This window comes from Gouania willdenowi, chromosome 10 (assembly GCF_900634775.1).
Source record: "Gouania willdenowi chromosome 10, fGouWil2.1, whole genome shotgun sequence".
Classification (NCBI taxonomy): Eukaryota; Metazoa; Chordata; class Actinopteri; order Blenniiformes; family Gobiesocidae; genus Gouania; species Gouania willdenowi.
This window is the reverse complement of record NC_041053.1, coordinates 6,474,905-6,733,286: the sequence shown is the minus strand read 5'-3', so window position 1 is coordinate 6,733,286 and position 258,382 is coordinate 6,474,905. Positions and strand designations below refer to the sequence as shown.

At 39.1% G+C, this 258,382-nt stretch overlaps 9 protein-coding genes and 2 pseudogenes across 20 annotated transcripts in view; 5 read left to right on the top strand and 6 right to left on the bottom strand.

The window, feature by feature from the left end:
* Nucleotides 1-2,957: 2,957 nt before the first annotated feature.
* Nucleotides 2,958-25,085, bottom strand: LOC114471214 (protein RD3-like). The gene is made up of 3 exons (XM_028459863.1): nucleotides 25,024-25,085; nucleotides 4,711-5,012; nucleotides 2,958-3,453 (listed from the first exon to the last, which is right to left on the bottom strand). The coding sequence occupies exons 2-3, from the start codon at nucleotides 5,010-5,012 to the stop codon at nucleotides 3,063-3,065; spliced, it is 693 nt and encodes a 230-aa protein (XP_028315664.1). The 5' UTR covers nucleotides 25,024-25,085; the 3' UTR covers nucleotides 2,958-3,062.
* LOC114471213 (centromere protein F-like) lies at nucleotides 20,672-44,262 on the top strand. 5 transcript variants are annotated; one of them, XM_028459861.1, is made up of 7 exons: nucleotides 20,672-20,853; nucleotides 30,691-30,868; nucleotides 32,180-32,376; nucleotides 33,842-33,896; nucleotides 34,900-35,028; nucleotides 41,651-41,783; nucleotides 43,750-44,256. In XM_028459861.1, the coding sequence occupies exons 2-6, from the start codon at nucleotides 30,707-30,709 to the stop codon at nucleotides 41,768-41,770; spliced, it is 663 nt and encodes a 220-aa protein (XP_028315662.1). In that variant the 5' UTR covers nucleotides 20,672-20,853; nucleotides 30,691-30,706; the 3' UTR covers nucleotides 41,771-41,783; nucleotides 43,750-44,256. The 5 variants fall into 5 exon arrangements, with proteins under 5 accessions (XP_028315662.1, XP_028315663.1, XP_028315661.1 ...); XM_028459862.1 differs by lacking the exons at nucleotides 41,651-41,783; nucleotides 43,750-44,256 and adding exons at nucleotides 35,905-35,925; nucleotides 38,995-39,130; XM_028459860.1 differs by lacking the exons at nucleotides 41,651-41,783; nucleotides 43,750-44,256 and adding an exon at nucleotides 38,995-39,273.
* A 19,888-nt stretch (nucleotides 44,263-64,150) lies between these two features.
* Nucleotides 64,151-66,466, top strand: LOC114471380 (syntaxin-5-like). Its single transcript, XM_028460151.1, has 4 exons — nucleotides 64,151-64,258; nucleotides 64,387-64,490; nucleotides 65,575-65,696; nucleotides 65,859-66,466. Exons 2-4 carry the CDS (start codon nucleotides 64,401-64,403, stop codon nucleotides 66,016-66,018), a joined length of 372 nt encoding a protein of 123 aa, XP_028315952.1. The 5' UTR covers nucleotides 64,151-64,258; nucleotides 64,387-64,400; the 3' UTR covers nucleotides 66,019-66,466.
* A 4,330-nt stretch (nucleotides 66,467-70,796) lies between these two features.
* LOC114470914 (protein RD3-like) lies at nucleotides 70,797-73,125 on the bottom strand (annotated as a pseudogene).
* An 18,657-nt stretch (nucleotides 73,126-91,782) lies between these two features.
* Nucleotides 91,783-140,265, top strand: LOC114470913 (centromere protein F). Of its 2 annotated transcripts, none has more exons than XM_028459314.1 (17): nucleotides 91,783-91,964; nucleotides 98,508-98,685; nucleotides 99,998-100,194; nucleotides 101,615-101,718; nucleotides 101,997-102,058; nucleotides 105,639-105,846; nucleotides 118,311-118,492; nucleotides 119,552-119,677; nucleotides 119,762-119,890; nucleotides 124,704-124,826; nucleotides 127,451-127,586; nucleotides 130,179-131,509; nucleotides 132,843-133,502; nucleotides 134,284-134,561; nucleotides 134,653-134,731; nucleotides 135,261-135,750; nucleotides 138,092-140,265. In XM_028459314.1, the coding sequence occupies exons 2-17, from the start codon at nucleotides 98,524-98,526 to the stop codon at nucleotides 138,196-138,198; spliced, it is 4,374 nt and encodes a 1,457-aa protein (XP_028315115.1). In that variant the 5' UTR covers nucleotides 91,783-91,964; nucleotides 98,508-98,523; the 3' UTR covers nucleotides 138,199-140,265. The 2 variants fall into 2 exon arrangements, with proteins under 2 accessions (XP_028315115.1, XP_028315114.1); XM_028459313.1 differs by having other exon boundaries at nucleotides 105,636-105,846.
* A 77-nt stretch (nucleotides 140,266-140,342) lies between these two features.
* Nucleotides 140,343-178,683, top strand: kcnk4a (potassium channel, subfamily K, member 4a). 6 transcript variants are annotated; one of them, XM_028460039.1, is made up of 11 exons: nucleotides 140,343-142,827; nucleotides 142,990-143,317; nucleotides 144,892-145,011; nucleotides 160,973-161,125; nucleotides 164,490-164,895; nucleotides 168,588-168,705; nucleotides 173,500-173,660; nucleotides 175,391-175,414; nucleotides 175,496-175,577; nucleotides 177,177-177,313; nucleotides 177,378-178,683. In XM_028460039.1, exons 5-11 carry the CDS (start codon nucleotides 164,707-164,709, stop codon nucleotides 178,422-178,424), a joined length of 1,758 nt encoding a protein of 585 aa, XP_028315840.1. In that variant the 5' UTR covers nucleotides 140,343-142,827; nucleotides 142,990-143,317; nucleotides 144,892-145,011; nucleotides 160,973-161,125; nucleotides 164,490-164,706; the 3' UTR covers nucleotides 178,425-178,683. The 6 variants fall into 6 exon arrangements, with proteins under 6 accessions (XP_028315840.1, XP_028315835.1, XP_028315834.1 ...); XM_028460034.1 differs by having other exon boundaries at nucleotides 164,598-164,895; nucleotides 175,391-175,577; XM_028460033.1 differs by having other exon boundaries at nucleotides 175,391-175,577.
* Nucleotides 172,198-172,315, top strand: LOC114471703 (uncharacterized; annotated as a pseudogene).
* A 2,831-nt stretch (nucleotides 178,684-181,514) lies between the features above and the next one.
* On the bottom strand, nucleotides 181,515-186,959 carry LOC114471549 (homeodomain-interacting protein kinase 1-like). Its single transcript, XM_028460396.1, has 7 exons — nucleotides 186,417-186,959; nucleotides 184,644-184,810; nucleotides 184,019-184,210; nucleotides 182,921-183,102; nucleotides 182,570-182,807; nucleotides 182,391-182,480; nucleotides 181,515-182,054 (listed from the first exon to the last, which is right to left on the bottom strand). The coding sequence occupies exons 1-7, from the start codon at nucleotides 186,454-186,456 to the stop codon at nucleotides 181,515-181,517; spliced, it is 1,449 nt and encodes a 482-aa protein (XP_028316197.1). The 5' UTR covers nucleotides 186,457-186,959.
* Nucleotides 186,960-200,497: 13,538 nt separating this feature from the next.
* On the bottom strand, nucleotides 200,498-225,922 carry tgfb5 (transforming growth factor, beta 5). The gene is made up of 7 exons (XM_028460379.1): nucleotides 224,739-225,922; nucleotides 217,906-218,069; nucleotides 217,406-217,538; nucleotides 217,101-217,211; nucleotides 211,621-211,801; nucleotides 210,525-210,678; nucleotides 200,498-200,897 (listed from the first exon to the last, which is right to left on the bottom strand). The coding sequence occupies exons 1-7, from the start codon at nucleotides 225,094-225,096 to the stop codon at nucleotides 200,739-200,741; spliced, it is 1,260 nt and encodes a 419-aa protein (XP_028316180.1). The 5' UTR covers nucleotides 225,097-225,922; the 3' UTR covers nucleotides 200,498-200,738.
* A 3,784-nt stretch (nucleotides 225,923-229,706) lies between these two features.
* trmt112 (tRNA methyltransferase activator subunit 11-2) lies at nucleotides 229,707-242,422 on the bottom strand. Of its 2 annotated transcripts, none has more exons than XM_028459685.1 (4): nucleotides 242,262-242,422; nucleotides 239,407-239,508; nucleotides 235,013-235,105; nucleotides 229,707-230,057 (listed from the first exon to the last, which is right to left on the bottom strand). In XM_028459685.1, the coding sequence occupies exons 1-4, from the start codon at nucleotides 242,334-242,336 to the stop codon at nucleotides 229,956-229,958; spliced, it is 372 nt and encodes a 123-aa protein (XP_028315486.1). In that variant the 5' UTR covers nucleotides 242,337-242,422; the 3' UTR covers nucleotides 229,707-229,955. The 2 variants fall into 2 exon arrangements, with proteins under 2 accessions (XP_028315486.1, XP_028315487.1); XM_028459686.1 differs by having other exon boundaries at nucleotides 235,034-235,105.
* Nucleotides 242,423-243,150: 728 nt separating this feature from the next.
* Nucleotides 243,151-258,382, bottom strand: part of atg2a (autophagy related 2A) — a 51,468-nt gene continuing 36,236 nt past the window's right edge. The window contains exons 27-42 of the mRNA XM_028459248.1: nucleotides 256,640-256,716; nucleotides 254,375-254,545; nucleotides 254,052-254,178; nucleotides 253,177-253,400; nucleotides 252,865-253,094; nucleotides 252,648-252,783; nucleotides 251,991-252,212; nucleotides 251,777-251,878; nucleotides 250,480-250,564; nucleotides 250,184-250,337; nucleotides 249,960-250,029; nucleotides 249,779-249,861; nucleotides 248,726-248,847; nucleotides 246,016-246,170; nucleotides 245,660-245,818; nucleotides 243,151-244,616 (exon numbers count right to left, since the gene is read on the bottom strand). Of these exons, the coding sequence (XP_028315049.1) occupies nucleotides 244,380-244,616; nucleotides 245,660-245,818; nucleotides 246,016-246,170; nucleotides 248,726-248,847; nucleotides 249,779-249,861; nucleotides 249,960-250,029; nucleotides 250,184-250,337; nucleotides 250,480-250,564; nucleotides 251,777-251,878; nucleotides 251,991-252,212; nucleotides 252,648-252,783; nucleotides 252,865-253,094; nucleotides 253,177-253,400; nucleotides 254,052-254,178; nucleotides 254,375-254,545; nucleotides 256,640-256,716 (2,354 nt within the window). The 3' untranslated portion in view covers nucleotides 243,151-244,379. The remainder of the gene's footprint in view (nucleotides 244,617-245,659; nucleotides 245,819-246,015; nucleotides 246,171-248,725; nucleotides 248,848-249,778; nucleotides 249,862-249,959; nucleotides 250,030-250,183; nucleotides 250,338-250,479; nucleotides 250,565-251,776; nucleotides 251,879-251,990; nucleotides 252,213-252,647; nucleotides 252,784-252,864; nucleotides 253,095-253,176; nucleotides 253,401-254,051; nucleotides 254,179-254,374; nucleotides 254,546-256,639; nucleotides 256,717-258,382) is intronic.

The following is a 258,382-nucleotide window of genomic DNA, read 5'->3' as shown; positions in this document are numbered from 1 at the left end:
TATAAACATAAGTATAAATATAAACAGTAGTTAGACTAGAATGTGCAAATAACAAGATGATGATAATAATAATAATAATAATAATAATAATAATAGTATATAAAAAAAATAAACAAATACAAAATTAAAATTAAAAAAAATAAGATAAAAGAAGGAAAAAAAATAATAGAAAAGAAAGATAATAATGAAATATAATAATAATAAAAGGAAAATAGTGCAGTAGAGCATTGATAAGTAGTGCAGGAGAACATTTAAATTAAAGGTATGTACATGAACATTCTCAGTGACAGGTTGATCCAGGGTTGTTATGTTTGGTTCCAGGGTTTTTCCACAGAAACAGGACTGACACTCTTTGACTGTTTAGTGTTGATCAGAGTGACAGCCTGGGGGAAGAAACTGTTTTTATGGCGGGTTGTTTTGGCGTACAGTGATCTGTAGCGTCTGCCAGAGGGGAGGAGTTTAAACAGATTGTGTGCAGGGTGAGAGGGGTCTGCAGTGATGCTACCTGCCCGTTTCCTGACCCTGGACAGGTATAAGACTTGGATGGAGGGCAGATCAACACCAATGATCTTTTCTGCAGTCCTGACTATCCTTTGTAGTCTGTGTCTGTCTAGTTTGGTTGAAGATCCAAACCAGACAGTGATGGAGGTGCACAGAACAGATTGAATGATGGAGGTGTAGAACATGATCAGCAGCTCCTGGGGCAGGTTGAACTTCCTCAGCTGACGCAGGAAGTACATCCTCTGCTGTGCCTTTTTCCTGGTTGAGTCTATGTGGGAGGACCACTTCAGGTCCTGTGAGATTGTGGATCCCAAGAACCTGAAGGAGTCCACGGTAGCCAATTCCCTATTTAAAATGGTAAGGGGGGGGAGTGGGGGGGGATTTCTTCTGAAGTCCACTGTCATCTCCACAGTCTTGAACGGGTTCAGTTCCAGATGGTTCTGACTGCACCAAAGAGCCAGCTGTTCCACCTCCCGTCTGAAGGCAGACTCGTCCCCGTCCCGGATGAGACCGATGACGGTGGTGTCATCTGCAAACTTCAGGAGTTTCACAGAGGGGTCCCCTGAGGTGCAGTCATTGGTGTAGAGGGAGAAAAGCAGTGGGGAGAGAACACACCCCTGGGGGGCGCCAGTGCTGAGTGACCGGGTGCCAGATGTGATGCTTCCCAGCCTTACTTGCTGCTTCCTGTCAGTCAGGAAGTTGGTGATCCACTGACAGGTGGAGGCCGGCACTGTGAGCTGGGTGAGTTTCTGGTGAAGGATGTCCGGGATGATGGTGTTGAATGCAGAGCTGAAATCCACAAACAGGATCCTAGCGTAGGTCCCTGGGGAGTCGAGGTGGTGCAGGATGTAGTTCAGACCAATGTTGACTGCATCCTCGACAGACCTGTTTGCCCGATAGGCAAACTGCAGGGGGTCCAGCAGGGGTCCTGTGATCTTTTTCAGGTGGCTCAGAACCAGCCTCTCAAAGGACTTCATGACTACAGACGTCAGAGCAATGGGTATAACTCATTCTTTTATGCAGCAAATACGTTTGATATTTAACCACTGTGGGCACACTGTTTCAGTGTAAAAGGTACACACAATGTTTTTGTTGTAGATAAAATTCTGTTAATATTTCCTGCCTGGTTAAATAAACTGAGGCATACTATTATTGAAATTGCAGTTATTTTATCAAAATTTAAGAGTGTTTCAAAAAGATAGTTGGATAAATGTCAATATCTTAATAAGGATATTTTTTTTTTTTTTGCACTAAGACAGAAACATAAACCTAGCATTTAACTTGTAGATCGTTATTCTAGGGGTACAGCCCACTTCAGATCAAAATGTAAGTTGGTAAGTAATCTTTATTTATAAAGCGCTTTTCACAGGTAAAAACCACAAAGTGCTTTACACAAATTTCAGTATCATCCCGTCTAAAGAGAACATGGAAGAACAGTCACAAATAACATAGAAGACAAGAACGGGAGAACTGTGGGTCGCCATGGGCATAAGAGGCGCCCCGTATTTCAATGAAAAAAGGGAAAACAGCATGTGCATCAAAATGCACTGATTTAAACTAACTTGTCCTTTCAGCGGAAATCTGCGTCTCAACTTCCTTGTTGAAAGAAAATAAGTAGTATTTCTTAATACATTAGTATTTCATTTCGCAAAATGTTGAATATTTCCATGTGTGGCTGTAGTTGGCCCTGGAAGGTTTAAAGAAGCATGATATAGATCCTTTTATAATTTGTGTAATCAGTTTATTATAGGCAACATTGTTCCCATAATCAGAAGTAATAGCCTGTGGAATCAGGTGGATACAACATTACATGAGATACGCTATTCAGAAACACACTCCTTTAAAGGACTAGTAAGGTGGTGCTTTGCTTATTCCTGCTTTGACACCACAAATGTGGCACTCATGATAAGCGCACCAAAATATGGATTTCCTGAACAATCTCTGAGAAGTGAAGCAGGTGTGGAAGGACATGGCAGGATCTGATACTGTATCTTTTTACTTCTCCAGAACAGCAGCAGCCATAGTGAATCTACTTTACCTGCCTTTGATGATGCACTGGAGCTCCACCAACCAAGTAACAAACCTGTGTATTTGTCCACAATCTCCTCAGCTACTCTTAAACCATTCGACCAAACATTGCACCAATAATCAGCAGTTATCTGTATAATCTCAGTATAAATATTTGGGACATTTTTTTTTTAGATTACATGTTCGATTCTAGAGATGTCTATTTTTTAACCTTGACTTGTAATCCCTGCTAAATGCACATCGATAGCATGTTTGTGCTCGTAATTGTTTTTAACCACCTCTTGTCACAACTAGGTCCTGGAGCTTAGTAAAAATTCACCAAAGCAACAAAAAAATAAACTTCTAAAATGATCCCAATCAACAACAAACAAGCATTTAAAAGATACAACTTTTTATGTTTCGCTTCTTATTTCCGTCCTCATGTCTGTGTTTGTTTTTCGGACCCACACTTCTTCTCGAAGAGTTGCATTCTGCTGGTCTTGCCCAGATCCTCCCAAGTCCTTCTGGATCACCATCATCGTCACCTCCTGTTCTCATCTCTGGGCGCTCTGCTCAATTGGGGTAATCTCTGGCATGCTTCTGCTTCGTGTCTTCCTCGCCCTGTTTTTGATTGCTTCCTCCACCCCTTCTCCATCCTCCTCATCATCAGACCATTCTACTTGCTGCTGCAGATTCCCTCTGGACCCCCTCATTAGACTACCTTTATTAAAGAAGTTCCCAGTTCGAAACTTTGAGCGGAAAGAAACAAATGAGAGACTCTTGCTTCGTTGGGTCTTTTCCATCACAGTGTCTGGTTGTATCTGGATGACTTTATTTCCATCAATGTCTTCGATCATCTGGTCAACAGTGTCGCGCAATACCGAGCGAAAAAGCTGCGGGACCTCGTGAACATCAGGCTCCATCTGGGACACCAACCTTCTGAACCTGCAGCACAGAGAAGTAAAAAGATCTAGACTTGCACTTTAGATGATGAACATTGACATTCCAAAACCGTGTCAAACAGTATTTGTGAATGAATGAACAATGACATGGTTTTCAAATTGTTCTTCTACAAACAAAAAAGCAGGATTTTTCTGGTCCAACCCAAATGAAATCAAAAAAGACCATTCATACTCTAGTCCGACACCTCTGCCCTAGACAATTCTGTGGTTCTACAGAGAACAGCTGGTCCATACGGGAAGTCCAGTATTACAGAGGGTTTGAGTGTCAGGTAGATGGATGATACAGATACACAGAAAATCTTCATGTTCAGTGATAATTATTTATGGATTAGTATTGTAAACAGATAATAAATTTGAAATTACAGAAAAAAAAACTAGCTTCTTGAAGATGTATCTTGAGGGGCGGTCAGATAAAATCCAATGAGTTTCTTTGACACTTCTTATCCAAACAGTATTAAAAACATATTTTAGAAACCTTCCAAACTACGGTAGTCAAATCGTAGTGGCTTATTTATGAAATAGAAAAATCCACAGTGGTACTACCACTGATCCAAAAAAGTACAACCAGAACTAATGTGAGATAGAGTGAAACACGTCAAAAGCAAGCTGCAATGTTTAGATAGCCTATAAACATTTCCCTATCCCTCCACAATCTTGCTAATACTGCCAGCTCGTATATTATTTATTTCATCCACAAACGTCCCATGATTGTCCTCACTAGGTTCAATAACTGTTCTGTACACAGTAGTTACATGTATTTAACCAGTTACATGTCTGATGGCATAGTAATCAGCACGTCCGCCTCACAGCAAGAAGGTCCTGGGTTCATGGACACTTGGTTCCTTTCTGTGTGGAGTTTGCATGTTCACCCCGTGCTTGCGCAAGCTGCTTCTTCTCACAATTCAAAAACATGACTGTTGGGTTCATTGGAGTCTCTAAATTGCCCGCAGGAGTGAATGTGTGTCTGTCTGTGTATGTTGCCCTGTGATGGACTGGCCCCCTGTCCAGGGTGTACCCCCGTCTAGCACCCAATGAGAGCTGGAGCTAGGCACCAGCAGACCCCCGCGACCCTGAAAAATGGAGCAAGCAGAACAGAAAATGGATGGTAAGGTTCTCACTCTTCATGGTTATACTAGCTTAGTTAAGACAACTGGATTTGGAGGTTTCCCTAGAGATGTTTCACTTCTCATTCAAGTTGCTTCATCAGATCTCCCTGCATCCTGACTCTGATGTATCCTACCTGACAATCAGGGGGCCACACTGAGCAGGTGGGATCTTAGCACAGAGGTCCTGCAGTTCCAATAAGTCATTTGGAGTGATCTCGTAGGGCTGCAGTGTTGGGGTGATGGCCAGCCAGCTATAGTCCGCTATGGAGGAGGAGCTCCGGCGGCGACCCTCTGTGACCCGCTCTAAGCGGATGCGCTCAGTGCGCTTCACCATGGCCCCCAGCTCCAGCATCAGTGTGTTGGTCACCAGCTCCTCGGCAGTGCGCTGGCCTGGCACTTTGGGTTCCAGGGAGAAAACGGCAGACCAAGGAAACATCTGAGAGAGACAAAATGAAACGTCACAGTTTGGAAAAGAACATCATCACAAAGGGAGCAATAATCCTCTCTTTTCAGCACAAGTTATGAAAATGCATTGGAATTGCCCTGCATGAAGATATAATTTAGTCAAATTTAGTCCACAGTGGTGGGCCGTCAGGGCCAGCAAGGCCTTCTCTAAACATCATCAGAATATACATTTAATTTTGTGACGAATGGTGTCCCAGGTGTGCGGAAGCATGTATGCACCCTCCCTCTCCCTGTTAATGTTCATTTTGAATAATATGTTTAAGTTGAAACCTTAAAGTCAATTTCCTGAAAAGAGTTTTCTGAATAAATGAAACCTTAACATATTATTAAAAAAGAAGACGAAATGAACTTGTTGGAACTACTACACGGAAATCAAGGACACATCAAAGGGTAGACACCAGGGTTTGGGACAATTATAATTGTAATTGCGTAATGGATAATTAATTACAATTAATAACACAATTATAATTTTAATTTTAAAAATCTGTTGCATTCGTAATCGTAATTAAATTGTAATTGAGTTTAGATAATTAACTCTGTAATTGTAATTGCCATAAAAATTCTATAAAAATTGTCCATAATGAAACGCAAAACTGGGGAACCATGTTAAATTTCTACATATATGCAGTTGTTATTAAAATATGTTTCATATCAAGCTTTCCCACATTTTAACATTTAAAAAAAATGTAAATAGAGGGCTATACTGACAGAAAAAGGCTCAGACGCCAACACAAAAAAATATTAAAACCTATATTTTCATTGATTAGGAAGAATAACAAGATAACAAATAGATAGGAAATACTTTTTTAGTGTATTTTACAGCTGATTTAAGACCCCTTATCATAAGAGATGCTTACCGAAAGCTAACACAAGAGGAAGGTTGACTTGTATTAGGTTATTAATTTCAGGCACAGTAATTATGATTAATTATAATTGAATTTAAGTAATTGGAAATGTTATGGTAATTGACTTTTTCATACGATACAATTTAATTATTAATTTAATTGTAATTGGAAAAAATGCTGGTCACTGTAATCATAATTGAACTGTAATTGAATATGGTAATTGAAAATGTAATCGTAACTGAAAACTGTAATTGACCCCAACCCTGGTAGATGCCTCTGAAGAAGACTGGCAGTTGACATGTCAGGAGATCAAAGTAAATTTCCTGAAAAACAGTTATCTAAATAAATGAAACATTAACATATTATTCAAAAAGAAGACAAAATGAATTTGCTTGAATATATGTTTTTTTTCTGCTTGTCTCCTATGCTGCCAGATACAGTTATTATCCTGCTCTTACCGCCAATGAGCCTGCAGAGTGTCTCTGTGTAATCCACCAGCCTCTGTCAGCAGCCAGATGAGTAGCACACCTCCATGAGTTAGAAACATTCAGAATGAACAAACATTCTGCCAAACCGCCTGTCTCTGTCTCTATCTGGGTAATGATGAGAGTCGCCTACTGCAGCTTAAAGAGTGCATGGAGAGCCAATGTGTGTGTGTGAGTGTTTGGGTTTGGAAATAAATGTAATCCTGAGGTAATATAAAGAATGAGTGACAGGATAAGATTACCTGTGTGTGTGTGGGGGGGGGGCTCCTTATGTAACTGCTTTAACCTGTTATTTCATCTGTTGCTTTAACTCTCCCATTGTTTTTCTGCCACACTTTATTTTAACAGTAAACATCTATTTACTTTCAATCTTTTGATTGCATTTAATTTGGCAATTAAATTATTGGAACATACTCTTCTGAGTTTTCATCGATAATTTCAGTAAAGCAAAACCACAATGGTTTTAGTTGAAAAATTTCAGATGATTTTAGTCTAATTAAGCAATGTCACATGAGAGGGAGTAATGAAAGAGCATTGCATTTTACATTCAACAAGTATTATGTATTGCTATTTAAACCTGTGCAATATACATTCCCCAAACTGCCCAAATAGAAGAAGTCTACACAACGAGCAATTTAATTTAAAAAAAAAAAAAAATGAATTAAAACAACAACGAAGATTTTCACCAACGTCACTTTCTGGGCAGTAATCCGAATGAGCAGCCATGTTGGAGGTAAGCAGATGTTGAAAACTCAACTAAAACTATTTAAGCAACTTATCTGCACCAGCATAGAACAGGGAACAGAGCAGGCTTGTTAGGTGAGGGAGGGGTGGTGATGGAGGATCGGGGAAGACTGATGTATTGGAGAATGAAGGCTGGGCAGATCCGTGTGAGGAAATTCAGCCCAGTGGTGAAGCAGATTTAGAAGGTGGAGTAGATCCTGGGAGTCTTAAAGCAGTGTCTTGTAGTTTCCAAGGAGGTGGGTGGAGAAACCAAATCTTTAGCTGTTAGTCTGACGCCAGAAAACACACTGGCTGCAGTTTTTATGTGAGGAACAATCACTCCTGCTGCAGTGCTTCTCGTCAGTTGATTAGGAACTGCAACAGCCACCAAAGGTAAACGCCCACCTAAGGAGAAGAGAGAGGAAGAAGAAAGGAAGAGAGGGAGAGTACTGCCACTACTTGGCGCTCCCAAAAGTGGCCGTGACAGTACCCCCCCTCCTTTTCTAGATGCACCTCCTGGTGCATAAGGAATCTGGTCTGGCCGACGTCGGTGGAAGTCTTTAATGAAAGTGTTGTCCAGAATGGACCATCATGGTCCGCAGATGCGTTCCTCTGGTCCATATCTCTCCCCGTTGACCAGATATTGGATGGTGTACACCGGGGCATCATCCACCATCCTTGGAGGTGGATGATTGCCATCCCATCTTTGATTGCAAAGACGGGATGGCAATCTCCTTTTCCTGAATGGGAACAAGGGTGGTTGGTAGCCCAGGGGAACACTGGAAAGGAGAGAGGCCAGAAGAAGAATTAGCCAAGGAGTTATGCGTACATTCGACCCATGACAATAAGTTACTCCATGCAGTGGGGTTGTCAGAGGTCATGCATCACAGATAGGTCTCAAGGGACTGATTAGCTCTTTCCGTCTGCCCATTGAACTGGGGATGGAATGCAGAGGAGAGACTGACCATAGCTCCCAATGCAGAACAGAATCTCTAAACCTCCAAATTAACTGAGGCCCACAATCCAAAACAATATCTGCTGGAATGCCATGGAGTCTGAAGACATGCAGGATGAGCAGATCAGCTGTCTCCCTAACAGAGGGAAGCTTGGGGATAGCAACAAAATGAACATCTTTGGAAAATTGGTCAACGATTCTAAGAATGGTTGTGTTACCTTGGGACGGTAGTAGACCAATAAAAAAGTCAATGGCAATATGAGACCAAGGCCAATGACATACAGGCAGGGGCTGGAGCAACCCAGCAGTAGGCTTATTGGAAGTTTTAATGGCAGAACAAACGGAGCAGGCAGCGACAAACTCACGGGTGTCTTTGTCCAAGGAAGGCCACCAGAACTTCTTCTTCAACACCTCCAGAGTGCGTGTGGTACCATGGTGACATGTAAGCCAAGAGGAATGGGCCCAGACGAGAACGAACAGAGTCAGGTACATACAGCAGATTTGGTGGTCCGTTACTTGGATCAGGGTGAAGTTCCAGAGCCTTGCACCTTTGTCTCAATCTCCCATGTCAAGGATGCCACCACACAAGACTTGGGGAGAATCGGCTAGGGTTCAACAGCAGACTCCCCTGCCACAAACTGTCGGGACAGGGCATCGGGCTTTACATTTCTAGATCCAGGATGGTATCACAGAGTGAACTTAAACTTTCCAAAGAAGAGAGTCCAACGGGCTTGACGGGCGTTGAGTCTCTTAGCAGAGAGAATGTAATCCAATTTTCTGTGGTCAGTCCAAACAAAGAATGGTTGTTCCGCTCCTTCCAAACAGTGCTGCCACTCCTCAAGAGCTAGTTTCACAGCCAGCAATTCACGGTTAGCAACATCATAATTTCTTTCTGCAGAGGAGAGGCGACGAGAGAAGAATGCACAGGGGTGTAGTTTTTGGTCCACCGGGGATCGTTGGGACAAAACTGCTCCAACTCCTGTATCAGATGCATCCTCCTCTACCACAAACTGCAAACTGGGGTCTGGTTGGGTCAGAATGGTGGCAGAGACATAACGCCACTTTAGATCCTGAAAAACGCGATCCGCCTCGCGTCCCCAGGAGAATGGCCTATTGAAAGATGTGAGAGAAGTTAACGGGACAGCAATATTGCTATAATTTCTAATTAACCTGTGATAGAAATGAGCAAATCCCAAGAACAGCTGCATCTACTTCCTATTTTTGGGAGTGGGCCAGTCTTCAACAGCGGAAACTTTCTTTAGGTCCATCTTTACCTCCCCCAGGGCAATGATGAAGCTGAGGAAGGAAACATTTTTTGGCTTTGACAAACAGATGATTCTTGAGGAGGTGTTCCAAAACTTGACGGACATGGTGAGTATACTCCTCCACATTCCTGTATGTCGTCGATGAAAACAAAGATGAACCAGTTAATCATATCCCAAAGAACGTTGTTGATGAGATGTTGGAAAACCACTTGGGCGTTGGTAAGGCCAAAGTTGATCAATGGCAGAGGGTTAGAGTTCTTAATGATGATATAATTAATTCCGCGGAAGTCAATGCATGGACGGGGAGTCTTGTCCTTCTTGTCCACAAATTAAAACCAGCTGCAACGGGTGATGACAATGGTCTGATGATCTCTGCAGCCAAGGAGTCTCTAATGTACATCTCCATAGCCACTGGTTTAGTGAGATTATAGAGGTGACTGGAAGGAAGAGTGGCACTGGTAATGAGATTTATTGCGCAGTCGTATAAACAATATGGGTGCAGGGACAACACATCTTTTTTGCTGAACACTGGTGCCAGGTCATGAGATTCTCATGGAACTGACCTGAGGTCGATGGACGAGGCGGGGCTGGATGGAGAAGGGTTTGCTGGAGTCAAGGCGGAGTGCATGACAGGTCTCATGACAGACAGGATCCATGAGGGAATCTCCTTCCTCTTCCAATCCAACTGGGGATTATGACACTGAAGCCCAGAGAAGCCAAGGACCAAAGGAGGATTAGAGTGATTCATGATGTAGAAGGAGGTGGTCTCACGGTGGTTACCAGCTAGAATCAATATAACAGTAACAGTTCTATGAGAAACTTGGGAAAACAGTAACCCATTAAGGGCACATACCTTAAGAGGGGTCTTCAATGGAACCAATGGAATCTTCAACTGCTGGGCTAACTAATTTTCCTCAGCTCCTGAATCAATGAGGTTCTGGACGGAGACTGAACTAGATTGCCTACAGAGGGAAGCAGAGACTTGTAGACAAGGAGAACCTCTATAAGATGTGGCTTGGCTCACCAGTATCTCCCCTACTACTGGTGAGCTTGGTCTTTTCCTGACTTCATTGGGCAGGCCGCAATGAAGTGTCCTGGTTTTCCACAATACATGCACTTGTTGGTGTCTCGTTGATGTTGTCTTTCCTGAGGGGAAAGCAGGGTGCCGTCAAGCTGCATTGGTTTAGGTTCAGGTAAAGGACGAGGTCCTGACGCCCCCCAAGAAGGGATCGGACTGATTCAGGTTGAGAGCTCTTCTCTCCGCGACGTTCTCTCATCCTGTTGTCTATCCGGATGGCAAGAGTGATGGTCTCATCCAGGGTGCGGATTTCATTGCTTGTGGCCAACTCATCTTTAATGGAGAGCAGTATAGAATGCTCCATGAAGAGTGCGGAACTCAACGGAAAACTCTGAGACGCTTTGGTTACCTTGGCGGATAGTCAACAGACGGTGACCAGCATCCCTTCCCTGAACTGGGTGGTCAAAAACCTTACTCATCTCGTCCATGAATGCCAAGTATGAGGTACAGACAGGCTGCTGTTGGTTCCACATGGCTGTTCCCCATTCTTGTGCTGGACCAGAAACCAGAATAATTAGGAACACTACCCTAGCCCTTTCTGAGGAGTGCGAGAGTGGTTGTAAATCGAAAATGAGAGAAACTTGCGTTAAAAAGGCCTGACACGAGCTACCATTACTACTATAAAGTTCCGATAATGGAACGTGAGGTTCACGGATTGGCTGAGGCATAGGTCAATATTAGCAGAAGTACTTGCAACTGGAGTTGAAACAATTTAAGCAAATGAAGTGGCTATTTGATTAACTTTGCCGGTTAATGAGGAAACCTATCTCAATAAGGCATTATTATTCTCCACTAGACTCTGTAGCAACGCTGCGTGTTGTTCGAGAGTTGCAACTTGATTAACAACGGCTTGTTGCAAAAAAATTTCCTGGCGCTGCTTTAATGCCGGTCTCATTGCCTGCTGAGCTCATGTTGGTCAGACTGTTCGGTCACAGCCGGTATGCACAAGCTCAAGCACAGGACAACAAGACACAACAATGAATGATTTTTAAAAAAAAAAATAAATTTGTTTATTAAGAGATATAACAAAATAAGAACATTTCAATCAACAGTTTTCCATTGTACACAATATTTTCAAACAGAGACACACACGTCACTCATTACAACAAATTATTTCTTTTGTGTATCATAATTAGTCAACTATACACACCACAGAGACATTCACACATCAAATGCTATACTTATATAACCATACATACTAAATAAAACAAGAGAAAATAAAATAAATAAAACAAGCGGCAATAAACAGCTCTCGCCTTTGCCGCGCCGCCTTTGCCGAGCTGCCTTTGCTGCGCTGCCTTCACCAAATTGCACAAATTGCAATTTTCAATTAAAAATTCTGGACTTCCTGTGTGTTTTTTGGCATGGTCTGAATAATATTTTTTACTTGTCTTGTCATGGTATACTTCTGTGTCAATTTTCATGATTCTACAATGAATTTTTTTTTTCTTGTAATGCATTTTTGGCATACTTGGGGGTGCTGGCACGTCAGATTTTTGCATATTTTTTAAAAATCGGAAATAGCCAGAATTTTTTTTTTTATATTTTGTCATTTTTGGCCAAGATTCACAGCTTCGCCCTGCACACCCCGTAAAAGTTATCAAAATTCCATGGCCATTTTTCAGTGTCCCACTTCTCTCGACAATCTCCAGCAACTTTGAGCCCTGTCAGTGAAACGCCCTAGGAAAAGTGTGCTAAAATAGGATATTTGTCTCATATTAAATTGTCTTCACTCTGTAGGGGACGCTAACATGCCAATGTCCATTATTCCACATTAAGCTGGTTTAGGGCCAGGGTTTAACAACTGATTGACATTTGACGCAAATCGGAGTTCGTATGTGCAAATAAGAGCATTTTCCAAAAATTTTATATTTTGTCATTTTTGGCCAAGATTCACAGCTTCACAGTATTCTTAGATCTCAGGAAAGCTTTCGACACAGTAAACCACTCTGCTCTACTTTCTAAGCTAATTTCTCTCGTGACACCGTGAGCTGGTTTGAATCATACCTGTATGATTGTACCCAATCTGTATTAATTAACAACAGCAAGCCTGACTCTCTTAGGCTCACCACCGGGGTTCCTCAGGGCTTAATATTAGGGCCCCTCTTATTTAGCCTTTATATTAATGATTTGCCGACTGTCTGCTCTGAAGTTGAATGTTTGAGAGGAGAACTTCCTGCAGCTAAATACTTCAAAAACTGTAGGTATGTTTTTCAGTAAAACCAATAGAGCCTCATCTAATCCTGACATACTAGTTGCTGGAGAAAAATTACAAATTGTAAATCAATACAAATACCTTGGGTTAGTAATATATTCTCACCTCTCCTTTAAAGCCCATATTGACAAATTATGTAAAAATATCAAGTTTAATCTAGCAAATTTCCGCTTAATCCCAAATGAAATGTCAACCGAAGCTGAAATAATTTTTCTACATTCCATGATTTTCAGCCACTTTAACTACTGCCTAACAAGTTGGTCTCAGGCAAGTCAGAGTGCAAAAAGACCTTTGGAAACATTATACAAACAAGCCATTAAAGTCTTGGATAGAAAACCAAGGCACTATCATCACTGCAATCCTAAAAAAGTACAACCTTTTAAATTGGGACAGTCTCCATAGATTTGCAGATCTGAGTCTCATATACAAAGTTACACATGATTTGGCCCCAGCTCCTCTGGCAGAGTTTGTCAGCCAAAGAAACAGCTCTGAGCGTGTCACTAGACTTCCTGTGTATTTTTTGGCGTGGTCTTAATAATATTTTTTACTTGTCTTGTCATGTATACTTCTGTGCTGGCGCGTCAAATCTTTGAATTTTTTTAAATCGGAAATAGCCAGAAATTAGAGAGGCGTGCAATTTAATTTTGTTTGAATTTTTGAGACTCTACATTATGGTTCAGTGAGTGAAAAGTAGGTGAGTTGGTTCCAACACCTGGAAAGAAAGAAAGAAAGAAAAAAAGAAAAATGTTTCCCCCCTTTTTGAGTACCATAAACTATACATTTTCGGAAAGCGCCGGGGCATGCCTATGACATGACAAGGGTCCCTGGTCACTGACGGGCACGTGGCGTTCGCATAGGCTTTGCCCCTTCCCTCATAGTGTGGACACTATAAGAGCAATTAAATTAAATTAAAGGGGGGGTTAGGCAGAAAGAGATTACAAGGATTTGCAGTAGTCCAAAAAGGGGCTCCATGTTATATTAAATTTGTTCTTTCTTGCCTTTAGCTGAGAAAATTATTTTTTCCAGTTTAATAAATTACAAAACATCTCGTAGCCACAGGGATCCTGAAGGCACCTTAGGAGATTTCTAAAAAAGTTAAATATTGCGTCTATCTATTAGTGATTTAAAAGTTATTATTTTAGAGTGAGCAGGTTCTGTGGGCAAAGTGTTTACTGGAACCCCAAAAACAGCCAAGAATTTTTTTCATGACAACTTGAGTTTTAAGAACGTTGGAAAGAAATGTGGAATATTGGCTCCAAAAGTTGTTGAGACTCGGGCACAGAAAGAACATGTGACTCAGGTTACAAGAGTTGGCATGGCATCTTTCACATTGATCCACAATCTGTTGTGGGTAAATTTTAGATAGATGGGTTTTTGAGTAGTGAACACTATATAATACAGTACCTTGATTGAATTAACTGTAGCCTTGCGGAGGGAGTACCGGCACAAATTGGCGACATCGCTTTTTTCCACAGTTGGTCAGAAAAATGCATACTTAACTCATCTTCCCACGATTTTCTAATTGTATCTGTTGATTGTATATCTAAGTCCATGAGTTGCTTGTATACCACAGATATAATTCACTTTCGATTGGGTTCAAGGGACAGCAACTCTTCCCATGGATGGGCAGTTGGGAGAGAAGGATAGGATGTAAAAAGTGAAGATGCACAATGCCAAATCAGAAAGTAGAAGAACAAATGAGTGGCTGGAAGTCCCTTTGCTGAGCATTGGTCAGAGCAACTTAAAAAGGTACCATTTTTTTAGAGGTCCTTAAAAGCTTTGATGCCAGCATTTTTCTACTGTATGTATGCAGCGTCGGTGAGACCAGGGGGAAACAGATGATTTTTCATGGTCAGCATTGTTATTGATGCTGAAAGAAACTTAACTATGGTTTCTGTATTGTGACTATATATATTATATATATGTAACACAGGACTTTTTGTAGATTTAGAGGGATTAATTGGAAGAGAAGAAGACACCAAAGCAGTGACGATGAGGAACAAGACAAGTGTTCAAGTTTACACCACAATAGGTCAATTTATGAACGTGAGCTGACCAATAATAATACAGGAAGTTAGGAAAAGCAAGCCCACCACTAAACGCCATCTTTGTAATAGAGATTTCTTCACTCTGGGGTTCTTGCCCTCCCACAAAAAAGATATTATAATATGGTCGAGAGTCTTAAAAAACGTTTTGTTTTAACTGTTTATCAGACCCAAGAGAGAAAAGGGCAGGGAGCTCCACCTCTGAAAGTCTGCTTTAATTTGGTTAATCAATAGGGTGAAATTCGCTGTGTATAAGGAAAATAAAGTGCGGGTGATGGTGATTCCTAAATTTTCAAATCCAGAGGGGCAAAGTTTGAATGGAATATCCTTCTGGTCTAACCCAAAAACTAATAAATTTACTGAATAGCATTCACTTTTAAGTAGATTAAATTTGTATTCTGAGAGTAAACTGAATTTTTCCAATGATATAATTGAGGGAACACTAAGAGTAGGATCAGAAATGTATAAAAGCAAATCATCTGCATAAAGGGACAATTTAAGATTCATACCAAAATGAGAGATTCCTTGAAACTGAGGGAGAGACTGTAAGGATATGGATAAAGGCTCTATAGCCAGAGCAAAAAGGAGGGGTGATAATGGACACCCCTGTCTAGTGCCTTGGGACAAAGCAAAATAACTGGAGGTAACATTGTTTGTGTGGACACTAGCCAGAGGTGAATCATACAATAACCGAATCCAGATAAATTGACTTCCAAAACGGCAAAAAGGTAGCTCCATTCCACTCGATCAAACACTTACTCAGCGTTGAGTGAAATAAAAACCTCTGAACTGATGGAGGAGTGGTGAGAAAGAATCACGTTCAGAAGGGTGTGGACATTATAAAACAAATTGACTACCTTTAATGAAACCAGTTTGTTCCTCAGAAATGATTGAAGGCAAAATTTTGTCAAAACGACAAGCTAATATTATAGCCAGGATTTTTACATCAACATTTAAAAGAGATATAGGTCTGTAGGATGCACAATATGTAGGGTCTTTATCTTTCTTTAGAAGAACTGTGAATACTGCTTGAGATAATGTGGGGGGGGGCAGTGAACCACATTCCAAAGATTCATTATACACTGAGGCCAACAACAGAGCTGGTTTGTGTGCAAATCTCTTAAAAAAATTCAACAGAGAACCCATCTGGGCCTGGTGCCTTATCATTGTGCATGGTTTTGATACATTGTAATATTTCCTCTAAATGAAGGGGTGCATCCAATTGTTTAGTAATGACAGGATCGATAGTAGGTGTGGCAAGATCTTTAAGAAAGGAGTTCAATTCCAACGGACCAATTGTGGATTTAGATTCATATAAAGATGAGTAATACTTTTCAAAAACATCATTTATAGCTATGGGCTCAGAAACCAATTAGCCTGTTGTGTCTTTAATTTGAGTTATCAGTCTTGATGCTTCTTGACGTTTTAGCTGGTGGGCCAGAAGTCTACTGGGCTTTTCACCATGCTCATAGTAAGTCACATGTGAACGGAATAAGAGTTTCTCAGCTTCACCTGTTGAAAGCAAATCAAACTCTGTAAATGAAGTTGTTTTTTATGCACATTTGGGGTACTATCAATTACAGTTTGTCTATCGATGTCATATATTTTTGCCATCAATTCTTTAAGCTTTGCTCTATGATCTTTATTTAAATGGGCTGAAAAATAAATGATTTGTCCACGTAAATAGGCTTTCAGAGACTCCCACAGCAATGCATATGAAAAAGTGTTGGTCATGTTTATTAGTATATATTCATCAATTTTTGATTCAATGAAATCTTTAAATGTCCCATCTGATATAAATAAAGGGTTAAACCTCCATGGTGAAGAAAAAGAGGGCTGGCTTTGCATTTTAATATCAACACTAAGTGGTGCATGATCTGAAATAACAATCGAATGATATTTAGATGCTTCTACTTTAGAAATAAGAGAGCCATCTAAAAAGAAGTAATCAATCCTTGAAAAAGACTGGTTTACCCAAGAGTAAAATGAATATGCTTTTGTGTTAGAATTATAAAACCTCCAAGGTTCCGCAAATCCATTCGGTAACATGAAAATTGAAATGGATTTAGTCATAGAAGACACAGGATCAATAACACAGTTCAACTCACCGGCCATAATTAGAAGATGGGAATCCAGGGAGGGGAGGCTGCCCAATAATATGTCAGTGAAACTTGGATTATCAAACCTGAGAGCATGCGCATTAACTAATAACACCGGTTTATTACACAAAGTACCAATAACAATTAAATATCTCTCCTTTTTGTCAGCTATTACCTTTGATGACGTGAGCTGCACTCTTATTAATTAGGATCACCACCCCTCTGGCTTTGGAATTGAATATAGAGTGAAACACATGTCCCACCCATGGACACCTGAGCCTAACATGATCCCTGTCCCATAGATGAGTCTCCTGGAGAAAAATTACATCACTTTTAAGGCGTTTCAAATGTTGAAGTATTTTAGAACATTTAACAGGGCTATTTAATCCTTTTACATTCCAAGTCAAGAATCGAATGCCACCAATATTAGTTAGGCTCTGACTTGGACTACTAGTTATTGGCATTATACTTTAAAAAAAAAAAAAGAAAAAAGAAAAAAGACATGGTAGCCTGACATCTCTCCCCAAAAAAGGAACACACATACATCCACACACACGTAACCAACTAAAAGCAAAATGAGCAATCCAAAACGGCTCCCGACTGTAATACGAACTATAACCGATCCAAACAAAGGAGCTCCCGTAGAGTACGTTCAGTGAAAATGTTTGGTACTAGTATTGAATAGTCTCTCCACCAACCATAAATCAAAATTGTAAATACACTACTACTCAGGATAGTAGTAGTAAAAATACATTTAAAATAAAATAAAAGAGAGAAAGAAAAAAAAAGTCAGTAAATAAATTCAAACTTTACATTGTTTTTTGTAATCGTGCATAACATTTCACATGAACCAGAATTATTCATTAATATTCTTAATGTAAACCTTAGCTTCCCCTGGTGAGTTTGAATAAGAACAAAGTAAAAGTGGTCTCTCCACCAACCATAAATCAAAAGTGTCAATATACTGAGTACTAATTATAACAATAACAAAAGGCAATAATAATAATTTAAAAAAAATAATAATAATGAAATAATAATAATAAAAGGGTTAATAAATGGCTCAAAACTTACCAGAGAAGTTATTTTTTTCAGTAATCCTGTATAATATTTCACAGTTCTAGTGAACCAGATTTATTTAGTGATAGTCTTAATGTAAACCTCAGCTTCCCCTGATGAGGTTGCTGCAGGTCAGCTCCTGGGTTTCCACACCACTCAGCACTCAGCCACTAAATCCTAGATTATGCTTAAATACTGAGCCCACCACAAACTATGAGTGGATATTACGAGTCCCATAATCCAATTAAAACTGTCTACTGCTATTGCTGCTGCTGATCTGAAGCAATATTTATCAGTTAGCTATTGATTGGGTTTTTCTCTAGATACATGAATAAGGTGTCATGAAGGCTGTCATTTAGTGTCGTTCATTACCCTGACCCCTAACTAACCCCACTAGATCCCTTCCCCTAACCCAAAAAATGCCAACATAGCTCCAAATGTGTAATTTAGAAAAAGGTGTCATAATTTGGTGAATGACAGCTTAATGCCAGCCTTCATGACACCTTATTAATCCTAATGACAGATAATGACAATGTAATGTCAGCCTTATGTATTAAACTTCAAATAAAGTGTTATGAATAAATAACACAATACCTAAATACATATACCATAAATAAATGAATACATGAATAAATACATACACAATTAAACAATGAATGAATAAATATGCCACAAATGATTTTTATTTATTTATATTATTTATGTTTCTATTTATGCACACACTTCAGCATTCACAATGACATGTTATGCAAATGAGGGGGCTGACCACACTGACAGAACTTTTTGCCTATTGGTTGATCGGCAATCTGACAGTGAACTGTGGCAAACTGTCTTTCTTTTTTATGATAATGCGTAAATAAAATAAGTAGTTAAATAATTATTAAATAACATGTATGGCATGTATTTAGGTATTAAGTGATTTGTTTTATATTTATTAATTCAGGCATTGAGTTATTTATTCAGTTGTACATTTATGGAATACATCTGTAGATATTTATTTTTAATTCTTAGTTTTATGTACAGGGACTACAGATTAGCTTTCTGCTCATGAAACAAACACTGTTTCGGTCACCAGAGGTCGGCCGAGGTCTAAAGAGCCACGAGGACTATGACGTCAAGTGTTGTGACGTCCCCTCGCTCCGCTCCACGCCTCGTACTCTAAAAGGCTGCGTTCCAGGCACCTCGGAAATCTGAAATCCGTGTCCAAAGCTTTCCAGAGGCAAGCGGCTGACCGATAAAAATGTCACAATAAAGGCAATAGTGATTGTGTAATTAAATCTATTATTCTTCCAAGTAGTATTAATATTTTTTTTAATCGGCCCAACAAGGCATGGCAACATTATGGTGCACAATTTGGAAAATAATAATAATAATAATAATAATAATAATAATAATAATAATAATAATAATAATAATAATAATAAAAATAATAATAATAATAATAATAATAATAATAATAATAATAATAATAATTCAAAGTGATTCACGTATAGCATTAAAACATAGATCAGTTTAACATTAAGAGGAAATAATATAAATACAACCTGCATCACTGTGTCTTACATTATACAAACCTTTGAAAGTAGTGAATATTGTATATTATTACCAAATGCTTTTTGTCATTAAATCAGCTTTTAAAAAATGTTTTACCACTGACAGTGTTGTCACTGATGGTATCATTGACAGTGACAGTTGTATGACAATGGTATAACACTGACGTCACACAACAGACTAGAGCTGAGCGATATGGACCAAAACTCATATCTCGATATTTTTTGTCAGAATGGCAATATACAATATAAATCTCAATAATTTTAATTCAGTCTGAATTCTGAAGTCTGATCTTGGTTAAATTTGCTGATGTAAAATGCTACACAGGCTCATTTATTAACAAACAGTTGCACAATATGTGTCACTTTTGGCCTTTTCTCTTATGAGGGACAGCATGTGTGAGTGAGTTCTTTAGTGTGGCTTGTTTAGGGGAAAGTCTGGGTTAGGATGCACTCAAAAAAAAAAAAAAAATCCATCTTACTGTGCTTTTCATGCTGTTCTGAGAAGTAGTGAAAGCAGTGACTCCTAAAATAAGTGTTTTAAAACCGAATAAGCTATAAAAAATTATACATCAGTATAGGTGATATTGTAATTTTATATATTGCCAAAATAGAAAACTTGATAAATCTTAAATCTCGACAACACTACAACCAGAGGTGACAAGTAACAAAGTTCAAGTACTTTGTTACTGTTCTTAAGTAGTTTTTTTTTCTGGTAACTGTATTTATTTATTTTTTATTTTGGCAACTTTTTACTTTTATTCCTTACTTTTTTTACACAAATATTTGTACTTTCTATTTTTTGCATTTTAAAAATGAGCTTATTACTTTTAAGACCTTTGAAGATGACAAAGATGACTGCTCTGGCTCTGAGTCTGCACTATTTTTTTTTTTTTTTTTTTTTTTTTACAAATTGTATTTCTGAGTGCTAAATTCTCCAGGTGTTTAAGTACCAGCATGTAGTATTCTACAAGTTCTTGGGAAAAAAAAGAAAAAAAGATATGAAGGGACATTTGTTTTACTTTGTTCTTTTTTACTTAAGTACATTTAGTAGCATGCACTTTTTTTTTTTTTACTTTTGCTAAAGTAAGGGAGCAACTTCAATACTTTTTTTCAAGTATCTACATTTTTACTTGAGTAAAAGTGCTTTTTCCACCTCTGCATACAACAGAAAACTGATTTTCGAAGAAGTCGGGGTAGATTTTATTTTCTGACGTTACCGAGTGTGAGCTCCGACATCAGGTGGCCTTCCGATGCACTTTTCAAGTAGAAGGTCGGAAGTGACTGAATTCCGAGGTGTCTTGAACGCAGCATAACAGGAGTGAGTCAGCTGCACTGGACGCGCGCGGAGTCAAGAAGGCTCGGTGGTTCTTAACGTGTCGGTGTGAACGGTTGTGTTAACGGTTCAAGACGTGACGTCGCTCCTCTGAAGCGGTGCCCGTGTTAGGAGCCTCTCCGGCGGCTGTTGGTCTTTTTTTCACACCGAGCAGTGAATGGTGAGTTCTTGTGTGAACGTGTAGTGTCGCTGCTAGTGCAAAGCACTGATAAAGGAGCACACAGTCGGTGTTATGTGGAGAGGAGTTAACGATGTTCATCCACCATTCGCTGACTGACTGTGTGTGATTCACTAATAATTAGTGTTGTGGTGGTCAAGACCGGTCTCGAGACCAAATTTTAAAGGTCTTGGTCTTGTCTCGGACTCTGAAGCATTTTGACTCGGTCTTGTCTTGGACTCGGGCAGCCCGGACTCGGGATTTTCCGTCAAGACCGTTCGAGACCAGCACTAATTCCTGCTATTTTTAAACATTTTTATAATGTGATAATAACACGGAGAAGAACGGGATAAAACAATCCTTTATTCATTATTTAATCCACCCCGTATAATGACCACAACCTTCCTTATTGTGACTGAGTGACGTGTGTGACACACTCATACGTGTGTGGCTCCGGTGTCAGTTTGGACCGCGGAGCGCAAGGGAGATATGAACTAATCACCGGTAAAAATCTCAGTAAAACTCCTGAAAACAATCACCAGTAATAAATATTATCTCCCTGGTAAAGACAGTAGCTCTAATAACTGGTAAAATGATAAACTGATGATATTACAGCCTATGAATGCTGGATAGGGGACGCACTTACTCTGCCTCTGGGTCCTAGTGCCAGCCGAGCGGTGAAGCCTGTTCCGTTTACCGTGTTTACTGAGGTCCGTGTGTGTTTAATAAGTCTGTGTGTGTTTAATAAGTCCGTGTGTGTTTAATAAGTCCGTGTGTGTCCATGTGAAAGTCTGCATGTTTATGCATCTGTCCATCCACTCTTTTCATTATATCCATGTCTTTTAAGGCTTTATTACATAATGTCGGCTGTAGTCCGGGCCGCCGCCATTTTGGTTTATGTCGTCACCAGCGCGTCATCGCCGCAGAGTTGCACTCAAATAATATTAAATATTTTTAAAGTGGTGGTTTTTTTGTGACTTTAGACTCCAATTACATTTATGTATATAATATGTTCCCCACAATATAAACAGGTTCAAAATATAATTATTTTTTATAGTTTCTGTTTCCACTGTATCCAGAATAATAATAATAATAATTATATATATATATATATATATATATATATATATATATATATATATATATATATATATATATATATATATATATATAATAACTATTGATTAATTTGTTACATGACTTTTCCAGGGTTTGAGTTTGTTTTATTTAGTTTCACATCTACCTGTAGCTCTATGTTTTTTTACACTGCTGACAACTTGTTTGTAGTTTTATTTCAGAAAGTTTCACTTTTACAGTTACAGTTGGAAATCTTTGTGAATTGAATATCCAGTTATATTACAGCAACCAAATTAAACTATATCAACTAAGTGAATTAATAAAAATAACCTGTGTAAAGGCTTTTTCAAACTAAAATCTTATCTTGTGAAATCTGTGACCTGTTAAACCTGAACAACTGAAAGAATCAGAATAAAGAATCATTATTTCTTGGCAGAAATGCTTTTAAACACTTGCTGTACATTCAGCTGACATAAAAATCTTGTTTTCAAATATGTAGAATAATTGTGAATTTATCAGTAGCAGTAGTAGTTTTAATATTTTAGTTAATTTTTTGCAGGCACCTTTTTTTTTGTCCGTCAAATGTATTTAAAATAAACTAAAATTAAAGAGAGATGTTATTTAACTGTTGAACCTTGCCATTATTTATTTATTTATTTTTTTAAATTGAAAAAAAAAATGTTTATGGTCTTGGTCTTGGTCTTGGTCTCGGTTTGTCTCGGTCTTGGTCTTGACTCGGTCTCGGCTCCCGAAAGTCTTGGTCTTGTCTTGGTCTCGGTGCATGCTGGTCTCGGGCAAGTCTTGGTCTCGGATAGTGCGGTCTTGAACACAACACTACTAATAATAGATATTCAGCCTACTGGTGTTAGGTTGTCGCTATAGTCTCTGTTGTGTATGAATCTGCAGGTTAAATATTGTTAGAACAAAGGACATGGCCCAACTTGGAGACACCTTTCATTATTCATCCCTAGTCTCTACCCATACATGTCAAGTAGGGCTGGGATAAACGATTATTTCTAAAAGATTAACCTAGCGGTTCTTTTTTTTTTTTTTTTTTTTTAAGGCATTTTGGTGAAACTTACAATTCATTTTTCCAGTTCGATTCGATTTGACTCGATTCGATTATTGATTATCTCCCTATTGATTGACTAAAAGTAATTCATACATGTTGATTTACATATCTAAAATGGGAGAAAAAAAAGCATGAATTTCTTAACTTTGCATTATATGTTTATTGCTCTTCAACCCAAAATTCCAACATAAAGTTCAGTAAGAATATGAAAGTACAAAATAATGCATTCAGAGTCAGAGGTAGCAGTCAATAAAAAAACAATAAAAAGGCAATGGGACCAGCAGCCTAGTAAGTAAGTAAGTAAAGTTTATTTATATAGCGCTTTTTTCAGACCAGGGTCACAAAGTGCTTCACAATTTACAGTTTAAAAAGGGCGCAATGCATATAAAAGTCCACTACAATGATGCTACAATGTATAAAAGAGTCCATTCACAAACAGGAGTGTGTCAAGAAAGCCTCCATAAAAAAGTGAGTCTTTAGATGACTTTTAAAAACATCCACAGAGTCCAGCATCCGCAGAGTGTGTGGAAGAGCATTCCAGAGACGAGGAGCTACCGCCTTAAAAGAGTGATCACCTCGTGTTTTAAAGCGGGTGCGGGGGACCATCAGCAGGTTTTGAGAAGAAGACCTCAAGCTCCTGTTTGAAACATAGGGCTGGATCAGACCCTCAATGTACTCAGGCGCCTGGCCATGAAGGGCCCTGAAAGTCAGCACAAGGATTTTAAAATTCATCCTGTAGATGACAGGGAGCCAATGTAGAGTTTTTAAAATAGGAGTGATATGGGCTCTCCTACAGGTACGGACAGGAGGCGTGCAGCAGAGTTCTGGACCACTTGAAGATGAGCCAGATCCTTTTTGCTAAGGCATGTAAACAGACTATTACAATAGTCCAACCGTGAGGAAACAAACCCGTGGATGACCATCTCAAGCTCAGGACCAGAGACTATGTGTCTCAGCTTTGATGTTTCTCAGGTGGAAGAAACAGTTCCTGATGAGCTGCTTAGAGTGACGTTCTAGGGACATCCCTTCATCAAAAATTACTCCAAGGTTCCTTATAGAACTTTTAACAGTGCTACTTAGGGCGCCAAGGTGCTGTTTGATAAGTGGAGCAATAATGTCCGGGGCAACGACTAGGGTTTCCGTTTTACTGGAGTTCAGTTGGAGGCTATTTTCATTCAGCCATTGTTTTACCTTTACCAGACAGTTTGTGAGGGAAAGCACGTTTTGGGGTTCGGAGGGCTTAAAACTGCAGTACAGCTGGAGATCATCTGCGTATAGGTGATGGGAGACATCAGGGCACTGCTGGATCAGCTCACCGAGAGGGAGTAAATAAATCAGGAACAAAAGCGGCCCAAGGACCGAGCCCTGAGGTACACCCCACTTTAAATCCGCAGTTTCTGACGTTTCGTTGTTGTGGTACACAGAGAATGTTCTACCGGTCAGGTACGATCCGAACCACTCCAACACAGGGCCCGACAAGCCAACCACATCCCGCAGTCTGCCAACCAGGATATGATGATCCACCGTGTCAAAGGCAGAAGACAGGTCCAACAGGACCAGGACGGAACATTTTTCAGAGTCTGCAGCCATCATGATGTCACTTGACACTTTCAGCAGTGCTGTCTCAGTGGAGTGAAACTTTCTGAAGCCGGACTGGAAAGTATCAAATGTGTTATTGCTCTCCAAGAATGATGTCAGTTGTTTACAGGCTAGCGTTTCTAGAACTTTAGCCAGGAACGGGATCTTGGAAATTGGCCTGAAATTCTGAAGTTCTGATGGGTCCAAGCTGGGTTTTTTCAGTTGGGGTTCCACCACAGCATGTTTAAGGGAACACGGGAACACACCAGCCGAGAGTGAAAGCCTGTCATGGTGTCCTTCCTCAACCAACAGAATTTAAGATTTATGTTGAAAACACAAGCCTAGCTTACTGAAAAAAGTGCATCTTTTAATTCTTCATTCAAATGTAAAAAACAACTACTAATACAAAAAGTGCTTTTCCAACAAAAAATAAACTTTCCCTTTACCTTGAGAATTGTGCGTGTGTGCTGCTGCTGCCACGGCGGGTGTTTCCTCCCTGTCGCGTTGACGTGCTGCCATCCGGTCACATCCGGGATAAAGAATGAGGTTAGGAACATCTACCTTCGACGAACGAGTGCGTGCCTTCACTGCTTTACACTTTTGAAACTCGGAGGAGCCACACGCGTTAATTGTTCTTTAGCGCCGCCATCTTTGATTTGGTCGGACGAGGCATATTTTGCGTTGACGTATTTTTGTCCCAGCCCTACTGTCAAGTTTTAGATTTTAAAATATGGGAAATGTTCTGTCAACCACTATGAGCCGTCCCATTACCCCAACCAAGCTCCAGTATTCCTAATATTTTTAAGACAAGTGTACAAGAAATTTAAAATACCCTGTGTCAACCACTTACTAAATACAATTAGGTGATTAGAATCTGGTAGACCTTCCTTTGTTGACATTGAAATGCTGTGAACATTCCTACTAGGGCTGGGCGATATGGACCAAAACTCATATCTCAATATATTTTCTCAAAATGGTCATATACGATATAAATCTTAATAGTTTTATTTCAAATGAAGTCTGACCAGGAAGGCAATTCTGGTTTAAATTTGCTGATGCAAGCTGCGCAATATGTGCCACTTTTGGCTTTTTCACCTGTAAGGGACAGCACGTGTGAGTGAGTTCTATAGTGTGGGTTGTTATGCGGGAGGTCTGGGTTAGAATGCACTCATTAATCCATCTAATTGAGCTTTACATGCTGTTCTGAGAAGCAAAAGCAGCGACTCCTAAAACAAGTGTTTTGATACAAAATAAGCTATGAAATTGATATATATACAGTTGAAACTAGAAGTTTACATACACTGAAAAAAGACACTTTTTTTCTCACTGAAAGAGGGGTAAAATAGGGGAATTTCCTCGGCCAAAACAGGAGACTTGACAGATACAATATTTTAATCGTGATTACGATTATGGCCTACACGATTAAATTTACCTGATCATATGCTATTTTTACATTTAAAATGCAGGTTCTGCTGCTTATCTAATCAGGAACTTTCTCAACCCCAGTAGTCAGCTGACCACCAGGGGGTGAACACATGATTAAAACTTTGTTAAGCTCCCTTAATAACAAGCAAGCAATGCTTCATACAGTAAACTAGACCTGCAGCGCTGCTTGTTTACTGGTTTTTAATTTAGAAAAACGTATCAAATTAGTTAGTATTAAATAATTAATCGGACACTAAAGTCAGTAAATGTTGACAGGCTGCTGTTTTTGCCCAAATCATGTAGGTTTAGGCCTGATGTTCTTAACTTTTCATAGAGTTCCACTATGACTCTGTAACAGTATATTTATATGTGTAGCCCATAGTAAATGGGTAAATTGTAGTATTCTTTTTTAAAGCTTTTGTTTTTACATATTGTTTGTTAATAAATAGTTAGAGAAAACATCTGTATTTTCATCTCACATGATTAATAATCGTGATTACATTATTGATCCAAATAATCGTGTATCATTTTGGCTGTAATCGTGCAGCCCTAGCCTCTGTCTAAACCACATCCAGGTCCAATGGCTGACATAGAAAAAACACCTAATTTGTTTGTCTTTCTTAGTTCCCAAAGATTTCCTATTAGGGATGCACCAAAATGAAAATTTGAGGCCGAAGCTGAATAAAATATAAACGAGTTGGATTTTGCCCACGTTGGTAGGTGACGTCACTTAACACACCTCCTCGAATGTGAGCTCCTCCCTCTCCAACTATCTAACAGCTAAAACAACACTGCTGTTTAACATAGAATATATACAGTATTATACTTTATTACCATATATGTAAATACAAACTGCACTACTGGACACCCAAACTGCACTACTTTTTCTGCTGCCTATCGTGTTGGGAGTCACTGCTTGTGTTTACACACATCAGCTGTTAGCACTCAGGGATGTAACGATTCACTCAACTCCCGATACGATTCGATTCACGATACTGGGTTCACGATACGATTCTCTCACGATTCATTTTACAAAATGGGACTGTACTTAAATGACTGAAAAATATTCCTTTGTTTTTTTGGGGGGAAAAAACTAGAAAATACTGTACTATTTTCCTTTTATTTTTCATTGTCAAAAGAATCCCTTGATGAACTTTTCAAACAATGCAATTTAATTACAAATAAATCTTGAATGAAATAAATAAAGGAATAATACAAATGAAGAAGCCTATTCATTTAAATTCTGGTTCCATAGTAAACAATAAAAAACTGCATAATAGTTATTTTTCTTTTTAAAAGTGCAACTGAAAATGTATTTTGTGACTTAACAATTAGACCAAAAAAAAAAAAACAGTCTGCACTGTATTTGCGTCAGATATTTGTTTGAACCAGCAGAGGGTGATAGTAACCCAGTGGTCGGTTGGGATGCAGCTAAGTGTAGTGAAGAAGAGATGCTTTGCTAGCAGACAGAGTTAATAGAAAAACGTGACTTTTACAGATATTCACGTAATATTACAGATATTCTTTCGGTGCTAAAGGGGTAAGGAATCATTTATGAACGTGTTTAAGAGTAGAAGGCGGCCAGAAAGAAAGTATTAGCAGATTTCGCCTGCCGCAATGACTTCTGGATAGCCAACCAACACTTCTGGGTAGCACCCTCTGCTGGTTAAAAAAAGTACTGCGATTCAATTTTCACAGCATCGATGTGAACCTTGATACCTATGAATCGATTTTTAACTGCCTTGCGATTAATCGTTACATCCATACACCAATTTATGCAGTGAGACCTGTGTAGTGTAAGGAGGAAACGATGGGGATGTTTACGGATTTGTGGCTTACTCGCCTGTTTAAAACTGACTTTTCACAAAATGTGAAATAACAAGGGAGGGAGGAAACAGAACTTTTTCAACTTTGTCCCTCTGAATGAGGATACATGGATGTATATGACTGTATCAAAAACCATTATGAAGTGATTTTTTTAATCATACCTCCCCTTTAATGCACTTTAACTTTTTTTTTGGAATGCATGTTTTGTTTTATTTGAAGGGCTAATATAAATGAAAAACTTTGTTGTGCTTTTTATGAAAATCAAAGACTACTGGAATACAAAAAAAAATGTCAGAATATTCAATAAATATTTACTTTCTTTAAAAAACACGTCTAAAAATGTATTCTAGGCTCTTTATGCACTATTAAAATTATTATTCGGCCAAGCTACATTTATTTGGCTTTGGCCACAAATTTTCATTTTGGTGCATCTTGATGTATTTTTATATATAAATATATATATCGGTAAATCCGAAAATTTTAATCCGATATTTGTTTTCAGCAGACTGATGTCCGATATCGGATCGGGACATCCCTAGTGTCTAAAGATTCCCACTCCTAATCAGTAAATTGGTTTGTAGACGGTGCTACCCCTGAAAAATTTTACTCAAACTTAGCGAGAACATGCAAACTGTCCTAGCTGTTATGACCAAAATAGACATTTACAATTGATGGTTAGTTCTCTATTGATATTAACTGATATTGTGTAAGCTACTTTTTTCTTAGTCTAATTTTTTCATGCGTCAACACTAACAGCATTGGAACGTAACAGTGTAGTAAATGTATGATTACTGTGAACAGGATGTAGTCCATATTGTCTCTACAGTTATGATGTAAATACAATGTCTCATTGTGAAGTCAGGTGTTTCTGTTTTATATTGGTGAGAGCCTGAAGGTGGATCTACAAGTCAAAACTAAAAATACGATCCTTCCTCAGGTTGTTTCAAACAGGCTTTTCTTCATTCCATAAAGCTCATCTGCAACATTTTGTGTTTGAATAGATGTGTATTGTTTAAACAATGCTGTAGATCATGCACTGATAGTATTTTTGATTTTAAGTAAATGTTTGTGATTTTTTTTTTTTTTTTTAAAAAGCCTGACCTTTGCCAAAAATAAAGTGCACAGCAGTATTTTTATTTAACAAATAAAGAAAACCACAGGGTTTAGGGTAGATGATAAAATAATAATAAATAACAAGTTTCCTTGTAGTGCAAAAATAAAAAAGTCCAAATGCAGCAGCTTTTTGGACATTTAAATGTAAAAATATTTTTCTAAAAATAATCTGCAACAGTTTCCAAGATAAAAGCTCCTAAAAGTCAAACATTCTACAGAAATAATAAAGTGCATCATGTGTAACATTTTCACAAGTCAACATGGAATGACAGAATGAACATGGCACAAGTTAGTTGTTCTCACACTTATTACAGTCACTTGTTCATTAGTGGAAGGTTTTTATTCATGTACAAAGCCATGAACTCCATCATTTTATACAAAGTCGCTTTGCTCTCTTCACTGATCATAAGCTCTAACAGCACTCCACTGGCTGTTTGCTCCGTTAGCTTAAGCTTTAGCTTGATTTCTAGCTTCAAATGCTCCACACTCAGTGGTGTGGTGGTGTCTTATAGTGAATGAGGTAGCGTTTTGTTTGCTGCTCCACCAGGACTTATTGCCACATTACAGGAATTACAAATTGCTATTTTTTGCTCTTTTTTTTTTGCGTACTACTTCCTACATGCTAAGCTAACTGTGCTTCCGTGACTTTTGTTGTTGTTATCCTGTGTAGCAGAGGCATGCGCAGCACGCACATGCACACATGACCTGGTGGGCAGGTCTGTCAGTCATCTCACTGCAGAAAAGGACAGTGAGTGACTTTATGGCGGACTTCAAGACATTTGCGGAGGTAGAAAAGATCAGCGGAAAAGATTGGTTTCATATGCAAGGATCGGACGATCGCCAATCCCCCAAAATAAGGGAAATGGAAATCGGCACCGATCGATCGATGCATCCTTAGTTTGTGAACGTGTGGCAAGGGCTGAGTGATAGGGACCAAAACTTCTATCTCAATATGTTTTTCTCAAAATATCTCAAAAAGATACAGGATACAAGTGTATCCTTAACAAACCACACTACAGAACTCACTCGCACGTGCTGTCTCATATAGTAGTCTGTTATGTCTGTGCAAATTTGTCTACAAGCATGAAATATAGCATACTTTCAGTTTTTGACCTGCTGAATTCAAATCTGGCAGCAGCCAGAGCCAGTTGTCTATGGGGTCACTTATATTGGACAATTCAAAATAACGGCCGTCCAAAAACTGTTTTTTTCTGTTACTAGCCAATCAAAAGTCACATAATTAAAATTAAAAACACATTTCTAAGAAATTCTAAATATGATGCCTATTTGACAGTAACCTGGCATCTCCATTTTAGTAAATCCAATATGGCCGCTTGTGAATATTTAACATTGAACATTTATGACCAAAAATATCTTTATTTTACAACATATATAAAGCGGAAGACCTAATATTCATTATTTAAAGATTGAATTAGCATTTATTAAGCTGATATGGGATAATATGAATGTTTGTATTTTTATTAATCGATGGAAATATGAATATATTTTTATAGTTTTTGTCAACATGTGATTTAAAAAAAAAAATAAAATTCATTAGTGAGTCTAGTTATTGTCACTTGAAAAAAATGTGTCATTGAAAACTATGAGAACAAATTGTAGTCGACATAATGAACAGTGAATGTCATCAGAGTCACATTCTCACGCGTCTCTGTTACTGTTTCCGCCTTAGAAGAGAAAGCCCAATATTGTGCATTGTGTTGCCTGATGTGATTTTCCACTGCTGTCAGGCCCAGCACCAGAGAGATGAGCTGGGCTGAGGAGGACTGGACTGTGGGGCTCTCAGGACGAGTCCTGCAAAAAGTGAAGGAGCTGCAGGTTCAACAGGAGCGTTTGAGCAGAGAGAACAAGCAGAAGCAGCTGCAGCTGGACAACATCCACATCAGCCTCAGAAAACAGACTACCAAGGTACAAACATCCCTGGATGGAGCTGTTAAACTGTTGATTCTGAAAGTTTACAATATAGAATATCTATTTATGCAATTGTGATTTATTATTTTTATTTTAATTCCAAGTCAATGATAAAAATGGGCAACATTTGATAGTTTTTATTTTTTTCCCTCATTAAAATTACAGTGTTAAAGGTTTTGTATTAAATGAACTATCTTCATTTATTTAATTATTCATGTAAAATAAAATACAATCTTTAAATGTTTATTTTCACAGAAACATTGTGACAGATGTTTTTAAGTGTTGCAGATCAGATGTATGGTCAGTAGTATGTTATGTGTGAGACATTGGCAACTGGCGGCCCAGAGGCCACTTGCGGCCTTCGGTCTAATTTTATGCGGCCCCCAAAGTAAATTTACAAAATGAAAGAAAAGTACACAAAATAAAAGCAAGAATGCATGAAAAAATACAAAGAATTACAACATTGTTGGAAATTACATTAAAAGACAAGAGAAAAACGCAGAAAACTACAACAAAAATGAACACAACTACAACAGTAATACACTAAAGTACTCAGAAAACTATACAAAATTAAAGAAAATGACAACAAAAGTACACAAAAAGACAATAAATACACAAAAAACCCTCCAAAAAGTGCAGAGTAGCAGTACAAATACACAATGACTCCAAAAAATTTAAATTTTACAGGAAATGCATAAAATGCCTCACAACTAGTAAGACAACAACAAACTTACACAAAATGACTGAAAAATGCACTAAATTACAATACAAACTTTTAATTCTTTCTTGTATTAATGCTCAGATCGCTCATAATTCTAAATGCTGACATGAATGTTGATCATGTGGCCCTTCAATCAAAGAAACACATTTTTGTGGCCTTGCTGTGATAAAAGTTGCCTACCTCTGTTATATATAATATGAATGAAATACATAAGATATATTTTGAAAAACACAAGGTGGATTTTCATTAAAATGTAATCAAAGTTAAACACTTGCATTAATTAGAAGAAATAGTGTTTCATGTTGAAACCTCAACATTTCCTCTTTTTTTAAGTTACTGCTAGCCTTCCTTATTAGCTTGTAATTAAAGTGAAACCATGAAAATGTAGTATTTAAGTAGTGCTTTTCTAACCAGTGGCCCATCAGACTATACAGTACCTATGAAGTAGCTCACAGTTTCATAAAGGTTGGTGACCCCTGCATTAGTGTCTTTTTTTATCTTTTGTTAATATTTTGCTTTTGAGAGTCGTTAATGGCATGGAAAATCCTGTTGCCTTTTACATGTGCCTGTCTTCTCCCTGTGCCAAGTATGAGGAAGTGCGTGTGGAGCTGCAGTCAAGGCAGAGGGAGCTCCAGTCTGTTCAGGAAGAGGCTAAGACAGCGTTCAATAGCAAAGAGCGTCTGAGCCAAGAGGTTCAGACCAAACAGGCCCAGATATGCTCCTTGGAGGGACAGCTCGATGCTGCCCGTGCCCACAACAACAAGCTCACCCGAGAAATCAAAAGGTCAGTGGCACTGAGTTATCTCGTCAATGGCACTGAGTGAGTTAAAAGGAACTTCCTCACACTAACCATCTTTTTAAAACCATCTATAAATGAAACAAGCGGAAGCATCCATGTGTTCTACACATCATGATGAGCATCACCAACTCACTGCTGCCTCTCTACTTTATGTGAAACTGGGTAATCTGAAAAAATGTTTGAACACAATGTACTCGCAAATATTGACACACTACAATGACTCTGTTCCCCCAGCCAGCAAAGTAAATAATTATTCAGAGAAGAGTAGAGTATTTCATTTCATTAGGATGCAGCAACCATATAATATGTTTCATCCACAATGCGTTTTTCAAAGCTTATTTATTCAGCGTCATTTACTTGGGGTAGTCATCTTATTTTTTTTTTTAACTTGTCTGCACATGCTGTCAAAGGTCAACACTACAAGTGTGAAGCTTAACTATAATGGTGGTGGCTGTGGACAGAGGGAAGGAGTGAGTGGTAGTACCTAAAGCAGGTATTTGGGATCAATGTGTCTAATGTTAAGCTCAGTACGAGTTTTATCCCACATCCCAAGGCGTGCCAGTGCATCGTAGACCAGTATATGTGCAATAACTACTACTGCAAACCCAGGAGCCGCCCCGGGCTCGCAGATGCAGCCAGGCCAGCAGAAAGAGTGGGGGCCAAGGAGCCCCAGACCACCCCCTCACGGCAGAGCAGCCCCCCAGATGCCCCCGAGATCCCAGGCCGAGAAGCAGCCACCGCCCCCCACATACACATCCGAGAAAGCTCCAAGGAGCCAAGCACCCAGTGCATCCCGCCAACCCCCCGAGGGGACGGGCCAGAGAGCCCCCTGCTCGAGACCCCAGCAGAGGAGCCAAGGCCCACGCCTAGCAGACGGCCAGAGCCGCGCCGAACGGGCAGCAGGTGGGCCCAGAGCCAGCAGGGACCGGACCCCAGGCCAGAAGGACCCGGACCAGAAGCTGCACCGGGATCACTGAGGGAGGGGATACACACGGCTGCTTAGCACTGAGAGCTGACAGAAAAACTACACTTCCCACAATGTAAACAGACCTGTTGCGCCTCTACCTCCCACAATGCACCAGTTATTTAAAGGGACAAGCAGGACCGATCAACGAAATTGCGTCAAATCTTGACCAAAATGGCACCTTTCATAGTTTATGCCCCAAGGTATAAAATTGTTCTAATAAGTCCTTTTAATATGTTTTTTTTAATAAAATATATTAAGTTTATTGGTATATATATTTAGTTTATTGGTAATTCAATAAACCTTTTTTTTTGTATACATTTTCAGTACAGGTACCCTTTAATTAAAGATCCACTACAAAAATTACTATGTTAACAAATTAGTACCATATTAAATTCTAATTCTACATATGTGCCCCATTGTAGCGCAAATCCTTTACATCTTTTTCTTTTAAACTCTTTTCTTATTGTCCACTTGTGCTGTTAGGCTGAAAGCGGAGCTGGAGAAGCTGCAGAACAGCAGAGTGGTGGCAGGTAATAATGTAAGTAAACCCTTTAAAATCCACTGAGTATTTTTTTACCATCGTAATTGGAATGTCAAAAACTTTGGATTATCTTAAATAAATAAATAAATAAAGCAAAAAAAACCCAACAAAAATAAATGTAGCTTTCCCATGTGGCTTCGTGGATGTGAACAAGTCGAGTAAGCTACATGTAGCTGAGCACCAGGGTTGGGGTCAATTACATTTTTAAATTACAATTACATCTTCAATTATCCATGTTCAATTACAAGACCATTACATTGTTCCAATTACAATTAAAAATAGTTATTATTTTCCCCTGAAATCAATTACAATTATGTTCACAATTACTAAAGTTCATTTACAATTACTCACAATTACTGAGCCTTTAATAAAAGCCTTATAATAATGGGCCAGTTTTGATCCATGTCTTAAATCAGCTGTAAAATACACTAAACAATACTATCTATCTTTTAATTTCTCTATCTGTAATCTCTTTGTTACCTTATTACGCTTCATTATCCATGAAAATACTGTATATATTATATTTTTGATAAGGGCTTTTAAACATTTTTTCTGTCAGTATTCCACTAGATTTCAACTTTTTTTTAAAAATGGTACAATGATGCTCAAGAGAACTAGCGGTTAAACTTAATATGAAACACATTTTAATCATGGTTTACTACATAGGCCTACTGTATGTGTAAACCATGTAGCTATAACACAGTTCCCCAGTTTTGCAAAGGGATGTATATCACTGTAGCAAAACATAATACTGCCCATTTAAGATATGTAAAAGTCAAATGCTAAACACAAGTCCAGTGATTCATGCAGACATCTGCAGCTGAGCACAGGCTGAAGCAGCTGTGTCAGCGGCAAAATGCACATCCGGCTGCAGCAGCAGCAATGCACCAAAGAGCAGGAGAAGCAACATCAGAGGGTGAAACTGACAGAACAATCACAAAGTTAAGAGTTTAGATCTAACTTGTGTGACTAGAGTTTTTCTGATTGTATTTCTGTGCAGGATTTGGCAGAGGTCCAGAAGGAGAGGCAGTTCCCAAAAAAGCAGCATCAGCAGGGGGTTAACAAACTCTACCGAGAGCTGCAGCAGGCGAGAACCCTCCACAATGCTCTGCAGGCCCAGCTTGACCAGGTACATACTGTATATACATGTGTGGTTGTAAAACAATTATCTGTACATGAAGGTGAATTAAGGTTTTTTAACCCTGCAGAAAAGTGTAAAGTGATCTCTGTAGAGCTTTACATGTAGAGCTTTTAATTTTCCAGCTATTCCTATGGCATCAATTTAGTGCCAAAAACCCAAGCTCATAAAAACTGTAATCTCGCACCTTTAGATTACTTTCTACGCTCGCGCGGTGCCTTTCTGCGCACTCGCCGTCTCGGTTTGTGCGCTCGCGGTGATGTTGAGTTTTGGCACTTTGGGGGCGGGCATTGCATAGACGGCACCTCCTGTCTGATTGGTCACTTGAAAAACGGTCAGAGCCAATCAGAGGTACAGTAGGGTGGGTCATCACAGTGTAAAGTCCGTGGCAGTTTCCTGGGACAAAAAATAAAAAGTTATCTCTCAGATTTCATTTGATTTTATGCTGGGACCAATGTATGTAGCTAGTTTTTTTTTTTTTTTTTTACTGTGTTAGCTAAACTGACTTCTGGTCTGGTCTCGCCATCTTGCACAGACCGAGACGGCAAGCATGCATAAAGGCACCTCACGCGCGCAGAAAGTGGTCTAACTGCGCGATTACAGTTTTTATGCCCTTGAGTTTTTGGCACTAAATTGACGCCAGCTATTCCCTCTTTCTCTTTCCTGCTCACTCAGTCACTCTCTTATCCTCGTTACTTCTGTCACTGTTATTATTTGTACCAATGGTCAACTTATGAACTTATTTCACTCCCACACTTCTTGCTCACCTTGCTTCTGTTCCGTTTCACTTTCCTGCTGTTTGTTTTTCTGCATTTTCCTCACTGCTGTCCTCTCCACTTCGTCCTTCCCCTCTTGGTTTCTCTCCAGTGGAAAGGTTGAGCAGCAAAGGTAATGATCATGTGACCGCCTTTGATAGTGCAGAGTGATACAAAATAAATGCTTTCAACTTATGTGTGTAAAGAAGTTTTCTGTAGAAAGGGTGAACATTGTGTTAATCTTAGTAAAAGGATTGAGTTTGTTCTCTAGTTTTCTGATTTGTCATCTTCAAAAGTTGTGCTTTAACAAAAGATCTTGATGTTGATTTCTATGTATTTTGATCTATTGATAATTTTTTAAGAATAGACATTTTTTTCTTGGCAGCGCTGCTGAAAAACTGTGCTCCCTCTTTAACACTCACTAACCATACCTTTTATCTGAAAAGGCGGAACACGCAGTAGAAGCAATCACAATACTTGCAGCATTTATCTTCAGATGGCTGCTTTGCACAGTTTCTAATTTTATGGCATTTGCATTTTGATTGCAGAGGCATGCAGTTTCAGTCATGTACACCAGGGGTCCCCAATCCTGGTCCTCAAGGGCCACTATCCAGCATGTTTTAGATGTTTCCCTCTTCCAACACACCTGATTCAAATGATGAACTCATCATCAAGCTCCGCAGAAGCCTGATAACGATCCTGGTCATTTCAATCAGGTGTGTTGGAAGAGGGAAACATCTAAAACATGCTGGACAGTGGATCTTGAGGACCAGGATTGGGGACCCCTGATGTACACCCAAAGCATTTATTCTATTAGAAATGTTTTTGAGTTTTGTTTTTTGTTTTTGGTAGGTTTTACACGATCAGGATTTTTTGCCCGATCACCGATCAGTAGCTGTGTTTCCATTACCCTGCGCAAAATTAAAATAGAGCAATAAAAACTGGTAATGGAAATTCTGAAAAAACACTCAAATATTGCTAAAAAGGTTTCACGCTTTCACGAGGAGGAATTTCAGGCGTTCAATATTGAAATGTGTAGCAAGTGTGCCATGGAAATGCTTTTTTCACAAATACAAGTCACAGAACGTGACGTACATGGTCACATGACGTGACGTACTTGGTCACATGACCACTGCTCTCTGAGTGTAAACAGAAGAGGAGACCGGAACATTTTTTAGCATTATACTTAAAAATGATCACTGCCACATTAGGCATAAAACAACAATAGAATACAGTGTTATTGGTACCTATAGATGCATCCTTGTGGTTGTGAGGGAGTGCAGGAGTAGGAGATTTCCCTCTTCACAGGTACATAGCGGTGGTGGACGCACACACACACATGCACTTCTGTTCTCTAGGGGTTTAACAGACTAGTCGACTTTAGCGGTGTCTCGCGACTCTGTCCACGTGACGTCGACTAGTCGTGGGTACCTGACTTTTGCCCAAGATGGCGGCTCAACACAGCAAACGAGGGTCTTAGTACCCCCGCACGGCAAGGCAGCACAACATCAAGCGTTTATCGCTCCTTCCTGGTTTGTGCTCAAACTGCAGCTGGTAGGCAGATACTACGGCTAATATACATGCTAACGTTAGCTGTAGTGGTAACATGTCTGTGTATTAGGCAGATCTGGAAAACATCAGCAGCGCAGGACGGAGACTCCGTTAGCGAGGGGAGACCACTGTTGTGCCAAAATCTGTGACCCAAAAAAATCTGTGACCGGAGGCAGAGACAGTTCCAGTTATTCTTCTCCAGTCTGCATTTAAACAAACATTTACAAACGTGTTTAAGGGGGAGTAATTGTCCGCCGAGAAGCCGCAAGGGTTGGCACTGTCGCCACCTGCGGTCACAGATTTTTTCGGGTCACAGTTTTTGCACAACACCGGCACTCGGCTCGGCTTCCGCTGTTGGAGTCGACAACTCGACTAGTATGCACATAAAGTCGACCTTTAAAATTATGAAGTTGTTCAACCCCTAGTGTCCACCAACCCGCCGAAACGGACAGACATATTCAATATTAAAGAGAAAGTATAATGGAGCACTGCGCTGGCTGAATATACAAAACAAGCTCCGCCACAGGAGCTCATATACACTAACAGAAGATGCTGACTCTGATTTCATAGCCAGTAGACTCCAACGCATAGGGCAAATATGTTGGTCGTCTGGAACGTCTTTGGTGTAAATGAGACGATAAAACAATGCAATGGGAGCATCTACAAAAAGTTTAATCACTAATATGACGTCATTGATCAGATCAGCCGATCACAATTGCATAAAATGCAAAATATCGGCTGCTCCGATATAGCTGATCAGATTGGTGTAAAGCCTAGTTTTTGCCCTAATTTGAAATTTGATATTGAACAACAAACATTTTCTGAAAAACTGCTTAAATGCCAAAATATATATATTTTTTTAACTAAAATGACAAAAACTTTATTAATACTTAGATACATTTGTTTGTAACATTTCAAGCTATTCATTGGACTTGTACGACTTGAATTGCAATAAATAACTGGAAAAATTAGGGTGTTCTAAAACTTTTGACCGGTAATATATTATATGTGGATAAAGGGATTAGTAGTTAAGGGAGCAGGCTTGTAATGGTAGGCTCACTGGTGCTGCTCTCCCTCATCCATCACTGTGGGATGTTGATTAGTCCCTTATATTAACCCTAACTGTTCCCTGGGCTCTACACCTCAGGGCGGGGTTCAATACAGAGAACACATTTTGTGTGTGTAACTTTACATATACAGGGTTTGCACCAGCGCTGTTGAGCGTAGGGGGGCCCGACGTTGTAATTTTGCTCCCCTGCAGAGCAATGGCTCCCCCTACGTTCAGTTTTTTGCAACGTAGGTAGGATTTTCTGTTGTATTTTCCTTTTTTTAATCGGTACTGCCGTAACAATTGTTGCACACTTAGACACAAAAGGGACTGTGCACGGGTTGTTTAACTCTCTTTTTAAGAAAAAAGATGCTAAATTTTCCACTCTGTACACCATGTGCCACACCCCCTATGCTGTGAAAAATTTCTGGTGAGAACCCTGATATGACAATTCAACTTCAGTCCTCAAGGGCCGGAGTCCTGAGACTTTTAGATGTCTCCCTCCTCCAACACACCTGAATCAAATGAATGGCTCGTTATCATGCTTCTGCAGAGCTTGATGACAACACATTGGTTTCAACCAAATTTTTCACCTAATTTCAGAGCAAAAATCTACTTTGGCTGTCTCTTCTCAACCAGTCCGGTTGGACAGGGCTTTTCTTCACCGTCTTCTGTTCCTCATCCTCCTCGACCTCCAACCAAAAGGCCTGCTTTTCAGCAGACGAGAGCAGATGATGAACAAACTGCATATGAGAGAAGGGCACAACAGCCCAATTTGTATTCTGACAGAGAACCAGGTGAAGGAATCGACTCTGAACACATTGCAGTCACTTCCCCTGCTGACTCTGAGAACAAAAGTAGAAATGAGGCGATGAAATCTGACATCCATGGGACAAACAGGAGCTTTTCCTCTTTCTCCAGCACCATCACAGGAAATGTTCATAGAGGGACAGATTCTGATAATCCATATTTGCTACAAACTATGAGACTTTCTTCAGAAAAGGCTCCTCTATTGTCTGAGCAGTCGGTCCTCTCTCCAGACCTTAAAAAAGAAAATGATGTGTTGCGTTCTGAGCTGCAGGATGTTCGGGAAGAGCTCCAGAAAAGACTTCAAGACCTGGAAGCTCAACGCAGGGCTGAGGCTGAAGCCAGAACCCGTCTGAAGCAGTTGAGTCGCAAACATGCCAACCACTCTACAGTGAAGGAGGAGAAAAGCAAGGAATTGAGTGCACAGTTGGAGAGTGAAAGGGCTGAGACTGAAAGGCTGAAGAAACTTGTAACTGCTTTGGAAGTAGAGTTTAAAAAAAGAAAGGAGAGCAACATTGCAGAAGAAGACAGGGAGAATGAAATGATCGAGTTGAATATCCAACTGAAGAAGCAGCTGGCCGAGGTGAAAGCTCAACTGGCTTTAGAACAAGAGGAGAGGAAGCAAGAAGAGGAAGAGAAAAATAAAAAGTGCATCTCGAACACGGATGTGAAGGAAGAGCTGAGCAGCAAAGTGGCTGAACTTACAGCTGAAGTGGAAGAACTGAGGCGTAGAATCAAAGAGTCGCAAGAAGAGGAAAGTCTCTCTGCTGACAACAGCCCTCTAAAGTACCTCAGTTTACACAATGATGAGCTCAACTCTAACATGGTTTGTCCTGAGCACAAACTCCTCCTCTTCTGCCAATCCACCAATGAGCGCAACATGCTTGTGTCAGCAGGAGAAAACTTTGAGAAGGAGGAAAGCATGATTGATCTGGATCCCTCTTTATTGTCAGATGAAGATGAAACGGATCAACTAACCTCTAATCTAGATGACTTCAGCCTGAGTGAGCTTTCCACCTCCGACACGTCAGAGGTGCAGCACCTAAAGAAAGAGTGCGAAAGACAGACGGAACGTGCTGCTCAGTCCCAGGTCAAACTGGAGGCTCTGCAGAGACAGGTAAGCTAAACATTAGCTATTCAGTCAATCAAGTTTAGTCATCCATTCATCCTCTTCACATGAACAAACCAATCCAGACCCTTCAGACAAACATCTCCACACAGGTGTTAAATACACCGAGCAATTTACTTTGTCATTCATATATTATGATATCTTGTTTGAGGATCTGAAATGAAAGTATTTTAAAAACAACATTGTTTAAAGATAAACTGACAGGAGACATTGGAGCTATTAAACTATACAATATACAGTGTATCTTCCTGGTCTACTATATATATTTGTTGTATAATTTAAAAAAAAAAAAAAAAAGTCATATGTATACAGTCGATTTGATTTTCTATATACTTTCAGTCTCTGGTCATGACTGCTGTCACCACAAAGGCAGAAAGAGAACACTACGGAAGAAAGTGAGGTTGTCCTATTAAGAGCAGGTGGAGGTTTTTATTGATAAAGAGGGAGTTGTGTCCCTTTAACTCACATGTGTCAAACTCAAGGTCCGGGGGCCGAATCCAGCCCAATAGAGCATCCAATTCGGGAGCATCTAATTTGCTCCTTAGGGAGGGCTGGTGATGTGAAAAAAAAAAGAGCATCCAATTTGGCCTGCAAGAGACGGTAAACGAAAGCATGAAAACCCATCAAACAAAGAGTGGACATGACTACAACAGCGTGACAGCTAAGCCGGCTCCGTTTAGGGAGGGAAAATGGCGTGTAGTACGGCAGTGTTTCCCAACCAGGGATACGTCAACAAGTGCACTGTCAACATTTAAAAAGACATTTCACGATAAAAAAACAAACAACCAACAATCAATCAATGGCACTAAAAATACTATAATGTAAAATACTGTCCAATAAAGAGTCACATAAAGCCACATAAAATACCATAGGGTCCACACAAAATTGAAATGCCTTGTTTAGAGTCGTCACAGCTTGTGGGAAGAAACTGTTCAAATGGCGAGCAGTAGAACATTTGATTACCTGAAGGAACCATTTCAAAGGTGGCCCTGGCAGGGTGGCCTTAGGCGTCTTTCACAATTTATAAAGCTCGATTTAAGAGTCTGGCTTTATGTGTGGCCTCCAGGAGCGGCAAAGTATAGCCAATGGTCCTGCTGGCTGAGCGAACCACATTGTTTAAAGCAATTTTTCTTTCAGAGTGAGATTATGAAACCACACAGTAATACAATTGGTTAAGACCCTCTCAATTACGCAATAGTAGAAGTTTTAAAGAATCTTAGCAGAGTTAAATGAGTTAGACACCCCTTCATTAACTGGTAGTTAAACAGAAAATGGAAGCCTATTGAAATTTATTTTCATTGTTCCCTTTTGTTTTATTTTCAGGTGACTCGTCAGACCCAGCAGCTGACCACAGCCTTTGAGAAGCAGAGTAAGCACATCGCAGGACTTCTTGCTGAGCTACAAGAGAAGGAAAGAAGGCATGACGAGGAGCTGCTGCAGTGAAAGAAAGATAATTGTAAGAAAAATCTTTAAAATTTGAGGAGTTCTAAGATTTTTCTAAGAATGACATGATTAAGAGCTACTTTTAGCTTTAGGATGCTTTGTGAATACGGGCACAGGGCGTCAGGAATATGTTTGGAGACAACTTAATGTAGGGGGTCTACAATCCGGCCTCAAGGGCACTAATCCAGCTGTTCTAGATATCTCCCTGCTCCAACCCTCGTGAATCTGATGAAGTGTCATTGTTCAGCTCTGCAGATGGTCTAACGAGCCTCTCACCTGTGTGGGAATGGATAGACATCTAAAACCTGCAGGATTAGTGCCCTCAAGGACCAGGTTCATACACTCCCTACTTCCTACTTTATGGGATAAAAGACATTATTTGAGTGTGAAAAATAAATCTGTATAGTCATTCATTCTATAGACCATGTGCTGTAGCTAATAAATACATTATTCATGTTGCATCATTAAATAAATGACCAATGCACCAATAAAACAAACATACTTTCCATGTGAAGTATTTGGATAGTGGACATGACCCATTGCTGTATCACTGTGAAGTGCAATGGTCGGCTCAATGGATATGAAACCGTGCAACAAATAATTCCAATAATTTATACAATGTGTGCATATTTTGTTTATTAGTAATGCATTATACACATTTTATGTTATATACAAAACTACTCTTTAATTTCATTTCTCCTACAAAGATCGAAAATATTTAAGTTAAAGAATAGATCATTTTTATGGCAATTAAGGCTAAGAATGGCCGTAATTGTGTTTAATTAACGTGAGGATTATGAGCAGGTCCTTGTAAAAGCTTCTCACCTTTAAGGGGTCCCTGGATCCAAATAGTTTCAGAACCTGCTATAGACAACATTTACACAGAATTTATCAAGTTGCGTTATTTCTCTTTTTTTCATCACAGTCCCTAATGTTACAGAGACAGCCATCCTCACTCTACACTTCTCCAGTCTTCAGTGTAAATGAAAGCCACAAAGGGGAAATGGCATTTTTAACATAATGTGGGATTTTTGTGATAATCTAGTCTGTTGTTGCTTAAAAAAGGAATGTCTGATAAAAGCCTTTGAAATGAAGCTTCATTTGTTCGTTGTCATGATAACTAATTGCAGCTGAATGCAGCATCGAGCACAAGAAATCCCCAAAGAATTGTAAATTTAACTCATGTAATTGAAAAAGCAAAGGCAGTGCTTATTGTCATCTTAGCCCGACTGTCGATGTCCTCAAATGTAGAATGAATATACAATAATTCACATGTGTCAAACTCATGGACCGGGGGCCAAATCTGGCCCTTTAGAGCATCCAGCCCATCCCGCAGTAGAAAGCAAAAATTGAGACACCATGCATCATAGTGTAAATTACCAACTAATTCAGTTGTAGATATCTCCAAAATAATACACAAATTAAATGAAACTCCACAATATTAGCAGGGCTCACATTTTCCACGATAGCAGTCATTTTTTTTCAAACTGTTAAAACTGTTAAAATAACTCAAACTTTTTTCCAAATCCTTCAATTTTCTTCAAATTATTCCACAAAATTTCCCCAGATTACAGAAAAATTAGTCACAAAATCAAATAAATTGAAAGTGAAGATCCTGCAGGGACTGATATCTGTCTCTTATTGCTTTTATATTGTCAGTGCTGTACATATTTTATCATTTATTTATATGTGGAAATGCAAAAGGGAGCACAATGATAAGTATATTACTAATTTTCCCACGTAAAATCCGCACCCCACTTTAGACAAACTGCTCCGTATGTGGCCCCTGAACTAAAATGAGTTTGACGTGTGTGCTCTAATTAGTCCCACAAATGTTTTCTACGTCTGTACTGACGTGCCTTGGCTTAAAAAATAGTGACGTCAGCAAAATGAATCTGTTTGTTGAAAATGTTTTGTGATGTAGAGTTGTCCGTCCTTCATCTGCTTTCTGTCTAATCGTTGCTGCTTTCTTTCCTCAGGATTTGCTGACATCCCCAGCGGTCCGTCATGTCCCTACATATTAAGAAGAGGCCTGTTGGGCACTACTGTGGTACCAGGCCTTGAAAAAGAGGAGGAGAAGGATTAAAGCTCAGCTTTGACAGTGTTCCTAACAATGTTTATATCAGCTCACTCTAAGTGTTTTACTTCTTACTGTATTCTTGGTTCAACCTTGTTAAACTACTACAAACCTATACACATTTTTATGCATACATCAGATGTGTAAACTACAGCCCATAAGCATTTAAGAAAAAACAACTGTGTTCTATTTGTTTGGTAAATTCAATGTTTACTTTGTGTAATGTACTTTTTAACCAATGTGATCAGAAAAAAAAGATAAACGCATGACATGTACATACAGTATACTTCAGAAGAAAGACTAAACTAAATGCATTCACTAGTTCTGATGTTTTTTTCTTTGTCTTCTCTTGAAAGATAATTTTGAATCTAGTAGATAGGAGGTTCATGGTTTGCATATCAACTTCGTGCCAATCACCCAAAACTTAATTTCAAACTCTCTCCAACATAAAAATCAAATAAAAACATTTTTGAGATTGAAATAAAGATGCTGGAGATAAGAAAGCAAAAATCATGATTTAATGTAGATGCAGCATACACATTTTGACCTGCTTCAGGCTTGTTTTCTAAACCACTTCATATAATGTGTTACCTGTTATGGTACAGAGTGTAGGTTTTTTTCAAAAAATGCTCATAGCTCTAAAAGTAATTGTCTCAAAATCAATATTCCTTTCAGTTATTGACCTACTCAAGTCTGCAATAGCTTCATATCAAATGTTCCATTTTGCGCCTTAATTTTTTTTTTTTAAATGCATATTTCTGGTTTTTGTTATTTAAAAAAGAAAAAAGTGTTATGTCCAAAACAGCATTAAAATGTAAAAAAATACAGAAATATAATGACAATTATATATCTAAAGTTAAGTCTGGAGTTGTTGAAAAGAAATGATGAGAAAAAAGTGGGGAAAAAATATTTATACATGACATTTTGAAGACACTTTTATGTAGGGTAGTGTTTTGGTACGTAAGCTCAGTGTAACTTTTTTTTAAAGGTGCCAGAGGTTTAAAAAGGAAGAGACCAAATCTTGCACAACTGGAACTTAATTTAATTTCCACAAAGGCATCGTTATAAAATAAAAGGTTTGTCAAAATGTACAATTCTTTGTTAGATAAAATAACACCAATGAATTCTCAGGCTCTATATATCGCTACATTTATGAACTCAATGAAACAACGTATTAATAATAACCTTAATCTGAACCATGGAAAGGGGCTGATCGTTGATCAGAAATGGCACAACTGAACAGACCATGAAATGGAAATTTAAAAAATAATCACAAAAAAATGATTTACTCAGTCTTGGTCGGGTGTAGAAATGTGACAAATTTTAAAACGTACAAGTGAAATAACCGATTTAGAAATATACTCAAAAAAAGTACAAGTATCCATAAAAGCAACTCAAGTACAGTAACGTGAGTACTTTTAACTTGTTACTTTCCTCTCTTGTGAAAGGTACATTAAGTCAACAGGCCATTAGCACAGAATGCTACCAGAGATTGAAACTCTTGGAAAGCTCAGAGCTCTTCTGTTTGTGTGGCCGTCTGCTTGAGCGGCAAACACACGAGGCAAAACACTGAAGGCCAAATAAAGATAAGTGATAAACATGTTTTAGATGGATGTCAGAGGCCTGTTGGAGTGTAACCAGCTGTGAGCTTGCAGGCCTGTTGTGTGTCAGCTCGGTTCTGTCTATGACTTCAGACTTTCTAATGTCACTCCTACTCCACAGGAGCACAAAGGCACATCAGAGTAAAGTTATGTAAAAAAGAGAAATGAACCTCATGCTTATTTTACATTCAAAGAAAGACAATTCATACAATTTGATTTACACTGTAAACCTGAATAAGTTACCAGAACTAAAAAAAAATTGAGGCAATCAATTTTCTTAAGTTGATTAACTTAAAAGTCGAAAGTTTCCAAAACTTAAAAGTTAGATGACTGGCTACTTGTACTTTTTGGTAACAGTTAAAATAAAGTGCTGTATGAATTAAGTTTCTATTTAAATAATCCCCATTTGAAACAACAGTGATAACAAGACTTCATCATTCTTAGCATATAGTTACCATACTTACTTTCTATTAAGTGTTTTTAATTTATGCTTACTTATAAACAAATATACTTCCATTTATTCAAAAAATGTTAAAGCAACTCAAAAAGAAAGAACATGTTACACTAACTTGTCATAATTAAGTTAGTAAAACTTTTTCTATAACTTTGAATAAAAACTAGTTGAATGTTCAGGTTTACAGTGTAGCAGACACTTTTGTCTAAAGCAATAATACAACGCAAGCAATTATTTAGACTGGAGGTAGATAGTGCTTCAAGTTGGATTGGCCGCATGTGCTGCCGTCTACTACTAATACTCAACAATAACAACAATAACGTCATTCATCATTCAACAACTGCTAAATATTCACTAAGAGCTGGTCTTGGACCATCTGACTCATTCTACCCTAAGGACAAAGAGGAGAAGGTCAGATCAAGTGCCTTAGTGAACACTTGAGTTTTCACTCATACGTCTCTTAAATGATTGAACAGAAATGGGTAATTCATTCCACCATTTGGGAACAATAGAGGAGAAGAGTCTAACTCACACATGTCAAACTCATGGCCCGGGGGACAAATCTGGCCCTTTGGAGCATTTCGGCCCCCAGGAGAAAGTAAAAATAAAAGAAAAAACATGAATTATTGGATAAATAAAACTCAACAATATTTGCAGGGACTCACAGTTTTCTTGGTAGTTATATTGCATGATTGCAGTCATTTTGAACGTTATACAATGTTACATAATCCTTTGATTTTCCTCAAATTATTAAATAATATTTCCCTTAATTTAATAGAAATTGGTCACAAATCTATGTAATTTAAAGTGAAGATCCTGTTGGGACTAATATATGTCGCTTATTGCATGGATGTCAGTTTCTTACATATTTTGTATTTTATGTATACATAGAAATACAAACTAGGGCACAATAATGTTGAAATTACTCATTTTCCCACATAAAATCCGAGGTCTACTTCAGATCAAGCTGCTCCGTATTTGGCCCCTGAACTAAAATGAGTTTGACATCCCTGCTTGGTCTAGCTTGAGATGTAGAGCCATGCTAGGCTGGGAGTACCAGGCAGAGGGAGAGTAGATTTTAAGGGCATTGCAGTAGTCAGTGTATGACATCACAAGTGCCTGTACCAGAAGCTGTGTGGCCTGTTGTTGGGTAGGGTCTGATCCTCCTAACGTTATAGAAAGCATATTGACAAGACTGAGAAATTGAGGCCACATGAACCTTAAAGGTCAGCTGATCATCAATCATGACACCCAGATTTCTGACAGAGTCTGTGGGCACAAACACTGTGGGTGGTTTAAATAAAATAAAATTACTCTTGATTTATATATATATTTTTAAAATGCTTTTCATACAAAGAATGCGGTTCAAAGTGCATTTAAAAGGTTGGAAAAAAACACCCACCACAGACACATGGCTTTAAGATAAGGACAATGGCATACGGCACATGGCTGGGTACAGAGGATCTAGGTAAGGAGACATCACAAGGAGCCTTCTGCACCAGGAGCACCAGGAGCAGGATACAGACCGTGGGCACAGGTTGCTGAGGCAGAGCCCCCAGTCCAGCAAAATAGCAGAAGCTGTTCACCATCACTGAGGGCCACGAGACAGACAGCACCACTGCAGCCACGGCCCATCACAGCCCCTAGTGCAGAGGAAACACTGGGATAGTAAATACTATAAAAAGAACAATCATCTAAAACTTTAAAAACATAAAAGATAAGAATCCTTAAATTAATAAATAGTTAGTTAAAAGCTCAATAGAAAAGGTGGTTCTTGAACCATTTTATAATGGTTTTGCTACAGTGATATACAGTACATTCCTTTAGCCTCATTCAGAGGACCAAAGTTGAAAAAGTTCAGTTTCCTCCCTCCCTCGTTACCCCACATTTTGTAACAATCAGCTCCAAATGGGCAAGTTGGATTTGGATACACACCCTGAAGCAGAGTTTGTCTTTCTCACAATCACAATAGCCTCTTAAATAGCCATATGTTTTACTGTAATGTGCTGTTTTTTAGGCTGAAAACAATAACTGTGTGGATAGAAAAAGAAACTCGCTATGGTGATCACCCTCTCCAAGAGCGAGGCATGAAGTCAGTGTCTACAGACACGCTCACTTATGCATGTGCATGAAGGCCCAAAATCAGCCTGTTTTTAGAAGCGTCACGAAAGTGACTTTTCAGAGGGCTAGAACTCCAGAAAACAGGAGCGTTTGGGAAAATAAAGCTCGAACGCTATGTTGTTGGGGTTCTTAGAACAAATGGAGATGGGTGAAAAATATGAACGTTCTCTGCAACCCTGATGTGCTCCAGCAAACCAGTTGAACTGAGGGACAACTTGAGAAGACAATGAACTCAGTCTTGGACAGATTTATATAATCTATGTGGAGATATCAGCCAGACGAGCGGATATCCGAGCTGAGACGTTGTGTCATCAGGTGGAATAGACAGGAAAAGCAGATCACCGCACCAATTGAGGTGGGGACTAAGGCAAAAAGTAGGGCTCCAAGCATTGACCCCTGAGGTAGTCCTGTCCATAAGCCATGTAATTCAGACACTTTTGTTCTTATAAGAGAAAACAAAACTAGACCATTGTGGGTTTTATTCCAGGTTCTCTGATGAAGTGTCTGTTTTTTTCCAGTGTGTGTTTTTTCAGATATTGCCGTTTATAGTTAGTTAAAAGCTTCCATGTCCGAGGGATCTTAGTGCTTTTAGACCTTTATTTATGTCTGACACAACAGAGACAAACACACCAGTGCACAGCAAATGCAATTTGGACACTTGGGTTAGGTTCAGTATGGGTCATTGGAAAAAAAGACACAAAAATAACAAGCAAACCCCACATAGAAAAGTCCCATACGTACTCCTGCCCTGGGAATCACACCCAGGACCTTCTTGCTGTGCAGCAGAAGTGCTACCCACTGCACTACTGTGCTGTTGTTTTATATATACTGTAAATTGAAATCTGAATGTATGTGCCCTGATAGAAACAAAGTCGTAATGTCTCTTGCAGGATTGAGGTCAATTACATTTTTCAGTTACATTTACGTTTGCAATTACCCATGTTCAATAAGGATTACAGTGACCAGCATTTTTTCCAATTACAATTAAATTACAATCAATTTTTATCCTCAGAAAGTCAATTATTAATATGATCTCAATTACCAAAGTTCAATTACAATTATGTTCTCAATTACTAAAGTTTAATTACAATTACATTCTCAATTACTAAAGTTACAATTAAAGCTCCAAGCAGCGTTGAACGGGCCCTCGCAACCACACGCATGTCGGGAAGTGGCAAGTGTTGAGACGTAGCTCACCATTTTCAAGGATTATATCCTGCAATGTTCTGTGCAAATATAAATCCTATAATTTCTTTTTACCAATAGGTGGTGCTATGACTATGAATGACGGTTGGGTTAAACCAGGGGTCTGCAACCTTTACTCTACAAGGAACCATTTTGCCTCATCTCACCTGGATTAAAGTCCTCCTGGAGCCATAAAATACAATGCAGTGTATTCAATTCTATACTGTTAAAATTAGATAGAATAATGTTTGATTTAATTTGATTTATATTTATCATGTAAATCGAAACTTAAAAACAGTTTAAAAAAAAATAAATTGACATCAAGAAATCAAACAGTATCTTGCATCTTCAAATTCTTATGCATCTCAGTTTACATGAACACAATGTTATAAAAAGTCACATAACACATGATCATGTGGTCAACACATGCTAATTGCTAATTTCTGCATATTTAACCGCACATCGGAGGTTAAATGAATCTGTTCCCACACAATTAAAAGCTTTATTTTCTTCCAGAATAGTGTTTTTGCTGGTTTAGTTTCTTACCAGGGATTTAAAACTTAAGGTTAGTCACAGGTGCAGGAAAGTTTATGATCTGAAGATGTTGTAGTAGGTGATGTAGGAAGGTGCTGAGTCATTGCACAACGTGATTTATTTTAGGTTAAATCAAGATATAACAATTTGTTATATCTTGATTTTATTTGTCAGTACCATGTTTTTCGGACTATAAGGCGCACCGGATTATATGGCGCACTATCAATGAATGGGTCTGATCTGGTCTGTTTTCATACATAAGGCGCACCGGTTTGTTGTTATTATTATTATTATTATTATTATTATATTATTATTATTATTATTATTATTATTAATAAGCCTCATTAAGCGAAACAAAATAGTCACATGAGTCAAACTTTATTCAACTCATTAACAATAACTCTCAACATTGTTCAGGTTTAACACAAAAAATACAGAACATTATATTGAAACACTGGTACATATCACTCCACAAGGCGTCTGACTACGGTAGCCCTGAAGCGCCAAAAATCCATCAAGCAGTGCAGCTTCATAGTTTACCAAAGTTGTACTAAAACATTTTTACATTAATTTCATACAAAAGGCGCACCTGATTATAAGGTGCACTGTCGATTTTTGAGAAAATAAAGGATTTTAAGTGCCTTATAGTCTGAAAAATACGGTAATCATTAACAGCTACTGTTAAAACAATATATATATATTTTTTTGTTTTTTTTAACTCTAGGGAGCCATTGCACAAGAGTCAAAGAGCCACATGAGGCTCCAGAGCCGCACTCTCTACAGTGATGATGTCAGAATTCTACAGAATTTCGTAGAAGTTCCACAGTGATGATGTCATTAGTCCAAAGCTGGGAACCAATACAATATTCAAGGGGGCACTATTGAGTCATTTTGCCATTCACATGTGCATTTCCCCCCAAATATCCAAATTTTTACCAGTCCTAATATGCGTACACATTTTCAGTTTTTTAACGTGTTTAGGCCCTCTAAAATGCAATCATTTCCTCTGCAAGAATAACAATAATGAAAACGAGGTGCATTACAATAGGGTCCTACACACCTTTGTGCCTGGGCCCTAATTAATCTCAATTCCTGAGCCTGAAATAAATAACATCATGAAATGTAAGTTTCCTCTTCTGTTAGCTTTCTGTTAGCATCCCTTATGATAACAGGTCTTAAATCAGCTGTAAAACACACCAAAAAATGGGTTAACCAGTATACCCCTTGATTTAGTTATTTTCTTTATTTTAAATGGTAAAATGTGACAAAGCTTGATATAAAACACACTTTAATAATTGTTAACTGCATATGTGTAGAACTGAAAAATGGTTCTACAGTTTTGCGTTAAATTAAAAATGACCATTTTTATAGATTTCTTATGGCAATTACAATTACAAAGCCAATTATCACAATTTCATTATGATTACCACAGAAACAGGTTTTTAAAATACAACTGCAATTATGATTACGCCATAATTGTAGATAATTATCAATTACGCAATTACAATTATAATTGACCCCAACTCTAATCTCTTGAGTGAGATTTTTACCAAGCTGGTGTCAGATCTGTGTACAGTCGTGGAAAATGCCATAACGCATTATTTACTACTGAGGTGCTGAATGATGCTTATTTAAGTTTTCCTCAATATATAATAATCCCTTTGGAGAGGATTTGGAAACAAATATTTTCTATATTGAACATTGACCTCACAATTTAATATTTTTGGAACACTCCCTAAAAGAAGGAAAGTACGGTATAAATATTACATGTCCTACTACTGAGTATAACTATATCATGGCTAAAACCTCTTCCTCCTACTATACCTCAGTGACAGGGGAGAGTGAATGTGTATGTGATGGAGAAGATAACAACACAACTTAACCCTAAAATAAACATTATTAGGGCACGATGGACCTCTGTGAAATACTGTCAAAATGTGCTGTCGTAGGAGGATTGTCCAATTTTTTTTTTATGATTTGTATGGAAGAATTTAAAAAACAAAACAACCCAATGAGTGAGTCATTTGCCTGTTTAGTTTACACACTTCTTGTATAACTTTGTTTTTTCATATGTATGTAACAAATCAGAATCCTATGTACGTCAACATGTATTTGTGTAAATATATATAGATTGTAATGAATAAATAAATGGTTAAAACCAAACATCTAAGCCTAAGGATTAATTCTTAGTAAGAGTTCAACTTTGTTCATTCATAGTGAAGGAACCAAAATATTAAACTAGCCAAATGTAACAGTGCTCAATAAACAAATGGATCATAACAAATAAAGAAATAATGTGGAAATGCAGCAGTGTGATTAATCATAGTGACTGATCAGTGCAGAGAGGGTCCGAGTGCAGATTGGAGTAGTTTGCATGTTCTCCAGGACATCGAAGGAGTTTTAGGATTACCCTGCAAACTTCACAATGATCTAATTCTAGATTATATTCCCTTTCATTTCATATTTCTCGTCAGGGCTCGACTGGAATTTTATGAATTAATGGATTTGAAAAGCTGCAAAATATAACTTGAATTTGAGAACGCATGCTAATTTCTGTTGACAGTTAAATAAATCTTTTACCACACAAATAAAATCTCTATTTTCTTCCAGAAAAGTATTTTTGTTAGTTTAGTTATCTCACCAGGAGGTTAGCCACAGGTCTGTAGAGGTTGCAGGAGGTGAAGTAAGAAGGTGGCTGTGACTTACTGCACAGTGATTTATTTTTAGGTTAACAAATTGTTTTGACATAATTCTATGTAAATAGATCATTATTTAAATATTTTTTCTGTAGCTATAACGAGCCGTTGCAAAAGATTGAAAGAGCCACATGAGGCTCCAGGGCCGCAGGTTGCAGACCCCTAAACTTGTATTCTACAAACCGCCCAGGAAAGATAGGGGGAGGTGTGGCGTTGTAAGTTGATAATAATTTGAAATGCAAAGTTATTGAACCAATGTTTATTGTTATAGAGGGAATTATGGAATGTGTGGCTGTTGGAATTGAGATGCAGAAAGGCAGGAATGTGATTGTGTATTTCCTGAACAAATGAAAGATGGAGACGAGCACACATTTAACAATTACAGACCAGTGTTGCTGCTCTCACTGTTTTTTTTAAGTCCTTGAGATATGGTTTGCTCAAAAAATTAGCCAACTTTTTAGATAAACATAAATTAATCTCTGTATGGATTCCATTCACAAAGATCAACAGGCCTGGCATTTACTGCATTAGTAAAAACAATAACAGCTGCATTTGAAATAGTACATAGTAGGTGTGTTTATTGACCTACGCAAAGCATTTTACACCATAAACCATGAGATGTTACTGTCAAAATGATTCAATTATGGGATTAGGGGTATAACACACGAAACTGATAAATCACAATTCATAGTTAGTATAAAAAGCGTAAAGCAAGTGAAGTTTCTAGGTGTTGTTTTAGATGAAAAATGTAATTAGAATGCACATATTGATTACTGTATGAGAAAAGAAAGGTCAGCAAAAGTATTTGCATTTTATAAAAGGTTAGAGATTTGTTTGATTGCAGCTTGTTTTGTGTGCTTTACTTATTTATTTATTGTACTGGGGTGTAACACATATATCAGTAGCACTAAGCCCTTGTTCCTGCTACAAAAAAGAGCAATTAGAATTATCAGTAAGAAAGGTAATAGAGAGAACACAAATCATATATTTATTTAAAAATAAACTGTTTACATTTTACGGATCTTGTTGACTTAAAAATTCTGATTATTATGTTGAAAGCTAAACAAAAAAATTATGTTCAACATAATTTTTCTGCACATGACGTTTGCCATAGAAGAAAATATAATTTCCGGACATCATTGAAACAGAAATGTCCGTTTGTTTATGGAGTTAAACTGTGGAATTATTTGAGTGGAATTCAAATGTTTTACAAGTGTACAAAGACAAAATTATGAAAGATTACGAAAAAAATTGATAACACCTAAATGTAACTGCAGGACTGTAAAACAAATGATGCAAATGAAGTTTTGTGACCTGGTGAGGAGTTGGGGTGGAATGTTATCCAGGAAGTTCATTATTTGTGCCTTAGTATATAGTCATCTTAAAGATGTAAATCTGTATTTTAATCAGGAATACAATGGGTTAAAAGTGACCAAAATGGTGGAAAATGGGGTGAAATGGGATTTTAAAAACCACAGAAATTGGTTAAAATTTGCTAATTAGAGTGGCCAAAAATGGACGTAAAAAGGGGTTCAGTGTCAATATTGGAACAATTAGTTTAATCAAATAATGGGCATGACAAATGGTGAATGTGGTTAAATTGTCAAAAAAAAGCATGAAATATGGTGAAAAGAGGTTAAAGGTGACAATAATGGGTCAACATATGTGACATTAGGTGGGAAAAATGCTAGAAAGGGTTTTATAACTGCCAAAAATGTCTTAGAGGTGGAAAAAATGTGTAGAAAAGGAATTAAAATTTGATGAAGTGGTAGAAATGGGATTAATGTGGCAAAAATTCTTTAAAATGTCCCAAATTTGGTGTAGTAAAATAACCAAAATCAGCTCAAATTGTATATGAATATTGTTAGTTTATTGAAGGCATCTGGGTACCTCCAGTGTCCCGTAACCCCAAAAGGGGTCCTGAGAACCCCTGTTTTTAATAACGGTTTGAGGTTTTAACACTGAAGTCATGTTTTCACCTGCGTTTGTCTATGTCTGTGAATGTGGATGTTTGTTAGCAGAATAAGTTCTGATCAGATTTAAATGATATTTGGTGAGCTGATCTAGACTTGGCTATGGTCTATTGTTATTTTCATTATTTCATGTTAATGAATCTGTTTTTTTTGTCTTGCTTTTGCAAACACGAGACCCTCTTTCTCTGAAATGGAAACATTCTAAATGTACAAAAACATTGAACACTTTTTGCTGTGACCTTATTTGTTTGTTCATGACAGCCTGCCTCAGCCACTTTGCATTGCTAACAACGACTACAGTGTTCTCAAAAAATAGTTTTATAATCAGAATCACCTGTACAAATACACACGCACACGTGGACACACACTCACCACTGGATTATGTAATTACTTATCCTAAACAGGGTTGCGGAGCACTGGAGTTTATCCCTTGTCTGCATAGTGTGTGGCATAGCTGGACAATATATCCAGATTCAAGATATATCAAGTTTTCTATTTTAGCGATATGGAAAATAACAATATCGCCTATATTGAGATATACAGTATATATATATATATATATATATATATATATATATATATATATATATATATATATATATTATAGCTTATTTTGTATTCAAATAGTCATTTTAGAAGTCACTGATTTTGCTTCTTCTCAGAATAGCATGAAAAGCACAGTTAGATGATCACTGAGTGTGTGCTAACCCCTTCCCCTAAACAAGCCACACTACAGAACTCACTCACACATGCTGTCCCTTTTAGGATAAAAAGGCAAAAGTGTCACATATTGTGCAGCTGGTTGTTAATAAATGTGCGTCTGCAGCATTATGCATCTGCAAATTCAATGCAGAATTTTTTTTGGTCTGATTTTATTTGATTTAAAAAATCAACATCCATATAAAATATTGAGATAGGAGTTTTGGGTCATATCACCCAGCCCTAGTATGTTGCACCTATAAAAGACAGGTTTAGCTGTTCCGCGAGAGCAGCGATGTATTGCATCACTATTTATATAATCCGTTGTATGCCAAAATAAGAGCTCGCTTTTAGACGTCCTTAGTTGCGTCCTGGTGAGCTCCTATCCACCATGTTTTAGATCAGGTGTGACCAATATGTGGCCTGCTGGCACCAGGTAGCCCACATGGACCAGAAGTGGTGCCCTCAGGCCTGTTGTAACAGGACCATGAGTCAGCAATGAGCTCCATTCTATGCTAAGAATAAAAAACCCAAAATAAGCCTTTCAACTCTTCAAAAAAATAAAAGCGAGGGAGGGTTGGAAGCCCCTAATTTCACGCATTATTACCTAGCAAACCAAATTCTATATTTAACAGAATGGTTAAAACCAAAAGAATACCACAACACCTGGCTAGAAATAGAACAGCTAGACTGCAAACATATTAAACTCTCTGATCTCCCTTTTATCACTATGACCCTGAAACATCATAACTGCTTTAAAAACCCACTGATTGCCTCCACCCTGACTGCGTGGTGGAAAGCCCTGGACATAACAAATGTTCAATTAAAAACTAACATGCTGTCTCCAATCTGGCACAACCCTGACTTTAGAAACAAAAAAACACCACTCTATCTAAAAACATGGGAAGATAGCGGAATTATTCATCTCCAAGACCTCTTCGAAAATGATAAGCTCAGGACATATAACAATCTAACCCAAGCATTCGATATAAATAAAAGTAACTTTCTACAGTACTTACAAGTAACAGAGACAATAAAGAAAACTACTCCACTAGACTTAACTACTTTACAACCTCCAGAACTGGCTATATATATGAAAAAAATTTCAACAAAATCAAAAAAACTCTCAAAAATATACAGAGCGCTCTCGAACACTAACTGTAATTACTTACCAATCGCAAAGTGGGAGGCTGAACTCTCAATCACCCCGAGCACTGATTTCTGGACAGAAATTTGTTGTAATACTTTTAAGATGACAAAAAACACAAACCTTCAGCTAATTCAATACAAGGTCCTCCACAGATCCCACATTACCCAACAGAAAATGCATAAAATGGGCTTCTCAGCAACAGACATCTGCTCTCAGTGCACCCAGAATACAGCGGATTCCTATCTACATGCCTTATGGCTTTGCCCCCCAGTTCAACACTTTTGGATTCTAATCACTGAAAAACTGTCCTCCATTTTGGACTGCAGGATTCCTTTATCTCCAAATCTTTGTTTGATTGGAGACCTGACAATGCTTCAACTTCCAGCAAACCAATCACAATCAATCCTTGCGGCACTAGCCATAGCAAAAAAAACAATATTACTAAATTGGAAAGACAAAAAATCCTTAAACATAAACCAATGGCAAAATCTCCTCACAGAATTTATTTCCATGGAAAAGATGTCTGCTCTCAGAAAACAAAAAAAAACAATGTGCTTTAAGGAGCGTTGGACTCCTTTTTTAATTGCATTAAATCTAAATTTTTAAAAGCCTGATGATCTAGCCTGCAAGCGACTGCCAGCACCACTCTTTACTAACACACTAGCCCAACTGTAGGCCTGGGCCGCCTTGGACCTCTGGGGTGGTCTTGGCCGGGATGGCTGGGGTGGGTTGCCGGGGTGTCTTGTTGCCTCGGCACGGGTGTGCATTCCTTCTGGGTGTTCACGAGGTCCCGGGGCTGTTTGATTTGGCGCTGTTGCCCCTTGCATACGCATCTGGTTGGTCTCTGGGGCTGGGGCCCTGCGTGCTCCCCTGCCGCTCCTTCCTCCTGCTCCCTGTCCCCCTGTCTCGTCCTCCCCCCCTCCTCCTCCTTTGCTCTTGCGCCCGCCATCCTGTTGGGTTGGGTGTGGGGGGCTCCCGTTGGTCTGGGGCACTGGTGGGGGGGCTGTGGCTCCCGCCTGGGGGGCGGGCGGTGCCGTGCCGGGTGGGTTGGCTGGGGGGTGGTCTCGTTGGGGGGCCTGGGGTGGTGGGGTCCTTGGCTCCGGTCCGGGGGGATCCGGGGTGGGGGTAGCTTTGGGGGTGGCTGCTGCCCGGGGTCGGCGATTGCCTCCTGGGTCGCTGGGTGGCGGGGTGTGGCTGTGGGTTGCTCCGTCGGCCCTTGCGGGTCCTCGGCTTGGCTCCCTAGGGCGCGCCCTTGCCAGGGATGTCGCTTGCGCGACGAGCCAGGCGGGGCCCCCTCCGGGGCTTTTGTTTGGCCGCAATGGTTGGGGTGTGGCCGTTACGGCTAGGGGTGTGGGGTGGGGGGTGCTATGGGGCCTCCCCGGGGGTCGTGTTGGGTGGGTGTGCGGGGGCGCGGCGCGTGGCTCTTGGCCTGGTGGATCCGCGTCGGGATTGGCTGGTCTGCTGGCTGGGTGCACCGGGGGCCGTGGGCGCCATTCCGGGGCGGGGGCGTCCCGGGGGTGGATCCGTGGTCTGGGTGTCCGGGGGCGTGCTCTCCTGTCATCTGCCCGGGGACCGGCCGCGGCGCGTGGCGGCGCTGCGCAGCCTTGGGCGGGGCGGGGCTGGTGGCCTGGGGCCCGCTGTCGTCCGGGGTGTGCTGGCGTCGGGGGGGTGTCTCGTGCCGGTGCGTGGGTCGTCGGGGATCGCCTCCGTGGGGGGGGGGGGGGCTCTACTGGCACCGTTGGTGTGGGATGGCGGTACCGGGCTGGGGGTGCTTCGGTACTCGGGCTTGCCGGTCCGTGGCTGGCGGGGTGGCCCTGCTTGGCGGTAGATGGTGTCCTCTTTTGTCGGGGGGGCCGGGGCCGCCTCCCGGTGGAGAGTGTTATATCGTGGCGCCGGGTGGGCCTGTGCTGGCCCTGGTGCGGGCACGGGCCTCCCCCCTGCTCGGCCGCCCTCCTTGGCGGCGGGGGGGGCGTCGCTCTGGGCCGGCGTGCGGCGGGGGTCGCCCCCTGGAGCACCGGGGGATGGGGTTGGTGCCTGGCTGCGCCCGGGGGTGGGGGGTGCCGCCGTGCTCCGCGGGGCGGTCGCGGTCTGGGGGGGCGCCGTGGGGGGGGTCTCCGGCTTTGCTGCTCCGGGGCCCGCAGTGCCGCTTGCCCGTCTGCACCATCTACCCTCTCGCGTGGCCCGCCATGCGGACGGGCCCGGCTCGCACCAGACAGGCCTCCTACATGTACACTTCACCTCACTCCCAGCTGGTCTGGCTCACTCACATAATGCACCACACACCCATACCCAACCCTTGGGGGGCTGGATGGTGGGACTGGGGGTGGAGGGGGCCACCACCTGTGTCACTATGTAGTGGCGTGGGGGCGGCACTCCCACCTCTAGTTACCATACTAATCCCTCCAATTTTAATCGCACTTCAACATGCCACCCCCCGGAGGGTGTACTCACCTACACCCTCCGGCCTATTACACCACATACACATATATCCACAGAGGCAGGATGGGGAGCACCGCTCCCCTCCTTCCCCCTTCTTTTAATTACACCCCATACATTCACTAAACACACATTCACACAGGGGATAGGGAAGTGCCTCTCCATTGGGGAATGGAGAGGCACCATAACAGGGTGGTGGGTTGGTTCACATATTTGGGCCTCTCCGGTGGGGGCCTGGCTCCTCTGTTGGTGGCTGGGCCACTGCTTAGAGTAAAAATACATCAGGATGGTGCGGTCGGGCGTGGCGGTGGGTCTCGGGGGGGCTTTGCTGGGGTCTCTCCTTGCGGGGTCTTTCCGGGCGGTGTCGGCCTGGTGGGGCGCGGGGGTGCTTCCTCCCCTTGGGTGTGGCTGGGTGCTTGTTTCGTCTCCTGGTGGCCTTGGGGGCGGGCCCCGCGGTGTGCGGGCCCGGGGCGGCCTGCCTTGCCGGTTTGGGGGGTGGGTGTGCTGGGGGTGTGCTGGTGTCCTCGCCGGGGTTGGGGCGGGGTTGCTCGGCGCCTCGGGGTGATGCTGTTTACTGGGGGGCGGCGCTAGCTGTTCCGGTGGTGGAGGTTGCTGTCGGCCGCCTGGTGGGTCTATCCTGCCGTTTGCGGACTGGTGGGTGGGTCCGGGGCATCTTTGGCTGGGGGCTGCTGTCCCGCACTTGATGTGTGCCATTGGGGTGCCTCCGTCCCCGCGGTGGGGATCGCCGGTTGCTCGCGGGCCGGCGGGGGGCGCTGCTCCGTGGCTGGCGCTGTCCGGGGGGCGGTGGGCCCTGGGCTGCTGGCCGTGGGCTGTCCGGGGCTGTGCGGTCCTGCTGGGCCGTGGCCGGGTCCCGGGCGGGGGTTGGGGATGCGTCCCGGGGGGCTTGGCCCGGGGGCTTGCCCTTGGGGGGTCCTGGTCCCGGGGGGTGCTCCTGGGGCCCGGGGTGCTTGGCCTGCTGGCCGGGCCGGTCCTGGCGGGGGTCTTTCGGGGCGGGTGGCGCGTGCCGCGCCCTTGCGTACCTACTGGTACGGCCCCTGCTTGGGCAGTGCCCCGTGAGGTAGGGTGTCGGGGGCCGGAATAGGGGGCCACATCCCGGCGGGGCGGTCTGGCTTGGCCCTTGGAGGGGGCCCTGGCTTTAAAAAAAAAAAAAAAACTGAAGCTCGTGGCGCGGGCGGCATCAGTGAAGGGTGATCTGGGGCGCCGTGGGGGGCTAGGTTGGGGTGCCTGGGGGCCGGCGGGGAGACTCCCAGCGGCCCCCTGGTGCCTTATGCGGCTTGGGGTGTGGTCGTCCTCCCTGGGCGGGCTGCTCCTGGTGCTGCATCCGTTCCGGGTCCTTCTGGCCTGGGGTCGGGCCCCTGCTGGCTCTGGGCTCGCCGGCGGGTGCCCACTGGCTGCCTGTTCGGCGCGGTTCTGGTCGTCTGCTGGGCGTGGGCTTCGGCTCCTCCGCTGGGGCCTCGGGCAGGGAGTTCTCTGGGCCCTCCCCTCGGGGGGTTGGGCGCGGGGGTGGGTGGGGGGGTGGGGGGGTCGATGGGGTGGGGGGTCTGGGGGTTGGGGGTGGGATCGGTGGCGTGGTGCGCTGGGTCCTTGGCTCCTTGGGGCTTTCTCGGGTGTGTATGGGGGGGCGATGGCTGCCTCTCGGCTTGGGATCTTGGGGGCGTTCGGGGGACTGCTTGGCCGTGGGGTGGTCGCCGGGGGCCCTTAGGCTGCCTGCTCTTGCTGCTGGCCTGACTGCTTCTTCGGGCCCGGGGGCGGCTCTTGGGTTTTGCAGTGGCGGTACTTGGAAATACATTTGTCATGGATGCACTGGCCTTGGGCTGTGGGATAACACTCATACTGGGCTCAACCTTAGACACGTTGTTCCCAAATACCTGTTTTATGGAATTTCCACTCACCTCTTCCTCTGTTCACAGCCACCACCATTATTCCTAAACCACACACTGGTCACCAAACTGGCTTGACAACACAACAATAAACACAATATACACAACCACAATTTCACATCGCATCACTTAAAACTATTCCCCACCCATTCCATATCCTATCTTGTATCCCTCTTCCCTGTTAACTTCCCCACCCCCCTCCAACCCCTCACCTTGGTGTAACACTGCCCTCTCTTTTTTACATCCTCCCTTTAATAAAGTATTTCTTACCCTTCCCTAGGGAGGGCTGGTGACGGTCACAATTATGCAATGAAATAAATAAATTTATTTAATTGCAATAATAAAATATGCATTGCTGTCAAAAGATTGCACTTCTTGTAGTGTTAACCTTCGGCAGCATGTGCAGACAAGGTAAAAAAAAAAAAAAAAAAAAAAAAAAAAAAAAGCAATGAGCTCCATTTACAATCTGTCAGACTTTAGGTTCAAACTCAGATAAATATAGATAATAGATGTCAGTGCTTTAGTAAGTTTAAAAACAGCTTTTTGGGTAATTGTCATTAAGTGTCATTTGCTAAAGTATGACACCTTTGGAGATATGTTAGCATTTTTTGGGTTTGGTGGAGGGATCTAGTGGGGTTTGGGTTCAGGGTTAGTTAGGGTAATGAAAGACACTTAACAGCCTTCATGATACCTTATTCATGCTAATGACAGATGTCATGTCATAATAATGACAGCGTATTGTCAGCCTTATGCATAAAACTTCAAGTAAAGTGTTAACACATTTTCTTGTATTAAATTAACCATCTTTAAATGTTTATTTCCACTGAAACATTGTGACTATTTTCTATGAATGAGCATGGAGACAACTAAAACATGCAGAATAGGTGCTCTCCAGGACCGGTCTTAAGCCTCACTTTAATAATGTATAGTAGTGTTAATATTAAAGTGCACTTCTGTCAGTGATGTCACTATTATGCAAGCACACACTCTTCCATTCTTCACCACTTGTGTGCATATTTACTGATTTTCTCAAAAGTCCAGGTGCATCTGGCACAAAAAACAAAGCATATTTCTTTATGTTGCATAAGTAGTGGTGATAATCATCTCCTCTGCTTTAACAACAATGATCTGTTTGTGAACAGATAAAGGCAGAAGGTACAAAGCTTCTAGTTTGAAGCCTTTGACAGAGTTTTACTACATCATCATCAGTGATTTTAATACAGTATAGTGTTGTAAAAAAACTCGATACTGAAAAAAGTATCGACACCAAAAGGTGAGTATCGAATGTCATACTAACAGCGCCGTGTTCATTTCTTAATATCTATGATTTATCTCGTTTTTTTTATCCCTCTCCTATTTCAATTGACACAACTTTATTCACTGCTACAGACACATGTACAGTCCCTCCAAAAGTAACATTAAATCAGGAAGAAGGCAGGATGACTGAACTCTGACCTCACGTTACCATGGTTAAAATGGCTCCCTTAAAGGGACAGTCCTCAGAAGGCAATCATTACAATGTGTCTGTGTGTGCGCGTGTTAATAGTGGCAACTGTTTATATATTTTGTATCTGATAAATTCACAATTGTCAGTAATAATAAAAAAATAATTGATCGTTATGATGTTTAAAAAAAAAAAACTTTACAGAATTTTGGATTGGCTGATGTTTTTAAAATGTGCACAAATGCACATAATTTGTTTTATAAATTATGATGTTGTTCTCTACACGTGTTAATAAATGTCCCTGTGTGACATTTGGCATGTGGCTTTAACTGACTTACCTTATTTTAAGGGCTTATCTCTGAAAAAAGAAACTAACAGGTACGTTACGCTATAATAGTTAGGGGAAACCCCAATTACATCACAGAGAAAACATTAATATATATATGGAGTATTGCCATTCTGGTCCTATTGTATGCGTCAAAGCATCATCTCAAGGTAAGGGCAAAATATCGAGATATATTTTGTACATCGTGATATAGCTTGAAAAGAGTTATTTAAAAAAGACCCTACCGTAGTATCGAGAATCAAGTTTTTTTTTTTTTGTTCTGAGTATTGGTATCGAGTTTGAAATTCTAGTATTGTGACAACCCTAACACAGTATTACCAATGTCAAGTGTTAGCCTAGTGGTTACGGAAGCGGACTTGTGACCGGAGGGTTGGTGGTTTGAAACCACTGTGGCCCATAACTGTACTTGGACCTAAGTGCTCCCAGGACTCATGATAAAGAGATTCCGTGTGTGTAAGTTTAAAAAAAAAAAAAAAAAAAAAAAGCCACGCAGCTGCACTGTTTTTGGCTGCGTGTTATTCTCCCCCTGTACTTAAGTTTGTTGCTGGCGCACCTCCATCCCAGTTACGCACTCTTGTTGGAGTGTCCCTGAATTGTGGGCGTTCACATGCAAATCTGGCCTTGCGAGCATTCTCCCATCTGCTTAAGTTTTTTTCCTTTTACGCACTTTTGAACCTGGAATAAGTGCAGCGCCCCGATTAGGTGAAACATTATATTGCACTATAAATATGGACTTAGTTACAATTTAAGCCACACGGACTCTTAATATTGCAGAAGAGACTCCCAGAAAGAATCTATCCAAAGCAACACTGTCACTGGGGTGGGTGGAGTCACACAAGCACGCCAAAAGATTGACAATCAGCATTTCTAATAAGTTCACATTTGCCAGTTCGAGACGGGACAAAATGTTACATTTAATTATATTTTACCCGTGTCGTCCACTCCTTTTTTGGGAGGCAGTGAGAGCAGCGTCATTGAGCTGATCAGCTCAGCTGTGTGTGTGACGCGGTGTACGCGTCGGCTGCTGCAGCTCGTTACAATGAAACTCTGACAGACGTCAGACTGATGCTCAACGATTTTAACACTGTGTATAACGTAAATCTACAGTTTGATCCACTACAGGAGTAAATAAGTGAAGTATTGATGACAGATGATGACAAATGCGCGCTGATCGTTTCTGGATGCAGGAATGGAAGAAATTAATAAAATCAGGCTTTTCACACAAATGTTAATCTGGCGTTAATATGAGGGGAAAAAGACAGATTTTGTATGTGGCTCAGATAGAAAAATGTGTCCGATCCTCACACTGCAGGAATCTGATCAAATCAACCTTACATTGTTTATCAACGAAGGCATTTCAAATTAAAAGTGTGCTTTAAAATTTTCACGGATTTCAATAACATTTACGAGCATTAGGAGAACTCCATGTTCCGTTATTTCTAGACAGCTCAAAAATACTCGTGGATAAAACTTTCTTTGAGTTTATTTTACAACTTGTTTTTATTTAATTATTACTGCTTGTATTTATGGTGAAAAGGTATTAGATAATCCATTTTAATCACTTAATCCCATCCATCCTCTAGTGTTCTCCAGTTTTTAGGTACTGCATTTGGCTTTTTGTTTGACTGCTTGAGTTATTATTGATGCCACAGGCTGAGGACAAACATTGACTGGCTTTGTACCTTTAAAACACAAACCGATTTCTTAAGGAACTGCTCGAATTCCTCGTGAATGATTATTATTGTATTTGGTCGTCTATAATACAAATACAAAAAATATTTTAGGGAGCCGAAAAAAAGGGGCCCAGGAGCCGCATGCAGCTCGTGAGCCACGCAATGACTACCAGGGCTTTACAACCACAAATTTAAAAGGTATTTCCCTGGAACGTTTGACTCTCCCAGCAGGTATAACCAGCACCTGTATGTCCCCGCTGTACTTTTAGCATGAAGGACTTCTGTCTCTGAGCTCCTGTTTTGTTCTGTGTGCTGTCTCTCCACAGGAAGCTCGGTCCTCATGCAGGATGAGTCCCGCAGCATAAGTGACGTGGCCATCAGCATGGACTCTCAGACTAATCCTTTGCAGCTCCAGCTCATTGATGAACAGGTAAACTGTTTCACCGTGTTTCAAAATGACAATGAGCACTTTGTGGTTTTACTGCTACCTCTTCAACCCCAACAGACATGCCGGCCAGGGCAGCACAAGCTTCCGTGACTCTCGCAGGTCTTAATTTTGTCAAGAAGGAATTAAATTACACATTCTATACCTCTCCATAATCCTAAGAAACTCAGCTATTACTGTATCCAACCCACATTCAGAACAAAAGACCACAGCACACACACCAGGCCATTATGTTCAAAGAGGGAAAACTTGATAATTCCGAAAACGCAAACTTTTTCCCCTGCTGTGAGTCACAAAATAAACGCAGAGCTCTATAACACCAGCTTACTTAAAACTACAGACTGAGCTGAATCAACTGATATACAAGTCGAGTATGTTATGTACCAAACCACCGCCACAAAATTAGAAAATACACCAAGGAAAAAAATCAGCAATGACAACAAATTGTATCTGATTTGTTGTTTCTTATAAAAAGTTCCTCCAAGGTGCATAAAACTTTGATTAATTTCATAAATCCAAATTGTGTTGTCGGACAGATACCACCACTACACACATCTGAGCACTTCTCAGCCGAGGAATCTGTCCAATGAGCGATTGGTGCTCGTGCGTTCAGTGGCCGGTTCCTCCTTTATCCAGCTCTGATTGGCCAGGGCTCAAGCCAATCTCATAGTGTTTGATGTCACCAATTTCTACAAGCCCTGAGCTTTACAACGCAGTGTGAAAATTCAGATTGATCAAAGCATTGCTCAATAACAGCCATGCGCAACGGCATCAAAATGTGGAACCACAAATAGCATTGTGCATGGCACCGCAGAGATCTGACTAAAAATGTATGTTTATTTCAAGTCAAATTGCAACATCTAGTTGTCAAACATAAGAATAAAAATGATTGGAATCAATTTGACTGATATATTACAGTTACAAACTAAACTTTGGCACAGTTGTGGCACAGTTGTTAGCCATGAATGTCATGTGGAAGCTTAGAAAAATGTTAGTTGTTATAGGTGGTTGGGGCTTAAGAGGTTAAAGTGATCCGCTCATTCACCATCCAAAACCTTGCTTGCTACAGGACTCGTACATCCAGAGCCGGGCTGACACCATGCAAAACATCGAGAGCACCATAGTGGAGCTGGGCTCTATATTCCAGCAGTTGGCACACATGGTCAAAGAGCAAGAAGAGACTGTCCAAAGGTGAGAGTGACACAGAAATAATACGTCCAACATTTTCTTCAATATTAGTTGAAGAAAGCAAAATAAAGTATTCTGAATCTGAAAATGTCCAATAATTAGATCTGAGAGGAAAGGAGAATTAAGTGATTTAATGGGAATCCTGTTTTGTTGCTCGCTTCACAGGATTGATGCGAACGTGGAGGACACCCAGCTGAACGTGGAGGGCGCCCACACAGAGATCCTGAAATACTTCCAGTCGGTCTCCTCTAACCGCTGGCTGATGATCAAAATCTTTCTTGTCCTTGTTGTCTTCTTCATCATCTTTGTCGTGTTCTTCGCCTAAAGACCCCTGAATTGGCCAATAAGAAGGATGTTTGAACTTTGGTAAAGACAACATTAAAGATGAACTGTGAAGATGGTTTCTGGAGGCTTGGGAATGAATAAGACATTTTGATGAATCCTCAGCCATAAACGTTTGATCTTCACTCAACATTTTGGTGGAAAATGAAGATTTCTTAAAACAAAAGTAATAAACTGTTAAATCACAGTTTTGTTATGAGAGAGAGAGCAGCACATCGGTTGGGAAAGGACCAACTTTCTAAAATCATTTATTCCAAACATCTAAAATTGAAGTTTTTTGATTCTGCAAACTGTCTGAAGATCAGTATTTATATTTTTTGGTTTGCCCTTTCATCGCATATAATCTTTCTATTATGAGAGCCAAACAGTAGCATAGAGTATTTAACTTCTGGGTTTGCAAACATTGTATTGGGTTATGTGTCATTCTATTTCTAACCATCGGTGTAACACCCTTTAGCTATGGGATAATTTAATGACATCATAGGTTTGCTTTTTGTTTTCTCATTACTTTTATTTGCCAAATGGGAACTCACTGAACTGTGACGGAGAACAAAGATTTTTACTGTGGGCTTTCAGTAACAACCAGCATAAGGGAAGCTCTTAGAAGAAATACGACAATGTTTACCGTATTTAACATTGTCCTTTCTGCAGCTGTAATGGATAAAATGTTTAAATATCAAAACATTTGCTCGACTGGAGATGTCAGAGCTTATGAAGGGGCTTTGTGGTTGTCGAGAACCACTCCTGAAGTGACTGAGTCAGCCACAGGTCCTTGAAGTGTCTGGATGAATGTGTGTGTGTGCTTTCCATCTGGATCCGTCTAAACTGGGGGATATTATTTGGATGACCACAAATTTAACAAATGGTGAGAATGTTTTTATCTATTCATCCCTCTTTGAGCCAAACTAAATGAGTTCAGTGTATAAAGTGCAAATATCTGTAATCTATGAAGAGATCGCACCATAATAAAAAATAATGGTTGCTTGATTTCAGTGTCAGAGTTTTATTCAGTGGCTGTTTCGGTAAATAAATTCACTTCAGTCATTCCTATCATTGAAAAAACTTTTTTTGATTCAAAAACTTTATAGTTTATTTTCCTTGTCATCTTATAAACCATTATCATACACTGGCAAGTTGTGTTTTTGATGATTTTTACTAGTGTATGATTACATTGCTCAATCAAGCCCAAATGTGAAAAAGATGTCAACCCTGATTATGTAAATGAATACTGCAGTTTTGGCTTTATTAGGTGGTTGTCTTTGTGTGCACAATGAGGAAGGCAATGTTGATATTGAATCCAGGGGTCACCAACCTTTCTGATACTGAGCTTCATAGGTATTGCATAGTCCGAAGGAATACCAGTTAGAAAAGCACTAATATACCGCGTTTTCATGGTTTCACTTTAATTAGAAGGTAAGGGAATAAAGAAGGCTAGAGTAACTTAAAAAAGTAGGAAATAATTCCACCAAGTTCTTATTGTCTTCCTTTTGAATAATGATAAGGACTTTCAGTTGACAGTTGAAACATGTCAGGAGATCAAAGTAAACTTCTTGAAAAACAGTTCTCTCATTAAATTAGACTTTAAAATATTTTTTTTTAAAAACTAAAAATAATTTGCTGGAATTATTATGCGCAAGTCAAGGAAACATCAAAGCAATTTGCAGGCGCATCTGAAGAGGACTGGCACCTGACAGTAAAAACATGTCAGGAGATCAAAGTAAACTTCTTGAAAAACAGTTGTTGGAATAAATTAAAACATATTCAAAAAGAAAACATAAATAACTTTCTGGAATTATTATGTGGAATTCAAGCAAACATCAAAGCAATATGAAAAGGACAGTCGAAACATGTCAGGAGATCAAGGTAATTTTCCTGATAAACAATAACTGAAACCTTAACATATCAAAGGTAGCAAATGATGAGTTTTCAACATGAAAAACTATTTTCCCTCTTTTATGCAATTGTTTTATTTTCATTAAATTTGATAGAAAATCCACCTTTCTTTAAAAAAAAAAAAAAAAGATGCTGTATATAACGCAATTTGTCATAATGTTTCAGTGAAAATAAATATTTAAAAATGGTTGATTTAAAACCAAAACTTTATCAGCAGTATTTCACTCTACCAAGTACTATCAACATCTGTCATATGTACTGTATTTATCTTTCTGAGTTTGAATCCTGGAAAGTAAATCAGATTTTAGATGGAGCTCATTGGTGGCTGGAGCTCCTGAGGGCCCCTCACATGGTCCATGTGGGCTACCTGGTGCCTGTGGGCACCGTGTTGGTGACCCCTGCTCTAATCTCTTAGGCCTTTACTAGCAAAGCCACTTTGATACATGTGATGAATGTTTGTCCTTCACAGAAAAACAGGGTCTACTTGAAAGATACAGACTTTTTCTGTTCCATTGCTTGAAGAAAGTGTCTTCTCAAAACCTGGAGTTGGTGTTCTGTCTTTTGTATATAAAGACTTGACAGGACGACCACCAAGTTTCAGATCTCAGCATTTGTTATATTCGTCCAACATTAGCCTAATAGCCTAGCCTTAATGACCCACCCGGTCATGTGATTACAGGTAGCAAAGTCAGCTTTATTGTCAATCCTACAGTATGTGCAGGACATGCAGAGAATGATAATTGTATCAACATCAGTTGTAGGCCAAATGAGTTGTAAAATATCAGATATCGATCAAAAATCCAATATTGTGCATCTCTTAAACAAATTGGTATATCAGGCTAGCCGTCAAAATTAGTGTTGCATGCACATGTGATGCTAGGCCAACAGTTTAATAAAACAGGCCCACCAGAGAGTCCAATCCGGCTTGCTAAGTGAACTTACTAAATAAGAAAAAGCAGAGTTTTGGACTTGAGTTTTATGACTTGGACTTTAGACTCGACTTCACAAAATCAAGAAGGACTTGTAACTCAACTTAGACTTGACAGCAAATGACTCGTGACTTAACTCGGACTTGAGTTTATTGATAAGAGAAGACTTGACTTCCTACCCTTCAATGACAAAAGATTTTATAAAATGCAATTGTTAATAATGATCAATAAGTCTTCTCAATCCCTGTCATATACTGGATTTGTTCTACTTCCCAGTATGATTATCCCATGTTTGGTTAATGGAGGAACATTTTAAAATCTAAAAAGATGCTCATTTGATTTGTTTATAAAACCATTATGTCAGAATATATCACTATTATTTGACAAATATGTTCTCTGTTCAAGTAATTCATTGTTTAGATCAGTTGAATGAACTTGCTCTGTGAAACGGCACTAGCTGTGGAACATTATGTACTCATGACTTGTTCAAACTTGTAAATCAAAATTGAGGACTCTTCACTTGTTTTTGACTTGAACGGCCTAGACTCGAGACTTGAATTGAACTTTAGTGACATGACTTGTTCCCACCTCTGAGAAAAAAAGCAATCAAATTATCTGCAATGTCTTTGTTTGAGCACCACTGTAAGAGCTGATATATAACTCATTCTTTTATGCAGCAAATACGTTTGATATTTAACCACTGTGGGCACACTGTTTCAGTGTAAAAGGTACACACAATGTTTTTGTTGTAAATAAAATTCTGTTAATATTTCCTGCCTGGTTAAATAAACTGAGGCATACTATTATTGAAATTGCAGTTATTTTATCAAAATTTAAGAGTGTTTCAAAAAGATAGTTTGATTAACGTCAATATCTTAATAAGGATTTTTTTTTTTTTTTGCACTATGGCAGAGACATAAACCTAGCATTTAACTTGTAGATCGTTATTTTAGGGGTACAGCCCACTTTATTTATAAAGTGCTTTTCACAGGTAAAAACCACAAAGTGCTTTACACAAATTTCAGTATCATCCCGTCTAAAGAGAACATGGAAGAACAGTCACAAATAACATAGAAGACAAGAACGGGAGAACTGTGGGTCGCCATGGGCATAAGAGGCGCCCCGTATTTCAATGAAAAAAGGGAAAACAGCATGTGCATCAAAATGCACTGATTTAAACTAACTTGTCCTTTCAGCGGAAATCTGCGTCTCAACTTCCTTGTTGAAAGAAAATAAGTAGTATTTCTTAATACATTAGTATTTCATTTCGCAAAATGTTGAATATTTCCATGTGTGGCTGTAGTTGGCCCTGGAAGGTTTAAAGAAGCATGATATAGATCCTTTTATAATTTGTGTAATCAGTTTATTATAGGCAACATTGTTCCCATAATCAGAAGTAATAGCCTGTGGAATCAGGTGGATACAACATTACATGAGATACGCTATTCAGAAACACACTCCTTTAAAGGACTAGTAAGGTGGTGCTTTGCTTATTCCTGCTTTGACACCACAAATGTGGCACTCATGATAAGCGCACCAAAATATGGATTTCCTGAACAATCTCTGAGAAGTGAAGCAGGTGTGGAAGGACATGGCAGGATCTGATACTGTATCTTTTTACTTCTCCAGAACAGCAGCAGCCATAGTGAATCTACTTCACCTGCCTTTGATGATGCACTGGAGCTCCACCAACCAAGTAACAAACCTGTGTATTTGTCCACAATCTCCTCAGCTACTCTTAAACCATTCGACCAAACATTGCACCAATAATCAGCAGTTATCTGTATAATCTCAGTATAAATATTTGGGACATTTTTTTTTTAGATTACATGTGCGATTCTAGAGATGTCTATTTTTTAACCTTGACTTGTAAACCCTGCTAAATGCACATCGATAGCATGTTTGTGCTCGTAATTGTTTTTAACCACCTCTTGTCACAACTAGGTCCTGGAGCTTAGTAAACATTAACCAAAGCAACAAAAAAATAAACTTCTAAAAATGATCCCAATCAACAACAAACAAGCATTTAAAAGATACAACTTTTTATGTTTCGCTTCTTATTTCCGTCCTCATGTCTGTGTTTGTTTTTCGGACCCACACTTCTTCTCGAAGAGTTGCATTCTGCTGGTCTTGCCCAGATCCTCCCAAGTCCTTCTGGATCACCGTCATCGTCACCTCCTGTTCTCATCTCTGGGCGCTCTGCTCAATTGGGGTAATCTCTGGCATGCTTCTGCTTCGTGTCTTCCTCGCCCTGTTTTTGATTGCTTCCTCCACCCCTTCTCCATCCTCCTCATCATCAGACCATTCTACTTGCTGCTGCAGATTCCCTCTGGACCCCCTCATTAGACTACCTTTATTAAAGAAGTTCCCAGTTCGAAACTTTGAGCGGAAAGAAACAAATGAGAGACTCTTGCTTCGTTGGGTCTTTTCCATCACAGTGTCTGGCTGTATCCGGATGACTTTATTTCCATCAATGTCTTCGATCATCTGGTCAACAGTGTCGCGCAATACCGAGCGAAAAAGCTGCGGGACCTCGTGAACATCAGGCTCCATCTGGGACACCAACCTTCTGAACCTGCAGCACAGAGAAGTAAAAAGATCTAGACTTGCACTTTAGATGATGATGAACATTGACATACCAAAACCGTGTCAAACAGTATTTGTGAATGAATGAACAATGACATGGTTTTCAAATTGTACTTCTACAAACAAAAAAGCAGGATTTTTCTGGTCCAACCCAAATGAAATCAAAAAAGACCATTCATACTCTAGTCCGACACCTCTGCCCTAGACAATTCTGTGGTTCTACAGAGAACAGCTGGTCCATACGGGAAGTCCAGTATTACAGAGGGTTTGAGTGTCAGGTAGATGGATGATACAGATACACAGAAAGTCTTCATGTTCAGTGATAATTATTAATGGATTAGTATTGTAAACAGATAATAAATTAAATGAAAAACAACCTAAATTTGAAATTACAGAAAAAAAACTAGCTTCTTGAAGATGTATCTTGAGGGGCAGTCAGATAAAATCCAATGAGTTTCTTTGACACTTCTTATCCAAACAGTATTAAAAACATATTTTAGAAACCTTCCAAACTACCGGTAGTCAAATCGTTTTGGCTTATTAATGAAATAGAAAAATCCACAGTGGTACTACCACTGATCCAAAAAGTAAAACCAGAACCAATGTGAGATAGAGTGAAACACGTCAAAAGCAAGCTGCAATATTTAAATAGCCTATAAACATTTCCCTATACCTCCACGATCTTGCTAATACTGCCAGCTCGTATATTATTTATTTCATCCACAAACGTCCCATGATTGTCCTCCCTAGGTTCAATAACTGTTCTGTACACAGTAGTTACATGTATTTAACCAGTTACATGTCTGATGGCATAGTAATCAGCACGTCCGCCTCACAGCAAGAAGGTCCTGGGTTCATGGACACTTGGTTCCTTTCTGTGTGGAGTTTGCATGTTCACCCCATGCTTGCGCAAGCTGCTTCCTCTCACAATTCAAAAACATGACTGTTGGGTTCATTGGAGTCTCTAAATTGCCCGCAGGAGTGAATGTGTGTCTGTCTGTGTATGTTGCCCTGTGATGGACTGGCCCCCTGTCCAGGGTGTACCCCCTCCTAGCACCCAATGAGAGCTGGAGCTAGGCACCAGCAGACCCCCACGACCCTGAAAAATGGAGCAAGCAGAACAGAAAATGGATGGTAAGGTTCTCACTCTTCATGGTTATACTAGCTTAGTTAAGACAACTGGATTTGGAGGTTTCCCTAGAGATATTTCACTTCTCATTCAAGTTGCTTCATCAGATCTCCCTGCGTCCTGACTCTGATGTATCCTATCTGACAATCAGGGGGCCACACTGAGCAGGTGGGATCTTAGCACAGAGGTCCTGCAGTTCCAATAAGTCATTTGGAGTGATCTCGTAGGGCTGCAGTGTTGGGGTGATGGCCAGCCAGCTATAGTCCGCTATGGAGGAGGAGCTCCGGCGGCGACCCTCTGTGACCCGCTCTAAGCGGATGCGCTCAGTGCGCTTCACCATGGCCCCCAGCTCCAGCATCAGTGTGTTGGTCACCAGCTCCTCGGCAGTGCGCTGGCCTGGCACTTTGGGTTCCAGGGAGAAAACGGCAGACCAAGGAAACATCTGAGAGAGACAAAATGAAACGTCACAGTTTGGAAAAGAACATCATCACAAAGGGAGCAATAATCCTCTCTTTTCAGCACAAGTTATGAAAATGCATTGGAATTGCCCTGCATGAAGATATAATTTAGTCAAATTTAGTCCACAGTGGTGGGCCGTCAGGGCCAGCAAGGCCTTCTCTAAACATCATCAGAATATACATTTAATTTTGTGACGAATGGTGTCCCAGGTGTGCGGAAGCATGTATGCACCTTCCCTCTCCCTGTTAATGTTCATTTTGAATAATATGTTTAAGTTGAAACCTTAAAGTCAATTTCCTGAAAAAGAGTTTTCTGAATAAATGAAACCTTAACATATTATTAAAAAAGAAGACGAAATGAACTTGTTGGAACTACTACACGGAAATCAAGGACACATCAAAGGGTAGACACCAGGGTTTGGGACAATTATAATTGTAATTGCGTAATGGATAATTAATTACAATTAATAACACAATTATAATTTTAATTTTAAAAATCTGTTGCATTCGTAATCGTAATTAAATTGTAATTGAGTTTAGATAATTAACTCTGTAATTGTAATTGCCATAAAAATTCTATAAAAATTGTCCATAATGAAACGCAAAACTGGGGAACCATGTTAAATTTCTACATATATGCAGTTGTTATTAAAATATGTTTCATATCAAGCTTTCCCACATTTTAACATTTAAAAAAATGTAAATAGAGGGCTATACTGACAGAAAAAAGGCTCAGACGCCAACACAAAAAAATATTAAAACCTATATTTTCATTGATTAGGAAGAATAACAAGATAACAAATAGATAGGAAATACTTTTTTAGTGTATTTTACAGCTGATTTAAGACCCCTTATCATAAGAGATGCTTACCGAAAGCTAACACAAGAGGAAGGTTGACTTGTATTAGGTTATTAATTTCAGGCACAGTAATTATGATTAATTATAATTGAATTTAAGTAATTGGAAATGTTATGGTAATTGACTTTTTCATACGATACAATTTAATTATTAATTTAATTGTAATTGGAAAAAATGCTGGTCACTGTAATCATAATTGAACTGTAATTGAATATGGTAATTGAAAATGTAATCGTAACTGAAAACTGTAATTGACCCCAACCCTGGTAGATGCCTCTGAAGAAGACTGGCAGTTGACATGTCAGGAGATCAAAGTAAATTTCCTGAAAAACAGTTATCTAAATAAATGAAACATTAACATATTATTCAAAAAGAAGACAAAATGAATTTGCTTGAATATATGTTTTTTTTCTGCTTGTCTCCTATGCTGCCAGATACAGTTATTATCCTGCTCTTACCGCCAATGAGCCTGCAGAGTGTCTCTGTGTAATCCACCAGCCTCTGTCAGCAGCCAGATGAGTAGCACACCTCCATGAGTTAGAAACATTCAGAATGAACAAACATTCTGCCAAACCGCCTGTCTCTGTCTCTATCTGGGTAATGATGAGAGTCGCCTACTGCAGCTTAAAGAGTGCATGGAGAGCCAATGTGTGTGTGTGAGTGTTTGGGTTTGGAAATAAATGTAATCCTGAGGTAATATAAAGAATGAGTGACAGGATAAGATTACCTGTGTGTGTGTGTGTGGGGGGGCTCCTTATGTAACTGCTTTAACCTGTTATTTCATCTGTTGCTTTAACTCTCCCATTGTTTTTCTGCCACACTTTATTTTAACAGTAAACATCTATTTACTTTCAATCTTTTGATTGCATTTAATTTGGCAATTAAATTATTGGAACGTACTCTTCTGAGTTTTCATCGATAATTTCAGTAAAGCAAAACCACAATGGTTTTAGTTGAAAAATTTCAGATGATTTTAGTCTAATTAAGCAATGTCACATGAGAGGGAGTAATGAAAGAGCATTGCATTTTACATTCAACAAGTATTATGTATTGCTATTTAAACCTGTGCAATATACATTCCCCAAACTGCCCAAATAGAAGAAGTCTACACAACGAGCAATTTAATTTAAAAAAAAAAAAAATGAATTAAAACAACAACGAAGATTTTCACCAACGTCACTTTCTGGGCAGTAATCCGAATGAGCAGCCATGTTGGAGGTAAGCAGATGTTGAAAACTCAACTAAAACTATTTAAGCAACTTATCTGCACCAGCATAGAACAGGGAACAGAGCAGGCTTGTTAGGTGAGGGAGGGGTGGTGATGGAGGATCGGGGAAGACTGATGTATTGTAGAATGAAGGCTGGGCAGATCCGTGTGAGGAAATTCAGCCCAGTGGTGAAGCAGATTTAGAAGGTGGAGTAGATCCTGGGAGTCTTAAAGCAGTGTCTTGTAGTTTCCAAGGAGGTGGGTGGAGAAACCAAATCTTTAGCTGTTAGTCTGACGCCAGAAAACACACTGGCTGCAGTTTTTATGTGAGGAACAATCACTCCTGCTGCAGTGCTTCTCGTCAGTTGATTAGGAACTGCAACAGCCACCAAAGGTAAACGCCCACCTAAGGAGAAGAGAGAGGAAGAAGAAAGGAAGAGAGGGAGAGTACTGCCACTACTTGGCGCTCCCAAAAGTGGCCGTGACAGTACCCCCCCTCCTTTTCTAGATGCACCTCCTGGTGCATAAGGAATCTGGTCTGGCCGACGTCGGTGGAAGTCTTTAATGAAAGTGTTGTCCAGAATGGACCATCATGGTCCGCAGATGCATTCCTCTGGTCCATATCTCTCCCCGTTGACCAGATATTGGATGGTGTACACCGGGGCATCATCCACCATCCTTGGAGGTGGATGATTGCCATCCCATCTTTGATTGCAAAGACGGGATGGCAATCTCCTTTTCCTGAATGGGAACAAGGGTGGTTGGTAGCCCAGGGGAACACTGGAAAGGAGAGAGGCCAGAAGAAGAATTAGCCAAGGAGTTATGCGTATATTCGACCCATGACAATAAGTTACTCCATGCAGTGGGGTTGTCAGAGGTCATGCATCACAGATAGGTCTCAAGGGACTGATTAGCTCTTTCCGTCTGCCCATTGAACTGGGGATGGAATGCAGAGGAGAGACTGACCATAGCTCCCAATGCAGAACAGAATCTCTAAACCTCCAAATTAACTGAGGCCCACAATCCAAAACAATATCTGCTGGAATGCCATGGAGTCTGAAGACATGCAGGATGAGCAGATCAGCTGTCTCCCTAACAGAGGGAAGCTTGGGGATAGCAACAAAATGAACATCTTTGGAAAATTGGTCAACGATTCTAAGAATGGTTGTGTTACCTTGGGACGGTAGTAGACCAATAAAAAAGTCAATGGCAATATGAGACCAAGGCCAATGACATACAGGCAGGGGCTGGAGCAACCCAGCAGTAGGCTTATTGGAAGTTTTAATGGCAGAACAAACGGAGCAGGCAGCGACAAACTCACGGGTGTCTTTGTCCAAGGAAGGCCACCAGAACTTCTTCTTCAACACCTCCAGAGTGCGTGTGGTACCATGGTGACATGTAAGCCAAGAGGAATGGGCCCAGACGAGAACGAACAGAGTCAGGTACATACAGCAGATTTGGTGGTCCATTACTTGGATCAGGGTGAAGTTCCAGAGCCTTGCACCTTTGTCTCAATCTCCCATGTCAAGGATGCCACCACACAAGACTTGGGGAGAATCGGCTAGGGTTCAACAGCAGACTCCCCTGCCACAAACTGTCGGGACAGGGCATCGGGCTTTACATTTCTAGATCCAGGATGGTATCACAGAGTGAACTTAAACTTTCCAAAGAAGAGAGTCCAACGGGCTTGACGGGCGTTGAGTCTCTTAGCAGAGAGAATGTAATCCAATTTTCTGTGGTCAGTCCAAACAAAGAATGGTTGTTCCGCTCCTTCCAAACAGTGCTGCCACTCCTCAAGAGCTAGTTTCACAGCCAGCAATTCACGGTTAGCGACATCATAATTTCTTTCTGCAGAGGAGAGGCGACGAGAGAAGAATGCACAGGGGTGTAGTTTTTGGTCCACCGGGGATCGTTGGGACAAAACTGCTCCAACTCCTGTATCAGATGCATCCTCCTCTACCACAAACTGCAAACTGGGGTCTGGTTGGGTCAGAATGGTGGCAGAGACATAACGCCACTTTAGATCCTGAAAAACGCGATCCGCCTCGCGTCCCCAGGAGAATGGCCTATTGAAAGATGTGAGAGAAGTTAACGGGACAGCAATATTGCTATAATTTCTAATTAACCTGTGATAGAAATGAGCAAATCCCAAGAACAGCTGCATCTACTTCCTATTTTTGGGAGTGGGCCAGTTTTCAACAGCGGAAACTTTCTTTAGGTCCATCTTTACCTCCCCCAGGGCAATGATGAAGCTGAGGAAGGAAACATTTTTTGGCTTTGACAAACAGATGATTCTTGAGGAGGTGTTCCAAAACTTGACGGACATGGTGAGTATACTCCTCCGCATTCCTGTATGTCGTCGATGAAAACAAAGATGAACCAGTTAATCATATCCCAAAGAACGTTGTTGATGAGATGTTGGAAAACCACTTGGGCGTTGGTAAGGCCAAAGTTGATCAATGGCAGAGGGTTAGAGTTCTTAATGATGATATAATTAATTCCGCGGAAGTCAATGCATGGACGGGGAGTCTTGTCCTTCTTGTCCACAAATTAAAACCAGCTGCAACGGGTGATGACAATGGTCTGATGATCTCTGCAGCCAAGGAGTCTCTAATGTACATCTCCATAGCCACTGGTTTAGTGAGATTATAGAGGTGACTGGAAGGAAGAGTGGCACTGGTAATGAGATTTATTGCGCAGTCGTATAAACAATATGGGTGCAGGGACAACACATCTTTTTTGCTGAACACTGGTGCCAGGTCATGAGATTCTCATGGAACTGACCTGAGGTCGATGGACGAGGCGGGGCTGGATGGAGAAGGGTTTGCTGGAGTCAAGGCGGGAGTGCATGACAGGTCTCATGACAGACAGGATCCATGAGGGAATCTCCTTCCTCTTCCAATCCAACTGGGGATTATGACACTGAAGCCCAGAGAAGCCAAGGACCAAAGGAGGATTAGAGTGATTCATGATGTAGAAGGAGGTGGTCTCACGGTGGTTACCAGCTAGAATCAATATAACAGTAACAGTTCTATGAGAAACTTGGGAAAACAGTAACCCATTAAGGGCACATACCTTAAGAGGGGTCTTCAATGGAACCAATGGAATCTTCAACTGCTGGGCTAACTAATTTTCCTCAGCTCCTGAATCAATGAGGTTCTGGACGGAGACTGAACTAGATTGCCTACAGAGGGAAGCAGAGACTTGTAGACAAGGAGAACCTCTATAAGATGTGGCTTGGCTCACCAGTATCTCCCCTACTACTGGTGAGCTTGGTCTTTTCCTGACTTCATTGGGCAGGCCGCAATGAAGTGTCCTGGTTTTCCACAATACATGCACTTGTTGGTGTCTCGTTGATGTTGTCTTTCCTGAGGGGAAAGCAGGGTGCCGTCAAGCTGCATTGGTTTAGGTTCAGGTAAAGGACGAGGTCCTGACGCCCCCCAAGAAGGGATCGGACTGATTCAGGTTGAGAGCTCTTCTCTCCGCGACGTTCTCTCATCCTGTTGTCTATCCGGATGGCAAGAGTGATGGTCTCATCCAGGGTGCGGATTTCATTGCTTGTGGCCAACTCATCTTTAATGGAGAGCAGTATAGAATGCTCCATGAAGAGTGCGGAACTCAACGGAAAACTCTGAGATGCTTCGGTTACCTTGGCGGATAGTCAACAGACGGTGACCAGCATCCCTTCCCTGAACTGGGTGGTCAAAAACCTTACTCATCTCGTCCATGAATGCCAAGTATGAGGTACAGACAGGCTGCTGTTGGTTCCACATGGCTGTTCCCCATTCTTGTGCTGGACCAGAAACCAGAATAATTAGGAACACTACCCTAGCCCTTTCTGAGGAGTGCGAGAGTGGTTGTAAATCGAAAATGAGAGAAACTTGCGTTAAAAAGGCCTGACACGAGCTACCATTACTACTATAAAGTTCCGATAATGGAACGTGAGGTTCACGGATTGGCTGAGGCATAGGTCAATATTAGCAGAAGTACTTGCAACTGGAGTTGAAACAATTTAAGCAAATGAAGTGGCTATTTGATTAACTTTGCCGGTTAATGAGGAAACCTATCTCAATAAGGCATTATTATTCTCCACTAGACTCTGTAGCAACGCTGCGTGTTGTTCGAGAGTTGCAACTTGATTAACAACGGCTTGTTGCAAAAAAATTTCCTGGCGCTGCTTTAATGCCGGTCTCATTGCCTGCTGAGCTCATGTTGGTCAGACTGTTCGGTCACAGCCGGTATGCACAAGCTCAAGCACAGGACAACAAGACACAACAATGAATGATTTTTAAAAAAAAAATAAATTTGTTTATTAAGAGATATAACAAAATAAGAACATTTCAATCAACAGTTTTCCATTGTACACAATATTTTCAAACAGAGACACACACGTCACTCATTACAACAAATTATTTCTTTTGTGTATCATAATTAGTCAACTATACACACCACAGAGACATTCACACATCAAATGCTATACTTATATAACCATACATACTAAATAAAACAAGAGAAAATAAAATAAATAAAACAAGCGGCAATAAACAGCTCTCGCCTTTGCCGCGCCGCCTTTGCCGAGCTGCCTTTGCTGCGCTGCCTTCACCAAATTGCACAAATTGCAATTTTCAATTAAAAATTCTGGACTTCCTGTGTGTTTTTTGGCATGGTCTGAATAATATTTTTTACTTGTCTTGTCATGGTATACTTCTGTGTCAATTTTCATGATTCTACAATGAATTTTTTTTTTCTTGTAATGCATTTTTGGCATACTTGGGGGTGCTGGCACGTCAGATTTTTGCATATTTTTTAAAAATCGGAAATAGCCAGAATTTTTTTTTTTATATTTTGTCATTTTGGCCAAGATTCACAGCTTCGCCCTGCACACCCCGTAAAAGTTATCAAAATTCCATGGCCATTTTTCAGTGTCCCACTTCTCTCGACAATCTCCAGCAACTTTGAGCCCTGTCAGTGAAACGCCCTAGGAAAAGTGTGCTAAAATAGGATATTTGTCTCATATTAAATTGTCTTCACTCTGTAGGGGACGCTAACATGCCAATGTCCATTATTCCACATTAAGCTGGTTTAGGGCCAGGGTTTAACAACTGATTGACATTTGACGCAAATCGGAGTTCGTATGTGCAAATAAGAGCATTTTCCAAAAATTTTATATTTTTCATTTTTGGCCAAGATTCACAGCTTCACAGTATTCTTAGATCTCAGGAAAGCTTTCGACACAGTAAACCACTCTGCTCTACTTTCTAAGCTAATTTCTCTCGTGACACCGTGAGCTGGTTTGAATCATACCTGTATGATTGTACCCAATCTGTATTAATTAACAACAGCAAGCCTGACTCTCTTAGGCTCACCACCGGGGTTCCTCAGGGCTTAATATTAGGGCCCCTCTTATTTAGCCTTTATATTAATGATTTGCCGACTGTCTGCTCTGAAGTTGAATGTTTGAGAGGAGAACTTCCTGCAGCTAAATACTTCAAAAACTGTAGGTATGTTTTTCAGTAAAACCAATAGAGCCTCATCTAATCCTGACATACTAGTTGCTGGAGAAAAATTACAAATTGTAAATCAATACAAATACCTTGGGTTAGTAATATATTCTCACCTCTCCTTTAAAGCCCATATTGACAAATTATGTAAAAATATCAAGTTTAATCTAGCAAATTTCCGCTTAATCCCAAATGAAATGTCAACCGAAGCTGAAATAATTTTTCTACATTCCATGATTTTCAGCCACTTTAACTACTGCCTAACAAGTTGGTCTCAGGCAAGTCAGAGTGCAAAAAGACCTTTGGAAACATTATACAAACAAGCCATTAAAGTCTTGGATAGAAAACCAAGGCACTATCATCACTGCAATCCTAAAAAAGTACAACCTTTTAAATTGGGACAGTCTCCATAGATTTGCAGATCTGAGTCTCATATACAAAGTTACACATGATTTGGCCCCAGCTCCTCTGGCAGAGTTTGTCAGCCAAAGAAACAGCTCTGAGCGTGTCACTAGACTTCCTGTGTATTTTTTGGCGTGGTCTTAATAATATTTTTTACTTGTCTTGTCATGTATACTTCTGTGCTGGCGCGTCAAATCTTTGAATTTTTTTAAATCGGAAATAGCCAGAAATTAGAGAGGCGTGCAATTTAATTTTGTTTGAATTTTTGAGACTCTACATTATGGTTCAGTGAGTGAAAAGTAGGTGAGTTGGTTCCAACACCTGGAAAGAAAGAAAGAAAGAAAAAAAGAAAAATGTTTCCCCCCTTTTTGAGTACCATAAACTATACATTTTCGGAAAGCGCCGGGGCATGCCTATGACATGACAAGGGTCCCTGGTCACTGACGGGCACGTGGCGTTCGCATAGGCTTTGCCCCTTCCCTCATAGTGTGGACACTATAAGAGCAATTAAATTAAATTAAAGGGGGGGTTAGGCAGAAAGAGATTACAAGGATTTGCAGTAGTCCAAAAAGGGGCTCCATGTTATATTAAATTTGTTCTTTCTTGCCTTTAGCTGAGAAAATTATTTTTTCCAGTTTAATAAATTACAAAACATCTCGTAGCCACAGGGATCCTGAAGGCACCTTAGGAGATTTCTAAAAAAGTTAAATATTGCGTCTATCTATTAGTGATTTAAAAGTTATTATTTTAGAGTGAGCAGGTTCTGTGGGCAAAGTGTTTACTGGAACCCCAAAAACAGCCAAGAATTTTTTTCATGACAACTTGAGTTTTAAGAACGTTGGAAAGAAATGTGGAATATTGGCTCCAAAAGTTGTTGAGACTCGGGCACAGAAAGAACATGTGACTCAGGTTACAAGAGTTGGCATGGCATCTTTCACATTGATCCACAATCTGTTGTGGGTAAATTTTAGATAGATGGGTTTTTGAGTAGTGAACACTATATAATACAGTACCTTGATTGAATTAACTGTAGCCTTGCGGAGGGAGTACCGGCACAAATTGGCGACATCGCTTTTTTCCACAGTTGGTCAGAAAAATGCATACTTAACTCATCTTCCCACGATTTTCTAATTGTATCTGTTGATTGTATATCTAAGTCCATGAGTTGCTTGTATACCACAGATATAATTCACTTTCGATTGGGTTCAAGGGACAGCAACTCTTCCCATGGATGGGCAGTTGGGAGAGAAGGATAGGATGTAAAAAGTGAAGATGCACAATGCCAAATCAGAAAGTAGAAGAACAAATGAGTGGCTGGAAGTCCCTTTGCTGAGCATTGGTCAGAGCAACTTAAAAAGGTACCATTTTTTTAGAGGTCCTTAAAAGCTTTGATGCCAGCATTTTTCTACTGTATGTATGCAGCGTCGGTGAGACCAGGGGGAAACAGATGATTTTTCATGGTCAGCATTGTTATTGATGCTGAAAGAAACTTAACTATGGTTTCTGTATTGTGACTATATATATTATATATATGTAACACAGGACTTTTTGTAGATTTAGAGGGATTAATTGGAAGAGAAGAAGACACCAAAGCAGTGACGATGAGGAACAAGACAAGTGTTCAAGTTTACACCACAATAGGTCAATTTATGAACGTGAGCTGACCAATAATAATACAGGAAGTTAGGAAAAGCAAGCCCACCACTAAACGCCATCTTTGTAATAGAGATTTCTTCACTCTGGGGTTCTTGCCCTCCCACAAAAAAGATATTATAATATGGTCGAGAGTCTTAAAAAACGTTTTGTTTTAACTGTTTATCCGACCCAAGAGAGAAAAGGGCAGGGAGCTCCACCTCTGAAAGTCTGCTTTAATTTGGTTAATCAATAGGGTGAAATTCGCTGTGTATAAGGAAAATAAAGTGCGGGTGATGGTGATTCCTAAATTTTCAAATCCAGAGGGGCAAAGTTTGAATGGAATATCCTTCTGGTCTAACCCAAAAACTAATAAATTTACTGAATAGCATTCACTTTTAAGTAGATTAAATTTGTATTCTGAGAGTAAACTGAATTTTTCCAATGATATAATTGAGGGAACACTAAGAGTAGGATCAGAAATGTATAAAAGCAAATCATCTGCATAAAGGGACAATTTAAGATTCATACCAAAATGAGAGATTCCTTGAAACTGAGGGAGAGACTGTAAGGATATGGATAAAGGCTCTATAGCCAGAGCAAAAAGGAGGGGTGATAATGGACACCCCTGTCTAGTGCCTTGGGACAAAGCAAAATAACTGGAGGTAACATTGTTTGTGTGGACACTAGCCAGAGGTGAATCATACAATAACCGAATCCAGATAAATTGACTTCCAAAACGGCAAAAAGGTAGCTCCATTCCACTCGATCGAACACTTACTCAGCGTTGAGTGAAATAAAAACCTCTGAACTGATGGAGGAGTGGTGAGAAAGAATCACGTTCAGAAGGGTGTGGACATTATAAAACAAATTGACTACCTTTAATGAAACCAGTTTGTTCCTCAGAAATGATTGAAGGCAAAATTTTGTCAAAACGACAAGCTAATATTATAGCCAGGATTTTTACATCAACATTTAAAAGAGATATAGGTCTGTAGGATGCACAATATGTAGGGTCTTTATCTTTCTTTAGAAGAACTGTGAATACTGCTTGAGATAATGTGGGGGGGGGCAGTGAACCACATTCCAAAGATTCATTATACACTGAGGCCAACAACAGAGCTGGTTTGTGTGCAAATCTCTTAAAAAAATTCAACAGAGAACCCATCTGGGCCTGGTGCCTTATCATTGTGCATGGTTTTGATACATTGTAATATTTCCTCTAAATGAAGGGGTGCATCCAATTGTTTAGTAATGACAGGATCGATAGTAGGTGTGGCACGATCTTTAAGAAAGGAGTTCAATTCCAACGGACCAATTGTGGATTTAGATTCATATAAAGATGAGTAATACTTTTCAAAAACATCATTTATAGCTATCAGATCAGAAACCAATTAGCCTGCTGTGTCTTTAATTTGAGTTATCAGTCTTGATGCTTCTTGACGTTTTAGCTGGTGGGCCAGAAGTCTACTGGGCTTTTCACCATGCTCATAGTAAGTCACACGTGAACGGAATAAGAGTTTCTCAGCTTCACCTGTTGAAAGCAAATCAAACTCTGTAAATGAAGTTGTTTTTTATGCACATTTGGGGTACTATCAATTACAGTTTGTCTATCGATGTCATATATTTTTGCCATCAATTCTTTAAGCTTTGCTCTATGATCTTTATTTAAATGGGCTGAAAAATAAATGATTTGTCCACGTAAATAGGCTTTCAGAGACTCCCACAGCAATGCATATGAAAAAGTGTTGGTCATGTTTATTAGTATATATTCATCAATTTTTGATTCAATGAAATCTTTAAATGTCCCATCTGATATAAATAAAGGGTTAAACCTCCATGGTGAAGAAAAAGAGGGCTGGCTTTGCATTTTAATATCAACACTAAGTGGTGCATGATCTGAAATAACAATCGAATGATATTTAGATGCTTCTACTTTAGAAATAAGAGAGCCATCTAAAAAGAAGTAATCAATCCTTGAAAAAGACTGGTTTACCCAAGAGTAAAATGAATATGCTTTTGTGTTAGAATTATAAAACCTCCAAGGATCCGCAAATCCATTCGGTAACATGAAAATTGAAATGGATTTAGTCATAGAAGACACAGGATCAATAACACAGTTCAACTCACCGGCCATAATTAGAAGATGGGAATCCAGGGAGGGGAGGCTGCCCAATAATATGTCAGTGAAACTTGGATTATCAAACCTGAGAGCATGCGCATTAACTAATAACACCGGTTTATTACACAAAGTACCAATAACAATTAAATATCTCTCCTTTTTGTCAGCTATTACCTTTGATGACGTGAGCTGCACTCTTATTAATTAGGATCACCACCCCTCTGGCTTTGGAATTGAATATAGAGTGAAACACATGTCCCACCCATGGACACCTGAGCCTAACATGATCCCTGTCCCATAGATGAGTCTCCTGGAGAAAAATTACATCACTTTTAAGGCGTTTCAAATGTTGAAGTATTTTAGAACATTTTTTTTTTTTTTTTTTTTTTTTTTTTTTTTTTTTTTTTTTTTTTTTTTTTTTTTTTTTAGTGGTGCTGGCAGTCGCTTGCAGGCTAGATCATCAGGCTTTTAAAAATTTAGATTTAATGCAATTAAAAAAGGAGTCCAACGCTCCTCAAAGCACGTTATTTTTTTTTGTTTTCTGAGAGCAGACATCTTTTCCATGGAAATAAATTCTGTGAGGAGATTTTGCCATTGGTTTATGTTTAAGGATTTTTTGTCTTTCCAATTTAGTAATATTGTTTTTTTTGCTATGGCTAGTGCCGCAAGGATTGATTGTGATTGGTTTGCTGGAGGTTGAAGCATTGTCAGGTCTCCAATCAAACAAAGATTTGGAGATAAAGGAATTCTGTAGTCCAAAATGGAGGACAGTTTTTCAGTGATTAGAATCCAAAAGTGTTGAACTGGGGAGCAAAGCCATAAGGCATGTAAATAGGAATCCGCTGTATTCTGGGTGCACTGAGAGCAGATGTCTGTTGCTGAGAAGCCCATTTTATGCATTTTCTGTTGGGTAATGTGGGATCTGTGGAGGACCTTGTATTGAATTAGCTGAAGGTTTGTGTTTTTTGTCATCTTAAAAGTATTACAACAAATTTCTGCCCAGAAATCAGTGCTCGGGGTGATTGAGAGTTCGGCCTCCCACTTCGCGATTGGTAAGTAATTACAGTTAGTGTTCGAAAGCGCTCTGTATATTTTGAGAGTTTTTTTGATTTTGTTGAGATTTTTTTCATATATATAGCCAGTTCTGGAGGTTGTAACGTAGTTAAGTCTAGTGGAGTGGTTTTCTTTATTGTCTCTGTTACTTGTAAGTACTGTAGAAAGTTACTTTTATTTATATCGAATGCTTGGGTTAGATTGTTATATGACCTGATCTTGTCATTTTCAAAAAGGTCTTGGAGATGAGTGATTCCACTCTCTTCCCATGTCTTCAGATAGAGTGGTGTTTTTTTATTTTTAAAGTCGGGGTTGTGCCAGATTGGAGAGAGTATACTAGTTTTTAATTGGCCATTTGTGATGTCCAGGGCTTTCCACCATGCAGTCAGTGTGGAGGCAATTAGTGGGTTTTTAAAGCAGTTGTGATGTTTGAGGGTCGCAGTGATAAAAGGGAGATCAGAGAGTTTAATGTGTTTGCAGTCTAACTGTTCTATTTCTAGCCAGGTGTTGTAGTATTCTTTTGGATTTAGCCATTCTGTTAAATATAGTATTTGGTTTGCTAAGTAATAATGCATGAAATTAGGGGCTTCTAAACCACCCTCGTCTTTGTTTTTTTGAAGGGTAGAAAGGCTTATTTTAGGTTTTTTATTTCTAGTATAGAATTTTGTAGTTGTAGAATCTAATCTTTGAAACCATTGTTTTGGTGGTTTCAGTGGTATCATTGAGAACAAGTAGTTTATTTTTGGTAAGATTTTCATTTTAACTGAGGCTATCCTGCCAAGTAGTGAGATGGGGAGATTGTTCCATCTCCGCAGATCTTCTGTGACTTTGTCCAACATCGGATCATGATTTATTTTAATTAATTCATTTAAGTTTGGTGATATATTTAAGCCTAGATATTTAATTGTATTTGTGGTGGAGGGGTGTTGTGGATTTTGGTGTGCAGGATTCCAAGAGTTTTTTGTCAAAGGGAGGATTGATGATTTTGTCCAGTTAATGGAATAGTCTGATAATTTAGAGAAGCTGTTTATTAGATTAAATACTTCCTCTAAAGAGGATTGCGGTTCTTCCAAATAGAGTAAAATGTCATCCGCGTAGAGATTAATTTTGTGTTCTGAGATGGATGAGTGGATTCCTTTAATAACAGAGTTCTGACGTACAGCTGCTGCGAGAGGTTCAACGAATATTGCAAAAAGCAAAGGTGAGAGTGGACAGCCTTGTCTGGTTCCCCTCTGCAGTGTGAAGCTTTGGGATGTTATTTTGTTTGTGGTTACTGAGGCCTTAGGTTTATTGTACAGGGTGGAGATCCATTGTATGAATGATTCTCCGAAGCCAAATTTGCCAAGGACAGTTAGGAGGAATGACCAGTTTACTCTATCAAATGCTTTTTCTGCATCGAGTGACAAGATTATTGTTTTCTTTTTAGAGTTCTGTGCCATGTTGATCACATTAAACAGTCTTCTCACATTGTCTGTGGAGTGTCTATTTTTAATAAAACCTGTCTGGTCTTGGTGTATAATTGACTGTACTACTTTCTCTAACCTAGATGTGAGTGCTTTGGAAATAATTTTTAAGTCTGTGTTAATAAGTGAGATGGGACGATAGCTTGAGGGTAATATGGGGTTTTTGTCTGGTTTAAGTAACAATTTAATGTTCGCTGTATTCATGTGACCTCCTACATGCCCTTTATTTTTGATCTCTGTTACTACTCTGAAAAATAGTGGAGCCAGCATTGACCAGAAATGTTTAAGGAATTCAGCAGGGAACCCATCTGGACCTGGTGCTTTGCCTGTTGACATGCTATCTAAAGCATTTTGTAATTCTTGTAAGGTTAATGGTGAGTCTAAGGTGGTTTTCTGATCTATAGTGAGCTGTGGTAGGTTTAGTTTATTAAGAAAGGTTTTAATATCTTCAGGGTCAGGGTTTAAATTTGATGAGTATAAGTTTTGATAATAATCATGAAAGATGTTATTAATGTCCTGAGGTAAGTTTAAAGTTTGACCTGCGTTATCAGAAATTGCTGCTATAAAGGAATTTTCTTTATTATGTTTGAGCTGATTTGCTAAATATTTGCCTGATTTATTATTGTAGTCAAAGTTTTTGTATCGTAATTGTTGCAAAATGAAGTCGGTTTTTTTAGATAAGATGATATTCAGATTAAGTTTTGTATTTTGGAGTTTTTCCCATAAAAGTTCAGAAGGGTTAGCTGCGTATTCTTCCGTAAGTTTTTTGATCTTTTCTTCAAGTGTTTTTTCTGCTATCTGTTCCTGTTTTTTCTTAAAAGAAGAGTATGATATAATCTTCCCTCTAATGACAGCCTTGCCAGTTTCCCAGTGTAAGGACGGTGATATTTCCGGGGAGTCGTTTGTCAATAGAAAGTCCTCCCATTCTTTTCTTATAATTTTTTCAAATTTACTGTCATTAAGTAATGAAGTGTTAAAGCGCCATAGAGAGGATACTTTCTGATTAGAGTCACACTGCAGGGTGAGGGATATTGGGGCATGATCGCTAATAATTATAGGATGTATTTTAGAGGACATCTTATGTACGGTGGAATTATTTGAAAGAAAAAAGTCAATTCGGGAGAAGGATTTATGCACAGGGGAGAAGAAGGTATATTCTTTTTTAGTTGGGTTATTCAGTCTCCATACATCTCCTATTCCAAGATCTTCCATGTAATCCATTAATACTTTAGCAGATCGAGATGGTTTTGTATTTGAGCACTTACTAGATCTGTCCAATGATGTGTTGAGCGCCAGATTGAAGTCACCTCCGATGATTAGAGACGAGTCTGCAGAAAGGTCTGAAAGCTCTGAGAAAATTCTATGGAAAAAATCAGGGTCATCATTATTGGGGGCATATAGATTAAGAATTGTGAAACATTTATTATAGATTACTACTTTGATAATAATATATCTACCCTCTGGGTCTATGACGGAGTTGATTATGTTAACGGGTAACCTTTTGTTGAGAAGAACCGAGACTCCTCTTTGTCTGGAATTGAAACATGAATTATATATCTTGTTAAAATTTGAATCTGTCAGGGATTTTTCTTCTGATTTAAGTAAGTAAGTAAGTATTTTAGAACATTTAACAGGGCTATTTAATCCTTTTACATTCCAAGTCAAGAATCGAATGCCACCAATATTAGTTAGGCTCTGACTTGGACTACTAGTTATTGGCATTATACTTTAAAAAAAAAAAAAGAAAAAAGAAAAAAGACATGGTAGCCTGACATCTCTCCCCAAAAAAGGAACACACATACATCCACACACACGTAACCAACTAAAAGCAAAATGAGCAATCCAAAACGGCTCCCGACTGTAATACGAACTATAACCGATCCAAACAAAGGCGCTCCCGTAGAGTACGTTCAGTGAAAATGTTTGGTACTAGTATTGAATAGTCTCTCCACCAACCATAAATCAAAATTGTAAATACACTACTACTCAGGATAGTAGTAGTAAAAATACATTTAAAATAAAATAAAAGAGAGAAAGAAAAAAAAAGTCAGTAAATAAATTCAAACTTTACATTGTTTTTTGTAATCGTGCATAACATTTCACATGAACCAGAATTATTCATTAATATTCTTAATGTAAACCTTAGCTTCCCCTGGTGAGTTTGAATAAGAACAAAGTAAAAGTGGTCTCTCCACCAACCATAAATCAAAAGTGTCAATATACTGAGTACTAATTATAACAATAACAAAAGGCAATAATAATAATTTAAAAAAAATAATAATAATGAAATAAATACCTAAATACATATACCATAAATAAATGAATACATGAATAAATACATACACAATTAAACAATGAATGAATAAATATGCCACAAATGATTTTTATTTATTTATATTATTTATGTTTCTATTTATGCACACACTTCAGCATTCACAATGACATGTTATGCAAATGAGGGGGCTGACCACACTGACAGAACTTTTTGCCTATTGGTTGATCGGCAATCTGACAGTGAACTGTGGCAAACTGTCTTTCTTTTTTATGATAATGCGTAAATAAAATAAGTAGTTAAATAATTATTAAATAACATGTATGGCATGTATTTAGGTATTAAGTGATTTGTTTTATATTTATTAATTCAGGCATTGAGTTATTTATTCAGTTGTACATTTATGGAATACATCTGTAGATATTTATTTTTAATTCTTAGTTTTATGTACAGGGACTACAGATTAGCTTTCTGCTCATGAAACAAACACTGTTTCGGTCACCAGAGGTCGGTCGAGGTCTAAAGAGCCACGAGGACTATGACGTCAAGTGTTGTGACGTCCCCTCGCTCCGCTCCACGCCTCGTACTCTAAAAGGCTGCGTCCCAGGCAACTCGGAAATCTGAAATCCGTGTCCAAAGCTTTCCAGAGGCAAGCGGCTGACCGATAAAAATGTCACAATAAAGGCAATAGTGATTGTGCAATTAAATCTATTATTCTTCCAAGTAGTATTATTTTTTTTTTTAATCGGCCCAACAAGGCATGGCAACATTATGGTGCACAATTTGGAAAATAATAATAATAATAATAATAATAATAATAATAATAATAATAATAATAATAATAATAATAATAATAATAATTCAAAGTGATTCACGTATAGCATTAAAACATAGATCAGTTTAACATTAAGAGGAAATAATATAAATACAACCTGCATCACTGTGTCTTACATTATACAAACCTTTGAAAGTAGTGAATATTGTATATTATTACCAAATGCTTTTTGTCATTAAATCAGCTTTTAAAACATGTTTTACCACTGACAGTGTTGTCACTGATGGTATCATTGACAGTGACAGTTGTATGACAATGGTATAACACTGACGTCACACAACAGACTAGAGCTGAGCGATATGAACCAAAACTCATATCTCGATATTTTTTGTCAGAATGGCAATATACAATATAAATCTCAATAATTTTAATTCAGTCTGAATTCTGAAGTCTGATCTTGGTTAAATTTGCTGATGTAAAATGCTACACAGGCTCATTTATTAACAAACAGTTGCACAATATGTGTCACTTTTGGCCTTTTCTCTTATGAGGGACAGCATGTGTGAGTGAGTTCTTTAGTGTGGCTTGTTTAGGGGAAAGTCTGGGTTAGGATGCACTCAAAAAAAAAAAAAAAAATCCATCTTACTGTGCTTTTCATGCTGTTCTGAGAAGTAGTGAAAGCAGTGACTCCTAAAATAAGTGTTTTAAAACCGAATAAGCTATAAAAAATTATACATCAGTATAGGTGATATTGTAATTTTATATATTGCCAAAATAGAAAACTTGATAAATCTTAAATCTCGACAACACTACAACCAGAGGTGACAAGTAACAAAGTACAAGTACTTTGTTACTGTTCTTAAGTAGTTTTTTTCTGGTAACTGTATTTATTTATTTTTTTTGGCAACTTTTTACTTTTATTCCTTACTTTTTTTACACAAATATTTGTACTTTCTATTCTTTGCATTTTAAAAATGAGCTTATTACTTTTAAGACCTTTGAAGATGACAAAGATGATGCTCTGGGTTTTATCGAGCATCTGCACTTTTTTTTTTTTTTTTTTTTAATTTACAAATTGTATTTCTGAGTGCTAAATTCTCCAGGCGTTTAAGTACCAGCATGTAGTATTCTACAAGTTCTTGGGGAAAAAAAGAAAAAAGATATGAAGGGACATTTGTTTTACTTTGTTCTTTTTTACTTAAGTACATTTAGTAGCATGCACTTTTTTTTAACTTTTGCTAAAGTAAGGGAGCAACTTCAATACTTTTTTTCAAGTATCTACACTTTTACTTGAGTAAAAGCGCTTTTCTCTGCCTACAACAGAAAACTGATTTTCGAAGAAGTCGGGGTAGATTTTATTTTCTGACGTTACCGAGTGTGAGCTCCGACATCAGGTGGCCTTCCGATGCACCTTTCAAGTAGAAGGTCGGAAGTGACTGAATTCCGAGGTGTCTTGAACGCAGCATAACAGGAGTGAGTCAGCTGCACGGGACGCGCGCGGAGTCAAGAAGGCTCGGTGGTTCTTTACGTGTCGGTGTGACCGGTTGTGTTTACGGTTCAAGACGTGACGTCGCTCCTCTGAAGCGGTGCCCGTGTTAGGAGCCTCTCCGGCGGCTGTTGGTCTTTTTTTCACACCGAGCAGTGAATGGTGAGTTCTTGTTTGAACGTGTAGCATCGCTGCTAGTGCAAAGCGCTGATAAAGGAGCACACAGTCGGTGTTATGTGGAGAGGAGTTAACGATGTTCATCCACCATTCGCTGACTGACTGTGTGTGATTCACTAATAATAGATATTCAGCCTACTGGTGTTAGGTTGTCGCTATAGTCTCTGTTGTGTATGAATCTGCAGGTTAAATATTGTTAGAACAAAGGACATGGTCCAACTTGGAGACACCTTTCATTATTCATCCCTAGTCTCTACCCATACATGTCAAGTAGGACTGGGATAAACGATTATTTCTAAAAGATTAACCTTGCGGTTCTTTTTTTTTTTTTTTTTTTTTTTTTAAGTTATTTTGATGAAACTTACGATTCATTTTTCCAGTTCGATTTGATTTGACTCGATTCGATTATCGATTATCTCCCTATTAATTGACTAAAAGTAATTCATACATGTTGATTTACATATCTAAAATGGGAGAAAAAAAAGCATGAATTTCGTAACTTTGCAATATATCTTTATTGCTCTTCAACCCAAAATTCCAACATAAAGTTCAGTAAGAATATGAAAGTACAAAATAATGCATTCAGAGTCAGAGGTAGCAGTCAATAAAAAAACAATAAAAAGGCAATGGGAGCAGCTGCCTGTCATGGTGTCCTTCCTCAACCAACAGAATTTAAGATTTATGTTGAAAACACAAGCCTAGCTTACTGAAAAAAGTGCATCTTTGAATTCTTCATTCAAATGTAAAAAACAACTACTAATACAGAAAGTGCTTTTCCAACAAAAAATAAACTTTCCCTTTACCTTGAGAATTGTGCGTGTGTGCTGCTGCTGCCACGGCGGGTGTTTCCTCCCTGTCGCGTTGACGTGCTGCCATCCGGTCACATCCGGGATAAAGAATGAGGTTAGGAACATCTACCTTCGACGAACGAGTGCGTGCCTTCACTGCTTTACACTTTTGAAACTCGGAGGAGCCACACGCGTTAATTGTTCTCCAGCGCCGCCATCTTTGATTTGGTCGGACGAGGCATATTTTGCGTTGACGTATTTTTTTCCCAGCCCTACTGTCAAGTTTTAGATTTTAAAATATGGGAAATGTTCTGTCAACCACTATGAGCCGTCCCATTACCCCAACCAAGCTCCAGTATTCCTAATATTTTTAAGACAAGTGTACAAGAAATTTAAAATACCCTGTGTCAACCACTTACTAAATACAATTAGGTGATTAGAATCTGGTAGACCTTCCTTTGTTGACATTGAAATGCTGTGAACATTCCTACTAGGGCTGGGCGATATGGACCAAAACTCATATCTCAATATAATTTCTCAAAATGGTCATATACGATATAAATCTTAATAGTTTTATTTCAAATGAAGTCTGACCAGGAAGGCAATTCTGGTTTAAATTTGCTGATGCAAGCTGCGCAATATGTGCCACTTTTGGCTTTTTCACCTGTAAGGGACAGCACGTGTGAGTGAGTTCTATAGTGTGGGTTGTTATGCGGGAGGTCTGGGTTAGAATGCACTCATTAATCCATCTAATTGAGCTTTACATGCTGTTCTGAGAAGCAAAAGCAGCGACTCCTAAAACAAGTGTTTTGATACAAAATAAGCTATGAAATTGATATATATACAGTTGAAACTAGAAGTTTACATACACTGAAAAAAGACACTTTTTTTCTCACTGAAAGAGGGGTGAAATAGTGGAATTTCCTCGGCCAAAACAGGAGACTTGACAGATACAATATTTTAATCGTGATTACGATTATGGCCTACACGATTAAATTTACCTGATCATATGCTATTTTTACATTTAAAATGCAGGTTCTGCTGCTTATCTAATCAGGAACTTTCTCAACCCCAGTAGTCAGCTGACCACCAGGGGGTGAACACATGATTAAAACTTTGTTAAGCTCCCTTAATAACAAGCAAGCAATGCTTCATACAGTAAACTAGACCTGCAGCGCTGCTTGTTTACTGGTTTTTAATTTAGAAAAACGTATCAAATTAGTTAGTATTAAATAATTAATCGGACACTAAAGTCAGTAAATGTTGACAGGCTGCTGTTTTTGCCCAAGTCATGTAGGTTTAGGCCTGATGTTCTTAACTTTTCATAGAGTTCCACTATGACTCTGTAACAGTATATTTATATGTTTAGCCCATAGTAAATGGGTAAATTGTAGTATTCTTATTTAAAGCTTTTGTTTTTACATATTGTTTGTTAATAAGTAGTTAGAGAAAACATCTGTATTTTCATCTCACATGATTAATAATCGTGATTACATTATTGATCCAAATAATCGTGTATCATTTTGGCCGTAATCGTGCAGCCCTAGCCTCTGTCTAAACCACATCCAGGTCCAATGGCTGACATAGAAAAAACACCTAATTTGTTTGTCTTTCTTAGTTCCCAAAGATTTCTTATTAGGGATGCACCAAAATGAAAATTTGAGGCCGAAGCTGAATAAAATATAAACGAGTTGGATTTTGCCCACGTTGGTAGGTGACGTCACTTAACACACCTCCTCGAATGTGAGCTCCTCCCTCTCCAACTATCTAACAGCTAAAACAACACTGCTGTTTAATATAGAATATATACAGTATTATACTTTATTACCATATATGTAAATACAAACTGCACTACTGGACGCCCAAACTGCACTACTTTTTCTGCTGCCTATCATGTTGGGAGTCACTGCTTGGAGCCATGGACCCATTGTTTACACACATCAGCTGTTAGCACTCCGTGCTAGGGATGTAACGATTCACTCAACTCCCGATTCGATTCACGATACTGGGTTCACGATACGATTCTCTCACGATTCATTTTACAAAATGGGACTGTACTTAAATGACTGAAAAATATTCCTTTATTTTTTGGGGGGGAAAAAACTAGAAAATACTACTATTTTCCTTTTATTCTTCATTGTCAAAAGAATCCCTTGATGAACTATTCAAACAATGCAATTTAACTACAAATAAATCTTGAATGAAATAAATAAAGGAATAATACAAATGAAGAAGCCTATTCATTTAAATTCTGGTTCCATAGTAAACAATAAAAAACTGCATAATAGTTATTTTTCTTTTTAAAAGTGCAACTGAAAATGTATTTTGTGACTTAACAATTGGACCTTAAAAAAAAAAAACAGTCTGCACTGTATTTGCGTCAGATATTTGTTTGAACCAGCAGAGGGCGATAGTAACCCAGTGGTCGGTTGGGATGCAGCTAAGTGCAGTGAAGAAGAGATGCTATGCTAGCATACAGAGTTAATAGAAAAACGTGACTTTTACAGATATTCACGTAATATTACAGATATTATTTCGGTGCTAAAGGGGTAAGGAATCATTTATGAACGTGTTTAAGAGTAGAAGGCGGCCAGAAAGAAAGTATTAGCAGATTTCGCCCGCCGCAATAACTTCTGGATAGCCAACCAACACTTCTGGGTAGCACCCTCTGCTGGTTAAAAAAAGTACTGCGATTCAATTTTCACAGCATCGATGTGAACCTTGATACCTATGAATCGATTTTTAACTGCCTTACGATTAATCGTTACATCCCTACTCCGTGCTAATGCTACACCAGTTTATGCAGTGAGACCCGTGTAGTGTAAGGAGGAAACGATGGGGATGTTTACGGATTTGTGGCTTACTCGCCTGTTTAAAACTGACTTTTCACAAAATGTGGAATAACGAGGGAGGGAGGAAACAGAACTTTTTCAACTTTGTCCCTCTGAATGAGGATACATGAATGTATATGACTGTATCAAAAACCATTATGAAGTGATTTTTTTAATCATACCTCCCCTTTAATGCACTTTAGCTTTTTTTTGGAATGCATGTTTTGTTTTATTTGAAGGGCTAATATAAATGAAAAACTTTGTTGTGCTTTTTATGAAAATCAAAGACTACTGGAATACAAAAAAAAATGTCAGAATATTCAATAAATATTTACTTTCTTTAAAAAACAGGTCTAAAAATGTATTATAGGCTATTTATGCACTATTAAAAAAAATTGTGAAAATCTTGACAACCGTATTCGGTATTCGGCCAAGCTACATTTATTTGGCTTTGGCCACAAATTTTCATTTTGGTGCATCTTGAAGTATTTTTATATATAAATATATATATCGGTAAATCCGGAAATTTTAATCCGATATTTGTTTTCAGCAGACTGATATCCGATATTGGATCGGGACATCCCTAGTGTCTAAAGATTCCCACTCCTAATCAGTAAATTGGTTTGTAGACGGTGCTACCCCTGAAAAATTTTACTCAAACTTAGCGAGAACATGCAAACTGTCCTAGCTGTTATGACCAAAATAGACATTTACAATTGATGGTTAGTTCTCTATTGATTTTAACTGATATTGTGCAAGCTACTTTTTTCTTAGTCTAATTTTTTCATGCGTCAACACTAACAGCATTGGAACGTAACAGTGTAGTAAATGTATGATTACTGTGAACAGGATGTAGTCCATATTGTCTCTACAGTTATGATGTAAATACAATGTCTCATTGTGAAGTCAGGTGTTTCTGTTTTATATTGGTGAGAGCCTGAAGGTGGATCTACAAGTCAAAACTAAAAATACGATCCTTCCTCAGGTGGTTTCAAACAGGCTTTTCTTCATTCCATAAAGCTCATCTGCAACATTTTGTGTTTGAATAGATGTGTATTGTTTAAACAATGCTGTAGATCATGCACTGATAGTATTTTTGATTTTAAGTAAATGTTTGGGATTTTTTGTTTTTTTAAAAAAAAAGCCTGACCTTTGCCAAAAATAAAGTGCACAGCAGTATTTTTATTTAACAAATAAAGAAAACCACAGGGTTTAGGGTAGATGATAAAATAATAATAAATAACAAGTTTCCTTGTAGTGCAAAAATAAAAAAGTCCAAATGCAGCAGCTTTTTGGACATTTAAATGTAAAAATATTTTTCTAAAAATAATCTGCAACAGTTTCCAAGATAAAAGCTCCTAAAAGTCAAACATTCTACAGAAATAATAAAGTGCATCATGTGTAACATTTTCACAAGTCAACATGGAATGACAGAATGAACATGGCACAAGTTAGTTGTTCTCACACTTATTACAGTCACTTGTTCATTAGTGGAAGGTTTTTATTCATGTACAAAGCCATGAACTCCATCATTTTATACAAAGTCGCTTTGCTCTCTTCACTGATCATAAGCTCTAACAGCACTCCACTGGCTGTTTGCTCCGTTAGCTTAAGCTTTAGCTTGATTTCTAGCTTCAAATGCTCCACACTCAGTGGTGTGGTGGTGTCTTATAGTGAATGAGGTAGCGTTTTGTTTGCTGCTCCACCAGGACTTATTGCCACATTACAGGAATTACAAATTGCTATCCTTTGCTCTTTTTTTTTGCGTACTACTGCCTACATGCTAAGCTAACTGTGCTTCCGTGACTTTTGTTGTTGTTATCCTGTGTAGCAGAGGCATGCGCAGCACGCACATGCACACATGACCTGGTGGGCAGGTCTGTCAGTCATCTCACTGCAGAAAAGGACAGTGAGTGACTTTATGGCGGACTTCAAGACATTTGCGGAGGTAGAAAAGATCAGCGGAAAAGATTGGTTTCATATACAAGGATCGGCCGATCGCCAATCCCCCAAAATAAGGGAAATGGAAATCGGCACCGATCGATCGATGCATCCTTAGTTTGTGAACGTGTGGCAAGGGCTGAGTGATAGGGACCAAAACTTCTATCTCAATATGTTTTTCTCAAAATATCTCAAAAAGATACAGGATACAAGTGTATCCTTAACAAACCACACTACAGAACTCACTCGCACGTGCTGTCTCATATAGTAGTCTGTTATGTCTGTGCAAATTTGTCTACAAGCATGAAATATAGCATACTTTCAGTTTTTGACCTGCTGAATTCAAATCTGGCAGCAGCCGGAGCCAGTTGTCTATGGGGTCACTATATTGGACAATTCAAAATAACGGCCGTCCAAAAACTGTTTTTTTCTGTTACTAGCCAATCAAAAGTCACATAATTAAAATTAAAAACACATTTCTAAGAAATTCTAAATATGATGCCTATTTGACAGTAACCTGGCATCTCCATTTTAGTAAATCCAATATGGCCGCTTGTGAATATTTAACATTGAACATTTACGACCAAAAATATCTTTATTTTACAACATATATAAAGCAGAAGACCTAATATTCATTATTTAAAGATTGAATTAGCATTTATTAAGCTGATATGGGATAATATGAATGTTTGTATTTTTATTAATCGATGGAAATATGAATATATTTTTATAGTTTTTGTCAACATGTGATTTAAAAAAAAAAATAAAATTCATTAGTGAGTCTAGTTATTGTCACTTGAAAAAAATGTGTCATTGAAAACTATGAGAACAAATTGTAGTCGACATAATGAACAGTGAATGTCATCAGAGTCACATTCTCACGCGTCTCTGTTACTGTTTCCGCCTTAGAAGAGAAAGCCCAATATTGTGCATTGTGTTGCCTGATGTGATTTTTCCACTGCTGTCAGGCCCAGCCACAGAGAGATGAGCTGGGCTGAGGAGGACTGGACTGTGGGACTCTCAGGACGAGTCCTGCAAAAAGTGAAGGAGCTGCAGGTTCATCAGGAGCGTTTGAGCAGAGAGAACAAGCAGAAGCAGCTGCAGCTGGACAACATCCACATCAGCCTCGGAAAACAGACTGCCAAGGTACAAACATCCCTGGATGGAGCTGTTAAACTGTTGATTCTGAAAGTTTACAATATAGAATATCAATTTATGCAAATGTGATTTATTATTTTTATTTTAATTCCAAGTCAATGATAAAAATGGGCAACATTTGATAGTTTTTATTTTTTTGCCTCATTAAAATTACAGTGATAAAGGTTTAGTATTAAATTAACTATCTTTATTTATTTAATTATTCATGTAAAATAAAATACAATCTTTAAATGTTTATTTTCACAGAAACATTGTGACAGATGTTTTTAAGTGTTGCAGATCAGATGTATGGTCAGTAGTATGTTATGTATGAGACATTGGCAACTGGCGGCCCAGAGGCCACTTGCGGCCCTCGGTCTAATTTTATGCGGCCCCCAAAGTAAATTTACAAAATGAAAGAAAAGTACACAAAATAAAAGCAAGAATGCATGAAAAAATACAAAGAATTACAACATTGTTGGAAATTACAGTAAAAGACAAGAGAACAACGCAGACAACTACAACAAAAATGAACACAACTACAACAGTAATACACTAAAGTACTCATAAAACTATACAAAATTAAAGAAAATGACAACAAAAGTACACAAAAAGACAATAAATACACAAAAAACCCTCCAAAAAGTGCAGAGTAGCAGTACAAATACACAATGACTCCAAAAAACATAAATTTTACAGGAAATGCATAAAATGCCTCACAACTAGTAACACAACAACAAACTTACACAGAATGACTGAAAAACACACAAAATTACAATACAAACTTTTAATTCTTTCTTGTATTAATGCTCAGATTGCTCATAATTCTAAATGCTGACATGAATGTTGATCATGTGGCCCTTCAATCAAAGAAACACATTTTTGTGGCCTTGCTGTGATAAAAGTTGCCTACCTCTGTTATATATAATATGAATGAAATACATAAGATATATTTTGAAAAACACAAGGTGGATTTTCATTAAAATGTAATCAAAGTTAAACACTTGCATTAATTAGAAGAAATAGTGTTTCATGTTGAAACCTCAACATTTCCTCTTTTTTTAAGTTACTGCTAGCCTTCCTTATTAGCTTCTAATTAAAGTGAAACCATGAAAATGTAGTATTTAAGTAGTGCTTTTCTAACCAGTGGCCCATCAGACTATACAGTACCTATGAAGTAGCTCACAGTTTCTAAAAGGTTGGTGACCCCTGCATTAGTGTCTTTTTTTTATCATTTGTTAATATATTGCCTTTGAGAGTCGTTAATGGCATGGAAAATCCTGTTGCCTTTTACATGTGCCTGTCTTCTCCCTGTGCCAAGTATGAGGAAGTGCGTGTGGAGCTGCAGTCAGTGCAGAGGGAGCTCCAGTTTGTTCAGGAAGAGGCTAAGACAGCGTTCAATAGCAAAGAGCGTCTGAGCCAAGAGGTTCAGACCAAACAGGCCCAGGTATGCTCCTTGGAGGGGCAGCTCGATGCTGCCCGTGCCCACAACAACAAGCTCACCCAAGAAATCAAAAGGTCAGTGGCACTGAGTTATCTCGTCAATGGCACTGAGTGAGTTAAAAGGAACTTCCTCACACTAATCATCTTTTTAAAACCATCTATAAATAAAACAAGCGGAAGCATCCATGTGTTCTACACATCATGATGAGCATCACCAACTCACTGCTGCCTCTCTACTTTATGTGAAACTGGGTAATCTGAAAAAATGTTTGAACACAATGTACTCGCAAATATTGACACACTACAATGACTCTGTTCCCCCAGCCGGCAAAGTAAATAATTATTCAGAGAAGAGTAGAGTATTTCATTTCATTAGGATGCAGCAACCATATAATATGTTTCATCCACAATGCGTTTTTCAAAGCTTATTTATTCAGCCTCATTCACTTGGGGTAGTCATCTTTTCTTTTTTTTTTTTTTTAACTTATCTGCACATGCTGTCAAAGGTCAACACTACAAGTGTGAAGCTTAACTATAATGGTGGTGGCTGTGGACAGAGGGAAGGAGTGAGTGGTAGTATCTAAAGCAGGTATTTGGGATCAATGTGTCTAATGTTAAGCTCAGTACGAGTTTTATCCCACATCCCAAGGCGTGCCAGTGCATCGTAGACCAGTATATGTGCAATAACCACTACTGCAAACCCAGGAGCCGCCCCGGGCTCGCAGATGCAGCCAGGCCAGCAGAAAGAGTGGGGGGCCAAGGAGCCCCAGACCACCCCCTCACGGCAGAGCAGCCCCCCAGATGCCCCCGAGATCCCAGGCCGAGAAGCAGCCACCGCCCCCCACATACACATCCGAGAAAGCTCCAAGGAGCCAAGCACCCAGTGCATCCCGCCACCGACCCCAACCGGCCCACCTGCCGAACGGGCAGCAGGTGGGCCCAGAGCCAGCAGGGACCGGACCCCAGGCCAGAAGGACCCGGACCAGAAGCTGCACCGGGATCACTGAGGGAGGGGATACACACGGCTGCTTAGCACTGAGAGCTAACAGAAAAACTACACTTCCCACAATGTAAACAGACCTGTTGCGCCTCTACCTCCCACAATGCACCAGTTATTTAAAGGGACAAGCCAGACCGATCAACGAAATTGCGTCAAATCTTGACCAAAATGGCACCTTTCATAGTTTATGCCCCAAGGTAAAAATTGTTCTAATAAGTCCTTTTAATATGTTTTTTTTTTTATAAAATATATTAAGTTTATTGGTATATTATACATATTTAGTTTATTGGTAATTCAATAAACACATTTTTTTTGTATACATTTTCAGTACAGGTACCCTTTAATTAAAGATCCACTACAAAAATTACTATGTTAACAAATTAGTACCATATTAAATTCTAATTCTACATATGTGCCCCATTGTAGCACAAATCCTTTACATCTTTTTCTTTTAAACTCTGAAACTTTTCTTATTGTCCACTCGTGCTGTGTTAGGCTGGAAGCGGAGCTGGAGAAGCTGCAGAACAGCAGAGTGGTGGCAGATACTACACTGTATTCTACACCATGCTGGAACCCAAGCTCTTACCGGGAACACCATGGTACTTTACTCTTTAATTATAAATACTGATCATTTATAAGGGACTTTCCCTCGATTGATCTGCTCTAAAGTTCAATGAGTCAAATGGAAAAACCAAAAGAAGCCCAGCTGCATGGAATGGATATATTTAGACTTCCTGAACCACTTCCTTCTCGAGGGACGGTTGATTGAATTTCCAGTCAATGAATTATCTTTTTTGTCCTTCTCTTCTGTTTTTCCCATTCAGATTCTATGATCAGATTTAGCTTTGGTTGATTTTAATGCTGTGTTGTTTTGCAGGCATCAGACAGGAGGAGAGTTCATTACAAAGAGATGGACAGAACCGGACACATCACAGCCGAGTGAGTAGCAAGTTGGATTAGGGTGGCCTAGTGATCTTGTGGCCTTGTAATCGCTGGGCTTGTAATCAGGGGGTTGCCGGTTCAAACCTCACCTGGGCCATCACTGTGCGATGTTGAGCAAGTCCCTCAACCCCGAACTGCTCCACAGGCGCCGCAAAATGGCTGCCGGCTGCTCGCCAGGGATGGGTTAAAATGCTGAGAACAAATTTCAATGTATGTGTACCATATATATATATATATATATATATATATATATATATATATATATATATATATATATATATATATGACCAATAAAGGCAAAAAGCTCCAATTTAATTTTAATTTAATTCTAAGCTCCCTGTCAGACATACTAAGACTGATGTTTCTCATTACTAAACATAATTTTTCCTCATGGGGGGATTATTCCCTTGTTGTCTCAGTTGTTTTGGAAAAAAGAAATCTTGTAGAATAATTTTTTTTTTTTAGGAGTTTTTGGCTACTATTATTCAAACATTAGTTAACAATTAGATTTAATTTAAAAACTTTTTGTAACCAAACCTTTTGCTATTTTTGTGCCTAAGTAGGACCGCTAGAAGGGAATTGGATTCATAATAAAATACACTATTTATGTTCAAGGATTCAAGGTCTTTATTGTTAATTTTGCTGGACGATATCTTTACCCCCAAATTATTGTCAATAAACAATGTTATTGTCAAAATTTGAGACCAAACTAACCACTGGTGTAATAATATAATCATAATAATGTAAGTAAACCCTTTAAAATCCACTGAGTATTTTTTTACCATCGTAATTGGAATGTCAAAAACTTTGGATTATCTTAAATAAATAAATAAATAAATAAAGCAAAAAAAACCCAACAAAAATAAATGTAGCTTTCCCATGTGGCTTCGTGGATGTGAACAAGTCGAGTAAGCTACATGTAGCTGAGCACCAGGGTTGGGGTCAATTACATTTTTAAATTACAATTACATCTTCAATTATCCATGTTCAATTACAAGACCATTACATTGTTCCAATTACAATTAAAAATAGTTATTATTTTCCCCTGAAATCAATTACAATTATGTTCACAATTACTAAAGTTCATTTACAATTACTCACAATTACTGAGCCTTTAATAAAAGCCTTATAATAATGGGCCAGTTTTGATCCATGTCTTAAATCAGCTGTAAAATACACTAAACAATATTATCTATCTTTTAATTTCTCTATCTGTAATCTCTTTGTTACCTTATTACGCTTCGTTATCCATGAAAATACTGTATATATTATATTTTTGATAAGGGCTTTTAAACATTTTTTCTGTCAGTATTCCACTAGATTTCAACTTTTTTTAAAAAATGGTACAATGATGCTCAAGAGAACTAGCGGTTAAACTTAATATGAAACACATTTTAATCATGGTTTACTACATAGGCCTACAATGGGGCAAAAAAGTATTTAGTCAGCCACCAATTGTGCAAGTTCTCCCACTTAAAATGATGACAGAGGTCTGTAATTTTCATCATAGGTACACTTCAACTGTGAGAGACAGAATGTGAAAAAAAAATCCAGGAATTCACATTGTAGGATTTTTAAAGAATTTATTTGTAAATTATGGTGGAAAATAAGTATTTGGTCAATAACAAAAATTCCACTCAATACTTTGTAATATAACCTTTGTTGGCAATAACAGAGGTCAAATGATTACTATAGGTCTTTACCAGGTTTGCACACACAGTAGCTGGTATTTTGGTCCATTCCTCCATGCAGATCTTCTCGAGAGCAGTGATGTTTTGGGGCTGTCGCCGAGCAACACGGACTTTCAACTCCATCCACAGATTTTCTATGGGGTTGAGGTCTGGAGACTGGCTAGGCCACTCCAGGACTTTCAAATGCTTCTTACATAGCCACTCCTTCGTTGCCCGGGCGGTGTGTTTGGGATCATTGTCATGCTGGAAGACCCAGCCACGTTTCATCTTCAAAGCTCTCACTGATGGAAGGAGGTTTTGGCTCAAAATCTCACGATACATGGCCCCATTCATTCTTTCCTTAACACGGATCAGTCGTCCTGTCCCCTTAGCAGAAAAACATCCCCAAAGCATGATGTTTCCACCCCCATGCTTCACAGTAGGTATGGTGTTCTTGGGATGCAACTCAGTATTCTTCTTCCTCCAAACACGACGAGTTGAGTTTATACCAAAAAGTTCTATTTTGGTTTCATCTGACCACATGACATTCTCCCAATCCTCTGCTGTATCATCCATGTGCTCTCTGGCAAACTTCAGATGGGCCTGGCTTAAGCAGGGGGACACGTCTGGCAATGCAGGATTTGATTCCCTGTCGGCGTAGTGTGTTACTGATGGCAACCTTTGTTACTTTGGTCCCAGCTCTCTGCAGGTCATTCACCAGTTCCCCCCGTGTGGTTCTGGGATTTTTGCTCACCGTTCTCATGATCATTTTGACCCCACGGGATGAGATCTTGCGTGGAGCCCCAGATCGCGGGAGATTATCAGTGGTCTTTTATGTCTTCCATTTTCTGATAATTGCTCCCACAGTTGATTTTTTTCACACCAAGCTCCTTACCTATTGCAGATTCAGTCTTCCCAGCCTGGTGCAGGTCTACAATTCTTTTCCTGGTGTCCTTCGACAGCTCTTTGGTCTTGGCCATAGTGGAGTTTGGAGTCTGACTGTTTGAGGTTGTGGACAGGTGTCTTTTATACAGATAACGAGTTCAAACAGGTTCCATTAATACAGGTAACGAGTGGAGGACAGAGGAGCTTCTTAAAGAAGAAGTTACAGGTCTGTGAGAGCCAGAGATCTTTCTTGTTTGAAGTGACCAAATACTTATTTTCCACCATAATTTACAAATAAATTCTTTAAAAATCCTACAATGTGAATTCCTGGATTTTTTTTTCACATTCTGTCTCTCACAGTTGAAGTGTACCTATGATGAAAATTACAGACCTCTGTCATCATTTTAAGTGGGAGAACTTGCACAATTGGTGGCTGACTAAATACTTTTTTGCCCCACTGTATGTGTAAACCATGTAGCTATAACACAGTTCCCCAGTTTTGCATTAAATTACATTATAAATGACAGTTTTTTATAAAATGTTCAGTACAATTACAAAGTATTTTAACTTAATTACAATTCAATTATGATTACAACAGCAACATATTTTTTCAATTATGATTTCAATTATAATTACATCATAATTGTAATTACTTACTAATTACGCCATTATAATTGACCTGAACCGTGGTTGTTGGCGACACTTACTGAAACTGTCTAAAACAATAATAACAAAAGGTCATTAATAATGTCCTGTAATGACAGAAGGCTGTAATCACTTGTGGACAGTCACAACGCTTCAATCTTACGTTTAATTTGTTACCCTCTACCAAGGAGGTAATGTTTTCACTGTGTCTGTCTGTCTGAAAAGGTACTGTAGATACAGTTCCTCTAAACTTGGTGGAGGTTTGTGCTGAGTCACTCGTAGAATCGGTGTCTACTGCAATATATCATGTGGCTCTCTTAAAATCCTGTCTTTTGTTAGTGGTTGTTACACTGAGCCTGATCTCTCACCCTCAGCAGCGGCTCCAGTTCTCAGACGTAGCCACGCCCTCGTTGCCTAGGCAACCCTCCACTCCTTATGCTGCGTTTCCTTGGGAACAAGATGAATCAACACCAATAGCCAAGAGACGACTGCCACTTTCTCCCCAGATGCAGCCCCATGATGTCACACATCAGGAACTAAGGGTGCAGGGGGATTGTGGAATAGATGGCAGGAGGGAGGCAGATGGTGAGTTTGTAATCTGATTGGTTTCCCTTGGTTATGTGGATCAACTCTGTTGCTCTTTAGCAGTTTAAGACGTTTCGTGAAAGTTAAACCATCAGCAGACAGGTCTCAGTGTTACAACAAAAATGTCACAACACTTTTTACCATCACCAATAATGTCCCTGAAGCTCCTATTTACAATAATCAACAATGGTAACTCACCCATTGTCAATACTCTGCTGACTTATTGATCATTAATAAAACAAAAAACTGGGAAAACTTTTCAAATTACTGATCACAAACAATGGAAGAAGACTATGTCTTACTAGGTCATTAGGGGAGCATAAATACAACAAAGAAACTGATTCATTTTCAGTGCTTGACTCACAACTGGGTGTACGTCAGGTCTTAAAAAGTATTAAAAGTTGATAAATCAATTGTGGAAAATTTAAGGCCCTTCAAAAGTATTAAAAAGTCTTAATCACGATTTTATGAGGTATTACAATTTATTGGTATTCCAGCTTTGACTCTGTTGCGTACTTGGAGCTAGATTGCCTCGGGACCCCGTACGTATGGGTGCAACGTTCTGTGACGGTGAATGTTCTGGCGCTAAAACAGACGAGAAGAAAACAAAAATGGGAAGAAGGCTGCTGTTGGCCGAAACAGCAATAGCTGTCGATAGCATCTTTCAGTATCAGAATTCCTTTATTAATCGCTGGGGGAATTTGCTTAATTGCTTCCTGTGGTCCACCAGCAACACGACCACCTAGTAACGTGACAGGTGAACTAGCCAACACAGCTACGACCACAACCTCTGCTTCATTGTCTGCTGACGTAATGGTGGCTATGGGCGGCACGCCAACGCTGTGTGCAGAGGTTATCTGGTGTCTCAACACAGCAGTGAATCGCCACTCCTTGAACTAAAATGAAGGCAGTTCTGATACACGGGACATGCTGAAGGAGCTACAGTAAGTGTGTGTGCGTGTGTGTGATACATTTGACTTGAATGCTTGTGTTACTTCAAGAACAAACAAAAGAAGTTCAAGGCATAAGGCCAAAAAAAAAAATAGTTGTGCTTCCAATTACGTAGATGTTAGAAATAGGGTAAGTAGGAAAAAAAACATTTTTTGCAAAATGTTTTTACATTGATAATTGTGAAAATTTGGCCTTTAAAAGTACTGAATACATGTGTATATATAGTCAAAATTAGGGATGGGACTTTTTGTCGACAAAACGACCGACATTCGACACATGCTCCCCTCGACAAAAAAAATAGTGTCGACATGTCGAGGGGGCGGGGCTTGTGGGATTTCCAGATTGCATTTTTATTTTTTGGCTTTTAATTTATTACATTTTCTATTCAAATACACATCATAAAGTGCCACTTTTCCCATAATGAAATTAAATATTTTAAGTAAAACAAATCAACTTTTTCTAAATGGGATCGCCACTTGACCGTTGACCCTGCTTGACCCTCATTCAAATACACACACGTGTGTGGTAACCATGGTTACAGGAGACACAGTCAACATGGCGGCAGCAGCGCATAACAGGAGCAAGGTGTGGGGGAGTTTTAGCAAAATTGATGATAAGGTAGTGAGGTGCAAATTGTGCGGCAAGGACTACGCTTTCCACACATCCACGTCAGGGATGCTGGCTCACCTCGAGAAAAAACACCCGATGCCGTCTTCATTAAAACAGAGCAGCATGGACGCCTTCAGGGTGCGAAAGCTGGACAGTAGCCGCGCAGAGAAGATCACTGGTCTAATGACTAGCATGGTAGCTAAAGATGTCCTGCCTGTCAGCTTTGTCGAGGGGGTAGGTTTTCGTGAATTAATGGCTTTTCTTGAGCCCGATTATCAAGTGCCATGTCGCAAAACGACGACTGTGCGTTTGGAAAAAATGTATGAAGATAAGGCTGCATCTCTCCGTGAATCGCTCTGTGCAGCAGAACACCTGGCCATCACCACAGACGCATGGACGGCTCTGACTACAGAGTCGTACGTGACTGTTACGGCTCACTATTTTGAGGACTGGAAAATGAAAACTGCTCTCCTGCAGACACGCGCCATGCCAGAGAGGCATACCGCCGAAAATCTTGCGAATGTTCTGGGAGCAGCAGCTGAGGACTGGGGGATAGCCGACAAAATTGTAGCATGCGTTCACGACAATGCTACTAATGTAACTGTGGCAACCTCTCGCCACCTGGAATGGGAGTCACACCGATGCTTTGCACACACGTTGCAGCTAGCCGTCAATGATGGCTTCAAATTGAACTCGATAGCTAATGTTGTCGGCGGGGCAAGTCGTCTTGTCTCGCACTTTCATCACAGCACCGTTGCGTCTGAGGCGCTCAAGAAGAAGCAGGCGATACAACTTAAGGAGCCTCACCGTCTCATCCAGTATGTAAAAACAAGATGGAACTCTATCCATGATATGTTTGAACGCCTGCTCGAGCAACGTTGGACCATAGCAGCAGTTCTGTCCGACCGAGAGGTGACCAAATTGTCGGATGCCAGGACCCTGGATCTCACCGATGCCAACTGGCACACCATGGAAGAACTGCTTCCAGTTTTACGTGCGCTGAAGTCAGCCACAACCGCACTGTGCAGTGAAAAAGAAGTGTCGGTGTCAGTCGTTTACCCGATTACAGCTGCTCTGCTTTCCAGGTGAGCGCGCGTGTGTGTGTGTGTTTTTTTTTTTTTAATTGATTATATGATTTTGTGTCTATATGCGGGAAAATGGAGAATTATTCTATTAAAATATAATGGCTTCCTTGTCAGGCACCTGCAGCGGGACGAGGGGGAGTCTCCAAGAGTCTCAGAATTCAAGAGAAGAGTGTCAGACTCTCTCACCTCTCGAATGGAACCTGAAAACACCGGCACCGCGAAGAAGGCAGCTTTCATCGCATCCTTTTTGGATCCACGTCACAAACACCTAAAGTTCACGACCAAGGAGGTTAAGGAAGCTGTGCAAGAAAAGGTTAGAGATCTGTTGTCCGGCCTCCGTGCGGTCTCAGGTGATAGTGCGCGCGTTGATGATGACGAGTCCGGGCCCGCTAAAAGGGCTAAACAGGTGGATGCAATGGTTTCATTCTTCGGAGAGGACTATTTCAAGGGGGACACGGTCACATCTGACCATTCTGAAATAGAACGTTACACAAACGAAGAAGGAATATCACCCAGTCAGGATCCTGCGCTCTGGTGGTCTCTCAATGAGTCCAGATTTAAAAACCTGAGCCGTCTGGCAAAAGCCTACCTCTGCATCCCCGCCACATCTGTGCCGGCGGAAAGAGTGTTTTCAGCCGCAGGACTGGTCGTGAATAGACTCCGCAGTCGCCTTCTACCCAAACATGTAGACATGCTTCTGTTCTTAAACAAAAATTAGGCCGAAATGGTAAGATACCTATATATATTTTATTTTCACTGAGATCTGAGTTGTTGGTGTTAGGCTCCGTCCTTTTCTGTGGTTTAAAAAAAAAATGGGCACGCTGTTTTTCGATTTTAATTGTTGCTTATTTTCACGAGTGATAAACATGTTCATTTAGTTTGTTTTTTTTTATTTGTAAAAATAACTTGTTTAGGCTACATGTAGCCTACAAAACTAAATAATAAATGAACTGGCTGTTTTATTTCTGTAAATTCCAAACGGCAAAAAGTACATCTTATGTGTTTGTAAGGCTGTTGAATAAACATCTTAAATTTCTCTCTCTCGTTTTTATTATTACTGCTTTAATGGTCAATATTGGACACTAGAGCCATGTTTTTTAGACTAAAATTAACTAGTACAACAGTATAGATTATTTTCCACCCTCCGCATTGCTGCTGCTCTTTAAAAAAAAGAAGAAAAAAAAAAGGCCGACAATTCGACAAAAAGTCGACACATGGGCCTCGACAATCGATTTCCCAAATCCCGTGTCGTTCCCATCCCTAGTCAAAATATGGTATTAAACTGCAAAAACAATATTACACTCTAATACTATTGTGGATGGCAAGTAGATCTATTCACAACACTAAAGACCTATTATAAAGACTTATTATAGCAGACTTGAACATAAGATACAGGGAAAAATTTATCTGGTATCGCATAGCAATTTGCAATTCAATTTAGTGTGACTGCTACACAAAAATTCATGTTCAGCAATACTTTCATATATAAAATAACAGAGATGCACAATGTTGAAAATTTCTGCAATTATTCCTATGCAAATTGTTTTCCTTAAATTTTTCCCAGAGACATCAACCAATGTTTTGTTGCTAGCAATTTCAGCATTTTAAAGAAATATTCCGTGAAGAAATCAACACATTTCTGTTTCACACGAGGCGTTTATTGATTGAATTCTCAAAGATTACTGTTTTTCTGTGTATATGTAAAATTACAAGAACATTTTTTTTTGCCATAAGGGCGATAAACTACGGCCACTTTGCCACTGTCTTTGCACAGTTCACATAATGGCAAAACAGTCTTGTACTGCTTCACCAGGTCTTCGTCTAGTATCGCACCCTCCTGGGCACAGTAGCAGCACAAGTCTACAGACCCTTAGCCGGTCTTGTAATATGCGACTTCAATATGTTCATAGCCATAGCAGGGGATATCATAGCACTAAAATATAATGCTGTCATGGAGTTTCTCAAACCAAAAACGGTACTTAAGGTCTTACCCTTTTCAAGCGTTGATGCCATTGCATGATTGTGGCCATGCTGAAAACACAAACAGGAAGTTGATGCGTCAAACTTCCTGCATTACCACGTGGTGGCGCTGCAAGGCTTGCTGAGTGGTGAAGTCACTTGAGCGCTACTGCATGTTTGCTGTTGGACTTGATTTGTTTTTTTAGAGACTGCACTTGATTTGACTACGGAAAAAAAATTAGGGTCGGCGTTTTTAAATAGGGTCGGTCGCGTAACCGCGACCGACCCTAATGGGGTCGGCCTAATGTCATAAATGAACAGACTGCCATGTCAATTTACAGGAGTGTGTTGCAAAAGTGAATGCGAGTCTCTGTCAGCATGGATGGTCCCAATGTTAATTTGCCGAATTTGTCAAAGAGCTGATGGACACAGAGAGGGTTAGGGGTGGGAATCTTTAGGCACCTCACTATTCGATTCGATTACGATTCAAGGGGCTTCGATTCGATTCTAAATCGATTATTTAAGTATTTTGATGCATGTTTTGTTCACAAAATATCTGTTGTGTTCACTGTGTCCACGCCGTGTATAAAAATATATATTATTTGTAGTTAGAAAAAAAGAGATTCATTATCATTTATTACACTAATGGAAGAAGTATGTGAACTGAAAATGTACAAGTTTTTGAAACAAAGGGAGTAGCAGCCTTCCTTGTAGCAAGTGACGTATGACATTAGCTTCCATTCATTAGAGATAAAGTGCACAGTTATAAGATGTCCACGCATCACATGTCACTGCAATCCCACTGCAGCGATGCTATGACTTCTGTTTTGGTTGGTTGTAAAGCTTCGGGATGGCCGTATCAGTAAAGTAACGTCAAGAAGGGATGGTTTATCTCGGCTCCGAGTATGTAGCAGCAAACGAAAGCCCTGATTTTCCACGACCGAGTATGGACGTAAATCCTATGTATCCAATAAATGTTGCAATCGACTTGTTAATCCACTTTACCTTTTCCGAAGAGGGTGGAAGCTTTGTTGTGACTTGTTTGATTGTTCTCTGGTTAGCAGAGGAACTTCTAGCCACAGCAGCAGCCGACTTTGCCTCCTCCTCCGGGTGAAAGCGTGCTATATGGCTTCTCATGTTCGTTGTGTTCCCAAAGTACTTAATTTTAGTGTGACAGAGCTTGCATACAGCGTGGCTCTTGTCCAGTTCATTTCCACCGTGGACATTAAAGAAACATCAGATTTTAAGCTGCACGGGGCTGATCTTAACTCCCGCACGTCCATGCTTCCTTGTTGTGGTGCTCTCTTTAAAGTAATTTTCGATTACTGGAAAGTAAAGAATAGATTTTTTTCTCCCACCTCTAGAGAAGCTGATAGAAAGCAAATCACACAATCTCAGGCACATGTACTACATTTTTTATCATGTTGTAATAAGTTCTTGTTTTCTGCCAGTTGGCCTTGAACAACTGTTGCTTGTTGTGACCTGAGGGGAATGTTTATAAACCTGCCTTTAGTTTCATTTATTCTTTCAAGTTTTATTCCTTCTCAGCTTACATCATTTCTGTTAAATTGCAAACTACAACTGTTAAAGATGTGTTGCTAACAACAGCTTAAAGTGGCAACGAGGCCTTACATTTTTTTGAAATGTTTTTAAAAAAAAGTCTTAAAAAGGTATTGAAATTAACCTCAGGATTCCTGCATATATCCTTTTTTGTCCTGCACTGTTTTTATTTATTTATTTGCGTACATCACATGTTGCAGCTTATGGAAGGATTAATGCATCCTCTACCAAATCTACAGGCTTCTGATCTAGAGGTTGGGAGTTTGATCCCAGTCTATACCGGTCGAAGTGTCAAAGTGTCCTTGGGCAAGACACTGAACCCCAAGTTGCTCCCAGTGGTCGAGCAGCGCCTTGAATGTCAGCTCAGTCCCATTGGTGTGTGAATGTGAGTGTGAATGGGTGAATGAGCTGATATTGTGAAGCGCTTTGGTTGCAATCAAATTCATACCTCTGACGGAGAGCTAAATGACATAAGGCCAACGTTATTATAGTTAAATAAAACTAACAAAAAAAACAAAAACTAGAAGTAAAAAACATTTTTGTTAACTAAAATAAAAAAGAATGTTTTTAAAAAAAACTAAGAGAAACTTTATTGTGTGTTTACAAAACTAACTGAAACAAACTTAAATTACAGCCATAACATCTTATTATTTATAAGCTTGTGAGGTTGATCTATTTCTGTCGGCTCTACTGGTTTGCGGCAGCTGTACGGAACCTTATGGTCTGTGATGTCACATGTTGACATTCTGCCCACGCTAGCTCACGTAATGGCTACGACAAAGGTTGGGAGAAAGTGACAAAGTCCTATTGGGATTCCTGTGTCATGTGCGATGGACTGGCGCCCTGTCCAGGGTGTACCCCGGCCTAGTGCTCAATGACAGCTGGAGATAAACACCAGCAGACCCTTGCAGCCATGAAAAGGAGCAAGCTGGTTGGAAGATGAATGGATGGATGAGTCAATGACAAAAGTGTAGTTGAAGCAGGTGATGTTTACTCTGCACACTGGACTAACCTCAGAAGTAGTATTGCACACATTTTGTACTCAAGGCCAGTGTTTACTTTGTAAACCATCAGGTCCCGGAACACCCGGCCGTTGTTCTGGCGGTAAGAGAGAGACAAAAATGTCACAGAATTAAATGTCTTTTTAAAGCACCTTTTGCTAACTAAATGAGCCAATAATATCACGTGATTTCAACCAATTAACCTAAATGTTTCATAAAAGAATGATGAATCAGTTAAAGAAGCATGGACAATCGCACATTACGTGGCGGATCTGTCTCTCAGATTTTGAAAGTGACAGCTTTCAAAATCTGCCATGTTTCAGCACCAAAGACTGCGTAAAATCACCGCTAATTTAGCCACTTTCATCACAAAGGTCACTAAACTTTCAAAATACAAAACCCCACAATATATATGTGTATATATATATCTGTAAAATAAAATGTGCGCTTACCTAAACAGCCAAAAAAAAACAGCCAAGGAGAACTTTGTATCATTGCAACTTTTTTACATATTTCACAGCCGAGGCCTGCCTTGTCTTTCATAAGCCAAGAGTGGCAGCTCATTTTGGGTTTAAATTGAGCGTCTGTCTCATTGTCTATAGCAGATCTTTCTCCTTCTCTTTTCTCTGTACCTGAGTCCTCCTCATGTTCCCATGATAGTTGTCCTCCCGTGTCCTGTTTGTTGGAGGCACGTTCTCCTGCATTAGCATCTTTGCTACAGGTACTGCTACTCGCTATGCTAACTGCTGCTGCCCTGCGATTTCCACAGAAACAAACTTGGACCTTGTGGGCATGGCCTGACTTTCCCGTTTTCCTCACTTGCGCTCAATTTTGTGTGTACAATGAAATTTCCAGTGATTTCAACTCAATAAAAGACACAGCTGTTCAAATATACCATATTATTTAAAAATGTTGAACACCTAAAAACAAATGAGATACTGAAAAAATAAAGAATAAAATAAAATTGAGGCGCTGGATCCAATCAAAGAAGTGCTAATCAGGATCCAGCCCAAATTGCTATCTTGTGGACTGTTGTATTTGATTTTTGGGCGACTGTTCATCAGTCTTTTGAATACATATTTAAAAATTGTAAATTTTATTATCTATATGCTTTGACGATTTTGAGAATTGCACCTGACGAATAGACTAAACTATGCATTTTCAAAAACTAATAAAAAATAGCAAACCTGCTCTAAAAACAAAAAATAACTAACTGAATTTAAAAAAAAAAAAAGTCAAAACAAAATAAGGACTTAAACTAATGAAAAAATCCAAAACTATTCGGCGCTTCCAGGAGGCACCTCTGCAGCTGGAGTAAAGAACACATTGCTTTGTGATGCACTGAGTAGAAGCGAGTGAGAGTTTCACTGATGTATGTCACCTTCACCTTGTTCTCCTTATTTTACTGCTGAAATCATATCCACATTGTACAGTTATAATGCATTAAAAACCAGCGGCTCTGTAACTGTTCTTCATTTCACTTTGAAATCATTTTTAAAAAGAGCTATAAACCGCTAAATCAAGGTGTTCAATTATGAGCTGTTCTCCACCCATTGCGGGACTATCCCTATGTGCAAGCAGCCTAGAGCTCATGGAGGAATGAGTTGCTCGACTGGGGAATTCTCTGGAGCCTCTCTATGAGAACAGGGTGTCTCCTCCTCCTACATTTTATAGAAGTGATGCAACACTGCACATGTTCTCAGCTGTGTGTGTTTATTTGTTCATAGGTCAGTTTGGTTGCTGTGAAACTAAAGCTGCGTTTAGCTGTTGGGACTTTTAAAGGGTGTAGGATGGGGCATTGTTTACTTTACCTGGGTTTAGTTTTGCTGTGTTCAGACTTTATACTGGTGTAAGTTTTAACAAATTAAGATGTTGAAAAAAAAACATATTTGATACACTAAAAGCTAAGCAACATGTAAAAAAATGAAATAAAATCAGATTAGGGATAATTGATTTAAAACCAACAGCAGCAACTTATCCGCAGGCCGTTGAGCATGTGCTGTACAAAGGGAGCAGGCATAGCTTCCACTGTCAGTCTGTATGGATTGACCTCAGCTGTGTGTTGTTGATCTGCAACACATTAGATTGTATCCCTCATAGAGAATGTCATTACTTGGATTGGTTGAAACGACTTAGCGGTTGTTGCATGTTATTGTTAGTTGTTTTTTTTTAATAAATAAGAAGTATATAAATCAATCATTAATATGCTCAAAAAGGAGTTGGAAGAAGTATAAAAACATATTTAATCCTAACCCCTAATCTCTATTATATATGTATACACACATGCAAGCACACACATACACACTTAATTTCCTATGTACAACGCTACACGATTATCAATATGGTTATATAGAAACACATTCACACATCAGTGTACGCTAATATAATGATAACTATACCCGGTTTTATGAATTAATATATCAATGTCAACAGTATATCAGATATTCATAGAAATAAAATAAAACAAAATTTTCTCAGGCTGCTCAGTAGCTTAAACAGTTGATAAATCAAGCCCTAGCTCTCTTTGAATTCCAAACATTGGGAAATCTCAGATGTTTGTGCCTTTTTTTATTCACATAGTGTCAAAATGTTTATTCCTTTATTGTACCTGTAGTGAAAATGTATATACAGTGGATATAAAAAGTGTACACACCCCTGTTCAAATGCCAGGTTTTTGTGATGTAAAATAATTACACCAAGAAAAATAATTTCACAACTTTTTCCACCTTCAATGTGAACTATAACTTGTACAATGCAACTCAAAAACAAACTGAAACCTTTAAAAGGAAAAAAAAAAAAAAAACTTATAAAGATAAAGATAACTGGTTGCACAAATATACACACCCTTAAACTAATACTTTGTTGCAGCACCTTTGGTTTTTATTACAGCACTCAGTTTTTTTGGTTAAGAGTCTATCAGTGTGGCACATCTTGATGGGGCAATATTTACCCAATCAAACCGATTGCGACAGCCCTCTTCAGATCACCCCACAGATGTTCAATGGGATTCAGGTCTGGACTCTGGCTGGGCCATTCCAAAACCTCAATCTTATTCTGGTGAAGCCATTCTTTTGTTGATTTTTCTGTGTGCTTAGGTTCATTGTTGTGTTGAAAGATAAAGTTCATCTTCAGGTTTTTACCAGAAGCCCGAAGGTTTTGTGCCAACACTGCCTGGTATTTGGAACTGTTCATAATTCCCTCCACCTTGACTGAGGCCCAAGTTCCAGCTGAAGAAAAACAGCAGCCCCAAAGCATGATGCTGCCACCACCATGCTTCACTGTAGGTATGGTGTTCTTTTGGTAATGAACAGTGTTGTTCCACTGCACCCCCCAAACCATACTGGCCCCATGAAGCACTGCGCCCCTCCCACACTCCCCAGGCACAGTGGGGCACCAGCTACACCCCCCAGCGATCCAGTGGGCAAGCCCCGCCGCATGCTGGCCCCAAGCTCCCAAGGGAGGTGGCCCCGGCCCCCCGACGAGATCAACCGCCCAAGCAGGGCCAATCCCGTTAGCCACAGACTGACGAGTAGGCGTACCCAAGCACTCCCAACCGGGCACTGACACCCCACACTAATGCCACCAGCACAGTCCCTGTGAAGTTTGGAAACTTAAAACTTTTCCCAAATTTTCACTTTTGTCAGAGTTTTCCAAAAGCCCCATTTTTTTATGACCTTATCGTGTGTTTTTGTATGGATGACAGGCCAAACCATTACACTCTTAAAACATTTCTGTTCGGACGAAATTCAGTGATATGCGAGGACCGCTTCAAGCCGAGCTGCTATGAGAGGGATCTGTGGGCTCAGCTAATGGGCAAAGCCAAAGTTACGTCTGAAATCAGACCAGGTTGCAACAGAATTTTTTCACAGAAAGTCTTGATACAGCTTGTAAACGTACTTGTTCAGAGCACTGCCACATTTCTGCTTACATGGGCAGATGTCATGGGGCTAACGGCACCCCCACCAGACTGAGCATGTTAAAAGTGGAGCGATGCGTTCTGATTTTCTTTCCCTTTTATACCGTAGTCTCCTGTCTATTTCAGGGCGGTGGTGGACACAGAAGCGCGTGTGCATGTGTTTGCGCCCAACCTCCACTGTGCACCTGTGAATACGGACTATAAGCAACAGCCAGTTTTGCAATGCCACAGTCAGGAAAGATGTCTTTGCCTATAATGCTTTTGCTAATGCTGATGGAGGATTCATGTAGTTTCAGTGTGGTCTGATTCCACAGCTTCATCTCCAACTTTCTTGTAGTCGACAATGCTGCTGTTCAGAGACTAAATGAAATGGTTTAGCTCACATTAACACCTGCAATGTTTTTTGCAAGTGCTCCGTCTGCAACGCATATTAAAAAGCAGAGCCATGCACGCACATGCATGGCTCTTGTATAGATGTGTCAATGACATATCTATATGTCATTGAGTATGACATGGGACTCTGGCTTAATTCAACAGCTGCCGGTTATTTTGTCAATCATTCAAAAACGACATACAGCTTATCTGATCTGATCTGCTCCGTTCACCCACACTTCCTCACTCCGCACACTATTCGAGTGGCCAGCGCATTCGTTCGCAGTTAAAGGGCAACACACCCAAAGCAAAGCAAATGTATTTGTATAGTGCATTTCATACACCAGGCAACAAAAAGTGCAACAGAAAACATTCAACAGCTTAAAAAATCAATAAGAACATTAAAATCAGCAACAAAACAATTGAAATCATCAGTAAAAACATTTTAAATCATCGTCACACATCAACAACATGGCCAAAAATCTCCCTCAATCAATTTCAAAATGTTTACATATGATGATGATTTCAGCTGTACTGCAGTTTGTTCCCCTTCTTTGCAGCATAACAACTAAAATCACTGTCTTCATATTTACTGTGAACTCTGGACTAACTGGGAGCCAGTGTAAAGACTTTAAAACCCTACACACATTGACAACAAATGTTATGTTCAGGTCCTGCATGGAAATTCTTTAACTCTTCCACTCCCTCACAGTCACAAGGATGCATTTAGGTCTCGAGACATGGTACCGAAGTACCGAAGGTATTTGGGTGGTACCTAAAAAAACCCAAACTGAATTCATATTATCTGATTGGTGATCATTTTTTTTTAAACTCACTGATCGGTGATAGGCCCAAAAATCCTGATCATGTAAACCTACCCTTTATGTGGTGTTTCTTCTTAACTGATGTTTTCAAGTCATAGGCTTTGTGTAATATTGAGAATATATGTTTAAAAAAGCTTCACAAGCTTTCCTCATGTTTGTTTGTTTTCCCCATCTGTGTCTCTTTAAGAAATGCGGAGCCGCGTCTCGGCTCTGGAGGCAGAGTTGTCGGAGAAGGCCACGACGTTGAAATGTGTTCAGACTGAACAAGTGCAGAGCAAGAAGGAGCTCGCTGCCAAAGAGCTGAGCCTGCAGAACGCTCACAGTGAACTTAGTGTGGCACAGACACGCCTCATCCAGGAGAAAGAACGGGTAAAAATAAACATCGGTAGTACAGCAACTGTTATAGTAGCGGCCATGATGTTCTGTATGTAATGTTAAATTGAAAAGAAAAATGAACTAAAACTCATCAGACATACTGAATGTCGTAGTACTGTCAGATATTTATAAATTTTACAGACTGGAAAATCCAACATAGGGACTGGAATACATGATTAATCATTCTCTAATTTAAGCATAGCATCATCCATTATTGTTATTAAGATTACACATTCCACACCTTTCACACATGAGCATCAAATTTACAGGGTTGTTTAAAAATGTTTTATAAATCAAATCATTAAAATGTTTTACTATTAAAATCATTGTTCAAAGTTGTAAGCAGTCAAAGCTCATAATTACTGTATTAAGTTTGGAGGAAAACATGACTTTTTATATGTTAAAGGTCCAGTATTTTGCTATTTTTCATTCATCTCCAACAACGTAATATTTGAAGTTTATTTTCCCAAACTCGCCTGTTTTCTGGAGTTTTAGCCCTCTGAAAAGTCACTTTCATGATGCTTCTAAAAACAGACTGTTTATGGGCCTTCATGCATATGCATGAGTGGGCGTGTCTGTAGACACAGACTTCATGCCTCGCTCTAGGAGAGGGGGATCCTTAGCGATTTTCTTCATTCACACACTCTTGTCATTGTTTTCAGCCAAAAAACTGCAAATTACAGTAAAACACATGGCTATTTAAGAGGCTATTGTGATTGTGAGTCTGACAAACGCTGCTTCAGGGTGTACCTTTATCACATCAGCACTGGGCTGGGGTATGAGGAGCTGGGTTTGTCAGGAGTTTTCACATTATGACATTACAAAGTGAGAAAAATCCAACTCGCCCATTTTGGGTTAACTTTTAACAAAATTTGGAATAACGAGGGAGTGAAGAAACAGAACTTTTTCAATTTTGGCCCTCTGAATGAGGCTAAAGGGATGTATGTCACTGTAGCAAAACATAATACTGCCCATTTAAGATATGTAAAAGTCAAATGCTAAACACAAGTCCAGTGATTCATGCTTTAAATAAGGCCTGTGTGTGTTTGGCAGACATCTGCAGCTGAGCACAGGCTGAAGCAGCTACAAGAAGAACTCAAGTGTCAGCGGCAAAATGCAGAAAGCATCCGGCTGCAGCAGCAGCAACGCACCAAAGAGCAGGAGAAGCAACATCAGAGGGTGAAACTGACAGAACAATCACAAAGTTAAGAGTTTAGATCTAACTTGTGTGACTAGAGTTTTTCTGATTGTATTTCTGTGCAGGATTTGGCAGAGCTCCAGAAGGAGAGGCAGTTCCTGGAAAAGCAGCATCAGCAGGAGGTTAACAAACTCAACCAAGAGCTGCAGCAGGCGAGAACCCTCCACAATGCTCTGCAGGCCCAGTTTGACAAGGTACATACTGTATATACATGTGTGGTTGTAAAACAATTATCTGTACATGAAGGTGAATTAAGGTTTTTTAACCCTGCAGAAAAGTGTAAAGTGATCTCTGTAGAACTTTACATGTAGAGCTTTTAATTTTCCAGCTATTCCTATGGCATCAATTTAGTGCCAAAACCCCACGCTCATAAAAACTGTAATCTCGCACCTTTAGATTACTTTCTACCGCGCTCGCCGTCTCGGTTTGTGCGCTCGCGGTGATCTTGAGTTTTGGCACTTTGGGGGCGGGCATTGCATAGACGGCACCTCCTGTCTGATTGGTCACTTGAAAAACGGTCAGAGCCAATCAGAGGTACAGTAGGGTGGGTCATCACAGTGTAAAGTCCGTGGCAGTTTCCTGGGACAAAAAATAAAAAGTTATCTCTCAGATTTCATTTGATTTTATGCTGGGACCAATGTATGTAGCTAGTTTTTTTTTTTTTTTTTTACTGTGTTAGCTAAACTGACTTCTGGTCTGGTCTCGCCATCTCGCACAGACCGAGACGGCAAGCACGCATAAAGGCACCTCACACGCGCAGAAAGTGATCTAACTGCGCGATTACAGTTTTTATGCCCTTGAGTTTTTGGCACTAAATTGACGCCAGCTATTCCCTCTTTCTCTTTCCTGCTCACTCAGTCACTCTCTTATCCTCCTTACTTCTGTAACTGTTATTATTTGTACCAATGGTCAACTTATGAACTTATTTCACTCCCACACTTCTTGCTCACCTTGCTTCTGTTCTGTTTCACTTTCCTGCTGTTTGTTGTTCTGCATTTTCCTCACTGCTGTCCTCTCCACTTCGTCCTTCCCCTCTTGGTTTCTCTCCAGTGGAAAGGTTGAGCAGCAAAGGTAATGATCATGTGACCGCCTTTGATAGTGCAGAGTGATACAAATTAAATGCTTTCAACTTATGTGTGTAAAGAAGTTTTCTGTAGAAAGGGTGAACATTGTGTTAATCTTAGTAAAAGGATTGAGTTTGTTCTCTAGTTTTCTGATTTGTCATCTTCAAAAGTTGTGCTTTAACAAAAGATCTTGATGTTGATTTCTATGTATTTTGATCTATTGATAATTTTTTAAGAATAGACATTTTTTTCTTGGCAGCGCTGCTGAAAAACTGTGCTCCCTCTTTAACACTCACTAACCATACCTTTTATCTGAAAAGGCGGAACACGCAGTAGAAGCAATCACAATACTTGCAGCATTTATCTTCAGATGGCTGCTTTGCACAGTTTCTAATTTTATGGCATTTGCATTTTGATTGCAGAGGCATGCAGTTTCAGTCATGTACACCAGGGGTCCCCAATCCTGGTCCTCAAGGGCCACTATCCAGCATGTTTTAGATGTTTCCCTCTTCCAACACACCTGATTCAAAAGCCTGATAACGATCCTGGTCATTTCAATCAGGTGTGTTGGAAGAGGGAAACATCTAAAACATGCTGGACAGTGGATCTTGAGGACCAGGATTGGGGACCCCTGATGTACACCCAAAGCATTTATTCTATTAGAAATGTTTTTGAGTTTTGTTTTTTGTTTTTGGTAGGCTTTACACGATCAGGATCTTTTGCCCGATCACCGATCAGTAGCTGTGTTTCCATTACCCTGCGCAAAATTAAAATAGAGCAATAAAAAATGGTAATGGAAATTCTGAAAAAACACTCAAATATTGCTAAAAAGGTTTCACGCTTTCATGAGGAGGAATTTCAGGCGTTCAATATTGAAATGTGTGGCAAGTGTGCCATGGAAATGCTTTTTTCACAAATACAAGTCACAGAACGTGACGTACATGGTCACATGACGTGACGTACTTGGTCACATGACCACTGCTCTCTGAGTGTAAACAGAAGAGGAGACCGGAACATTTTTTAGCATTATACTTAAAAATGATCACTGCCACATTAGGCATAAAACAACAAAAGAATACAGTGTTATTGGTACCTATAGATGCATCCTTGTGGTTGTGAGGGAGTGCAGGAGTAGGAGATTTCCCTCTTCACAGGTACATAGCGGTGGTGGACGCACACACACACATGCACTTCTGTTCTCTAGGGGTTTAACAGACTAGTCGACTTTAGCGGTGTCTCGCGACTCTGTCCACGTGACGTCGACTAGTCGTGGGTACCTGACTTTTGCCCAAGATGGCGGCTCAACACAGCAAACGAGGGTCTTAGTACCCCTGCACGGCAAGGCAGCACAACATCAAGCGTTTATCGCTCCTTCCTGGTTTGTGCTCAAACTGCAGCTGGTAGGCAGATACTACGGCTAATATACATGCTAACGTTAGCTGTAGTGTAACATGTCTGTGTATTAGGCAGATCTGGAAAACATCAGCAGCGCAGGACGAAGACTCCGTTAGCGGGGGGAGACCACTGTTGTGCCAAAATCTGTGACCCAAAAAAATCTGTGACCGGAGGCAGAGACAGTTCCAGTTATTCTTCTCCAGTCTGCATTTAAACAAACATTTACAAACGTGTTTAAGGGGGAGTAATTGTCCGCCGAGAAGCCGCAAGGGTTGGAACTGTCGCCACCTGCGGTCACAGATTTTTTCGGGTCACAGTTTTTGCACAACACCGGCACTCGGCTCGGCTTCCGCTCTTGGAGTCGACAACTCGACTAGTATGCACATAAAGTCGACCTTTAAAATTATGAAGTTGTTCAACCCCTAGTGTCCACCAACCCGCCGAAACGGAGAGACATATTCAATATTAAAGAGAAAGTATAATGGAGCACTGCGCTGGCTGAATATACAAAACAAGCTCCGCCACAGGAGCTCATATACACTAACAGAAGATGCTGACTCTGATTTCATAGCCAGTAGACTCCAACGCATAGGGCAAATATGTTGGTCGTCTGGAACGTCTTTGGTGTAAATGAGACGATAAAACAATGCAATGGGAGTATCTACAAAAAGTTTAATCACTAATATGACGTCATTGATCGGATCAGCCGATCACAATTGCATAAAATGCAAAATATCGGCTGCTCCGATATAGCTGATCAGATTGGTGTAAAGCCTAGTTTTTGCCCTAATTTGAAATTTGATATTGAACAACAAACATTTTCTGAGAAACTGCTTAAATGCCAAAATATATATTTTTTTTACCTAAAATGACAAAAACTTTATTAATACTTAGATACATTTGTTAAGAAGGACAAACTAGCAATAACGCAACCAGATTCTTGCTGTCTATGTCTATGCAAAAGTCTGAAATCAGAATCCGTTACTGCCATTATACCAAAAGAATGGACAACAAAATTGAGTGCAATCTGCATTCATTGCTATGAAAATTGACAATGGCAATATTTATACTAAGTTCCAGTGTCTAATCGAGGTCAGCCTGTGTGAACTGGAGCCTCTGTGACAGTATTGACATCGTTTGTGGCTTTCTGTTGCTGTAACTACGGTAATCCACTTTGTTGTCGAGTCTAGTCGAGTGTGGTCTGCATGTAATTAAGAGGTTAACTTTAGCCCCTGTAGTATTTGTTATTTTGAATGAGTTGTGTCCCTTCCTCTTCACATTTTTACACAGAGGACTCCTGCTGAACTTTTTTTTATTTTTTACTTGTTCTAAATAAGTGTAAAATCTCTGCAGATAAGCCGTTTCTGAAATACAACAATGCAACAACCCTGCTATCGTCAAAAGAATCAAAATCACTTTATTCACCTTTCTTTGTCATTCTGATGTTTTTTTAGGATTTCAGTCGGTCATTTTTACCTAAAGTCCAATTTAATTTGCAAATCATGAGAAATCGTTAGTGTTAGTCAGTGTTGGGAACGTTACTTTAAAAAAGTAATTAGTTATAGTTACTCACAACTTGTTCAAAAAAGTATCTGCATTAGTAACTAAATTTCTCTATAATAAAAGTAACTCATTACCAAGGAAAGTAACTATTTGCGTTACTATTAAAAAAAAAAAAGAAAAAAGTTGCTCTATGTCAAATAATTCCCATTTTTTTGATGCGTGTGTCGTGAGGTGCTTCATTAATTTTGAGTTGCTTACAACGGATGTCGACAAAGTCTTCACTCATGGATATAATGAACACTTCACATACACATTCTTGCCTTTGACCACAATTAATTTAAAGTAGTGTTTGTATCGTCACCTTAAAAATGTCAACTTCATCGGATGCTCCACGCTCACCATCTCTGCTGCTTCATCCAGTGTGTGTGTGTGTGGCGTGTGTGTGTGGCGTGTGTGTCTCGGCACGTCGCCTTAGCCAATCATAATCGCTCACCTTGTTTTTAACTCACCTCCTCACAACAGCTGAGTCAGAAGCTGGGGATGCAATCAATGCATGTAACGCACCGCATTTAACGTTCAGTAACGATAACGGCGTTGTAACGGCGTAAAAAGTAATTAGTTAGATTACCCCGTTACTGAAAAACAAACGCCGCTACATAACGGCGTTATTTTAAACGCCGTTATTCCAAACACTGGTGTTAGTATTAGTATTAACAAGTGATATTAACAAGTATTACAAGTCTACGAAAGAAAGTCCCTAGTAGATGTGTCATTCTGTCAGGCAAACCTTTTTAAAAATGATGCCTTTGTCTATTTTGTTTGAATTAGACTTAGATTGTTATGATGAACAACAAAATGATTTGGATCAACTCTCGACTTCCACTGTATCCTGTTTTTAAAGTACCCCAAACCGTCACAAAGTAAACAAAATAATAAAACAAAACTCAGACACGAGCATCTGATTATATAAATAACATTTAAAAATCAGTTGTATTTTTAGATGTGTTCGTTTAATGTGAACGCTAATGGGAGCTTTTTCTAACAGCTGTTGCTGCAGAAGCAGATGTTGGACAAAGAGTTTGATTCTCTTAAAGCGAAGCTAAAGTGGACTGAAGACGAGTTGAAGGAAAGCCAGAAAAAAGAGACGCAGCTGCAAGCCAAACTGACGGTAAAACACACACACACACTGATAGGGCTGAGTGTTTCGAGTCGGTTTACATGCATTTTTTATTAGCCCAGCAATGAGTGCACCGTAATGTTCCATATGTTGATCTGATAGTTCTGACTTTGGCAGTTCATGACTTTGTTTTCAGGCTTACAACACATTCTTGTGCTGTGTTTGTCCTGCTGTTGTGACACTGTGTTAGTGAAGCTCCTAATCTTTTGCTCTGACTATTCACTATTTCATCATGCTGTCTTCTTGTACAAATATAAACATTGCAAGTGCAAACAATTAAACCTGCCTCATTCATAAATGTATAAATGTGCAAATCTTTAACTGGCTATTAGGTTTCACATGCAACTCATTATTAAAGATACATGAAAAGAAATAGTGCTTGGAAAATGACAATTTTTTTCTTAAAGGTCCAGTACTATGCTATTTTTTAACCATTTCCATTTGTTCTAAGAAACCCAACAACATAGTATTTGAGGTTTATTTTCTCAAACTCGCCTGTTTTCTGGAGTTTTAGCCTCGAAAAGTCACTTTCCAAACAGGCTTTTTGAGACCCCCATGCATATGCATGAGTGGGCGTGTCTGTAGACACAGACTTCATGCCTTGCTCTAGGAGAGGGTGATCAATGATCACCATAGCAATTTAAAAACTGCACATTACAGTAAAACACTTGGCTATTGTGATTGTGAGTCTGACAAACGCTGCTCCAGGGTGTGTTTATCGCAGCAGTGGAGTAAACAGTCATCTGAGGCAGCTGTTTCAAACACTCACTGGAGTGTTAAGCTGCTAAGTCACTTTCTTGTCATCCTCTTCTAACCACAGGAATAGTCCATTTAAGGTTATAATTATTTGTTTTGTCCAACCGCTGCGTCACATTGGGACACAAACACGTCAGATCATGTCAAAAGCGATACGAGTTGATATAACGGCTACTAAAAGTGGAACTGAGCTTCAGATTATCTCTATACTGGATTATCAAAATACTGAACGTAAATATACACTACCGGTCAAAAGATTTAGAATACCACACTTTTTCAACTTTTTTACTGAAAATGATTCAGTTTATTATGTCATTGCACCCGAAATGAAAGCATAAAACAAACAAGCAATTTGAGTTGAAAAAGAAATCATGGAATCCATGAACAATACTGTTAACCTGATGGTCATGAGGGTCTGGTGCCACAGTTGTGTTCCAACACTGCTTTTAAGCAGACAGAGGGGGTTGTACAGTATGTAACCAAGAAAAGTCGGAACACCTGTAGGAATTAGTAGCACCAGCTTTCAAGGCTGATTCAACCTTCATTGCTGCAGAACCCACTTCGTGTTCCCTGAAAAAGGCCTATTTGTATAATTCTGAAATGTACATTATTTTTCAGATTTGAGAAACCAAACCTTTTTTTTTTTGTTTTTACCTCTGGCTTCTTCAGTACTTATTTTTGTAACATTTCAAGCTATTCATTGGACTTGTACGACTTGAATTGCAATAAATAACTGGAAAAATTAGGGTGTTCTAAAACTTTTGACCGGTAATATATTATATGTGGATAAAGGGATTAGTAGTTAAGGGAGCAGGCTTGTAATGGTAGGCTCACTGGTGCTGCTCTCCCTCATCCATCACTGTGGGATGTTGATTAGTCCCTTATATTAACCCTAACTGTTCCCTGGGCTCTACACCTCAGGGCGGGGTTCAATGCAGAGAACACATTTTATGTGTGTAAATTTACATATACAGGGTTCGCACCAGCGCTGTTGAGCGTAGGGGGGCCCGACGTTGTAATTTTGCTCCCCTGCAGAGCAATGGCTCCCCCTACGTTCAGTTTTTTGCAACTTAGGTAGGATTTTCTGTTGTATTTTCCTTTTTTTAATCGGTACTGCCGTAACAATTGTTGCACACTTAGACACAAAAGGGACTGTGCACGGGTTGTTTAACTCTCTTTTTAAGAAAAAAGATGCTAAATTTTCCACTCTGTACACCATGTGCCACACTCCCTATGCTGTGAAAAATTTCTGGTGAGAACCCTGATATGACAAAGTATAAAGCAGGGGTATTCAACTTCAGTCCTCAAGGGCCGGAGTCCTGAGACTTTTAGATGTCTCCCTCCTCCAACACACCTGAATCAAATGAATGGCTCGTTATCATGCTTCTGCAGAGCTTGATGACAACACATTGGTTTCAACCAGGTGTGTTGGAGCAGGGAGACATCTAAATGTCTCAGGACTCCGGCCCTCGAGGACTGGAGTTGAAAACCCCTAGTATAATGTATATTCTATATTAAACCGCAGTGTTTGTTTTACTTGTAAGGTAGTTTGAGAGGAAGGAGCTCACATTCTCACATTTTTATAGGGTAGGAGGAGTCAGGATTGTCAGGAGGAGGAGTTTCCACCTTATGACAGATGATAATATTGAGGCAAAAATCCAAACTGACTTTAAAAAACATGTGGAATAACAAGGGAGGGAGTAAAGAGAACTTTTTCAACTTTGGCCCTCTGAATGAGGCTAAAGGGATGTATATCACTGTAGCAAAACCATTATAAAGTGAATTTTTCATGATACTGCCCCTTTAAAGTGAAATCTGCCCTTCACTCAATTTCTTTGTTTTGTTTTGTTTCTGTTTAGGAGGTGGTGCATGAGGTGGAGAGTGTGACTGTCAGTCTGGAGCAGAGCAGGAAGAGAGAGCGCACTCTGGAAGAGGAGGGCAAGAGACTAGCAGAGGAACGGCTCGATGCACTGCGTCAGGTCAAAGAGCTGCAGGGTAAGGACAGAGCTGTCAGTGGGAGAATTCATGGAATAGGTCTGTGCACCCAATTACTCTGTTTAGGGGCATGTGGGTGTGAAAGATGCCCCGCTTGTTTAGAGTCATAACTAGGAATAGGAATCAAAAACCAGTTCTTTCTGAGAACCGGCTCCCAGTAATCCAATTCCTAGGAATCGTTTGTTTGCTTGTATTTCAATTTCACTTATCGGTTACTCTTACATCACAGATATGTAACGATAAACTCCTCCAGGTCCTGTCTATTGTGATAATGCTAGCACCAAGTGAAGCTCCTCCCACCATATAGTTGTTTGCTGTCCACCGCGGAGAATCCACCTCCTTCACCCGCAGCAGCGCTGCCCTGCGTGCTCTGTTTGTAGCGTCTTTGTTGCTACGCGAGTCACTTGCGGGTTCTGTACACTCGCGCTGAAGTTGCTTCTTGCACGGATTTTCTTCCGATAGCAACAAACTTTTGATGTACTTCTGGTTAATATGTTCTTTTTTTACAGAAGAATTATTTGTTTTATGTCTGAATTAATTTTGGGTCAAGTTGTTCAAATTCAAAAGGTGCACTGTAAATATTCTCAAATGTTTGTAGCCAAAATGTGTCATATGTTGTAATAATAATAATAATTCATCAATTTCATATAGCGCTTTTGTATATATTGTTATCCAGTGAAATCAATCTATACCTGGTGGATTAAAAGAGACAAAGTTAAAGAGACAAAGATATTATAATAAAGAGTTAAAGCAAACAAATCAATTTGTATTATTTAATTCCCTCACCCAATGAGAATCTATAAGAGAATCGGTAAGGAATCGAATCAATAAGCAGTATCGATAATGGAATCAGAATCGCTAAATTCTTATCAATTCCCATCCCTAGTCATAACACAAAGAATGACAAGCAGGAGTACAAAATTACTTTGAAAGTCAATTTTGAGAATGTAAATAACATACCGTAATTTCCAATTTGTAAGGCGCTACTTTTTTCCCCACACTTTGAACCCTGCGGTTTAAACATTGATTTGGCTAATTTGTGGATTTTTCGCAGTTTTCCAAGCTTTTATGGGGTCAAAAAATTGAGCTTGTCACATTACACGGGGTGGACTAATGAAACTGTTTACATTAAATTGTTGGCGCTCCCACTGAATCATTCTGATTAGTCATTTTGTCATGTACACTCCCTCATCATGGAAAAGACATGGAGAAATGTTGTCAGAGAGAGAGAGAGCACAAAGTAAAAGTCAGCCAATTTGTAACAGAAGGAAACAAACGGTATAAAGTTGTTAAATCACTGCGTTTGTCTTGTTCAGGAGTGATCGGTGCTCTGGACTCTGAGGCTCATGGAGAAGGTGGTGTAAAGAGAACGGACAGACGGAGTGGAGATCAGAACAGCTTTGACACAGTCTGTATAAAGGCTGTTCTGATCTCCGCTCTGTCTACAGTAAAAGCAGCGTTTAATAGTCCAGAGAAAAGGAAACGATAAAAAACAGCATAATGTTGCCTAATCACCAGATTTAGTTTGTTAGAAGCGATTGCATCCGTACTCTGACTCAGAGTCTGGATTCACTGTGATCGCTCCGCTGTAGTTCACGGTAAGAAAAATGGACGGAGCGGTGTATCAGTCTGCTTCCAGTAAAAAGTGACCATAAAAAGCTGTAAATTGACTGATATGCAGACGTGGGGCAGTGAGGAGGTGACTTTATGTGGAGATGGAAACTTAAAAGTTGAAAAACAGAAATCTCGGTTAAACCAAACTTGAGTACAGCAGCCTGCCTACCCGCCCGTTCTGATTGGCCTAGTCTTTTGAAGGGTACCCTCATCAGCCAGTAGAGTGCAGCCTATGTTACGCTGCTGCCTTTTTGTGGATTTTTCTTTGAAAATTGCTAAATTATTGGAATGTGACCAATGCAACGGTGCATTTGTAGTTCGGAAATTACGGTAACATGCATGTTTTTGGACTAGAGGAAGAAAAAAGGGGTACGTAAGAATTTCCGCACTCCCTCTCATGAACTCGGCTCAGAAAATCCAATGGCCTGGGTGGATTCTTCCTTCTTGCTGTCCTCTACAGCATTGGTTCTAAAACTTTTTAGGCTCATATCCCCTTTCTTTTACTTTTAGATGTAAGTACCCCCTTTGTCCGATTACAACAATTTACTCAGTATTCTGTGAAAAAACAACTATAGACCATAATGATGGAATGAATGAGCGATACCACACATTTCAAATTATCTCATTTTGTAAATAAGTTGAATGAAACAGTATTTAATGCCCCCTGAATAGATTTATTTCCATAGTTTTTATCAATTACGGTCATCTGCCTCCTGCTGTTTTCAGTGCATGTACTAATCAAAATCATTTCCATCATCATTATGATTATCATTTTAACTAAAAATAAACCATATAATTAGTTTTTTTTAACAATGCGTTATCAAGTTCTACTTATTTCAAAGGTGCATTATTCTCGTGCTCCCTGCTGGCCAACAACAAAAATTTAACATTTCGAGTTTCACAAATTCTGTAATGCACATATTATTGTTGAGAAAAAAAGACACTTGATTTTATTTTTGTTTTTTCACTTAATTTCAGAGCAAAAATCTTCTTTGGCTATCTCTTCTCAACCAGTCCAGTTTTGTCCGGTTGGACAGGGCTTTTCTTCACCGTCTTCTGTTCCTCATCCTCCTCGACCTCCAACCAAAAGGCCTGATTTTCAGCAGACGAGAGCAGATGATGAACAAACTGCATATGAGAGAAGGGCACAACAGCCCAATTTGTATTCTGACAGAGAACCAGGTGAAGGAATCGACTCTGAACACATTGCAGTCACTTCCCCTGCTGACTCTGAGAACAAAAGTAGAAATGAGGCGATGAAATCTGACATCCATGGGACAAACAGGAGCTTTTCCTCTTTCTCCAGCACCATCACAGGAAATGTTCATAGAGGGACAGATTCTGATAATCCATATTTGCTACAAACTATGAGGCTTTCTTCAGAAAAGGCTCCTCTATTGTCTGAGCAGTCGGTCCTCTCTCCAGACCTTAAAAAAGAAAATGACATGTTGCGTTCTGAGCTGCAGGATGTTCGTGAAGAGCTCCAGAAAAGACTTCAAGACCTGGAAGCTCAACGCAGGGCTGAGGCTGAAGCCAGAACCCGTCTGAAGCAGTTGAGTCGCAAACATGCCAACCACTCTACAGTGAAGGAGGAGAAAAGCAAGGAATTGAGTGCACAGTTGGAGAGTGAAAGGGCTGAGACTGAAAGGCTGAAGAAACTTGTAACTGCTTTGGAAGTAGAGTTTAAAAAAAGAAAGGAGAGCAACATTGCAGAAGAAGACAGGGAGAATGAAATGATCGAGTTGAATATCCAACTGAAGAAGCAGCTGGCCGAGGTGAAAGCTCAACTGGCTTTAGAACAAGAGGAGAGGAAGCAAGAAGAGGAAGAGAAAAATCAAAAGTGCATCTCGAACACAGATGTGAAGGAAGAGCTGAGCAGCAAAGTGGCTGAACTTACAGCTGAAGTGGAAGAACTGAGGCGTAGAATCAAAGAGTCGCAAGAAGAGGAAAGTCTCTCTGCTGACAACAGCCCTCTAAAGTACCTCAATTTACACAATGATGAGCTCAACTCTAACATGGTTTGTCCTGAGCACAAACTCCTCCTCTTCTGCCAATCCACCAATGAGCGCAACATGCTTGTGTCAGCAGGAGAAAACTTTGAGAAGGAGGAAAGCATGATTGATCTGGATCCCTCTTTATTGTCAGATGAAGATGAAACGGATCAACTAACCTCTAATCTAGATGACTTCAGCCTGAGTGAGCTTTCCACCTCCGACACGTCAGAGGTGCAGCACCTAAAGAAAGAGTGCGAAAGACAGACGGAACGTGCTGCTCAGTCCCAGGTCAAACTGGAGGCTCTGCAGAGACAGGTAAGCTAAACATTAGCTATTCAGTCAATCAAGTTTAGTCATCCATTCATCCTCTTCACATGAACAAACCAATCCAGACCCTTCAGACAAACATCTCCACACAGGTGTTAAATACACCGAGCAATTTACTTTGTCATTCATGTATTATGATATCTTGTTTGAGGATCTGAAATGAAAGTATTTAAAAACAACATTGTTTAAAGATAAACTGACAGGAGACTTGGAGCTATTAAACTATACAATATACAGTGTATCTTCCTGGTCTACTATATATATTTATTGTATAATTAAAAAGAAAAAAAAAAGTCATATGTATACAGTCGATTTGATTTTCTATATACTTTCAGTCTCTGGTCATGACTGCTGTCACCACAAAGGCAGAAAGAGAACATTACGGAAGAAAGTGAGGTTGTCCTATTAAGAGCAGGTGGAGGTTTTTATTGATAAAGAGGGAGTTGTGTCCCTTTAACTCACATGTGTCAAACTCAAGGTCCGGGGGCCGAATCCAGCCCAATAGAGCATCCAATTCGGGAGCATCTAATTTGCTCCTTAGGGAGGGCTGGTGATGTGAAAAAAAAAGAGCATCCAATTTGGCCTGCAAGAGACGGTAAAAGAAAGCATGAAAACCCATCAAACAAAGAGTGGACATGACTACAACAGCGTGACAGCTATGCCGGATCCGTTTAGGGAGGGAAAATGGCGTGTAGTACGGCAGTGTTTCCCAACCAGGGATACGTCAACAAGTGCACTGTCAACATTTAAAAAGACATTTCACGATAAAGAAACAAACAACCAACAATCAATCAATGGCACTAAAAATACTATAATGTAAAATACTGTCCAATAAAGAGTCACATAAAGCCACATAAAATACCATAGGGTCCACACAAAATTGAAATGCCTTGTTTAGAGTCGTCACAGCTTGTGGGAAGAAACTGTTCAAATGGCGAGCAGTAGAACATTTGATTACCTGAAGGAACCATTTCAAAGGTGGCCCTGGCAGGGTGGCCTTAGGCGTCTTTCACAATTTATAAAGCTCGATTTAAGAGTCTGGCTTTATGTGTGGCCTCCAGGAGCGGCAAAGTATAGCCAATGGTCCTGCTGGCTGAGCGAACCACATTGTTTAAAGCACTTTTTTCTTTCAGAGTGAGATTATGAAACCACGCAGTAATACAATTGGTTAAGACCCTCTCAATTACGCAATAGTAGAAGTTTTAAAGAATCTTAGCAGAGTTAAATGAGTTAGACACCCCTTCTTTAACTGGTAGTTAAACACAGAAAATGGAAGCCTATTGAAAGTTATTTTCATTGTTCCCTTTTGTTTTATTTTCAGGTGACTCGTCAGACCCAGCAGCTGACCACAGCCTTTGAGAAGCAGAGTATGCACATCGCAGGACTTCTTGCTGAGCTACAAGAGAAGGAAAGAAGCCATGAAGAGGAGCTGCTGCAGTGCAAGAAAGAACTAGAGGCCGCCAAGTCTGCCAACCATTGCAACCACATTCATCATGCTCTCAAGTCTTTGGATAATACCAATTTGAATCCAACAGTTACTGCAAATCATCCTGAGAGTGACAAACAGGACATTGAATGTTCTTCTGACCTTGGAAAAGGTCTTGGTTTTTCAGAGTTGGTTAACTCAACAGTGGGTAACGTTCAGCATTGTCAAATCAGAGGGCGGGACAATCTGGTCCAACAGAAGGATCAGGTGTTAAATGAAAAACCAGCAGAGACTAGTGTCCTAGGGAGTGAAAACAAACCACAATCATTGATTCAAACCCAAACCCCTAAGAGTTCTGTTGAGCTGTGTGTGCAGGAGCATGAGACACAAAAGCAACAGGAGAAGCTCACGTGTGAGAAACAAGAATCACTGAGCAGTGTCAAAAGTAGTGGAGATAAAATCTACATTTTTGAAAGGACAGATGAAATTAGCAGAGGAGCAGAAGAGGACCAGGTACAGACGTCTCAAGCTGACGTCAACCACCTGCAGCAACAGGTGAGGAATTATTCTTGTAAGGGGTAAATTATTATTAGTTAAATGGACAACAAACTTTTATTTGTTATGCATAGATATCATATATAATTTGGCAAAAAGGAAACAATTAATCCAGTACGTCTGTAGGAATCTTGAGGTAATACTCTGAAGCTGCTGAAGATATTTTTTAATCAGATATAGACTTGGTGTAGGCCTCATAGATCAAAGATATTTTACGCAAAGTTTGAAATTTCCACTAGACAGTTTGTTTTAATCTTCACTGTAAAGATATACTTGTTGTCATTGTTGGGAAACGTTTCTCGCATTGTGGGATGTGGAGTCCTGTTGATGGATGCATTTTTAATTCATTCTTATCATGATTTCTTGTGTTTTTTCACCAGACAAGGAAAGCAGTGATCCACTTGACACCATTTTATTTCTAGTTTGTTCCCGGTATCCCCCGTAATATCACCTCAGTCTGTGATACATTACATTTCGGCCGGATTCTGTTTTTTCTGTGTAAGCCCCAAAATAATTGTCCGCCATTGTTTTGCTGCAACTCTCAGTCCATGAAAACACCAGAAATGTGTTGGGAAGTCACTTTAGAAGTTTTTTTTTGGGGAGCAGACACGGTAAGAACACTTTTATGTATTAGTCCACGTGACTCCACATCCCACAATGCAATGTGTAAAACTTTTCCCACAATGTCATGAGACCAAGTTTTTACAGTCGACATCTGAAATATTGTCTCTAGCAGCTTTAAGTTTTTTGGTTCATCTGATTCCCTGTTGATTGTGACCAGGTGGTGGCGCTGCAGATGAAGATTAAGGCTCTCTCAGAGGAGGTACAGCAACAGGCCGAGGAGCTTGTCCTGTGGAAACTTTCCTCCCAGCCAGCTCCAACATTCAACATGCTGGAACTACAGACAGATCCAGATAAGATGATCCAGAGCCAAGCACAGGCTCAGACACACACACTGGCTCCCCTGTGTAGGCAGGACAACATCACAGTGATCCGAGAAGACCAGTTACTCCTGAGCTGCTCTTCTAGGAAACTACAGGGCCGCTTGTTTTGCTCCAGGTGACTTATCTCAAGATGAGAAAAAATTGCCAACAATGTGCTACCTAATAATCTAATCTGTTATTTTTTATATATATATCTCAACCTCAAGACTTGAACCAAAGAACTTGCATCCGTCTGAGACTGTTACACTCCAAGAGTTTATTCAGGACACCGCCAACAACAACCAGGTCACTTTCACCAGATGTATCTTAGACACAGTCATTCACACCAAATATCTCTATGTAAGAGTGGATTACACTAATTTTAAAGGGTTTTTATTTTAAATGATGATCACAGATACTTAACGTCTCAATAATTTCCCCATAAAAATTCTTGGGAGAAGCCATGTAATTTACTCCAAATTACAGGGAAAATACATTAGATAAAATTGGTTCCTCTAAATTAAAAAATTATCACTAGTTTAGTTTAACTCGGAAAGTCTCTCAGGCAGAAAACGGTGGTTTATCCGAACAAGTAACAATATGCAAGGGACTTAGAAAATGTACAAAAGTCAAGGCTGTCGTGTCTAGTGTATCTGTTGAGGTTTAGAGCTTTTCCAGCCTAACCTCTAGCTACAGTAGCTGCAAATGACACAAAATCTAAGAAAAGAAAAACAATAACAAATTTGACCTGTTAAACACGTTACACACACGTCTTTAACAAAGATTTAAACATTTTTAGTTTTCCTAATGTTTGTATGTGTGTGGTGTTTTTCAGGAATCTAAAAATGAAAACCAGAAAGAGGAGGCCTTCCACCAACTCGCCGCTTCTTCAACTCAACTCAAAGGGAAGACAGACACAGAACTAATTCAAATACCCATGTCTAAAGGGACACAGCCTTGTGTAGTCAAAGACATTCTTCAAGACTGGGAGGCAACTGGGACCAAGACACTGGCCAGTGAAGAAGCTTCGATTAAAGAACCCACAGACAGAAACGTGAGGAGCATCAGTAGTCAAACAGATTCTCTCAACATATGTGCAGCAACACAGACGGATAAGGAGGTGGTGGAGTCACCCCCTCTATCCCCTGTCTCTGCACCTGAGGGGGCGGAGTCACAGCAGCCACTGCTGTTCACAGGCTCGTTCCCAATCCCTGCCGACCCAGCACGCTTGGCCGAAAGAATCCGTAGAAACAGGACGCAGCTGTCAGCAGCGTTTGATGATACCGAGTATGAACCGTATGGTCTGCCCGAGGTTGTGATGAAAGGTCAGTGTCTGAACTGAATGTGTCCACCTTTATTCCTTGATTAGTCAATGTTTTATTTTTTGGTTTTCTGCAGTGCTGGATAATGAAATCTAAAACATGCCGAGCCCATATTCACAAAGCTTCTCAGAGTCTCTCAGAGAGCTTCTAACTTAGCCTAAAATACCCGAGCAAGGAATCTTAGCTTATAAAAGTGATTCAGGAAGTTTCTGAGAGCAACAAGGGATAGAAACTTTTATCTTAGTGAAGAGGTGTGGTTGACCCCATTGCTAAGTATGATGCAGCATGCTAAGAGCTGTGATTGGTTTTTAGAGAAACAGCCTTTCATCTTAGGAGCTCTCTTAGGGTCTAAGATGCTTTGTGAATTATTGTTATCTTAGTAGTGGAAAATTGGAAGAAAAATCTTTAAAATTTGAGGAGTTCTAAGATTTTTCTAAGAATGACATGATTAAGAGCTACTTTTAGCTTTAGGATCCTTGTGAATACGGGCACAGGGCGTCAGGAATATGTTTGGAGACAACTTAATGTAGGGGGTCTACAATCCGGCCTCAAGGGCACTAATCCAGCTGTTCTAGATATCTCCCTGCTCCAACCCTCGTGAATCTGATGAAGTGTCATTGTTCAGCTCTGCAGATGGTCTAACGAGCCTCTCACCTGTGTGGGAATGGATAGACATCTAAAACCTACAGGATTAGTGCCCTCAAGGACCAGGTTCATACACTCCCTACTTCCTACTTTATGAGATAAAAGACATTATTTGAGTGTGAAAAATAAATCTGTATACTCATTCATTCTATAGACCATGTGCTGTAGCTAATAAATACATTATTCATGTTGCATCATTAAATAAATGTATTTTATAAGGGGACCAATGCACCAATAAAACAAACATACTTTCCATGTGAAGTATTTGGATAGTGGACATGACCCATTGCTGTATCACTGTGAAGTGCAATGGTCGGCTCAATGGATACGAAACCGTGCAACAAATAATTCAAATAAATTATACAATGTGTGCATATTTTGTTTATTAGTAATGCATTATGCACATTTTATGTTATATACAAAACAACTCTTTAATTTCATTTCTCCTACAAAGATCGGAAATATTTAAGTTAAAGAATAGATCATTTTTATGGCAATTAAGGCTAAGAATGGCCGTAATTGTGTTTAATTAACGTGAGGATTATGAGCAGGTCCTTGTAAAAGCTTCTCACCTTTAAGGGGTCCCTGGATCCAAAAAGTTTCAGAACCTGCTATAGACAACATTTACACAGAATTTATCAAGTTGCGTTATTTCTCTTTTTTTCATCACAGTCCCTAATGTTACAGAGACAGCCATCCTCACTCTACACTTCTCCAGTCTCCAGTGTAAATGAAAGCCACAAAGGGGAAATTGCATTTTTAACATAATGTGGGATTTTTGTGATAATCTAGTCTGTTGTTGCTTAAAAAAGGAATGTCTGATAAAAGCCTTTGAAATGAAGCTTCATTTGTTCGTTGTTATGATAACTAATTGCAGCTGAATGCAGCATCGAGCACAAGAAATCCCCAAAGAATTGTAAATTTAACTCATGTAATTGAAAAAGCAAAGGCAGTGCTTATTGTCATCTTAGCCCGACTGTCGATGTCCTCAAATGTAGAATGAATATACAATAATTCACATGTGTCAAACTCATGGACCGGGGGCCAAATCTGGCCCTTTAGAGCATCCAGCCCAGCCCGCAGTAGAAAGCAAAAATTGAGACACCATGCATCATAGTGTAAATTACCAACTAATTCAGTTGTAGATATCTCCAAAATAATACACAAATTAAATGAAACTCCACAATATTAGCAGGGCTCACATTTTCCACGATAGCAGTCATTTTTTTGTTTTCAAACTGTTAAAACTGTTAAAATAACTCAAACTTTTTTCCAAGTCCTTCAATTTTCTTCAAATTATTCCACAAAATTTCCCCAGATTCCAGAAAAATTAGTCACAAAATCAAATAAATAGAAAGTGAAGATCCTGCAGGGACTGATATCTGTCTCTTATTGCTTTTATATTGTCAGTGTTGTACATATTTCATCATTTATTTATATGTGGAAATGCAAAAGGGAGCACAATGATAATTATATTATTTAGACAAACTGCTCCGTATGTGGTCCCTGAACTAAAATGAGTTTGACGTGTGTGCTCTAATTAGTCCCACAAATGTTTTCTATGTCTGTACTGACGTGCCTTGGCTTAAAAAATAGTGACGTCAGCAAAATGAATCTGTTTGTTGAAAATGTTTTGTGATGTAGAGTTGTCCGTCCTTCATCTGCTTTCTGTCTAATCGTTGCTGCTTTCTTTCCTCAGGATTTGCTGACATCCCCAGCGGTCCGTCATGTCCCTACATAGTAAGAAGAGGCCTGTTGGGCACTACTGTGGTACCAGGCCTTGAAAAAGAGGAGGAGACGGATTAAAGCTCAGCCTCAGGAAATGTTGACAGACTGTCTCTAACAATGAAAAGCACAAATCTTCAATCACAAATAATATAAAAAAATTTGGTCTTAGTTATAACATTTATACAAAAATATAACTGTTTCACTGAAATTATTTATTTTTCATCATTATTACAGTATAATTTCCTTGTTTTAGCATTAAATTCTTTTGACATACCAAACTTAGTGTTTTTAGGCACGTAACATCTTCGCTGAGACTTGTCTGTATTTAGTTAATAATATATTATAAAAAGTGTTCCTAACATTAGCTCAATTGTGTAGCTTGTGCTAACAAAGCTATCAAAACACAGCTTTCATTCAGTGTTCCAAACACTGTAAATTCAGCAACAAAGCAGTTAACTAATGATCACTATGTCAGTGTTAGAAGGTCAAGCCCTCCACTCTCTATTGCCAGTTACAACTGGAAATCCCCTTCACAAAGCATCATAAAATGCCGCCTAAACAGCTCGCCCAACCTGGCAACGCAGTTTCTGCAGTGGTCAACTTCCCCTTTTCTCTGTTTTTTTTTTTTGCTTTTCTCTCTTACATTCTAGTCATTTTTTCCTCTTTAAACTTGAAGAAACTAACAAGGCAGTTTTCAAAATCTATTGTGTAAAAAGTGAAAATATACATTAAAAATTGTATTACCATATTTTATTTTGGTGAGTAAAGTACAGTTGCCCTGAAAAAGAAACTACTTAAAGCTGCTGGAGACATAGTGTAGGAGTGTCAGAGCTTACACATAAAAATCCGAATCCAACCAAAATTCAATGAGGTGAAATCACGGGGAACAAACTGGAACAAAAATGGTGTTAAGGTAATCAATCCCCTCCTTATCTCGGGAAGAAACACAAGATCACAGTAAAAGAACATTTTTCTTTGTTGCTTGCGATGAGTAGATTTATTATATTGAAGTATTTAAAACATCAAGTCTGTATATAAATGAACTGGCCAGTCTTGATGATTTATTCAGTACATTCATTACATCTAAAAAGAAAAATCTTGAAATGATGGCGGTTTAAAGGAGCATAGGACATATAAAGTATTTTAATGCCAATGGGTGATGAAGCTCTAAACCAAAGAGAATGAGTCCGCACACATTTCTCCCTATTGCCTTGAACAGACTGTGTCATGCATTTTGTTCTGCAATTTTGGGGCCAAATTTCCCACGCAGTTCTGCAGACATGACGTCAAATGATGCTAGACGTGTCCTCGACATGCAGCTTGGGGAGGCATCCACTCTACCGTAAATAAAGACGTAGAAGAAGAAGATGGCCTGGGGACTAAAAGAAGAGAAGCACAGTGGACTAAATTACTGTTTGGTTCACTGTGCTTCACTGTTTGGTACGGTTCACTGTAGTTTGGTTCACTATTTGCAGAGGCATGTGCACAGGTCTTACAGTCACATGTACGGCGAGTAAATAAATAATCTTGTTACAGTTGGAGTGCGTCAAATCCAACAGTTATAACCAAATTTTTTCCTCATACAATGACATATTTACGTTTCTTTTACTGAGAAGCGCCCCTTACCTACGGTTAATGTCAACATCAGATCAGCGCACAGTGATCGTCAAACAAACAGGGGCGCAGTGCGTGCAAGAGACAGTGGATCTATTTACATAATCCATGTTCTTGTGCAGAAAAAGGAATGTTTCAACAATGGATGGTTCATAGTTGTCGTCCTCTGCTCCATGCTCACTGCTGCAGCAGGAAATGAAGAAAGCTGCGCGCAAAGAACACTCTGACCGAACCCAACCACCAGTTCTAAATATCTGTCCAAACCCGACCCGTCCGGTGCCGTCGGGTCTCGTCAGGCTTTGGTCGGGCATCCTCTAGTCACAGTGTCAGTGTCATGAGGCAGAGCGTGGGGGCTGAGCTTCCTGGAGGCGCGGCTTCTTCAGCTCAGTCAAATTCGTCATTCAAGTGGGAACACGTCATCAATTTGGAGCGAGGTGTTTGGGCTCACCCTGCAGTAAGAAAGGAGCAAATCACCCTCTAACTAACGATTGAACACTTTATGATGTTTAAAGCACAGAAACATCAATTTAGCTTTACATGGGCCCTTTAAATAAAAATTTAAATCAAGGGGTATACTGACACAGAAAAGGCTCAGATTAGGATCGTTATCAGGCTTCTGCAGAGCTGGATGAGGAGTTGATCATTTGAATCAGGTGTATTGGATGAGGGAAACATCTAAAACATGCTGGATAGTGGCCCTCGAGGACCGGAATTGGACACCCCTGCTCTACACAGTGGGACCCCATTATTAGGACCCCATTATTAGGACTGTGAAGCAGACACGGGGCCAGTTTAAGCAGTTGCAGGTACCTGAGCCTGGACTGAGCACCTCTTGCTACTGATCCTAAATGTATTCATCTGTCTCTAGTTTTTCCTTTTCATTGCTGAAGACTTTCACTCACCTGTGTCATTAGGCACTAAGGTGGTGGTTATGTCATGCACGTGGATGTCTGTAGAATGACTTTTCCAAAGGGACTGTTATAGTTTGTAACTCAGACTTAACTGATGGGACGAGCCTTAGTTTACTTTGAATGATACAGTGCCTAGCTGATGTTTTTCTAAACAAGCGCTCGCTCAGATAAAGTTGTTTTCCAAAAAGGGTGAAGCCGAGAGAGGCATGCTATATTTACATGTTCTCTCTTCTTTAAGTGGCTTATTTATGGACACTTGAATGTGTTTTAGTGGATGGCAGGAGTTTGCAGAAAATGTGTGAAAGCAAAGGGAGTATGTGTGAAACATTAGGGGTGTATGTGTGTGTGTGTAGGAGACTGTGGGGTAGTGAGCACATGTCGATGACTCAGTTGAACCTGCAATGCTTTCCGCTCCATGTATGGTGATGCACGCTGCGTCCCGGCCCTCCTGCACCTCTGTACAAGCACTCTGAAGTTTTACAACAAAATCACTAACAACTAAACACATGAAGCAGTTGTTCATCAACTGCACACATACGCTATTCTCTTAATGGGTCGGGTACAATTTATTTGTGTTGTGTTTTCTTTGACACATTTTGTTGCTGTGCCACACTCACACAGTTTGGGGTTTATATCACCGTTAAGTACCAGACTGTTAGCTAGTTTACACCTTCACTGATCAACACTCGAGAATTGGCCAGACAACATCCAACAGTTTCACAAACACTATTTAAATGTATGAAACACAAACTCAAGCTCGATCCTTTTACTCACTGAGTAAATAAACATTTTTATGTTGCTTTTTTTTTTACTTTAAAAAGTCTTCGGGGCACTCTCAAAGTTGCTTTGTTAAACTGAAATTGTGATATGACATTTTTCAATTTGTGAAATCTACTTTAGCTTCAGGCACAATATAACACAGGGTTACTTTCTCCACTACAGATTGCACAGTTTGGGTGAAAACAAATGACAACATTCAGAGTTAAGGTCAAACAAGCTCCACTGCTGTCCTTTGTGACCCAGTTGGAAACATCCAACTCAGATACATTGTTCAGCATGGACAACGTAGAGAAAAGGTAAACGACTCGCAGAATAGTCCAAATATAAACTACCTGTAAGAAAAACTGTTGTAGCAAACTAACAGATCCTAATATTATCAACTCTTAATTATCCACTCAGAAGGGAGTATCAGCCCTTCAGACATTAATTCCTTTGGTGTGGCTATAAAAACATGAACTCAATTATCAAATTTGTTTGTGCTGAGAAACTTTCCCTAAAAATAATTCTTCTTTAAATGGGTTACTAAAGAGAGGAAAAACCAAACGCTCCATAAATGAACAGTAAATGTATAAGGCCAGTAAAGTGTGTTTTAGTCAGGAGAATTATTCTTAAAGGGAGATGAATAATTAAATATTGAGTGCAGTTTAGCGCATGTGATTTCAGGAAGTTTGTTTGTTTTTAGACGTTTTTTCCCCATTTGTGTGAAAAATGAATTTTTATGAAAATGTATAGATTCCTTTCAGTTTTGATTCATGTGTGTTTAAACTCCGCTGGGTGCAGCACGGCTTCAGGCTCGTGTGTTTTCTGACGTTTTTTCTTTCCCAGCACAAAATATCCTTTTGTTTCTCTGACTAAAGAAATTTATTTAGTGAAGTTGATTTAGATTACTTATTTATTGAATCTGCTTTAACAATAATTTTGCTTCCTCAACTAACGTGAATAGTGGGACTGTTTGAAGTGACTTTTAACTCTCTTACTTTACTTTAAAGCTCCTTAATGTAGATTTTTTTTTTTTTTCAAAATATATTTATTGGAAAATGCAGCCCTTGTTTTGGAGTTGGAGTGATCTCCGAGGTTCAATATACGGCTATACATTACTGAGATAACCCCTCTACTTGGCATCTTAAATGTGAGTAAATCTTCCCATAACTGACGAGGGGGTACAGCGGGAAAGGCAGCAAAAGATTTAGGCAGTTTGGAGAAATGTGTGAATGTTTCCTTTAAACTTTGTGCTGTTGAAATTTCCCTGTTTTAGGTTATTTTAGGTTCAAATTGAACTATTTGATATTGATGTTTATTTTTTCTTGGAGCTCTACTGACACTCAAGTTACCACGCCTTGTCTCACTGCTGCCTTGACACGTCTGGGGTTAGTCGTCCTCTAGCTGTGATGTAGAAACTCAGGTGTGCAATTTTATTTTATTTTTTGCATAGTTTTGTTTGTGAGCAGAGTAAAAGTTCCCAATGTAAACATTGGTTTGTTTCATTTATAACTGTTGGAAATAAAGTCAGAACCACCTGTGACTTTGAAGAAATAAGTGTTTTGGTTTTTTTTTCCCAAAAAAGTCTCAGGACAAACATCCCCCCCCCCCCATCGCCAACCCAGGAAACCCCTGGTCCTCTGCTCTTCCTCTGCAGCACTAAATCACACTCAAAGCACAGTAAGGGACTTCACACGTATGCCCCTGATCCTCCTCCTACTCATCCTCATATGATCGGTTGTCCTCCGTCAGTGATAGAGGGTCTCAAGTATGAGGGAAATGCCTTTCGAAGTAAAGATACATGCATTTTTAAAAGACAAACAAGCGGTGACGGCTGTGGGCTGAGTGGACGACAATGACTGCAATCACTGCATGAGGGAACTTTAAACAACAAACTTTTATTCAAAGACGAGGTAAGAAATTCACACAATAATGAGAAGGTTTGGTTTGAGTCTGACCTGTTTCTAACAATTTATACGAACTGATGATCAATCTGCTTTGTTACTTTTCTTAAAGGAGCTGAAGGAACTTTTGATTTTATAGTAAACAAAGTGACAACTCAAAATAAATTATTTCCCTTTAATGTAAGTTCTTAGTGCAGTTGTTCTTCACTATAAAAAAAAACATTTTTATTTAGCTTAAAGGTAATTCTTACACTCTATAACTCCAAAACAGTCTCGTCTTTATTTTATTGAACATTTTTTTCAAGGAGCATGAAATCGGAGCTTTAAACCATAACCTGTGATCTTTCTTTGACGTCAGCGCTGGCCAAGAAATATAATAAAGAGCTTTTTAAATGTAAGGAACTTAGGAATGTTTCTATCAGCTCACTGTAAATGTTTTACTTCTTACTGTATTCTTGGTTCAACCTTGTTAAACTACTACAAACCTATACACATTTTAATGCGTACATCAGATGTGTAAACTACAGCCCATAAGCGTTTAAGAAAAAATAACTGTTCTATTTGTTTGGTAAATTCAATGTTTACTTTGTGTAATGTACTTTTTAACCAATGTGATCAGAAAAAAAAGATAAACGCATGACATGTACATACAGTATACTTCAGAAAAAAGACTAAACTAAATGCATTCACTAGTTCTGAGGTACTCTGCAGGACGTACTGAGATTCAGCTATATGATTACTGCTCCATGACATATTGTGAATGAGCTGAGGTCAAATTGACTTTGTTCTGCATGCAAATGATGATCTTTGTACCATTGCTGTCCTTATGAACTCACTTACATACATACATATACAAACTCGAACCCCCACATCCTTACCCTAACATTCCCCGAGCACACCTCTTAAAGGGGAAAAAAAAAAAAACTAGATTGAATATAATAAAAAAATGACAGAATATTTAAAACAGGTTCTCAGTCAACATCAAGATGGCATTCTGTACTTTTGATATATGAAAAGAAAGGATTCCAAGTTTTTCCAAAGGACTTCTCAGATCCAGAGAGGGTCAGCCTGATTTTTTCCAATTTAAGGAAGTAGAGCACCTCTTTAATCCAATATACACTTGTAGGTGGAGCTGACGATTTCCACATCAGAAGAATCGCCCTCCTCGCCAAAAAGGATGAGAATGCTACCAGGTCCTTTTGGTTAGAGGAAAGGCAAAGTGCAGGTGGCAACACACCAAAAAGAGCAGTTAAAGCATTTGGAACTATAATTTTCCCAGTGACCCTGGATAACACATCAAAAATTTCAGACCAGTACGTACTCAGAGAGGGGCAGTGCAAGAATGTATGTATATAATCAGCTGGAGCATGTTTGCACCTATCACAAAGAGAAGAAACTGTATTATATATTTTGGACAGCCTCACTTTAGTGTAGTGGGCTCGATGTAAAATCCTACACTGAGTGAAGCTATGCTTAGCACAAATTGAGGAATTGTGAACCCTCGCATTTCATACAAAAGACGCACCTGATTATAAGGCGCACTGTCGATTTTTGAGAAAATAAAGGCTGCTTTCTTTCCTCAGGATTTGCTGACATCCCCAGCGGTCCGTCATGTCCCTACATATTAAGAAGAGGCCTGTTGGGCACTACTGTGGTACCAGGCCTTGAAAAAGAGGAGGAGACGGATTAAAGCTCAGCCTCAGGTAATGTCTGTCTCTAACAATGAAAAGCACAAATCTTCAATCACAAATAATATAAAAAAAATTGGTCTTAGTTATAACATTTATACAAAAATATAACTGTTTCACTGAAATTATTTATTTTTCATCATTATTACAGTATAATTTCCTTGTTTTAGCATTAAATACTTTTGACATACCAAACTTAGTGTTTTTAGGCACGTAACATCTTCGCTGAGACTTGTCTGTATTTAGTTAATAATATATTATAAAAAGTGTTCCTAACATTAGCTCAATTGTGTAGCTTGTGCTAACAAAGCTATCAAAACACAGCTTTCATTCAGTGTTCCAAACACTGTAAATTCAGCAACAAAGCAGTTAACTAATGATCACTATGTCAGTGTTAGAAGGTCAAGCCCTCCACTCTCTATTGCCAGTTACAACTGGAAATCCCCTTCACAAAGCATCATAAAATGCCGCCTAAACAGCTCGCCCAACCTGGCAACGCAGTTTCTGCAGTGGTCAACTTCCCCTTTTCTCTGTTTTTTTTTTTTTGCTTTTCTCTCTTACATTCTAGTCATTTTTTCCTCTTTAAACTTGAAGAAACTAACAAGGCAGTTTTCAAAATCTATTGTGTAAAAAGTGAAAATATACATTAAAAATTGTATTACCATATTTTATTTTGGTGAGTAAAGTACAGTTGCCCTGAAAAAGAAACTACTTAAAGCTGCTGGAGACATAGTGTAGGAGTGTCAGAGCTTACACATAAAAATCCGAATCCAACCAAAATTCAATGAGGTGAAATCACGGGGAACAAACTGGAACAAAAATGGTGTTAAGGTAATCAATCCCCTCCCTTTCAATGAGGGAAGAGGCACCAAGAAAATCTCCAAATTTGATGATGAGGGGAGGATAGGAAAATTCAGACCCAAGTTACGAACAAAATGACGAACCTGGAGGTACCTGAAAAAGTGACTTTGAGGTAAAGAAAATTTTTCAACCAACTGATGAAAAGAGGCAAACGTCGAGTCTATATAAAGATCCCTAAAAGTTTTAATGCCGAGCCTACCCCACAATGAAAACGCACCATCTAACAGGGACGGGGGAAAGGCAGGGTTTGCTGAGATTGGAGCACGGACAGAAAAGGTTTGCATCCCAAAGAAGCGCCTAAATTGGTTCCAAATCTTGAGGCACAAGGCAACGATGACATTTTTTGAATAAGGGGAAGTGGAAGATAAAAGAGGAGTGTAAAGTAAGGATTTCAATGTCACCGGAAGTGCGGAATTTGCTTCGATAGCCAGCCATAATGGAGGGTTCTCAATATTATCAAAACAAAGCCAGTAGTTTAAGTTCCTTATGTTTGCTGCCCAATAATAAAATAAGACGTTTGGCAGAGCCATTCCACCTAGCTCTTTGGGACGCTGTAAGATCTGAAGTCGCAACCTGGGTGGTTTTTTATTCCAAATGAAGTTTGTCATAAGGCTATCTATCGATTTGAAAAAGGAAAGAGGAAGAAAGATTGGAACACATTGCAACAAATACAGGAAGCGTGGAAGAATATTCATCTTAATGGAATTAATTTTAGCAGCTATGGAAAGCTGAAGTAAGGACCATTTTTCAAAATCTAGCTTAATTTGTTCAAGTAGGGCGTCAAAGTTCCTCTTGCGAAGCTTAATCAAAGTGTCAGCCACATATACTCCTAGATAAGTAAACCCTGATTTTGATGTCTTAAATGGAAACTTTCCCAGTGGATAATCCTTGGCTAATTTATTCACAGGAAAAATCTCACTCTTCTCCAAATTTAATTTATATCCTGAAATCTCACTAAAAGTTTTGAGGACTGAAAGAGCGGCGGGAATAGAGCGAGACAAGTCAGACAAGAACAGTAACAGGTCATCTGCATAAAGGGCGACCTTCAGCTCCACCCCGTTTCTTGTTATACCTTTGAGATCAGGATGGGACTTTAGAGTGGCTGACAAAGGCTCCATAACCATAGCAAACAGAAGAGGGCTTAGTGGACAACCTTGTCTGGTGGAGCGAAATAACCGGAAGTATTCTGAGTTTGTACTATTTGTTCTAACAGAGGCTTGTGGAGATGAATACAATAACTTTACCCAAGAAATAAATTTTGCCCCAAATCCAAATTTTCCCAAAACAGAAAACAAGTAGTCCCACTCCACTCTATCAAAAGCCTTCTCAGCATCAAGTGCCAACAAGGCTTCAGGGACAGTTTCTGAAGGAGGGTTATATACTACATTAAAAACCCTTCTAAGGTTAAAAAGGGAGTGTCTGTTACGAATGAATCCTGTTTGGTCTTGAGAAATGATTGATGGTAGGACACCCTCCAAACGAAGGGCTAAAAGTTTAGCGAGCAGTTTAAAGTCCACATTTAGCAAGCTGATAGGACGATAAGAGCTGCAAAGTAGTGGATCTTTGCCTCTCTTCAAAAGCAGCGAAATAGACGCCTGATTTAAAGTTTGAGGGAGCTCACCCAAAACAGAAGCCTCAATAAACATTTCTAACAAATGAGGGGCTAACTGCTTCCAAAATGTTCTATAAAACTCTGACGGAAAGCCGTCCGGACCCGGGCTTTTGCCACCTTGTAAACATTTGGCGGCCATCTCAAGTTCGAGAGCTGTGATAGGACGCTCCAGCTCCTCACCCACAGTTGGATCCAAGACAGGCAAAGCAACCTTACTAAAGAAAGACTCAAGACCTTGAGGAACATGAGAATGGTCAGATGCATACAGTGATTTGTAAAACTCTGTAAACGATCTATTGATCTCTAATGGGTCTGATGTGACACCTGATGTTGATTTCACCTGTGGAATTAATCGAGATAAGGATATTTGACGCAAACGGTGAGCCAGTAATTTACTAGTTTTATCTCCCTGCTCATAAAACTTTGATCTTGAAAGAAGTAGAAGTCTGGTGGAATGTTGAGAGGTAATGAGATTATATTCTGTTTGTACGGAAACGCGTTCCTTATAGATTTCTGGTAGTTTTAAAGTGGCATACTGAGAGTCCAACATCGCAATATGCTGGGATAGTTTATTCAGTTTCAATCTCACAGACCGCCTCTGGTGTACCTCATAGGAAATAATTTCCCCCCTTATAAAGGCTTTCATCGATTCCCACAAAACGGAAGCTGAAACATCTGAGGTTTTATTAACTCGGAAGAAAAAGTCAATTTGCTTTGATATATGTTCAACAAACTCTTTCTCCAAGAGAAGTTGTGTGTTGAGGCGCCAGGGTGGCCGTATATGTGAGAATTTCTGAAAATATACGAGAAAAAAGAGTATTCCCTTTTGTCTGGGTTAAAATAACGCCATGGGTCAATAATATTAAACTCATCCATGAAAGCTTCAATTACCCTGGCCGACCTAGATCGTGGCACTATGGTCGAGGAGGAGCGGTCCAATGAGGGGTTCAACCAGCAATTAAAATCTCCACCCATAATTAATTTATGTTGCGTTAAGTCTGGTAACAGTGAAAATACCCGTTTAAAGAAAGCCTCATCATCCCAGTTAGGAGCATATATATTAGTAAGGACTACTTTGACATTATAAATTTGGCCGATGACAATGATGAACCTGCCTGTAGGGTCAGATATGGTTTTAATATGAACAAAAGGAATAGTTTTATGTATAAGTATCGCAACACCTCTCGCTCTACTGGAGAAAGAGGAAAGGAAAATCTGACCTACCCAACTCCGTTTTAATCTAAAATTGTCTGTATCTTTTAAATGGGTTTCCTGCAGAAAAATTACATGAGCATTAAGATGATGTAGATAATGTAGGACCTTACTTCGTTTAATCGGATTGTTCAAGCCTTTGCAATTGAAACTAACAAACTTAATATCTCCACCCACACTAGGTGGTGTACTATTAGGCTGGGCCATTACATTGGAAAAGGATCACCTTCAAAAAAAAAAAAAAACATAAAAAAGTACAGTAAATATAACAGACCGATGAGCACATAAGATGAATAAATGAATATATAAAGAGATGTGCCATCCCCCCTGAACTCCGAACGAACAATCCCCCCCAAGACCCCTCCCCCTCCCTTCTCTCTCCTAGCAGAAGCATCCTAAAAAGGTGCGTGCTAACTTACCACTTAACAACCCAAACCCTGCTGGTACTTGTAACTTATCCGTACTCTTAGACGGTTTTGGGGAATGTAAAAACGAACTGTCCCACAATATCAATTGAAAAACAATAACATTGAACCCTCTTTATAAGAATAAAATAAAGTGTCATCATTAAGAAACAATGCTATACTACAAGGAGCCCAACATGCAAACCTTAACCTGGCAGGAAGACCTTATAAATAATATTTGGGAAGAAAAAAAATAAAAAATAAAAAATAAAGAAATTTAAAGGCACAATAACGGTATAATATACCATTCAACAAGAGTCTGTAACCTCAAAGCAGCAGATTCACTGTGCCCCCGGATGTCAGTCATCTTCTGAACCCTGGGTCTTCTTTAGCTTCTTAGTCACATATTCAAACGCCTTGTCCGGGTCCACAAATCTCTGGGTTGAGCCATCAGGTAGATTGATAAGAAGTGTAGCCGGGTACCGGAGGCCGAACGTCACGTTAGCACAAGCATGTAGCTCCTTCTTTACCTTAGTGAACGCCGCCCTCTGCTTGGCCACAGTAGAGGTGAAATCCTGGAAGATGTAGAGCTTTTTCCCGTTGTACGACAAAGGTGAAGCCTCCCCAGCACGACGTAGGATGAAGTTTCTGACCTGGAACTTGTTGACTTTGACGACCATCGGCCGAGGAGGCTCGCTCCCCTGCGGCCTAGCCCGCAACGTGCGGTGAGCTACGTCTAACTCGGGCTCAGCCTCGAGGTTCAACATGTCTTTCAACAACCTGGCCACAAATTCCGTGGGTTTCGGACCTTCCGTTCCCTCAGGCAGGCCCACAAGCCGAATGTTGTTCCGCCGGGAACGAGCCTCCAAGTCCTCGCATTTTTTCCCCAGGGACTCCACCGTCGTCGACAGCTTAGCTACGTTAGCTTGTAGGCCCGATAGCCTAGCTTCATGCTCATTAGCAGAGCGCTCCAGGTCCGATATAGTCTCTTTCTGAGAGTCAACCTTCTCTTCCAAAGGTTTCAGAGCACGCGAAACTGCAGTTTTTACAGATTCGGATATTATAGACTCAAACTTGGAAATGATTTCCGTCCGAAGATCGTCCATCATATCTTTGATACAGCGGAGCATATCCTCGTTAGCTTCGGGCTTAGCCGGAGACCCAGCCTCCGAGGCTTGCAGCGGCCTACCGCGGCCGGCTTTAGATGATTCATTTCTCGGTCTAAGATTCGCCATTTCTCAACTTAAGACGCCAAGGAAGGAGGCCCGCACAGTGCAAATTAAGTCCTACCCGTGGACAGTTTTATAACTTCGGATAAATATGTAAAATGTCACATTCCCCGGAGCTACCGCAACACGCGTCCCCCATGAACTCACTTTTAAATGGTTTGATTTCACATGTTTTTTTCTTTGTCTTCTCTTGAAAGATAATTTTGAATCTAGTAGATAGGAGGTTCATGGTTTGCATATCGACTTCATGCCAATCACCCAAAACTTAATTTCAAACTCTCTCCAACATAAAAATCAAATAAAAACATTTTTGAGATTGAAATAAAGATGCTGGAGATAAGAAAGCAAAAATCATGATTTAATGTAGATGCAGCATACACATTTTGACCTGCTTCAGGCTTGTTTTCTAAACCACTTAATATAATGTTACCTGTTATGGTACAGAGTGTAGGTTTTTTTCATAAAATGCTCATAGCTCTAAAAGTAATTGTCTCAAAATCAATATTCCTTTCAGTTATTGACCTACTCAAGTCTGCAATAGCTTCATATCAAATTTTCCATTTTGCACCTTAATTTTTTTTTTTTAAAATGCATATTTCTGGTTTTTGTTATTTAAAAAAGAAAAAAGTGTTATGATCAAAACAGCATTAAAATGTGAAAAAATACAGAAATATAATGACAATTGTATATCTAAAGTTAAGTCTGGAGTTGTTGAAAAGAAATGATGAGAAAAAAGTGGGAAAAAAATATTTATACATGACATTTTGAAGACACTTTTATGTAGGGTAGTGTTTTGGTACGTAAGCTCAGTGTAACTTTTTTTTAAAGGTGCCAGAGGGTTAAAAAGGAAGAGACCAAATCTTGCACAACTGGAACTTAATTTAATTTCCACAAAGGCATCGTTATAAAATAAAAGGTTTGTCAAAATGTTGTTTTATCTAACAAAGAATTGTACACCAATGAATTCTCAGGCTCTATATATAGCTACATTTATGAACTCAATGAAACAACGTATTAATAATAACCTTAATCTGAACCATGGAAAGGGGCTGATCGTTGATCAGAAATGGCACAACTGAACAGACCATGAAATGGAAATTTAAAAAATAATCACAAAAAAATGATTTACTCAGTCTTGGTCGGGTGTAGAAATGTGACAAATTTTAAAACGTACAAGTGAAATAACCAATTTAGAAATATACTCAAAAAAGTACAAGTATCCATAAAAGCAACTCAAGTACAGTAACGTGAGTACTTTTAACTTGTTACTTTCCTCTCTTGTGAAAGGTACATTAAGTCAACAGGCCATTAGCACAGAATGCTACCAGAGATTGAAACTCTTGGAAAGCTCAGAGCTCTTCTGTTTGTGTGGCCGTCTGCTTGAGCGGCAAACACACGAGGCAAAACACTGAAGGCCAAATAAAGATAAGTGATAAACATGTTTTAGATGGATGTCAGAGGCCTGTTGGAGTGTAACCAGCTGTGAGCTTGCAGGCCTGTTGTGTGTCAGCTCGGTTCTGTCTATGACTTCAGACTTTCTAATGTCACTCCTACTCCACAGGAGCACAAAGGCACATCAGAGTAAAGTTATGTAAAAAAGAGAAATGAACCTCATGCTTATTTTACATTCAAAGAAAAACAATTCATACAATTTGATTTACACTGTAAACCTGAATAAGTTACCAGAACTAAAAAAAAATTGAGGCAATCAATTTTCTTAAGTTGATTAACTTAAAAGTCGAAAGTTTCCAAAACTTAAAAGTTGGATGACTGGCTACTTGTACTTTTTGGTAACAGTTAAAATAAAGTGCTGTATGAATTAAGTTTCTATTTAAATAATCCCCATTTGAAACAACAGTGATAACAAGACTTCATCATTCTTAGCATATAGTTACCATACTTACTTTCTATTAAGTGTTTTTAATTTATGCTTACTTATAAACAAATATACTTCCATTTATTCAAAAAATGTTAAAGCAACTCAAAAAGAAAGAACATGTTACACTAACTTGTCATAATTAAGTTAGTAAAACTTTTTCTATAACTTTGAATAAAAACTAGTTGAATGTTCAGGTTTACAGTGTAGCAGACACTTTTGTCTAAAGCAATAATACAACGCAAGCAATTATTTAGACTGGAGGTAGATAGTGCTTCAAGTTGGATTGGCCGCATGTGCTGCCGTCTACTACTAATACTCAACAATAACAACAATAACGTCATTCATCATTCAACAACTGCTAAATATTCACTAAGAGCTGGTCTTGGACCATCTGACTCATTCTACCCTAAGGACAAAGAGGAGAAGGTCAGATCAAATGCCTTAGTGAACACTTGAGTTTTCACTCATACGTCTCTTAAATGATTGAACAGAAATGGGTAATTCATTCCACCATTTGGGAACAATAGAGGAGAAGAGTCTAACTCACACATGTCAAACTCATGGCCCGGGGGACAAATCTGGCCCTTTGGAGCATTTCGGCCCCCAGGAGAAAGTAAAAATAAAAGAAAAAACATGAATTATTGGATAAATGAAACTCAACAATATTTGCAGGGACTCACAGTTTTCTTGGTAGTTATATTGCATGATTGCAGTCATTTTGAACGTTATACAATGTTACATAATCCTTTGATTTTCCTCAAATTATTAAATAATATTTCCCTTAATTTAATAGAAATTGGTCACAAATCTATGTAATTTAAAGTGAAGATCCTGTTGGGACTAATATATGTCGCTTATTGCATGGATGTCAGTTTCTTACATATTTTGTATTTTATGTATACATAGAAATACAAACTAGGGCACAATAATGTTGAAATTACTCATTTTCCCACATAAAATCCGAGGTCTACTTGAGATCAAGCTGCTCCGTATTTGGCACCTGAACTAAAATGAGTTTGACATCCCTGCTTGGTCTAGCTTGAGATGTAGAGCCATGCTAGGCTGGGAGTACCAGGCAGAGCGTAGTGGGCCAGAGGGAGAGTAGATTTTAAGGGCATTGTAGTCGTCAGTGTATGACATCACAAGTGCCTGTACCAGAAGGTGTGTGGCCTGTTGTTGGGTAGGGTCTGATCCTCCTAACGTTATAGAAAGCATATTGACAAGACTGAGAACTTGAGGCCACATGAACCTTAAAGGTCAGCTGATCATCAATCATGACACCCAGATTTCTGACAGAGTCTGTGGGCACAAACACTGTGGGTGGTTTAAATAAAATAAAATTACTCTTGATTTATATATATATTTTTAAAATGCTTTTCATACAAAGAATGCAGTTCAAAGTGCATTTAAAAGGTTGGAAAAAAACACCCACCACAGACACATGGCTTTAAGATAAGGACAATGGCATACGGCACATGGCTGGGTACAGAGGATCTAGGTAAGGAGACATCACAAGGAGCCTTCTGCACCAGGAGCACCAGGAGCAGGATACAGACCGTGGGCACAGGTTGCTGAGGCAGAGCCCCCAGTCCAGCAAAATAGCAGAAGCTGTTCACCATCACTGAGGGCCACGAGACAGACAGCACCACTGCAGCCACGGCCCATCACAGCCCCTAGTGCAGAGGAAACACTGGGATAGTAAATACTATAAAAAGAACAATCATCTAAAACTTTAAAAACATAAAAGATAAGAATCCTTAAATTAATAAATAGTTAGTTAAAAGCTCAATAGAAAAGGTGGTTCTTGAACCATTTTATAATGGTTTTGCTACAGTGATATACAGTACATTCCTTTAGCCTCATTCAGAGGACCAAAGTTGAAAAAGTTCAGTTTCCTCCCTCCCTCGTTACTCCACATTTTGTAACATAATCAGCTCCAATTGGATTTGGATACACACCCTGAAGCAGAGTTTGTCTTTCTCACAATCACAATAGCCTCTTAAATAGCCATATGTTTTACTGTAATGTGCCGTTTTTTAGGCTGAAAACAATAACTGTGTGGATAGAAAAAGAAACTCGCTATGGTGATCACCCTCTCCAAGAGTGAGGCATGAAGTCAGTGTCTACAGACACGCTCACTTATGCATGTGCATGAAGGCCCAAAATCAGCCTGTTTTTAGAAGCGTCACGAAAGTGACTTTTCAGAGGGCTAGAACTCCAGAAAACAGGCGAGTTTGGGAAAATAAACTATGTTGTTGGGGTTCTTAGAACAAATGGAGATGGGTGAAAAATATGAATGTTCTCTGCAAACCTGATGTGCTCCAGCAAACCAGTTGAACTGAGGGACAACTTGAGAAGACAATGAACTCAGTCTTGGACAGATTTATATAATCTATGTGGAGATATCAGCCAGACGAGCGGATATCCGAGCTGAGACGTTGTGTCATCAGGTGGAATAGACAGGAAAAGCAGATCACCGCACCAATTGAGGTGGGGACTAAGGCAAAAAGTAGGGCTCCAAGCATTGACCCCTGAGGTAGTCCTGTCCATAAGCCATGTAATTCAGACACTTTTGTTCTTATAAGAAAAAACAAAACTAGACCATTGTGGGTTTTATTCCAGGTTCTCTGATGAAGTGTCTGTTTTTTTCCAGTGTGTGTTTTTTCAGATATTGCCGTTTATACTTAGTTAAAAGCTTCCATGTCCGAGGGATCTTAGTGCTTTTAGACCTTTATTTATGTCTGACACAACAGGGACAAACACACCAGTGCACAGCAAATGCAATTTGGACACTTGGGTTAGGTTCAGTATGGGTCATTGGAAAAAAAGACACAAAAATAACAAGCAAACCCCACATAGAAAAGTCCCATACGTACTCCTGCCCTGGGAATCACACCCAGGACCTTCTTGCTGTGCAGCAGAAGTGCTACCCACTGCACTACTGTGCTGTTGTTTTATATATACTGTAAATTGAAATCTGAATGTATGTGCCCTGATAGAAACAAAGTCGTAATGTCTCTTGCAGGATTGAGGTCAATTACATTTTTCAGTTACATTTACGTTTGCAATTACCCATGTTCAATAAGGATTACAGTGACCAGCATTTTTTCCAATTACAATTAAATTACAATCAGTTTTTATCCTCAGAAAGTCAATTATTAATATGATCTCAATTACCAAAGTTCAATTACAATTATGTTCTCAATTACTAAAGTTTAATTACAATTACATTCTCAATTACTAAAGTTACAATTAAAGCTCCAAGCAGCGTTGAACGGGCCCTCGCAACCACACGCATGTCGGGAAGTGGCAAGTGTTGAGACGTAGCTCACCATTTTCAAGGATTATATCCTGCAATGTTCTGTGCAAATATAATGCCTATAATTTCCTTTTACCAATAGGTGGTGCTATGACTATGAATGACGGTTGGGTTAAACCAGGGGTCTGCAACCTTTACTCTACAAGGAACCATTTTGCCTCATCTCACCTGGATTAAAGTCCTCCTGGAGCCATAAAATACAATGCAGTGTATTCAATTCTATACTGTTAAAATTAGATAGAATAATGTTTGATTTAATTTGATTTATATTTATCATGTAAATCGAAACTTAAAAACAGTTTAAAATAAAATAAATTGACATCAAGAAATAAAACAGTATCTTGCATCTTCAAATTCTTATGCATCTCAGTTTACATGAACACAATGTTATAAAAAGTCACATAACACATGATCATGTGGTCAACACATGCTAATTGCTAATTTCTGCATATTTAACCACACATCGGAGGTTAAATGAATCTGTTCCCACACAATTAAAAGCTTTATTTTCTTCCAGAATAGTGTTTTTGCTGGTTTAGTTTCTTACCAGGGATTTCAAACTTAAGGTTAGTCACAGGTGCAGGAAAGTTTATGATCTGTAGATGTTGTAGTAGGTGTGTAGGAAGGTGCTGAGTCATTGCACAACGTGATTTATTTTAGGTTAAATCAAGACATAACAATTTGTTATATCTTGATTTTATTTGTCATTACCATGTTTTTCGGACTATAAGGCGCACCGGATTATATGGCGCACTATCAATGAATGGGTCTGATCTGGTCTATTTTCATACATAAGGCGTACCGGTTTGTTATTATTATTATTATTATTATTATTAAGCCTCATTAAGCGAAACAAAATAGTCACGAGTCAAACTTTATTCAACTCATTAACAATAACTCTCAACATTGTTCAGGTTTAACACAAAAAATACAGAACATTATGTTGAAGCACTGGTACATATCACTCCACAAGGCGTCTGACTACGGTAGCCCTGAAGCGCCAAAAATCCATCAAGCGGTGCAGCTTCATAGTTTACCAAAGTTGTACTAAAACATTTTTACATTCATTTCATACAAAAGACGCACCTGATTATAAGGCGCACTGTCGATTTTTGAGAAAATAAAGGATTTTAAGTGCCTTATAGTCTGAAAAATACGGTAATCATTAACAGCTACTGTTAAAAAAAATATATATATATATATATATATTTTTAAATTCTAGGGAGCCATTGCACAAGAGTCAAAGAGCCACATGAGGCTCCAGAGCTGCACTCTCTACAGTGATGATGTCATTAGTCCAAGCTGGGAGCCAATACAATATTCAAGGGGGCACTATTGAGTCATTTTGCCATTCACATGTGCATTTCCCCCCAAATATCCAAATTTTCACCAGTCCTAATATGCGTACACCTTTTCAGTTTTTTAACGTGTTTAGGCCCTCTAAAATGCAATCATTTCCTCTGCAAGAATAATAATAATAAAAACGAGGTGCATTACAATAGGGTCCTACACACCTTTGTGCCTGGGCCCTAATTAATCTCAATTCCTGAGCCTGAAATAAATAACATCATGAAATGTGAGTTTCCTCTTCTGTTAGCTTTCTGTTAGCATCCCTTATGATAACAGGTCTTAAATCAGCTGTAAAACACACCAAAAAATGGGTTAACCAGTATACCCCTTGATTTATTTATTTTCTTTATTTTAAATGATAAAATGTGACAAAGCTTGATATAAAACACACTTTAATAATTGTTAACTGCATATGTGTAGAACTGAAAAATGGTTCTACAGTTTTGCGTTAAATTATAAATGACCATTTTTAAAGATTTCTTATGGCAATAACAATTACAAAGCCAATTATCTGAACTCAATTACAGTTTTATTATGATTACCACAGAAACAGGTTTTTAAAATACAACTGCGATTATGATTACCCCATAATTGTAGATAATTATCAATTACGCAATTACAATTATAATTGACCCCAACTCTAATCTCTTGAGTGAGATTTTTACCAAGCTGGTGTCAGATCTGTGTACAGTCGTGGAAAATGCCATAACGCATTATTTACTACTGAGGTGCTGAATGATGCTTATTTAAGTTTTCCCCAATATATAATAATCCATTTGGAGAGGATTTGGAAACAAATATTTTCTATATCGAACATTAACCTCACAATTTAATATTTTTGGAACACTCCCTAAAAGAAGGAAAGTACGGTATAAATATTACATGTCCTACTACTGAGTATAACTATATCATGGCTAAAACCTCTTCCTCCTACTATACCTCAGTGACAGGGGAGAGTGAATGTGTATGTGATGGAGAAGATAACAACACAACTTAACCCTAAAATAAACATTATTAGGGCACGATGGGCCTCTGTGAAATACTGTCAAAATGTGCTGTCGTAGGAGGATTGTCCAATTTAAAAAAACAAAACAACCCAGTGAGTGAGTCATTTGCCTGTTTAGTTTACACACTTCTTGTATAACTTTGTTTTTTCATATGTATGTAACAAATCAGAATCCTATGTACGTCAACATGTATTTGTGTAAATATATATGGATTCTAATAAATAAATAAATGGTTAAAACAAAACATTAAGCCTAAGGATTAATTCTTAGTAAGAGTTCAACTTTGTACATTCATAGTGAAGGAACCAAAATATTAAACTAGCCAAATGTAACAGTGCTCAATAAACAAATGGATCATAACAAATAAAGAAATAATGTGGAAATGCAGCAGTGTGATTAATCATAGTGACTGATCAGTGCAGAGAGGGTCCGAGTGCAGATTGGAGTAGTTTGCATGTTCTCCAGGACATCAAAGGAGTTTTAGGATTACCCTGCAAACTTCACAATGATCTAATTCTAGATTATATTCCCTTTCATTTCATATTTCTCGTCAGGGCTCGACTGGAATTTTATGAATTAATGGATTTGAAAAGCTGCAAAATATAACTTGAATTTGAGAACGCATGCTAATTTCTGTTGACAGTTAAATAAATCTTTTACCACACAAATAAAATCTCTATTTTCTTCCAGAAAAGTACTTTTGTTAGTTTAGTTATCTCACCAGGAGGTTAGCCACAGGTCTGTAGAGGTTGCAGGAGGTGAAGTAAGAAGGTGGCTGTGACTTACTGCACAGTGATTTATTTTTAGGTTAACAAATTGTTTTGACATAATTCTATGTAAATAGATCATTATTTAAATATTTTTTCTGTAGCTATAACGAGCCGTTGCAAAAGATTGAAAGAGCCACATGAGGCTCCAGAGCCGCAGGATGCAGACCCCTAAACTTGTATTATACAAACCGCCCAGGAAAGAGAGGGGGAGGTGTGGCGTTGTAAGTTGATAATAATTTGAAATGCAGTTATTGAACCAATGTTTATTGTTATAGAGGAAATTATGGAATGTGTGGCTGTTGGAATTGAGATGCAGAAAGGCAGGAATGTGATTGTGTATTTCCTGAACAAATGAAAGTTGCTAAAGTAATTCCCCTGTTCAAAGATGGAGACGAGCACACATTTAACACACTGTTTTTTTTAAGTCCTTGAGATATGGTTTGCTCAAAAAAGTAGCCAACTTTTTAGATAAACATAAATTAATCTCTGAAAAACAGTATGGATTCCATTCACAAAGATCAACAGGCCTGGTGCTTACTGCGTTAGTAAAAACAATAACAGCTGCAATTGAAATAGTACATAGTAGGTGTGTTTATTGACCTACGCAAAGCATTTTACACCATAAACCATGAGATGTTACTGTCAAAATGATTCAATTATGGGATTAGGGGTATAACACATAAATATGATAAATCACAATTCATAGTTAGTATAAAAAGCGTCAAGCAAGTGAAGTTTCTAGGTGTTGTTTTAGATGAAAAATGTAATTAGAATGCACATATTGATTACTGTATGAGAAAAGAAAGGTCAGCAAAAGTATTGGCATTTTATAAAAGGTTAGAGATTTGTTTGATTGCAGCTTGTTTTGTGTGCTTTACTTATTTATTTATTGTACTGGGGTGTAACACATACTGTATATCAGTAGCACTAAGCCCTTGTTCCTGCTACAAAAAAGAGCAATTAGAATTATCAGTAAGAAAGGTAATAGAGAGAACACAAATCATATATTTATTTAAAAATAAACTGTTTAAATTTACGGATCTTGTTGACTTAAAAATTCTGATTATTATGTTGAAAGCTAAACAAAAAAATTATGTTCAACATAATTTTTCTGCACATGACGTTTGCCATAGAAGAAAATATAATTTCCGGACATCATTGAAACAGAAATGTCCGTTTGTTTATGGAGTTAAACTGTGGAATTATTTGAGTGGAATTCAAATGTTTTACAAGTGTACAAAGACAAAATTATGAAAGATTACGAAAAAAATTGATAACACCTAAATGTAACTGCAGGACTGTAAAACAAATGATGCAAATTAAGTTTTGTGACCTGGTGAGGAGTTGGGGTGGAATGTTGGGGAATCTAATTGATTTAATTTAGTTGGTATTAGGATCAGATAAAAAAAGATTGTGTAATGACATGACATGAACAAATAAATAAATAAATTCCTGTCATTTTAGTCACTTTTCACTCTTCTTGCTACGTTTATGCCACTTTTGGACCCTTTTTGGCCACCTGTTACCATATCTGCCTCTACTCGTTAGTCAAAAAAAAACCGTAGCGGACTAGACAGGCCTACTTTGGGTAGACGGCCCACCGGATGGCCAGTCAACCCCTGTTTCACGTAGAGCTTTGAAAACCTTGGGTAAATATGAGCTTAGCACACAATGTTGTTTAATCCCATTGATAATAAATTGCATCACAACTAAAAAAAAAAAAAAAGAAATAAACCTAAATCCAAAATAATGTAAAAGGAAAAATGGTAAACATAAATAAATAAAAAATCAAGATCCAGTGATTTTAGTAATGGCTATCCGTACTGTTGCCGTATCAATATACCAACATTCTATTCGTACGCAGCACCCCAATTCAGCCAGCTTAGGTCACATGACTAAACCTAACCCTATCCCTAACCCTAACCCTAAAAATTGTTGCGATATTGGGTTAAAACTTATCCCTACCCCTAAACTTAACCCTAAGACGCTGTACGTGTACTTCAGTAAATGTACCAATAGCACTGGGGGTTGTCGGTACGGGAACCATACAAATAGAAACGTTCTTTAGTAATTCCCAACCTTAGTTTTGTCTTGTGTACATTCCGTATATCATTAGCATAATTTAAGCCCTCCCCAAGGCGTACTCGTATTGAGTCTTGAGTCAGCTCAAACAGGTTTCAGTGGTTTTAAAATGTTTATTCTATTGCATTTTGATATTTCAAAACATTTTTGTCTGGCCCTAAGAAGGTATTTTGTGCATGCACAACGTTTCTCAATGAGGCCCCTGATCTTTACTCTGAACTTTAATCTTTATATTTGTGTCTTGAAAAAAGGTTGTCTGTAAAAAGGTTACATGAGATAGAAATGGATGAAAACTCTTCCCTCCTGAGCCCTGGACAGAGGAGAAGACGTGTGGTCTAGTGTGGAGAGGAGTGCAGCTTTTCTGAAACAGTGGCTCTTTAACATGGGATGAGCTGCTGACACCAGTGAGTGCATTGTCTTCCTTCATTGTTTAAAAAATAAATCCACTGTTTTGTTGGGATTCATCAAAGTGAATGTATATATTGAGAGTGGAGAGCACCTCAGTTGTTTCCTGGCTTGCTCCAAATTTAAATGGGTTCTGACATCACACAGTGCGTCAGTGTGACTCACAGGAAGTCATCTCTATAAGGACAGGAGCATTTGTTTACCTGACAACCCAAGGAGGCATCCCGTAGACGTCACATCATTTCCAGCTGATCCAAGACAACAAAGCAAAGTGCAAGAACAATAATGAATAATAATGCTGTTTTCATTGTAAGAGTTTCATTGAACTCCATCAGACACCATCACCTGACAGGAAGCATACACAGGGTTGATTTGTACCATTTTACCTAATAAAAGGCACATATTTTTAGCCAACAGTTTAGAAAATGTTCAGTCACTAATATGAGTTTAAAGAAGGGAAAGGCCCGTTTGGGGTCAATTATAATTGTAAACCCGTAATTGATCATTTATTACAAGTATGGTGTATTTACAATTGTAATTGTAAATTTAAAAAATCCGTTGCTGTTGTAATCATAATCAAATTGTAATTGAGTTTAGATACTGTAATTGACATTGTAATTGTAACTGGCATGAAAATTCTATAAAAAATGACAAATATGATTCAACCCAAAACTTGGCAACCATGGTACAGTTCTATGTACAGTTCTACACATGTGTAGTTAATAATTATTAAAATGTGTTTCAAATCGAGTTTTCTTACATTTTCCCATTTAAAAAAAAGATGAATATGTGGCTATACTGACACAAAAACAGCTGAGATGCCCACACCAAAAATATTAAAACCTATATTTTCATTATTTAGGAAGCCTAACAACGTAACCAACAGATAAGAAAAAAATAAGATTATAGATTTGTTTTTAGTGTATTTTACAGCTTATGACCCGTTATCTACTAACATAAAGCTAACACAAGAGGAAGGTTAAAGCATCATATTGTTTTTTATAAATGATCTAAAATGCAGTATTTCTATCAGCTATGATAGAAAATGTTCACACATTGATAAACTTTGGTTTTCTCTCCATTTGATGTCTTTAAAGAGTGACTTAACCCTGAGGCTTTGGCTGACATGTGTCTCGGCTGGAAATAAAATTTAAAACAATGCCTTGATTATGGGCGGGGCTCCTGGAGCGTTTAAGACACGCCGAGTCACTCTCCAAAGAACAACCTATGCTATGCTAACTACTAATCTACTGCTCGCCACAGATTGCACCAGTAGATGTGGGTGGTGGTAGTTTTAGCAAGAGTCTTTTCACTAAAATGCAACTTAGTTTTAGCAGTATTATCTTACCTTTTATCTGAAAATATGTCAATGTCTCTAAAACGTGATATATTGACCAGCCACACACAGAGGCCCCTTGTGTCCCTAAAATCAGGCGTAGTGTGTTTCAGCAGCACCATGCGTTACAATAAGGGATTAGAAAACAGACTTTTCTCCATAGAAGATGGTGTTTAATATTATTTTATTAAGTTCAACACATACAGTAAAAAGATTTCTCTTTTACAATGGAGAGCACACTTCACACACAATAAGTAGGCCCACGGTTGGGATCAATTACATTTTTCAATTACCCATGTTCAATTACAATTCAATTACAATGCAGTGACCAGACTTTTTCCCAATTACAATTAAATTACAATTATTTTTTTGTTAGGCTTCCTAATCAATGAAAATATAGGTTTTAATATTTTTGGTGTGGGCTTCTGAGCCTTTTGTTGTATTTTTTTTTTATTGTAAAATGTGGGAAAGCTTAATATGGAACATATTTTAATAATGGTTAACTACATATGTGTAGAACTGTAGCATGGTTTCCCAGTTTTGCGTTAAATTACAAGATGCATAGAATTTTTTATGGCAATTACAATTAAAAGTCAATTATCTAAACTCAATTACATTTTAATCTCGTGTACGACAGCAACAGATTTTTGAAATTACAATTACAACTATAATTACGCCATAATTGTAATGTAATTGTAAATGACCCCAACCCTGGGTAGCCCTATTCACTGTCAGCTCTATGCACAACAGCTACAGCAGTTCACAATGCTGCAGATGTGAAGATGGTAAAAACATTTAAAGAAGTGATTATCGCTTGAGTCAACATTCCATGCACCACCGTGCTCTGGGGCTGGCACCGGCCCCCGGGTTGAGCAGCTGAGCCATGCTAAATCAGAAACACACCCACGTACCTACACCGACATCCCACGCTGCACTCAGTACAGCACACACACAGAGCTGCCCTCCCTAACAGCGTCATAGCGCACCCCACCCTACACAGCACAGACGAGAGAGTGTCCCCATCTTAGGCACACAGGGCCCATTATGACACCTTTGGAGCTATGTTGGCATTTTTGGGTTAGATGGAGGGATCTAGTGGGGTTTGGTAGGGTTAAGGGTTAACGAATGATACTTAATGACAGCCTTCATGACATCTTATTCATGCTAATGACAGGTGTCATGCCATAATAATGTCAGCCTTTAAGTATAAAACTTCAAGTAACACACACATATATTTACGAATACACATTTGTGTGTGATACTACTCTCTACACTGAAGCAATAAGCCCGCATGAATTTCTAAAACACTCTATGATGTAATAAAATTATTACACTATTGGGGGGAAAATATTTTGCCTGCCCCATAATGAATCAACAAATGCATCAGCATCTTGTTAAATTATTGACCAGTTATTACATTTTTTTTTAATAACAATTTGTGTCTTGTTGCATATCAGCCTCTAACAGCATGAATGTGTTGTCCACAACACTATGAACTAAATAACCAGCATAAAAGCATCTGGCTTAAAAATTGCTGTAAAAAGTGATGATTGAGTGAAGAATAGCAGATTGTAATAAGAAACAGGGTCTGTTTAAGTAAACGTCTAAATTAAAGTTATTACTACCGGTATGTTATTTTTATATCAATGAATCTAGAATAAAACATCAACGTAATCAGCCTACATGAATAAATGTGTACATATGTACAGAAATATCTCAGTAGAGAAATGTAAAATAGTGTAATATATGTGTGATAAATGAGAGGATGAGGACGTGAGGCTGTTTGTTAACAGCAGTGAAAACGCTCAACAAATCACATTCATTCCAAACCTGTGCTTTATACAGTATAGAATTACTTTGAGCTTAATCAACACTATTAAATTGCGTGCTATGTTTATCTAAAACAGACTTTGGACAAACAAGTTCAAGTTTAGCTTTTCACGTTGTGTGTGTGCACGTTGAACAAGTGGAGTGATAAATGAAGCTTATTAACGCCAGTGTTTTAATCCTCTTAATTTCCATCCCAGGTTCACTTTGATGCACAGATGTATAAATGTCTTCCAAGAACTCTTGTATCTCTTGTTTGGACATTTCCGTACTCAATTGACCTAAAAGGACGTCCTGTTTACGACTAGCTGCATCCAGCTGTATCCTGACTGGGAGTCCGTCCAAACCCTGGATCCTCTGAGTGCTGACCTCTGACCCCACGAGGGGCCAGTGGGAGCGAAGGCTCGTCTGGGGAAGATGCGTTGCACCACCCTCATCACCCTGTTGCTGGGGGTTATGTTGTACCTGGTGATGGGAGCACTTGTTTTCCTCAACCTGGAGATGCCTGAGGAGACCCTGGCATACAAAGCCCTGCTCAAAACCGTGGAGAACTTTCTTTTCAACAACTCCTGTGTGACTGAGTTAGACTTCCACAAGCTTGTACAGGTATGACTGAGCAAACACATACATATAAATATACATGAAACTTATACAGGGGTGGACTGGCCATCTGACATACCGGCCGTTGACCCAAAGTGGGCCAGTCCGGTCTGCTAGGTTTATTTTTTGATGAGTGAATGGAGGTAGACATGGTAACAGGTGGCCAAAAATGGTCCAAATGTGGCACAAACGTGGCAAGAAAAGAGTGAAAAGCGACTAAAATAGGCCAAAATCAGCCAAGAGAGGTTAAATATGTAATAGCCAAATGGGAGCTTAAATGGGCAAAATGTGGCAAACAATAGTGAAAAAGGGCAAAATGTGGAACAAAAAGAGGCAAACTGTGGGGAAAAAGGAAACGAGTGGTATTTATTGGGGCAAAGTTAGCTTATTTGGATGAAAAGGGGCCAAAAAAAATTTAAAAAAAAGGACTGGAATTTGATCAGTGTAAAAAAAAACTTGCAAAAATGGAAAAAAAGGATATTTATTGACTAAAGGTAGCTAAAGTCTGAAAAAAGTGTCAAAACTTTTTGAAAAGGGGCAAAAATTGGACAAAGGAAATAGATTAAAAAGGGGTTAAAATGGATTTCTGGGGGAATAATAATCCAAATTAAGACATAAAAAGCCACATGTTGAGCATCACTGACTTAATAATGGCTACATGGTGTCTGCTGATAATGTAATGGACTGGTCTGGACACAAAATGCCACGGTGCAATTTTTTCCCAGTTCATCCCTGATTATATACCATAGAGCAGGGGTGTCAAACTCATTTTAGTTCAGGGGCCAAATACGAACCAATTTGATCTCAAGAGGGCCACAGATTTTATGCAGGAAAACAAGTAATTTCAACATTATTGTCTAGTTTGTACTTCTACGTATACATAAAATACAAAATATGAAAGAAAGCGACCATATCCAAGCAATAAGTGACAGATACTGTATAAGTCCCAACAGGAACTTCATTCTAAATTTTCTAGATTTTGTGACCAATTTTTATTTAATTAAAATATTGAAATCATTATGGAATGTTTTCAGGGGAAATTGAAGGTTTTTGTAATAATTTTTATTCTTTTTCCAAATATGTCACATTCAAAATGTGTGCCATCATGTGATATAACCACCAGGAAAACTGTGAGCACATAATATTGTTGAGTTTCATTCACAAAATGATTAATGTTTTCCCTGTGATTTATACCTTCTCCTGCGGGCCAAATTGGATGCTTCAAAGGACCGGATTTGGCCCACAGGCCTTGAGTTTCACACAGGTGCCATAGACCCTGTGGTTGTTTGTAAACATTGTGACATATTTTGTTGGGTGGGGCTTAGCCTGGAGGCAAACCACCATAAATATATAGAAATACTAGATGACTTACTCGCGCTGTTAGACAATGGGGAGTGACGTAGCAACGTGGCGACCATCTTACCTCAGACACCCTAACTTGCAAGGCAAGGCAAATTTATTTGTATAGTGCATTTCATAAACAGGGCAACTCAATGTGCTTTACTTAATTTTCAACCAATTTTCAAACCACAAGCGGCAATTTCAACATGTACAAGCATCCTATGCAGTGACGTGCCGTCAGGGTAGGCAGGGTAGGCAGTGCCTACCCAAGGGTGAATTGATATTTTGATTATTTAATTCTAGTTTATTTATTTTTAATTATCATATAATTATAAATCATTTCCTTTTCCATTTCCGATAGCCTACATTACCTATAAGTTTGAAAGTGTCTGCATTTTGTGCGTTTTATAGCCCAAAATACTAAACAGCGCTATTTCCTGCAACAGCTGTCTTTTTTTTTTTTTTTTTTTTTGCTCCGCTGTAAGGCAGAGGGAGGCCACGCCCCCTCCCAAAGGCACGTTGCTCTTCTGCCTCCGTTCCCATTGCGTGATTTTACGTGTTTGCGCATGCGCAGTCAGTTCCCCAAGGTGACAACCATTTACGTACAAAGGCAGCGTAGAGAGCTGCCTTTGCACGTAACCGCGCTATGCTAAATGCTATACGTAAGTTCACAGTGCATTAGTGAATTGATATCACGTGACCGCTGCTGCTACGTTCTCTAGCTAGTGGGCGGGATAACACTACAGTCAGGATGACAGCGCTGGAGATGATAAAGAAACTTTGTTTTGAGGAAAAACAACAGCTTTTAAAAGATGGAGACCAACACCTGAGATACCAGAGCTTCAGCAAAGGTAAGGTCAGAACATGTTTCATACTTTTCACAGTGAATGGTACAAAAGGAAGGATTGACTTTGTGGATGCTCCTCACTGAGGTTGTTCTAAGTTGTCATTTTTTCCGTGTTTCCAACACAAACAACGGATGTGCTGTTGTGTCATGAGATATATCTTGTTGGGAGAGTATGGAGGCTATATTAAATAATTGTTTATGTTTCTTTAATGGTGTTTATGATGTTGATTTTGTTAAATGGCTAAATGCTTGTTCATGTGGATCTTATTGGGTTTTTTCTTTCTTATTATGAATTTTATATTTTGATAAGCGCATTGAGATGACTTTGTTGTAAATTGCTTTATACAAATAAAATTGATTTGAATTGAATAAACACTTGACAGCAGAAACATATGAAATTGTCATTGGTGGTCTCGGTTTGCAACGTGCCTACCCAACCCTAGTGGTCACGGCACGTCACTGATCCTATGTCATACCTACGTATAATAAGATTTGTAATAAGGCAAACCGTTTGTAAATCAGTCAATATTTCATCAAGTTAAGGGTATTTTTGTTGAAGCTGATCACTCACCTACCAACAGCTCCCGTAGAGCGCGTCAGAATGTCAGAACATCAGTTTTCTGATGTAAGACAGCCGTCGTTGAGCTACGCTGGCGAATCCCGCTTGCGTCATCTAGTGTTTATATATATCTATGCTTTAGCCAGTAGTGTTTCCTGTTTTTGCCTCCAGCCATGTCACTCGTGACGTGGGCCATTAAGGGGTCCCGTTTGTTCATTGTATCATTCCTATGCAATCTTTACTCTTATGTGAGGAGAAGATACAAGCTTTTAATTACATCTTTAAATTATGTTCCTGCTTCATGTGTGCATTCATACCCACATTGTAAATATATAAACTTTGTTGTAATTCTTACAACTTACAAACTGGCTATCACCCACACATTTAGTTATTTGTTGATTGGAAACAATATATAGCTGTCATCATTAACCATTGATTACAGTCTAAACCCACTGGGCAGTGATGTGATGTATATAAACATAATGGAGACCTGATTGCATTGAATTACATTTCTTTATAAAAATTTAATTCAATTTAAAACATTTATTGCTATAGGGATATTTATAAAAATGAAATGTATGTATATTAATGTGCATTTATATTTCTTTGATTTGTATGATCTGATTCCTTTCTGGAAACATTGATTTAATTCAACTTTTTTTTTAAATTAAACTTTACAAAGTATTTAATGTGTAACAAGGAAGAATGAGTTAAGCAAAATCGATATTAATTATCCACAGATTTGCATTTTTCTAAGTTTAAGCTTGACTCCAGAAGAAAATATGTATTATTGTTCATTTCAGTGCCTCTACTGTTTTCTACTCAATCAGATCTTCTTTTCCTCATGTGACCCCAAACTGTGGGTGCTTGTGTTGAACTAAGACAAAGACAGAATAGAAGCTAAAGTGAGGCTGACTGAGGTGCAACTTAAACACACACTCTATTGTGCAGGCCGTGGTTTCTGCTGTGGAGGCCGGCCTGGATGTCAGCAGCCTCCCTGAAAACCACACCTCCCGCTGGGACCTGGCCTCCGCCATCTTCTTCTGTGGTACCATCATCACCACTATCGGTGGGTGGAAGCACCAAAGCAAAACAATGTGTTTGCCAATCTTTTTAACCATTTGTACCCGTCTCATCCATCTATTATCCATGGAAACGTCTGCGTGCATGTACAGAATGTGTCTCATAATGTTTATATTATATTGATAACAATGTTTTCACGTACCCATAAGGGGAGAGCTGTCTCAAACAATTATTTTTCAAATGATTAATCGAGTATTTTTTGATTAATTGACTAATTTAACAATTCATTTTTTGATTAGTATGATTCTATAAAGACCTATTATTGCATTCTGATGCCAATCAAATAGTGCCTAAGCCTTTTCACACTCTAGAACTGCACATGTACGACCTGGGGGGGTCATTGGTCAAGAGATATTAAAAAAACAAAAAAAAACAAGCTCGTTCACGCTGTTGATATTTCCAACCTAACAGTGTTTATAATGTTATTCCAGAGATCGTTAGTGTTTTAATAGTGTTTAAATTATTAATATTACACATTTTTGGACACGGAGAGGTGTCCAGGGTTTTCCGCTGATGCCGATTTCGGCCGATCCGAGCACTTTTAAAAACCGATGAGAACAGCAGTACTACATGCATCTCCAGCGGGCGGATTCGGACTCTACGCGGGAATGATGCACATAGCCAAACACTTTTGTAAAACTGATCAGACAAACAGTATTAAAGCGACAGACCTCCTCTGCTTCAACAATCCTTCTACAAGCTTTTCTATTGTTATGTATTTTTTGTATTTACTTTATTGTTGTTGGTTACTTTTTTGACTTGTGTAATTGTTTTAACAACTGTAAAGTGCCTTTTTTAAAAGCGCTTATTAATAAAATGTGATAGATTTCTGAGTGTGAAAAGGTAAATTTACGAGGTCCACCATTCACTAACCAGGTCCATGATTATTTTTATTAAGCTATTATTTTAATTCAATTTACAAAGGTGAATGAAGTGCACAAGATGGACAGGTCGATAAGTGAACTGGAGTAACGTCATCAGCTGAAACAGTTCAAAAAGTCAGGAAAAAACAGAATTTTTAGCTCGTGTGCAGCATTAGCTTTAGCAGCTAACTAGGAAGACCAATACCATGTTTATGCAAAAAATCTTTTAAGGAATCAACGCTCTAACGGGTAAAATAATCTAAATCTTTGTCTGACTCACTTCCTACACCATCAGCCATGGTGAAATTATAATAATATCATCTGAAATGAAATTTAAGTCACTCAGTCCGGTATGTGTAATGTGTGCTCTAGACAACTAACGATCGGTAACGTTAGTCATGATGCATTTATAGACAATAAATCAACAGTCTAACGTAATGTTAATACAAAAACCCATTCTGTATTAATGCTTAATAGTCACATATTGTAAAGCATTTTGATTAGCGTGAGAAAGAAGCATAAATGGATGCTGAGGAGGTGAATGGAAGGTTGGCCTTATGAACAAATGATGTTAAAGGCATGAACAACTCGTTCTGATGCTGCGTGCTGTCATAATGCAAATAGTAAAGAGCAGGTTGCTGAGTTGTGTGTTACAGCAGCGTTACCACATGCTTTATGACACAGGTGGACAACCTCTATCACAAATGTGTTTGTTTGATGAAAGGGCCACATGATCAACATTCATGTCAGCATTTAAAATAATTAAGAATTTTTATTGTCATTTTGTGTGTTTTTCTGTCATTCTGTGAATGCATGGTTTTTGGAGCCATTGTGTATTTGAAATTTGGCATTTTTTGAGTAATTTTTGTGTATTTCTGTTGTCATTTGGCTTGTTTTTCAGTACTGTGGGTTTGCAGAGTAAATGTTTCTTTTTTTGCTCTTTTGTTTACTTCATTTTGTGTAATTTTTATATTTCTTGAGTCATTTTGTGTATTTTTGTTGTTATTTTGTGTTTTTTGGCTTAATTTTGTGTATTGCTGTTGTTGTTTTGTTCATTTTTGTAGTATTTTTGTGTGTTTTCTAAATATTTTCTGTGTTTCTCTTTTACTGTATTTTCCTGCAATGTTGTAATTCTTTGTATTTTTTTTTCACATATTCTATCTTTTGTTTGGTATGTTTTTCCTTCATTCTGTGTGTGTTTGTTCTCGTCTTGCTCGTTATGAAACATTTTGTGCGATTCTGTTGTCCTTTTGTGTATTTTTCCTGAAAAACGCATGTTTTTTGGAGCCATATTGTGTATATGTCTTATTATTTTGCATTTTTTGAGTATTTTTTTGTTTATTTCTGTCCTTGTTTTTCTTATTTGTTAGTACTGTGAGTTTGTAAAGAGTGAGTTTTTTGTGGGTGTTTTTTTAGTACTTTTGTTTTCATTTTCTGTACTTTTCATTTTTATTTTTTGTCATTTTGGGTATTTTTGTTGTTTTGTGTTATTTGGCATAATTTTGTGTATTTCTGTTGTCGTTTTGTTCATTGTTGTAGTAGTTTTGTGTTTTTAACATATTTTCTGTGTTTCTCTTGTCTGTTACTGTATTTTCCTGCAATATTGTAATACTTTGTATTTTTTTTTAACATATTCTAGCGTTTGTTTGGTATGTTTTTCTGTCATTCTGTGTATGTTTGTTGCTGTCTTGCTCATTATGAGGCATTTTGCGCATTTCTGTTGTCCTTTTGTGTATTGTTCCTGTAAAATGTATGTTTTGGGAGTTATATTGTGTATTTGTATTCTCATTGTGAATTTTTTGAGTAATTCTTGTGTATTTCTATTGTTGTTTTTCTTTGTTTGTTTGTACTGTGAGTCATTTTTTTTTTTTTTCCTTTTGTGTACTTTTGATGTCATTTTCTGTACTTTTTTTTGTTTGGCATAATTTTGTGTATTACTGTTGTTGTTTTGTTCATTTTTGTAGTATTTTTGTGTGTTTTTGGAGTATTTGCTGTGTTTTTCTTGTCTTATACTGTATTTTATTGCAATGTTGTAATTCTTTGTATTTTTGAAATGTATTCTTTTGTACATTTATTTTGGTGGCCACATAAAATTAGACTGAATAAATCATGCTGAAACTGTTTCATACTATATGGACTTAGAAGCTGCTTCTATTGTTCATAGTTGTATGGACAACGAGTGGCTCGTAAATAAAGCTGAGTTATTCTAGAAACTCACCCTGAATCATTCTAAATGTGTGATATGAATAGTGTCGGGCTATAACGGTTCAGGTTTAAAAAAGTTCAGCTTCATTCTGTTGGCATCGGGCCGTGTCGGGTCTAGATCTTTAGGCCCGATTACAGCTCAGCTCCTCGGTACTCTCACTTATAGATGTCTATGATTGGGCTATGGGACAACCTAGCTGTGTGAAATGATGCATCGACGCAAATAATTAATGTTGATAAGCTTATGTTGTCGATGACGTTTACGCGTCGCCCCAGCTCTAGTACACGTTGGAAACCACTGCCTGACAGGATGAGACTGAACTACAGACATGATATGAGCAGAGGTGTAAAGAGTACTGATACACAAAAATTCAATAAAAACTCAAGTTAAAGTACTGTTACTTGATTGAAATCGTGGCCACACCAGCCATGCATTGCCTGATCCCGTTAGATCTCGGAAGTTAAGCAGGTCTGGGCCTGGTTAGTAGTTGGATGTGAGATCACTGAGAATTCCAGGTGCCACAGTGGGGTGGCATCTGTCATTGTGTCCCTGAGCAAGGCACTTCACCCACATTGCCTAGTATGAATGTAGTGTGTGAGTGAGTGTTGGTGGTGGTCGGAGGGGCCGATGGTGCACTATGGCAGCCTCGCTTCCGTCAGTCTGCCCCAGGGCAGCTGTGGCTACAATAGTAGCTTACCACCGCTAAGTGTGGAGTGAAAGAATAATGCCTTAATTCTGTAAAGCGACTTTGAGTGTCTATGATAAAGCGCTACGTATATAAAATTGATGGATTAAATTGTACTCAAGTATAAGTAAAAGTAGCTTGATTAAATAGTACTCAAAGTAAAAGTTACTAATTACTTTCACTACCCACATTTATTTTTGGTAATAAATTTTGCCACGGTTTCCTTGCATACAGTAAACATCTCATGTATAAACTTAAAAAGGAAGAGACCAAATCTTGCACACTTAGAACTTGATTTATTTTCCACAAAGACGTCTGTATAAAATAAAAGGTTTGTCAATATGTACAATTCTTTTTTAAATAAAATAACACAATAAATGAATTTCAAAATAAATAAATTCTCAGCCTGAAATAACTTTCATTAAATGCTGTGCATTTAATGGCGCCGTGCATTATGTTTAATCTGATTGGTCGGCTATGATGTGATGCATTTAACTGTTGTCTGCTCATTTCATTTCTTGCAGTTTCACATTGTTTGTTGATCATTTTAAAACCAAAAATAATCATTTACTCAGTAACGTTTGGGTGTAGAAATGTAACAAATTGCTTACTTCTTTTAAAATGTACTTAAGTGCAAGTAAAGTTATTGATTTAGAAATATACTCAAAAAAGTACAAGGATCCATAAAAGCAACTCAATTACAGTAACGTGAGTACTTGCAATGATTGTAATCTGTTACTTTCACCTCTGGATGTGAAATAATACATTGAGCAGTAATAAAAAAAACAACTATGACGTGCTCACCTAGAAGATCTATGAAGATGTTTTCAAATGTAAATCTTCATCCAGTTCAGCAGGCTATAACATGAAGGAAAAATCATTTTGTTTTTCGTGACTATCTAAATTGTGGTGATCATCCACTTGGTCGACAAACACTCTTGATTTGAGCAGCAGGAGAACATGTTGCTGATACTCTGACATTCTTTCATCAGGAGCCTCTTTAGGACTGATGTTTCTGCTGTGCAGGTTTTGGAAATTTGTCTCCTCAGACTTGGTACGGCCAGCTGTTCTGTGTGTGCTATGCTCTGGTGGGCATCCCCATGTTTGGCATCCTGCTGGCTGGAGTTGGAGACCACATGGGCACGGTGCTGCGGAGAGCTGTGGCCAAGATTGAGACCCTCTTTCTGGTGAGAAGGTTCTCTGAGGTACAGTCTGCTGACCGTGAAAACCTCCTGTTCAGCCTCATGTTTAATCTCCAAACCATAAAGCATTACAGCTAACTCCTGTAGACCAGTGGTTCTCAAACTTTTTGGTTAAAGTAATACATTTCTCCTATTTCTGAGTCCAAGTCCCCCCTTTGTCTCACTACTACATTTTGCTTAGAAAACTATTTAAAAACAACTATAGCGCATAGTGATGGAATAAACACACATTTTAAAGAATCTCATTTTGTAAAGAAGTGGAAATAAACTGTATTTAGTGCAGTGGTTCCCAACCTTCTTTAATCATGACCTCATTTTGATATCAAAATCTTCTGGTGACCCCAAAGACATTTTTTTCTAGAATTAGTTTTTGATCATGTTTGAGCTCAGATTTAATTTTGTATTTTTTTTACTGCATTTTAGTTGAACTAGATTCATATTTCACAAAGTGAAAGTATAGAAATACAGTTGTTAAAAATTGTGTTTAAATAAAAAAATAAAATAAAATCATAACAAAAATCTTTTAAATTAATTTTCCAGAAATTTCAGGCAACTCCACATGAAAAACACTGATTTAGTTGCTCCTTAATAGATGTATTTCTATAGTTTTGGGGTCATCTCACACCTGGGGTGGGACCATGACTGATGCTTTATTTGTTAATTTCTCTCTCTCTCTCTCTGTCATTGAGTACCCCTAGGGCAGGGGTCTGCACTTTGCCTCATCTCACCTGGATTAAAGTCCTTATGGAGCCAAACAAAAAACATTCTCAATGAAGATAATACAGTGTATAAAATTCTATACAGTTAAAATAATAAAGAATAATTTGATAAATTAATGTATTTGAAGGGCTACACGTGATCATGTCGGTCAACACATGCTAATTTCTTGCATGTTGACAGTTAAATAAATCTTTCCACACACAAATAAAATCTCTATTTTCTTCCAGAATAATCTTTTTTGTTAGTTCAGTTATCTTACCGGTGAAGGAAGGAAAGCTGATGGTATGTAAAGGTTGCAGGAGGTGAAGTAGGAAGGTGCACAATGTGATTTATTTTTAGGTTCACAAACTGGTATATCATGATTTTATTTGAAGTTAATGTCAATCATCAAGTCCATCTGTAAGAAATAACAATTCATTATTTTAATATCTTCTCAAAGCTATAAGGAGCCGTTGCAAAAGAGTGAAGGAGCCACATGAGGCTCCAGAGAGGCAGGTTGCAGACCCCTGCCCTAGGGGTACACGTACCCCCATTTGAGAAACACTGCTGTAGACCTTCCCCTCAACTAAGCAGTGACTATCACAGATAATTGTTGACATTCATCTCCATCCCCTCTTCTTCACCTCGAACCCTTTAAAACTTCAGTTAAACCAAAATACTTGAACTCCTGTTTCTTTGTTTCATCCTATTTCACTTTCCTCCCTGTTCACACGTGTATTTTATTCCTATTTCACCTTCATTTATCTATCTAATGCAAACCTCCACCTCTCCAGGTTCTCCTCAATCTGATTCCTCACTGTCACCACATAATCACGTTATCTCCAAACATCATTCACAGAGCCTCAGTCTTAACCTGAGGGATGGAAAGTCATTTAGTCATTTCTCAAATATTTTGTTCTACTTTAAGGATTTCTAGAACATTTTTCATTTTTATCATTTTTCTGATTATTTGTTGTGTTTTAATCAGTTTCCCACTTTTTTTGATTCTCTCGTAGAAACATAAAGTCAGACCAACAACAGTACGTGTAATCTCAGCCGTCCTCTCCATTCTGATTGGCTGCCTGATATTCCTGGCCGTGCCCACTGTTGTGTTTCATCAGGTGGAGGACTGGTCCTTCCTTGAGTCACTATACTTTGTGGTCATCACTCTTACAACTGTTGGCTTTGGAGACTTTGTTCCTGGTACACGCACACACACACACACACACACACACACACACACACACACACACACACACGCACACACACACACACACACACACACACACACACACACACGCACGTGCCCACAGACACTCCTGTAATTAACTTACGTTTAATAACATGGTGAAGTGCAATCCTAAAATAAATTGAAAAGTAGTGTATAATGTCTATATTCATTCAAAGTACTGCAATATGTATAAGATCCAATATCTTGAATGGATGTTTATAAAAATATATGCATGTCTATTAACTGGAAACAGTAAAACTAGATTTAATATATTTCAACACAGAAACTATTACCTTGATATAAAAAACAAAGCAGTTTTATGGTAATAAACAAACATGCTTGAATAAAGGTCCACATTATCAATAGTATTAACTGTTGCCTTGGTAGTTAAACAACATGTTAAAATCAATTGCGTGTTGGTTTGACGCAAATGTAGTTCATTAGTTAACATCCCTTAGATGACCTGTTAATCAGTGAAAAGTGTACATTTTATGTTGCTTATCTCCGTGCTTCCAGAAAATAGAAGTTAACATTCAGATGAGCATATCTTTTAAAGATTTTGTCATATTTCAATGTATTTTACAGCTTGGAATTTACACTTTCATAAATTGTGCGGGAAAACGGCTAAAAAATGACCAGTAAAAATGTTAGGGTTTGGTGGAACCCTGTTGTTAGTGCATTGATACAATGTTAGTTATGTATATATTTTATACATTTACAAGGCAGTACTAAATATATAAAGTAATAATGCTCTGTGGTCTTTCAGAGGCTTAATATCATCACAATATTTTTTTGAATCAAATTTTACATTTTTGATTAATGTGTTGTAAGACAATAGTTCAATAAATGGCAAACACATGTGTCAACAATTCTTTATACAGAAACCAAGACATATTTTTAAAAATGTAATTTATATAAAGAACACAATGGGGTTTTACAGGCTTGAGATCAAATTGCAACGCCTGTGGTCCCTGAAGTAAATTGAGTTTGACAACCTTGTGTTACATGATCTTACATTAATAATATTACAGAATCTCTTATGAAATGGAGACTCTCAGACCATATTGCCTTAAGATTTAACATTTTGTATAAATAAATGGTCACAAATGTAATTGCTATGTAGTATCTAAAGGTAAAGTGTATAAACATAGTCTTGGAATCTCTGTCAAGCCCTGTGATGCACTGACATCGTATCCAGGGTATTTACACTGCCTTACGCCCTATGTCTGCTGGGATGGGCTCCAGCATCCTCTGCAACTCTATACAGGAAAAGCAGAGATAGATAACAAGACGACTTTGAGGTTATTTTTTTAACATCATTTAGTTTAGCACTGTATTGGTTCTGCAAATAATATACAGGAAAGTGGCATTCACCATTTTTCTAAATAAAAAAGGAGGGTTAATACAACCCCCAACAGGTAATGCCTGTTAATGTGTCTCTGTGAGCTAAAAGCTACAACATTTGATGACTAAAGAAAGCTTGTTCAAAAAGCTACCCAAATTTGATGATTGACACATTTGTAAAAAATGTTCCTTTATTGGGGAGGTTTGAATCTTTTCGGTCTTCACAGTTGGAGGAACTGAGGATGGAAAAATCTTCAAGCCTCTGGTGCTCCTGTGGATCGTGTTTGGCCTCGCTTACTTTGCTTCCATTCTCACAATGATTGGAAACTGGCTGAGGGTGCTGTCGAAGAAGACCCGTGCTGAGGTGAGTGAGCCTTTTACAGGAGGAAGACCAGGAGAGCTGCTCTGAAACTGCTCTTTTTCTTCAGATGGAAGAGTTGAGGGCTCACGCCACAGACTGGACGCAGAACATGGACTTCCGCATTCCCAACCCTCTGGAGTTCAACGACCCTTTTCTACTACAGCGAAGGCGCTGGAAACGCAGTGAGCGTCGACGCATCCGCCGGGGAGCCCAGGGCACGTTGGGAAACTGGGTGAGAGGGGGTTCGGAGAATGGACACCTACCAAACCACTGGGCCAACCACTCCAACTCCATGAGCAAGCTGGAGGCACGTTCCTCCCTTGAGAGGGCAGTGTGTGCCAAAGCAAGACAACAGGCCAGCGCTCCAGGAAAAGGTGCTGCCTCAGGGATGTCACACGGCCTCAGGCCGGAGCCTATGCGGGTGGGGCAGGACAGGATGGTGCATCACCTTCTAACTCGCTCCTTCTCTCTTCCTGTGGCTCACTCCATCTCTGAGTTAGACTCAGCTGTTCCTATGCATGAGGGATCACTTACTGGTTCTGCTTCTCCATGCGAGTCTCGCTCAGGAGGCTCCTCTTCCTGCTCCTCGTGCTCCACTCTGTCCCGGTCTGAACCCAACAGGTCCATCAGCTGCACAGAGGAGAGAGCAGCACTAATGAACACAACACAAGAACAGGACAGGCTCACTCAGGCCGACAGCGGCGAGTCTGCAACACAATACACGCACACACTTCTGCCTGAGCTAGGTTTGCTCTCTCAGCCCTCCCAACATGCTTCTGCCCTCCTCTCCATCCTCCCTACCCCACCACCACTTAGCACTACACCCTCATCCAGCTGCAAACTGTTGGACTTCTTCGGAGAGAACCTGGCTTTTATAGATGAGTCCTCTGACACGTTGAGTGACCGCGGCCGGGAGCACGAGGTAAAGAGGAGGCGACCTCGAAAGCCTAAGAGGAGGAGCATGAGGAGACAGCTGTCCCACAGGTGTACCCCCCTGCAGGTGAGGAGACTCAGCAGAGACACACAACCACCATCCAATCCCCCAACACCTCCTCCAGACTCTGCGTGGTCACACGCACCAGCATCTGAGTTGCAGATGGACTCGACTCTCTGACCAGCATTATAAACACTACAGTCTGTGCTTTACAGCTGGTTTTATACCTCAGGAATGCCTCACAGTCACAAACATGGCTGATGGATCAGGAATGGCACTTTAACCTCACAGAACCAGCTTTCCAGATTTGCCCTCACGATACCACTCAGTGGGACTTTGTAATGGTTTGCTTTGACATTCTCAAAGTGATACATAACCCATCACATGAATGCCCTTTAGATGATACGTCTAAAGCTGAATAATAAAACTTTGTTGATAATTTGTGTCAGAAATGTCTTTGTTGTCATTTATGTCAAATTTAGGCTTTCAAATACATGTAATATCCCTGTGCTCATAATGTCAGAATGACTCCTGGTATTTCTGATCCCATGGAGAGCCTATGGTAAAATTAGAATAGCATTTTAATCAGAATGTTTTTACATATCATTCAGTTCTTTGAATGCTATGACATTCTTAAGAAGACCAGAAACATTAAACCGTGTTCCAAATTATCAGTGACTTGCCGTCAGGGTAGGCAGTGCCTACCCAAGGGTGAATTGATATTTTGATTATTTGTTTTAATTATAATATAATTATAAATTATTTATTTTTGTATCTCCAATAGCCTCCAGCACCTATACGTTTGAAAGTGCCTGCATTTTGTGCGCTTCATAGCCCAAATGACTAAACAGCGATATTTCCTGGAACAGCTGCACAGTCTAACTCCGCTGTAGGGCAAAGGGAGGCCACGCCCCCTCCCAAAGGCACGTTGCAGCTCTGCCTCTGCTCCCATTACGTGTTTTTACGTGTTTGCGCATGCGCAGTCAGGTCCCCAAGATGACAACCATTTACGTCCAAAGGCAGCGTAGAGAGCTGCCTTTGGACGTAACCGCGCTATGGCGTCGTAGAACAGGACACACCAAATAAATCCAGGAAGTTAGTGCGATGAGAGAAAATCCTGCTTCATAATAGAGACCCATAGAGCTGCTCTGACTCAGTCAAAGGTCACTAGAACTGTAATCCAATCATGAGTTGTCTAAATATTCCCACTCCTATCGAGCAGTAATTGGTTGAAAACTCATCATAAAACCTAAACCTATTTAAGAATGATGTTTTTATGTTAGTAAGTTAGTCAATCAATCCTTGATAAAAAAAAAAAAAGTAACTTAATTACCTCCACCAAAGAAGTAATCAATTATAATTTTGTCAGTATGTATTGGTTTGTTTGTTAGCATCACTCATCATTGGCAAAATTTCAAAAATTCATATCTCGGTTTATGAATGACCAATATTACTAAGCATTCCATCACAATTTTTTAGGAAAACAATTAGGAATGCCCAATAGGGCTGGGCAATATATTGAGATTTTTATTTTGGCGATATAGCAAATTACAATGTTGCCTATAGCAAACATTTTTTTTATTATTGCTTATTTTGTATTAAATTACTTAATTTACGAGTTGCTGCTTTCACCACTTCTCAGAACAGCATGAAAAGCTCAGTTAAACAAGCCACACTACAGAACTCACTCACACTCCCTTAGAGCTTACAGATAATGAAAACCCAAAGTTCAGTGTCTCAAAATTAGAATGTTATGAAAAAGTTCACCTGCAAAGGTTTCCTGAGCCTTTAAATGGTGTCTCAGTCTGGGTCAGTAGGCTACACAATCATGGGTACTGTAAGACTGCTGACTTGACAGATGTCCAGAAGACAGTCATTGACACCGTCCAAGAGGAGGGTGTCAATGACTGGGTTATTGTCAAGAGGAAGGTGAGAGACACTAGACCCAGATGACCTGAAGGCTGCTATCAAAGCAACCTGGACTTCCATTACACCTGAGCAGTGCCACAGGTTGATCACCTCCATGCAACGCAGCATTGATGCAGTAATTCATGCTAAAGGAGTCACAACTAAGTATTGAGTTCATAGAAATGAACATACTTTTCAGAAGCCTTACTTTTTTGTTTAAATTATTCTTTTTTTTTATTAATCTTATGTAATATTCTAATTTTCAGAGACTGAATTTCAGGTTGTCATTATCTGTAAACCATAATCATCAACATTTCAAGAAATAAAGGCTTGAGATATTTCACTCTATGTGTCATGAGTCTATATCATAAATTGGTTTGACTTTCTGAAATGAGTGAAAAAAATTACAATAAACTTTTTCATGATATTCTAATTTTTTTTAGATGTCCTGTACATTTGCTTTGCCTATTATACAAATACTAAATTAAACAATTGTAATAATAATCATAATTGTGTATTAAAATCTAATTATTTACTATTTTAACCCCCCAACACAGTAGATGTTGAAGATCTGTCCATGGTAGAAGTAGCTCGGGAGTCAAAAAAGTGTGTGCACCCCTGCTATATTAAGACAATTTTAAAGTGTGCACGGTGGGCACACTTGTCACACTCAACTATCCCATGATGCATTGCGAGCAGAATGTAAAATAGTCCTGGGACCGGTGTCACGTACTGAATTTACCTACATAATGAGATTATAAAACTAACATAATCCAATAAACAAATAAAACGTGTCTGTTCACTTTGAAAACAAAAATGAATTAATGTTTTTTAGCCAAAAGTTCATTTTTCAGTAATGCACATATACAATCTCAGTACAATGTGCTCTCAGTACATGACACCGGCAAAAAAATCAAACATCCCCTTTCAAAATAAAAACATCTCGTCTCGTCTTCCATTAGTGTTTTTAAACACTTGTGTAAAAAGGGCTCTTGTTTTGAAGTTAACAGGAAGTTTGGTCTCCTGGTCTTTCTGACTCATTAAGGAGATGGAGATGTTCTTTATGTGGTGGAAGGCTTTTTTTGATTTAATCTAACAATAAGCAGTTAGATCAAATCTGAGCCAATCAGAACACCAAGGTTCTAGCGTTTTCCACCTGTTCTTTGATCACCTCCAGTTTAAGTCACTTATTATATAAAATTAAGAGGCTCTTAAACTACAACACAAACATGGAACAAGAACAAAAGAATAAATATTTACATGTTTATTTGTTTAATATAAAAATATATAAAATATATCTGTGAAAGTCCAAATGATCTAAAACCAACTATTGAACATATATGTTTTTACATGTATAAGGATTCACTTCTTAACAAAAAAAGTCTTGATTCTTTGGAAAAGCCTTCGAATCCTCTTCATCAAAGAACGTGTTTTTGCTCCACTTGAAGACTGATCCAGAACTTGATCATTTGTATGAGGAGTGGGAACAGAAACCAGGTCCACATCAGTTACAGGAGGGAGATCATGTGAAGCTTCTGCAACCAAGGCATCACAACTGATTGACGAGAGGGAAAGTTCTTCTTCTGGCAGAGTCACATAGAACAAATCCCAGGATGTAGCGGCCAAATTCAGTCTGTCACCATCGTTTGATTCTGTCACACAGGCTTGATCCAGAACAGACTCTTCACCAGATGCAGGGCAGGTTGTGTTATCAACCTGTGAGGAGGGTTGATAGTGTCTGCTGGTCTCCTGCTGGTTGAGGTGGGATGTGGTGAAGAAGTGGTGAACCTGAGCCTGACAGGGAGAGATCCTTTCATCTCCATCCAAGCGCAGGAGCTGCTTCAGCAGGTCGACAAAGGCTTTTCTGTCCTCAGCCTCACCACTTTCTTCTCCTGGATGAACCTGCATTTTAATACAAGACACTGGTTATTACACAAGCTCACACATCAGGCATATCAGTGAGTAGTTTATGGTCAGGATGTCTCACAAGCTTCATGGCAGTCAAGACTTAATAACAGGACAGTGAATAGATTTGGACACTGCATGAATTTACATCAGATCTTGTTTAAAGGAAATTTCTCATTCATCATGAATAGCATTTTCCAAATAAATGATCTAGAATATTTAAACAGTAATCTATGTCATCCATGTTTTAAGAGTTATTAAACTTAAAAACTTGCTTTTTTTAAATTGACAAAAAACAAATGTTTAAATAGAAAATGTTAATTCAAAACTTACATTAACCAGATCATCCAAAGAAGAGAACTCAACGAAACGTTGTTGCTCCTCAGGTACGATGTTGTTCGCAGCTTCATATTCCTCTGGTGTCTGGGAAAACAAGATGAGTGTCATGAAGTTCATTGTAAAGTTAAACTTTGGTGAACTCAGGTTTGCCGAAAAAAAAACTTCAGTTTTACCATCAATCGCCATTTTGGGCTTCCCTCAGCCTCACAAAAGAAGCTCCTGGTGTGAACCCCGGCCTGGAGCTGGTCGTCCTTTGGTAGACCAAGAAGCTCTGAAACACGCTTCATCATCTGATAATCGCAGGACACAGACAAGAGGTTTTCTCCAATGTAGAGGAATGTGAGCAAACAACCCAGGCCCCACACATCAATGGCCTCACTGAAGGGAAGGCCAATGGAGACTTCAGGAGCCCTGAGGAGCAAGGACAAGAGTTAAGAGTGAGAATCTGTGACCAACAAATCAATACAATACAATACAGGTTTGTCATAACCACAGCTAAGCCATGTGAGGAGAAATCCTCCTACCTGTATCCTAGAGGCTGAATGTCAAGGCCAGGCTCCATGCTGGAAGTTGTAATAGCCAGACCAAAGTCGATTAGTTTGACTTTCAATGGCTGGATCTTCCCACTGACCACCATGACATTGTCAGGTTTTATGTCAGTGTGAATGATTCCAAGGTCTTTCAGGGAATCTAAAGCCACCAGTAGCTGCAGAAACAAGATCAGAAGACACAGGATTAGAATAAACATTGTCTGTTTGCTGTATGAGCTTTACACCAATCTGATTGGCCTTTCACCAACCAATAAGAAAGGGTTTGAAAATACATCATTTCCGCTACTTGACTTCCGTCATAGTCTAAGTAGAAGTAGAAGTAACCCTAACCCTAACCTAACCCTTTTGCTGCTGGTCAGATGAAATACCGATCAAGTTACAATTCAAAAATGAATGAGAAGAAGGGGGTGTATCTGCCTTTAAAGGGGGTGTACCCGCTTACAAACCAAAACGCCCCTTTTTGCTGCTGGTCGGATGATGTTGCATTAATTTGTGGTTAAAAGGTCACACACACACACGCACGCACTCACGCACACACACACACACACACGCACACACACACACACACACACACACACGCGCGCACACACACACACGCACACACACACACACACGCACACACACACACACACACACACACGCACACACACACACACACGCACACACACACACGCACACACACACACACACGCACACACACACACGCACACACACACACACACACACACACGCGCGCACACACACACACGCACGCACTCACGCACACACACACACACACACGCACACACACACACACACACACACACACGCACGCACTCACGCACACACACACACACACACGCACACACACACACACACACACACACACACGCGCGCACACACACACACGCACACACACACACACACGCACACACACACACACACACACACACACGCACACACACACACACACGCACACACACACACACACACACACACACACACACACACACACACACACACACACACACACACACACGCACACACACGCACACACACACACACTCTGACAACAAATGTTATAAACCATACCTGCTCAGCAATAGAACAGATTTCAGTCAGACTCAGGTACTCCCACTCTCGGTTTTCCATTAGAGTGTAAAGGTCGACGTCCAGAATCTCAAATACCAGGCAGTTGTAGTTCATGTACACAAAATGCTCATAAAATTTGAGCAAATTTGTGTGGTCAGCATCAAGGACACTGATTAACTTCAGCATGGAAATCTGTAAAAAAAAAAAAGAAGAAGAATCCACAGTTTGATTTAAAATACATCATCTGGTTCCAACAGGTCTTTGATAATCTTATATTGTTATTTTGCAAATATCAAAAAAGTGCAAATGGTAACAAAGTTTGTTTTCAATGTTGGATTAGATATGAATAAATATATAAAGTAATAGGTACAAAAGCTATATAAACAAGTGTAAATCAGCTTTACATTTACATGTATATTGATATGATATGTACATGGAATATTAGGTTATGAATAAATAAAAATAGATATGTTTATTCCCAAAATTGCATTGAAGAGAACAGAAGTCCTGAAATGTACATTGCTATGTTGAAGTAATTGCACATTAATAACAAAAAATATTCTTCATAGAGTTTAGAAGTAGCAGAACCTGAGCCCTCAAATATGATAAAGGTACAAACAAGTACCTCATGATCAAGATCTTCTTCAAAGCCCTCCTTGATTATTTTTACAGCCACCGTCTCATTGTTGCTGAGGTTCTGGCACTTGACCACCTTCCCAAAGTTGCCTTCACCAACACACTCCAGGATGGAGTAATCCACAGTGCTGCTGTGGAGAACCTGAAGTTCAGCTGCTGCAGTAGAAAGAAAGAACAGAGGGTGAGTATAGACTAGTTCAGTCTGTGTATGTGTCTGTAGTGGACAACATATTTTCTCCATAATTGTATTGTGGTTTCCACAGTCAGTGATGGTTTGAGGTGCCATGTCATGTGCTGGTGTTGGTCTACTGTGTTTCCTTAGGTCCAAGATCAACGCAGCCGTCGACCAGGAAGTTTAGAGCACTTCATGCTTCCTGCTGCTGACCAACTTTATGAAGATGCAGATTTCATTTTCCAACAGGACTTGGTACCTGGAAGGGACTCAATGCAACTCATACAACAGTTAGTAATTTGATTGGAAAAGAGACGTCACATTCCATGAGTGCTGATCAGGGTTGGGGTCAATTCAAATTGTAATCGTGTAATTAATAATTAAGTACAATTTTGGTGTAATTATAATTGTAATCGCATTTGAAAAATTATGTTGCTGTTGTAAGAGTAATTAAACTGTAATTGAAATCAGAAAATTGAATTTTGTAATTGTAATTACCATGTAAATTCTATAAAAATTGTCAATTATAATTTGACACAAAAATTAAAGAACCATGTTACAGTTTTATGCACAGTTTTACACATATGTAGTAAACAATTATTAAAATATTTTTCAAATCCAGCTTTTCCACATTTTACCATTAAAAAATATAAAAATTGAGGGGTACACTGACACATAAAAGGCTCAGATGCCCACGACAAAAATATTACAACTTATATTTTCATTGATTAGGAAGCCTAACAATGTAACCAATGGATAGGAAATAAATTAGATGATAGAAATTAATTTTTAGTGTGTTTTAGCTGATTTAGGACCTGTTATCGTAAGAGATGCTAACAGAAAGCTAACACAAGAGGTAGGTTCAATGTTATTAGGTTATTTATTTCAAGCTCAGTAATTGTGATTGGACTTTAGTAATTGAAAACACAATTGTAATTGACTTTCTGAGGATAAAAAATAATTGTCATTTAATTGTGATTGGGAAAAAATACTGCTCACTGTTATCTTAATTTAATTGTAATTGAACATGGGTAATTGAAAACGTAATTGCTGCTATAGATCAACAACAGCACTGGGACTTTATACAGACATTAGTCAACGGTCAGTTAGGAAACGTTTATGTGTTGCCTGGCAACAGCTAATATCACACTTGAGGTGGTGCTGTTGGGTTAAATATCAGCACTGGTATGATTATCAGAATCAGAATCAGAATTCCTTCATTAATCCCAGGGGGAAATGACTTTTGTTACAGCCACTCAAGAAATAATCACAAATAAAAGAATAAACGTTAGAAAGAATAAACGTTAAATAAGTGTATACAGTAATTAAGTAAAAGACTGTTAAAATAAGGATTAGATAGATACAGATATTTACAACAATCAAATCTACACCAGTGCTGATATTTCAGCACACCAGCACTCCCTCTGGTGTGATATTGCTTAATTATCCATCTCAGGAATAAAATACAGGAACTATTTTTATGAGGAGACATAAATACTTGCTGCTACACCACTGTAATAACACACACTTTCCAGTCTAAAGGCCCTCTCTAAAGTATAAAAGCCCTGTTTGTCATTGAGTCTTTCTTACTTGCAGCAGCTGAAGTTCCAGAGAACAGAAATTGGGACATTTTCCACTCAGATGCTTTAAAAGTCACATAAACAGTTGTCTTCACAATGCTCACTAACTGCAACTGCTCTGTCTTCACTGACAGCTCGCTTTCATCTCATACCTGCTCCTGATTGGTTGAGGACGTAGTGCCCTCTGCAGCCAATCAGATACGACTTCTCATCGGTTAAAAAACACTAACGTTGTGATGGAGAAGCCCTATGCTAATGACCTAATGCCCCGTTCTGAAGTGTATACGATATAGTAGGTGTAATGTAGTGACATCTATCTGTGTTTATTTACCGTTTATTCTCGTTCTAATTCAATAATCTAACCAAATACACATAGGCGAAGGCTTTAGTTCTTTTCTCCTCCAGTAGAGGGCAGTAGTGCAACCTCAGGTTAAATCAACCTCACAGAGAAACAGTAGAAGAAGAAAAAGGAGGCGGAGCTTGAGGTTTGAAATTCTCGGGTCTTGACAAACTGGAGTGAAAAGACTTAATAATATGGAGGATCAAACCTGAAAAAAGTATAAATAAATAATAGTATAAATAAATGTAAGACATTTAATTATTTATGTTCTATTTATTTAACAGTTTTTTTCGTTTTATTCATTTATTCACCCATTTATTTATTCATTATTGTATATATTTATTCCAATATTTATTTATACATTTATTTAAGTATTTACAATTTTGGCAGGTTTGGTCCTCCATAGAATAACTCAGACAATTAAAGTTATGATGTTGATGTTTAAAAAAATGTGTGATGTAAAGTTCATGCACTATTAAAAAAAATAAAAATAAAAAATATATACTGTATATATATATATATATATATATATATATATATATTAGTGTTGTGGTGGTCAAGACCGGTCTTGGTCTCGAGACCAAATTTTAAAGGTCTTGGTCTTGTCTCGGACTCTGAAGCATTTTGACTCGGTCTTGTCTTGGACTCGGGATTTTCTGTCAAGACCGTTCTAGACCAGCACTAATTCCTGCTATTTTTAAACTTTTTTATAATGTGATAATAACACGGAGAAGAACTGGATAAAATAATCCTTTATTCATTATTTAATCCACCCCGTATAATGACCACAACCTTCCTTAATGTGACTGAGTGACGTGTGTGACACACTCGTGTGTGTGTGGCTACGTGTCAGTTTGGACCGCGGAGCGCAAGGGAGAAATGAACTAATCACTGATAAAAATCCCAGTAAAACTCCAGTAAAACAATCACCAGTAATAAATATTATCTCTCTGGTAAAGACAGTAGCTCTAATAACTGGTAAAATGATAAACTGATGATATTACAGCCTGTGAAGGCTGGATAGGGGACGCACTTACTCTGCTTCTGGGTCCTAGTGCCAGCCGAGCGGTGAAGCCTGTTCCGTTTACCGTGTTTACTGAGGTCCGTGTGTGTTTAATAAGTCTGTGTGTGTTTAATAAGTCCGTGTGTGTTTAATAAGTCTGTGTGTGTTTAATAAGTCTGTGTGTGTTTAATAAGTCTGCATGTTTATGCCTCTCTCCATCCACTCTTTTCATTATATCCATGTCTTTTAAGGCTTTATTACATAATGTCGGCTGTAGTCCGGGCCGCCGCCATCTTGGTTTATGTCGCCACCAGTTGCACTAGCCCAGAATGACTTAAATAACTGTAAAGAGGTCTTATATTAGTCTATTTTCTTTTTAAAGTGGTGTTTTTTTTTTGTGTCTTTAGACTCCAATTACATTTATGTATATAATATGTTCCCCACAATATAAACAGGTTCACAATATAATTATTTTTTATAGTTTCTGTTTCCACTGTATCCAGAATAATAATAATTCTCAACAATAACTATTTATTAATTTGTCACATGACTGTTCCAGGGTTTGAGTTTGTTTTATTTAGTTTCACATCTACCTGTAGCTCTATGTTTTTTAGACTGATGACAACTTGTTTGTAGTTTTATTTCAGAAAGTTTCACTTTTACAGTTACAGTTGGAAACCTTTGTTAATTGAATATCCTAGTTATATTACAGCAACCAAATTAAACTACATCAACTAAGTGAATTAATAAAAATAACCTGTGTAAAGGTTTTTTCAAACTAAAAAATGATCTTGTGAACTCTGTGACCTGTTGACCTGCACAACTCAAAGAATCAGAATCAAGAATCATTATTTCTTAGTAGAAATACTTTTAAACACTTGCTGTACATTCAGCTGACATAAAAATCTTGTTTTCAAATATGTAGAATAATTGTGAATTTATCAGTAGCAGTAGTAGTTTTAATATTTTAGTTAATTTTTTGCAGGCACCTTTTTTGTCCGTCAAATGTATTTAAAATAAACTAAAATTAAAGAGAGAATGTTATTTAACTGTTGAACTTTGCCATAATTTTATTTATTTATATATTTTTTTAAATTGAAAAAAAAAATGTTTATGGTCTTGGTCTTGGCTTGTCTCGGTCTTGGTCTTGACTCGGTCTCGGTTCCCGAAAGTCTTGGTCTTGTCTTGGTCTTGGTGCATTCTGGTCTCGGGCAAGTCTTGGTCTCGGATAGTGTGGTCTTGAACACAACACTACTAAATGCTATACGTAAGTTCACAGTACATTAGTAAATTGATGCTGCTGCTACGTTCTCTAGCTAGTGGGCGGGATAACACTACAGTCAGGATGACAGCGCTGGAGACGATAAAGAAACTTTGTTTTGAGGAAAAATGACAGCTTTTTAAAGATGGAGACCAACACCTGAGTTACCAGAGCTTCAGCAAAGGTAAGGTCAGAACACGTTTCATACTTTTCACAGTGAATGGAACAAAAGGAAGGATTGACTTTGTGGATGCTCCTCACTGAGGCTGTTCTGAGTTGTTGGTCACATTTTCTCCATGTTTCTCACAGAAACATGGAGAAAATGTGACCAACTGCCGTGTCATGAGATATATCTTGTTGGGAGAGTATGGAGGCTATATTAAAATTATTGTTTGTTTCTTTAATGGTGTTTATGATGTTGATTTTTTTAGATGGTTAAATGCTTGTTCGTGTGGATCTTGTTGGGTTTTTTCTTTGTTATTATGAATTTTATATTTTGATAAGCGCATTGAGATGACTTTGTTGTAAATTGCGCTATACAAATAAAATTTAATTGAATTAACACTTGCCAGCAGAAACATATGAAATTGTCATTGGTGGTCTCGATTTGCAACGTACCTACCCAACCCTAGTGGTCACGGCACATCACTGCAAATTATTATGCAAATTGGATTTTTGTGTCAAATAGATTTATGTTTTGTTTTTGTTTTTTATTAAACTCATAAATGGCATTGTGTCTTGGAGCTCTTTGAATCAGTGAAACCAATCCCACTCATATACCTGAGGGTAAGCTCAATTAAAGGAAAACTTCATGGACAACAAGGACAATCCACAATATTTAGCAGGCCACTGGTTTCAAGCTATATAGGGAAGAAAAAGTGTCATATGTTGTAATGCCTTGTAAATTATAAAAACATTAGTTTATGAAAACCTAAGCATGATGATCACCGTACTGAGAAGAGATTTAAACAAAACACAGGATGGTTTTGTGCAGATAAAGCCATAATGAGTAAGGACAGGACAAAGAGAAGCTGCTAAAATGATATTACAAACCAGCCAACAAGTATATGAAGCTGTTGGTTCCTCTGGAGTCCTACAAACCTCAGGTATAGGATCCTACAGAGGTTTTCAGTTGTATATAAACTGAGTTACAAATGTAACTACAGTTCTATGAACCCTGGATGACCGCCAGAGGCAGTGCTTAAAGCACTGGATGATACCGTCTCGTGAAGACGCAGGTCAAGTGTAATACCAACAATTTCACGTGTGACCCAGAGGACCAGGTAAATCTGAGGTACTGTCTCTTCATAATCTACTTGTGAAACTGAGGATGCCAAATGACTGACTGCGCTGGCAGTCATACAGGGTTTGATGGTAAATGGTAAACTGACTTGATTTTTAAAGCAATTTTATGAACACCAAAGTGTCACAAAGTCCTTTACAATATCAGCTCATTCACCCATTTACACACCAATGGGACAGAGCTTCAATGCCAGGCGCTCATCAATCATTAGGGACAACTTTATCAGAGATCAGAAATTATCAGAGCAGAGAGAGAGCATATTTCTCCAGTATTGGCTTCCCTTCATTGGCTTCCTGTAAAATCTAGAATAGAGTTTAAAATCCTCCTGTTAGCATACAAAGCTCTACATGATCGCGCTCCAGTGTATCTTAAAGACCTGTTAGTGTCCTATCGTCCAGGCAGATCACTCCACTCTCAGTCTGCTCGTCTACTGGAAGTTCCTAAAGTATCTAGAAGTAGAACAGGAGGGGAAGTGTTCAGCTACCAGGCTCCTCCCCTTTGGAACCAGCTCCCAGTCTTAGTACGGGAGGCTGCTACTCTCTCCACCTTTAAAAAAAAACCTCAAAACCTACTTATATGCTAAAGCGTACACCGTATAATAATATTAGGAACCAGTGTATCATAGTGTATCATGTTTTTCTGCAGTCTGTGACTTCTCCTCACGCTTCTCTCTCTTTCCTGTTTCAGGTGTGTTGATGCTGGAGCTGGCAGTTCCTGGTCGATGGTTCATGGCTCAACTAGTCTGGAACACTCTGATGGTCTATCCCTTTATCCTGTTCTGATCATCCTTATGTTCCCTAAACCCCAACCAGTCAAGCCCGATTATAAAAATAAAATTTCTGAGTTTTTTTCTTCCCACTGTCGCTAAATGCTTGTTTATGTTGATCTTGTTGGGTTCATTCTTTCTTATTATGAATTTCATATTGTTAAGCGCTTTGAGATGACGTTGTTGTATTCTGCGCTATATAAATAAAGTTGAATTTAATTGAATTGAATAGGTGAACATCTAAATTGGAAACTAGGGTGGCCGGGAAGTGTCAGGTGAATGCATTTACAGAAACGAACACAAATGCAAAAAGGTCACAACACGAATGCAAAATGGCTACAACGGAAGTGTTTCCGACGGACCGGTATTACAGACGGACACGTTTCTGGCGGATGTTTTTAACCCACCAGAACAGAGAAGAACAAGAAGAAGACATCGAAACGCGTATGAAAGTAAGTGAAAGTTGATTAGGATACTCTTATATTTTTCATATCAGGCTATCATATCATAATACCCGTCCGACTGTAATACCGGTCCGGCCGGAAACACTTCCGTTGTGGCCGGTTTGCATTTGTGTTGTGACCTGTTTGCATTCTTGTTCATTTCTGTAAATACCTGACACTTCCCAGCCACCGTAGGAAACAGCATATAAATGATCTGACAACAAAAATAGCTAAAACTATTGGAATAATGTGCAAAATTAGAACTCATAAACCATAGCTCACTCTGCTTATTATATAACTCCCTCATTCTACCATAATTGAATTATGGAGTGGAAATATGGGGGAACAATTACAAATCAACTATACAACCCATTGTCCTACTACAAAAGAAAGCAATTTGTATTGTTAACAGTACTGATTACTACGCCCCAACAAATCCACTGTTTATCAAACTCAATATGCTAAAACTACATGATATAGTTGTCCTAAGCACCGTGTTTGTAATGTATAAAGTACATAATCATGAGCTTCCTGCTTGTATCCAGGACAGGTTTAAATTAAGTGAGACATGATGTAATCTGAGAGGAATTGAGGTTTATCAAAAAAACATAGTTAAGACAAAAACTAAAGATGTGTCTCAGAATGAAAAATGTAATCCAAGCAGGAAAAAAAATGTTTTTTTTTTTTTGTTTTGTGTTTAAACTTGGACATGATTCATGATGGCTGTAACCAAATTATTTTATTTTGTATTTTTTATTTTTTTCTATCTTGTTGCCTGCTGTTCTCAGTTGTAACCCATTATAAGCTGTTATAATTTGTCATCATGTTGCTTGCTGTTTGGTTCTGTGTATTTTGGAATTGTGTTCTTGCAGTAAGGCATCAATAATTAATATACTTTAGCCTTAACCCTTCAGTCATTATGTATAGACATTTTTTTTTTTTCTGTGTAAAACCTTGTTTTATTGACTGAATGAAAAAATAAACTAACTAACTAACTTAGTCCTCCGTGGGTGATGTCCAGGCAGACACAGTCGTGCTTGGGTTGCAGCCAACCCTTCACTCCTGATCCTCGTTGTACACCCACTGCTTACACACCATGCAGCACATACTCAATCTCATTCCACTCACACATAGTCGAGCACCAGGTGTTTCCATGCAGGCTGACCTGCTAATCCTGTGCCATGTTTTTCTGCAGTCAGTGCCTTCTCCTCGCCCATCTCCTTCTTTTCTGTTTCAGTTGTTTTTGTTTCTTCCCACTGTGGCTTGTTCGTGTGGAATCAGAATATGACCCTTCTACTACCACAGTGCACTACCACAGTCACCCATAACTAGTAAACAACTTACAGTTTTGCCTATTGCTTGAACACATTTTGCAAACTTTGGCTCATTGTGTCAAAACTCTAGACACAAGCAAATAAGACACAACCCTGGAAACTGCTATTATAACCTAACAATCATTTGTCAAAATGTCACTGTTTTGACAAAATGATAAGCACTTCTATCATATGAATACAGTTTGAAGTGAGCAGCAACACACGAGAATATAAAACACTGCAGTCTTTAGTTTTCACTGTTTTTATTCAGTTCCACAGAAGGCTAGTTTTCACATCAAATGCTCAATTCAAAATCCTTACAATTATGTATTTTACAGTTCAGTATATTTAGTTAAAGCATAAATAAAATAGAAAAACACAATTGTAGGCTTATGATTCATGCCGTCTCATCAACATCCCAAGCAATGTCTTCTCTCGTTAAGCATCAGTGAAAATATACCCTTGTGTGGGAAAAAAATCCTCTATAAGATTGAGAAATGGCGAGTAAGTTGGCAAGTACACAACTTCCATGGTTGGTGAACCAGTTCTGGACCAGAGCAGCCTGATGAAACCAACATTATCCCAGACAACAACAAACCTGGGCTGCTCTAGTCTATCCTGTTCGACTGCATCATGAAGTGCATCTAGAAATTTTCCCTCATAGTCAGACAATGGTTTGTGACATGATCCACAAAAGTTCCTCTTATGTCATCTGAAATAATTCTCAAAATGGCTAAACTGATTGGTGTTTAATTTTGTCACTAAGTATTTTCAGGTGTGTGTTTAAGTATTTTCTAATACTCAATGGGTATTGTGTTTTGAATAGATGTGCTTTCCCAACAGTACCCTGAGATTTACTTATTTAAATAAGTGTTTTATGTTTGAAATAGTGTGTAGTGTGCAGGAGACAATGTGTTGCAGAATTGCAACTAAAGTGCAAAGCAGCGCTTTTGTTTGAGGTACGGTTACACTTTTTTTAACGTATAACAACGGCTTCAAGTTATGTTACTTTGGTTTAAGCATGGCTCAGTGGTAGAGTGGGTTGTCCAGGTTGGGGGTTCAAGTCCCACTCAAACCAAGTCATTGTCGTCGTGTCCTTGGGCAAGGCACTTTACCCACATTGCCTTGTATGACTGTGCATGAATGTTGGTGGTGGTCAGAGGGGCCGTGGCGCGAAATGGCACCCACACCTCTGTCAGTCTGCCCATCTCTGCTACATTGTAGCTTACCACCACCGGTATGACTGTGTGAGTGACTGGTGTGAATGAATAATGGTTTCTGTAATGTGCTTTGAGTCTCCTCGAAGAAAGCATTATTATTATTAGTGTTCAAGCAATGGGCAAAAACTTCATCAATTCTCACATTTATAATGCTCAGTTTTTTGAGTTGCTTCTTGCATGTAAAATTTATACCATTACGAAGTTGGATTGTTTACCTTTAAATGGTTCAGCATCTGTAAGACAGGCTTATGTGTAGTCCTGGCATGAGCAGTAGAGCTGGGTTTGTGGGTAGTAGCTGTGATTAATCTGCTATCCTCTTCTGTTTCTATTGACTCTTGTTTTGAGCTTTTGGTTCTCCTGTTGATGTACAGACTCAGGGTGATTTGAGGTAAGCAGAACTCTGTATGAATACAACCTACAACCTGTCTGTAGAGTCTCCAACACTTACCTCAGGGGTGTCAAACTCATTTTAGTTCATGGGACAAATATGGACTAGCTTTAACGCAAGTGGGCCACAGATTGGAAGTTGTGAAACAAGTAATTTTAACATCATTATTGCCCTAGTTTTCAATATCAGTCTCTGCCGGATCTTCACTTCAAAAATTACTGATTTTATAAGCAATTTTTGTGTAATTAAAGGGAGTTTTGTGCAATTGTTTGTGAGAAATTGCAAGATTTGTGGAAAAATGTATTAAACTATTTGCAATTAAAAAATGACTGCATTCATGTGGTGATATAAGCAAAGGAGAACTGCAAGCCATAAAAATATTAAAAAATAGTTTCATTATATTTGTGAATTTAAGATATCTACATCTCAATTATTTTGTATTTTACACAATAATTCATGTTTTCTCTTTCATTTTTGCTACAGCAAGCCTAATTTGATGCTCTAAAGGACCAGATTTGGCTCCCGGGCCTTGAGTTTGACACATGTGCCTTATCTGGTCAGCATGAATTTTCCAACACGGTAAAGTTAGGTTAATATTGCTGTTTGGTTTCCATGTCTGTGCATTCCTTTCAGTTAAATACTCTTTTATATTAATGTAAATACACAGGACCCACAAGCAGGATCGGTCTCTTTCCTCCCACCCATCCTTCAAGAAGATCCCTACGAGAATCGGACAGTTACAGACTTAAAACCAGCACGTTGTTGGGTTTCATTTTTAGGAGCTGACATCTGCTCTTACTGTATGACCTCTGACCCAATCCTACATTGAGTGCTGGGATGTTGGGTTGGTCTTCTACTCTGGGCTGGTTGTGTATTGAGAAAAAGTAATGGCGCCCCCCTCTGTTTGAAAACTCTGCTCTCCAGGTTAGTCTCCTTCAAAATTGTGTGTATTTTTACATGTAATGTTTTCTCCTTCAGTGGGCATGTTTTTGTTGCTTGTAAAACTCTATATTTTGTGTCCATTGTGTTTTATACTGTGGAATCCATCCTAATCTCCTATTATTCAATGTTTAATACAGCGCTCACGAGGCCTTTGAGTTCTGGGGGGCGGGACAAACATGTGCAAAGTCACCAATCAAACGGTGAGCTGAAGTGATGACAACAGGGTGACAAGCGTAGATCTTTTTCCTTAAACGGAGCCGACAGAGGAAAATGGCGTGTAGGACGGTTCAGACTTCGGGTTTTAAAGCGTCTTCTTGTTGTGGTTTGAAACAGAGCAGAGCAGCAGCTCCAAACGTGTTCTCCGTGGTGGGTGCCATGTTTGTTTTGACATTGCTTGGTGCAGGAGATATGACGTTCTTTCTGTACAGCTCTGATTGACTCGGTTTCTTTCAAACCGAATAAGTGAGCAGAAACCACACCCACTTTCTGACAAAAAGTAAGGAAGTGGGTGAAGCTTTAGCTTATAGCCAGGCTAATACTGTGAGAACTGATGGAATTCAATAATGTGAGCAGAATCCTGAGACTATTCTGCTTGAAAAAAAAAAAAAACATATTTTAGAACAGTAATAAAGATCTTTATTAATAAAGTGCAAAGAAAAACACCTTTTCTATTTTTCATGCTCAAGGTTCAGCAAGGCCATTCTAGCTCCACCCCCTAACCCCCCTCGCTTCCCCCCATCATGACATCTATTCTGGCCCTTCTAGGGGATGCGCCCCCCCATTTAGGAACCACCAGTATATGCAGTGATGGACAGGTAGTGCAGAGTTACAAACACACTGACTGCTGATGGGAGGCCAAAACACTGCTTTATGTGTGTGTGAGCTTCTGTGTGCACTGAGGGTCAAAGGCTCAGACGTGGTTTATAAAGAGGTGTGTGTGTGTGTGTGTGTGTGTGTGTGTGTGTGTGTGTGTGTGTGTGTGTGTGTGTGTGTGTGTGTGTGCGTGTGTGTGTGTGTGTGTGTCCCTCCCAAGGACAGAGGGACCCAGTGTGAGCCAGAGTGAGGCGCTCTGCTGTGGGATAAATACAGGTTGGATATAGTAAGCGGTAGTTAAGTGGAAAAGACTAACAGATGCTGGGGTTAGTTTACTCAGGAGGAGGAAACCTTACCACATCTTCAACTGACACCCCATCACACACGCAGACTCAAAGTGAAGCCGCATTCTCACAGTGGATTACAAAAACAAGTTTACAGCAGTGGCTGCAGCGCCATTTGCATCTCTTCAAGTCTATTTTTTTTTTTTTTAAATTAAATCACGTTGGCCATATCATCAAGGATCTAAAACGAGCACACAGTGCTAACATATGAAGTCTGAAGACGGTGCAACTGCTAATGCTAACAAAACAATGACAGGGACGTCTTATCATCACACTTTTTAGCGTTATTTACAGCTTACCGAAGTGCTCTGTTCGTCGTCTCCAAAGATAGAAGGAATTGAACCCTCAATCAGACAAAGTCTTTCTGTAAATCCTTCTTTATACTGGTGGAGGTTGCTGAAGCAGTCATCCTTGAAGTGGGTACATTTCCGTAAAAAATAAAACTCAACCAGGCACTTTGAAAAGGTTCTGATGCTGGGAGACGGTGTAATGAAGCGTGTGGGTTACTACATCCAACAACCAAACATTTTGACTTATCCTCTCGTAACTTCGGCATCCTTGAGCTTGGACTACAAAATAAAAGCGAGAAATAAAAATGGCGGATTGCTCGAAGTGTTGGACCTGGAGTTGATGTCCTAATTTGGCAGTTCTGCTGCAAATACTGTGACGTAATAGTTCAAAAAACGTAATAGAGAATAGAAAAATTGAAACAGATTCAAAAATATGAGCAAAACAGAATATAAAGATATCTACGGAGCACCTGAAGAGACTAATTGGATTTTTTCTGTACTTCTAAGCACTCTAAATATACAACAAAATGCATTTAAGGGCTAAAAAAGTGGATTTAGAATGATATGTCCCCTTTAAACATATTCTGGGTACTTTTTTAAGTGTGCTTTGAGTCATTGTCCTGCTGGAGGACCCATGACCTCTGACAGAGACCCAGCTCTCTGACACTGGGCCCTGCATTGTGCCCCAATAGTCTTTGGTAGTCTTCAGATTTCATGATGCCATGCACACAGTCAAGGCATCCGGTGCCAGAAGCAGCAACAGAACCCCAAAACATCAGTGAACCTCCGCCGTGTTTGATCATAGGGACCGCGTGCTTTTCTTTGAAGGCCTCATTTGTTCTCCCAGAAGGATTTTGGCTTCCTCAGGTAAATTTTGGCAAACTCTAGTCTGTCTTTTTGGTAAAGCACATCATGTTCTGGCACCTGATAGGTGTAAGAAACTCATTGATGGTTACAGAACATGATTGATTTCAGTTATGTCTTACAAAGAATGTGCTACCAAATATTAAGTTGAGGGTGCCAATAATTTGGTCCAGTCCATTTTTGGAGTTCTGTGTAGAATGATATGAGATTTGGCTTTTTTTCTCTGCTTTTTTGTAAAATAAATAAACATGTGAATACCAATGCATTTGCAATTTCAACAGTTTTCTGGGAGAAGTGGTGCATTATCTGACAGAAGTGCAGGGGTGCCAATATTTTTTGTCATGACTGTATATATTGATTAAGGCGATATTGCCATATTGCCAAAATAGAAAACCCAACATATTTTGAATCTCGATATATGGCCCAGCCCTACAGTGCAGTGTCTGATTAAATAAATTAGAATAATGACAATATGGCAATGTTGAAAGAATGTCTGATGAAGGGCGGTCAGCCCGAAACGTCACGTTTTTTGGTGTATATTAAAAACTGAAATTGGGAGCTAACTACACAGTTGTGTGGACCTTCTTTTCTTCTTAGCAATGTTGAAAGAATACCATGAAACCCATGCGACAGTTTAGATACAGGGGTTGTAGAGTAGCTTTATGTTTCTGCACAGCTCATTTGTGTGCTGCTGTCAGACACTCGTACTGTATGTAAGATTTTTAAAACTCCTACGTCTGTCAACTGCTACATACCACAGCATCTAACAGCAAGGATTTAATGTCCAGTTTTTGAAAAATATTTTAGCTTAATCTAACCCAGGGGTCTGCAATCTGTGGCTCTGGAGCCTAATGTGGCTCTTTGACTCTTTTGCGATGGCTCCCTATAGCTTTAAATAAAATATTGAAATAAAAAGTTGTTATTTTCTAACAGAGGCTATTATTGAATTAATGATTAATAAAATCATGATATAACAATTTGTTAACCTAAAATAAATCACGTTGTGCAATGACTCAGCACCTTCCTATTTCACCTCCTGCAACATCTACAGACCATCAACTTTCCTGTGACTAACTGTAAGTTTTAAATCCCTGGTAAGATAATTAAACCAATAAAAACACTATTCTGGAAGAAAATAGAGATTTTAATTGTGTGGGAACAGATTCATTTAACCACCAATGTGCAGGTTAAATATGTATGTTTTATGTGTGGCAAGAAATGAGAAATTAGCATGTGTTGACCAAATTATTATGTGTTATCAAACTTCAAGTTCATGCGTCCTTTTAAATACATTAACTCAAAAAAATCATCTTTATATAACATTGTGTTCATGTAAACTGCGATGCGTAGAATTTGAAGATGCAAGATACTGTTGTGCTGTTATTTATTGATGTTATTTTATTTTAAACTGATTTTAAGGTGCCATTTACATGATCAATATAAATCAAATCAAATTAAATCAAACATTATTCTATATAATTTTAACTGTATAGAATTAAATACACTGTATTGTCTTCATTGAGAAGGTATTTTTTCAGCTTCAGGAGGACTTTAATCCAGGTGAGATGAGGTTAAATGGTTCCTTGTAGAGTAAAGGTTACCTACAGTTATATCACACTTTATGTATGTATAGGGGGACAAACTGACGTTTTCTGTGTTGAGCAGAATAATTTCCACTTATATAATTTCACTGCCAGCTGTTTCAGAATAAATGATTCCTGCCGCCGCTGTATAAATCCACTCAGTGCACAAAAAAACCCACTACACCACTCTGGAAACTTCTTCCCATTCACTTTATTGTCACCATCAACACATGGACTCAGCCTACACGTGTGTTCTGTGGATGACAATCATAATACGTACACATCACAGAAAGAACAGCTGCTGCATATGTTGTTACTCTGGAAACCCTAAAATAAAGTCACTATAACAAATGTGTGCTATCATGTATGACCTCACCATACACACACACACACACTGGGCACTCACTCCGTCTCTCTCTCACACACTAACCACTTGCATGCCATAGAGCCTATATTTAAAACCAGCCCTGGGGATGTTTTTTTCATTTCTGCCTTTAGAGTTTTAATCAAAAGCGGTTTGTGTGGATGTTTGGGTGCAGAGAGTCTGTGAGCGTGTCACTGAGGCTGATGCTAAACACAGGTATGAAAGAATGTAATCGCAGTTATGAGTCATCAGCTTTTTACAATAAGATAATGAATGCATATTGGGAAAAGCAGAGTGCGATTATATAATGCTTGAGCTCGACCCAAAGAGTTACAAATTTGCTAAGGCTGCAAAATACCACCTTCCAAATCCAGGCCTATCATCCCACATCTCATTTCAAAGCCTCTCTTTCCTCCCACCACAAATCCCAGAACCTCGAGTGACACACACAGAGAGACAGAAGAGATGAGGGGAGTGTTTAAATCTGGAGTTTCGTGAGTGGTCGAGTCGGTGTCTGGAAATCTTTCACATCCTGTTTACGCCGGGCACATTGAGCCCAGGAACCACAGAGAGCTGGCAGGGGCCTCTCCTGGACACAGTTTCTCTCCATCTCTGTGTTTCCTATCTGTCCGGCCGCCTTCAGCAAAAGATCTCAGTCTGCAAATCTTTCCACACCGCCTCCCTCCTATCAACACCTCTTCACCCAAGGCAAACAGACACTCGTCTGAGCCGCTCTACCGCATGTCACCACGGGAACCCAGCGGGGCCAAAATAAAATCCCTGATAGAAACAGATCTTTATCCTGCAATGCACCAACCAATGAGTTCAAATCACACAACGCCACTTTGATCTTAAATGTCCAGGTACTGGTTTCATAAAGCTATCATAGTGGTCGTATTTACAGTCTAATATCAAACAGATAGTTCCAGAAAAAAATCCCCGGGAAAAGTTTAAAAAAATGTAGCAAAATCCTGCTATTTGTTAAAAATAAGATGAAGGATGTGATGAAGCCGATCAAACAGCAGAGCTGTGAGGATCCGTGTGCTTCACTGGCTCATAGACACACAGTCTGTAGCTCTGCTCGTATCAGGCCTTTCAGTGGCATTTGCAAGACTTGACAACCATGTTGGAGAGCTGCTCAACTCTGGGCGTACGGCCTATGAAGTACATGATGGTGAGGGGCTCCAGGTCCTGAGGGACGCAGCAGGGCGAAGCTGAGGCCTGTGGGTTCAGCTTGTTGTAGAGAGGCAGGATCTGAGCAGGAGACACAGAGAATTAGGAACATAAACAGCTTTATTCAGACAATAAATACGACCAAATCAGAGGAACGGTGGAGGGAAGCCATCAGATTTTAAACGTGCGCTCTAGTTTTTTTCTTTTTTGCACAACATACAACATTAAGACAGAGACAATTACAGAAAAAATGCCATAGAACCTAGACAGTATTTACAACTCTTATACATTATAATACAGTAAGTGTGTGTGTGTGATATTATAATAATTATAATATCGGTATTGTGCTATTAGAGGGTGAGGGGAGTAGACAAAAACAAGTCAATAATAGTCAAAACAATATATATATATATACATATATATACTGTATATATATATATGTATGTGTATATATATATACACATACATATACAAAATTGATATAATAAAATTTAGAGAAGAGAGGGTAAATGAAAAAAAGAGAAAGAGAGAGAGAGAGAAAAAATATAATTAAATAAAAATAAAGTAGCGGTACGTAGTATTGGCTCCTTCAGATGTTGCACTGCTGTTACCTCATTATATGATTTACAAATTTAATTCATTTAAAGTGTGGTATTTGTGTTTACAATCTGCGGTAAACTTCTTAACATACTGTGACTTGCAAAAGTATCCATAATCCTTGAACTTTCCCATAGTTTGTCACATTACAAGCACAAATGTAAATGTGTTTATGTGATTGACCAACACCATATGCTCTATAATTAGAACGTGGTAGGATAATGATACATGGTGTTGAAATCATTTTAAAAATAAAGGAAAAGTGTGGCATGCACCAGTATTTAGCAACTTTAACTCTGATACCTGAAATAAAATCCAGTGACCAGATGCTTTCAAAAGGTTCCTAATGTGTAAATAATACAGCTGTGTGCCGTCTAACCTCTGTGTAAAAAAGCTGTCATGTGAATGCCTCACTCAGACATCTGCTGGAAAACATCTGCATTATGAAGACTGAGCAGAGAAGGGTGGAAGGAGGGTGAAAGTAGTATCAGTCGTTCCACAAATCATGCTATAAAAGACAATTTCCATTTAACTTTACAATTATGCAGCAAGTTGTGTTTGTCTTTTCCAATAAATCCAAATAGAACACATTTACATTTGTGGTGTCAAAGTGTGGAAAAGGTTAAAGAGTAAGAATTAGAACACATCCCCAAATTATTTTGCAAAGTTTAAATCACAGGAAAATCCTTGATGATTATATATTAAACTGTATTATATAGATATTCTATTTTGTTACCAAATGCACTGGACCTAAAATCAAAGGCATTCATTGGGAATAAGTTAGTACTAAATTTACTGAAAAGATTTTTCTGATCAGACCAATATAGAAAAATGTATTAATAATTGTTATATAACAATTTTTAAGTTACATACAGTCCAGACACCCCTAAGTGGACAAATCTACTGTTTAGTATGTTCTGGAAATATTGAGCTTGCGAATACAATAAAATGGGGGGTCAGTCACTCCAGTGGTATCTGTCATTGTGTCCTTGGGCAAGGCACTTCACCCACATTGCCTAGTCTGAATGTAAGGCAAGGCAAGGCACATTTATATGTATAGCGCATTTCATACTCAAGGCAACTCAATGTGCTTTACATGATAAAACATTCAATTGTTTAAAATCAATAAGAACATTTAAAATCATCAGTAAAATCAATTAAAATCATCAGTAAAATCATCATGACATCAACATGACCAAAAATCTCTCTCTCAATCATATGCAGTAGAGAAAAAAAGTGCCTTTAACTTTGATTTAAAAATGTTCACATTAGATGCTGACTTCAGCTCTGCTGGCAGTTTGTTCCACTTCTTTGCAGCATAACAACTAAAAGCAGCATCACCATGTTTACTGTGAGCTCTGGGCTCCACTATCTGACCTGTGTCCATAGATCTGAGAGACCTGCTGGGTTCATGCCTGACTAACATGTCACTGATGTATTCTGGACCAAACTCATTCACAGATTTATACACCAGCAGCAGAACTTTAAAGTCTATTCTGAGGCTGACTGGGAGCCAGTGTAAAGACTTTAAAACTGGACTAATGTGTTCTGACCTCTTTGTTCTGGTTAAGACCTGAGCTGCAGCGTTCTGAACCAGCTGTAGCTGTTTGATGCTCTTTTGGGGGATTCCTGTCAGAAGACCATTACAATAGTCCAGTCTGCTGGAGATAAAAGCATGGACCAGTTTCTCCTGATCTTTCTGAGCCATTAAACCTTTCACTCTGGAGATGTTCTTTAGGTGGTAGAAGCTGTTTTTGTGATAGATTTGATCTGAATGCTGAATGTAAGATCTGAGTCAATCAGAACACCAAGGTTTTTGACTTGGTCTTTAGCTTTTAAAGATCGAGACTCAAGGTATTCGCTGACAGCAGTCCTCTTTTCCTTGTTACCAAAGACAATCACCTCCATCTTGTCATTGTTTAGTTGAAGGAAGTTTTCACTCATCCAACAGTTTAATTTTTCAAAGCAGTCACACAACATTTCAGTGGAACCATAGTCATCTGAGTTCAGTGATATTTATAGTTGTGTGTCATCTGCGTAGCTCTGATAATCAACCTTACAGTTCTGTAAAATTTGTCCTAAAGGAAGCATATAAAGGCTAAACAGAAGAGGTCCAAGAACAGAGCCCTGAGGAACCCCACAGGACATTGGTAATCTGTCAGATTCAAAGTTTCCAATGCTTACAAAATATCTTCGCTCCTCCAAGTATGACTTAAACCATTGGATTACTTTTCCATTTAGTCCAACCCATGTTTACAATCTGTGCAACAAAATTGTATGATCTACAGTGTCAAATGCAGCACTTAGATCCAACAGAATGAGAACAGATACTTTTCCTGAATCAGTGTTCAACCTTATGTCATTGATCACTTTGATAAGAGCAGTTTCAGTGCTGTGATGAGAACGAAAACCTGACTGAAATTTATCAAATATTTTGTTGAATGTTAAAAATTGACTCAGTTGGTTGAAGACCACCTTCTCAATGATCTTGGCCATGAATGGAAGGTTGCTGATTGGTCTATAGTTAGCCAGTATAGAGGCATCCAGTGTTCTCTTTTTTAACAGAGGTTTCACAGCAGCTACTTTCAGGGATTTTGGTACGGTGCCTGATTGGAATGAGCAGTTAATTATCTGACACAAATCAGTGACAATTGACTTTACAACAGTTTTAAAGAAGTTTGAGGGTATTGTGTCAAGGCAACATGTTGATGGATTCAGCTGCTGAACAGTCTCCTCTATTGTTTTTGGGTTCACTGTAATAAACTCTAACATTGTAGTTGACTCATCCCTCAGTGGTTGAAGCTGTTCAAGCTTTTTGTGATTTTGCTGGTTTGTTCTGATGTTTGACCTTATTGATTGTATTTTTTCATTGAAATATACAGCAAATTCATTGCATTTTCCAGCTGACAGTAATTCAGGGGCTATCTGATCTGGGGGGTTGTGAGCTTTTCAATTACAGAAAACAACGTGCGAGAGTTGTTGACATTTTTGGCAATAATTTCAGAAAAGTATTGCTGCCTTGCTTTGAACAAGCCATCATTGAATTTTTTGCAGACCTATTTTGTACAGTTCTAGATGAATTTGGAGTTTTGTTGATCTCCATTTACGCTCAGCTCTTCTACAATCAGATTCTGCATTATCTCAGTCCTCCTCCAAGGTGTTTTCTGTGTGTTTGGTTTTCTCTTAGTTTTGATTGGAGCCACCACATCTATGACATTACAGACTTTTCTATTATACTCATCCAGAAGATCATCAACCGTCTCAGCACTCAATGTTGGTGTCATTGCTATGGCTTCCATAAACTGTGCACTTGTGTTCTCATTTATGTACCTTTTCTTTAAACACACAAAACTAGGGGGGACAGATGTTACAGTCTCGAGGTCAAAAAAGACACAGAAATGATCAGATAGAGCTAAGTCTCTTACATCAACAGCAGAGATATCAACACCTTTAGAAATAACCAGATCCAAAGTGTGACCTTGAGTGTGTGTCAGACCAGTCACATGTTGTGTAAGACCAAAAGTATCCATTAAAGCATACAGTTCTTTGGCAGTATTGTCCATGTTATTGTCTACATGAATATTTAAGTCACCTATTATTATTAAAAAGTTGTATTCAGTGCATACAACTGACAGCAGTTCAGCAAACTCATCCATGAATTCTCCAGAATATTTTGGGGGTCTATAAACGCACCATGGCAGTTTCGCTTCTGCCAGTCTGCCCCAGGGCAGCTGTGGCTACATCAGTAGCTTACCACCCTAAGTGTGGAGTGAAAGAATAATCCCTTAATTCTGTAAAGCGACTTTGAGTGTCTATGATAAAGCGCTGTATAACATATAGTTATGTAGCGCTTTATACTATATAAAAAGTTTTAAAACGAGTATTTAAAACTTTAGATGACCCCTGTTACACTTAATTTGTTTATGGCTAAATTGTAGATATTTTACTATGATGTTAATAGCCAGATTGTTAGTATTGTATATTTTGTTGTTTTATATAGTAGTTTTGTGTTTGTTTGCTTATCCAGGTCTACTTGTGTTTAGGATAAACTCTGGACTAAGTACTGTATTTTCATACATACTTACTTACTACATACTGTCTTAAGGCTCAAACATACTTGGGTCCACCACCGCGTAGTAGTTGCCATTAAAATCCTACATGTCCCATGATCCTTAGTGCTTCTCTGTAGTCCTTGTTCTCCTGGGACGTGTTTTAAATGCGTCTGCCAGTCTCTCCTCTAAGCTCCTGTTTATCTCTCCTGCTCTGTTTCACCAGGTGGTGAAATACAGAATGGTGTTACAGTTAAAGCAGTGGCCATCCGTACGGTTGCCCTATCAATACACCGACATTCTATCCATACACAGCGCCACTATTTGGCCAGTTTAAGTCACGTCACTAAGACTAAACCTATCCCTAAAAATTGTTGCCTATAACTAGAGAATACGAATCATATCGCCAAATGCCAGGCGATACATAGGTCACGATACGATACGATATATCCCGATATTAAAGTATAAGGTGATTATTGTGATTTTTTTTACAATTTGACTCAAGAAACAACTAATCTGTAAATGTGTACACCTTCATGAGAACATTATGTATGAAATATATTCTATTGGCATATTTTACACTCAAAACATTGGCTTTAACATGCCATGTGCCAACAACTTAAAATAAAAAAATAACATATAATCTGCCTGTGGCTTTTAAACAACGGATGTCGCAATATAACATTTTCACTTCCGATATGATACCGATATTACAGCCTTGTGTATTGGCTGATGCCGATATTGATCCAATACGATATCAGCATGAATCATAAATACTTTGATTACTTATTTTGTAGCGTTGAATGTTAGAAAAGGCTTGATCATATGATGTTACTCAAACAGAGAACAAAAGTCAGCAACAGTAGGTTACTTTAAGAGCTTATATCGGCAATTGTAGATGCAGTCCGATAAAATCGGATGTTCGTTTTCTGGCTGATATCGGACCGATATCCGATATCAATATTGGATTGGGACACCTCTATTTTAAACCAACTTTGACTTTAGTGCAACTTAACTGAGGTATATGCCTTGAACAACAAAGCAGAAAGTTAGCTTGTTTCTTTATAGATTTTATTGAAAAAAACACAAGCTGGTCAACATGCCAAGGTTTCAGTGCAGTTACAATGTCTCCTGCAATGTAAAATACTTTCCTCTCATATATATATATATATACATATATATACACACGTTTTTTTTTAAATAAAAAAAAATCAATAACGATGCATTCAGAATCGATCCGAGAATCGTTCACCCAAAACCTAACCCTAACACGCTACGTATTTGTACTTTGGTAACCGTACCAATAGCACAGAGGGTTGTCCGTACGGCAACCGTACAAATAGACACTTTCTACATTTAATGTGGGTCATACAATGCCGAGCAGTGTGACACCAATTACGCGGAGAAGGTCTCGCGGCTGTAAAATCTGAGCTTTGCACTTAATTGGCCTGGCAATAAAAATAAACAGAAAAGAACACAAAAACAAGTGTTTGAGACCAGTCTTAATGAGAGAGAAACCATTTAAACAATTGGTTGAGTTGTGAAATGATGTTTAATTTACAAACAGTCTGTTTCGTTCAGGAACTACAACCTATGAGAGAAAGATCTGCTTGTGCCAAAATATTAGGAGGGGAAAGGTTTGGTGAAAATACAAAATCCAAGTTGTCTGATTGCTATGGATTGTGTTACTGCTGACAGAAGCCACAGGAACAGTTCTGAGGGGTTTAGGCCAGGACTATGAGTTCATATCCTGTTGAATGCCTTAATCATCAGACGGTTTAGATGGACCAATCAGGGCCTGAGGAGCTCAATCATAAGCCTGGCAGAAACAACACCAGAATCAGCCACTGATGTGAATGGGTTTGAAAGTTCAGGCTGACACACACACACACACACACACACACACGCACACAAACACACACGCACACAAACACGCACGCACACAAATACGCACGCACACAAACACGCGCACACACACACGCACACACACACACACGCATACATGCACACACATACACGCACACGCACACACACACACACACACACGCACGCACACACACGCACACGCCAATCAATGGAAATCAATTTTTTGTGTGATCGAGCAGCCAATTTCTGACACTGGGCTCAGTCATTCTGTAATCTGTGGTGGTTCTTGACCACAAACAATGCACTTCGGGCTCTATAGAAGGAAAATGTCACACATCTCTCTGTGTGCCGTAAAATGGAGCTAAAACCTGATTAGATTTTGTTCCAAAGCAGACACATTTACCAGAAACGGGGAGTAGCTGGATGGGATTTAGTGACAGTCCCAGATGTTTTTTGTTTATATAAACTGGCTGCGTCCCTGCTTAAAGACCATCACTGTTTCCATGAACCTCCAGATTTCAGGGAAAATACAGTTTGGACAAGAAGCTTGTGGTTGGAAAACACCATTATTCCACCATTTGTAGCCCCTGTATCCATATTAGAGTACACAGTGTTACAGCCCCCACCCTCAAAGTAGAGTCTGTGGATGCTCACCACTCTATAGGTGAAGTATTCTACCAGGGCTCAAGGTCAGGGCTCATTATTTCTCTACAGCTTGGATTTTTAAGATGGTAATAAAGTTCATTTCCTGTAGCTTCTTCTCTATACCAGTGTCTAATCTTTTTTTGGCTCGAGTACCCCCCTTCTCTTATTTCTGAATCCAAGTGACATTTTTTATCCGACTCAAACATTTTGCTCAGAACAAAATGAAAAAACAAGTATGAAGCATAATGTTTAAATGAATGAGTGAAAAGACACATTTTAAAGAATCTCATTTTGTAAATAAGTGGAATGAAACAGTATTTAGTGCCTCCTAAATAGATTTATTTCTAAAGTTTTTTATTCTGGTCATCTCAAGCCTGGTGTGACCGAGACCAACTCTTGTATTTTCACTTCATGTTCTTATCAAGATAATTTCCATCACATGTGTTAAACCCATGGCCCGGGGGCCAAATCTCGCCCTTTGGAGCATCTAATTCAGCCCCAAGAAAAAGTAAATATGACAGAAAAAACATGAATCCTTGTCTAAATGAAACTCAACAATATTTGCAGGGGCTCAGAGTTTTCCCGGTGCTTACATCGCATGATTGCAGTCATTTTTAATATTAAACTTTTGAAAAAAAACTAAAAATTCTTACAAAATCCTTAAATTTTCCTCAAATTATGACATAATATTTCCATTAATTAAGTAGAAATTGGTCAAAAAATCTAGAAAATGTATTGTGAAGATTCTGTTGGGACTGATATCTGTCATTTATTGCTTGTAGATTGTCAGTTTCTTACATATTTTGTATTTTATGCATAGGTGGAAGTGAAAACTAGGGCACAATATTGTTGAAATTACTCATTTTCCCGCATAAAATCTGTGGCCCACTTTACATCAAAGTGCTCTGTATTTGGCCCCTGAACTAAAATGAGTTTGACACTTGATAATGATTATCATTTTTAACTAAAAAAAAAACATAAAACCCCATATTTTTACTATATTTCTATTTGTAATTTCCTCTCCAAGTGTCTCTGTAGTGTCATTGCGTACCCCTCGGCGTACACAGACTGCTTTAGAGTGCAGTAAAGCCTGATCTAGATTTCTCCATATTTGTATGACAGACAGACAGCAGGTCATTAAGGGGAGAACCTGCACTTTTGTTCCCACTTAAAGCAGCGCCTGTAATGACATAGAACAGCTGAAGATTTTATCACTTTGATTTTACTCAGTTTAGTGAATGAGTATCATTATCACATATCAGCCTTTGACAATAGCTTCTCAGTAGCTGCTCTTTCACATTGGCTCAATGACAGCATTAAAGGTCCAGTATTATGCTATTTTTCATCCATTTACAGTTGTTCTAAGAACCCCAACAACATAGTATTTGACGTTTATTTTCCCAAACTCGCCTGTTTTCCGGTGTTTTAGCAGTCAGTCAGACCGCTCCTAAAAACAGGCCATTTTTGGGTCAGAAGACGCTGACTCCCATTGACCGAGGTTACCCCTGGTAGAGGGAAACACAAACTTTTTTAGGACCTCCAGAGCAATCCAGACTCTACCTGGGAATGATACACATCAATCAGGAGGACCAGACCTTTCAGCTGATACCTCGTTCGACCCAATCCGATCACTTTTTTTTTTTAATCGATGGAAGAGACTTCCAGGCCTTGCCAGCCAGGACTCTACCCAGGGACATGACACCCTGCCCGGCCAAAGGGGCACCAGACAGGCCCCTGGTCCAATTGATGGGTCCTTGAGCAACGAGCACGACTTCCAGCAGGTGCAATTAGGACTCTAACCGAAAACTGTGTTTCGGCTCTCGCGGGCACAATTTGGTCTCTACCTGGGAATGATGCACATATCCAGACTCGGGGGACCAGACCTTTCTGCTGACATTTCAGACTCTATTTCCATTTTGCTTGGTACATGACCAGCAAAGATAAAATCCACTCACTGAGTAAAAATATATTTGTCCATTGTTCAATGTAGCCCAAAACTTTAGTGACAATGCCTTGCCTTCACCATGTTTGTTTTACCTGTAAGGTAGTTTGAGAGGGAGGATCTCACATTCTTATAGGGTAGGAGGAGCCAGGATTGTCAGGAGGAGGAGTTTCCCCCTTATGAGTGATAAGGGGGCAAAAATCCAATTTGCACGTTTGGAGCTGACTTTTTACAAAATACGTAATACCAAGGGAGGGAGAAAACAGAACCTTTCCCAACTTTGGCCCCCTGAATGATGCTAAAGGAATGTATATGACTGTGGCAAATCCATTATAAATTGAATATTTCATAATACTGCCCCTTTAAGTCTGTTTAAAAGAGCTTGAGATTATATAATGTGTGTTTTGTTAACACCTGGTAGATATTTGCCACTGAATAACAATTTTCAGTAGATAACTTAAAGCATGAGTATTTGCATAGTTGGTGTTGCAGCTGATTATTTCGGGCTGATGGTAGTTTCTGAAGCAACTCCCAGGAGAGAGCCACTTGTGGAGAGAGATGGATGTGTGATGTTGACCTTGAGTCTTGGAGCAGTGTCCTTGGACTCACCATGTTGTAGTGGTTGTTGGCGCTCCACAAGTACGGACAGTTGCCGGCGCAGAAGTTAGCCTTGTAGCCCTTTGGCTCGTGGATCCACTTCCAGTTGAGGTCGCGCCTGAAGTCGATGTAGAGCGAGCGAAGGCAACAGCCCTGGTCCGAGCCGCTGAGACACACACACACACACACACCTCAGCATCTCAGCTCAAATCCCCACAGTCTGGGGCCCAAAGGTCGGGTCATGCCAGAGTTTTCTCCTGCAGTGTGAAGCAGTCTAAATAATGTGAGGCATGCCTGTCAGCGCAGTCTAAACAAAGAGTTAGGAATGTAACAATGCTTTTCAAAGTGAGCCAGACTGAAAACACACACACACACACCTAAAGCCTGAGTCAGTGTTGGGGTCAATTATAATTGTAATAGCGTAATTGATAATTAATTACAATTATGGCATGATTAAAATTGTAATTGTAATTGAAAAAACATGTTGCTGTTGTAATCATAATTTAATTGTAATTGCAGTTCAGATATTAGACTTTGTAATTGTAAATGGCATGAAAATTCTATAAAAACTGTCATTTACAATGTAATTAAATGCAATCCTGTGGAACCATGTTACAGTTCTATGGCTTACACATAATTACATAATTACACATAATTAAAATATGTTTCAGATCATCTTTTCCCACTACCAGTAAATCTAGGGGTATACTGACAGAAAAAAGGCTCAGACGCCAACACCAACAAAAAATGTTTTTAGTGTCATTTAAGCTGTTTTAAGACATGGGTCAAACTGACCCGTTATCATAAGAGATGCTAACAGAAAGCTAACACAAGAGGAAAGTCACGTTTCATGGGCGTATTTGTTAAAGGTTCATTATTTTGATTAATTGTAATTGAACTTTAGTAATTGAAAACTTAGTTGTAATTGACTTTCAGGGGAAAAACAATAATTGTAATTGGGAAAAATGCTGGTCACTGTAACCATAATTGAGTTGTAATTGAACATGGATAATTGAACATATGTAATTCACAAATGTAACTGACCCTAATCCTGGCCTGAGCTCACTGCGCTAATATTAAACTCCTATCAGACATGTGGGCAGCGTACCGGGAGCAGGTGGTGCTGTCCGTGGCTGCCGCCCTCTTTTTGCGGTTCTTCTTGGCCGGGTTGTCCAACCTGTCGCTGGGCAGCAGTGTGAGGATGAGGTGTGGAGTCTTGGTGCTGAAATCAGCCTGACCTTTGACCTGACCGGGTCTTCTCATCTGGCGGAGACGCTCGTCGTCCACACCTGCAACAACACAGAGGGGTTTGAAAATAAGCTATGCTTGAAATATCTCAGTTTTAATCTATCTCCTCCTCTGATTGAATTTGTATTGGATCAATGCCTGACATTTTCAGAGAGTTGCAGCTACAATGATCATGTTTTGACTGAGTCACTGGTTACTGAATGGATTTTGTTTCTAGAGGTACATTTTGTTGGAATATTTGGTAACACTTTACTTACTGTAATTTAGATCAGATAGCCCCTGAATTACTGTCAACTGGAAAATGCAATGAATTTGCTGAATTTGTATATTTCAAGGAAAAAATACAATAAATAAGGTCAAACATCAGAACAAACCAGCAAAATAACAAAAAAACTTGAACAGCTTCAACCACTGAGGAATGAGTCACCTACAATGTTAGAGTTTATTATTATTATTTCCTCTCATACTCAGAGTAATGTTAGTTAATAATTGTAGTCTCTAAACTGGCTGTAGGTTTGAATGTGGTTTGGAATGTGTCTCTGAGTGATGACATGCATTTAAATTCAGCTGCAGCTAAAGTTTCTCATTACATCCTTGGACAAATTTGGTGTTTGGCAGCAGTGCTTGTGTTGACTGCCCCTGAACGTGTTCCACTGTGGTCAGATATGTGAGCACATCACACAGGGGCATGTCAAATCATTTGTCAATTAAGTTTCAACCTATTCGAATAAATGTCCTTAATTTTCTAGCAGCAAATAACCATATCTACCCATCAATAATACAAAAGAGCAAGTTACTCTTTGCAACCAATGCATGATTAAGCAAATGCATTCCAGATGAGACTGATGATCTGAGCTGGACCGACAGCATCACAACCATGACCAAGTTTGAAGCTTTTTTTCTATGTCAAAGGAAACCAGAGCTCAGAGAGAAAATGCACACAATAACATAGAGAACATGCAAACCTCCACACATACAGTAAGTCCACCCTGTAAGTCAAACTCAGGGCCTTCCTGCTATAAAGTACAATTACCAACCACTCCACCATTGTACTGTACCATTAGTCTTTTTTTGATGTTAAGAAAAATACATGAAATGTATTTTTACTTGTACTCTACAATCAACCAGTAAAATTAATAGTTTTTAAACCTGATGATGGAGCATGATGTGTTTATTTTAGCTCAGGTTTAGCTTTGTATTGAATTCTGCCTCAACAAGTTAAACAATAACACGTATCCATGTGTGGATTTCATATGGACCCAGTGAATTATTATCTAAATCAGGGGCCAAATATGAAGTTGTATGATCTTAATATTAAGTGGGCTGCAAATTTTAGAGAAAACTAGCAATTAATGTCCCCAAGTTTGCACTTTGACTTATAAATGATACACAAAGTATGTAAGGCACCGACAATATCCAGGCAATAAGTGACAGATGTCCGTCCCTGCAGAATGTTCTCTTTTAAATTGATTTTGTGACCAATTTTTATTTAATTTGGAGAAATGTTGTGAAATAATTTGAGGAACATTTTGTTCTTTGAACAATTTTGGATTTCAAACAACTGCAGTCATGTGATAATTGACTTTGGAAGGGCTAAGATATCTAAAACTGAATTATTTGGTCATTTTCACAATAATTCATGTTTTTTATAATCGGATGGATTGGATAGTCTAAAGGGCCAGATTTGGCCCCCAGGCCTAGAGTTTGACACATGTAATATAAATGAATGTGGAACACAACTAAAATGAATAAAGAGCCAGGCTGATCAATTGCACTGCTAAAAGTAAACTATTTGATGCCAATACCGCAGAACATTTTTCAGTCGAGTTTGCATTTTCTCTCTGGTTGGTGTCTCCCAGAGAAAGATAGATTAAAAACTGTCCAGTTTTACACGCCAATTTGTCCACACTTCTAAAACTTTCCACAATATTGCTCTACAGATTTGACAGCACAAGTACGGCAAGCAGATGTGATACAGATGTTTTCCCAAACCAGATGCAACTGTTTCTCTTATTTCACAATTTCCCTCTAAGTTGTGAGCTATAGCAGCTCCAAACAGGCCCCTACTTGTCCAACACCAGTATCACACGCCGGATTCTTTTTCCAGGTGCTGGAAAAATAAATCAACTTGGCTCAGCTTGGAGTAAATCCAAAGTAAGTGCTATAATTTGGGGCCCGAAATGAACCAACACAGACAGTCTGGTATTCGCTAGTATATACTGAAGCAGTGTGTGGAGGAACACTTTCTGCATTATTGCTGCCTGATAGATTCACTTTGTGCTCACGTTTACCTGCAGGTGTGAAGCTGCTCCACACAGTTACACAACTATCTTTTCACTGTTTCTCTGGCTTTTACCACCACAGACTGTCAGGTTCACTATGAATACCATAGTTATCATACAGTTCATTTAATGTGGCACACTGAGTAGACAGCAGGCATCAGCATCAGCCTGTATTTGATTGTCCATAAAAACCTACCATACACTTCAACTTCAAAAAGTGATTTATTACCCCAACGTGAGCAGTGATCCCCACCCCAGCCCCCCACCAGTGACATGTTGGATTAGAAAAATTTTAACTTTTTTAAAAATCAAACAATGGAAGAAAGCATTTAGATATTAACTTCTTCAAAAATTCAAACTTGGGGAAAAAAAAACTAAATTATGAATTTCCAAGGTTAAAATCAAAAACCATAAAACATTTACAATATAAACAACAGTTGCAGATTTTGATCATTTGCTTGATCAAATCTCTTAGCTGCTTTAAGTTGATGCAGAAATGTTTCAGCCAGTTTTCACACGTACAGCTAAGCACGCAATGTATTGGATTTAATTATAGATTGTAGTGAAAACTATAGAGCTACAGCTTTAAATTCTAACCGTTTGTTATCATGTCAAAAAACACATTCTTTGTCATTTTGAGGTGTAATAGAATGAGCAAGTCAGAGGTTTACGAGCTAAGTTTATGAAGTAAACTAGTCAATACTCAAAGGCAGGAGTCTGTCACTTTGTGGGTGGAGCTTTACTGTCACTGACAAAGGAGTTACCAAAGATCTATATGTTCATACACTGAACAAAAAAATAAACTCAACACTTTAGTTTTTGCTCCCATGAGCTATGAGCTGAACTCAAAGTTCTAAAACATTTTCTATAAACACAAAAGACCAATTTCTCTCAAATATTGTTCACAAATGTGTCTAAATGTGTGTTAGTGAGCACTTCCTCTTTGCAGAGATAATCCATCCCACCTCACAGGTGATTAGACAGCATGATTACTGCACAGGTGTGCCTCAGGGTGACCACGATAAAAGGCCACTCTGAAATGTATACACTATAGTTCAGTGTTTCCAAACTTTATTGCCTCATGTACCACTTAGCCTTTATTTCTTAACACAACTACCCCTTAGCTCATGTTACACATTATTTATTTGTGTCTAAGCTCCTTCTTCTGTCTCGTACAACATTAACCATGAATTTAGGCCTTTTTATTCATTTATTTCTGAGATTTTGTTCGTTTTAGAAATTGAACCTCACCTTTTGTTGTATTTTAAAGAGTTGAGGCACAAATTATTATTGATAATTGAGAAAAAAGTCAGTGTGCATTTAAAATAAAGTTTGAGAACCACAGCCATAGAGGGTGTGAAAATGTTTGGAGAACAGTTGTAAACAATCAACAGTTTGTTGAGCGTTTTGAAGCACCACAAAATTAGACTATTACTGTAAATGACATCTTTTAAAAAAGGACGTGGTTTTATGATTGTGTCTGCAGCCTCAGCACCAGGGAAACCAAGCCCTGGTCAGGAGCCGATATGCACGACAATCAAATCAATCAATCAATCAAGGACAGACTCCATCACCATGGCAACTGAGGAGTTTACACTTTGATGAAATGCCTGTTCCAGCGAGATCCCAGTTTAACTGTCAGGTTAAACCAGGCTAAAACCCTGAGGTGGGTTTGATGAAATGGCCCCCCTGGTCTAGGGCTGGGCAATATATTGGGAATTAAGATATATCAAGTTTTCGATTTTGGCCATATAGAAAATTACAATATTGCCTATATCGAAATATATATTTTTAGAGCTTATTTTCTTTAAATAGGGTCGCTTTTTCGTTTTTTCTTCTAAATTCCGTGTTTTCCACATCAATTTTTTTAAATTTCGTTTTTTTTTTAGAAATGTGAAGACCGTGAATGAACTTCCGGTTCCTAACCCGACAGTATTATGACAAATGACTTTAGTTTTCATATTAATCTCACACAACTCAACAATAGCAGTAAAAAGCATCAGACATCGTATACATTTGCATAAGCTAATGGCCTTTCACTGACAAACAGTTTTTCCCGTTTATTCAGAGTTGCTCTTCTTGTTTTATGTTTAGCTAAACGCTAATGCTACTTTAATACAGTAGCTACAGCTATGTTTTGATAGCATTTGTTGACTTGTATAAAACCTAATGTGCTCATCTGAAGCAGCAAACCATTCCAAGCCAAACTTGCTGCTGATGGTCATCTCCCCATCTGTCCCTGGAGCGCAGCGTTCTCCACCCGCACCTCCTCTACAACACTGACGACTAAATCCAATGCACTTGGCTCAGCAGACGAGCAGTAGTCGTGGTGAGGACATCGCTCCTTCATGTCAGGGTTAGGGGTGAAGGTTTATCTCTCCAGATGTTGATGATCCACTTTGTTTTGCAGCCAGTCACCTTTTATAGGGCACTAATGTAGTTGTTGTTAGCGCACTCAGAGACTCGCTGCGACGCATACAAGCGTGTGTCCTGTAACCATCTCTGATTGGCCAGCAGCCCAGGAAGGCGGTTCTCGGTAATTCTGATTGGTGAACATATATATCACTCAAATGAGAAAAAACCTCAGTGCCTGAGGTTTGGTGATCGCAGTAGTGAAAACCTTAATATTGACGCGATTAGGGTTAATCGTTTAGCATTATTTTAAAATACTTCTTCTAGGAGTCGCTGTTTTTGCTGCATCATAGAACAGTATGAAAAGCACAGTTAAATGGATTACTGAGTGTGTTCTAACCCAGACCTTCCCCTAAACAAGCCTCACTACCACATGCTGTCCCTTTTTGTGCAGCTGTTTGTTAATAAATGTGACTGTGTAGCATATTACATCAGCAAATTTAACCCTGAATTGTCTTTCGGGTCAAACTTCATTTGAATTAAAATGATCTAGATTTATATTGTGTATTGAGATAGGAGTTTTGGTCCATATCGCCCTGCCCTACCCTGGTTTATAACATGTTAGGTCTTGCTGATCTGGCAGTGCCTCAGATAATTAAATAGAATGTCAACATCGGATACATAGGTCATTTTTTTCTGCTCATACCAGCAAACAGCGCCTCCAGCTCCTCGCTCTTGTTTGGAACGATGTTGTTGGTGGATGGGACAAAGGTGCAACAGGGACAATGGACGCCCAGCTTCAGGCCTACATTATTCTCTGGAACAAAAAGCAGAAACTACGTCATGAAAATAACACCTACAAACTCTGATCTATTGATGAAACATCAGGCAACAAACCACAGCCCAGCTTTCACAAAAACCTCTCAAAACAAAGCTTGTGAGTCATTACAACACAAGCCATTTCCTCTCCAGAAAGAAATGAAAGAAAGTTTCCTTTGAAATGAAGCTGACCTGGATCGGAGACCCATTCTTTGATGGTTTCTGTGAGCTCCACAGAGATCCAGGATCCTTTGGCCTTCAGCTGAACAGTGCGAGAATCGATGTAGCGCTGGGTGGAGGTGCTCTCTTTATCTGGTCTCAGCAGCTGATAATCAAATACAAAGACTTTTTGTTGAGTATATTATTACGTAATGACTCTTATACTGGGTGTCAAACTTATTTTAGTGAAGGGCTGATATGGCTCTTCAACTTCTTTAATGGGCCAGAATAAAAAATATCAACATTCTTAGTTAAAATATAATATCTTGAAATTGATTATTTGGCATTTTTACCGAAAAATCAACTATTTATCTGTCATTGGAAGCTATAAGCCAAACCTATGTGTGGATCAGAACAACTCAGTGACACCCCATTATTAAAAGAAAGGCCAACTCTGAAAAATATACTTAATGAACGGGTGCTGCATTTTTCAGCTGAGATAATAGTTAAACACAGTCACAGTAAAGTGTTACCTGGTAGATCTCCACCCTCTGCTCCGAGGCCCGAGCCTGCGGGTTGGGAGCTCTAAAGATCCTGAACTCAGCTTTGACCAACGTGCTGTTGGTCAGGTCGACACCGCTGACATCAAAATGGACGACTCTGTAATATGGGTTTGGTGCTACCGGCTGCACTGCATCTGGAAAACCATAAAAACCAGCGAGTGTGAAACCACAACTGAAAGTGTTGTATTTGTTTGAGCATTTCAAACTGTGGGACTGATGCTTTGTCTTGGACGTAGTTACAGCAGGGTTGGGGTCAATTACATTTTTTAATTACAATTACATCTTCAGTTGTCCATGTTCAATTACAGCTCAATTACGATTACGTTGACCAGCATTTTTTCTAATTACAGGTATAATTAAAATATGATATATGATAATTTTCCTTCTGAAATCAATTACGTTCTCAATAACTAAAGTTCAATTACATCACAACTACTGAGCCTAATAAACCCCTTAATTAAAAAGCCCATAAAACTTAAACTTGGTTTTGTGTTAGCTTTCTGTTAGCATCTCTTATGATAACAGGTTGGTTTTGACCCATGTCTTAAATCACATGTAAAATACAATAAACAATATTATCTATCATCTAATTTGTTTCTCGTCTCCTTGTTAGGCTTCCTTATCCATGACAATATTTGTATTAATATTTTTGATGTGGCGGTCTGAGCCTGTTTTCTGTCAGTATACTCCTAGATTTCAACCTTTTTTGAAATGGTAAAATGATCCTCAAGAGAACTGACAGGTAAACTAGATACAAAACACATTTTAATAATGGTTTACAGTAATAGGCGTACAGTATGTGTATACCATGGAACTATAACATGGTTCCCCAGTTTTGTGTTTAATTACATTATAAATAACAGTCTTTATAAGATGTTCATGCCAATTACAATTACAAAGTAAATCATCTGAACTTAATTACAATTAAATGATGATTACAACAGCGTCATATTTTTTCAATTACGATTTCAATAAAACTACCGATTATGTAATTACAATTCAAATTAACCTCAACCCTGATTACTGCTGCTGGTGAGTGTCTTCAAACTAAATGAAAACTCTCTTCTGAAAGTGTCAGCAGTTCTTTGTTTGATACGAGGCTGGTTGCTGTGTGTGTGGGTTAAGAATGTGCAATATATCGTCGTTCACGATATATTGTCAAAAACATAACAATAAGACTAAGTCATCCCACAATAGAAACGATAAATGCCCATGTTGTAAATTAGCGAGGGCTACGAGCCATTTGTCCCTTAATTTAGTCAAGAATGACCCTAAAAACCTTGTTCCAGGGGCCAAAATTGCCCACATTTGTTGTGAACTTATTATTCTCTGGAGCGGAGCGTTGCTCACGGCAGCTCCGTGGTGTGCACAACCCCTCCCGCCCTACAGCCCTCACACAAACACAGACGACGATGCATGTCACGGCTACTTGAAGCTGCCGTGCTGCGATACATCATGGACCACTACTTGGTTAAAACCAGACAACCATCCAACAAAGTGAACCAGTTCCAGTTCCTCCATCACATCCATAAACACAGGGACAGAGATGAAACTCGAGCTAGAACTCTTGTGATTGAGACGTCATTTTTCAGAAGCCTACCTGTGCATGCTCTCTTCCTCTTTCCTATGGTGTCCTGGTGAAGAAGAGTGAATCTATGTGTGCTCTGAGTTTAAAAAACTATGTTATAGGACAGTTAGAGCACATTTCAGTACTAATTTAATGAAGAAAAAAAAAATCACTAAAAATGTTATAAAAGCACATTTGTTGAAACTAAGTGTTGTAGTATAATAATGAAGAGTTAATCTATGTGTGCTGTGAGTTTGATTACACTACAACATGTTATACTACAGTTTATTGGATATTTTAGTACTTATTTAATGATAAAAATCACAAAAAGTACATGAATGCATATTTATTAAAACTAAGTGTTGTAGTATAACCAAGAAGAGTTCATCGATGTGTGCTGTGAGTTTGATGACACGACCACTTTCCTGTGTGAAGTTACTGGTTTTTATTTTTTTCCGCTGTTGCAATTTGCAGACGGTCCCTGCGCATTCCAGCCAGTCGGCTCCGCGTAGAGGCCCAAACAAATTCCCAAGTGTGGAGGACGGCTTGTTTTGAGGAAAATCTGCTTGTCGCTTGCTGTCCACCTTGCTGTGATTGTAACGAGGCATCGGTTTTGTAAAAGCAATGTTCCGTTGATGAGTCATTAGTACGGAAAAGCTGAATCTGTGAATATCTTTCTAACTTTACCTAAGTGGAATAGACCAAGTAAAAAGAACACATCTTACTGTCATAAAACCACAGAAAGCCATCGATTTGTTTATGATCAGATTTAACACTTGTATGGAAGGATAAAAGCTAAACATGTCACATGTTGTGTGAAATAAATGTTAGCATAAATACTAATGTCACTATTCACTATTTTTTAATTATATTTCACATGTTCACAGACAAAGCTGGTCCCACTAGACTAATGTAACTATTGAGATAATTACACCTAAATATAATGAATGAATAAATCATCAACTTGATCTGTTTTAATTATAGGAAATCAGATTTATTTATTAATCATAACTTTATGAAACTCATTATCAGATAAATGAAACAAGATTCATCAACAGTAAAAACACAGATTGCGTTATTTGTGCTTTTTTTTAGAAAATAATTTCATTTTAAGCGAGGAAATGACATGAATTGAATTACATACAATAACATGAATAGAGTGACCCACATGCACTAATATATTCCATAAAACATCAGCTCATGAACTCATTGAGTCAGCAGTTATGATGTTTGATGTATTCAGATTTATTTGTGTTTGTAAGGAACCTGTTTACACTGTAAGTTGGGAATTGTTTTATTTATTTATAGTTTTTTTTAATTTATTGTGATGTTTATTGTTATTGTGATAAATACCAGAAATAATCAGGATATATATATTTTTTTACTCCATATCGCCCATCCCTAGTGTGGGTTTTACTTTTAGTAATGCCTACCTGCCATCTAGACACCAGTGTAATTATACACCACAGCAGCATCCACCACCAATAACCCCTAAACCCATCAACACCATTTCTTCTCTGAAGATACTGCTTTATCCAAGGTCACATCTGCAGCTCAGTAGATTTAAAACGTGATCTTTTGTAGTGGAGGGAAGTACCTTTTATTCTGAATTATAGCAAATTGAATATCAGGATGTTAGGGCTGTCACTTTAACACGTTAATTGCGATTCATTAATTACAGGAAAAATTAACGCGCTAAAAAAAAAAATGCTGTTTTTTTTTTTTTTTCTTAGCATTCCAAACAGTGCGGAACCATTCTTATTTCAAGAGTTCCCGGTATACCCATAAAACTGATGCACAGGCTACAATACAAGACAAGAGAGTACCGAGCTGCTCAGCTTCGTCTGCGTTAATATTGCCTTATAAAAACACTGGATGGAAAACTAAAGCCTAGTTGTGTGCAAATTGTGCAAGAAAGAGTTTGCCTTATCACCGGAACTTTGTAGCCTCTGCTGCCACCTCAATGCTAAACATGTAGCAGCTAGCATGGACAGCTAGCGCGGACACACGGACAATGCTAACTGCAACTTGCTGCAAGCATGCCGTGACTGAGAAATTAACAAACTCACTGCATAAAAATTACGAAAGTGTCTTTAGTTCCGGACCTCAGACAAACCTGAGTGACACACGGTACTTCCTGTGTGTCACTGCCAGACCTTTTCTACATAAGCGTAATGTGCGTGTTAGGATGGCCGAGTGGTCTAAGGCGCTAGACTCAAGAATTTTTCCTTTTGCTGATGTGGGTTCGAATCTCACATTGTATTTTTTTCTTTCATTTTAACATGTTTAACACGGCAAATTCCACTTTTAAAAATACAAAAAAAAGAATTTGTAGAGTATTTCCTGGGTCAGGGTTAGGGATAGAGTTAGGGCTAAAATTGACGGAACTATAGCTAGAAGGACACGGGTCCGGCAGTGACGGAACTACCAGCATTCCTGTTACTGTGCATGCAAACGCATGCGCACAAGAAGTGCCGGAACTATAGTCAGATTTGTCTGAGGTTCAGGTCCAGACCAATAGCAAGAGCCTAAATATTAATATAGTTCTGGTGTCAGAAAAGTGTTCTTATTGTTTATGATGTGCTAACTTATAGCACTAGATGTGCAGTTTTATTTCACTTGTATTTTCTGTTGTTTAGAGATTGACCAAAGTACACGTCAATATGACACATAGCCTTTGGGACTAGACTGTAAATGGCTAAGCCTGTATCTGTTCTAGTCTGTTAAAAACAAACAATAAATGACTTCATAAAACCCCTTTGTTATACATCAATGTTTTTAATCTGCCACAATAAAGTAATTTAAATGAAAATACCTCAAGTTGAGGGCGTTTCTCAGCAGTTTTTAGGTGCAATTTAAAAAAAAAAAGAATTACAGAGCATGATTAATTAATTGCACATTTTTTTAATCTCTTGACAGATGCTGATGCTGTGAATTGTTAGACAGCAAAAGCACATCTTAGCATGTGTTGAGAAATGTTGCTTTTTAAGTGATGGAATCAAAGGATTTGAACTGAATGACAGGATGAGCCGTCAGAGCTCAACTGAAGTTGGTTTTCATACAACCACATAGTGCAGGGGTGTCAAAGTGGCCAAATACAGAGCAGTTTGAGTTTAAAGGGTACCTGTAGTGAAAATGTATATAGCAAAAATGTGTGTCGTGTATTACCAATAAATGAAATATGTGCACCTTTTTATAAAAAACACATTAAAATTACTTTTTAGAAAGATGGCACTAAGCAGCCGTGTGTATCCCCTCCCTCAGTGATAAAAGTGCAGCATACAGGTTGTATATTAGGAGAGGATTAAATATCACCTTTCTCACCAACTACCTGCTTCTTCTATGCCTCCCTGCGCCGACTCAGCATCACAATTAGCCTAACGGACAGAGCTGTTACCAGCGGAAACGAGGCTGTGTAGTTTGGTGTTGGAAGTGCACAAATATGGTTAACAACTGTGATGAAAGCTGCGTGAAAGGAAATCTGTTCATTGATGGGAGGATGAGCAGAGGATCAGGACCTGACGGAGCCCTAATGAACAGTAAACAGGAAGTAGGAGGGAACAATCTGGTGGGGGTACGGTTAGTGCCATGACACCTGCCCATGTAAACAGAAACAAGTACGTTTACGAGCTGCGTTGAGATTTTCTGTGAAGAAATTCTGTCGCGACATAGTTTGATTTCAGACGTAACTTTGGCTTTGTGCCCATTAGCTTAGCCCATTAGCTTAGCCCATTAGCTTAGCCCACAGATCCCTCTGAAAGCAGCTGGGCTTGAAGCGGTCCTCACATATCACCAGATTTTGTTCAAACAGAAATGTTTTTAGTGCGTATCCCGTATCGATGTTATGGTCGTTATTAGGCTTAGAGACGCAAATGAAATGTTTTTTGTTTTGTTTTGTTTTTTTTGGGGGGGAGTCTTCTGTTTCTATAACAACCATTAGCTTTACACCCCATTATTGTTCAGAAATCGTAGACCAACGGAACACTGTTGCCGAGCAACAGCTAACAGGAATTAACAAACATGCGTCATATCCTGTGTAAAAATGGCGACTTTCCATAGTTTATGCCCCATTAATGTGTTTATTCTTTTTTAAATAAAAAGGTGCACATATTTTGGTTATTGGTATTATATTAAATATATTTTTTGTTATATACATTTTCACTACAGTTTTAGGATGTAAAAAAAAAAAAAAAAGCCCTGGTTTGCATTTCTACGTATCAATGATATATAAATAATATATAACTGGTTAATTATGTATGACTGAGTATATCAGTCCCTGCTGCAGGATCTTCAACTGTAAACTGAGGTCTGCAACTATTGGGAATTTTAATAGCTTTTTTGTATTTGGAGGGGATGAAATATCTACAACTGAATTAATTGGTCATTCACAGAACGTTTCCCCATCATTTTTACTTTCTCGAGCAGGCCAAATTTGATGCTCTAAAGGGCCGGATTTGGCCCCCGGTTCTTGAGTTTGACACATATGTGACATAGAGCATCCTTTACCTCCCTTATTCTATTATTTAAAGTGGTTATGCGAAATAGTTGAATAATAAACAGCTTAGTATTAAAGTAGTGTTATTAGTGGTAATAAAGGCTTGCTAAGGCCACTGTCAGGGATGGACTGGGACAAAAATTCCACCTTGGCTTTTTGTGTCCAGCCCAGCCACTACATTATCAGCAGCACCATGTAGAAGCAGTTACTAAGTCAGTGATGCTCAAAAAGTGGCTGTTTGTCTTCATTTTAATATTATTCCCCCAGAAATCCTTTTTAACCCTTTTTCCTCCTTGCAACTTCCAAATTTTGCCCCTTTTCAAACAGTTCTGATACTTTTATCGAAATTTCGTCTTTTCTTTCATTTGTTTTGGCCACTTTTCATCCAAATAAGCTAACTTTTTACCTAGAAATAGCACTTGTTTCCTCCCCCCCCACCCCCCATTTGAGCCTTTTTCCACTATCGTTTGCCACGTTTTGCCCATTTAAGCTATCCTTTGCCATTACGCACCACCTGGTTCCTCTTTATTTGCCCATTTTTTGCCCAATCTTGACTGCTTTTTAGTCACTTTTCACTCCTTTCTTGCCACGTTTGGAATGTTTTTGGCCACCTGTTTGGATGTCTGCCTCCACTCGCTAATAAAAAATTAAAAAAACCCAAAAACAAACAAACCGTAGTGGACCGGACTGGTCCACCGGGACAATGCCAGGTGTGCCAGTCCACCTCTGAGCCCTGCTTACTGGTGTCTGGTCGTTGTGGTTCCATGTTGATCCTCTGCACCTCCTTGGCGTAGTAGTCCTCCTCACTGCTCTCCCGTTCGCACGCGGACTCGGCCATGTGCGCGCGCTCCTTAAGCAGTTCCCGCGTGCTGTTGTAGAGCAGCATGACCTCCGGGGTCACCGAGCCCGACGGAGGGTCCTCGTCGTCATCCGGTGGGCTGCGGATGCGCAGTTTACTCAGGATCTGTCCGCGCACCGCCTCGATGCGCCTCGACTTCTGTGCGTCCAGGTTGATGGACTGGCACGTGTTCAGACCCTCCGCCGGACACACACCGGAGAACCGGAGCAGCAACAGCATCGCCAGGCGAGAGAGCCACATGGTCCGAGAGGAGGGATCAGATAATCCCAGAGTGGCCGTGGAGGTGTGGAGAGAACGTCTCCAGATTACGAACAGAGAAAAACGGGGGAAAATCTGAGTCCAGGCCCAAATGAGTCAATAAAAAATCCCCCAAAATCAGTTTAATGAAAAGTAAAACACAGCAACTTGTAGTGAAACTACAGAAAATAAACGGTTAAGTGGTAAAGGTACGACTAAAAGGCAAATGGTGACAAAAAACTCGAAATCTTAAATATGACCACAATCACACCCTGAGGAGAAAGACGGTGAACAGCTGGAGCTCCAACCCGCTGCGCTCCAGAAGGTGAAATCATTTACTGACTGAACACTCAGGAGTTCCACCCGTCCTCGGTTCACTTCGTCCATCCTTGGATAACCGAGCAGCTCTTCGGGAAACGCAGTAATCAGCTCAGCCCATTTCGCAAACCCTCCAAACGGAGACCTGAGGAATGCGTTCACTTCACCAGGAGCGACGCAGCTCCCGCGCGTCCTGCTCTGAGATCCTGATGCACGGAGGGAAACACTGGCACATATCCTCCTCAGGGGACCCGAGCTTTGGCTTTAAAAACAGAAAGAATGCTCCTCTTACTCCACGGTATGGTAAACAGAGCGGACTGCCCTAACGCGCAGAAAGAAGGTGATTTATGAAGGAAAAACCCACGCACATAAACGTCAAAACATGCAGGACAGCGTCTCAACACTTTGAAATCCGTGACGCAGAGACATGTGAAAGAAGCCCTTGTGCTGAGAGTCCAAGAAGTGGACCTACAGCTCGTGCTCAGTGAGGCAGGAAAACATCTGGAGCTGCGACTGCATCAACTCCGTGCGTCACTGCGCAGCATCTTTCAGCCGAGGGAGGGACACAGGTCACCATGGTGGCGTGACACGCGCACATGCATATTTCTCTCCGCAAAAATGTTGACCGCAGGTAAACATATCTTATATATCTAGAGGCAAACACATAAACACTGCCTCAAAGCTGTGAAATCTATTAACACTTTATATTTAGTTCATTTACCAGTACCAATAAACAGCGTAAAAGACACAAATAGTCTTTTAGTGTCAGAGTAATGTGGTAACTTAACATTTCCAATTCATTTTAAGGTCTGCAACCCATGGCTCCGGAGCCACGTGTGGCTCTATCATCCCTCTGCTATGGCTCCATGAGGCTTTGTGTTTATGTATTCAGACTAACTTGGAGATGATTCTATATCAGATAGGACTCGAACAATGTCCATATAACCTAAAGCTCATTGAATCCCCTTTTACAGATGACCCTGGTCATACCCATGAAGCAGCTTTGACTACTTTTTTATACTCAAGCAAGCGTAGGTGTCATAAAGTTTTCAAGAAAAGTCCCTCATGGGGTTCAAACCCACACATTTTTGCCAAGTGACCATAAAACTGAAGCTTGGCTTTTTGTTCTTAAACATAAGGGTTCAAATGGACTTTTAATATTTTATTTCAAGATAACCTTAAACCCAAAGTCTGTTTTTGCAGAGTTCAAAATATTTTTGTAACAAACACAAATATAACTTAGTTTTCTCTGTAGCAGTTAATTGTTTTCATAAATGCAACACACTTATTGTTTGTTTATATAAAGAATAAAGGTAAAAAAAAAAAAAAACACAAAGTTATATGCAGTTTTATCTTAATTTTAAATGTCAAGAGTTCGTGGCTCCTAATGCTTTCTTGTTGGAAACGGGTCCAAATGGCTCTTTAACTGATTATGGTGGCCAACCTCTGCCTTAGCAAAATGTATCTTATTTATTATGATTAGATCATCATTGAACCGTATCACATAATTATTAGTGTTATTAAACTGACTACCGTGCTGAGCTTTTATATTATCACCACATTTGTCTGATTCTAACTGTCATGATTCTCTTTGAGAGCTGCTGCTTTACACTGTTGTCCACATTTATCAGCCACTCTTACCTGATCAGAGGGACAGACATGTACTTAATGTCTAATAGATTTAGTCAAAGCAGGTCGTTGGGATTTGTAACAGTCATTCATTGGTTTCTCACGGTTGGCAAATCTCCCACAATCTAAACCAGTGGTTCTCAAACTTTTTAGGCTCAAGTAGCCCCTCTCTCTTATTTCTCCATCCCACCGCACAGGTGTGGCATATCAAGATGCTGATTAGACAGCATGATTATTGCACAGGTGTGCCTTAGGCTGGCCACAATAAAAGGCCACTCTCAGAATGTTCAGTTTAATCACACAGCACAATGTCACTAGTTCTGAGGGAGTGTGCAATTAGCATGCAGACTGCAGGAATGTCCACAGACCTGTTGCCATGAATTCAATGTTCATTTCTCTACCATAAGCCGTCTTCAAAGGCGTTTCAGAGAATTTGGCAGTACACCCAACTGGCCTCACAACCACAGACCATGTGTAACCACACCAGCCCAGGACCTCCACATCCAGCATGTTCACCTCCATGATAGTCTGAGACCAGCCACCCAGACAGCTGCTGCAACAATCAATTTGTATAACCAGAAACCGTCTCAGGGAAGCTCATCTATATGCTCGTTGTCCTCATTGGGGTCTCGACCTGACTGCAGTTTGTCATCAAAACCGACTTAAGTGGGCAAATGCTCACATTTGATGGCGTCTGGCATGTTGGAGAGGTGTTCTCTTCATGGATAAATCCCAACTTTCACTGTTCAGGGCAGATGGCAGACAGCATGTGTGGCATTGTGTGGGTGAGCGGTTTGCTGATGTCAACATTATGGATGGAGTGTTTATGGTATGGTCAGGGGTATGTTATAGACAACCAACACAGGTGAGTTTTATTGATGGCCTAATGAATGCAAAGAGATACTGTGATGAGATCCTGAGGCCCATTGTTGTGCCATTCATCTGTGACCATCACCTCACGTTGCAGCACGATAATGCTGCATGGTAATGCTGCACGATAATGCACAGCCCCATGTTGCAAGGATCTGTACACAATTCCTGGAAGCTGAAAACATCCCAGTTCTTGAATGTCCAGCATACTCACCAGACATGTCACCCATTGAGCATGTATGTGGTGCTCTGGATCAGTGTATACGTCAGTTCCTGCCAATATCCAGCAACTTCACACATCCATTGAAGAGGAGTGGACCAGCATTCCACAGGCCACAATCAACAACCTGATCAACTCTATGAGAAGATGTGTTGCACTGCGTAAGGCAAATGGTGGTTATACTAGATACTGAAAGGTTTTCTGACCCCACCCTCCAATGACGCAAAACTGCCTCAGAGTGGCCTTTTATTGTGGTCACCCTGAGGCACACCTGTGCAATAATCATGCTGTCTAATCAGTATCTTGATATGCTACACCTGTGAGGTGGGATGGAGAAGTGCTCACTAACGCAGATCTAGACAAATTTGTGAACAATATTTGAAAGAAAAAGCTCTTTTGTGTGTGTTTTAGATCTTTGAGTTCAGCTCACGAAAAATGGGAGCAAAAACTAAAGTGGTGCGTTTATGTTTTTGCTCAACATATATAGTCATATCAAAACATCTGACTTGAAAATTAATGTAAAAATGTTGATTTTAACTGGGGGATACAGTATATTATTTCAATTGCTAAAATTGTCATCCCTGCCGTAGGGGTACACGTTCCCCATTCCTATTTGTTTTATTACTGTGAAGCACATTGTGTCTATACAAATAAAGTTTACTTACTATTGTAGAAACACTGATCTAAGGAGGCAGAAAAATAAAGTGATGCTTTGGAAAGGCTTTAAAATTCACACAGCACTGAAGCATATACAGTATACAGCACGATACAGTGGAATAACCGTTTTTTTCTCCTATTGCTTCTAAATTTGGTGGATGAGGTGGAGGGTATTAAAGGGATTTATTAAACAACGTTAAGAGGATCATCACATCAGGCCTTTAATCAGACTAACAGCTGATTTAGTGTCAGGATTTCAAGCTGGCGGTTTCTGTTCCTACTTCATTAAATCGGCCGTAGGACGCCCATCCCTCTCTCTCTTTTTTATCTCTCCAGGCTTTCAATCAGGTTCTGTGTCTCCCTGCCTCTTTTGGCTCCTACTCTTATTTACGGTTCAGGACTTGGAGAGGGTTGTTAATCTGTCAGGGGAGGTTTTTATGGCTCACTGCTGCCATCCCATTATACCATTATTATAGTTATGGGAGCAGGCCTGTAATTGCAGTAAGTAGAAGGGAAAGGTGGGAGAGACTCAGGCTGCCCTGAGGCTCCCGGTGAGGAAGAACCCCCTCCTCTTCATCTCCTGACTTCAAACTCACCATCAGAACAGACGGTGAACTCCATGACTGTTGCTCCACGTCAAAAACAAACTGAATTTATCAATGGCAACCGTAGAAGTGCTTCTCAGGTGGAGTGTCTGTGTGTGCGCTGTAATGTGTGGCTTCAGGAGAAGAAGAAGAAAAAAAAAAGACTTCCTCAAAAACAACCTCAGGCCCGCCTGCCTTTCTGCCACTATCCTCAGATCCAGATTTAGCAGAGCCGCTGCCACGTCATCTGAACCTCAGCACTCTCTGAACCCACAGGACTCACTTTAAGACCCTCTGTTATAACTCAATCTATAATTTCCACAAAAACTTGAAGGTTTTGGCTGTTAGAAAAAATCTTGTCACTTTAATTTGGAAAGTAAGAAAAAAGAGCTGAAGGATAGAAAAATAAATACAGATCAATCCACTGGGTTTCTCTCAGAGAAGAGCTTCTCTTCCAATCTTCTGAACTGAACACTGTGGACTGTTTCCTGGTGGCAGCCACTCAAACCAGAGACCAGCCTCACACCTGAATGCACTCAGTCACATGATGGAGGGGAGGGGGGGGGGGGGTCACATGGAGCTGTTTACACCTCATCCTCATTCAGCAGCATGTTGGGAATTCCTTTGGAAATGGGAAACTCTCGTCCTGACTCAGGACACTGCAGACTGCCCTCGACCACCTCCACCTGCAACACACACACCATTAGCATAGGACTTACTACACACACCATTAACATAGGACTTACTACACACACCATTAACATAGGACTTACTACACACACCATTAACATAGGACTTACTACACACACCATTAACATAGGACTTACTACACACACCATTAACATAGGACTTACTACACACACCATTAACATAGGACTTACTACACACACCATTAACATAGAACTTACTACACACACCATTAACATAGGACTTACTACACACACACCATTAGCATAGGACTTACTACACACACCATTAACATAGGACTTACTACACACACCATTAACATAGAACTTACTACACACACCATTAACATAGGACTTACTACACACACACCATTAGCATAGGACTTACTACACACACCATTAACATAGGACTTACTACACACACCATTAGCATAGGACTTACTACACACACCATTAGCATAGGACTTACTACACACACCATTAACATAGGACTTACTACACACACCATTAACATAGGACTTACTACACACACCATTAACATAGGACTTACTACACACACCATTAACATAGGACTTACTACACACACACCATTAGCATAGGACTTACTACACACACCATTAACATAGGACTTACTACACACACCATTAGCATAGGACTTACTACACACACCATTAACATAGGACTTACTACACACACCATTAACATAGGACTTACTACACACACCATTAACATAGAACTTACTACACACACCATTAGCATAGGACTTACTACACACACCATAACATAGGACTTACTACACACACACCATTAGCATAGGACTTACTACACACACCATTAACATAGGACTTACTACACACACCATTAACATAGGACTTACTACACACACCATTAACATAGAACTTACTACACACACCATTAACATAGGACTTACTACACACACCATTAGCATAGGACTTACTACACACACCATTAACATAGGACTTACTACACACACACCATTAACATAAGACTTACTACACACACCATTAGCATAGGACTTACTACACACACCATTAGCATAGGACTTACTACACACACACCATTAACATAGGACTTACTACACACACCATTAACATAGGACTTACTACACACACCATTAACATAGGACTTACTACACACACCATTAACATAGGACTTACTACACACACACCATTAACATAGGACTTACTACACACACCATTAACATAGGACTTACTACACACACCATTAACATAGGACTTACTACACACACCATTAACATAGGACTTACTACACACACAGCATTAACATAGGACTTACTACACACACCATTAACATAGGACTTACTACACACACCATTAACATAGGACTTACTACACACACCATTAACATAGGACTTACTACACACACACCATTAACATAAGACTTACTACACACACCATTAGCATAGGACTTACTACACACACCATTAACATAGGACTTACTACACACACCATTAACATAGAACTTACTACACACACCATTAGCATAGGACTTACTACACACACCATTAACATAGGACTTACTACACACACACCATTAGCATAGGACTTACTACACACACCATTAACATAGGACTTACTACACACACCATTAACATAGAACTTACTACACACACCATTAGCATAGGACTTACTACACACACCATTAACATAGGACTTACTACACACACACCATTAGCATAGGACTTACTACACACACCATTAACATAGGACTTACTACACACACCATTAGCATAGGACTTACTACACACACCATTAACATAGGACTTACTACACACACCATTAGCATAGGACTTACTACACACACCATTAACATAGGACTTACTACACACACACCATTAACATAGGACTTACTACACACACACCATTAACATAAGACTTACTACACACACACCATTAGCATAGGACTTACTACACACACCATTAACATAGAACTTACTACACACACCATTAACATAGGACTTACTACACACACCATTAACATAGGACTTACTACACACACACACACCATTAACATAGGACTTACTACACACACCATTAACATAGGACTTACTACACACACACCATTAACATAGGACTTACTACACACACACACACACACACCATTAACATCAGACTTACTAATCACACCATTAACATAGGACTTACCACACACACACACACACACACCATTAACATCAGACTTACTACACACACACCATTAACATAGGACTTACTACACACACACCATTAGCATTGGACTTACTACACACACACCATTAGCATAGGACTTACTACACACACACCATTAGCATAGGACTTACTACACACACACCATTAGCATAGGACTTACTACACACACACCATTAACATAGGACTTACTACACACACACCATTAGCATAGGACTTACTACACACACACACACACCATTAACATAAGACTTACTACACACACCATTAGCATAGGACTTACTATACACACACCATTAGCATAGGACTTACTACACACACACACACACCATTAACATAAGACTTACTACACACACACCATTAGCATAGGACTTACTATACACACACCATTAACTTAAGACTTACTACACACACACCATTAGCATAGGACTTAGTACACACACACCATTAGCATAGGACTTACTACACACACACACGCCATTAACATAAGACTTACTACACACACACCATTAACTTAAGACTTACTACACACACACCATTAACTTAAGACTTACTACACACATACCATTAGCATAGGACTTAGTACACACACACACCATTAGCATAGGACTTACTACACACACACACACACACCATTAACATAAGACTTACTACACACACACCATTAGCATAGGACTTAGTACACACACACACCATTAGCATAGGACTTACTACACACACACACACCATTAACATAAGACTTACTACACACACACCATTAGCATAGGACTTAGTACACACACACACCATTAGCATAGGACTTACTACACACACACACACACCATTAACATAAGACTTACTACACACACACCATTAGCATAGGACTTAGTTCACACACCATTAACAGGATTTACTACACACACACACACCATTCCTCCTACTCCTTTTCTAACATGTACAGACTTCACATGCAGGATTTTGTAACTATTTATTGTCACTTTGCTTTGTTTGATTTTTTTCCAAATTATTATTATTATTTTCATTGTGGTAAATACACTGCTGTTTTGTTCATGTTCAAAATAAAATAAAATCAATTGAGGAAGAGTCATCATGAATGGATTTAGTTACTAATGCCTGGTATAGGTCCTCTATAATAAATACTCACAAACACTGTATAGACAAGAAATAACATGTTTTTATATATATATTATACCCGTAGTAATATTGGGACTGTTATGGAACCCCCCTACACGCTACCCTCCGGTTGAAGCTTACTGTTCAATGCGGGTCGATACAATGCCGAGCAGTGTTCTGTGCGACACCAACTACGTGGAGAAGTCCATGCGGTAGTAAAATCTGAGCTTTGCATTTAATCGGCCTTGCATCTAAAGATCAGAACCGGTATGTTTGAGTCTCCGCGCACAGCTTAGTCCGGACTGACTGCACTCCTCAGAGCTTAAATTCGTCGACGGTGATTACACGGTTACGTTAATGGAAGATGCACACAGGCAGCATCGGGGGCAGCCACGTGGCGGCAGGGGTCCTCAGGTAAAGACAGGAGCGTCAGAGATGGTGCGGCTCATGTATGTGTTTCTTGGTGATGCAAATTAAAAAGAGAGTTTAAACAACCCGTGCACACCGGGGAATTCCTTTTGTGTCCAAGTGAGCAGCAATTGTTACAACGGTAATGTTTAAAAAAAGGAAAAAAACAACAGAAAATCCCCCATACAAATTAGGGGGGCGCCATCGTACCGTAGTGGAGCAAATTTATAACATCGAGGCCCCTACGCTCCACAGCGCTGACAATAACCCTGCATTAGTATAGGACTTAACACACACACCTTTAGCATATAACTTAACACACACAGAAGAATAACACATTCCATCTCCTACAACACTGGCCACGATTACATGTTTTTCAATTCGGAATTAATTATCCCGAATTAAATTATTTGGAATTAAAGTGTTCTGCTTCGTTTTTACATGGAAATAGTCATTTCAAATTGAGGTTTACATGGAAAACTGGTTTATTCGGGTTCATTCAATTCTGCTTTAGGTCTGGGGGTTGGGAAGGGTTCTGATTGGACAGGGGGCAAACATAATGTATCACGTCTATCGGGAAAAACACCACGTAGAAGACCACACAATAAGAAACTTTATAATGATCTGCGCGTCATTAGTGAATCTCTGGTGCTTCATGCCCCAATGCCGCCATCAATCCACTCTTTTCATTATATCCATATCTCTGAAGGCTCTTATTAAATAAATAGTCTTGGCTTGAGTTTGGGCCGCCATCTTGGATTATGTCGTCACCAGCGCATCATTGCGACAAGTCAAGCATGTGCAGAAGGACCGGAATGAGCTAAAAGCGGAATTAAGCATTAATAAGATCGAGGAATCATTAAAACCAGAATAAACCAGCCACTTAATTTGGATTTAAGTTTAATTTGGAATTACATTTGCATTCAGAATTAGGTGTTTACAAGGGCAGTTTAAAGAGTATTTAACTTTTATTCTGAAACCATCGATCTAGGAGGCATACACTATGATTTTATCTCTTTTGGACTTTAAGGCCAGTATTTTCTTCATTATTATAAATGGACATTACTATTCTCTTAAATCCTTCATGAACAAAGAGAAAAGTGCAAAAATAGACCTAATCAACTCATGTCAGTTTTTCTAACCTCAATATAATGTGAAAGAGTCAGCTGGCATGTCCAAGCTAACCAAATAGCACACACACACAGGGCGTTTTAACCCTTTCTTTACCTCTAAAAGCGCTCGGTGCACCTTTTTCAGCAGGTCTTCGTTTTTCTCGTAGTCCGGCTCCAGCTCTGCCGGCAGGTCCTGTCTGTGACCCAGCTGGAGAGAAACAACAGGCTTATTTTATTTAATGCATCAATCGAGGCTTTGTCATTATTACTCCTCTGGGCTGTCAGAGTGTGGAAGCAATGGAGGACAGATCCAAAGTTTGGAGCAACAACCTGGAAAGCACATTTGAGGAACAACAAGCACATGTGTTCTGCGTTAGGGCTGAACGCTTTTAGGAGAAGATCTACCTGCGATTTCAACTCGATTCATGATTTTCTTCAAATATAGCATCAGTGCAATATTCAATGTACATTTTCAAACATGACAGATAATTATAATAAAAAAAAAAAAAACTATTACTCTAGAGGAAGAATTGCTTCCAAATGTTATTATGAACAAGAACATGGATGTATATCTTTAAAGTCCTTAACCAATGGCAGTGATATGACAATACTGCAATTATCGATATATTAGTCAGAAATCAATCTACGATAATCTATGACATAACAAGAAAAAAAAAAGATTAAGTGTTATATTTCTGAAAAACAATAAATTGAAAATGTGTCCTATGCACAGTGACAATATTTTAGTGCAAAATTTCTGTAAATAAGTGTCAACATACTAATGTAAATAAATAAGTATCCACAATATTGCTTTCTGTAAACAGGGTCTTTCTTACCAGTGACACCAGTATAGTGCAATATTCCAGTAAACAATATATAGGTTCCTTCAACAAACAGTGATAACATTTTAGTGAAAAAGCAGAGAAAGTAAAAAAAAAAAATATCGCAATATATCGCAGTATTGAGATATCGTCACACTCCTATTCTCCAGTTTGGACTTTTTTTATCTGCAGTTATGTGTGAATCTCTTGTCTCCGGTCCAGGCTACTGACATGCCCACTGTGTGTGAATCAACCAAAAGTGCGTAGTCAAAGAATGAAGGAGGGCTGAAGCCAGGGAGGAGGACTGGGCCATGATGTCATTATTTTTTGGGCTGTCGAGAAATCACGGAACATTTACAAGCGTTTTCCTAAAGCTTGTAAATGTCATTGAAATCCATGAAAATGCTAAAGAGCACTTTTAATTTCAAACACCTTTATTGATAAACAATGTAACAGGTTAATTTGATCAGATTATTGTAGTTTGAAGATTGGACACATTGTTCTATCTGAGCCACAGTTTTTCCCCTCATATTAATGCCAGATTAATGTTTGTTTGTGTAGAAAGCCTGATTTTATAAAGTTATTTACTCCTATAGTGGATCAAACTGTGGCTTTACATTATACACAGTATTAAAATAGTTGGACATCATTCTGACGTCTGTCAGAGTTTCATTGTAAAAGCTGCAGCAGCTGACGCGTGCACCTGATCAGCTGTGTGCCGCGACGCAGCATTCACTCCCTCCAGGACAAGGAGCAGATGGCACGAATAAAATATAATTAAATCTAACATTTTGTCTACAACTGGTAAATGTGAACATATTAGAAATGCTGATGGTCAATCCTTTGGCGCGCTTGTGTGACAGCGTAGCTTTAGATAGAATCTTTGCAGGAGTCTCTAACTAACTCCAATATAATGTTTCACCTTATGGGGGCGCTGCACTTATTCCAGAAGACGTAAGAGGAAAAGAACAAAAGCAGATGGGAGAATAAGCGTACAGCCAGATTTGGATGAGAATGCCCACATTTCAGGGTCGCTCCACCCACAGTGTGTAACTGGGATGGAGGCACGCAGCGACTGCCTTAAGTACAGGGGGAGAATAGTGCGCAGCCAAGAACGGGCAGCGTCTTTGACTCACGGGCATGAGAGAATAGACACCAGAGAGAGCAAGAAAATAAATGTCGTCAAACAAGAACAACACAAGAACTTCTTAACAGAGGCAGAAGAAGTTAAACTAAAAACCTCTTTAGGCCGTAATAGAGACAGTTGAAAGAATGTGTATAATATTGTGCAGTCAAAAAATGTCTAAAGCTAATTTAAAGTCTAAAAGAACTACAACATAATGCTGGTCAACATATCTATTTTAATTTATATTGATATATTTATAAGCACAATATCACACAGCACAACATTTTTTATATCAACAGTTCATTTTGCATTAAAATAGCAATATATTTATTTCCATTGGCCGTAAGGCCGCACATATTTGTCCTCTCCGGTGTCTCATACACATGTTGAGGTAACTGTTTATATATTCAGAATGCCACGTTGGATAATAGTATCTGATAAATTCACAATTGTCAGTATTATTAATAAATAAATAATTGATATTTATAATGATTGCACAAATGCAAATAATTTGTTTTATAAATGTTGCTATTGATCTCTACACCTCTGTTAAAAAAGGTCCCTGTGTGACATGTGGCTTTAACTGACAACCTGTCAACAGACTTTGCACTGTTAAGTTACATTTTTGTGCTATAAGTTTGATTGACTCAGTTCATTTGATTTAGTTGATGTTCAGACAAGAAGATTCTGGTCTTATTTTGGTGACTATTTATTGACTGTCATGATGATGAGAATGGTTTGTTTGTGTTAAAATCAGCACTTTTATTGATAATTTATTTTTGTACAACAGACACCATTTTGTTTTCATTTGAATTTTAGTCATTTATTTGGGCACTCTTAAGTTGTTACAAAAGTGCAATATAACCTGCCACTGTGACAGTTGTTGTGCAATAAACTTTTCAGATTTAGAATTCTATTTGTTTAATTTCAGATCAATTTTAAACATTACTATATCTGCTAAATATAGCCATATCAGACCACCATTAAGAGAGTTTAACACTACAATTTAAGAATTGAAGAATATAAGAAATACATTTTTTATTGGGGACCCATTGAATTTCCCAGGGATCCACTCAAATCACCACCTAAGGCCATATCGCCCAGCTCTACTAGAACAGAACTCTTATCTACAGCAGCCTGCATGAAAAGATTATCAGTGGCTCCAAAAAGATTAGTTTCTGTTAGTGGTGTAACAGATCATCATTGATCCGTGATACGCACAGATTTCTCTCCATGGTTTGACATGCACGTGGTCCACAGCTTGGTTAACGAAAAAAAAAAAACTCTTTATAATGATCTGCACATCATTAATAATGCCTGATGAAGCCTGTTCCCTTTGCTACGTCCGCGCGCGCATGTGTGTGTGTGAGCGTGCGTGCACGCACGCGCATACCCGAGCATGGCTCCTGGTCGTATGTGATTGCGTGAGAGTTGAAGAAAGACGCACGCACGCACGCACGCACGCACGCACGCACGCACGCACGCACGCACGCACGCACGCACGCACGCACGCACGCACGCACGCACGCACACACACACACACACACACACACACACACACACACACACACACACACACACACACACACACACACACACACACACACACACACACACACACACACACACACACACACACACACACACACACACACACACACACACACACACACACACACACACACGGAAAGAGAGAAAAAGGAACATCGTGTGAGCGTAATAAGCCCGTGTGAATGTCGTCATGTTTATGCCTCCTTCCATCCATGTCTTTTAAAGGTTCTTATTATATTATAAATCATTTATAAATAAATATCAGCTGTATTCAGGATGGCCATCTTTGACTATTGTAATTTTAAATGATAAACTAAGATCTGCTTTCTTTTCCTTCTTTCATTCTTTTTTGATGATGTGGTCATAAGCTAGTTTTTAATTCACTCTCCATGTTTAAAAGACGAAGGTGTCATGCCTTTATTTTTTTCCCATACACTTACCTGTTTAAAGGACGAAGGTGTCCTGCCTTATCTTGCACCTTCTTTTGTTTTGATATGATTCAAAATTGTATTTAAGGGTGGATTGACAAACCACGTTAAATGTTGTTTGTATTTAATGAGCAGAAAAATGTTGCTCTAAGTGTTCTACAAAGTTATTCGTCTTGTTTTTTTTCTGCTGATCCGAAAAATGATCCGAACCGTGACTCAAAACCGTGATACGATGCACCACTAGTATCTGTTGAGTGCAGAATGAAATCCATCCCATAATTCATGCTTTATTCACCTCCTTTGCTGTGTTCTTTCCTCCTTCTTGTTTAGTTTTGTCCTGCTGAGGACTAATCAGGTGTCACAGATTGAAAAAAGTATAAAGATGTGGAAGCTACAATGAGTGGACCATTGCGTAATGACATTTAGAAATCTGTTTTCTTCATTTACTAATGTAAATGGAAAAACTAAGACAGATCTTTCACATCAGCTCTAAATTGAGTTGCTCACACACCTCTGACTGTTAAATGGGTTCATCATGAATAACACTAGTAATAGTGAAGCTCTCAGCAGGTGTGTCACTCACGTCATCTGCAGCCTTAACAAGGGCGCTCCACTCCAGTTTGGGGATCATACGACAGACGAATTGAGGATTAAACTCCACCTCGTTCACTTTCACCTCAGTGGCCTACAGAGATGACATCACACAAAGAACAGAACAAAATGTTCAGGCTGCTTCTTCTCCTGTGTCACAAGCTGCAGATGACGAGTAACTAACGTGTGCTAAACCAGTGCTTCCTCACATTAGAAGGATTCTGCTGGCCTTACACTTTGACTCACTAATATCGCAGCAAGCATTTTCTGCATCTCAGTAACCGCGGGAACAGAGGAAACAATTATTCTGCAACAGGAAGCATCGTGGGATCATAATTGATGCAAAATTAAGAGGTTATTTTTCAACAATATTATCATCATATCTATTGTCTACATTCTCTGGCAGCAACAAGCTTTTTCACACTCTCGCTCTAGTTCAGTTCTTCCGCATTAGGTCAAAGGTCAAGAGGGATAAACTCACCATGGCTGATGGTGTAGGAAGTGAGTCAGACAGATTTAGATCATTTTACCCGTTGAAGCATTGGTTCCTTGAAAGATGTTTTGCGTAAACATGGTATAGGTCTCTGAGGCATAAAGACCGAGTTAGCTGCTAAAGCTAATGCTGCACACAAGCTAAAAATTCGGTTTTTTTCCTGACTTTTCAAACTGTTTCAGCTGATGACGTTACTCCAGTTCACTTATCGACCTGTCTATCTTGTGCACTTCCTTCAAATTTGTAAATTGAATTAAAATAATAGCTTAATAAAAATAATCATGGAACTGGTTAGTGAATGGTGGACCTCGTAAATTTACCTTTTCAAAGTGAAAACTCATACTGTCCTTTTCACACTCAGAAATCTCTCTTGTCCCATAAATACTAATAATATAATATATTTATAAGCGCTTTTCAAAGACTCAAATACTTCACAGTTAAAATAATTACACAAGTCAGAAGGATTGTTGAAGCAGAGATCTGTCGCTTTGATACTGTTTCTCAAATCGGTTTTACAAAAGTGCCCAGATCAGTGGAAAGCCATGGTCTCCCTGAGTCCGAATATGTGCATTGTTCCCGGGTAGAGTCCACTGGAGACCATGGAAGTTGGGCTTGTCGTTCAGAGTTCCATCAATGGGAGAGGAATGTGGAAGCAGAGGAGGTCTGTCGCTTTAATACTGTTCCACACATCAGTTTTACAAAAGTGCTCGGATACGTACATCAATCCCTGGTAGAGTCCGAATCCGCCCGCTGGAGACGCAGGTAGTCGGTGTTTTCATTCACCTGTGTAGAAGTGAGGGGACTCCCTTTGTATCAACACTGCTGCTGAGCTGCTCCCATCGGTTGTTAAAAGTGCTCAGATCGGCCAAAATCGTCATCAGCGGTAAACTCTGAATCTGGATACCTCCTCGAGTCCAAATGTGTGTAATATTAATAATATAAATACCATTAAAACACTAACGATCTCTGGAATAACATTATAAACACTGTTAGGTTGGAAATATCACCAAAGTGAACGAGCTTGTTTTCGTTTTTATCCCTCTACCTGTGACCCCCCCCCCCACCCCAGGTGGCGCATGTGCAGTTCCAGAGTGAGAAAAGGCTTATTGAGAGCCTTGGACATTGACTATGTGTTCTTCAGTTAAGACACACTCGCTGTGGACAGATGTAGCAGGGATGGAAAAGTTTAGTTTCACCCTGTTATGGATCCAGGATGGCATGGAGAGAGTGTCGCTCAGCTTTCATGCAAATTACTAGGATGATAAGCTGAAATGATTTGATATACCTGAAAGACTAAAGACCTGGACTGTGACCATGAACTCCACTAGAGGTGGACTAGGAGGTACACGTGTACTAGTGGTTATTCATTTCTGCCTTAAATATTTATTAAAAAAAAAACAAAAACACAGCAGGTCCATTTATTTGCAGAGGTGATCAGTAACGGATTAGAAATACTTTGTTACTGTACTTCAGTAGGTCGTTTTTTCCTGGTATCTGTATTTTACATTGATTTTTTGGTGACGTTTAACTTTTACTTCTTATATTTTAAAAATGAATGTGCTACTTTTAAAACCTTGTCACTCAAACTGAACATGACCTGCTTGTGAAAGGCTTTTCATCACATCACGACTCATTTTCAGACCATAAAGGCCACGTCTCCATTCTACAAACATATTTCTCTTGGGGTTAAATGAAAAATGTTGGTAATTTCAACTTTTTTCTGTGAGGCAGGTTCCTTAGTTTTATAGTTACCATTTTCAAATTTCTCAAAATGTTAAACTCAAAGCTGCTCTGGGTTTATCTATAAATTATATTTATTTTTGATTACTAAATTATCTATGTATTCAAAGGTAACAGATTGAACTTGTTTCCATGTATCAGTTATCTACATGTTCTTAAAAAAATAAACGATATTAAATTTATGGAAGGGACATTTGTTTTACTTTTTAGCTTAAGTATATTTAATAACGTGTACTTTTTTATTTTTACTCAAAAAAGGGTGCTCCCTTTCTTGAATAAAAAGTAAAAAAGTACACTTCAGTATATTTTCTGTACTTTTACTTGAGTAGTGAAGACTAGTACTTTACCACCTGTTTATAGCTTATTTATGAAGTTGAGTTTTTTTGTCTGTACGTCATTGTTTTGACTCCCTTTCTCCACTAGAGGGCGTTATTTTTCCTGGACAGAAAATTAATGAAGAATTAGAACAAAATAAAATACAATGACAAGATCTGAAATGTCTGAAAGCTTCAGTGTGACTTCACCCTGAAAACAAACACGTCTTCACTTTGTCATGGTGATAAAACACCAGCAATAACGTGTGAACAATGCTAGCATTAGCCACCGGTGCTTACCTTAATGAGCAGCGGGTATCCTTTAGTGACGCCTTTCACATGAGACGTTAACATGTTGTGTGTGAGAAGCTTCATGTTTAGAAGAGGAAACTTCAGAGGAAACACAAACACTGTGTGTGAAGAGAAGCTGCAGCGTTCACACGAGGAGCAGAAACACTACTGCTAACACACGGCTTTAGCGCCACCACGTGGCAGGGAGTAAAATTACTTGTGAAAAAAATAGATATAAAATATATAGAATCAATAAAATATTTATAAGGACATCAAGGTAAAATGTTTTGTTTAATTGGATTATTTTGTAAAATATCTATTAGTAGTTAGTTATCTCACGACACTCAGTAAAAAGGAACAAATAAAATCCTAGCACCTACTGATTTATGATGCATATTACATCCTACTTTGGGATTAGTTTTCTAATTTTTACCAATGTAGAAATAAAAACTTTTAAAAAGTTAATAACATATTCCCCTTAATGGCCCACGTCACGAGTGACGTCACAACTTTAGCTGGATGCAAAAACAGGAAACGCCGCTGGCTAAAAACTGTGGAGGCTAGTAATGTTACAGCTTTAGAATGTTGTTTGTTTGGTGCCAGAATATGACAAATAACATTAGTGGACGTAAATTAAAGTTTTATAGGATTCCAGCGGACTCTCGTGCTCAGAATAAACGAAGACAACTGTGGTTTTGCCTCCAGGCTAAGCCCCGCCCAGCAAAATACGTCACAATGTTTACAAACAATCATAGGGTCTATAGTGAATGCATGTTTGTGCATGTCAAAAAGGCTAGCAACATGACTTGTCATCAATAACATTTCTGCATTGTTCAACATTCAAAAGGTTTAAATGGGATTTAATACAAAATGATTGACAGAAACATTCAAACAGGAATATGTTTTAAATATTTTTGTATTAACATTTTATGATTTTTGCCTTTGTATTGTACAGGTCATTCATACACTTTATGATATAATAAATGTAATTACACGCAAGCATCATCCTTTCACCTTCACCTCATGCGTCGCACACACACACACACACACACACACACAAAATAACGTGTAAAACTTTCAACTCTGGTTCAATTTTCCCCAGATTCACATCCTCCATCCCTATATCAAACATCTATTTATCCATTAACAAATAAAAAAACAAAACTTTTTTTTTAAAGCAGGAAGGCAACTAAGGATGTGAGTGAAGCGGCTCTGAAGGAGGTTATTTCAAATTCTGGAGTTAATGGAAACCAATGAGCTGTAACTTGAGAAACATCAGATTTAACACTGAGAAGATTCAATAAAAGTAGCTTCAGTATGGAGGGTGGAAGTCTGAGGAAAGCTACACAAACTGCCAGAAAGGCTCAGCAAACTTTATGACACGAAAACAGCACTGACGGGAGCTGGTGCATAGTCGGGTCAAAGCTGAACCCATCACAGGAATAATGCATTGGAAAGTCTGCCAAAGAAATCTGCCAACATCTACTGTAGAGGACACGAGCAAAGGACACTTAGTTTGAAAGAAAAGAAAACATGAAATCTTCTGATTCACGTTTAGAGAACTGATCTGCCCTCCGTTAACGGCACCAAGGGAACAGAAATCTTCCTCCAGAGACGGTAGGTTCTCTGCTAGATGTGATGGAAGTACATGGTGGGAGAACAGATAATGGTTTCAGTTGTTCACACTGCTCCACATGACAGGACAGATTGAAACAACGCAGCTCAGAGTACATGAAGAACTGGTAAATTAGTGAGTGTGCAGAGGGGGATTAATCCCAGGCTCCCTGTTTGAATTTAAAACATACCCTGACAGAGTAGACTAGAGGGTGATATGTCTTCACACAGACTGTAAAGACAAGTGTCTCACTAACAGGACGACTGTGGAGCAAAAACCAACACAATACATTTGGATCAAAGCATCATCAAACACTGAGCGTCAGCAAGCAGCAGTTAGTCATTGCTTCATTTTTGCATCAGAGCACATACTGACTCACAAGTCCACACGCACGCACGCACGCAAACACACACATAAGCAAACACACACACACAGAGGACTGAAACGATAGGTCCCATCATATATAATTTTCACACGTTCCCTCACACAGACACACTCATCCTCCCACAGGCTCATTCCTGGGTGTCCTCAGTGCGCCACTTCATGAAATCCTCTTTGCGAGCGTCTGGTTTGATCTGGTTTCTCATTCCACCGAGAAGGTTGGAGGTGGCTTCAGAAGCCACTATCAGGGGTCGCACCACGGTGGGTGGGATCTGCCGAAGGACACCGCCCACAGCACCAGGGAGACCCTTCTGTTCGTGGCCACGCGATGCTACATCGCATAAAGTCTGAGCCGTGTCGATCACTCCCTGCAGTGCAAAGACGGTCAGGATGAGTCAGAATAAAAGAAGTCAATCCAGTTCCTCAATCCTGATTAAACACTAAGATAATTAACTGGACAACTGTAGTAAAACATTCACCTTCATACACAACAGTTACTGTAAAAAAGTCTCTGCTCTGTGGTTAGATTTTTGGATTGTAATTGATAATAGTAAATAAAGATTCGTTCGACACATTTGAGCTGTGTGGAAAACCCTGTACACTAGAGCTGGGCGATATATCAAGATTCAAGATTAATGGAGTTTCTATTTTGGCAATATAGAAAATTGCAATATTGCATATATCGATATACATATTTTTTTAAAGCTTATTTTGTATCAAAATTAGGGATGCAACAACACACTCAGCCCATGGTTCAATACGTACCTCGGTTTTTTGGTCAAGGTTTGGTTCAGTTCTGATGTTCTGGGCCATTTAAGTTTTAAGTATATTTTAAAAAACAGGCAAATAACACAAATCAACAACCAAAATACACAAAATAACTAAAAAATGACAACAAAAGCACACAAAAAGAACCCACAATACTATCAAACAAGCAAAACCACAACAGAAATACACAATAGGACTCCAAAAAACAGATATTTTACTGGAAAAATACACAAAAAGACAACACAATTGGACAAAATGCCTCATATTGAGTAAGACAACAACAAACACACAGAATGACACAAAAAACACACAGAATTCCAAAAAATCCCCTTCGTTGTTTGCTGTGTTAATGCCCAGATTGGTCATTATTCTAAATGCTGACATGAATGTTGATAATGTGGCCCTTCAATCAAACAAACACATTTTCATGGCCCCCGCTGTGATAGAAGTTGCCCACCTCTGAGTTAGAGTAACAAAGGACACTTAATGACAGCGTTCATGACACCTTATTAATGACAGCGTAATGTGAGCCTTGTTGTATAAAACTTCACTTGAAGTTTTATACATGAACTTTATTGATCCACACCAAACAATGTGATCTGAAAGATGGTTCTCTTTTATCTGTGTGTGTTTGATAACGCACCTCTCTGACGGTGTCGTAGGCTTTGGCAACTCCCTCTCGAAGGTCTGCAGGCTGAGCAGTCCTGCGCGGTCGGCTCGGTGGGGCGCGGCCCTCGGTAATGGCAAAGCGGTTCAAAGGGGGCGTTGGTGATAAGATGTCATAAACAGTCTCTGCTGTGGCCTGTCCCAAATGAAGGATACAGATTATTGACGTCTAAGGCTGTCCTGATATTCCCAAAATGCAGCACTAGCATAAAGGACTCAGATTGTCATGTTGTTGTTTGTTCTGGTGCGATCCGGTCAGACTCATGTCTTTAATCTGACAGATAACTTTCATGACACCAGTGGACTGATGTGAGTCACCTAAACACTGAGTACCTGAATGGCCTGGACCAGCCGGTTGCTCAGCTCCAGAGCTGCTGATGCTGTGGAGGTGCCAAAGGAGGCGGCCCCCCGCTGGAGACCTCGAATAATGCGTCCGTCCTTCCTGTACTGTTCAATGGGCAGCCAGAATAAATCCCTCACTCCATGGACTTTACAAACACACAGAGGTTAGAAAAGAAATTAGATACAAATTATGTTAAAATCAGGGTTGGGAGTTACATTTTTCAGTTACAATTATGTTTTCAATTGCCAATGTTCAATTACAATTAAATTATGATTACAGTGACCAGCATTTTTTTCAATTACAATTTAATTAAAATTATTTTTATCCTCAGAGTCAATTAGAATTTTGCTCTCAATTACTAAAGTTCAATTACAATTAATCACAATTACTAAGCCCGAAATAAATAACTTGATAATAAAGGTTAGCCTTCTTCTTGCGTTAGCTTTCTGTTAGCATCTCTTATGATAGCAGGTTCTAAATCAGCTGTAAAATACACTAAAAACAAATATCTATCATCTAATTTATTTCCTATCTGTTGGTCACTATGTTAGGCTTGTGTCAGTATTCCCCTAGATTATCCATCCATCCATCCATTTTCATACCCACTTATTCCCGTTTAACAGGGTCGCGGGGGTCTGCCGGTGCCAATCTCCGGCTCTCATAGGGCACTGGGCGGGTGTACACCCTGGACAGGGCACCAGTCCATCACAGGGCAACACAGACACAGACAACCATTCACTCCTATGGGCAATTTAGAGACTCCAATCAACCTTACAGTCATGTTTTTGGATTGTGGGAGGAAGCCTGAGTACCCGGAGGAAACCCAAGCAGCACGGGGAGAACATGCAAACTCCACACAGAAAGGACCCAAGTCCACCCCAGGGCTTGAACCCAGGACCTTCGGACGTGCTAACCACTAAGCCACCGTGCGCCCTTTTTAAATGGTAACATTTAAGCCTGATATGAAACATATTTTAATAATTGTTAAATACACATGTGTAAAACTGTACATAGAACTGTAACATGGTTCCCCCAGTTTTGCGTTAAATTATATATGACATTTTTTTATAGAATTCTCATGGCAATTACAAAGTCAATTTTTTAAACTCAATTAGAATTTAATTAGGATTACAACAGCAATACAGGCACTCTTTTTCAGCCCTGGAGCTTCATACCTCAGACCGGCCCACGAACGAAACACGTTATAATAAAAATCATGTTCTAACCTTACATGTTGAGTCTACAATAGCATGTTCTATAACGCCTTGAATGTCAGTGGATTGTTCTAAAATATTTCAATTCAGTGCAGGTAAGGGTTGCTTCAAAATGTAGAATCATTTCAAGATAAGCGCACATCTTCAACATTAGTCTTTACAACATGTCCTTTTCAAAAATAACAATCTACACTTATTAATGAAGGAAGTGGTTACAAAGATTTTCTACTGTATCCCCTTCGACGAATGGAAAACTCTCAGGGCCCCCCATTGTGACAAAATGCTAAAAAAATAAAAATACAAATAAAAAATTTGACTATTTTTCAAATCTTATAGAAAATAATATACAATTTGCAATCACATATTTTAGAACTGTAATACAGCTCTATATTAATATATTACAAAGAAAAAAACATTTTCTATTTTTCATAATTCATTAAATGTATTTTATATCAGCATCACTTATAAGAGAACTAGAATGGATGAACATGAGATCTTTAGAACATGACCACTACACTCACTTCATCTAGAGTTAATCACCTGCTTCATTTATTAAAAACAAGATGGCAAATCATATCAAATGCATAGATAAATGCATTCATTAGTCAATATTAATGATTCAGACAAATTGGGTTTTAATTCAGATTCTTATATATGTTTTAAAAGTATAATTACGTAGGGATTCAAGGCTGATGGGCTGTGGGGGTGCAAATGGGAGGGGGTGTGGCCACACCACATGCATCTGTAGTTCCTATGTCTATACCAGGGGTGTCTAAACGCGCACCACCAGGATTTCAATCTGCTCCAACACTTCTGAGATCCTGAAGCAGCTCTGCTAACGAGTCTCCTAGCTATGTTGGAGCAGGGACACATTGAAAACCTGTAGGACCACCAGCCCTCCAGGACCACGTTTAGACACCTCAGAAACTGACAGAGTACACGGATGGAATGAGTCAGCAGAAAAAGGAAAGAGCTGCCAGTGGAGGAGCAGTGACCTCTGTAGCGTGATCTACCGAGTGTTAAGATTGAGGATTGCGAGTAAAAGCCAGTGTCACGGACTGAGTTTATCTCGTACTGAGATTGATTATGAGCATATATGTGCATGCGCACTACCAAAAAAGAATTTTTTGCTAAAAATAAATAAATAAAATAATAATAGCTCAGTTTTGTTTATTTTTGTTTTCAAAGTGAAAGGACACGTGTTTTATTAGTTGATTGGATTAGGTTAGGGTTAGAGTTAGGGTTGCATGCACCTATATGCTCATAATTGATCTCAGTACGAGGTAAACTCAGTCCGTGACACCAGTGTTTACGCGCGATCAATCATCAGACCGACCCACCAGGAATTGTGTCCGTCCTCCCGATTAGCCCGATTTTTTTTTATTATAACTACGCCATAATTGTAATTAATTATCAATTACGTGATTACAATTATGATTGACCCCAACCCTGGTAAAAATTCAGCAGACGCTCTCAGTGCACTTACACAGCTGCACCACTGAGTGCATGGGGCCGACACCCCCCAGGATGCCTGGTAGCTGATTCTTTCTGATGTCTGTCAGCCACTCAGTGACTGCGTACTGAATCACTTTGTCCACACCAAGCAGGCTTCAGAAAAACACAGAGAGAAAACAACAAAACTTATCTTTCAAAAGCTTTATTCTACACCAGTGGTTCCCAAACTTTTCCTGTTGCGTCCTCTTTGAAGACAAACATTTACACCCCTCAAAACAAAATTTCAACAAACATGAGTAAAAAAATGTTAACTTAATTGAAAAAGGTGATATTTGTGACTATTCTTCTTCAAAACTAACATAAATAATACTACAGTGGAACCGTGTCCATTTCTTGCTATATTTGGAGTGATTGTGAGAGCTGTTAATTTAGGTGAGAAAAAAGGCTAATATGATAACTTTCTGTACCATTCTTGCTAGATTTTACAAAAGTGGAAAAACGTTTTGCCACCCACGTATGTAGAGGCTGGGTCAAAGAGGTCACATACTTTACTTAATTAGAGAACATTCGTTAATCCACAACGGGATCAATACAAACATTTTATGAAGTCTGGCAACATTTTTTGACTTATTTGGAAAGTGTGAATGCAGATGACATTTGTTGATGTGATATAATTCTACTTCTATTATTGTATCTTATTGAATGGCGTTGTTTTTTGTTTTGCTGTGTGTCTTGTGAACTGTAACTTGAGTTATCTGGCCTTCTGTTATAGGGTGGGATGGGGAGGGGAAAAGGAAAAGGTTGGAAAATGTATGTGTTAAATGATGCTATCAGTGCTATTTGAAAATAAAAAAAGACCTTGTTAAAATGAAAAAAAAAAAAAATGTAAAAATGTAACATAAAATTATATCAACAAGGCGGTTCTCGCGCCCCCTCCACCTGCAACAACGTTACATCTCCCCGAGGTGGCGCACTCCCCAGTTTGGGTACCACTGATCTACTCTATATTCAGCATTAGGCACATTATAACCACTGGCCTGTACTATCTTAAATGTTTCTGTCTAATAAGTATTTGTATTCTTACCCGTGTCTGCAGCAGAGTCTCTTTAACTTCAGCTCTGAACAATTCAATTGAGCCAAACCGATTAAAATTCCCGCAAATGTTCCCTGGGAACAGGAAAGAGTCAAAGCAAGAAAAATACAAATAAAATACTGCAGATATACTAACATTACAAATTACAGTCAAATAATTGAAGTGTTCTCACCTGCTCGATGACGACATGTTTGCCATGATAATCTAACCAGATAGGCACTTCAGAGGTGAAACGAAACTCACTAAACCATACGAAAAGAAGAGAAGATACATACTTTAATAATTCATCACTACCTTATAGCACAAATACATTGCTGGTGCAAGAGTTTGTTTTTAGTACAATGAAAAACTGAATACACTTATTGAACACCCGATTCCTAACACTAAACTACATACCAGAAGTAGATTGGCTGGTCGGAGGAGGAGGTGGAGCCAGCAGAGGATGAGCTCTGCTCACTGTAAGTGGTTTCCACCGATGCTGTGAGGTCAGGTCCCAGACCAGTAGCTCCTTCCACTGCCTCACATGGCTTTTGGGTGGGGTCTGCCTTCACTGGAATTCACCACAAACATACAGTAACATTAACCTGCACTTGTTTTACAATAAATTAATTTAAATATCAATCATTATTTTCTGGTGAAGCTATGATTTATTTCCTGTCCTTTAACTCTGAATATGAGTTAAAATCGTCCACCTTCAGCTGCAGCGTCCACAGGCATGTAGGGGTTAACAAAGGTGGCCAGGTTACTGAAGAAGTCTTTCAGGAAAAAAAGTGCATCCTAAAGAGGAAACAGGAACCAAACAGGCTGATTGTTAAAATGTACTGTACTGGGCATGTACTAAATATACAGAACATAAAATGTGTTTCAGAGGCAGAATTAGAGCTGAAGAATAATGATGCACTGAAATTTTGATTACTTGTACGTTTCTGCGGTGTGCACGTATTTCAATACATCTGAGCACTAAAGAGTCTTCTAAGCAGAGGTTGAGAGCACAATGAAAACTATTCAAAGTTCACACAAGTTAGATTTAGTTAGATTTTATTATTTATATGTTTCGGCTTCATGTCGACACCAGTAAATGAACAGTCAGGTGATGCGTTTCATTTATTGTGAGAAAGATGCATGAATGGATGCTGAAGAGGTGAGTGGAAGGCTGGCCTCTGGAAAATGAATAAATGTTTAAAAATGTATAAACGACTCATTCTTGAGCGGTGTGCTGTGCACGTGCACAGTAAATAGTGTAGGGCTGTAACGAGTTCAGGCCATATTCTATCATGTCAGAACAAATATTTGAGGTCTGATTCCAGCTCTAGTCAGAATGAGAATCACTTTAAATCACAAGGGGAAATGACTTGTGTTACAGTGGTCCCACGTAAGAAACTATAACAGTGGAAAAAACGCTAACAAAAGATACATACATGATTAAAATTAAACAGAGAACAAGACACTGATTATATTAATACAAGAATAGAATAACTAGGATTAAATTTGCATGCAATGTCTGTTATAATGTATTACCACAAAACAAAATGTGTACATTTATTAAAAAAAAAAAAAAAAAAAACACATTTAAAGTACTTTTTGAAAGATTTTATACCTTAAAATACAATCCATGGGGTGCAGCCTTGTTGTTTTGGTGCAGTGTTTACCTGATTTTTCTTTTTATATAGGTTTCTATCTCCATATTTCCTCTAATATTGTTTTATTTATTTAAACCGAAAACACAGAGCAGCTACAGTCAGCTGCACTATTTACATACGAGACGTGATGTACATCATGCTGCGTGACACAAGAAAGTGAGAGAGGAAGTGGACTTACAAAGGGACACGTCCTAGTTTAGGAACTACAGCTCTTAAGCTTTGATCATTTGTGATTAACCAGCTGCAATTAACACCAGTGAAAAAATTGAGCGAAAGTGGACGTGTATTCAAAGTTCAACAATGAGACGTTTAAATAGATATGGTTCAATCTCAGGCTGGTTTCTGTTACCTGGTCAATGTTCAGTCGGAGCGGGAGGAGGCTAACTCGGAGGCAGCACTCAGGACCCCCAAAGCCAGACTCAGGACACACCTGCAGGGCTTTCACTGTGAGCTAGAGCAAAGAAAAACAGCCATTGACTCAACTAACAGGTGCTCCTCCAGCTCACCATGACACCACAGCAGCTAAAAATAAAATAAACCAATCAAAAGCTGCAGTGTCTCACCATGTTGGAGTGGGCACGGCGAGGCATGCTCTCGCTGGTGTAGAGGTAGAGGAATTTGTTGATTTGTGAGGATGCCAGTCGGTCACGAACTTCCAGCTCCTGGACAATGAACACCTGCCTCGAGAGCGGCTGCTCACTATCAGGACTCACGGCGATCACGACTGAACTTTCACCCTCCTGCGCTGCTACTGCTACTGGGTAGGACTCGTGCTGGAAGGACACCTGGAGGACAAACGGGACAGAAATTTTCAGATAGAAGAAAAAATAATCACACAGTATGTGACTAAAAATATGACAAATTAAAATCAATTTTGTCAAAAGCATAAATAAAATTCTGTCAGTACAAAAATGAATTACTGATCAGTAGCCAGAATGTTAATGGAGTAATTCAGTGAAAATTCACCTGACACCTAATTCATGCTAATGACAGGTGTCATGTCATAATATTAACAGCCTTTATGTATAAAACTTCAAGTGAAGTGTTACCATTTGTGTTAAACTAACCACAAGAATCGTTTTCACATATTAAACTTTTTCACATCAAGGGAAATTATTATAAATCCTTGGTGAGAGCAGCTATCAAAAACACTGTCACTTCAGAAATTGTGATTCTGTCCAAGCCAACATAAGGCGTGATTAACAAGTGTGTGCATGTACCTTGGTGAGCTGAATTTCCATGAGCAGAGTGTGCTGACGCCCGCTGCCTCCTGCCCACCGCCATGAGTTCTGTGGACGAGTGGAAGCGGCGGTGCGAGATGGAGACGCCCGAACGCCAGCTGGAGCTGAACGACCCCTAAAGAGAGCGTGAAGGAAACATTTTGAGGAATGAAGCAGATGTGAAAGGTTGTGAGAACTGATCATGAATTTACAATACCTGTTTGCATTCTGGGTGAGTACAGACATGGGTTTGCTCCCAAAGTCCTTGCCACCATAGAGATGCCAGACCACCGAGATCTCCCTTAGGACGACTCGGCTCTGTGGCACGGGGAAGCGGCTTGGAGCTCGCAGCAGATCAGAACTCCCTCGTGGCCTTGAGAAGTGGTTGTCCTTCACCGTAATTGGCTCCTGCGAGAGCACCGTCACCACGGGTTCACCGTCTCTGGGCTTGTTATTGGAAGTGGGGAGTCAAACCTTGGCTTCATGTGGATTAGAAGGAACTGATCAAACAAAATCAAAAACCACTCACTGGGATCCCAATGCCGGGAGCCTCCAGGATGCAGAAGTCATCATTGTCCGTGGAGCCCTCAGAGCCCTGCTCTGACATCGCATCTGCCTCAGCCTCTGTTGCTGTGACGACCAGTCCATCAAGCTCAGAGGTGTTTGCTTGAAGAGCAGGCGGTCTCTGATTCGTTGCCTCACCGGGGAAAAGGTAGACAGAAACAGGAGAGCCTCTTGGCACTGAAGGTGAACCTAAACACACACAGGGATGTCATTTGAGCATGTTTCTCTGTAGGCCTTTGTATATTTATAGGACAGATGATCTAACATGTAGGCCAGTGGTTCCCAAATAGGGGTACATGTACCCCTGGGGGTACAGGAGCAAATTGCAGGGAGTATTTTTGACAATAAAAATAATCAGGAAATGTTTCTTGTTAGGCTATTTTTTTGGAAAAAAATCAACACAAACTAACAGCACTATTGTATTGTATGTCAATAAAACTATATTTTCTTGAATATTATTGAAACAGGATCATTTTATGCTGTAGAGGGTATTTTATCAAACTTCTGACGATAGGACACAACAATTAGCTACATTTTACAAAAGAGACCGTATTTATCGGTACTAACTATTTAAGTAATCACATAAAATTTGCATGATGAAAATAAAATTAAGCCTTTCTTGAGGAACCAACGTTTAAGACACAGTTAGAGATTCAGGAAAGCCATCTGTTCCACAAACGACAGAGCATAAGAAATGATGGAGAGGGTACTTATATGAAGGGGGTACATATGATTTGACAAAAATGCTAAGGGGGTACAAGGGACAAAAAAGAATGGGAACCAATGATGTAAGCCATTATCATTTCTGTTAAGTCTCCAGAGTTACAGTATGTGCAGTACCTGGATCAGAACTCTCCTCTCTGTAGCTCTTCTCGGCATCAATTAAAGCATCAGCCAAGTCATACTCGTTTATCTCTGCGGTTTCAGCTGATGGGCAGGAAACCAAAGACGCTGGACTCTCTGACAGCTGAGACATAGAACAAATAGACACATACGTTATCATACTACAATTATAACATTTAGGTACGCTTCTCAAATTATTCAAATAAACAGTGCAGGGAAATTTAGGGAGTTGTAACTGACCATGTAAAGCACTGTAGGGATAATAAAATCACAATAAGTCAGGTCCCTTTACCAGTCCAAAGCATAGACACTATTCTTACAGGTAATCTCTGGCCTGCGATCTCAGTGGGTGAGGTGTGTCTCTGTGGGGGGTGCAGGTCGCCCTGAGCCACGAGGTACTGCAGCAGGTTGACGAGGGCAGCGCAGGAATCAGCACATGTATGAAGGTGGACCACATTGTTGGAGCAGCGGAGTTCAAACAGAGGCTGAGACTGTAGAGCCGACACATGTTGAAACAAAGATGAGAGGAATATCAGAAAGAGATACAAAAGAAGACAAAGAAGCTCTACTTTATAGAAATGTGTTTTTCTGCCAGTGCTGCTTCACGGCAGTAGATGATATAGAGCTGTGGTTACCAAACTTTTCACAGTCCGGAACCGCTTCAGATATTTAACCAGAGGCCATATACCCCCTACTCCTGCACACTTAGAAAATATAATAATGTAATATATACAATGGAGCCCTAAAGGGAAATTTGTCCTTGTATTTTACCTATCCTGTTGAGGAATAATATATAATTAAAAAGATAATAATCTGTAAACACAAGAAACTATCGTATTCAGAATTATCACTTGTTCGCTTTAATTAATTAGCCTAGTGGCATTTTTAGTGAGAAACCAATGTCTTTGTTTTAGAAAAGAAATCTACCAAACATTTGTTGATTGAACATATAGCAGTAACACAACATATTAATTACCCTGAAACTGTGAAATACAACTCACTACAACTTTAATGAGGAGGCTGAGATAAACAGAACTCTGCAGTGTTTGGCTGAATTTCATACTTGTGCTTTTTTGATGAGATTATTTCTCTGTGGCTTCATGAGGGGGCTCTGCATCTGACTCCTCTCTGCTGTCCACACTAGCTGGGTTTCCATCACAAATTTTTGCAAAATAAAAGTGACATTTTTAAATGTCGACAAAGTACAATTGTGGTTTGAAAGTGTTTCCATTCAACATTGTTTTGGGCAGGAGCCTCGTAACTCCCATGAAATCTCATCCCGTGAGACTTCGCTGCAGAAACACGGACGCTCTAAACCTCCATATAACACTCTACATCTCTTTGTTGTTTCACATCTAATGTGGAACTAATAATATTAAAGTATAATGCTAAGAAATGACCAAGCACGTCACATTCTGTGATGTGTATTTGCAGAAAAAGTGTTTCCATAGGGCTTTTGCGACACATTTCGATATCGAAATGTCTGAAATTCCTCCTCATGAAAGCGTAAAAACTTTTGAGAGATGTCTAAGTCATTTTTCGAAATTCAGGTGTTTCAAAAACCAGTTTTTATTGCGCGATTTAAATTTTGCCCATTTTCTAGGGTAATGGATATGCAGCTAGTGTAGCGCTGCTAGCATCTTGGTCCACCATACACCTTGAATATTGCACTTTGCTGTCACTGGCAGGTGAAGCTTCAACTGTGGGCTGACTAGTGGTAGCAGTCCATGAGGAAGGACAATTATCTCATTTATTTTAAGGAGATAGCGGAGCACAACAGAATGAGCGACAGTCACTCAGAGGTGGAAATCAATCACTGAGATTCATGCAAGTTTATGCCAGTGTTGTTTTTGGCAGCCTTTTTAGTTTTAGTCTTAGTCTTATGGATGAAAAAGTTTATTTGTTTTAGTCACATTTTAGTAATTTCAAAAGGTGATAGTTTTAATAGACTAAAACTCAAAAAGGTTTCAGTCTAATTTTGTTTTTTATTATTATTATTATTAATAAATATTATTATTTAAGTATTAGTCTTTTAACATTAATTTAGGTTAATAAATGTTTGAAAGTGGAATGAATAATTACAGGTTGTACTGAAAGTACTGAAAGCATTGCTGATGTATTTTTTGGCTTTTGACAGACAGATTGTCCCCACATTAGGTGGGAACGTCGTGCATTTTGAACGTCTGAGAGGTCAGTCACTGACGTTTTCGTCCAGTCTTGTCATGTCAATGAAAACTCAACCATGTATTGTTATGTTTTAGTCATAAAAGAGCCACGTTTAGCTCGTCACCATCTCGTCACCGTCATGAAAAAAAAGGACCGTCGACAAAATAATTTCATCATCGTCAATCGTTGAAGAAAACAACATTGGTCTATGCTAGAGTACAGCGATTGGCCATGTAATGAATTTGCTAACCAGTAGAGGACAGTCTTACAGAGGACAATGTGTCATTAGTGGCAATGCATGGAGACACCTGACTACTGGTCAATTTATATTCAAGATTCCAATATTACCGTACTGTTTTTAATTTTTATTCATGTACCCCCTATGGCAGTTTGCTAGGATATAGAACATGGTTACTCACCAGTTTTCCCGTATCACGGCCTTTCCAAGTGGTAATGGCGAGCTCCAGTAGGTCAATATCCAGAACACACACATAGTCTGATTGAAACAAACAAAAAAGGTTTTATCACAAATAAGCAATATCCTGTCCATCTTACGAGCATTAACAACAGTATTAATACTCACAGATTGAACAGTTAACATACAGTCAGATGTTTCAACTATGTCTTACAAAGAGGGCCTGTTTTAATAAAAGTATGAAAACGGGTGCAAACTAAACATCAGTACAAAAACACGTTGTGGTTGATCTACCAACCCTGTGTGATGAAGACTATGGCCCTTATCCCGAGGATCCTTGAGCTTTTTGCTTCATAGACTATTACAGACTTGTCTCTAAAAATGAGGCGTGGTGTGAGGATTTCATGTAAGTAATTAACAAACAGACTTTGCTCAAAGGAGAATGGTGTCCTAAATCGAGGGCGTGGTCCTGTGCAGATCACAGACCAAGTGCTAGTTTTCACTTGCACAAAAAGATTTTTAAACATCTGCGTCCGTTCTGGCCAGGGTTGGTGTCAATTATAAATGTAATCGTGTAATCGATTATTACAATTATGACATAATTCATTTTAATTTTTAAAATGTATTCCTGTTGTAATTGTTATTAAATTGTAATTGAGTTTAGATAATTTACTTTAATGTAATTGCCAATTATAAACTGTCAATCATAATTTAACGCAAAACTGGGGAATAATGTTTCAGTTCTATGTACAGTTCTACACATATGTAGTTAACAATTATTAAAATATGTTTCATATCAAGCTTTCCCACATTTAAAAAAAAATCGAAATCGAGGGGTATACTGACACAAAAAAGATTAAAACCTATATTTTTATTGATTAGGAAGTCTACCAGGGTAACTAATCAGGGTTGGGGTCAATTACATGTTTCAATTACATCTTCAGTTACTACTAATTTATGATTACGGTAACCAGGATTTTTTCCAAATACGATTATTTTTCCACTGAAAATCAATTACAATTATGTTCTTAATTACTAAAGTTCAAATTCATTTAATCACACTTACTGAGCCTTTAATAAATAGCCCCATATAACTTCTTCTGTTAGCATCTCTTATGATAACAGGTCAGTTTCGACACGTCTTAAATCAGCTGTAAAATACACTAAAATATTCTTTGTTTTTCATCTCTTGGTTTCCTTGTTAGGCTTCTTCATCCATAAAATATTGGTGTTAATAGCTTTGGTGAGGGCGTCTAAGCTTCAATATTAATGAAATTAAAAAAAAAAAAAAGATAAAATGATGCTCCAGAGATCTGAAATGTGGTGGGAAAAAAACTTGATATGAAACATATTTCATTGATTTTTAACTACATACAGTATGTGTATGCCATAGAACTCTAACTATGGTTCCCCAGTTTTACGTTTGATTAAATTGTAGTTTTCATAGAATTTCCATGCCAATTACAAAAATAATTATCTGAACTCAATTGCCATTAAATTATGATTACAACAGCAACAGATGTTTTCAATTACAGTTGCAATTATAATTACACCATAATTGTAATTATCAATTAAGCCATTACAATTATAATTGACCCCAGCCCTGTAACCAACAGATAGGTAGATATTTGTTTTTAGTGTATTTTACAGCTGATTTAGGACCAGTTATCAAAAGAGATGCTAACAGAAAGCTAACACACTATCTTTTATTAGGTTATTTATTTCAGACTCAGTAATTGTGATTAAT

Bases quoted from the DNA above. Each gene is read 5' to 3' on its own strand.
- LOC114470913 (XM_028459313.1), top strand. From the start codon at position 98,524: ATGAGCTGGGCTGAGGAGGACTGGACTGTGGGACTCTCAGGACGAGTC. The intron at 102,059-105,635 runs GTGAGTAGCAAG...TCTCACCCTCAG, and splicing joins ACCGGACACATCACAGCCGA to CAGCGGCTCCAGTTCTCAGA. The intron at 127,587-130,178 runs GTAAGGACAGAG...ACTTAATTTCAG, and splicing joins TCAGGTCAAAGAGCTGCAGG to AGCAAAAATCTTCTTTGGCT.
- LOC114471214 (XM_028459863.1), bottom strand. From the start codon at position 5,012: ATGTTTCCTTGGTCTGCCGTTTTCTCCCTGGAACCCAAAGTGCCAGGC. The intron at 3,454-4,710 runs GTAGGATACATC...TCTGTGCTGCAG, and splicing joins TGTGGCCCCCTGATTGTCAG to GTTCAGAAGGTTGGTGTCCC.
- LOC114471213 (XM_028459858.1), top strand. From the start codon at position 38,885: ATGTCTCCCTCCTCCAACACACCTGAATCAAATGAATGGCTCGTTATC. The intron at 40,316-41,650 runs GTAAGCTAAACA...TTTTATTTTCAG, and splicing joins TGGAGGCTCTGCAGAGACAG to GTGACTCGTCAGACCCAGCA.
- LOC114471380 (XM_028460151.1), top strand. From the start codon at position 64,401: ATGCAGGATGAGTCCCGCAGCATAAGTGACGTGGCCATCAGCATGGAC. The intron at 64,491-65,574 runs GTAAACTGTTTC...TGCTTGCTACAG, and splicing joins TCCAGCTCATTGATGAACAG to GACTCGTACATCCAGAGCCG. The intron at 65,697-65,858 runs GTGAGAGTGACA...CTCGCTTCACAG, and splicing joins CAAGAAGAGACTGTCCAAAG to GATTGATGCGAACGTGGAGG.
- tgfb5 (XM_028460379.1), bottom strand. From the start codon at position 225,096: ATGTGGCTCTCTCGCCTGGCGATGCTGTTGCTGCTCCGGTTCTCCGGT. The intron at 218,070-224,738 runs GTAAGCAGGGCT...ATGGTTTTCCAG, and splicing joins ACCACAACGACCAGACACCA to ATGCAGTGCAGCCGGTAGCA. The intron at 211,802-217,100 runs GTATGAGCAGAA...GTGTTGTTGCAG, and splicing joins GCTGGAGGCGCTGTTTGCTG to GTGTGGACGACGAGCGTCTC.
- LOC114471549 (XM_028460396.1), bottom strand. From the start codon at position 186,456: ATGTCCCAATTTCTGTTCTCTGGAACTTCAGCTGCTGCAA. The intron at 184,811-186,416 runs GTAAGAAAGACT...TTTCTACTGCAG, and splicing joins TGGAACTTCAGCTGCTGCAA to CAGCTGAACTTCAGGTTCTC. The intron at 183,103-184,018 runs GTATGGTTTATA...TTGTTTCTGCAG, and splicing joins TCTGTTCTATTGCTGAGCAG to CTACTGGTGGCTTTAGATTC.
- kcnk4a (XM_028460034.1), top strand. From the start codon at position 164,707: ATGCGTTGCACCACCCTCATCACCCTGTTGCTGGGGGTTATGTTGTAC. The intron at 168,706-173,499 runs GTGGGTGGAAGC...TCTGCTGTGCAG, and splicing joins TACCATCATCACCACTATCG to GTTTTGGAAATTTGTCTCCT. The intron at 175,578-177,176 runs GTACACGCACAC...CGGTCTTCACAG, and splicing joins CTTTGGAGACTTTGTTCCTG to TTGGAGGAACTGAGGATGGA.
- trmt112 (XM_028459685.1), bottom strand. From the start codon at position 242,336: ATGAAGCTTCTCACACACAACATGTTAACGTCTCATGTGAAAGGCGTC. The intron at 239,509-242,261 runs GTAAGCACCGGT...TCATCTCTGTAG, and splicing joins GATACCCGCTGCTCATTAAG to GCCACTGAGGTGAAAGTGAA. The intron at 230,058-235,012 runs GTAAAGAAAGGG...TGTGTGTTGCAG, and splicing joins TGCACCGAGCGCTTTTAGAG to GTGGAGGTGGTCGAGGGCAG.